The sequence below is a fragment of the Oncorhynchus kisutch genome, linkage group LG24, assembly GCF_002021735.2.
Source record: "Oncorhynchus kisutch isolate 150728-3 linkage group LG24, Okis_V2, whole genome shotgun sequence".
Taxonomy (NCBI): Eukaryota; Metazoa; Chordata; class Actinopteri; order Salmoniformes; family Salmonidae; genus Oncorhynchus; species Oncorhynchus kisutch.
Window position 1 is genome coordinate 25,834,045 of NC_034197.2, and position 287,846 is coordinate 26,121,890.

General features: G+C 44.7%; 1 protein-coding gene across 1 annotated transcript; it reads left to right on the forward strand.

Moving 5' to 3' along the window:
- Positions 1-16,267: 16,267 nt before the first annotated feature.
- Positions 16,268-203,657, forward strand: LOC109869525 (cadherin-4). The gene is made up of 14 exons (XM_031804093.1): positions 16,268-16,489; positions 36,772-36,984; positions 78,875-79,030; positions 99,480-99,624; positions 117,472-117,644; positions 140,889-141,026; positions 147,530-147,715; positions 156,925-157,178; positions 187,177-187,319; positions 193,149-193,385; positions 193,522-193,755; positions 197,833-197,972; positions 199,807-199,971; positions 202,522-203,657. The coding sequence occupies exons 1-14, from the start codon at positions 16,286-16,288 to the stop codon at positions 202,726-202,728; spliced, it is 2,595 nt and encodes an 864-aa protein (XP_031659953.1). The 5' UTR covers positions 16,268-16,285; the 3' UTR covers positions 202,729-203,657.
- Positions 203,658-287,846: the final 84,189 nt, after the last annotated feature.

Genomic DNA, 287,846 nt, shown 5'->3' on the forward strand with positions numbered 1-287,846 from the left:
TCTAATGTTCCTAACCTTAACGCAGAGGTTGTAGAGGGCTTTAACTCCCACATTCTCAAACTCCCCCAGGCTCGGAGTGTTAAAATCGAACAAGTCCTCCAGACCCCCTTGCCAGTCTCCAGTCTCTGCAGTCACCTGCAGTGGTGGAAACATTGGTGGCCCCTCTCCCTTTGGCCGCTCAAACATCCCCCTTACCGGCTCAGACAGTGCCTCCTGGACCTCCTCCAGGAAGCTCTCCAGCAATCTAAGAGACGTTATTCCTGTTTGTTGTGCCAAGACTTCCGGGGTTTTCCACCCCTCCTCTCCCAGCAGTCTCAGGTCACCCAGCCTTTGTAAACCCCCTGCCATCTGTTGCCTCTGCAGGGTGGCTGACTGAACCGATCTCAAAGGGATGGCTGGGTTGTGGAAGATAGGCTCCTCCCACACCCATAGCCCAGGCTCCACATCCCCTTCTCGTATGGGCCTTAGCAGCTGCCAGGCCCTCAGCACTGCAGAGTAAAGATCTGAGAGACCTGCTGTTCTCAGCCTCTCCAGCTTCATGAGGAACAGCTGCCGGTCCAACCCTAATCCGGCAGCTCTCTTCAGCAGCGCACATGCTGACTCCCTCCAGCCAACATCAGCATGGTACAGCAGTCTCTGCACCGTCTTTAGCCTGAAAGCAGCCATCCTGCTCTCCAGTTCCACCAGGCCCTGTCCTCCTTCGTGAACGGTAATGTACAACACTGCTGCCTTCAGCCAGTGATGGCCCGACCAGAAGAAGTCCACCAGCTTGCATTGCAGGACTGCGAGCAGACTGGCGGAGGGGTTAAGGACAGCCAGTTTATGCCACAGGGAAGATGCCACCAGGTTGTTAATTAACAGCACCCTCCCTCTATATGACACTTGGGACAGGAGCCACCTCCACCTGGCCAGTCTTGACACCACTGCCTGTGACAGCCCCTTCCAGTTCTTTCTTACCCACTTCTCCGAGCCCAGGTACACCCCCAACACTTTAAGCCCTTCACAACCCCACTGCAAACCCCCTGGAAGCAGAGGAGGAGCCCTATCTCCCCATGCCCCACATAACAGAGCTTTGCTCTTGCCCCAGTTTACCTAAGCTGATGAAGCTCCCTCATACACCTTCAGACTGGTCTCTAGTGCCTGCATATCCTGATCATCCCTGACTATCACAGAAACATCATATGCATATGCTGACACTGCTATGACTGTCACCACATCCATTGCTGGCCAGCACACACCCTGCAGTCTCCTGCGTAGCAGTCCTAAAAAAGGCTCAATGGCTAGTGTGTATAAATCAAAATCAAATCAAATCAAATGTATTTATATACATCAGCTGATATCTCAAAGTGCTGTACAGAAACCCAGCCTAAAACCCCAAACAGCAAGCAATGCAGGTGTAGAAGCATGGTGGCTAGGAAAAACTCCCTAGAAAGGCCAAAACCTAGGAAGAAACCTAGAGAGGAACCAGGCTATGTGGGGTGGCCAGTCCTCTTCTGGCTGTGCCGGGTGGAGATTATAACAGAACATGGCCAAGATGTTCAAATGTTCATAAATGACCGGCATGGTCCAATAATAATAAGGCAGAACAGTTGAAACTGGAGCAGCAGCACGGCCAGGTGGACTCGGGACAGCAAGGAGTCATCATGTCAGGTAGTCCTGAGGCATGGTCCTAGGGCTCAGGTCCTCCGAGAGAGAGAAAGAAAGAGAGAATTAGAGAGAGCACACTTAAATTCACACAGGACACCGAATAGGACAGGAGAAGTACTCCAGATATAACAAACTGACCCTAGCCACCCGACACATAAACTACTGCAGCATAAATACTGGAGGCTGAGACAGGAGGAGTCAGGAGACACTGTGGCCCCATCCGAGGACACCCCCGGACAGGGCCAAACAGGAAGGATATAACCCCACCCACTTTGCCAAAGCACAGCCCCCACACCACTAGAGGGATATCTTCAACCACCAACTTACCATCCTGAGACAAGGCTGAGTATAGCCCACAAAGATCTCCGCCACGGCACAACCCAAGGGGGGGGGGCGCCAACCCAGACAGGATGATCACATCAGTGACTCAACCCTCTCAGGTGACGCACCCCTCCCAGGGACGGTATGAGAGAGCCCCAGTAAGCCAGTGACTCAGCCACTGTAATAGGGTTAGAGGCAGAGAATCTCAGTGGAAAGAGGGGAACCGGCCAGGCAGAGACAGCAAGGGCGGTTCGTTGCTCCAGAGCCTTTCCGTTCACCTTCCCACTCCTGGGCCAGACTACACTCAATCATATGACCCACTGAAGAGATGAGTCTTCAGTAAAGACTTAAAGGTTGAGACCGAGTTTGCATCTCTGACATGGGTAGGCAGACCGTACCATAAAAATGGAGCTCTATAGGAGAAAGCCCTGCCTCCAGCTGTTTGCTTAGAAATTCTAGGGACAATTAGGAGGCCTGCTTCTTGTACGTGTAGGTATGTACGGCAGGACCAAATAAGAGAGATAGGTAGGAGCAAGCCCATGTAATGCTTTGTAGGTTAGCAGTAAAACCTTGAAATCAGCCCTTGCTTTGACAGGAAGCCAGTGTAGGGAGGCTAGCACTGGAGTAATATGATCACATTTTTTGGTTCTAGTCAGGATTCTAGCAGCCGTATTTAGCACTAACTGAAGTTTATTTAGTGCTTTATCCGGCTAGTCGGAAAGTAGAGCATTGCAGTAGTCTAACCTAGAAGTGACAAAAGCATGGATAAATTTTTCTGCATAATTTTTGGACAGAAAGTTTCTGATTTTTGCAATGTTACGTAGATGGAAAAAGCTGTCCTTGAAATGGTCTTGATATGTTCTTCAAAAGAGAGATCAGGGTCCAGAGTAACGCCCCGAGGTCCTTCACAGTTTTATTTGAGACGACTGTACAACCATTAAGATTAATTGACAGATTCAACAGAGGATCTCTTTGTTTCTTGGGGCCTAGAACAAGCATCTCTGTTTTGTCCGAGTTTAAAAGTAGAAAGTTTGCAGCCATCCACTTCCTTATGTCTGAAACACATGCTTCTAGCGAGGGCAATTTTGGGGCTTCACCATGTTTCATTGAAATGTACAGCTGTGTGTCATCCTAATAGCAGTGAAAGTTAACATTGTGTTTTTCGAATGACATCCCCAAGAGGTAAAATATATAGCGAAAACAATAGTGGTCCTAAAACGGAACCTTGAGGAACACGGTTGATTGTCAGAGGACAAACCATTCACAGAGACAAACTGATATCTTTCCCACAGATAAGATCTAAACCAGGCCAGAACTTGTCCGTGTAGACCAATTTGGGTTTCCAATCTATCCAAAAGAATGTGGTGATCGATGGTATCAAAAGCAGCACTAAGGTCTAGGAGCACGAGGACAGATGCAGAGCCTCGGTCTGATGCCATTAAAAGGTCATTTACCACCTTCACAAGTGCAGTCTCAGTGCTATGATGGGGTCTAAAACCAGACTGAAGCATTTCGTATACATTGTTTATCTACAGGAAGGCAGTGAGTTGCTGCGCAACAGCCTTTTCTACAATTTTTGAGAGGAATGGAAGATTTGATATAGGCCGATATTTTTATTTATTTTCTGGGTCAAGGTTTGGCTTTTTCAAGAGAGGCTTTATTACTGCCACTTTTAGTGAGTTTGGTACACATCCGGTGGATAGAGAGCCATTTATTATGTTCAACATAGGAGGGCCAAGCACAGGAAGCAGCTCTTTCAGTAGTTTAGTTGGAATAGGGTCCAGTATGCAGCTTGAAGGTTATAGAGGCCATTATTATTTTCATCATTGTGTCAAGAGATATAGTACTAAAACACTTGAGCGTCTCTCTTGATCCTAGGTCCTGGCAGAGTTGTGCAGACTCAGGACAACTGAACTTTGAAGGAATACGCAGATTTAAAGAGGAGTCCGTAATTTGCTTTCAAATAATCATGATCTTTTCCTCAATGAACTTCATGAATTTATCACTGCTAAAGTGAAAGCCATCCTCTCTTGGGGAATGCTGCTTTTTAGTTAGCTTTGCGGCAGTATCAAAAAGGAATTTCGGATTGTTCTTATTTTCCTCAATTAAGTTAGAAAAATAGGATGATCTAGCAGCAGTAAGGGCTCTTCGGTACTGCACGGTACTGTCTTTCCAAGCTAGTCGGAAGACTTCCAGTTTGGTGTGGCGCCATTTCCGTTCCAATTTTCTGGAAGCTTGCTTCAGAGCTCGGGTATTTTCTGTGTACCAGGTAGCTAGTTTCTTATGAGAAATGTTTTTAGTTTTTAGGGGTGCAACTGCATCTAGGGTATTGCGCAAGGTTAAATTGAGTTCCTCAGTTAGGTGGTTAACTGATTTTTGTCCTAGGGTGTCCTTGGGTAGACAGAGGGAATCTGGAAGGACATCAAGGAATCTTTGTGTTGTCTGTGAATTTATAGCACGACTTTTGATGTTCCTTTGTTGGGGTCTGAGCAGATTATTTGTTGCAATTGCAAACGTAATAAAATGGTGGTCCTATAGTCCAGGATAATGAGGAAAAACATTAAGATCCACAACATTTATTCCATGGGACAAAACTAGGTCCAGAGTATGACTGTGACAGTGAGTGGGTCCAGAGACATGTTGGACAAAACCCACTGAGTCGATGGTGGCTCCAAAAGCCTTTTGGAGTGGGTCTGTGGACTTTTCCATGTAAATATTAAAGTCACCAAAGATTAGAATATTATCTGCTATGACTACAAGGTCCGATAGGAATTCAGGAAACTCAATGAGGAACGCTGTATATGGCCCAGGAGGCCTGTAAACAGTAGCTATAAAAAGTGATTGAGTAGGATGCATAGATTTCATGACTAGAAGCTCAAAATACAAAAACGTCTTTTTTTTTTGTAAATTGAAATTTGCTATCGTAAATGTTAGCAACACCTCTGCCTTTGCGGGATGCACGGGGGATATGGTCACTAGTGTAGCCAGGAGGTGAGGCCTCATTTAACACAGTAAATTAATCAGGCTTAAGCCATGTTTCAGTCAGGCCAATCACATCAAGATTATGATCAGTGATTAGTTCATTGACTATAATTGCCTTTGAAGTAAGGGATCTAACATTAAGTAGCCCTATTTTGAGATGTGAGGTATCATGATCTCTTTCAATAATGACAGGAATGGAGGAGGTCTTTATCCTAGTGAGATTGCTAAGGCGAACACCACCATGTTTAGTTTTGCCCAACCTAGGTCGAGGCACAGACACGGTCTCAATGGTGATAGCTGAGCTGAATACACTGACTGTGCTAGTGGCAGACTCCACTATGCTGGCAGGCTGGCTAACAGCCTGCTGCCTGGCCTGCACCCTATTTCATTGTGGAGCTAGAGGAGTTAGAGCCCTGTCTATGTTGGTAGATAAGATGAGAGCACCCCTCCAGCTAGGATGGAGTCCGTCACTCCTCAGCAGGTCAGGCTTGGTCCTGTTTGTGGGTGAGTCCCAGAAAGAGGGCCAATTATCTACAAATTATATATTTTGGGAGGGGCAGAAAACAGTTTTCAACCAGCGATTGAGTTGTGAGACTCTGCTGTAGAGCTCATCACTCCTCCTAACTGGGAGGGGGCCAGAGACAATTACTCGATGCCGACACATCTTTCTAGCTGATTTACACGCAGAAGCTATGTTGCGCTTGGTGATCTCTGACTGTTTCATCCTAACATCGTTGGTGCCGACGTGGATAACAATATCTCTATACTCTCTACACTCGCCAGTTTTAGCTTTAGCCAGCACCATCTTCAGATTAGCCTTAATGTCGGTAGCCCTGCCCCCTGGTAAACAGTGTATGATCGCTGGATGATTAGTTTTAAGTCTAATACTGCGGGTAATGGAGTCGCCAATGACTAGAGTTTTCAATTTGGCGTCTCAGATAGAGGGCATCCTTGTCTAATGCCCCGTCTCACCCAGACTGGCCTACTGAGCCCCCCTCCCACCTTGACCATACATGACGCCACAGCATACAACAGCTTCACACAGGTCAAAAACCTTTCCCCAAACCCAAACTCAGACATCACATTAAACAGATACTCATGGACAACATGTCCGTGATTGAGCGTCCCGGTACACAATATGTTTGGTCCTTATGTACTCTCGAGTCAAAATGGGACTTCAGTCTGTTAGAGAGGACCTTGGCAAATATCTTGTAGTCTGTACAGAGTAATGCCACAGGCCTCCAGTTCTTAAGTTCACACAAGTCCCCTTTTTTGGGCAGGAGAGTCAGAGCCGTCCGACGGAAGCTCATCTGCAACTCTCCTACCCCGACACATTCACGCAACACGCAAAAGAAGTCCAATTATTCCCCAGAATGTTTTATAAAACTCCACTGGGAATCCATCGACCCCCGGTGCACGACCGGGGGACATCTGGGTTTCGGCCTCTGCCAGTTCATGGGACAACAGAGGAATGTCCATTTCATCCCTCTGTGCCAGAGAGAGCTTAGGGAGTCCTGTGAACAAGACTTGAGCACACATAGCATCACACACTTCTGCCCTATACAACTCAGTATAAAACTCCACAGTCGCTCCCGCAACTCACCCACCATAGAGGTCACCCGCCCATCCGACAGCCGTAGACAATGCATACCCTTGGCTTCACTGCTCTGTCTTTCCTAACCAAAGAAGAAGGAGCTGGGAGCATCCATCTCATTGAGCATGGAGAACCTAGCTCTTACAAGTGCTCCCTTTGCTTTAACTTGGAAAAAACTGCCCAGGTCCCGACGTAATTCGGCTAAATTAGCCTGGAGGCCTACATTGCCTTGCCCCACCATCTCTACCTCTATCTCACTAATACAACGCTCTAGTTCACCCCAATACTCTCCTAGCCTCTGAGGATGTGAGAGCTGTGTACTGTTGACAGAAAAGCCGAATTTGGACTTTCCCCACATCCCACCATTGACTCAGAGACTCATACTCCTCTCTTCGCTGCCCCCACCTTTCCCAAAAGGTCTGGAAACCTGAGCAAAAAGCCATATCTTGTAAGAGCTTTACATTGAACTTCCAATAAGATGCCTGCCGGGGCCCTGGTGAAATAGACAGCCAAGCCATGGTTATGTGATGATCCGAAAACCCCACCGGGAGAATGGTAGCGCCCAGCAGCCTATTGCTCCGATTCCTAGACATGTAAAACCGATCAAGTCGGTCTGCACTCACCATAGCCCCAAAAAACTTCACCCATGTATACTGTCTTGTGTTTGGATGTTTAGTTCTCCAAACATCCACTAGGTCGAACTGATGAATGATGTCCCTTAACCCTCCCACTGACACTGAATGAGGCTCTTCCCCATTTCTGTCTTTCATAAAGTCCATTGAACAGTTCCATTCCCCTCTGACCACCAGCGTCTCCTCAGGCGCTACCTATGAGAGTTCCTGTCTAAGGCTCCCAAAGAGAACCCCTCCCCGCTCTCGCTGTGTTAGGCACATACACATTTATAAAGACAAAACCCATGTTGTTAATTTCTGCTTTAACAACAAGCAGCCTACCTTTACACACCTCCTTTGAGGAGGTTTTACAGACAGCCCCAGTGCAAAAAGGACTGCCACTCCTGCACTAAAATTTGTCCCATGGCTCAACACACTTGCCCCTTTCCACCAGAGCCCCCAATCGACTTCATTCAACACATCACTATGCGTCTCCTGCAGAAACAACACCTGTAATGTTTTTTGTTTTACATATTCACCCAACACACTCTCTTTCCCGCATTCTGGCACCATTTATATTGAGCGAGTCTACCCGAAGAGTCTCCATAAAAAGTGGGAGAAATGCCTGCAGAGAAAGAGACCAATAGCAAAGCTCAAAAAGCTCCAGTGTCAGAAAGAAAATATACATCTCAACAAGTGTCTGAAGGTAAACCTTTACACCCTGTTGTGACCCACTTCCTCAACCATTTCCTGGGTGAGAGGACACCATGCCCCTCATTTTTCATAGCATGTTGTACTGATCTTACAAACTTTCTAGGATCAGAAGAAAAAGCCTCAAGATTATTATTGTCAATTCTCTCAACGTGTACTTAGACCCCTCTGCTTGACTGGCTGTCAGCTCCAGTCCCATTGAAGAGGAGTCTGAAAACTCCTCATCCGATTCCTCAGACTCACTTTCCTTCTCATCTCTATCTCCCACCCTGACCACCTGCCCTTTCTCTCTGGTCAGGCGATCACCCACAGCAACAGGCAACATTTCCATGGTACCTTTGTCCACAGCCTTTTTCCTTTTCTGCTTGACACCCTCCTCCTCCCCCTAATCTCTTACACTTCCCCACTATACTCTCCTCATCCACTAGAATAACCTGACTAGACCCAGCATCATCTACACCACATTCCCTGGCATGACTAGGCCCATCCTCAGCTAACCCACCATCTCTTGCCTGACTACACCCAGCCTCCGCTTCCCCACCATCCATAGCCTGACTAGACTCAGCCTCAGCTACCCCACCATCTCTAGCCTGACCAGGCCCAGTCTCATCTACACCACCATCTCTAGCCTGACTAGGCCCAGCCTCATCTACACCACCTTCCCTGGCATGACTAGGACCAGCTTCTGCTGTCTGCATCTCCTTACCCCCTGCACTTTGACCTCGATTTCCCCCACTGGCGCTTGTACCCTCACCTTGTCTACAGGCTTTATGTGGGCACGCAAAGCTCTTATGCCCCAAATCCCCACACTCAAAACACATAGACTATCTGTGCTGGCAAACCCTGCATAGATCCCCTCCTCGTGCCTCACTTTATAATGCACATTTAGTTGTTGCTCATTGTTGTTCAGAAACATAAACATCGAAACAACGTGTTTAACGGCATCTGCCTGAAAACCTGCCGTCAGTACACCAAAACCGCTAGCAAACTTACCAAACTGACTCTGCTCTTTCCGGATTTGATCATTCGTAATAAAAAATTTGCAACTACCACTCTTGTCGAAGGGGTAGAGAGAGGTAAAGTTGACACCAACACATCCCTTACAAATATTCCGCTAGCAATTAGCCTACCAACCAAATTAGCCCTTTTCATGAACACAACCACAGCTTTGTTCATTCTAGAAGCAGAATGTATAAATTCAGCTCCTACATGTTCACCGACCGCGAGCAGAACCTCCTCCACCTTAACTCCATTCTCAGGAACACACCTGAACACACACATCTCCTCCGCGCTAGACTGAGAAGACATTGCGCACACCACACCTTCCAAACCCCAGGAAAGTTACTCTGTCCTCTTCCAACCTAACTTTGAAAAAACTGTGGATACCGCTAAAACAAACATTGCATTAACCCTCCACCATATAAAAATTAAATTGAAAGAAAAGACCAAGAAAATAATCAAGAAAGTTAGTTAGGACAGAGCCCTCCACACCACACTCCAAAAAACTCCCAGCATGCACTGCAAGAGAGGGAGAGAGAGAGGGAGGGAGGGAAAGAGAGAGGGAGAGAGAGAGACAGAGTGAGAGGGAGAGGGAGAGAGAGAGAGAGAGAGAGAGAGGTTCCGTCACACATTATTCTGATTTGCCTGCATGTCCACTGAAGCAACCCCCTTAAACCTTTCCCAACCTTCTCCTTTTATTCTCTCCAAAGGAATATTGTTGGAGGAGGAATAAAATAGATTCAACCCTGGGGATGGAACATTTGTAGCGTAGCTGTAGCCATAGCAGTTTATTGCCGTGACTGCTCTGAGTTTCTGCCTTCTGGGTTAGCGGTTTTAGCGATTGAGCGCTAGCTGCTTTGGCACTGTGGGAGTTGGGTCTTTTTTCTCCGATCAATGCAGAGCACCGTCCAGCTTTAGAGGGCTTGTTTATGTGTAGCAGTGAAGTGGACCATTGGGCTTCAGTGCCGCTGTTGTGGGCAGATTTTTATAATCTCTCTCATTCTGCTATCGACCCGACATAACCGTTAAGAAGTGGCACTCTTTGGAGTTTTGTATAAGTGTGTGTTTGTGTATGAGGGAGGGGTGTGTGTGTGGTGAGCTGTGTATCTGAGGGGCTGAGGGGCTGCTGACAAAGAACTGGAGCTGGTAGTGTTCTTTTATTTCTGATTGTTCCAACAATAGGTGCCTCTAGGTACCTCTGGGTATTCCAATTGGATACTTGGCCTATCACTCATGTAGATTGTTTTGGTTGTTGTCGCAGAATCTTTTTGTTTAGCTTTTGTCACCACGGGACAGACAGACAATCTGGCAAACACACGCACAAACACACTCACAGGCGCAGGCACACACACATACTGACAAACTCTATCTCTGTCACACATAGAGATACAACTGAAGAGAGAGAGACAAAGGAACAAATGAGGTTGCCTCAGTTGGGGATGGAGAGAGAGAAAGGCTCCACACAGAGAAAAAAGGAGATATTGGCAGGCAGCAGTGGTGCTTGTTCAGCTGGTTTTGACACAGACAGCAGACAGCTTCTCATACAGCTCTCCTTTGGCCATGTTGTGACTTATGAACATACAGAGATGCACTGTGTAAACCCAATGCAAAAACAACTCTCAAATCTAACAAAGCTCATGACAGAGGTACTACCGAAGTGTGATCAGCCAGTTCAGAGGTGGTCCTCCACATGCCTCTCCAGAATGCAGGAAGGGAGATTGTAGGTAAGAAGGGAAAGAGAGTTTCCTCTTTCCTTTGTTTTTTAGGCATCTGGCATTGGAACACAGGGAATGTATTAGGGTGGATATAAGGGCTGTGAAGGTGAGCTAGTATACCAGGTAAAGGCTATATACACACCTACCTATTAGCACGTCTGAGTTAAGTGCCCATGCAGTCCACCAAAGGGCTGGAATGCCCCCCCTACACTCAAACACACACACACACACACATGCAAGTCTATCAGATTGCTAAGCTCTCCCTCCTTTTCACTGTGGTTCTTCTGTATAAGGCTGCCAACCACAACTGCAATACTACTGCACCACTGGCGCTGTGCCCAGAGAGAGATAGAGAGAAAGGGGGATAGAGAGAGAGGAAGATAGATGGAGAGAGAGAAAAAAAGAGAGAGAAATAGAGAGAGAGAGGGCGAGACCACCTGCTGCTCTTTATATGCACATATTTGACTGTTGCATCGATACATGGGCACTTGTCATTGCAATAAAACATTTCTGAATTTGAATATAACTTCCTCTTTACTAATATAATCGGGCAGCTTTCCAAACGGTATCAGTGTTGTTTGCCAACTGTAGCGTTTGTTTGTCCAAAAACTACTCTCTGCCAGAGTGGAGATGCTGAATAGAAAACAGACAGAGAAGAAAGAGAGAGATCAGAGAGAAGAGAGAGAGATAGGGAGGGTAGAAAGAGAACTGTGAGAAAGGGGAAGAGAGAGGGAGAGGGCAGGTGAATGTGTTGAATGTGTGAAAAATATATATATATATATTTTACATTTTACCCCCTTTTCTCCCCAATTTTGTGGTGTCCAATTGTTAGTAATTACTATCTTCTCTCATCGCTACAACTTCCGTATGGGCTCAGGAGAGACGAAGGTTGAAAGTCATGCGTCCTCCGAAACACAACTCAACCAAGCCGCACTGCTTCTTAACACAGCGCGCATCCAACCCGGAAGCCAGCCGCACCAATGTGTCGGAGGAAACACAGTGCACCTGGCGACCTTGGTTGGCGTGCACTGCACCCGGCCCGCCACATGAGTCGCTGGTGAGACAATGATATCCCTACTGGCCAAGCCCTCCCTAACCCGGACGACGCTAGGCCAATTGTGCGTCGCCCCACGGACTTCCCAGTCGTGGCCGGCTGCAACAGAGCCTGGGCGCGAACCCAGAGTCTCTGGTGGCACAGCTAGCGCTGCGATGCAGTGCCCTACCCGGGAGGCCCCTGATATACTGATTTTTAAGGTGGATAGAGACTCGGGACTCTGTTGTATCACAAAGCACAGGGCTACCGCTGTTTTTTCCTTTCTCTCTTAGTAATTTACAGTACCCTCTTCAGTTCCCCTACACCACAGTCTAGACTGGGGCACCTGTCCTTAGACAACACCTGTTGCCAGGCAAAGACAGAGTCATATTTTGTCTGGGCTCAGTTTCAGAGAGAGGGTTAATGATGTTATAACATATACATCACCACCACTGGGCCCAGAGGAGGGAGAGGTAACAGCATTAGAACTAAAATATAGTTTATATTGTACTGCACATGGAGCCCTGGTTCAGTTGTTGTAGTGGAGGAGGTGGCTGTGGGATGGAAATCTGGTGAGTGAACAGACTGGTGAGTTACATCCTTCAGCCCAAGGTTTCTCTCTCAAGATGCTGTCTAGACACTGTAATCCATGGGAAGGAGGGAGGGAGAGCGAGAGAGAACCGAGAGAGAGAAAACATGGAGGTAGAGAGACAGAGGGAGAGAAAACAGGGAGGTAGAGAGACAGAGCGAGAGAGAACCGAGAGAGAGAAAACAGGGAGGTAGAGAGACAGAGGGAGAGAAAACAGGGAGGTAGAGAGACAGAGCGAGAGAGAACTGAGAGAGAGAAAACAGGGAGGTAGAGAGACAGAGCGAGAGATAACTGAGAGAGAGAAAACAGGGAGGTAGAGAGACAGAGGGAGAGAAAACAGGGAGGTAGAGAGACAGAGCGAGAGAGAACCGAGACAGAGAAAACAGGGAGGTAGAGAGACAGAGGGAGAGAAAACAGGGAGGTAGAGAGACAGAGCGAGAGAGAACCGAGAGAGAGAAAACAGGGAGGTAGAGAGACAGAGGGAGAGAAAACAGGGAGGTAGAGAGACAGAGCGAGAGAGAACTGAGAGAGAGAAAACAGGGAGGTAGAGAGACAGAGCGAGAGATAACTGAGAGAGAGAAAACAGGGAGGTAGAGAGACAGAGGGAGAGAAAACAGGGAGGTAGAGAGACAGAGCGAGAGAGAACCGAGAGAGAGAAAACAGGGAGGTAGAGAGACAGAGGGAGAGAAAACAGGGAGGTAGAGAGACAGAGCGAGAGAGAACTGAGAGAGAGAAAACAGGGAGGTAGAGAGACAGAGCGAGAGATAACTGAGAGAGAGAAAACAGGGAGGTAGAGAGACAGAGGGAGAGAAAACAGGGAGGTAGAGAGACAGAGCGAGAGAGAACCGAGAGAGAGAAAACAGGGAGGTAGAGAGACAGAGGGAGAGAAAACAGGGAGGTAGAGAGACAGAGCGAGAGAGAACTGAGAGAGAGAAAACAGGGAGGTAGAGAGACAGAGCGAGAGATAACTGAGAGAGAGAAAACAGGGAGGTAGAGAGACAGAGGGAGAGAAAACAGGGAGGTAGAGAGACAGAGCGAGAGAGAACCGAGAGAGAGAAAACAGGGAGGTAGAGAGACAGAGGGAGAGAAAACAGGGAGGTAGAGAGACAGAGCGAGAGAGAACTGAGAGAGAGAAAACAGGGAGGTAGAGAGACAGAGCGAGAGATAACTGAGAGAGAGAAAACAGGGAGGTAGAGAGACAGAGGGAGAGAAAACAGGGAGGTAGAGATACAGAGCGAGAGAGAACTGAGAGAGAGAAAACAGGGAGGTAGAGAGACAGAGCGAGAGATAACTGAGAGAGAGAAAACAGGGAGGTAGAGAGACAGAGGGAGAGAAAACAGGGAGGTAGAGAGACAGAGCGAGAGAGAACCGAGAGAGAGAAAACAGGGAGGTAGAGAGACAGAGGGAGAGAAAACAGGGAGGTAGAGAGACAGAGCGAGAGAGAACCGAGAGAGAGAAAACGGAGGTAGAGAGACAGAGGGAGAGAAAACAGGGAGGTAGAGAGACAGAGGGAGAGAAAACAGGGAGGTAGAGAGAACCGAGAGAGAGAAAACAGGGAGGTAGAGAGACAGAGGGAGAGAAAACAGGGAGGTAGAGAGACAGAGTGAGAGAGAACCGAGAGAGAGAAAACAGGGAGGTAGAGAGACAGAGCGAGAGAGAACTGAGAGAGAGAAAACAGGGAGGTAGAGAGACAGAGGGAGAGAAAACAGGGAGGTAGAGAGACAGAGCGAGAGAGAACCGAGAGAGAGAAAACAGGGAGGTAGAGAGACAGAGGGAGAGAAAACAGGGAGGTAGAGAGACAGAGGGAGAGAAAACAGGGAGGTAGAGAGACAGAGCGAGAGAGAACTGAGAGAGAGAAAACAGGGAGGTAGAGAGACAGAGCGAGAGAGAACTGAGAGAGAGAAAACAGGGAGGTAGAGAGACAGAGCGAGAGAGAACTGAGAGAGAGAAAACAGGGAGGTAGAGAGACAGAGCGAGAGAGAACCGAGAAAGAGAAAACAGGGAGGTAGAGAGACAGAGGGAGAGAAAACAGGGAGGTAGAGATACAGAGCGAGAGAGAACTGAGAGAGAGAAACAGGGAGGTAGAGAGACAGAGCGAGAGATAACTGAGAGAGAGAAAACAGGGAGGTAGAGAGACAGAGGGAGAGAAAACAGGGAGGTAGAGAGACAGAGCGAGAGAGAACCGAGAGAGAGACATACTCTGAGTGTACAAAACATTAAGAAAATCTACTCTTTCCATTATAGACTGACCAGATGAATCCAGGTGAAAACTATGATCCCTTATTAATTTCACAATCGACTTCAATCAGTGTAGATGAACGGGAGGAGACAGGTTAAAGAAGGATTTTTCAGCCTTGAGACAATTGAGACATGGATTGTGCATGTGTGCCATTCAGAGGGTGCCTTTGAACAGGGTATGGTAGTTGGTGCCAGGCGCACCGGTTTGTGTCAAGAACTGCAATGATGCTGTTTTTTTAATGCTCAACAGTTTCCTGTGTGTATCAAGAATTGTCCACCACCCAAAGGACATCTAGCCAACTTCACAACTGTGGGAAGCATTGGCGTCAACATGGGCCAGCATCCCTGTGGAATGCTTTAGACACCTTGTAGAGTCCATGCCCCGAAGAATTGAGGCTGCTCTGAGTGCAAAAGAGGAAGGGGGAGGTGGGAGGTGGTACAACTCAATATTAGGAAGATGTTCCTGATGTTTTGTACACTCAGTGTAAGTTGACTGCCCTGGTCCCTGGGCTTGGAGATGGGCGTGGATGTGTTGGTGGTGGGCCGAAGACAGAGAACAACAGTCTGGTTCTTCCAGGGGTCTGTAGCTGGTAGGAAAGTGTTTGGACACAGAATAATGAACCCATAATAGAACCCAGTAAGATAATAACAAATTCATTTGCAAGACAATATGTTGTCTTTATGACGAGGCATTCTTCTTCTTTGATTTGATGTCTACATTGTGTTATGTGGAGTAACTGAATCTCGTCCCCTCCCTCCTCCCCCAATTGTTTAGTTTTTCAGGGAGGTGAAGGATAAGGGCACTTTCTCAATTTCATGCTAATTTTCTGCATATTAGCCTGTGGTTGGAGTCAATAGTGTGTTCAGTCAGCTGTGGAGTCGGGAGGTTCAGACTCATAGTTGGGTTTCGAGTTTCATTCAATTTCTGCTTCTGTCTAATAATCTGTTCCACTGCCTCTTTTTAATGATTGTGTGTAATTAGTGAAACTGGATATAGACACTCTCTCTCTCTCTCTCTCTCTCTCTCTCTCTCTCTCTCTCTCTCTCTCTCTCTCTCTCTCTCTCTCTCTCTATATATATATATATATATATATATATATATATATATATATATATCAGACCGTATACCACGGGAATGACAAAACATGTATTTTTACTGCTCTAATTACATTGGTAACCAGTTTATAATAGCAATAAGGCACCACTGTGTTTGCGCTATATGGCCAATATACCACGGCTAAGGGCTGTATCCAGGTTGGTGTGTTTATTTGTGGCCAAGCGTCCAAGTTCTTACACTGTCCATTAACTTGTCATATTTGTATCAGAGTTTTGTGTTTTGACCAAATACTATGCATTCTAATCTACACTGTAAGTCTGTATGCGCTGTACAGTATATAAGCCTATTCTTCACTCTCCAACAGAGGTTGAGATGTTAACGTGAAGCACAACTCATTTCTACCCTGTTCCTTAAGTAAAGTTGTGACATTATCATTGCTATTTCTCCAAACATAATGTCTGGGTTAAGTCCACAGAAAGACAGGCAGGCAGGGGGGAGAGATGAGGATGTATGGAGGGGAGGGGAGACAACATCAAACAGCTCAGTGCAAAATATCACACTGCTGTATTCATACCTTTTTAGTGAATAAGCATGGTATCCACGGCCATGAATGAATAATCATTCACATATGATAATGCGGACCATGTATTAGTATTATTAAGAATATGTTCCAGTCAAAACGTATCTCTTCCCCCCCTCCCCCCTCTCTGTCTCTCTGTCTCTCTCTCTCTCTCTCTCTCTGTCTCTCTCTCTCTCTCTCTCTCTCTCCAGTGAGTTTTGATGACTGTATGGCGAATGAGGGGGTGGTCTTTCAGAGCAGTGACCCCAGGTTCAGCATTGGCGTTGACGGGTCCATCTACGCCCAGAGAGAGGTGACTAGCCTGACCGCACCGGTCCAGTTCACGGTCACTGCCAGCGGTCCACACGTGTGGGAGACCACAGTCAAACTGGCCCTGATGGGGCAACCCACTCCCTCACCACCAAGCAATCAGGTATGAGAATCACTCTGTTCATAGATGTACAGTGCCAGTCAAAAGTTTGGACACGCCTACTCATTCCAAGGTTTTTCTTTATTACTTCTTCTTTTTACTATTTTCTATATTATACTATATTCAAAACTATGAAATAACACATATGGAATCCTGTAGTAACCAAAAAAGTGTTAATCAAATCCAAATATATTTTTAAGTAGCCACCCTTTGCCTTGATGACAACTTTGCACACTTAGCATTCTCTCAACCAGCATAGTCACCTGGAATGAGGTAGTCACCTTGAAGGCATTTCAATTAACAGGTGTGCCTTGTTAAAGGTTCATTTGTGGAATTGATTTGCTTCTTAATGTGTTTGAGACAATCAGTTATGTTGTGACAAGGTAGGGGAGGTATACAGAACATAGCCCTATTTGGTAAAAGAACAAGTCTATATTATGGCAAAAACAGCTCAAATAAGCAAAGACAAATGACAGTCCATCAAAAACAAGAAAAAAAACATCAAGTGCTATGATGAAACTGGCTCTCATGAGGACCGCCACAGGAAAGGAAGACCCGGAGTTACCTCTGCTGCAGAGGAACAATTACCAGCCTCAAGAGTTACCAGCCTCAGAAATTGCAGCACAAATAAATGCTTCACAGAGTTCAAGTAACAGACACATCTCAACATCAACTGTTCAGAGGAGACTGTGTGAATCAGGCCTTCATGGTCGAATTGCTGCAAAGAAACCACTACTAAGGGACACCAAAAATAAGAAGAGACTTGCTTGGGCCAAGAAACACGAGAAATGGACATTAGACCGGTGGAGTCCAAATTTGCCATTTTTGGTTCCAACCGCCGTGTCTTTGTGAACGGATGATCTCTGCATCTCTGCACAACAATAATTGTGGTTGTAAAAATAGCTAAAATATTTCTGACCACCCCCCGGACACCTATAGCGCAACTACCAGCATTTGGATTGATCATTGTGTTAGGTTTGTTAAAATAGAGCCTGGGGAACACAGACAGGAGATGTGCAATGACTTGTGGGATTTAGTCTCCTCAGGGAAGAATCTGTTGGGTGTCAGGGATGTGTGTTCCTGGGTCAAGGGACATGTGTGATACATTGTTAAGATTGAAATAATGGGTGTTGTGTATAGTGTGTTTTTGTTTGCATTTGTGCCTGTCTGTCCAGTGTGTGAATGTGTTTCCACAGAGGGTTCTACATTGAAGCCAAAAGGGTTTTTACCAAAAACGTTTATCCTATAAGGAGAGCTGAGGAACCCTTTTAGAACCCTTTTGGAACCCTTTTTTAAAAAGAGTGTATACAGTGAATTCATAAAGTATTCAGACCCCTTCCCTCTTTCCACATTTTGTTATGTTACAGCCTTATTCTAAAATTGATTAAATACATGTTTCCTTCATCAATCTAGACACAATACCCCATGATGACAAAGTGAAAATAGATTTTTAGAAAATGTTCAAATGTATATATAAAAAAACAGAAATAGCTTATTTACATACAGTTGAAGTCAGAAGTGTACATTCCCTTTAGGTTGGAGTCATTAAAACTTGTTTTTCAACCACTCCACAAATGTCTCCTTAATAACAAACTATAGTTTTGGCAAGTCAGTTAGGACATCTACTTTGTGCATGACACAAGTAATTTTTCTAATAACTGTATAAAGACAGATTATTTCACTTATAATTCACTGTATCACAATTCCAGTGGTCAGAAGTTTACATACACTAAATTGACTGCTTTTAAACAGCTTGGAAAATTCCAGAACATGATGTCATGGCTTTAGAAGCTTCTGATAAGATAATTGACACCATTTGAGTCAATTGGAGGTGTACCTGTGGATGTATTTCAAGGCCTACCTTCAAACTCAGTGCCTCTTTGCTTGACATTATGGGAAAATCAAAAGAAATCAGCCAAGACCTCAGAATAAAAATCTGGTTAATCCTTGGGAGCAATTTCCAAACGCCTGAAGGTACCACGTTCATCTGTACAAACAATAGCACGCAAGTATAAACACCATGAGATCACGCAGCCGTCATACCGCTCAGGAAGGAGAGGCGTTCTGTCTCTTAGAGATGAACGCACTTTGGTGCGAAAAGTGCAAATCAATCCCAGAACAACAGCAAAGGACCTTGTGAAGATGCTGAAGGAAACAGGTACAAAAGTATCTATATTCACAGTAACACGAGTCCTATATTGACATAATCTGAAAGGCCGCTCAGAAAGGAAGAAGCCACTGCTCCAAAACTGCCATAAAAAATCCAGACTACGGTTTGCAACTGCACATGGGGACAAAGATCGTAATTTTTGGAGAAATGCCCTCTGGTCTGATGAAACAAAAATAGAACTGTTTGGCCATAATGACCATCGTTATGTTTGGAGGAAAAAGGGGGTGGCTTGCAAGCCAAAGAACATCCCAACTGTGAAGCACGGTGGTGGCAGCATCATGTTGTGGGGGTGCTTTGCTGCAGGAGGGACTGGTGCACTTCACAAAATAGATGGCATCATGAGTCAGGAAAATTATGTGGATATATTTAAGCAACATCTCAAGACATCAGTCAGGAAGTTAAAGCTTGGTCGCAAATGGGTCTTCCAAATGGTCAATGACCCCAAGCATATTTCTTGGTTGTGGCGAAATGGCTTAAGGACAATAAAGTCAAGGTCTTTGAGTGGCCATCACAAAGCCCTGACCTCAATCCCATAGAAAATGTGCAGGCAGAACTGAAAAAGCGACCAAAGAGGCCTACAAACCTGAGTCAGTTCCACCAACTCTGTCAGGAGGAACTTATTGTGGGAAGCTTGTGGAAGGTTACCCAAAATGTTTGACCCAAGGTAAAGAATTTAAAGGCAAAGCTACCAAATACTAATTGAGTGTATGTAAAATTCTGACCCACTGGGAATGTGATGAAAGAAATAAAAGCTGAAATAAGTTATTCTCTCTACTATTATTCTGACATTTCAAATTTTTTAAATAAAGTGGTGATCCTAACTGACCTAAGACAGGGAATTTTTACTTGGATTAAATGTCAGGAATTGTGAAAAACTGAGAATGTATTTGGCTATAGTGTATGTAAACTTCCGACTTCACATCATCATCTCAGTGGCCTATAGCAGCAACCAACTAGTATAGGTGTAAAATGTGTAAATGCACCTATAGCGCTCAACATTTATTTTTTACCTTTATTTAACTAGGCAAGTCAGTTAAGAACAAATTCTTATTTTCAATGATGGCCTAGGAACAGTGGGTTAACTGCCTTGTTCAGGGGCAGAACGACAGATTTTTACCTTGTCAGCTCAGGGATTTGATATTTTATCCTTTCGGTTACTCGTCCAACTCTCTAACCAATAGGTTACCTGCCACCCCATTAAGTCCTTACGTTATATTGCTGGAATATTGTTCTGGATTTAAACTGCAACTCCACCACCATATCTATTTCTGTCCCTCCTGAACAAATTATATCCATGTATAGAGATCTCGGCATCCTCAAAAGAAGAGTCCAAGTGAGATTTTGCCAATACATGAATATTGTTTGAATGCACTAGACAGCATATTTTAGGAATTTTGTTCCTTAAACCGAATATATTTAAGGGAGCAATTAACAGACCTTTCTTTGGTAGATTTACAGTATTTATATGTCCAAACATGAATCAGCAGTTGGAATCTGAGAGAGAGAGAGAGAGAGAGAGAGATACTCAGTCAGTGTGTGTGTGTGGGATGGAATTACTTGTGTCTGTCTCTCCTCCTATCTCCATGGGGGGGAGGGTGAACAATCAGTTTTTCATACCTCATATATGCTATGTAACCTTGTTGTCTTGATAGTAAGTTTCTTAAACAAAGGTGCAGATGGAGCCAGGTAATTAGAGGAGGTGGCTAGTCTTGCAAATGTACTTTGAATGATGAATAATTTGTGTAGGTAGGAGGCATATGTACTGTCCCAGACACTATTACAGTAAATGGTATATGGGTAAATTAAGCTATAGTATAGAGTTAGGAAGCAAGCCTGATGAACCAAACCACTAATCTTTCTGATGATACTAATAGATTCCATCACTTTGCTGCAGACAAATTGAATAAATGGAATTGTACAATATTTCTTATTCTTACTAGTGAATACAGTGAAGTTAGATTTTTAACATTTAAAGATTTTTTGTTTATCTGGAACAATTCAGAAAATGTTGCCATGCCTGAGTTGGCTTCATTAATTAGTGAATCAAAATGATTGTGTGATAAAATCAAATTGGTGTCATCAGCAAAGAGAATGTGAAGTAAGGTAGAAGACACAGGAGCAAGGTCATTGATATAGATTAGGAATAACAAAGATCCAATTATCGAACCTTGTGGGATGCCACAAGATATTTTGGCCCTGGTAGATGCACAGCTGTTTGCATAAACAAATATAGCCAATTTTAAGCATAATCCTGAAAACTGTAATAATGCCATTTAGAGTATCATATTTCGTGATCAACCTTGTCAAACGCTTTGGATAAATCTAAAATGATGCCAAGAACATATTCATTGTTGTTCAGGGCTGTAAAGATTTTATCCACAAGTTACAAAAGAGCCCGTTTTTACGAGTAGTTTTTACGAAAACCATATTGTTGCTCATATAGAATACAGTGTTGATTTAAATGTTTCAACATTCTCTTATATATCCATTTTTCTAGGATTTCAGAAAAACATGATAGCACAGATATTGGGCGAAAGTTTGTAAAAGATCTGGGATGCCCAGATTTATAGAAGGGGATAACTTGGACATTTTCAAATCTTTAGGAACAATACCAGTTTGCATTGATTTGGTGAATATGTTTATTAGAGGCTCAGTAATCGAGGAAGACACTGATTTTACCGAAGAAGTACTAATCTCATCATGACGTGCTGCTGATATATTTAAGTTACCATTTACCTTCACCACATCCATTACACCAGGAGTATCAAACTGAAGCAGAGAAGGGAAGGGATTTCCAAGGGAAGGGATCAATCCAAGGGATTTCAATAGTTTTCTCTATTTTCTTTGACAGAGAAGAACCCACATTCACAAAAACTTTATTAAATTCACATGAAATTCCATCAGGATCACTATAGGTCTTATTTCCAACAATGCATTGAGATGGTATAGTTGTAGATTACTTTTTCTTATTCAACATTAATGATTAATGATTTTCCAAGTTAACTTTATATTATTTAAGGATTCTTGGAATTTGTTAGTAAAATATAGTTTTGGGGATATCCTAAGTAGATGAGAAAATGTGTTCTTATACTTTTTGAGAAACGGTTGTAAATGCAAGGTTTCCAGAACCCATTTGCTGCTCTCTTACGTTGGGAAAGCAGTGCTGAAATACAGAATTGAAAGATGTGAGAAAAGTCTGGTAAGCAGACTCCACATCGGCTTGATTATAAATAAATTCCCATGAAATATCATCAATCAACATCTTAAAGCGCTCACGATTACTTTTGTTAAATATTCTACCCTTAATAGTACTAATCAATCCCATCTGTTCCTTTCCAGCTGCCAAAGAGAAGTGGAAAATTGGAAAGTGGTCAGAAATGTCATTATAACATTAGCCATATTATTATATGATCAATAAGGGTGTCAGATGAACAGGTCACTATGTGGTCTTATTGGTGAGGGGATACAGATAGCTGGGGGATAAAGTATTCACAAAGTCACATTTAAATATGTTTATGTTGTAATCACCCAATTTTACCATTATTATTAATCACATTCAAGGTTGATGCAAGGATATCAATGAAACTACAAATGTCAGAATCGGGTGGCCGATAGATGCATGCAATTACCACTTTTTCATCACCAAAATATGAACAGGAGGGAATATCTATGAAAAGAGATGCAACATCAATGTTATCAGATGTGAGTTTGAGGTCCTCTCTTACAAATAATGGAAAATGTTTATGAACAAAAATGGACACTCCTCCCACTCTTGAGGTTCAACAGTGGTGAACATTATTGTAAGGTGACATTTCATAAAGCATGGTTGTCTCTTGAGTCACCCTTGTTTCTAAAAGGGCAACAATGGAAAATCCATGATTGTGAGAAGACAGATAATGAACAAGATGGTCATGATTTTTAGGAAGACTCATCTCTGGTAAATCTCAGGAAATGTAAATCTGGATCAACACAATCATTATATTTATAATTTGTTTCATTAATATCTAATGGGTTGAAGAGCATGTTATCAGGGTCGATATCCTGCCCAACTAAGAGAGATACACAGTCAGAATCATCCAGACAGTGGAACGGAAATATAGAAGTGCATGTCTCACATGTCCAATACAACCACACATTTGTGTTAGTTTTATCAATAGGGGTGCACTTCCTATGGAATGCGCATTGACACAGTCCACATAACACCGCTGAAGACTTCAGAGGGTTATGACATATAGATCAATGTGTGTTTTTGGTCATGAGGTTAGGTGAAACACATGAACAAAGTGTAGTAAATATGTGTGGGTTTGTGTGTGTCAAATCAGTTGATTATAGTGGAATCACTTGCCAAAGGTCTACGGGGAGGGGGGTCAACCAGCTGATCATACCTCAGGTATGTGATGTTGCCTTTTTTTCGTTCTTCAATTAGTCATGGCAGCAGTTCCTTTCTTTTGACTCGTACCTTTTCAGAGAAGTCTTCATTGATGAAGATTTTGATTCCCTTCAGGCACTTGGCTCTCCTGAGAATTTCCCCCTTGTCTTTGAACCTGAGCAGTTTCAGCACTATAGATCTGGGCCATCCAGAGGGGAACAAAGTGCCATTCCTGTGCGCCATCTCCATCTTGATGAGTTTAGGATACAGTTTGAGTTGATCTGCCAGGATTTTCTTGGCATTGACTTCTGTGTCATGCCAAGTTTCAGTCTTTCAGTCCTTAATTCCATTGATTAAATGTTATTGAGCCACAATTGGTTTTCGAAGTGGGCTCCTTTGGAAGAGTGCTTGTCAAGTGTTGTTTGGAGAATTGCGAAATCCTCAGACATGGTTCTTCACCTCCTTCACCTCCGACTGCGTAAATTCCAAACGGTGTTTAAATTACATTACATCCTTAAACAGATCATCAACCCTTTTGTTGGTAGAATTCTTAAAGAGTTGCAGGAAGGACTTAAAGTTATTTTCCTTTAGATCTATTAGATCAGTCCGCTTGTCGTCAATACCTGGAGGTGGTCTTGAGAAGAGCCGACCGGGCTCTCTTCCAGGTTAGACGACAGCGGTGGACAAAAATCTGGGCCGAGGGTATGCCGACCTCTTCCTCTTGCTCCGGGAAGAGCGGGGGCTGATAGCCCAGGGAACACTCAAAAGGTGAGAGAACCTTGGCAGAGCAAGGAAGGGTGTTGCGGGCATATTTGACTCACACAAGTTGCTTGCTCCAGGTGGTGGGGTTGGCAGAGACCAGGCAGTGAAGAGTCGTCTCCAGGTCCTGGTTGGCTCGCTCTGACTGGCCATTGGACTGGGGGTGGAACCCGGAGAACAGGCTGGCCGATAACCCAATGAGTGTGCAGAATGCCATCCAGAACCGGGACAAGACCTGAGGACCCCGGTCAGAGACCATGTCCACTGGGAGTCCATGGATCCGGAAGACCTGTTGCACCATGAGTTGGGCCCTCTCTTTGGCAGAGGGTAGCTTGGGGAGAGGAATGAAGTGGGCGGCTTTGGAAAACCGGTCCACTACTGTCAGGATGGCGGTGTTGCCATCAGACGGTGAAGAACCTTGACAAAGTCCAGGGAGGAACAGGCAGAGGTTGAAGGAGACCAGCCGGAGCTTGCCGGGGAGTCTTGATCTGTGCACAGATCGTGCATGAGGCGACAAGTGCGGAGGCATCAGGAACCATGGTAGGTCACCAAAAGCGTTGACGCAAAAAGGCCAGGGTCCGACGGGCGGCCGAGTGGCAGGCAAGCTTAGAGGAGTGGGCCCACTCCAGAACGAGGAGGAGTGGACAGCATCAGAGACAAACAGACGGTTATTTGGCCTCCCCCCGGGGTTCGGCTGGGAACGCTGGTGAGAAGGATGGTCTCGGGTTCCGGAGGTGTATCCGTGGGGCTATAGCGGCATGAGAATGCATCCAGCTTGACATTCTTGGATCCCGGTCGGTATGAGAGGGAGAAGTTGAACCGGGTGAAAAGCAAGGCCCACCTAGCTTGCCTGAATTTGAGACGCTTGGCGGTGCAGAGATATTCCAGGTTCTTGTGGTCTGTCCACACAATGAACAGATGTTCTGCCCCATCCAGCCAGTGCCTCCACTCCTCCAACGCCATCTTCACTGTGAAAGGCTCACGATTCCCCACATCGCAGTTCCTCTCTGTGGTGTTAGGGTGATGGGAGAAGAAGGCACAGGGATGTAACTTGAGGTCCAGGGCATAATGCTGGGACAGGACAGCCCCCACTCCGGCATCCAAAGCATTGGCCTCCACCATGAACTGGTGGGACGGGTCAGGATGAACCAAGATGGGAGCTGTGGTGAACGGTGTTAGACATCCCGGAACGCCCAGTCTGCAGCTGGGGACCATGTGAACGGATCCATGGGAGAGGTGAGTGCAGACAGGGGAGAAGCCAGTGTGCTGTAACCCAGGATAAAGCGTCAATAGAAGTTAGCGAATCCCAGGAAACGTTGCAGTTGCTCTCTGGACATAGGCTGGGACCAATCCTCCACCACTCTCACCTTACCGGGATCCATCTGTATACTCCCTGCAGCAATGATGTAATCCAGGAAGGAGATGGTGGAGCGATGGAACTTGCACTTCTTTGCTATCACAAAAAGCTGGTGTTGGGGGAGGCAGAAGGACGGATGAACCCTGCCTCTAGGGAGTCCTCAATGTACATCTCCATTATCTTGGTCTCCAGACCCAACAGAGAGTACAGTCGTCCCCGGGGCAGAGTCGTCCCTGGGAGAAGGTCGATCCCGCAGTCATATGGTTGGTGCAACGGAAGCGAAGTGGCCTGGGCCTTACTGAACACCTCCTGAAGGTGTTCAGGAATTCAGGAAATGAGCGTGGCAGAACGGGCTCCAACCCATGATGGCACCAGCAGACCAGTCAATAATGGGATTGTGTCGCTGGAGCCAAGAGAATCCCAATACCACAGGAACTTGAGGATAATTAATTAGCAGAAATAGGATTGTCTCGCTGGGGTTCCCTGACACACGTAGGTTGATGGGGGTGGTGTTGTGTGTGACACGGCCCATATAGCGCCTGTCCAGCGCTCTAACGTCCATTTGGATGCCAAGCTCGGACACCAGGGTAGCGTCTATAAAGCTCTCATCAGCCCCAGAGTCGATGAGTACCCAGAGAATTTTGACTGGTTCCCCCACAGCAAGATGGCATGAAAAGGGGTGTGAGTAAGTGGAGTGGAAATGTTATCCATTTGGCCCATCAGAGTACTCACTCCTACTGGTCAGCCTGGTCTTTTAGTGGACAGGTAGTCCCACAATACAGGACACTCTTCATGTGAAGCCTGTATAGCCGTTCGGCTGGGGACATAGCATAGCTCTGCCTAGTTGCATTGGCTCGGGAAGAGGTGAATTGGCAGACTTCGGAGACTCTCAGGGGAACTTGGTTAGCCTCAGGTTCTCTCAGCAACGGGGCCATCGGGGACTTCCGGGATGTCTCGGAGGCAATGTGGAAGCCTTGGACGGGCGAGAGAAATAGAACCTCCTCTCCTTCCATCCTTTCTGTAGTCGCCCGAATGGTCAAGGCAATGAGCGAGTCGAGATCTGGTAGTTCCCGGGCTGCAAGCTCGTCCTTTACTTCCTCTGATACTCTGTGCAGGAACATGTCGAACATTGCTTCCGGGTTCCAGGCACTCTCAGCTGCCAACGTGGGGAAATCCACTCTCCAGGGCAATGGAGCATCGAAAACTTTCTTCAACTCCGCCACAAACTCCTCCAGATTGAAGCATACGGCCATACTGCCGTAACCCAGGCGAGAGCCCTCCCGGACATCAGCGTGCTGAGGTACGCTATCTTAGAGCGGTCTGAGGGGAAGGAGGAGGGCTGCAGCTTAATGATGAGGGAACACTGAGGGAGAAATCTCCATCGAAGCATTCCGGGGGAGGTAAGCGGGGTTCCCGGGAAATCAGTGTTTCTTGGGAGGCGACGCTGCTAACAGCCGGGTTACTGAGGGCCTGGGACTTTACCGTTGTGGTAGGCTGCTTAACAAACAACCCGCAGAATTGCTCCAGAAATGTGTTAAATTCTCTGTCATGGCATTCGGCCAAGGACTGGACCCCGTCCATGAGGCCACGAAGCAACTCCTCGTGCCTTCCAATGGTGGCTCCTTGGGAGGAGATGGCGTTGTGGAGCTGGTCCGAGTCTGCTTGGTCAGTCATGGCCAGTTCGTACTATCACATTTTAGGGAAGACGCAGATGCAGACAAGGTCAAAGTAACAAAAGTTTATTACTAGAACAGGGGGCAGGTAAAACGATAGGTCAAGGGCAGGCAGAGGTCAGTAATCCAGATCAGAATCCAAAAGGTACAGAACGGAAGACAGTCTCGGGGTCAGAGCAAGCAGAGGTCAATAATCAAGGTACAGAAACGGCAGGCAGGCTCAGGATCAGGGCAGGTAGAATGTTCAAAACTGGGAAAACTAGAAAACAGGAACTAGAAACAGACATGAGCAAGGGGAAAAACACTGGTAGGCTTGACGAACAACACAAACTGGTAACAGACAAACAGAGATCACAGGTATAAGTACACTGGGGATAATGGGGAAGATAGGTGACACCTGGAGGGAGGTGGAGACCAGCACAAAGACAGATGAAACAGATCAGGGTGTGACATACACAGAGACTGTCACACATAGCTAGTCAGCCTTGACTACAGCCATGATACTCAGTTCATCAGGGCTAGGCATGGCCTTTATCTAAACCCTTTAGAGTAGAAGTGAAGGCTATTCTAAGGAGTGGAATGTATTCTTAGGATTAGGAAGGTAGGAAACAGCATATATTAACAGAGTTAGAGTGAATGTGGGTTTTGAGCTCTGGCTATATCATTAGATCCTAGACTTGTCTCTCTCCCTGAACCCCATTGGTTTATCCAGCATCTAATCAGTGCAGTGATTCCCATGTCTCCCTGCCACCTGGTAACACACTACCCACTGGAACAGAGAGGGGTAGAGGCAGCCTGGGCACTCTGAATCACAGGATCATCCAGAATTACCCATGTCCAGAAGAGCCCATGTGTCATTCAGTTCTCTGCCATGACACTGATTCACCAAGAGGACCTCTTACTATGGGCAGCAAAGATGGGGTCACACCATGGCTGCCGTACCTTGACCAGAGTGTGTTGTGTCCAAGGGCGTATGTGTGCGAGTGCTCATGACCCCTGGGAGCTCCACTGAGAATTTAACACCCAAATCCCACTGGATTCACAGACTTTGTCCTACAGTAAGAGGCATAGATAGCCAGTCGAACTAAAGAGCAGGTCTTAGACCCTAACTGTGACCATTACACATTCATACTATTTAACTTAGATACTGAAGAAGGAGAAGAATTCTACTACAGCTGTAGTTTGTATTTTATTTTACCTTTATTTAGCTAGGCAAGTCAGTTAAGAACAAATTCTTATTTTCAATGAAGGTGAGTTACAGTGGGGCAAAAAAAGTATTTAGTCAGCCACCAATTGTGCAAGTTCTCCCACTTAAAAAGATGAGAGAGGCCTGTAATTTTCCTCATAGGTACACTTCAACTATGACAGACAAAATGAGAAAAAAAAATCCAGAAAATCACATTGTAGGATTTTTTATGAATTTATTTGCAAATTATGGTGGAAAATAAGTATTTGGTCAATAACAAAAGTTTAACTCAATACTTTGTAATATACCCTTTGTTGGCAATGACAGAGGTCAAATGTTTTCTGTAAGTCTTCACAAGGTTTTCACACACTGTTGCTGGTATTTTGGCCCATTCCTCCTTGCAGATCTCCTCTAGTGATGTTTTGGGGCTGTTGCTGGGCAACACGGACTTTCAACTTCCTCCAAAGATTATCTATGAGGTTGAGATCTGGAGACAGGCTAGGCCACTCCAGGACCTTGAAATGCTTCTTACGAAGCCACTCCTTCGTTGCCCGGGCGGTGTGTTTGGGATCATTGTCATGCTGAAAGACCAGCCACGTTTCATCTTCAATGCCCTTGCTGATGTAAGGTTTTCACTCAAAATCTCACGATACATGGCCCCAGTCGTTCTGGTCCCTTTGCAGAAAAACAGCCCCAAAGCATGATGTTTCCACCCCCATGCTTCACAGTAGGTATGGTGTTCTTTGGATGCAACTCATCATTCTTTGTCCTCCAAACTTGACGAGTTGAGTTTTTACCAAAAAGTTATATTTTGGTTTCATCTGACCATATGACATTCTCCCAATCTTCTTCTGGATCATCCAAATGCTCTCTAGCAAACTTCAGATGGGCCTGGACATGTACTGGCAGGGGGACACGTCTGGCACTGCAGGATTTGAGTCCCTGGCGGCGTAGTGTGTTACTGATGGTAGGCTTTGTTACTTTGGTCCCAGCTCTCTGCAGGTCATTCACTAGGTCACCCCGTGTGGTTCTGTGATTTTTGCTCACCGTTCTTGTGATCATTTTGACCCCACTGGGTGAGATCTTGCGCGGAGCCCCAGATCGAGGGAGATTATCAGTGGTCTTGTATGTCTTCCATTTCCTAATAATTGCTCCCACAGTTGATTTCTTCAAACCAAGCTGCTTACCTATTGCAGATTCAGTCTTCCCAGCCTAGTGCAGGTCTACAATTTTGTTTCTGGTGTCCTTTGACAGCTCTTTGGTCTTGGCCATAGTGGAGTTTGGAGTGTGACTGTTTGAGGTTGTGGACAGGTGTCTTTTATACTGATAACAAGTTCAAACAGGTGCCATTAATACAGGTAACGAGTGGAGGACAGAGGAGCCTCTTAAAGAAGAAGTTACAGGTCTGTGAGAGCCAGAAATCTTGCTTGTTTGTAGGTGACCAAATACTTATTTTCCACCACACTTTGCAAATAAATTCATAAAAAATCCTACAATGTGATTTTCTGGATTTTTCCCCCTAATTTTGTCTGTCATAGTTGAAGTGTACCTATGATGAAAATTACAGGCCTCTCTCGTCTTTTTAAGTGGGATAACTTGCACAATTGGTGGCTGACTAAATACTTTTTTGCTCCACTGTAACTGCATTGTTCAGGGGCAGAACGACATATTTTTTACCTTGTCAGCTCGGGATTTCGATCTTGCAACCTTTCGGTTACTAGTTCACTAGGCTACCTGCCGCCCCAATGCAAGCTGTTATATAGACAGAGGAGACAACGAGGACACTGAGAACAATGTGATGTTTCATTATAGACATAGCGCTTTGTGGCACTCTGCTTTTGGATTAATAACTTCCAGATGTGTGTGTCACCAGGGGCTGACTCATATCGAATTGTGCTGGCCGGGGCAATGGGAGGCTGGGAGAAGAGGGGAAGGCCGGGATAGGTGCCAGCTGGCTGGGTACTGGTGGTACCGGAGCTGGGGGCCGCTTCCATTTCACACTCACTGACTTCTGTTCACACAGCGGGTGTGTGTGAAAGAATGGATGTTTGTTTCTGTGTGAGTGTCTGATAGAGGGGTAATGTATGATCATGTGTGAATATGTTAAGTGTGTGTGTTTTAGTGTACATTTCTGTTTGTGGGTATAGTGTGTGTGTGTGTGTGTGTGTGTGTGTGTGTGTGTGTGTGTGTGTGTGTGTGTGTGTGTGTGTGTGTGTGTGTGTGTGTGTGTGTGTGTGTGTGTGTGTGTGTGTGTGTGTGTGTGTGTGTGTGTGTGCGCACGTGTATGCGTGTGTGTGTACAGTGCATTCTGAAAGTATTTAGACCCCTTCACTTTTTCCACATTTTGTTATGTTACAGCCTTACTCTAAAATGTATTAAATTCATTTTTCCCCATCAATCTACACATAATGATAAAGCAATAACAATTTTTTGAAATTTTTGCAAATGTATAAAAAAAAACAGAAATATCTTATTTACATATATTTTCAGATCCTTTGCTATGAGACTCGAAATTCAGTTTAGGTGCATCCTGTTTCCAATGATCATCCTTGAGATGTTTCTACAACTTGATTGGAGTCCATCTGTGGTAAATTCAATTGATTGGACATGATGTCTATATAATGTCCCACTGTTGACAGTGCATGTCAGAGCAAAAAGCAAGCTATGAGGTCGAAGAAATTGTCCGTAGAGCTCCGAGACAGGATTGTGTCGTGGAAGGGTACCAAAAAATGTCTGCAGCATTGAAGCATCACATCTGGATGAAACCTGGCACCATCCCTATGGTGAAGCTTGGTGGTGGCAGCATCATTCTGTGGGGATGTTTTTCAGTGGCAGGGACTGGGAGACTCGTCAGGATCGAGGGAAAGATGAACTGAGCAAAGTGCAGAGAGATCCTTGATGAAAACCTGCTCCGGGGCGCTTAGGACCTCAGACTGGGGCCAGACTTGAACCCGATCTCTGGAGAGACCTGAAAATAGCTGTGCAGCGACGCTCCCCATCCAACCTGACCAAGCTTGAGAGGATCTGCAGAGAATAATGGGAGAAACTCCACAAAGACAGGTGTGCCAAGCTTGTAGCATCATACCCAAGAAGACTCAAGGCTGTAATCACTGCCAAATGTGCTTCAACAGAGTACTGAATTAAGGGTCTGAATACTTATGTAAATGCAACATTTCTGTTTTTTATTTGTAATAAATTAGCAAAAAAATGTAAAGACCTATTTTCGCTTTGTCATTATGAGGTATTGTGTGTACTGTAGATTGACGAGGGACATATATTTTTAATCCATTTTAGAATAAGGCTGTAAGGTAACAAAATGTGGAAAAAGGGAAGTTGTCAGAATACTTTTCGAATGCACTGTATGTGTGTATGCATGCAGGTATGTGTGTGTCTGAACTTGTGTTTGCACGTGCATGTGTATGTCTGTGTCTTTGTGTGTCTCTGTGTGTGTTCTGTGCAGTGGTGTGAAGTACTTAAGTAATAATACTTTAAAGTACTACTTAAGTTGTTTTTTTGGGTATCTCTACTAGAGGTCGACCGATTATGATTTTTCAACACCGATACAAATACCGATTATTGGGGGACCAAAAAGGCCGATACCGATTAATCGACCGATTTTTTAACAAAATGTCTTTTTAATAATGACAATTACAACAATACTGAATGAACACTTATTTTTACTTAATATAATTCATAAATAAAATCAATTTAGCCTCATGTAAATAATGAAACATGTTCAATTTTGTTTAAATAATGCAAAAACAAAGTGTTGGAAAAGAAACTAAAAGTGCAATATGTGCTATGTAAGAAAGCTAACGTTTCAGTTCCTTGCTCAGAACATGAGAACATATGAAAGCTGGTGGTTCCTTTTAACATGAGTCTTCAATATTCCCAGGTAAGAAGTTTTAGGTTGTAGTTATTATAGGAATTATAGTACTATTTCCCTCTACACCATTTGTATTTCATTAATCTTTGACTATTGGATATTCTTATAGGCACTTTAGTATTGCCAGTGTAACAGTATAGCTTCCGTCCCTCTCCTCGCTCCTCCCTGGGCTCGAACCAGAAACACAATGACAACAGCCACCATCGAAGCAGCGTTACCCATGCAGAACAAGGGGAACAACTACTAGAAGGCTCAGAGTGAGTGATGTTTGAAATGCTATTAGCACGCGCTAACTAGCTAGCCATTTCTCTTCGGTTACACCAGCCTCATCTCAGGAGTTGATAGGCTTGAAGTCATAAACAGCGCAATGCTTGACGCACAACGAAGAGCTGCAGGCAAAAGGCATGAAAGTGCTGTTTGAATTAATGTTTACGCTCCTGCTTCTGCCTACCACCGCTCAGTCAGATACTTAGATACTTGTATGCTTCTATGCTCAATCAGATTATATGCAACGCAGGACACGCTAGATAATATCATCAACCATGTGTAGTTAACTAGTGATAATGATTGATTGTTTTTTTATAAGATAAGTTTAATGCTAGCTAGCAATTTACCTTGGTTTACTGCATTCGCGCAACAGTCTCCTTGTGGAGTGCAATGAGAGAGAGGCAGGTCGTTATTGTGTGGGACAGGGGCGGTTAACCCACCGTTCCTAGGCCGTCATTGAAAATAAGAATGTGTTCTTAACTGACTTGCTTAATTAAATAAAGATGAAATAAAGGTATTAAAAAACTTTTTTTTTTTTTTACATTGGTGCCCAGAAATACGGATTTCCGATTGTTATGAAAACTTGAAATCGTCCCCAATTAATCGGACATTGACCTCTAATCTGTACTTTACAATGTATATTTTTGACAACTTTTACTTTTACTTCACTACATTCCTATAGAAAATTATGTACTTACATACATTTTCCCTGACACCAAAAACTACTCATTATATTTCAAATGCTTTTAGCAGGACTGGAAAATGGTCAAATTCACACACTTCTCAAAAGAACATCCCTGGTTATCCCTACTGCCTCTGATCTGACAGACTCAGTAAACACAAATGCTTTGTTTGTAAATGATGTCTGAGTGTTGGAGCGTGCCCTTGGCAATCCTTAAAAAAAAGAAAATTGTGCCATCTGGTATTTTTAATATATGGAATGTGAAAATATTATTATTTTACTTTTGATACTCTTAAGTATATTTTAAACCAAATACTTTTAGACTTTTACTGAAGTAGTATTTTACTTTTGATTCATTTTCTGTTAAGGTATCTTTACTTTTACTCAAGTATGACGTTTGGGGTACTTTTTCCAACACTGGTTCTTTATGTGTCTGTGTGTTCTGTATGTGTCTTTTATGTGTCTGTGTGTGTATTCTGTGTGTGTGTGTTCTCTGGATGTCTCTGTGTGTGTTCTGTATGTGTCTCTGTGTGTGTCTGTGTGTGTGTGTGTTCTTTATGTGTCTCTGTGTGTGTTCTGTGTGTGTTCTTTGTGTCTGTGTGTGTTCTTTGTGTCTCTGTCTGTTTTCTGTGTGTTTGTGTTCTGTGGGTGTCTCTGTGTGTGTTCTGTGGGTGTCTCTATGTGTGTTCTTTATGTGTCTGTGTGTGTGTTCTTTATGTGTCTGTGTGTTCTGTGTGTGTCTTTTATGTGTCTCTGTGCATGATCTTTGTGTCTGTGTGTGTGTTCTGTGGGTGTCTGTGTGTGTGTTATGTGTGTGTGTGTGTATTCTTTGTGTCTCTGTGTGTGTTCTGTGTGTGTGTATTCTTTATGTGTCTCTGTGTGTGTCTCTATGTGTCTGCGTGTGTGTTCTGTGTGTGTGTGTGTTCTCTATGAGCCTGTGTGTGTGTCTGTGTGTGTTCTGTGTGTGTTCTTTATGTGCCTGTGTGAGTGTGAGCTAGAGAAGGGAAGAACATGTTGCAAGTCTGACACACCTGTGTGTGTGTGTGTGTGTATATGTGTGTGTCATATATTGATGTGTGCATGTGTGTTGTTTCTGAGTTATTTATCTCTCTCTCACTCTCACCCTCTCACACACACACACACACACACACACACACACACACACACACACACACACACACACACACACACACACACACACACACACACACACTTACTCACCCTGTTAGAATCTGCAGATGAAAGGATTTGGAACATGGACTTATTTAGACAGGGGGGTCACACCTGCTTCTTAATATAACCACCCCCTATTTCAACCTTCCTCTTCCCATCATCCTCTCTCCCTCCCCGATCCAATCCCTAATACCCCCAGAACCTTCCTCCCTCCCCTACCTAGTCCCCCCACCGTGGCAGTCTGAACTGGAGCAGCCTGCCCCTGCAGTCAGGCCCACTAAGCCCTCCTCCCGCTGAAGAAATATAATACATTTGTCCAGAACCAAGTGCACATCTGTCTCCCCTTTCCATCTGATGAATCCAGTTTGGATCCATGTTCATAGCTGGCGAACACACACGTGTTTCACTTGGCACTGGTTGCCGGAGAGAGAGAGAGGTGTCCCCCTGAAAACACACCATATGGATCTTGTTCAGGCAACATGGCACATGATGACATATGATGACACATGTCACATGCGTGTTTGGAAGGGTAGACTGTGCCTGGCACAGGGGAGGAGGAGGGTTGGATTAGAGGACTGGTGATTTCTCGATCGTGAAGCATCCTAGGCAGAGACACAGAGCTTGGGCTGTATGTAGGGCTGCAGCTCCACTAGTGGTAGAGGGATGAAGTACACCAACTATACTCATTCCCATGATGTTGATGTTGGATACAGGAATAATTATTCATGTCAGGCTGAAATCTAAATAGATGAGTCACCAAAGTAAGCATGGAATTTAAGATCAACTCCCACATTCCCATCTCCAAAAAGATTGGACAGTATTTGTAATGTCAAACGTTCTAAACTTGAAATGGCCAAAATATTTTTGAAAGCAATGACAGAGACAAAAAATGTCTCGCCTCTCTCTTTCCATCATGTTAACCACCAATCCTTTCCTTCCCTTCTCCCTCCTGCTCCCCTTCTTCTCACTCCTTTTCACCCCACACCCTCATCCTCCTCCCTCTCGTGTTCCATGACATACCTGATGTTTAAAATGTGGAGCTGGATTGAAGAAACCCCTCTCCTTTCTCCTATTCCCCAAACACACAGCTTATACATGCCAACCCCTCCAACAGACAGGCTTCCTTTAATGCAGCTTGAAAAGCATTTCTCCTGGACCTCCATCTGATGAACTCAGCCTGAAAGCATTGTTTGCACTGGCAGGTACAGCCCACCTTGGGAGGCAACCAGACAGCGGGGCATACATACGGGGGGAGAGAGAAAATAATACGTGTTTTATAGACTGTGGAAAGTTCTACGAGACGGTAATTAGAATAAACAGCTTGTGGTGCTCCAGAGCCCTCAACTCTCAATGTTGTACCCCTGTTCCTGCATACTTCCTGGGTTTCCCCTTGAATTTTAACTACCAGAAGGAATCTGCAAGGCCACACATTAGCAAGAAGTATAAAGAGCGAGGGAGGGAGGTAGTGGGGGGAGACGAGGTAAAATGAAATATCGGAATATGTATTAAAACACAAGGCTCTTTAAAAGTCCAAAGAAATGGTGATTGGACCTGTCTCTCTTATCCGAGGAGCGGAGTTTGTTTTCACATATGTGAGAGTGCACACACATGCAAGCAACGAGTCTCACCCGTTAAGCTGGAAATGTCTATCATTTGCTCCCTGCCCTGGAACAATGAGCAACATGAGAGCAGATGATTTGGTGAGACCTGGGGAGAGTTAAGGCACACCTGGGGTACAGGGCGTTAGCAAGGCATTATCCAAGCCTGCTGGCACACTTAACCTGTCTCACACTCCATCCACGTAGCAGCATAGCACTCCCCAGCTTCTGATGAATAGTTATTATTGAGACAGGCTGTCAGGATCAGCCGACAGGGAGGAGAGGAAAAACAATAAGATGGCAAGAGAGAGATATGAAAAGCCAGTTTGAGAGGGGGAAGAGCTAGAGGGCTGAGCGATTTGGTGAGATGATGATTCTGACTGAACTGTGTATACTTTGTGTTATAACCCAGAGGTTTGTCAGTTTACACTGAAGACAAGAGGTGCATACTGCACGTTTTCTCCATGTTAATAGCAGAGTTACCATATCCTCTGTACTTACAGGATACAGTGTGTTCCTCCTAGCATAGCCTTGTATTATTCATGTGGATTCCGATCCATACAGGACACGACCCTGAGAAGCTACAAGACAGGTTTTCGTCATACAGCAGCCCCCAGATGCACATACATGAATGTTGACGTGACTTATGTCAGCTTGTTACGGGCTTGTCGGATATTTGATTAGATATCGAACCAAGAAATGCGCAAATGTGCGACTTATCTAACTTTATACTTGACCCTGGAAAAATGTGTTTATTAGATGCACCCAGAGTTTTGAATTTATTCAAATGTTGAATAAATTAAATACTGCATTTACGTTGTATTTACTTTGTCATTTTGTATCTCAACAGCTGCTTAAACTCTGCCAATGCAATTCAAACTTTGCTGATACTGAATCTCACTTGATTGCACCCCACCAAACCCCCCTCACTGATTACAATCAAGACATCCTTAACAACAAGACTAATGAGTATATATTTATCACATAAGGGAGTGGAGGTTCTTTGTAGCCATCGTTTTCCTGATGAGAACACTAGCCTGTGGATAGAGAATGACTCAGTGTCCCTGGCCGTGCTGGGGGAATAGGGGTGTAAATCACACAGGCACATTTTATCACATAGCAACCCGCTCAACTGTATCTTTGTCCTTTTTGTCATGTCTTTCAGGTCACAGAGGAAGAGGGAAAAGGAGGGGAGAGGAAGGAGGAAGAGGAGGTCAAAGCACCACCAGAGTTCCAGGCTCCACCCACTGTCATCATGTTTCCCAGGCAACAGGAGATAAGCTCCAAGGGGCTGCGGAGACAGAAGAGGGACTGGGTGATTCCACCAGTCAACGTGCCTGAAAACTCCAGGGGGCCCTTCCCACAAATGCTTGTCAGTGTAAGTAACCTTTCTGATTGGTTAACTCCCAAAGTTAGACAGGAAATACTCAGGACTCTAACCCTTTTTTAAAGCCCTAACAATAAATGGTTCCCTGTATGGCAATTGTTCTTTTAGCTACTGTATAACACCTCATGCACCTCAATACTTTGGATTGCACACTAAAGCCACACCGGTAATTGAAATGACGCTGTTAGTATATCAAGTCCTTGGGTGATCAAAACCATTTAAGAAGCAATGACCGCTGAATGTTTTCATGAGTGATGAAAGTGTATGATAAAAAGCCCTACAGGAGAAATAAAGATAAGTTTATCACAACTGGTTTGTGCCTACTTCCTCTCTGTAACGCTCGTTGTTGGTGGAAGAAGAGGACGACCAATGCGCAGCGTAGTAAGTGTTCATATTCTTTAATGAAACAACTGAACACAAAAAACAACAAATGAACAGTCCTGTATGGTGAAGAAAAACACAGAACAGAAAATAATCACCCACAAAAACAGGTGGGAAAAGGCTACCTAAGTATGATTCTCAATCAGAGACAAGGAACGACACCTGCCTCTGATTGAGAACCATACCAGGCCAAACACAAAACCACACCATAGAAAAAAGAACATAGACTACCCACCCAACTCACGCCCTGACCATATAAAACAAAGACATAACAAAAAGAACTAAGGTCAGAACGTGACAGTACCCCCCTCCTCCCCAAAGGTACGGACTCCGGCCGCAAAACCTGAACCTATAGGGGAGGGTCTGGGTGAGCGTCTGTCCGCGGTGGCGGCTCTGGCGCGGGACGTGGACCCCACTCCACCCTAGTATTTGCCCGCTTCTTTCTCCGCCTCAGTGGCGCCTTTAGAGTGGCGACCCCCGCCGCCGACCTCGGACTGGGGACCTTCAGCGGGCTCTGAATGGACAGGAGATTCCGGCAGCACTAGACAGGCGCGAGACTCCGGCAGTACCGGACAGGCGGGAGACTCCGGCAGCGCCGGAGTGAAGGGTGATTCCGGCAGCGCCGGAGTGAAGGGCGATTCCGGAAGCGCCCGGAGTGAAGAGCGGCTCTGGCAGCTCCTGACTGGCGGGCGGCTCTGGCAGCTCCTGACTGGCGGGCGGCTCTGGTAGCTCCTGACTGGCAGACGGCTCTGGCAGCTCCTGACAGACGGGTGGCTCTGGCAGCTCAGGACAGACGGGCGGCTCTGGCAGCTCAGGACTGGCGGACGGCTCTGGCAGCTCAGGACAGACGGGCTGCTCTGACAGCTCAGGACAGACGGGCGGCTCTGACAGCTCAGAACAGACGGGCGGCTCTGGCAGCTCAGGACAGACGGGCGACTCTGGCAGCTCAGGACAGACGGGAGACTCTGGCAGCTCCGGACAGGAGGGAGCACCTGGAGGAAGGAAACGGAGAGACAGCCTGGTGCGTGGGGCTGCCACTGGAGGCCTGGTGCGTGGAGGAGGCACCTGATAGACCGGACCATGGAGGCGCACTGGAGGTCTCGAGCACCGAGCCTGCACAACCCTACCTGGCTGGATACTCCCCGTCGCCAGGCCAGTGCGACTAGGTGGAACAGACCGCACTGGGCTGTGCTGGCGAACCGGGGACACCGTGCGTAGGGCTGCTGCCATGTACCCCGGCCCAAGGAGACGCACTGGAGACCAGATGCGCTGAGCCGGCTTCATGGCACCTGGCTTGATGCCCACTCTAGCCCGGGCCGATACGAGGCGCTGCGATGTAACGCACCGGGGACACCGTGCGCCTCATGGCGTAACACGGTGCCTGGCCAGTCCACCTCTCTCCACGGTAAGCATGGGGAGTTGGCTCAGGTCTTCTACCTGACTTAGCCACACTCCCCATGTGCCCCCTTCCCAAGACATTTTTGGGGCTGCCTCTCGTCCCAGCCGCGCTGCCGTACTGCCTCCTCATACCACCGCCGCTCAGCTTTCGCTGCCTCCAGCTCTGCCTTGTGGCGGCGATATTCCCCAGCCTGTGCCCAGGGTCCTTCTCCGTCCCGAATCTCCTCCCATGTCCATGAGTCCCGAGATTTCTGCTGTTGCCCGATACCACGCTGCTTGGTCCTTTTTTGGTGGATGATTCTGTAACGCTTGTCGTGGGTGGATGAAGAGGACGACCAATGCGCAGCGTGGTAAGTGTTCATATTCTTTAATGAAACAACTGAACACTGGGGGAAAAAAAAAAAGACAAACGAACAGTCCTGTACGGTGAAGAAAAACACAGAACAGAGAATAATCACCCACAAAACACAGGTGGGAAAAGGCTACCTAAGTATGATTCTCAATCAGAGACAACGAACGACACCTCCCTCTGATTGAGAACCATACCAGGCCAAACACAAAACCACACCATAGAAAAAAGAACATATATTACCCACCCAACTCACGCCCTGACCATGCTAAAACAAAGACATAACAAAAAGAACGTGACACTCTCTTTCCTCATGACTGACTGTCAGGCTTGGAAGGTGATTATGCTGTGTATCTTTGATATGATTACAACTGAAAATGTGTTTCGGTATTCTAACTATTGATTGGGCTAAGAGCTTTTCCCCTTGGTCCGAGAGCTCTGTCGCCAGACACACCAAGACGCTCTCTATCTCTCTAAGCCTACACACAGTCTTTATTTTGTCTGCTGGGCTTTCACTGGGAAAGACAAGTATATTGCCCCCTTTATTCAAACAATTCAGGAATTCAGTTTTCACTTTCATAATTGAATAAGAATTGTGCCGCCATGTTGTAGACCATGTCATTATGTTGAACAAGCTGTCCTCGATAGGATTGAGTAATGATGCATAATTATATCAATGACAGAACTCAGGCCATCATTGTAGATGGGGTCAAATCTGAGTTCCTTGAGTTAAATAAAGAGGTGCCCCAAGGTTTGATACTCGGCTCACTACTGTTTACAATCTATATAAATAACATTGGTAATGCTGTATAAAAAAATAATAATAATACATTTGTATGCAGATGATACAGTGTTGTTTTCCATTGCTCCATCTGTTGGCCAAGCCTTTTCACATTTGAAGTCTGATTTTCAAGCACTGCAGACGTCAATATTGGATCTAAAGTTAGTTGTAAATGCAAACAAAACTAAATGCATGCTTTGTTCTAGGTCAGGTCCCATAACCCAGATTGAAATATATTTGTAATGACTGGTGTGAACGGTATAAAAATTAAGCAAGTTCTTTCCTACACATATCTTGGTATCTGGCTTGATGACAGACTGCCATTTAAAAAACATGTCATTAATCTGGTGAAGAATTTGAAGTTCAAGGTTGGTTTCTTTTACAGAAACAAATGCATGTCTGGCTTTTTTTAATAGGAAGGAAATTGTCCAGGCCACTTTTATGTCTATTTTAGATTATGGGGATATGACCTATATGCATGCAGCAGCATCTACACTTCAACCACTAGATGCTGTTTTCCATTGTGCCCTTAGGTTTATTACTGGTGATGGTTATAGAACTCACCATTGTGTTTTGTATCAAAAAGTGGGTTGGGCCTCTTTGTATGTAAGGAGAGGGCAACATTTTCTTGTGTTTATCTACAAAACACTTCCAAATGACCAAACCCGGTCTCCGGTTTGGATAACACTGGAGGTCACTTCAGTCTCCACAGAGTTGGGCAAAGATGCTTTTAGTCTTTTTGCACCCTTTATGTGGAACAACTCACAGAGCCTACTGAAATGAGATGTTCTGGTCCCCCTTGGTCAGTTCAGAGTCATGATCGAGACCTCTATTTTCATAAAGGTGTCTTTATGTTTTTCGTAATATGTTTTGTCATTTTTGTATATTGTATGTGTTTGATGTATTTATGCAGGGCTCATCTGTAAAAGAGATCCTAGTCTCAGTATGACATCCCTGTCAAAATAAAGGTAAAATAAAACATTTATAAAATAGTAATAATTGCACTGCCCCTTTTACAATGTAATTTGCCACAGAAGTGTAAGTCAAAACCTTGGTCTGGATCCTGGTATAAAGGAAAGTCTTGAGTGACATTAAGTAAGACAACGTCCCTACAGTGTATCTTCAGCTAACCAAACCAGGGCAAGAGTTCATCCCTCAAGGTGTAACATAGGGCCATGGTTTTGGTGCATTTACAAACCACAGATATATAGCATGTTGTTTTTAACTGGGAAGATATGATACGCTTGTTCAGATAGAAACCACCCCCGCAATTATGTGTTCTCATGGTCTAAACCATGCACATATCTTTCATTCGTCTGTGTCCTGTGGACTGGCGATAAATATGCTCCGATCCACAAGTCTGCTGCCTGCACTATGCTTGATCATTATTCAACGGAGCTCCGCTCATTTAGTATTCAAGATACGGCAGCAGGGAATAACACAAGTGACTACCATCGCAACAAATTACATTTCAGCAAAACTGCTAGTTTTCAAAAGTATGGAAAATAAACAGAAACACAGAGGGGGTTGGGGGTTGAGATTGTAAAAGCTGCACGGAAAAGAAAAGAACATGATTAAATAAATGCTTGTGTAAATGCGTTGTTGTGCCGAGCACTGCATAGTGCAGAGTCTTTCAAATTCAGAGGTTCGGAAGGTGAAAAACCTATGGATCCCAGGCCTATAATGTGTGCCATAGTTAATCAAAAAACATCCCGCCCAATGAACGAAACCCTACTGGTTTTTTTTATCCCTTTCTCTCTCTCTCTCTCTCTCTCTCTCTCTCTCTCTCTCTCTCTCTCTCTCTCTCTCTCTCTCTTGCTCTCTCTCTCTCTCTCTCTCTCTCTCTCTCTCTCTCTCTCTCTCTCTCTCTCTCTCTCTTCATCTGAAATATCTAGCCATCAGCTTTTCTCACTGTTTACAGAACCCTCACATCTGTTGTTTGGATTTAAATTGTGCAGAAGAAGCATTTTTTCTTTTCTTTTTCTTCTTTTTCATATTTTTCCAACCTGTTTTCATCCCCTCCCAAGGGAAGGCCTGCGGAGCCACAAGAAGGAATCCACACAAAAAGACAAGTCTGGGAATGAAAGTTCTCTCCCTTTGTTAGAGAGCAGAATGGAGGATGGGAGGAGTATATACAGATCTGGCGTGTGTCCTGTCTCTCCCTGGCAGGGTCTGTCCTCGTCATTGCCCCGAGCCCCCACTGCAACGAGACAGCTCTCCTGGGTCGAGGGGTCAGTAAAAACCAGAGAGCTGAGGAGGGAAGGATGAGAGGAGAGGGGGAGGAATGGAGGAGAGGCATTCAAAGGAGTGTTTGGAAACATTAGCGTGCAGCCAACACAATCCTCTGCCTGTGCTGTAAATAGGCCCTGTAGGAGTTGGTGGAGGGCTGAGAGTACACAGTTAGGAGCAGAAGAGAAGTGATGCGTGCTGAGGCCTCCACCGGATTCCTATAGGCTCCTGTCTCTCTCTTTAATAATGACTGGAGGGAAGTCGGGGCCATCCTGAGACTTAGCTTCACGTACCGAGGAGAGATTTTAACAAGGCGCCAGATAGCTTTTTGTGAGGTTTGGATGTCGCTATCCTTGTTTTTGCTTTGTGTGTTTGTGCTTTTGTTTTGAGGCAATTGGCTGGTCAACATGTGAGGCAGATCATGTTTAACAGTTCCCATTGGTAGACAATCTAGTAGTGTGCATTTCAATGTTCACACTTTTAATTGACGCTATTGAGATCAGTGAAAATTTAGAGTACATTGCTAGCTGGATAAAATACTGTATAAGTCAAGGCATATGTTTCTTTTTAATTGCTTTAGAGAAGTCTTACTACTTCAAAACTTAACCATATCATAAAAAGCATTGTATGAGTCCCGTTGCTGTAGATGATGCCTGTATGTCAGCACGGTCAGTGTGTGTGCGTATCTGTTTTAGAATATGGCACAGAAGAGTGAGAGAGAGAGAGAGGAACACAGGGAGGAGAGACAGAAGAACGGAGAAGAGCAATAATATAGGAGACAGACAGATGGACAGAGACATAGCTTTCAGATGTATGTGGAGAGAAGAATGTTTCTGTGACACCATTTTGCAGAGCTCTGCCATTTGTGGGTCTCTGAAACCTATACCTTTCTCTCTTCCTTCTCCCTCTCACCCTCTCACTCCCTCTCTGTCTACCTCCCTACCTCACCATTACTCAGTGCTCTGTGTGGCGTGGCTGTGAGGCTGACAGTATGATGCCTACCTTGTCTAATGGTCTGTGAAGCCAATCCAATCCTTAATGGCCTGTTCTGTCATCCGCCGCCCAACTGAATGACATCCCAGAGACGCTCTGGTCCCACCCTCACTCTCCCCTTCTCTCCCCTGCCTGGCAGAGGGGCCGTCAGCGGGACAGACAGGGTGACAGCAGCCCTCACTTCCCCTGCGCCTCTCCGCCAGACCAGGCTCTGTCACTTTGATCAGGCCACCGCTGCAAGGGACAGGTTTGGTAACAAGGCTGCGGCCACTACCCAGGAGTCTTCCCCAGGCCCCTGTCAGTGGGGTTGTGACTGGGGGAAGTGTTGATTAGATGAGTGAGGTGCTTGTTGACACACCGAACAGTGCCCAGTCTTGTTGTACTGCATGACCAGGGAAGTGTAAGCGAACTCGGAGAGACTGCTATTGGCCCAGTGCAGAGAGTACTGCTACTGTATCCAGGTCCTTAGCCTCTACCTAGCATGTGTTTATCAAGGCTTATTGCCATCAGTCCTACTGTACTGTACAAAGCCCTACAGCCTTTAGTGTGTCTGTATCATCACATATAGCCTTGAACACTTCAGTGCTCAAATATCTGGGCCTGTAGGCTGTAGTCTCTAGTTCGACTGTACGAAGAACCTTAGCCTTTATATTGACTGGCTACCGGGCCCTCATGCCAGCAGCTTTGTTTGAGGCTGTATTCAAAGTTCCCACTGAAGTATCATTCCAGCACTACTCCTCTCTAGAGCAGATGGAGCTGAACGCACAACTTTAACAAGCTGCAAGAAGAAAGACCAACAAAGAGACATGCATGGCAATGATAACATGAGAGCCTTTCTTGAAGAAGAAGAAAAAAGCAAGAAAGTGAATCAGGGGGGGGGGGGGGGGGGGGGGGGGGGGCAGAAAAGAAGTAATTCCTCACAATGTACTGGTGTCCTTTGTCGTTTTCCTTCTACTCCAGCCAAACAGCCATCAATAGCATATATTGATTTTGCAACTCTCCATTGATCTCCTGCGGCAGAGAGGCATCGATATCTCCTGCTCGGGTAAATAAGGACTCAACCTGGCCCCCCCAATCACAATCAAACAGCATCAGCAAAAAGCAAATGACACCTGTGATGAAAGAATACGCTTAACCAGAGGACAAATGTATAATACTGTATGTACCAACAGCCAATTTGTTTCGTATCTCACAGCGGAAGCTGTGTGGTTTGGGGCATGAAGAAAGCATGTTTACTGTCTATATGGGTAAGATAATGATGGGAATGGGATACCTGGAAGGGGCTTCCTCAGTGCTGCTTGTTAACCTTTTCCTGCAGTGGGTTAAATCAGTGTCACACAGAAGGTTTTAAACAAATCTACTTTGAAACAAAAATATACACCTCACACACATAGTTATGGTTAAAAAAAGATTAAATGTATTCGATATTACACTTTAAATACATCACAGAAGACTGAAATATAACAAAACCATTTAACATAGAAACACCAGATTTTTGGCTCTTGTTTTTAAATAATGTTTATTAACTATGACGTGAAAATTATTCATAATATTCCACCCATGAGACACTAGGCCATTTGACTGCAGGAAAGGGCTATGGAGGATTACAGGTTTTTTCAATTGCTAACATGCATTGGTCAAAACTGAAGTCACATTGGCAAAACTCTTCACACAGTCAGTGAAACGGAAGTGTATACAGACCAAACTTTGAATCATTTTTCATTGCTTTCACACAAAATGCTTTCAATGACCACATTCTCCGAAATCCCTGAACTCTTTTCTCATTCATACTCCACCACCTACAAAACTATATATTTGCAGCACATGTTTTCAAATGCTAACACAGTTTCCAAAACTGAATGATGGAAAATGTTTTGCATTTCTGCAGTAACCAGATTGAAACATATAGAAAATCTCAGCAGAAAATGTAATTATTCCAAACACAGTTGATTGCAATTTCAGCTGAAAGCTTACCCAAGTGTCCTGTTTTTAGTCTCGTTACCAAACAGACAAAAGAGGACGGCTTCTGAATTATTTAGTTTGGAAACATGGATCAAGGAAAACAGGTTGGTGGGGAAAGAAGAATGGCAGGGAGAGGGAGATTGGGTGGAGATAAAAGGAAAGGAAGACCAAGAGCGGTGATCTCTGATGAGATAAGGGCCACAATTATTGACCATGTTGTAAACGATGGTCTCTCTTTGAGAGAGGCCGGTTTAGGTGTGCAACCAAATCTGCAGCGTCTGACTCTCCGTATCACCAGCTCGCCTAGAATAGCAGCGACTACGGAATTTGCTCCCTGACTCATCTAGTGCTACTCATTGGACCCTATGATCACTCGAATACACATGCCTCTCCCTAATGTCAATATGCCTTGTCTATTGCTGTTTTGGTTAGTGATTGTCTTATTTCACTGTAGAGCCCGTAGTCCACCCACCACACATGCGGTGACCTCACCTGGCATAACTGGTGCCTCGAGAGACAAAACCTCTCTCATCGTCACTCGATGCCTACATTTACTTGACTGTACTCACATCCTACCATACCCTTGTCTGTATGTTATGCCTTGAATCTATTCTTCTCCGCCCAGAAATCTGCTCCTTTTACTCTCTGTTCCGAACGCGCTAGACAACCAGTTATTTTAGCCTTTAGCCGTACCCTTATCCTACTCCTCCTCTGTTCTTCTTGTGATGTAGAGGTTAACCCAGGCCCTGCAGCCTGCAGCACCACAACAATTCCCCAGGCGCTCTCATTTGTTGACTTCTGTAACCTGAAAAGCCTTGGTTTCATGCATGTTAACATTAGAAGCCTCCACCCTAAGTTTGTTTTATTCGCTGCTTTAGCACACTCCGCCAACCCTGATGTCCTAGCCGTGTCTGAATCATGGCTTAGGAAGGCCACCAAAAATCCTGAAATTTCCATCCCTAACTACAACATCTTCTGACAAGATAGAACTTTCGACAAGATAGCCTGCAGAGTTCTGTTATACTATCAAGGTCTGTACCCAAACAATTCGAGCTTCTACTTTTAGAAATCCATCTTTCCAGAAACAAGTCATTCACCGTTGCCACTTGTTACATTCCCCCTTCAACCCCCAGCTGTGCCCTGGACACCATATGGGAATTGATTGCCCCCCATCAATCTTCAGAGTTCGTGCTGTTAGGTAGCATAAACTGGGATATTCATAACACCCAGGCCATCCTACAATCTAAGCTAGATGCCCTCAATCTCACACAAATTATTAAGGAACCTACCAGGTACAACCCTAAATCCATAACCATGGGTACCCTCTTAGATATCATCCTGACCAACTTGCCCTCTAAATACACCTCTGCTGTCTTCAACCAGGATCTCAGCAATCACTGCCTCATTGCCTTCGTGCGTGATGGGTCCGCAGTCAAACGACCAACCCTCATCACTGTCAACCGCTCCCTAAAACACTTCAGTGAGCAGGCCTTTCTAATAGACCTGGCCCGGGTATCCTGGAAGGATATTGACCTCATCCCGTCAGTAGAGGATGCCTGGTTGCTCTTTAAGTGCTTTCCTTGCCTTCTTAAATAACCATTCCCCATTCAAAAAATGTAGTACTAAGAACAGATATTGTCCTTGGTTCACCCCAGACTTGACTGCACTTGACCAGCACAAAAACATCCTGTGGCATCCACGAAAACATCCACGAAAAGCTAGCTAAGGCTAGCTTTTTCAAACAGAAATTTGCATCCTGTAGCACTAATTCCAAAAAGTTTTGGGACACTGCAAAGTCCATGGAGAATAAGAACATCTCCTCCCAGCTGTCTGCTGCACTGAGGCTAGGAAACACTGCCACCACCGATAAAATCTACGATAATCGTTATTTTCAATAAGCATTTTTCTACGGCTGACCATGTTTTCCAACTGGCTACCCCTACCCTGGCCAAAAGCTGACCACCCCCTGCAGCAACTTGGCCAAGCCCCCCCACACACACTTCTCCTTCACCCAAATCCAAACAGCTGATGTTCTGAAAGAGCTGCAAAATCTGGATCCCTACAAATCTGCCGGGCTAGACAATCTGGACCCTCACTTTCTAAAATTATCTGCCGAAATTATTGCGACCCCTACCACTAGCCTGTTCAACCTCTCTTTTGTATCGTCTGAGATCCTCAAAGATTGGAAATCAGTGACAGCTGCCACTGTCACTCTAGACCCAACCCACGTGTTGTGAATCCAGCCAACATGTCAGATTTTAAAAAGGCTTTTCGGCGAAAGCAAACAATGCTATAATCTGAGGATAGCACCATAGTAAACAAAAATGAGAAAACATATTTCAACCCTGCAGGAGCGACACAAAACGCAGAAATAAAAATATAAATCATGCCTTACCTTTGATGAGCTTCTTCTGTTGGCACTCCAATATGTCCCATAAACATCACAAATTATCCTTTTGATTGATTAATTCCGTCCATCTATATCCAAAATGTCCATTTATTTGGTGCGTTTGAACCAGAAAAACACTGGTTCTACCTTGCGCAACGTCACTACAAAATATCTCAAAAGTTACCTTTAAACTTTGCCAAAACATTTCAAACTACTTTTGTAATACAACTTTAGGTATTTTTTAAAGTAAATAATCAATTAAATTTTAGACGGGATGATCTGTGGACAATACCGGAAGACAACAAACTGACGCTAGCTTTCTGGTCATGCGCCTCTATCAAACAGTACACATGAAGCTACCCTCGTTCAGATGGCCGTACTTCTTCATTACACAAAGGAATAACCTCAACCAATTTCTAAAGACGGGTGACATCCAGTGGAAGCGGTTGGAACTGCAATCAAGTCCCTTAGAAATCTGGATTCCCAATTAAACCCATTGAAAAGAGAGTGACCTAAAAAAAATAATCTGAATGGTTTGTCCTCGGGGTTTCGCCTGCTACATAAGTTCTGTTATACTCACAGACATGATTCAAACCGTTTTGGAAAATACTATGCATATCTTATCTTCTGGGGATGAGTAGCAGGCAGTTGAGTTTGGGCATGCTTTTCATCCAAAATTCCAAATGCTGCCCCCTATCCTAGAGAAGTTAATTAACCTCCAAACGAGCTTCAATACCATACAATACTTCTTCCGTGGCCTCCAACTGCTTTTAAATGCTAGTAAAACGAAATGCATGCTCTTCAACCAATTGTTGCCCGCACCCGCCCACTCGACTAGCATCACTCCTCTGGACGGTTCTGACTTAGAATATGTGGACAACTACAAATACCTAGGTGTCTGGTTAGACTGTAAACTCTCCTTCCAGACTCACATTAAGCATCTCCAATGCAAAATTAAATCTAGAATCGGCTTCCTATTTCGCACTAAACCTTCTTCACTCATGCAGTTTTGCAAGAGATGTGTGACGTTTTGCATGTTGTGTGTGTGGTTTTTTTGTGTGTGGAGTCTAGAGAAAAGGAGCCATAGTTTCAGAAATCATGTGTAAGCAATTGTCAAAAACTATAATAACCAAACAGGGTACATACACAGCTATCCATAATGTAAAGTACTGTAAAACTGTGGATTTACTGTATTTTAGAGAGCAAAGGAGATGGAAGCCAGGCAAACTGCACATACATTCATCTTTGTGGATGAAGCTGGACTCAACCTGGCAAAAAAGCACTGCAGGGGAAGAAATGTGATTGAGAGCAACCGTGGATGTCCCAGGGCAGAGAGGAGCTAACATCACAATGTGTGCAGAACTGTCCAATGATGGTTTGCTGTTACACAAACCACTCATTGGCCCCTACAATACAGAGAGGCTCATTTATTTTCTGGATGAGCTGCATAATCGACTTGTGCCAGCGGAGGAGAGAGGGGCAAGAAAATCCCTACCGTCGTTGTTGTGTGGGATAATGTGGCATTCCACCACTTTGCTGCACTACCGTCGTTGTTGTGTGGGATAATGTGGCATTCCACCACTCTGCTGCACTACCATCGTTGTTGTGTGGGATAATGTGGCATTCCACCACTCTGCTGCACTACCGTCGTTGTTGTGTGGGATAATGTGGCATTCCACCACTCTGCTGCACTACCGTCGTTGTTGTGTGGGATAATGTGGCATTCCACCACTTTGCTGCAAATCCCAGGATGTCAGTACTATTCCTGCCTCCATACTCCCCCTTCCTAAACCCCATAGAGGAGTTTTTCTCTGCGTGGAGGTGGAAGGTTTATGACCATCATCCACATGACCAGATGTCCTTACTGGATGCAATGAATGCAGGGTTGGATTAGACATTCCAGAAGATACTTTCCAAGATGCATCGCCAGAGACGACATGATGTGATGTTGATGAGAACTTGTGGTTAAATGCAGGAGAGAGGGAGAACTAGAACCCCCACAGTACTGCACAGTATGAGTTATTATACTACACATGTTGTTGATGGTTTTTTTGTAATTATTATTGCAGCCCTGGAATTTCACGATTTTTTTTGTTTCAACTTTGAATTTTTCACAAGTAAATTACTATATGCAAAGATATAGAAATAATAAAGCCTATTAAAGCAAATTGCTGCATTTCTGATTAATTCTTGTTACATACGTATACTTTAGTACAGTCAATAAAGTGAAAGGTGTTATTCTTATTCTATAATGAAATACTGATTTATGTGAAAAATCATTCAAAAATCGAAGAGAATTGTTCATCATTTATGTAATTCTCCCTGTTGTTAGTGGGGTTTTTTGGTTAGTGTGTTATGAGTGACTATGTATGCTTACTGAGTGAGAATTGTTGCCAGTGTTATGGTCGAACAAGCTTATTTTGAGACATGTATGAAGTGTTTTGGTGGTTTGAGTGAGTTTTGGAGGTGAGATTAACTGTTTGGCCAAAATGCAGGTTGGTAATGCAGACTGTGTGAAGAGTTTTGAAATTTGGCTTCAGTATTGACCTATACTTGTTAGCAATTGAAAAAAAAACTGTAATTGAACTGCTGTGAAAATAAACAGTTTGCTTCCATGTAAGCGCTTTAACTATGGCGAAAATGTACTTGATACTCCATATATGAATACACAGCGTTTGTAGTGAATTTCCGTGGAACCCCAGAGCCAGAGTGGTTCAAAGAGTGTTCCCCCTTTCTCTCTCTTTTTCAGATCTCTCTCACTAATTCTTGCATGTATTCTCTCTACTCCTCTTTTTCTTTCCTTCTTTCTCCATTCCACCTATCTTCTTATCTCCTCTATCCATAGATAGTATTCTTCTTTCTTTTCCTTTCTCAATCATCTCACTCTTTATTTTTTCTCTCTCCTCTCCTTCCACTCTGAGTGAGAGCTAATAGCTCAGTGATTTTTAAGAATCAGTCTGGTTATATGAGCAGACAGACAATTATCTAAGGTGGGAGATGAGCCCTGAAATTGTACCTCTGAATAATGCTGCAATTTTAGCCGAAGCTCCACCACTCTGTCAGAATGCCGCCTGCTCTTCTTTGGGATGTTATCTTTGGTTTGGAGAATTTAAGGAATTGTTTTTGGGGTTGAGTAGTTTTATCTGAAGATAAAAGTCAGTAGGCATGATCTTGACTGATGTGCAACAGAGAAAGGGTTTTGTTGTCTACAGTTAGGCTGAACAACTGCCCTGGTACAAGTGGATAATTTTCAAAGGCCCTTATTGATTTGGAAGAAGGGGAACATTTTGTCTCAAACATTTATTTGCCCCCTGGTGTGATTTTATTGACTGTTAATTCATGCCTTACAGAGTCAGACCTACCGACCGGTTGTTGTTCATGGTGGAAGTTGAAAAATGATGAAAATCAAATTGTTTCTTGTCATTGTCCTCTTGGGTTTCTTTGTGCAATTGCCCCCACTTATAGTTAAGATGAGTCATTCTGGTAAAGTATTCTGCATGTGTGTGTGTATAAGTGTGTGTGTGTGTGTCTGTGTGTGCGCGTATATGCATCTGTGCATCTCTGTGCTTACAAGACCTGCCAGAGCACCTGTGCTCTAGTTTCTCCTTCTCTCAGGAGCTCATTTAGTACAGCATTTTCAGAACCCAATGAGAGAAACCCCCCTGAGATGTCTGCTTTCTTTTCAGCATACATTTACCTGTGATTAATGACTACAGCACTCCACTGATATACGCAGCAACAACCAAAACAGCAAGCATAAGAGAAAAAGAGCCAAAAGAAGGGGTGAATATAGAATGACAAAAAACACCAAAGAGGATTGTGATGTATTGGAGGCGATGGGCGTGTTTGTGTGTGTGTGCCTGCATGTGTGTGTGCCTGCATGTGTGTGTGTCTCCCTGCGCTTGTGCGTGTGTGTTTGTGTGGGTGGGGGGGTGGCACCAGCAGGATTAAATGATAGGCTAGGTCTGTGTTTGGGTCTGACAGACTTCCCAGAGCCCTAGCAGCCATGGCCTCTTCCCCCAGCTCTAATTCTGGCTGATGTCTTCTCTGGCCATGCCAACACTGCACCGCTCCAATCTACCACTTGCAGGAGGGGAGAAACACAGGGTTGAGAGTATTTAAAAATCGCAGGCCCATTCATATTCCCAAGTCACCAGGAGACCGCAGTGTTCCCCATATGGAATGCTTTCTGAATGTGAAATTGCACAGAACACATTTTCTGGGCAAAATAAGTCCAGGCTATGAAAATGGAGAACAGTGACTGGATTAACACACGTGGTGATACATGTACAGTACTGTAGTACATTTACAGAGGAGTTGTGTTTTGTATTTTACCATTTTTTCCCTCCCTCTCTCTCTATCTCTTTTGCTCTCTGTGTGTAGAGGAATGTAGACTCCTATTGTGTTCCTTACAGCCACAAAGCCCCTGTCTGTGTGTGAGAAGAGACGCACACACGCATCTATGCACACACATACAGAGACACAGCAGTGGAGGCTCCCCAGAGGTGGAAGGGGAGGACCAGCCACCTCAATGAATTTCCTGAAATTAAAAATAGTGAAACATTTAAAAAGTTATCCTTTTCAGATAAAACTAGACTAAATATATTCAGGTCACCAAATAATTGATTAAAACAAACCTTTTGCAATGAAGGTTTACAGTAGCCTCAACAGCACTATGTAAGGTAGCACCATGGTGTAGCTGGAGGACAGCTAGATCCGTCCTCTTCTGGGTACATCGACTTCAAGACTTCAATCTTCTGGGGCTGCAGGTAGCCTAGTGGTTAGAGCGTTGGGCCAGTAACTGAAAGGTTGCTAGATTGAATCCCCAAGCTGGCAAGGTAAAAATATGTTGTTCTGCCCCTGAACAAGGCAGTTAACCCACTGTTCACAGGCCATCATTGTAAATAAGAGTTTGTTCTTAACTGACTTGCCTAGTTAAATAACTAAAATCTGTGCAAAACCTAGGAGGCTCATTGTTCTCACCCGCTTCCATAGACATATACAGTAATTATGTCAACTTCCGGAGAACGTCCTCCAACATATCAGAGCTCTTGCAGCATTAACTGACATATTGTCCACCCAATCAAAGGATCAGATAATTAATCTAGTACTGAGAGCATAAGCTACAGCTAGCTAGCACTGCAGTGCATAGAATGTGGTGAGTAGTTGACTCACATAGAGAAAGACAATAGTTCACCAGTTTTGAACAAATTCATTTCTTCAAAAATTAAGGACAAGCAAGAGAAAGAAAGAGAGAGAGATTTTGTCATTTGTTTTCACTTTCAGTTACTTAGCTAGCAAATGCAGCTAGCTAGTTTAGCCTAGTAAACACCTGGCTCAAACAGCTAGCTGGCTATGACACTGAAACTCTTCCAAGTCAAGGTAAGCTTTTGGTTTAAAAAATGTATTGCCACTGGGGCCTGACAGTGTAAATGCTAAACAGCTTACTGACACTGTACTGCATGATTGTAGTGGGTTTACTAACGGATTAGTTCTATTAGCTGTGTTGACTTACTTTAGCTAATATAGTGATATGGTTTGGCTTGGATTTGATTTTGGTGCCTGGCCACATACAGCTGATGTATTGTGCATTGACGTCCACAAGCAAAGGGAAAAGGTGAGCGGAGGAGAGCACATAGGTGCATGAAGGAATACAACATGGCTGCTATCACAGTGTTTACATGTGATCCGGAGTGTATTTATTCTGCCGATTCTGTTGAAAAACATTTCTGAAACAGACACCTACTTTGTATGAATGAGCCATCATTCATAGGCTAGGTTGTAGCAACCTCATGATGGGTATAGGGAAAATTCGAGCATCATGTAAACCTATGGATGTTACATTGAACTGGGTGAATGGAATATGAATGACAGTCATCCAATATGCTGTCATCCAATATGCTGTAATAGAAATAAGGCCATGCTCGTGAAAAAAAGAATAGTCTTCCCCCATCTTAAACGGCATCACACACACACACACACACACACATACACACACACACACACACACACACACACACACACACACACACACACACACACACACACACACACACACACACACACACACACACAGCCAACCAGGAAGTGGCAGAGTCCATCATGTCAGAGGGATCAGGAAAGAGAAGAAACAGCCTCTTAAAAGATAGGGGTAACGAGTAAGGAAAAGGAGGAGAGGAGACCTCTGTCTTTAAATCTCTCCTCTGTTGGAGCAGGGGACAATAGCAATGTCAGCGTTTCATTCACTCACACATTCACACATTCCCTTTGTTTGATTTAATCTCCCCTAAAGAATTCACATTGAATGTTTTCCTTCCAAACCCCATTTGTGTTTCTCTTCCAACTTTTCCAGTCTGCGACGCAGTAAATCACCTCACTAAATACACAATCTACTATTTATTTTTTGTTTCAACATGGCAGTTGAAAAATGTGCCTTTTCAGCGATCCTCTGTGCTCTAAATGTTAAGCGATAACTTGCAAGGGGCTGACGAGAGGAGCTCTGGCAGACGTCTCTAGGATATCAGGGGTGCTGGTACTCACACAGACTGAATATACATACTGTGAATAATGTAGAATAGCCCTCACAATCCCTATAATCATAATGTGGTTGGAGGAGCTCATCTTTAAATTCTTAGAGGTGGCCATTTTCCATTTCCCGACTGACCCGGTCCAGTGTATGTGAGTTATGATTACATTAGAAGAAAAAGAATGGGAGAAAGATAGAGAGAAAGTGAAAGTGCTTTACATTGTGAGCTAGGCTAATGGAGTCAGCGGAATAGAGGTTGCTGTGTCCTCTGCCGTTAGCTTTGACAGATCAGATCATATCGTTGGTGTAACTCGCAGGGAAATGTGGCCATTATCTTGATGGTGTGACTGGATGGTCGGGGCAACAAAACTGTAGATCACCTTTACTCCACACACAGAAACGCATGCAAGGCTCTCCCTCGCCCTCCTTTTGGCAAATCTAACCATAACACAGTGCTTACAAGCAAAAACTCAAAACAGGAAGTTCTATTGACATGCTCAGATGAAGTGGATGCTATGCTACAGGACTGCTTCATTAGGACAGACTGGAATATGTTCTGGGATTCATTCGATAACATTGAGGAGTTTACCATATCAATCACTGACTTCATTAATAAATGTATCGACGACGTTGTCCCCACAGTGACCATACATACAGTCGGAAGTTTACATATACCTTAGCCAAATACATTTAAACTCAGTTTATCACAATTAATGACATTTAATCCAAGTAAAAATTCCATTCCCTGTCTTAGGTCAGTTAGGATCACCACATTATTTAAAAAATGTGAAATGAATAACAGTAGAGATAATTATTTATTTCAGCTTTTATTTCTTTCATCACATTCCCAGTGGGTCAGAAGTTTACATACAACCAATTAGTATTAGGTAGCATTGCCTTTAACTTGTTTAACTTGGGTCAAACATTTCGGGTAGCCTTCCACAAGCTTCCCACAATAAGTTGGGTGAATGTTGGCCCAATCCTCCTGACAGAGCTGGTGTAACTGAGTCACGTTTGTAGGCCTCCTTGCTCACACACGCTTTTTCTGTTCTGCCCACACATTTTCTATAGGTTTGAGGTCGGGGCATTGTGATGGCCACTCCAATACCTTGACTTTGTTGTCCTTAAGCCATTTTGCCACAACTTTGGAAGTATGTTTGGGGTCATTGTCCATTTGGAAGACCCATTTGTGTCCAAGCTTTAATTTCCTGACTGATGTCTTGAGATGTTGCTTCAATATATCCACATCATTTTCCTTCTCATGATGCCATCTATTTTGTGAAGTGCACCAGTCCCTCCTGCAGCAAAGCACTCCACAACATGATGCTGCCACCTCCATGCTTCACTGTTGGGATGATGTTCTTCAGCTTGCAAGCCCCCTCCCATTTTTCTCCAAACATAACAATGGTCATTATGGCCAAACAGTTATATTTTTGTTTCATTAGACCAGAGGACATTTCTCCAAAAAGTACAATCTTTGTCCCCATGTGCAGTTGCAAATCATAGTCTGTCTTCTTTATGGCAGTTTTGGGGCAGTGGCTTCTTCCTTGTACCCATTTCCTCCAGCATCTTCACAAGGTCCTGGGTTCTGGGATTGATATGCACTTTTTGCACCAAAGCACGTTCATCTCTAAGAGACAGAATGCGTCTCCTTCTTGAGCGGTATGACGGATGAGTGGTCCCATGGTGTTTAAACTTGCGTACTATTGTGAACGTGATTCCTTCAGGCATTTGGAATTTGCTCCCAAGGATGAACCAGACTTGTGGAGGTCTACAATTTTTTTCTGATGTCTTGGCTGATTTCTTTTGATTTTCACATGATGTCAAGCAAAGAGGCACTGAGTTTGAAGGTAGGCCTTGAAATTCATCCACAGGTACACCTCCAATTTACTCAAATTATGTCAATTAGCCTAACAGAAGTTTCTAAAGCCATGACATCAATTTTTTGAATTGTACAATTTACAAGTAAAGGCACAGTCAACTTAGTGTATGTTAACTTCGGACCCACTGGAATTGTGATACAGTGAATTATAAGTGAAATAATCTGTCTGTAAACAATTGTTGGAAAAATGACTTGTGTCATGCACAAAGTAGATGTCCAAACCGACTACCCAAAACTATAGTTTGTTAACAAGAACTTTGTGGAGTGGTTGGAAAAAGGCAGAACACTAATCCGGACGCTTATAAGAAATCCCACCACAACCTCCAGTGAGCCATCAAACAGGCAAAGTGTCAATTTAGGACTTAGATCAAATCCTACCACGCCGGCTCTAATACTCATCGGATGTGGCACGGCTTGCAAACTATCATGGATTACAAAGGGAAACCAGGCCCCGAGCTGCACAGTGACGTAAGCCTGCCAGATTAGCTAAATGCCTTCTATGCTCGCTTCGAGGCAAGCAACGCTGAACCATGCATGAGAGAACCTGCAGTTCCGGAGGACTCTGTGATCTCACTCACCGTAGCTGATGCGGATAGGACCTTTAAAGAGGTTAACATTCTCACAAGGCCGTAGGGCCATCGGATTACCAGGAGACGTACTCATAGCATGCACTGACCAAGCTTGTACCTATCCACATCGATGGGGCTGAAGTGGAGAGGGTCGAGAGCTTCAAGTTCCTCGTCGTCCACATCACTAAGGAATTATCATAGTCCACACACAACACTGTTGTGAAGAAGGGACAACAATGGTTCTTCCCTCTTAGGAGGCTGAAAAAGTCCTCAAAAAGTCATACAGCTGTACCATTGAGAGCATCTTGACGGGCTGCATCACCGCTTGGTATGGCAACTACTTGGCATCGACCGCAAGGCACTACCGAGGGTAGTGCGTACGGTCCAGCACATCACTGGGCCACTATCCCTGCCATCCAGGACCTCTGTACAAGGCGGTGTTAGAGGAAGGCCCTAAAATCTTTCAAAGACTCCAGCCACCAAGTCTGGATCCAACAAGATCATGATCAGCTTTTAACCCCAAGCCATGAGACGACTAAATAGTTAACCAAATAGCTTGCCTGAATTGACCCTTTTGGCACTAACTCTTTTGACTCATCCCATACTGTATGCTGCTGCTGCTACTGTTTATAATCTATCCTGTTGCCTAGTCACTTTATCCCCACCTATATGTACCTATCTGCCTCAATTACCTCATACCCCTGCACATCGACTTGGTAATGCTACCCCTAGTATAGAGCAAAGTTATCGTTACTCATTGTGTATTTATTCCTTGTGTTATTATTTGTTCTATATTGTTTTCTCTGCATTGTTGGGAAGGGCCCGTAAGTCAAAATATCCCTGTTAGTCTACACCTGTTGTTTACGAAGCATGTGACAAATAAAATGTGATCTGATTTGGTACTTAAAAGGAGGTTAGAGTGTGTGAAGGAGGTGGGGGCCTCATGTGAGGAGGAGAGAGAGGGAGGTAAATAATGAAAAGAAGAGGATGTAGAAGAAGATTAAGAAAATATAGAAGAAGTTGATTTGACTAGCGTGATACATTGAGCACTTTAGTCTGAATATCCCCTCCCAGCCTCCCTCCACCTCACTCCACCTCCCCACCTCCCTCCCAGCCTCCTTCCACCTCCCTCCACCTCCCTCCCAGCCTCCCTCCACCTTCCTCACCTTCTTCCCAGCCTCCCTCCACCTCCCTCACCTCCTGTAACCAGCTCTCTGTGAAAATAAATGACTTAGAAAGTGAATTTCTCTAATGAAATTAAATTAGGCAGATTAATGTAATTACTTTTATCGGCCCCAGGAAGTGGAATCCCCAGGAAGTGGAATCTCCCACAATCCCGCATTTAGACAGGAAAACTATTACTACATTTATATATTTGTCAACAAACATCCAGTTGGCATTTTTCTGGCGTGTTCGTCGATGCAAGACTCTAATTTTAAGTAAACAGCAGGTGTAGACTAACAGTGAAATGCTTACTTTATGGGCCCTTCCCCAAAAATGCAGAGGGACAGAAAATAGAGAAATAATAGAATAGATAATAACACGTAATAATAAATACAGAATGAGTTATTTTTACTTGGCTATATACACGGGGTACCAGTACCAAGTCGATGTGCAGAGGTACAAGGTCATTGAGGTAGATACTGTATGTACAGTACATATAACGAACAATTTATCAGTCTTATGGCTTGGAGGTAGAAGCTGTTCAGGGTCCTGTTAGTTCCAGACTTGGTGCATCGGTACTGCTTGCTGTGCGGTAGCAGAGAGAACAGGTGGGTGGCTGGAGTTTATGACCGTTTTTATGGCCTTCCTCTGACACCGCCTGGTATAGAGGTCCTGGATGGCAGGGAGCTCAGCCCCAGTGATGTACTGGGCTATACGCACTACCCTCTGTAGCACCTTGTGGTCGGATGCCAAGCAGTTGCCATACCAATCGGTGATGCAGCCAGTCAAGATGCTCTCCATAGTGCAGCTGTAGAACTTTTTGAGGATCTGAGGGTCCATGCCTAATCTTTTCAGCCTCCTGAGTGGGAAGAGGCATTGTCGTGCCCTCTTCAGGACTGTGTTAGTGTGTTTGGACCATGTTAGATCCTTAGTGATGTGGACACAGAGGAACTTGAATCTCTTGACCCACTCCACTACTGCCCCGTCGATGTGAATGGGGGTGTGCTCGGCCCTCCGTTTCCTGTAGTCCACAATCAGCTCCTTTGTCCTGCTTTTGAAGAAGAGGTTGTTGTCCTGGCACCACACTGCCAGGTCTCTGACCTCTTTCCTATAGGCTGTCTCATCGTCGTCAGTGATCAGGCCTACCACCGTTGCGTCGTCAGCTAAATTAAAGATGGTGTTGGAGTAGTGTGTAGCCACGCAGTCATGGGTGAACGGGAGTACAGGAGCGGACTAAGCAATCACCCCTGAGGGGCTCTGTGTTGAGGGCCAGCATGGTTGATGTGTTGTTGCCTACCCTCACCACCTGGGGGCGACCCGTCAGGAAGTCCAGGTGCAGAGGGCGGTGTTCAGTCTTAGGGTCCTTAGCTTAGTCATGAGCTTTTTGGCACTCTTGTCAAGGTGGAGAGGGCAGTGTAGATTCCAATAGAGATTGTATCATTTGTGGATCTGGGGCAATATGCAAATTGGAGTGGGTCCAGGGTGTCTGGGATGATGGTGTGATGTGAGCCATGACCAGCCTTTCAAAGCACTTCATGGCTGACTGATTACCTGTGTTCATTACACTTCCTGTCACAACTTCCAGACTTGTCTCTGTTCTGCTGAGGTTTGTTAGTACTTTGTTGGTACTTTGTTGGTACTTGCCAACTCTGGACCTTCTTTGATGAAAATAACATGATCATTAGAAAGCAAATTACGGACTCCTCTTTGTATATGCATATTTCTCCAAAGCTCAGTTGTTCTGATTCTGCACAACACTGCCAGGACCTAGGATCAATGGAGACACTCAAGTTTTTTTATCCTATATCTCTTGACACATTCATGAAAATAGTCATGGCCTCTAAACCTTCAAGCTGCATACTGGACCCTATTCCAACTAAACTACTGAAAGAGCTGCTTCCTGTGCTTGGCCCTCCTATGTTGAACATAATGAACGGCTCCCTATCAAACTCACTAAAAGTGTCAGTAATGAAGCCTCTCTTGAAAATGCCGAAACTTAACCAAGAAAATGCACAAAAATGTCGGCCTATATCGAATCTCCCATTCCTCTCAAAACTTTTTGAAAAGGCTGTTGTGCAGCAACTCGCTGCCTACCTGAAGACAAACAATGTATATGAAATGCTTCAGTCTGGTTTTAGACCCCATCATAGCACTGAGATTGCACTCATGAAGGTGGTAAATTACCTTTTAATGACATCAGACCAAGATTCTGCATTTGTCCTCGTGCTCCTAGACCTTAGTGCTGCTTTTGACACCATCGATCACCACATTATTTTGGAGAGATTGGAAACCCAAATTGGTTTACATTGGTTTAGATCTTATATGTCGGAAATATATCAGTTTGTCTCTGTGGATGGTTTGTCCTCTGACAAATCTATTGTAAATTTCGATGTTCCTCATTCCTCAAGGTTCCGTTTTAGGACCACTATTGTTTTCACTATATATTTTACCTCTTGGTGATGTCATTCGGAAACATAATGTTAACTTTCACTGCTATGCGGACGATACACAGCTGTACATTTCGATGAAACATGGTGAAGCCCCAAAATGGCCCTCCTTTCTCTCAAATGTTTTACTTTTAAACTCAGACAAAACAGAGATGTTAGTTCTTGGTCCCAAAAAACAAAGAGATCTTTTGTTGAATCTGACAATGAATCTTGATGGTTGTACAGTTTTACAATATTTCAAGGCCAGCTTTTTCCATCTTCGTAACATAGCAAAATTCTGAAACATTTTGTCCAAAAATGAAAAAAAAAGTTAAGCTATGCTTTTGTCACTTCTAGATTAGACTACTGAAGTGCTATACTTACCGGCTACCTAGATAAACCACTAAATAAACTTCAGTTAGTGCTAAACATGGCTAGCCTCTCTACACTGTCTTCCTGTTAAGGATAGGGCTGATTTCAAGGTTTTACTGCTTACCTACAAAGCAGTACATGGGTTTTCTCCTACCTATCTCTCCAATTAAGTCCTGCCGTACATACCTACACATATGCTACGGTCAAAAGATGCAGGACTCCTTATTGTCCCTAGAATGTCTAAGCAAACAGCTGGACGCAGGGCTTTCTCCAATAGAGATACATTTTTATGGAATGGTCTGCCTATCCATGTGAGAGACGCTGACTCTGTCTCTACTTTTAAGTCTTTTTTGAAGACTCGTCTCTTCAGTAGGTCCTATGACTGAGTGTAGTCTGGCCCAGGGGTGCAAAGGTGAACGGAAAGGCACTGGAGCGACGAACCGCCCTTGCTGTCTCTGCCTGGCCGGTTCCCCTCTCTCCACTGGGATTCTCTGCCTCTGACCCTATTACTTGAGTGGATTGAGTCACTAACGTGATCTTCCTGTCTGGGTTGGCGCCCCCTCGAGTTCGTGGGGGATATCTCCGTGGGCTATACACAGCCTTGTCTCAGGGTAGTAAGTTGGTGGTTTACGGATATCCCTCTAGTGGTGTGGGGGCTGTGCTTTGGCAAAGTGGGTGGGGTTATATCCTGCCCAGTTGGCCCTGTCCAGTCGTCGGATGGGGCCACAGTGTCCGACTTCCTAGGTTCCTGCCTTTCTAGGGAGTTTTTCCTAGCCACCGTGCTTCTACATCTACATTGCTTGCTGTTTGGGGTTTTAGGCTGGTTTCTGTGGAAGCACTTTGTAACATCGGCTGATGTAAAAAGGGCTTTATAAATACGTTTGATCGATTGATGGCTACAGATATGAGTGCTACGGAGCGATAGTGATTTAGACAGGTTATCTTTGCACTCTTGGGCACAGGGACTATGGTGGTCTTCTTGAAAGATGTAGGTATTACAGACTGGGTCAAGGAGAGGTTGAAAATGTCTGTCAAGACACTTACCAGGCGATCAGCGAATGCTTTGAGTACGCGTCCTGGTAATCTGTCAGGCCCAATGGCCTTGTGAATGTTAACCTGTTTAAAGGTCTTACATCGGCTACAGAGAGCGTGATCACACAGTCGACTGGAACAGCTGGTGATCTTATGCAGAAATAAATAAGCAACATGTAAAGTGGTGGTCCAATGTTTAATGAGCTGAAATAAAAGATCCCAGAAATATTTCATACTGTATGTACAAAAAGCTTATTTCTGTTTGAATGCACAGATACACCGTGACGAGATCCTGAGGCCCATTGTCGTGCCATTCATCCATCACAATCACCTCATAATTCAGCATGATAATGCACGGCCCCATGTCGCAAGGATCTGTACACAATTCCTGGAAGCTGAAAATATCCCAGTTCTTCCATGGCCCGCATGGATCGACGTGTACGACAGCGTGTTCCAGTTCCCGCCCATACCCTGTACCTTCGCATAGCCATTGAAGAGGAGTGGGAAAACATTCCATTAGCCACAATCAACAGTCTGATTAACTTTATGTGAAGGCAATGTGTCGCGCTGCATGAGGCAAATGGAGGTCACACCAGATACTGACTGGTTTTCTGATCCACACCCCTACCTTTTTTTTAAAGGTAATGTATCTGTGACCAATAGATGTATATCTGTATTCCCAGTTATGTGAAATCCATAGATTAGGGCCTAATTAATTTATTTCAATTGACTGATTTCCTTATATGAACTGTAACTCAGTAAAATCTTAGTCATTGTTCTATGTTGCGTTTATATTTTTGAGAACTCAGAAGTGCTCACATTAAACACGCTCAGCAGACAATATTTTTCTCTGTTTACATAAGAATATAGAACATAACATCATATTCCTGCCAGTTCCATAGAACGTGTCCTTCTCCCTGTCAAAAGATGTGTCTGGCCGTGAACCAAGCCTATGCACACAACCATCCCCAGAGCTGTGATTTCACTGGCCTCCCACGATCAGGCTGAATCACACTAGCTATACCCAAAGTCTGGGGAACGCTAAATTAAACAGTAAATCATCTCCCCAAAAGGCCCAAGAGTTATGTGTGGGTCAAGGGCAGCAGGCCTGGTGCTTTAATAGGGAATGAGAGGGACTTTATGTGAGAGATAAATAACAACTTCAAAACGGCCTCAGTCTGGACCCCTACACTCTAGACAGGGAGACCCTGTGGTGGAGCAGTGAAACACAGAGGGTGGTGAGATACAGTAGAGAGATGAGTTACAATACACTCTGGAATCGAAAAAGAATGAGAGAGATGTGAATGACAGAGAATTAAGACACATAGGACTCACTAGAATGAAGAAGAAATGTCCCTGTGTTTGTTTGTTGTGAGGCATTAAGTTGCATGTTATTCATTTGAATGCCTTGTGGCATGTGGCCATCTTAGATAGATTGATAGATAGGCCCTAGATACGCAGATAAAGTCAATGAATATTTGTTTTTCATCTAGTATTCCTTTCCTTCCCAGTAATGCTGCCATGTCTCCCAGAGGCAGGAGCTCAACAGAAGAAAATCAGATTCAACAAAAAAAAATGGCATTTAGTGGAGAATGGAAGAAAATAGTAATTGCTATGAAAAAAGTCCTTGGGCATGAAGTCGAATTGAATTGGAGTGCTTTGGGATCCAAGTCATGTGATGTAAAATTCTAATCTCACTTAAATGTGCTCTTATTTTTCCATTTTCTTTCTTTCCCCGAGGTAAAATATGAAGCAAATCAAAATCAAGGCCTGTACCAGAAAAATCTGATCCTATTTAGTTTGTCATTTAGAATGAAAGCCCTCAGTCAGAACCTGTTCATGTAAATATAATGGATACTGTCATGGGGGTGATTGTTTTCTGTTATTCCCGCTGGTAATATCCCCACCACACGCATGCAGGCATGCACACACACACATACGGACGCACACGCACACATTTTCACTACAGCAGTTAGCAGCTTAGCCCTCCACTGTGTGCACACAAATGGGAATCAGTTTATGAGTTTTTCATTCTAGTTTACAAATGAAGAATCAGTGTATCTTTGCGTGTGCGTATGTTCTGTATGTGTGTGTGTGTGTGCCTGTGTGGGGTCAAGCACTACGGCTCCATGAACACTTCATAGCATCTTGAGACCAAACTGCTCTTCAGATTAACAGTTTAAGAGCAGTTACAAACAGCAGTTTTTTAACACCCAAGTCCCTTACCTTAGTTGTTTCCTCATTGCCTCTGATTTATAGAAGCAGCCTTACAGATCTCCACAGATGTTATTGGCCGTGTTTTAATTTTGTTTTCAATCAAGAAAAGAACATTTCCTCGAACATCCTATAAAGGGTTTTAATATCCCACATTGTTCATAAACTCCAACCTAATAGAGAGAGAGAGAGAGAGAGAGAGAGAGAGAGAGAGAGAGAGAGAGAGAGAGAGAGAGAGAGAGAGAGAGAGAGAGAAGCTTGAAAGTGCTTTCCACCGCTCTTGGTATTACAATACCAGCATCCCCAGAGGACATCCCTGATATATGGTTCAAATGGGGTCATACAGTACAGTACAGGTTAGAGCCTGCTGGTTTTGATCCATAAGCAGTTGTGAATGAATTGCTGTTAGGTGCCGGTCAAGCTGGCTGGGTTCTGGTTTGATCATTACATTTCAGCTGATTTTCCCACTGGTTTAATAAAACACCATAGGGGTGTTTGATTAAATTACACACATACAGCAGCAAAGCCACATTGGCACGGACAATGTTTCTGTGGTGTTCTCTGGTCCACTTCAATCAGAAAGACTAGTATCAGGATATAACAGTCTAATATCCTCATACCTACACTCATCATCGTACTAGTCCAGTGCACACACACACCTCTCTCCCCCTCAATCTCCAGTGTGGTTTATTTGTCAAAATGACAGCTGGACTCCCAGGCTGAGATAGAGTTGGCCAAACAGACTCCCTCCCTGGGTTAGTCTGAGCCAGAACATCCTGAGAAACACAGACAGACTGGCTGAGGTGCACACAACACCACAGTGAGATCCAGCCTCTCTCCAGCTTGTTTGTGCTTGGCATGGACAGGCCTTGGCAAGGAGAGGTCAATTTTGTCAGACATCCAGTCTAACATTAAACATGAATGCACACACTCCTCTCGTCTTTTTCCTTTCCTCCCTCTGTCCGACCATCCCTCCGGCCCCAGCCCCTCAGCCGGGTAGTCCTCAGACATCTGTTTACCAGGTGAGATTCCCAAGATGCTTCTTTCTTTGGGCTGGAAGAGAGCCGCATGCTGTCCTTACAGTCAGCTGTGTGTGTGAGGGGGGCACAGAGGAAGAGCAGAGGCTGAATTTAAAGGAAGGGATGAAAGATTTTCACATTTTGAACGTTGAGTTGATATAATTGGGTTAGAGAATGACAGGATGTGTTTGTGTGTGAGATAATCTAAGGATACACAAATATCATTATGTATAGCCATGACCACATAATAGGTTGCAGGATGTGGCTCCATCTCCAGGTTATCTACAAGCACCAATCAAGGCACAGTATTCATGTGGCCATCCAGTTAGGGCTCATACCCCACTGCAGGATTCGGCTGATGCAGTGTATTCACCCCTCCCCCTACCCTCCCTTTTCCCCTCTCACTCGATCTTTCCCTATTTTCTCTCTAGTCTGCATTTCTCGTCCTCACTGCGGCCTGATGTACTCTGAATATGAGTGAAGGAAAGAAGAGAGGGAACAGATGGAGAAGGAGGGGAAAAGGAGGGTGGAGGAAGGGGTGGGTGTACATTTTGAGGAAAGTGCAGTAGCAACCCCCTCTATCTCTCTGCCCTTAAAGTCTCCCACATTCTTTAGTCTAATTATCCAGATTGAGTTTCTTGTGATGAGGGGGATGAAGGGGAGAATGGGGAGGCCCTTCATATTGTCCTTGTGAAAAGCCTCTGGGAGCAGCTAAGGAAGTCATTCTTTCATCCATCGCTCTCTGAGTTCATGATTCAATCAATTCTAGAATAATGAACGAGAGAGTAAGATGGCGCCGACAGACATGGTAGCTCTGCTTCTAGCTACTAAGCAACTTTGCAGTATTATTATTATTTGTAATTTGTGTTATTACATAGAGCAGGAAATAACTTTCGGATATCAGAGCGGTGGTAACTCATCAGCATTCCGACCAGAAATATGACTTTCCCGAATTAGATCCTATGTTCGTACCCCCCTTTAGGCAATTTAACTTATCCCAGAGTCTGACTCAGGAGGCGTGCACACCATCCACAGCTTCCGAGTATATTTATTGTCCAGTCCCTGGACAATAAATTAGACAAGTTCAGGGTGAGGATCTCCTTCCAGAGAGACGTCATTGACTGTAACATACTCTGTTTCACGGAATCATGGCTCTCTCCGGATATACTCTCCCCGTCCATACAGCCAGCTGGGTTCTCAGTACATTGCGCAGACAGGAATAAAGAAATCTCTGGTATGAAGAAAGGCAGAGGTGTATGTTTTATGATTACTTACTCATGGTGTGATTGCGATAACGTACAGGAACTCAAGTCCTTTTGTTCACCTAACCTAGAATACCTCACAATCAAATGCAAACCGTATTACCTCCCAAGAGAATTCTCTTCGGTTCTAGTCACAGCTGTATATATTCCCCCTCAAGCCAATACGACAATGGCCCTCAAGGAACTATATTGGACATTGTGCAAACTGAAAACCACATTTTTATTTTAGCTGGGGACTTCAACAAAGCAAATTTGAGGAAAACACGACCAAAGTTCTAGCAACATACTGTCTGCAGTACTCGAGCTTCAAAAACTCTAGACCATTGTTAAGTTCCCTTCCCGGATTGCTACAAGGCCCTCCCCTGCCCTTCCTTCTGCAAATCAGATCACTACTCCATTCTGCTCTTCCGATCCTATAGGCAGAAACTCAAACAAGAAGTACTTGTGCTAAGGTCTATTCGAAGATGGTTTGACCAATTGGAATCCATGCTTTAAGATTGTTTTGATCACGTGGACTGTGATATTTTCCGGGTTGCCTCTGAGAATAACATTGACAAAAACACTGACACGCTAACTGAGTTCATCAGGAAGTGTATAGGGGATGTTGGTCCCACTGTGACTATTAAAACCTACCCAAACTAAAAACAATAGATAGATAGCAGCATTTATGCAAAACTGAATGAATGCATTTAACCACGGCAAGGTGACTGGGAATACGGTTGAATACAAACAGTGCAGTTATGCACTCCATAAGGCAATCAAACAGGCAAAACGTCAGTACAGAGACAAAGTGGAGTCGCAATTCAACGGCTTATACACGAGACATATGTGGCAGGGACTCCAGACGGATTACAAAGGGAAAACTAGCTATGCCGAGGACACCGACGTCTTGCTCCCGGACAAGCTAAACACCTTCTTTGCCCACTTTGAGGATAACAAAGTGCCACCAACACTGTCCACCCAAAAGGACAGTGGGCTCTCAATCTAAAAATTCAAAAAAATAAAAATAAAAACGGAAAAGTTGTGCGTGCATATGCATTCACCCCTTTGCTATGCTGCCCCTAAATAGGATCTGGTGCAACCAATTACCTTCAGAAGTCACATAATTAGTTAAATAAAGTCCACCTGTGTGCAATCTAAGTGGCACATGATCTGTCACATGATCTCAGTATATATACACCTTTTCTGAAAGGCCCCTGAATCTGTAACACCACTAAGCAAGCTGGCACCATGAAGACCAAGGAGCTCTCCAAAGAGGTCAGGGACAAAGTTGTGGAGAAGTACAGATCAGAGTTGGGTTATAAAATATATCCAAGACTTTGAATATCATATGGAGACCATTAAATCCATTAATAAAAAATGCAATGAATATGGCACCACAACAAACCTGCCAAGAGAGTGCTGCCCACCAAAACTCACAGACCAGGCAAGGAGGGCATTAAATAGAGAGGCAACAAAGAGACCAAAGATATCCCTGAAGGAGCTGCAAAGCTCCACAGCGGGTGATTGGAGTATCCGTCCATAGGACCACTTTAAGCCATACACTCCACAGAGCTGGGCTTTGCGGAAGCCAGGAAAAAGCCATTGCTTAAAGAAAAAGGCATTTGGGAGACTCCCCAAACATTTGGAAGAAGGTACTCTGGTCTGATGAGACTAAAATTGAGCTTTTCGGCCATCAAGGAAAATGCTGTCAGGCTCAAACCCAACACCTCTCATCACCCCGAGAACACAGTGAAGCATGGTGGTGGCAGCATCATGCTGTGTGGATGTTTTTCATCGGCAGGGACTGGTAAAATTCTTGAGGGAAACCTGTTTCAGTCTTTCAGAGATTTGAGACTGGGACGGAGGTTCAACTTCCAGCAGGACAATGACCCTAAGCATACTGCTAAATCAACACTTGAGTGGTTTAAAGGGACACATTTAAATGTCTTGGAATGGCCCAGACCTCAACCCAAAAGCCCAGACCTCAATCCAATCTATGGTATGACTTAAAGATTGCTGTACACTAGAGGAACCCATCCAACTTGAATGAGCTGGAGCAGTTTTGCTTTGAAGAATGGGCAAAAATCCCAGTGGCTAGATGTGCCAAGCTTATAGAGACATAACCCAGGAGACTTGCAGCTATAATTGCAGCTAGTATTGACTTTGAGGCGGTGAATGCTGTTGCTGCTGCTATGCTGCTGTTCCAGTTTCAACTGACCTGAGCCCTAGGACCATGCCCCAGGACTACCTGACATGATGACTCCTTGCTGTCCCCAGTCCACCTTTCCATGCTGCTGCTCCAGTTTCAACTTCCACCTGACTGTGCTGCTGCTCCAGTTTCAACTGTTCTGCCTTATTATTATTCGACCATGCTGGTCATTTATGAACATTTGAACATCTTGGCCATGTTCTGTTATAATCTCCACCCGGCACAGCCAGAAGAGGACTGGCCACCCCACATAGCCTGGTTCCTCTCTAGGTTTCTTCCTAGGTATTGGCCTTTCTAGGGAGTTTTTCCTAGCCACCGTGCTTCTACACCTGCATTGCTTGCTGTTTGGGGTTTTAGGCTGGGTTTCTGTACAGCACTTTGAGATATCAGCTGATGTACGAAGGGCTATATAAATAAATTTGATTTGATTTGATTTGATTTGAATAGTTTTGCACTCTCAAGTTTTCTGTTTTTTGTCTTATTTCTTGTTTGTTTCACAAGAAAAATATTTTGCATCTTCAAAGTGGTAGGCATGTGGTGTAAATCAAATGATACAACCCCCCCCAAAAAAATTTTATTTTAATTCCAGGTTGTAAGGCAACAAAATAGGAAAAATGCCAAGGGGAATGAATACTTTCACAAGCCACTGTAGATGTCCACCTTTGTTCCTGCACCCAAGAAAGCAAATGTAACTGAACTAAATGACTAAAGCCCCATAGCACTCACTACTGTCATCATGAAGTGCTTTGAGAGGATAATTAAGTTATCATATCACCTCTACCTTAACTGACACCCAAGAACCACTTAATTTTGCATACCACCCCAATAGATCCACAGACGATGCAATTGCCATCGCAATTCACACTGCCCTATCCCATCTGGACAAGAGGAATACCTATGTAAGAAGGCTGTTCATTGACTACAGCTCAACCTTCAACAGCATAGTACCCTGCAAGCTCATAATTAAGCTTGGGGCCCTGGGTATAAACCTCGCCCTATGCAACTGGGTCCTGGACTTCCTGAAGCTCCTCCCCCAGGAGGTTAAGGTAGGGAACAACAGCTCCACTACGCTGAACATCCACACAGGGGCCCCACAAGGGTGCGTGCTCAGCCCCGTCCTGTACTCCATGTTCACCCATGACTGCGTGGCCACGCACGCCTCCAACTCAATCATCAAGTTTGCAGAAAACACAACATTAGTAGGTCTGATTACCAACAGTGATGAGACAGCCTACAGGGAGGAGGTGAGGGCCCTGTCGGAGTATTGCCCAGAGTGGTCCTCAGGAGGTTGAAGAAATTGGGCTTGTCCCCTAAGACCCTCACAAACTTTTACAGATGCACCATTGAGAGCATCCTGTCGGTCTGTATCACCGCCTGGTACGGCAACTGCTCCGCCCTCAACCACAGGGCTGCCCAACGCATCACCGGGGGCACACTGCCTGCCCTCCAGAACACCTACAGCACCCGATGTCACAGGAAGGACAAAAATATTGTCAAGGACTTCAACCACCTGAGCCATGACCTGTTCACCCAGCTATCATCCAGAAGGCGAGGTCAGTCCAGCTGCATCAATGCTGGGAGCGAGGGACTGAAAAACAGCTTCTATCTCAAGGCCATCTGACTGTTAAGTAGCCATCAATAGCCGGCCCAGTACAGTGCCCTGAAGTTAATCACTGTCGCTAGCTGGCTACCACCCGGTTACTCAACCCTGCACCTTAGAGCCTAAGGTATGACATGGAATAACTGGTAACTTTAATAATGGAACACTGGTCACTTTAATAATGTTTACATACTGTATTCTAGTCAATGTCACTCTGACATTGCTCATCCTAATATTAATATATTTCTTAATTCCATTCTTTTACTTTTAGATTTGTGTGTATTGTCGTGAATTGTTAGATACTACTGCACTTTTGGAGCTAGGAACACAAGCTTTTTGCTACACCCACAATAACATCTGCTAAACATGTATATGCGACCAAGAAATTTGATTTGATTTGATTTGAGAGAAAGAGGGAAAGAGAAAGAAAGATAGAGACATGGTAGACCCAGCACCTGACCCCTAGCAAACTAAATTTAGGGAGCGTATTCGCAGCCTCTCTTTCTCCTCTGCCATAATGGCTGCATTCTCTCCATTCTTCTGTCCTGAGCAGAGGAGAGAGAGCGGGGAAGTTAGACTATTGTTACCTCCAGGGAGAATGGGCTCCTAATTTACCATAAGCCTCTACTATTGAGGACCAGACTCCTTTCACCACGGTGTCCTGCTAATGCAATAATTGGAAAGTCATTCACTGCTTAACTTCCATTTATTCATGTTCTTTTCACTAATAGAGAGAAGGGCATTTTATTGCCCTCGCCCTCCTCACCCAGAGCCTGCACACAGTCCATATATTAGTCTATATCACGTATGCACACACTCTCGCAAACATGTACGCACGCGCACACAAACACACCTCTGGACAAGGTCCCTGGGAGGGAGAATCGCCCCTCTCATCCACCGGACAGGTTCACACCTCGGAGGAGATAGGAATGTCAAGTATTTTGCGAAGGTGTGTGTGAAGCGTTAGAGTGTTATTGGAGTGTGTACTGGACCACTCAGGGGAGAGGTAAAACCTACCTGTCAGGTGTGTCTAGAGCAAGTGAGAGGAGGGAGAGCAATTTATGACACAGACTCACACTGACACACACTTGCGCACTGACACACATTTACACACAAACACACACACACACACACACACACACAATTGCACATAGAAATGGCTGTAGGGCATTGTTTTGCCTTTTGTTTGTTTTGAAGGTGATGTGTGTGTGTGCATTTGCAAATCCTGGCTTCTCCTGATTTTTTAACAGATACAATACACATCAAAGGACTATAAAATGACTCCATAAAACTATACTTAGCAAAAATATACATGAAACATGCAAACATTTCAACGATTTTACTGAGTTACAGTTCATATAAGGAAATCAGTTAAATGAAATAAATTCATTAGGCCCTAATCTATTGATTTCACATGACTGGGCAGGGGCACAGCCATGGGTGGGCCTGAGAGGGCATAGGCCCACCCACTTGGGAGCCAGGCCCACCCACTGGAGAGCTCTGCCTAGTGGAACGGCATTTCCACTCTCTCACCTCTCTGGTTGCATCTCTTTCCCCACAGTTTGTTTGTGACCTGGTGGATAATACCTGTATCTCCGCCTGCCTGTTGGGCTTTACTCCCTTGTTTCTGCTGCTTTGTAGAGATAAAAGTACATATCTAGCGGTTTATTGCACTGTTTTTTCATGTTTGGAATGGATGTGTCCCTTTTTTCTGTCTTTAGCACAGCTTCGGGTAGATATCTCCCTGGCTTTGAGGATGTTTGGTTGTGCGTGTGCGTGTGTTTACATACGTGTGTGTGTGTGTGTGTGTGTGTGTGAATGTGCATCCGTGCAAGTTTGCTCGAGTGAGTGAGTGTGTTCGTGCTTACATGTGTATGTATGTTTTTATGTATGTACGGTATATCTCTATATGTGCGTGTGTACTTGTATGTGTGCGTTTCAGAAGGGCTGCAGAGTCTGATCCTGATTCTCAGTGAGTGAATGTCAGTCCCTGAAACACCAGGCAGACCACAGTCTCTAATTGGCACAGTTATGACAGGCTAGCAAGTGAGTTTGTGTGCATTGGCACTGATCTTAAACTGTGCCTCCAAGACTTTCTGAAGGCTGTTGTACCAAAGCAACTGCATCTCCTCTTCTTCTATCCAAAATACTTTCTTTCCCCTTGTTGTTTGGAGAAAAAATTCACAAACTATGTACATAAAGTGCTGAGAAAGAGAGGTAAAGAGAAAAAAGTATTTTCATAATAGCGACACTTTTTAGCACTGTCTTTAGGATAACCCAAAAATATTTTGCAATAATATTTTCTTTTCATGTTAATTGTCCTAACATAAATGTAGGAAATGTGTTTTCTGAAGAACAAAAAGAAGTCGTTATGGATGATATACAAAGCTGAAAATCCACTCTTTTGTTCCATGGATGGCTTATTTTGGTTGTGAGATGATTATTGTGTTTTTATTCATGCGTTTGTCTGTGTGAGTGTGCGAATGAGTGCGTGTGTTCATGCTTACATGTATTTATCCACATTTCTTCCAAACCTCAACTCAAACAATAACAATTTGGAACCACTCCCTATTACCAAATACAGACAATATGGGAAAAAGTCCAGAAAGCCTTTCCGTGAGAAGACATCTGTACTGGATCAAATGCACCAGTCATATTATCAGATGGTTGTAGCATTGGAAAAAATAATGTTAAAACTATGTTTTATTGTCACATATACCAAATAGGTGCAGTGAAATGTGTTGTTTCAAAATAGAGTCTAGAGCTTCTATTTGTCCTGTTTCACACATGTACAAGTGTGTGGTGTGAAATGGAAATGTATTTTTTGCATATCTCACGCAGACACCCTCAGAGAGTGGGGTCACGGCCAGGGATCAGCCATTATTGACGGCGACCCTGAAGCAATGAGGGTTAAGTGCCTTGCTCAAGGGCACATCGACAGATTTTTCAACTTGTCGGCTCGGTTATTTGAAGCAGCGGCCTTTTGATTCCTGGCCCCACGCACTAACCACTAGGCTACCTGTGTCCTACCTACACCCTACTGTGCGTTTAGTGAGTAAGGACCCTGAGATTTGGTGAATCAGGTTTGATAGATCTTGTCTAATGGGAGGAGGTTTAGCTGGGGTCATGACCCCAAGTGCCAGTATGAAAACCAGTGGTTCCGACAACAGCATATACGTATGTGCCCGTGTGTGTGCATCTGCTTGAGCGAGCACATGTATATATACCTATGACAGTACATATACATTTGTCTTTGTACATACCTCTGTTTGTTTGCGTCTCTCTCTCCTTCTCCCACAATCTGTACTGTGTGGGCTGAGCTAAGCTAAGTAGGGCTCTACTGGGAACAAACACAGAGAGCTACAATATTGTGCTGAGAAAGAGACATCCAGTGTTCCGTGAGTTTTCCCTTTAAACAACAGCTCTAAACCCTGCAGGAGCTGGCTAGACAGTGCTAAACCCTGCATGAGCTAGCTGGACAGCGCTAAACCCTGCAGGAGCTAGGAAGACAGGGCTAAACCCTGTAGGAGCTAGCTGGATAGCGCTAAACCCTGCAGGAGCTAGCTAGACAGCGCTAAATCCTGCAGGAGCTAGCTGGACAAGGCTAAACCCTGCAGGAGCTAGCTAGACAGCGCTAAACCCGACAGGAGCTAGCTAGTCAGTGCTAAACTCTGCAGGAGCTAGCTGGACATTGCTAAACCCTGCAGGAGCTAGATAGATAGCGCTAAACCTTGCAGGATCTAGATGGACAGCACTAAACTCTGCAGGAGCTAGCTAGTCAGAGCTAAACCCTGCATGAGCTAGCTGGTCAGTGCTAAACCCTGCAGGTGATAGCTAGACAGGGCTAAACCCTGCAGGAGTTAGCTGGACAGCGCTAAGCCCTGCAGGAGCTAGCTAGACAGCGCTAAACCCTGCAGGAGCTAGCTGGACAAGGCTAAACCCTGCAGGAGATAGCTAGACAGCGCTAAACCCGACAAGAGCTAGCTAGACAGTGCTAAACCCTGCAGGAGCTAGCTGGACAGCGCTAAACCCTGCAGGAGCTAGCTATAAAGCGCTAAACCCTGCAGGAGCTAGCTGGACAGCGCTAAACCCTGCAGGAGCTAACTGGACAGTGCTAAACCCTGCAGGAGCTAGCTGGACAGCGCTAAACCCTGCAGGAGCTAACTGGACGGCGCTAAACCCTGCAGGAGCTAACTAGACAGCACTAAACCCTGCAGGAGCTTGAAAGACAGCACTAAACCCTGCAGGAGCTAGCTAGACAGTGCTAACCCCTGCAGGAGCTAGCTGGACAGCACTTAACCCTGCAGGAGCTAGCTAGACAGCGCTAAACCCTGCAGGAGCTAGGTAGATAGCGCTAAACCTTGCAGGATCTAGCTGGACACATAAACATGACTGGACACGTAAACATGACTACATGTAAACATGACTATAATACTTACACTCTTGTATACTATTACTTAGCATTAGTAGAACAACGCTGTGCAAATAATCTAGAAACTTTGTGGAAATATGGTGGAAATGTTGTAGAGAGATATTTAGGAGCTGATTTCCATCTTCCTCACTGCACCCCGGGGGCAGCAATACATAGAGCATCACTCCTCTATCATATTCCTCCTCTCTTTTATTCCCCTCCTCCTCTCCTTTCCTCTCCCTGGTTTTCCCCGGAGAGCCAGTGGCACGATAATTTGTCAATTGATTCAGTTTTGCCAGGCAAAAGGGGGAGCTTAGCTCACTGATAAGATATCCTTAAGTTGCCAGTAATGAGGTTTGCTTTGATCTGTCGACAAATAGGTCATTTAACCAGTGTCTGCTCTCTGACGAGAGACATTCCACTGTCTCACGTGTTCTCGCACACACACATACATACACACACATGCATGCACACACACACAACCCTTTGTCTATAAGAAGGGGAGAGAGAATAAGACAGTGAAAGAGAGAGAGAGAACAACTGTTCACATTTATTAGCGCCCTTCAAAATGTACCCCTTTATCATTCATTACCCAGCAGAGGGCTGTGACTGTGTACACACATTTCACACACCCACAGTGACACAGGCATACACATAAACACACACCTATACACACACAGACACACACAAACAAACATTGGAATCAAATGACTAGGATTTTTTGGGCAGTGTCCCTTATTGTTACATTGATGTTGTGTGAACATGGTGGGATGGAAAGACTGGGGAGACAAGCATGCGGCTGATTCTCCCCCAAGCAGGAGGAATTGAAAGCTGGTGGGAAATCAGGGGGCGGGAAGAACTGGGAATAAATTAAGAAGTGCTATGACTTCCTAACTGGGAAGGATTTATGCGCCGCTGCCAAGTCCAACAGATTGAAGTCATTTCATTTTTCATGCATGGTTTCTGTCCCCATAGTAACTCCCTGAAACAGAGAGAAAGAGAGAGTGAGACCGAGAAGGAGAGGGGGAGGTAGTTTGGCAGTGGAGTGTGTAATCGCTCCATGTGCCTTGTAGGACTGGAAGCAACGTAAGAAGTCGGTGTGGTTTCGATCCTCAAGCCCCGACTTGATGCCTCAAATAAATGAGCAGAGAATAGTAGGATGGGGAGAGTTCAACCCAGCTGCTTGTTACACTTATCTCTCTCTCTCTCCTCTGTTTGCTGTTGTTGTTGTTTTGAGGATGGTACATCTTTGAAGTACTAGTAGCCAATGCTTAAAAACAACTTGTTAATTATCTTAGCTGTCAGCTTTCAAGTACTTCACTGCTCCTAACGTAAGGCCTTGCAGACACACACACACACACACACACCAGCAGCTCTTCCAAACTGCGTTAGTACTCTGTCCTCTGATCCTCTGACAGCTCCTCTGATCTTTCAGAAGGAGAACATGTGTGACTCACTTTTCACATTTTATCTTTAGTAATTTTACATTCTCTCCATCTCATCTCTCCCATTCCCTGTGTGTGTGTGTGTGTGTGCGTGCGTGCATGCATGCGTGTGCATGTGTGTGTATGTGGGTGTATGTGGGTGTGTGTGTCTGTGTCTGTGTCTGTGTGTGTCTGTGTGTGTGTGCGTGTGTGTGTGTGTGTTAGCTATCCCTACTGCTGGCTGCAGGCCATAAAGCTGTGGATGGTGTGGCTGGAGATTATATGGTGATTAAATGTACCACGCTTTAGCTGACTCATTTGATTTATTCCCTCACAATGGAAGAATCAGGGAAATTAGCTATCTCAGTGTGTGTGTGTGTGTGTGTGTGTGTGTGTGTGTGTGTGTGTGTGTGTGTGTGTGTGTGTGTGTGTGTGTGTGTGTGTGTGTGTGTGTGTGTGTGTGTGTGTGTGTGTGTGTTTGGCATATGAAAAGACTGGCGTGATGTGGGAAATGGTATTATTACAGCGTATTGACAGTGGAGAGTGCAAGGAGAAGAGGATGAGGACGATGATGGCAGGTTGTTATAGTGGTGTTAGGAGTAGTCTGGATGACACCTGTCTGATATAATATGTCCTAGTCCTTCCCTGGTCCTTGTTAGTCTCAGGCCATTCTCTCCCTGGTGTGTCAAAAGGACTGCCAAATTGGTACCATGAGTGCTGAAAGATGGAGACAACTTTGGGGGGACTCTTTCTCTTTAGGAGCACTCATGGCTTTCTCCTGGAAAAATCACTGATTGGAGACGAGGTGGTGGATAGGAGAACTGTGTGTGCGCGCGCGTGTGTGTGTTTGTGTGTTATTGAGGCATGCTGAAATAGCAGCACTAGCACCCTTTCCTCTAATGGAAGGAGGTTGGAGGGCTGACTAGGACCTTATTTGGGAGCTAAAGGAAAGACCCCTACAAATGAAGCCCAATTGCTCTGCACTTCAGCCCAAATCACACTCTGTGCAGTGTACTTAATGTACTTAATAGCTCTTCTGCTCTTGAAAGCTGTGAATATGTGTTTGTGTGCATGTGTGTTTGTACAGTCGTGTGTAATACATCTCCAGCTGTTCTCTCCTTAGGTTAATCTTTGTTTTTCTCTGAAACGGTTTATTATTCATTTGTTTGCTGTCACTTTCCTAGTTATGGTGTTTACAAGATCACATTTAAATGTTCTTATTTGTCTTTTTTTGCTCATGTTGTGACAGTGTTCTAAGCACAGTCCCTGTAAGAGCTGTTTACATCTCCAATTGTCAACCAGAAGAAAAATTATCTTTGCCAAATGCATGTTGATTAATTTTTCCATCCCTTGAAAGAAAGAGAAATAGTGAATTTCCTGTTTGAAATACTTGAAATACCATACTATAGAATGGTTGTGCACCATTCTATAGCACTAATAAAATCTACTGCTATAGCTGTGACTGCCGAGCTATGATGGATGTGTGTGTGTGTGTGTGTGTGTGTGTGTGTGTGTGTGTGTGTGTGTGTGTGTGTGTGTGTGTGTGTGTGTGTGTGTGTGTGTGTGTGTGTGTGTGTGTGTGTGTGTGTGTGTGTGTGTGTGTGTGTGCGCACGTATATGTCCATTTATGATGAATATATAATATGTGATGATTGTCCCCTGGCTCTGGCCCACAGTATCATTGGTCTCCCAGCTTCTATATGATGATCTAGTCCTGGAATAAACACCTTACCGATCATACCAATGGATGAAGTGGCATGGAGGAGATTATGCAGTGTTTTCCATTAGCGCCGGTCATCGGTTACAGACTCATTTTCAGCCTGATACTTTTTCCACTTCATATTAACTAGGCTATTTTATTTTTGATGTATTTTTATTCGGTAGTCCGTCGAGCCCTGTCCTGCTAGAAGGAACGATATGCATCTTTTAGCAATCTATTGATAGAATTTGCGCCTGTCAGTCACAAAGCGAGCGATGATAGGGAAAGGAAGTGAACAGAATGCATCAGTGATTCATATTTTCTGCAACATTCTGAAGAGGCAATGAGAAAGTCCCTGTCTGTTTGTGTGTGCTGCACTTTGTGTAGCCGTTAGTGATGATGCTAATAAAAACAGTCTTCTGGTAGATGGAAAGGCTTTCCCAAAAACCGTCTCAAGTAAATGTTAACTACAAAGTAGCCTATGCTGACCTGGCAGAATGATATCATGATTGTTTTCATCAATCCAGTGGGTATTTGTTTTGCAAACTCTACCGTCACACGTGAGCTACAAAAACATTGCTAAACAACAGCTTCTTGCTAAGTGCATGCTTGAATTAAAGGGTAACTTCAACCAAAAATCTACATTTCTCAGATTTTTCCCAGTCCTCAGAAGTGGTCTCCTGATGTCGTTTAAGCATTGTTGTGGACTTCAAACATCCAATTGTGTTTTTCTAGAGCAAAAACCAGATTTTTTTTGGAAAAACTGACACCGTGAAAAATAAAATAGAGAAAATGGAATTTGTGTTTGTGTGTGTGTGTGTGTGGGGGGGGGGGGGGGGGGATCAGACAAATCATAAAACAGATTTCATAGAGCCCTACCTAATGATAATTCTTTATTAATCTAGGCTATGTAAAATCTGAAAGATATAATACTTAAGATATAACCTTTTATTTATTTTTGAAGATGATGTTGGCTACTTACTTCATTATTCTGTTTGAATAAATACATGATTTGAAGAACAAACATCATTGTGGTTAATTCATATCTTTGTAAATTGTAAATAGGACTTTAATCTGAAAAGAGACAGGTTAAATTTTTTAAAAGTTTCATGTTCTCTTAATTACAAAATAGTACTGAACATATAGGCCTAGACCTAAACGATATCCAAAACAACAAACAATACACTGAATTCATACATTTTCAGTCATTTAAATTGAAAAGTCATGTCTTTCTAAACAATGCCACAACACATATTCCAATCTGGGAGGTAAATTCGATAAAGTATTCAATAATGTTGCTGTGTATTTTGGGTTGGAATAAAGGCATTAGAATGTACCAGAGGCCACCAAAATAGGGCACCTTCGGCAAAACATTTTGTCCTGGGGTTTCTGGCTGGCTACTATTGTGGAAAACGCTGGATTATGTGTGTACCATCAATGTGTGATATTATTGTTGTATGCATCATCAGCATCTACCACTAGGGAACAAACAGATCTGTCCAATCTCCCATATTACTCAATGATTGAATGTGTTATGAAAGATGAAATCCATTTCAGAAACAGTAGTAAACCACAGAGTAAAAACGGACATTCTGTGTCTTGTTGCAGATCCGTTCGGACCAGGACCGGAACATCTCCATCCGATACAGCATCACAGGGGTGGGAGCGGACCAGCCACCCAATGAGGTGTTCAGTATCGACCCTGTCGCCGGCAAGATGTTCGTCACCAAGCCGCTGGACAGAGAGAGGAGATCATCTTACCACGTGAGTAACACACACACACACAGAACTACACATGCACAGCTCTGTAATGAGTTGGTGACAGGCTGGCCGTTTGTCCAGGTGGACTATTGATTGAGAGAGTGAAGGGTGAGGAGTGGTGGCTACAGCCACATGACATTTAACAAGTACAAACGCTCATACAGACCATGAAAATGACTCAACCACTGTGGATCACACACACACACGCACGCACGCGTGCCGCACGCACACACACACACACACATACACAGTGCAGTATTACCAGAGTAGTGTCCACCTCAGGTGCTGTAAAGTTAATAATATGCTTAGCAGACTTAATTTTCCCATGCAACCTACACACACATCTTCAGTATGTGGCCCATGTGGGATTTTGCCCATAAGCTCCGTGCTAACACCAACTAATTATTATCATTAATATACCACTTTGATGTAGCTACTGTAGGAATTATGCTTGTTGCTTTCTCTCCACAATTGCATCTCTCGCATTCTCTCTCTCCCTGCTCCTCACATCTCTCCCTCTGTTTGACATGTCTTTGTTTATTTGTTGAACTCAGAGGCCCAGCTTTCCATTGAGAGGCTGAGCTGGGCAGATGTATGCCCAGGAGGATGCAGGATCGATGGTGATTTGTTAAGAAAGGCCCAGGCTTGGTGACGTGTTCTTGGATTAAAGCCCAGGCTGGATGTGTCTCTGTCAAATTTTGGTAAAGAACCAAATGTAGCCACACAGTCATAACTTCTGACTCAGAAGCTATATAAGCTGTACTCTATGTAAAGAAGACTAAAATAACTGAAGCTATGAAACTACCATCCTGCTTTTTTTATTGAAGAAAAAATATTTGTGGTAAAAGTTATCTTTCATTTATCTTACAACTTTAATATCCTTGAAGGGGGAGAATACTTCCTCAAAGCGACATTGTTGTCAGCTTTGTCATCCGACATCAGGGTTGGGTGGGTCACTTCCTAAATGTAATCCATTACAGTTACTAGGTACCTGTCCAAAATTGTAATCAGTAATGTAACTTTTGGATTACACAAACTCAGTAATGTAATCTGATTACATTCCGTTACTTTTAGATTACTTTCCCCTACGGAGGCACCAGAAGAAGACAACCGACGTCTATTGCAGGATAAATCCATGTTAAAGTTTACATAGCTGGCCATATATGGATGTTCAATTTTACTTTATTGGTAATGTAGGCTTCTTCTAACCCATCGCTTTCTACTACATATAATAATATGATTAAATTATATAATAACATTAAAAACCAAAGAATTCCAGTCATTCCAAAACATGTTATACCCCTTGATCTTCAAGAATAGGACTTGGAAATATTGAAGTATAGATTAGCCAAATTGTTTTACCTGAGCATGACCCCAAAACGAAGGACTTATTAGCCAGCCCTACTCTGTTGTTCATGATTTTGTTGTCATGGAGGACTGAGTGGGCTCATTGATTTGAGTTGAAAAAGAAACACTGAGCTCATGGAATGGCATGCTTTGAGCACTACTGAAAAGGGCTATTTACATTTGAAAAATGAATGGCATTTACTGCATTTGCTATAGGCCTATTGTTTACCTTTTTGTTGGTGACACAATGATATCTTGATAATATGCAGCTGTTTAAATTGCAATTCCACAGATGAAACAATGACAAAATGGTTGCCCTGCTTCTGTTTTGGAAAAAGCATACCATCCATGATATAAAAAGTATTGTTTTAACCATGTTATGAGGCTATTTAGTGTTTGTTTATATTTACAATGTTTACAAACATATGAATGAAACAAGATTATATTTTATATATACAGTGGGGCAAAAAGGTATTTCGTCAGCCACCAATTGTGCAAGTTCTCCCACTTAAAAAGATGAGAGAGGCCTGTAATTTTCATCATAGGTACACTTCAACTAAGACAGACAAAATGAGAAAAAAATCCAGAAAATCACATTGTAGGATTTTTAATGAATTTATTTGCAAATTATGGTGGCAAATAAGTATTTGGTCAATAACAAAAGTTTATCTCAATACTTTGTTATATACCCTTTGTTAGCAATGACAGAGGTCAAATGTTTTCTGTATGTCTTCACATGGTTTTCACACACTGTTACTGGTATTTTGGCCCATTCCTCCATGCAGATATCCTCTAGAGCAGTGACGTTTTGGGGCTGTTGCTGGGCAACACGGACTTTCAACTCCCTCCAAAGATGTTCTATGGGGTTGAGATCTGGAGACTGGCTAGGCCACTCCAGGACCTTGAAATGCTTCTTACGAAGCCACTCCTTCGTTGCCCGGGCGGTGGGTTTGGGATCATTGTCATGCTGAAAGACCCAGCCACGTTTCATCTTCAATGCCCTTGCTGATGGAAGGAGGTTTTCACTCAAACTCTCACGATACATGGCCCCATTCGTTCTTTCCTTTACACGGATCAGTCGTCCTGGTCCCTTTAGCAGAAAAACAGCCCCAAAGCATGATGTTTCCACCCCCATGCTTCACAGTAGGTATGGTGTTCTTTGGATGCAACTCAGCATTCTTTGTCCTCCAAACACGACGAGTTTAGTTTTTACCACAAAGTTATATTTTGGTTTCATCTGACCACATGACATTCTCCCAATCTTCTTCTGGATCATCCAAATGCTCTCTAGCAAACTTCAGACAGGCCTGGACATGTACTGGCTTAAGCAGGGGGACACGTCTGGCACTGCAGGATTTGAGTCCCTGGCGGCGTAGTGTGTTACTGATGGTAGGCTTTGTTACTTTGGTCCCAGCTCTCTGCAGGTCATTCACTAGGTCCCCTGCTTACCTATTGCAGATTCAGTCTTCCCAGCCTGGTGCAGGTCTACAATTTTGTTTCTGGTGTCCTTTGACAGCTCTTTGGTCTTGATTTTCTTGATTGTACCTATGATGAAAATTACAGGCCTCTCTCATATTTTTAAGTGGGAGCACTTGCACAATTGGTGGCTGACTAAATACTTTTTTGCCCCACTGTACATGTACACTACCATTCAAAAGTTTGGGGTCACTTAGAAATGTCCTTGTTTTCCATGAAAACATACTACATGAAATTAGTTGGAAAATGAATAGAAAATATAGTCAAGACATTGACAAGGTTATAAATAATGATTTTACCACCACCAAAGCACCCCCAGACCATCACATTGCCTCCACCATGCTTGACATATGACGTCAAGCACGCCTCCAGCATCTTTTCATTTTTTTCTGTGTCTCACAAATGTTCTTCTTTGTGATCCAAACACCTCAAACTTAGATTCGTCTGTCCATAACACTTTTTTCCAATATTATATCCAGTATTTGTGTTCTTTTGCCCATCTTAATCTTCTTTTTTAATTTGCCAGTCTGAGATTTGGCTTTTTCTTTGCGACTCTGAATAGAAGGCCAGCATCCCGGAGTTGCGTCTTCACTGTTGACGTTGAGATTGGTGTTTTGCGGGTACTATTTAATGAAGCTGCCAATTGAAGACTTGTGAGACGTCTGTTTCTCAAACTAGACACTCTAATGTACTGTCATGACCCTGCCCTCTTTGGGTACAGCAAGCCCCATTCCCCATCCCCCTCTATCTGTCTCCTACACCCAGGTTGCTGTGGTCAGAGAGAGGTGGTAAATTCCTGGAGGAGATTATCTCCTCATGGCCACAGTATAGAGAGAGAGAGTAGAGTGTTCATGTAATCTTTTATATTAATTACTAGTCTGCAGCTAGGAATTCGGTTTCATTGAACGTGAAGACCGACAACCGCCAAAACATCTATTCTATAACGACATGAATTTACTTTTAATTTACTTGAAGGGGTGTCGTGACGTGACTATCATTAATGAGATTACATGCTATTTATTGAATAATTAACTATGTTTAATTGTAACAATTAACTCATTAGTAACCTGGGGTAACACTGGCCACCCCTCAACCAGGTTCCTCTCTAGGTTTCTCCCAAGGTTCCTGCCTTTAGGGAGTTTTTCCTAGCCACTGTGCTTCTACATTTGCATTGCTTGCTGTTTTTTTTTTTTGGGCTGGGTTTCTGTATAGCACTTTGTGACATTGGCTGATGTAAAAAGGGCTTTACAAATACATTTGATAGATTGATTGAAAAGTTTGTTTAATGAGTTACCATTTCCCGAATTAACTCAAGAATATACCAGAATCTCGATATCATAGTAATCAATAATTTCCTCATATCAGTCTCATTCTGAACATCACATAATCCTTTACATATGCACAAACCCGGGTTTCACTAATCATTCCGTACCACACAAATTGAGTTTATTATTTATTTACTAACAAGCTAAATGATAACATAAGATACACATACACACAGTATAGGTTATTGATTGGAACTTAATACAATGACAACAGGTCCCTAGCGGACCAACACAATATGACATGTGTTCCATAAGATGGAGATTTAAAGAAAGAGAGAGAGCAAGAGAGAAAAGCAACACTTGGATACATTTGTAAACTATGCTTAGTTTAGCCCTATTACCTAGCCCCGAACTGCCACTCTTATGGGTAAGAAGTGTAATGCATGTATTTACATGTTGAAGGTCTCTGTTGGGTGTCTCTGATGGATATCTCCATTGGATATCATCGGATGGCCTGGTCTTTTCCTCCTCAGGTGTAAAACTCTGAATGTCCACAAGATGTCACAATGTCCTTTCTCTTAGTTGTCTGTTTCCTTGCACTCGTTCTGTAATAGTGGACTTCTCAGGATGGCTAATCATCCGTGTAGATGACCCCAGCGTGGGAACAAGAGCAGTGTAGACAAACAATGACTTGAAGAGAATAACAGAGTGGTCTTGCTTGAATTCGCCTTCTTAGATATAGTATTTAGGACAGCTACTCAACCATAGCATTGATTGCTAAGAGGCTCCTTTGTCTTCTTCAACCTTGTGCTGCGTTTCGGGGTCGTGACTAATCGTAGACCTAGTCTAGTATGTTAATTCTTAACTCACATGCTTTATAACCTCGGGTCAAAAGGGGGCGTTTCCGTCTTCATGACACACTCTCTGTGTTCCCTGGGGCGTAACTAGTTACGAGGCAAGGTATAGAAAATATCCAAATTAAAGACGATAATACTGTGTTTTTGTGATGATAAGACTGGGATTTTAGTTGTCTAAATGAGATCATAATAGATTTTATGAAATGTATTATGATCTCGTTTAGACAACTAAAATCACAGTTTTATCATCACAAAAACACAGTATTATATTGTTTAATTTGCATATTTTCTATACTACGTAAAGTATGTAAACATCATATACACATTATGAAAACTCTTCAAGTTACAATGTTTTCATTAAAATGTCCTCATTTAACCTTTAATAACATCATTATTCCCACCCATTCTGATTATGAAATATATTGTCCCCAAGTCCATTTATTTGATGTTTTAGTTTTGGTCTGTAAACTCTTCACAAGGCACAAAGACATTCCAGACACCCAAACTAGGTGCCATAAAACTCTCACCTTCAACCCTCTCCCCCTCTGTGGGAGAGAAATATCTCTGTAGAGCTCATCCACTGTAACCTGATCCTCAAAGGCCAGTCATGACAGGAGCAATTTGTCGTTGCTACATCCATTTTTGGATTTACAGTTGATGTCGGAAGTTTACATACACCTTAGCCAAATACATTTAAACTCAGTTTTTCACAATTCCTGACATTTAATCCAAGTAACAATTCCCTGTTTTAGGTCAATTAGGAACACCACTTTATTTAAAGAATGTGAAATGTCAGAATAATAGTAGAAAGAATGATTATTTCAGCTTTTATTTCTTTCATCACATTCCCATTGGGTCAGAAGTTTACATACACTCAATTAGTATTTGGTAGCATTGCCTTTAAATTGATTAACTTGGGTCAAACGTTTCGGGTAGCCTTCCACAAGCTTCCTATAATATATATTTATTTCATTTCATTTGCGATTTTCATGAATAGGAAAATTTGCGTTATGGTAATGAGCTTGAGGCTATGATTACGCTCCCGGATACGGGATTGCTAGTCGCAAGAAGTTAACTAACTAAACAATCACAGAAGTGCACACACAAACAAACAAAGTAAATATGGTTACAAGAAATTATAGGGGAATGTGCCCTAGTGGGCTAAACCCGGCATGGCGGCTTGTTAGACAAAAGGGGAGTGGGAGTCAGCTGAGAAGTCACTACAGAGTTAATAATTATAACAATTGAAATGCTAATCCTTTGCACATGAACGCTCACTCATTCGGGAACAATTGCAATCAAAATATATATTTACGCTCAGTGTGTCGTCGGGATCTCTGTTGAAAAGTTTGTTTCTGTTGGAAAGTGTCCGTTCTCTCTCTCTCTCTCTCTCTCTATGTCGTGGTTAGAATGGATAGTTCAGAGTGACATTCATTCATGTCGTTATAGAATAGATGTGTTGGCGGTTGTCGGTCTTCACGTTCAATGAAACCGAATTCCTAGCTGCAGACTAGTAATTAATATAAAAGATTTGTTCTTGTTCTGTCGGCATCGATAGTCTAAGAGTTTAACCACGTGGGATGGTTAAAAGATTCAGCAGTCTGGTCTCAAAACTTGGCCCTCTCGTTATCGAGGTAAGCTGGTCTGCAACCTTTGTCCTCTCGTAATTGAGAGCAACATGGTCTGTTGAGAAATTCTCAAAGTGGGGTTTTTATTCGTGAGAGCAAAAAAAGCTTTCTCATGACGCCAGATCCTAACTATGCTCATGGGCGGTCCTCTGATTTAGTTATACTCAAAAGGGAATTGGAGTTTCCTTCATTAAACAGTCCAAAATCACATTACACAATTTTACAAACAGTATCCTCCTCACTCATTCATCTTGTACAACAATTAGATGTCATCTCATATCTGAGGCTATTATATAAACAGTGTTATGGTAATGTGGCCGTATTGTCTTCCATGAGTTTCACAAAATTGTACCAAAAGGACCAGTTCGTAGCTGGATTCTTCACCTATCTTTTATACCTTCTCCAGAACATAAATGTTGTTCGGACCTCAAGTTCTGTGAGGTGGAAGAAATTCCTTTCTTTTCTATGAAAACTCTACTCTCACTCTCTATACTGTGTCCATTAGGCCTATGGATTATTATTTTTTATCAGAATGAATTAGTTTGAGCAATAAAAGACCCAATTTCATTCCATTGGCTTGGATCTGCACTATCCAGCTGTTGCAAGAGCGATTTTTTCACTGGCTGTCCACTGGTTTCAAAAACAATGATTGATAGGCAGCTTACACATCTTGAATTGAACCATTATTGGGTTCAAATTTGTTAACAGCCATCCACAACAACCACAATCCATAAGGAGCAAATTGATAAATGAGAGAGCAGCAGTGTGATTCACATGAATGCGCTATGTAGATATCAATAATAAGTGATATCCGTATCGCCGTAGACTACACCACTACTGTCATCCTTACCTCCAAGTGTTTTTTCAAATGGGGTATTTTTGGATGCCGACAGCAGTCGCACCACTGGAAGACATAGCTTAGACTGTAGCCTACAAAAGCCTATTCTTGCTCTTTTCCCGTGATCCATCAAACACATTGGTGTATCATCATAGTGTCTTTGACTTGTGGTCAGACTCACTCAGATGGAACAAATTTAAACTTGCGCCTTTTTTCAATGCTGATTTGAATGTCATTAAGAAAACAGAGAATTGTCAAGATTTTCTTTCGCAAACATCCTTTCTGAATTTTAAAGTAATCCTTGAAGTAATCATCTAGTTTTTCAAAAGTATCTGTAATCTGATTACATTATTTTAGCTGGTAATGTGACGGATTACAGTTGACAGTTTTTTATAATCCCTTACATGTAAAAGATTACATGTAATCCATTATCCCAATCCTGTCCGACATTGGGTATTAAGGTGTATGGTAACACTTAATTTTAAGGGGTTCTTATACAGGTTAATTACACTAACATGTATTGTAGTTAATTGTAATAACTCATAGTTACACTGTAATAACAACATGTAACTAGTGGTAACTGCAGTCTGTAATTACAGAGGTGTAACGAGAAATGCTCATTACCATGCTTGTTACAAATTTAGTTTCTTCTTAGCTGCATCTGATTCAGTAATAGCTGTCACGAGGTTGTAATGTCTTGTGGACAGATGTGCTGCGTGTCCAGGATTACAAAGGTTGGCGGCTCAATTGGCTTTAATTACCTACCCGTGAAAGCGCTTTCTTCAAAAACTCCACTCATTGTTGTTGCTAGCACTTGCCCCAAAAAAGTTTACCATATGGGTTAACTTGGTTGAGTTTACAATAACAGATCAGATATAGGTCAACCTCACTGACTGGGATCTACCATATGGGTGTCATCCCAAAAATGTATAATTAATGTGTATGTTACCCATTATGACAACCTGAACCTCCTTGCCCACCAAGTGAGAGGAAAACCCATAGGTACACCACAGAGTACATGTAATATCTGCATAAGTACAATGTAATTACTAGGTGCTACACAGAATGTAGGTAGTCAAAATGAGGTGTAACTTGAAGGGTACTTACTTGTAATTAATGTGTACTTATATAGTAGTTATCCATCCTGACCTTCTTTTAAAGCTTCCAGAAGCACCATCCAAGTGAGAAAATAAACACACTAGAACATCACAGAGTACATGTAATATCTGCACAAGTACGTTACAAGGTGTTACAAGGTGTTACACAGTTAAATGGATAAAAGGATGCAGCTGACCTCAATTACAAATCTTATAGCAAAGGTCTAAATACTTATGGAAATAAGGTATTTAAAAAATATATATATATAAAATATATATATATATATATAATATATATTTGCCAACATTTCTACAAACTTGTTTTCACTCTGTCATTACAGGCTATTGTGTGTAGATTGATAAATAAAATGTGGGAAAAGGGTCTGAATACTTTCTGAATGCACTGTATAACTAGCTAGCCCTAGTTAGTTGTTGTGTTATCCAGCTATCAACAATAATGCTTGTGTTGACACAAGTAGCTAGCTAGCTAGTTAACTTTAACATGCTAGGTGTCTCACGTAATACCCTTAGGGTACAGATACCCTGAGAACAAGGTTCAGGGAAGATATGACCATTGAGCACAGCTAACGTTAGCTAGTGAGTAGCACCATAGCATATTTGCCAGCTTTAGGTAGCTAGTTAGATACTCAAGGTTAGAAAACTAGCTAGCTAGAGTACTAACTTATCCCAAAAAACTCAACAGATTGCATGGAAAATCTATTCTGTAGATGGTAACTAGATAGTTAGACTTGCTTTCTATGAGAATGACAGCTCTATAACATACATTTTTACGGTAACTGCTCGGCCTCCGAACGCAAGGCTCTACAGAGGGTAGTGCTCGTAAGGAAGCATTTCCCCTTGTATTTGGCGCATGTCAAATCATATCAAATCAAATGTATTTATATAGCCCTTCGTACATCAGCTGATATCTCAAAGTGCTGTACAGAAACCCAGCCTAAAACCCCAAACAGCAAGCAATGCAGGTGTAGAAGCATGTGACTAATACAATTTGATTTGATTTGATTTGACATTTCTATGTGAATTTGGTAGGGTCACCCAAAAAGTTACAGTACATATTGCAGCTTTAATAGGCTTAGAATTTGGCTAGCACAAACTATCTCACAATTTGAACTATAGCTGTTTATGTGTAAAAAATGTAATTGTTAAAGTAATAGACCCATTGTCAAATGCACAGTTAAATTATGAATCTTTGCCATTGGGCCTGTCATCATACTCCATATCTTTATTGCAGAGTTGTGTCAATGAGGTGGTCGTTTTTAATTGGCTCACACTTATCACGAGGCTTGTGCAGGCTGAAATATGGTGCGTTGGGATGCTATTGGAAACTTTAACATTTGTAACAAGCATGGTAACAAGCATTCGTTGTTACACCCCTGTAATTACAGACTGTAAATACCACCAGTTACATGTTGTTATTAAAGTGTAACTATTATTACAGTTAATTACAATACTTGTTACAGTGTAATTACACTGTTACTATGTGTGTTTCTGATTTCATAACATGGATTTAACAACGACACTAGAAAAGTTGGGAGGCCAGATCTTCCGTAACTCCAAAACAAGCATGCTTCAAATCAAATCAGGACATCCAGTCAGTGCATCCAAGAGAAAAATACTTTAGAAAAGGGTTCAGGGTTCTTGTGTCCTTTAAAGGCCCTAGGCAGTTAACAATGTGATTTACATGTGTTTTATATATATTTCCGCACTATGAGGATGAAATAATACTTTAAAATTGTAAAAGGATGATAATGCCCTTTTAGTGTAAGAACTGAAAAACTGCCTGATATTTCATGCTGTTTAGGTGGGATGGAGTTTTGGCCTTCCATGGTGACATCACTATGAGGCAAATTAGTTAGTAGACCAATAAGACAGAGTTCCAAATAGGGATGGGTACCGAAACCCGGTATTAAACGGGCTCCGGGGCTAAATTATGAAAGACCGTAGTATCGATATGCTCTGACGTTATCGGTTCTGCTTTCGGTACTGGAGAAATTAAGAAAATTAATGTCCTATTTATTATTGCTACATAAATGTTATCTTGCACATTTTATCATGGCCCTTTCTGGGTATAGATCATGGCATCCCTCTCTCTCTCTCTCTCTCTCTCTCTCTCTCTCTCTCTCTCTCTCTCTCTCTCTCTCTCTCTCTCCTCCTCCTCCTCCTCCTCCTCCTACACCCAGGTTCTCTTATCTGAGGTCGTAAATGCCTGGAGGAGACTCTCTCCTCCTGGCCATGCAGTATATATATAGAGAGAGAGTTTCACAGTAGAACAAAGGAACTCCTTCTACGTCACAGAACTTGAGAACTGAACAATATCCATGTTTTGGAGAATGTGTAAATGGTCGGTGGGGAAGCCAGCTACGACCCGGTCTGTTTTGTTTCATGTTTGTGACCTCATGAAAGACAATACAGTCACAATACCATAACTCTGTTTACATAGGTGCTTCCTTTATGAGGTTTGCGTCTAGATATTGTATAAAAATGAATTAGTAAAGAGGAAACTATTTGTGAAATGACGTAACAGCAACTCGCCCAAACCTACCCCACTTCTCCTTCACCCAAATCCAGATAGCTGATGTTCTGAAAGAGCTGCAAAATCTGGAACCCTACAAATCAGCCGGGCTAGACAATCTGGACCTTCTCTTTCTAAAATTATCTGCCGAAATGTTGTCTTTCCCGCCCTTCTCAGTCCACACCCACTTCCCTTTGTCCACCAAGCCGTCATATCGGCTTAGCCCACTAGGGAACCCCCCCTATCCTTTTCTTGTAACCATATCCACTGTTTGTTTGTTTATGCATTTCTGTGATTATTTAGTTAGTTAGTAAATAAATAATTAAGATAATTGGTGTATGGATGATTCATAGTAAAGGCTGGGTTCGTGCAGATAACCAACAATTTATGACGTTTGGAATGAGACTAACATGAGGTGAAGAATAATTCATTAATTAGAAGACTTAATTGATCGGATATTAAAATATCTGAAGAGTTATATTCGGAAAATTATAACTTTGTAATCTGATGATTTTCCTTGGTGCCCCGATTTCCTAGTTAATTACATTTACATGATTAGTTTAATCACGTAATAATAATTACAGAGAATTGATTTGATAAAATAACAGTCTTCACTTTAATGATACCAAAGTCACGACAGTTGCAATAAGATGAAGACATTCGTCTATGAGGCATTTTCAATATTCCCAATCCAGAAGAGATCTCTCTCGCGTGGAGCCTGTCTCTCACACACTACAGCACACACACACACACCAGAAAGACCCTGCTCTTAATTCGTGACGATGGCGGGGGGAGCTAAACGTTCAAAAGTGTGGTTCCACTTCACCAGAGTCGATGCTGACAATGCTCGTTGCCACATGTGCAACAAGACTTGTGCTTGTAATGGTGGAATCAAGAGCAGTCGGTCCAAACATCTATCGAAATTGCATCATGTACAGGCAGAGAAATGTAGAGTTTTTAACTGCCTAGCTCATAGTTCATCTCTCATTATCCGATCTATGTTAGGTATGTATGCTAGCAACCTAGAGACCACACATGGTGTTAGCTAAATGATGCGAACATGCGTTCATGATCAAAGTAACCATTAGCCAGCTGATTGTTTAGCTGTGGGTGTGTTCATAAATTCAATCACCCATTTAAAGATTTTGCAACTTTTTTGTTAAAGTTGCAGCTACAATGAACCAACCCACTCCTCTCCCTAATACCGCTGGTCCAAGCCAAAGATAAGCCAAAAGCCCCTTCACTCTGGCAGCTAGTGGGAGGATGACTGAGGAGAGTGTTAATGAGTTCATAGTGAAAGGCCTACACTCCTTTGCAACAGTGGAGTCCAAGGGTTTTAGGTAACAGTCTGTCAGTATCAAATCAACGTTTATTTGTCATGTGCGCCGAATTCAAAAGGTGTAGTAGACCTTACAGTGAAATGCTTACTTACAGGCTCTAACCAACAGTGCAATTTTTAAGTTTAAAAAAAGATATTTGGTGAACAATAGATAAGTAAAGAAATAAAAAACAACAGTAAAAAAAACTGTGAAAAATAACAGTAGCGAGGCTATAACAGTATAAAGGCTATATACAGGCACTGGTTAGTCGGGCTGATTGAGGTAGTATGTACATGTAGGTATGGTTAAAGTGACTATGCATATATGATAAACAGAGAGTAGCAGCAGCGTAAAAGAGCGGTTTGGAGGGGCACACAATGCAAATAGTCCGGGCAGCCATTTGATTACCTGTTCAGGAGTCTTATGGCTTGGGGGTACAAACTGTTGATAAGCCTTTTGGTCCTAGACTTGGCACTCTGGTACCGCTTGCCATGCGGTAGTAGAGAGAACAGTCTATGACTGGGGTGGCTGGGCTCTTTGACAATTTTTAGGGCCTTCCTCTGACCTCGCCTGGTATAGAGGTCCTGGATGGCAGGCAGGTTAGTTCATACTGGGCTACCCTCTGTAGTGCCTTGCAGTCGGAGGCCGAGCAGTTTCCGTACCAGGCAGTGATGCAACCAGTCAGGATGCTCTCGATGTTGCAGCTGTAGAACCTTTTGAGGATCTGAGGACCCATGACAAATCTTTTCAGTCTCTTGTGGGGGAATAGGCTTTGTCGTGCCCTCTTCACGACTGTCTTGGTGTGTTTGGACCATTCTAGTTTGTTGGTGATGTGGACACCAAGGAACTTGAAGCTCTCAACCTGCTCCACAACAGCCCCGTTGATGAAAATGGGGGCATGCTCAGTCCTCCTTTTCCTGTAGTCCACAATCATCTCCTTAGTCTTGGTTACGTTGAGGGACAGGTTGTTATTCTGGCACCACCCGGCCAGGTCTTTGACCTACTCTCTATTGGCTCTCTCGTTCATTGTCGGTGATCAGTCCTACCAGTATATATTGAGTTTAGTTTAGGATTTTAGGATATAGTAGTATAAAAGGGTTGTCTGTTAGTCCCATCACTCCATAATAAAAAACATAACAACACAATAATTCAATAATGATAATTCAACACAGGAAAACAATCTTTGTTTTACTGTAGGGAGATGAGCAAGGCACTCATTGTGATCAGTGAGCTGAAGGACGTGCCAAAGTTGGCCATCATCATCAGGCGAGTGGACCAGCCTCTGTCAGGACCATTATTTCACTGTTACAGTGCAATACACAAGCCAGGGCAGTGTAAAACAGAATGTCCTCCACACCAGGGCAGTGTACAAATCGCAAACTGGCGAAGTAGTGGTAGAGGAGATCTCAGACATTCTGGAAGAGTTTGAGTTAGAGCCGAGCAAGATTTTAGCTGTGACTGTTGATAATGCTGGAAATATGGATGTTGCCATCAAGAGTCTACACATCCTAAAAATACAGTGCCTTGCGAAAGTATTCGGCCCCCTTGAACTTTGCGACCTTTTGCCACATTTCAGGCTTCAAACATGAAGATATAAAACTGTATTTTTTTGTGAAGAATCAACAACAAGTGGGACACAATCTTGAAGTGGAACGACATTTATGGGATATTTCAAACTTTTTTAACAAATCAAAAACTGAAAAATTGGGCGTGCAAAATTATTCAGCCCCCTTAAGTTAATACTTTGTAGCGCCACCTTTTGCTGCGATTAAAGCAGTAAGTCGCTTGGGGTATGTCTCTATCAGTTTTGCACATCGAGAGACTGACATTTTTTCCCATTCCTCCTTGCAAAACAGTTCGAGCTCAGTGAGGTTGGATGGAGAGCATTTGTGAACAGCAGTTTTCAGTTCTTTCCACAGATTCTCGATTGGATTCAGGTCTGGACTTTGACTTGGCCATTCTAACACCTGGATATGTTTATTTTTGAACCATTCCATTGTAGATTTTGCTTTATGTTTTGGATGATTGTCTTGTTGGAAGACAAATCTCCGTCCCAGTCTCAGGTCTTTTGCAGACTCCATCAGGTTTTCTTCCAGAATGGTCCTGTATTTGGCTCCATCCATCTTCCCATCAATTTTAACCATCTTCCCTGTCCCTGCTGAAGAAAAGCAGGCCCAAACCATGATGCTGCCACCACCATGTCTGACAGTGGGGATGGTGTGGTCAGGGTGATGAGCTGTGTTGCTTTTACGCCAAACATAACGTTTTGCATTGTTGCCAAAAAGTTCAATTTTGGTTTCATCTGACCAGAGCACCTTCTTCCACATGTTTGGTGTGTCTCCCAGGTGGCTTGTGGCAAACTTTAAACGACACTTTTTATGGATATCTTTAAGAAATGTCTTTCTACTTGCCACTCTTCCATAAAGGCCAGATTTGTGCAATATACGACTGATTGTTGTCCTATGGACAGAGTCTCCCACCTCAGCTGTAGATCTCTGCAGTTCATCCAGAGTGATCATGGGCCTCTTGGCTGCATCTCTGATCAGTCTTCTCCTTGTATGAGCTGAAAGTTTAGAGGGACGGCCAGGTCTTGGTAGATTTGCAGTGGTCTGATACTCCTTCCATTTCAATATTATCGCTTGCACAGTGCTCCTTGGGATGTTTAAAGCTTGGGAAATCTTTTTGTATCCAAATCCGGCTTTAAACTTCTTCACAACAGTATCTCGGACCTGCCTGGTGTGTTCCTTGTTCTTCATGATGCTCTCTGCGCTTTTAACGGACCTCTGAGACTATCACAGTGCAGGTGCATTTATACGGAGACTTGATTACACACAGGTGGATTGTATTTATCATCATTAGTCATTTAGGTCAACATTGGATCATTCAGAGATCCTCACTGAACTTCTGGAGAGAGTTTGCTGCACTGAAAGTAAAGGGGCTGAATAATTTTGCACGCCCAATTTTTCAGTTTTTGATATGTTAAAAAAGTTTGAAATATCCAATAAATGTCGTTCCACTTCATGATTGTGTCCCACTTGTTGTTGATTCTTCACAAAAAAATACAGTTTTATATCTTTATGTTTGAAGCCTGAAATGTGGCAAAAGGTCGCAAAGTTCAAGGGGGCCGAATACTTTCGCAAGGCACTGTAGGATGCTTTGCGTATTCATTGAATCTGGCAGCGCAGAAAATCTACAAAATTACTTCCGTTGATAAATGGGCAGCCCGAATCAGAGCTGGTCGTGTGGTTCAAGAGATCCTCCATGTCCAAAACAGGAAAACCAGAAGCTCCTTGGTAAGAATACAGTTTAATCTATTAAAGTATTATTTAGAAATTCCCACATTTAACAATTTCATTAAATGTTCAAGTGTGCGGTAATTAAATGTATGTTGTTTTTTGTTGTTGGTTCGGGCCTTCTGCAACACTCACTCATTCATCTGTCTAATGATAGAGAGATTCATGGAGCGGTATCCAGTGATCCAAGCAGCAGCCTTGGACCCAAGACTGCGAAAAGCAATGACCGAGGACTACCTGGACCATCTGAAGGACGAGGACTTCCATAAGGCTGAGGAGTTTGTCCAGTTCATGAGAATCCTCTATACATCCATACTGTGTGTGTCATGTGAAAAGAATGCCACCTGTGGACAGATCTTGCCCATCCTCCAAAAACTGGAAGAGCACTTCACTGTGAAGCATGAAGATAGAACATTTGTGGCAACCATCAAAGAAAAGGTGTGGGGGAACCTCTCCAAGCGCTATCAGGATGAGGACATTCAAGCCTTCCTGCATGAGGCCACAGCAATGGACCCCAGATTTAAAGGGAGGCCGGTGAGTGACGCTGCCTGGAACAGGCTGAGGAAGGCAACTGTTGAGGCCAATGTGACAGGAGCAACACCAGGGCTGTCAGAGGAGCCGGAGCAGACAGACACAGAGCACCAGCAACAGGAGGAGTCTGAGAGAGAAGGAGAGGAAATGGAGGAGACAGTCCCTCCATTGAACAAAACAGGGAGTGCCTTGGAGGAGCTGTTCTCAGAGGACGACAGGGAGTTGAGGTTGACGATCCAACACGACACCTTGTCCCTCACCCTCAGCGAGCGTGTTCACCTAGAGGTTGAGCTCTACAAAGGCCTGCCTCCCATCCCCATGGCTGAAGATCCTGTGATGTGGTGGTGGGAGAAGAGAGCTACTCTGCCCCTCCTCACAACAAGCTACCTTTGTGCTCAAGCCTCCTCCACCCCGAGTCAGAGGGTATTTTTGACTGCAGGGAACACAATAAGCCAGGAGAGGTCCCGACTTCTGCCAGAGAAGGCAAATATGTTGATCTTTCTCCAGAAGAACTGCTGAGAACAGTTAGTCCTTTTACAGCCTACCTGCATGCCCCACCCATGTTGTTCTATACCACTGTCTTTTCATTTACAGCCTACCTGCAGGCCCCACCCATGTTGCTCTCTACCACTGTCTTTTCATTTACAGCCTACCTGCAGGCCCCACCCATGTTGCTCTATACCACTGTCTTTTCATTTACAGCCTACCTGCAGGCCCCACCCATGTTGTTCTATACCACTGTCTTTTCATTTACAGCCTACCTGCAGGCCCCACCCGTGTTGTTCTATACCACTGTCTTTTCTTTTACAGCCTACCTGCAGGCCCCACCCATGTTGCTCTCTACCACTGTCTTTTATTTTACAGCCTACCTGCAGGCCCCACCCATGTTGCTCTATACCACTGTCTTTTCTTTTACAGCCTACCTGCAGGCCCCACCCATGTTGCTCTCTACCACTGTCTTTTATTTTACAGCCTACCTGCAGGCCCCACCCATGTTGCTCTATACCACTGTCTTTTCTTTTACAGCCTACCTGCAGGCCCCACCCATGTTGCTCTCTACCACTGTCTTTTATTTTACAGCCTACCTGCAGGCCCCACCCATGTTGCTCTATACCACTGTCTTTTATTTTACAGCCTACCTGCAGGCCCCACCCGTGTTGTTCTATACCACTGTCTTTTCTTTTACAGCCTACCTGCAGGCCCCACCCATGTTGCTCTCTACCACTGTCTTTTATTTTACAGCCTACCTGCAGGCCCCACCCATGTTGCTCTCTACCACTGTCTTTTATTTTACAGCCTACCTGCAGGCCCCACCCATGTTGCTCTATACCACTGTCTTTTCTTTTACAGCCTACCTGCAGGACCCACCCATGTTGCTCTCTACCACTGTCTTTTATTTTACAGCCTACCTGCAGGCCCCACCCATGTTGCTCTATACCACTGTCTTTTCTTTTACAGCCTACCTGCAGGACCCACCCATGTTGCTCTCTACCACTGTCTTTTCTTTTGCAGCCAAATATTGTTTATTTAATTTGTTTTAGGTTTCCATCATCACAACATTAGAGTGTATAATAGTGATTTGTTCAAAACATTACTGTTTCTTTTGCTGTAAATAATTGTTTATTTTATTTTATTTATTTTACATTTAAAAAAATAAAGCAATGTTAATTATGTTCTTAATTCGTTTTTTTTTCTCATAAAAAAACGATAAGAATACCGTTAAAGTACCGGATCGATAAGCAGTATTGGTAAGAGTAGTAATACTGTTCAAATCTTAATGATACCCATCCCTAGTTCTAAACCTATCCGCCAATAACAGCATATTTTCAGTTTTCCATTCCCAGACAGTAAAATTCTTGATTAAGAAATTGCCTTTGAAGCTATTTTGGTTTCTTTTTGACCATTTTAGTTGAAAACTATCACAGTAAGTTACTTAACTGTTACCCAGAAGTTATTTGATATTGAGATAAAAAAGGTCTGCAGTGGACACGGCTTGAAATCTCTGACTAGCGGTGTTATTGAATGAGGGTGTCGGCGCCGCGTAGCGCAGCGCTAGGAGAGAGATAACGCTTTGTGGGCTCCCAGACTGCGGTTTAGCAGCGAGGGATGGCAGTGTGCGGATATTGGGTGCAGGGCCAGATCAGACAATGCAGAGGAAAAAGAAAAGTCAAATTAACCTTTGGGAGACCCGGTGATGCAATTTTTGTGAGGTGCAGAGAGGAGAGGTGAGGGAAATGTAGAGAGATTGGAGAGGATGTTCACCTGCCTTAGAGAAAGGAAGTGGATGGTGCGTCCTCCTGATTCTTTTTCCTGTCACAAGGTCACAACCCTCCTAGCAACCCTCCTAAGAAGGTTTTTAATAGATAGTTGTCATGGCGATACCCCGGCTGACACCCTCTCACTGTCTGATCAAAAGCACATAATAGAGAGGTTCTGCTGCTACAGATTGTAACCATACATTCCTCCCCTTCTCTCTTCTCCTCTCTTCACTTTTCTTTCCCTCCTCTTGTTTTTAACTTCTTCCCTTGCCTCCACTCCTCCATTTATCCCTTTCCCTCCTCTCTTCCTTTCTCCTCTCCTCACCTGTTCTCTCTTTTGATGCTTATACCCTGAAAAATCAGATAGGTTGGTGGAAGGTCTGACTACATCCACTCATGTGTCCTGTTGATAGTCATCTCAGACATTCTAACAGGCGACATATTTGCCTGTTGCAGTGGAATGTTGATGCCATCCTGATTCCTAGTGGTCCATCTCACACGCCGAATTGTTCCTAAACCTAAGTCTACAGGGACAAAGTTGAATAAATCTTTGTCGATGATATAAAGCATGCTAGTAAGGTCAAATAGTGAAATATAACACCTTGATTTTAAAGAGAGATCAGTGTGACTCTCTCCCTGGGTGCAGTAGAAACAGAGCACAGATGTTTATTGAATCTTAACATATCCTCTACGGCTAACCAAGGTATATTACCAGCATTTGTCTCCTGCAGTGTTCTTTATCAAAACATTTTTCTTTCAGATTTCTGGGGAGGGAAAGGATATCTAGACAGGCTTTCCTGTCTGTATAGATTTTGATATTAATTATATGCCCAAACTATGTGTGAAATCTTACCGCTGCTGTTGCTCTAGGATAGGATACTGTCGAGCAGCCGTTCACATTGACTCACTGTGTTTGTGATGTGGGCTATAAGATTAAGAGATTTTGGGATTCCCTTTCAAATAAACCAACCACAGAATGTTGGACTGAGATCCAAGAAGACTAGGAGAAGAAGTAAACAAAATAATAGATAATATTTTGAAGGGAAGCCAGCTCTTTAAAATGAGGGAATTTTGTTGTTTGTTACTTTCAAGAAACTAGTCCTGAGAATTAGGTGTTGGAGATGCTGGGACAATTTTGTAGTGTGCGTTTTAACACCAATAAACCCATATTTTTCTGAAAATGTAGCTAGCTAGACTCCCTTACCCGTATACATGGATGAAATCTTCTATCTCTCTGTCACGGATGCCATGGTTACACTTAGTTTGAAGATGTCGTCCAGACAGGTGTTTTACAGATTTCTGTGTTCTCTTTTCGAGTCCCTCCACATTTGCAATCAAATGCCGGAATTTTCCCCACCTTAGGTATCACACTCTGCTTCCTCCAGAAAGTGGAGAGCCTTCACTTCTTTGTGATATCTTTCAAACAAGCCACTTCAGAAAGGATCACCTACACATACTAAGCAGCTCACGTTATAGACAGAAGCGTGCTACATGGCAGACCAATCCAAACTATTATATCAGCCAATCATGGCTAGCAGGAAGGTTCCTCACTTTTTCTGTGGCTAAACCAACTGGGCTCGTAATTTAACAATTTCATTGGCATTTACAGATGGCAGACAAGTTTGTTTTTAAGGCAAATTAAAGTTCACATGTTCCAGAAGGCATTTCTGCCCAATAAACGCATTTTGATAAACATTTAAAAAATGACATTCAAGTGCTGCTCCTGTGAAGTAGTGACGCACGATATACGCCTAGTTTCCTGAAACGACTCACATATATTATTGGTGCTTGGTACCCATTCGGCTGTGCAGTTATGAAATGCAACGTTGTTTATTTCTCTCTGGTCCTGTTGTTTTTCCTCAAATATGCCCTAATGCAGTGCTTAGCATTGGTTACCACACTGCATATCAACCATATCATGTTACTGATGTTGAGTTTGTTAATGGCAGCATAATTCACCCTCTATCTTTATCTCTCTCTCTCTCTCTCTCACTCTCTCACCCTCTCCAGCTTCGTGCCCATGCAGTGAACATGAATGGTGAGCGAGTGGAGAGCCCCATAGACCTGTACATCTATGTCATAGACATGAACGACAACCGGCCTGAGTTCAAGAACCAGGTCTACAATGGCTCTGTCGACGAGGGCTCCAAGCCAGGTAAACACAGGGATGGATGGAACATTGTCTCTTTCTCACTGACATGGACAGAAGAATGTTCCTACATAAATCACACTGTAGAGAATAGTGAGTTTTACAGCAGTCTTTGCACACTACTTAGCTGTTCTGCGTGAGAAAAATGGAGCCCGTAGAGAATAGAGGTTGACCGATTAATCGGAATGGCCGATTAATTAGGGACGATTTCAAGTTCTCATAACAATTGGAAATCGGTATTTTTGGACACCAATTTGGCTGCTTTAAAAAACAATGTTTATTTCATCTTTATTTAACTAGGCAAGTCAGTTAAGAACACATTCATATTTTCAATGACGGCCTAGGAAAGGTGGGGTAACTGCCTTGTTCAGGGGCAGAACGACACATTTTTACTGGGGATTCAATCTCTGGGATTCAATCTTGCAACCTTACAGTTAACTAGTCCAACGCTCTAACCACCTGCCTCACGAGGAGCCTGCCTGCTACACAAATGCAGTAAGCCAAGGTAAGTTGCTAGCTAGCATTAACCTCTCTAGGGTATGTGGGACGCTAGCATCCCACCTGGCCAACATCCAGTGAGATTGCAGAGCGCCAAATTCAAATACAGAAATACTCATTATAAGAATTCAGAAAAGATACAACTATTTTACATAGGTTTAAAGATTAACTTCTTGTGAATCCAACCACGGTGTCAGATTTTTAAAATGCTTTACTGCGAAAGCATACATTACAATTATTTGAGAACATAGCCCAGCAGACAAGTCATTACAAACAGTAACCGGCCAAGTATAAGAGTCACACAAGTCAGAAATATAGATACAATTAATCACTTACCTTTGATGATCTTCATATGGTTGCACTCAAAAGACATTCATTTATTCAATAAATGTTCCTTGTGTTCGATGAAGTCTCTCTTTATATCCGAAAACTAGTGGAAGGCATAGGAACTGCAATTTCAGTCCTAATTCAATGGATACTGTAATGGCATTGAATAGAAAACTACAACAACATCAAAAAATCCTACTTCCTGAATGGATTATTCTCTGGTTTTCGTCTTCCAAATCAGTTCTGTTATACTCACAGACATTATTTTAACAGGTGTGGAAACTTTAGAGTGTTTTCTATCCAAATCTACTAATTATATGCATATCCTACAACCTAAAACTTATTACCTGGGAATATTGAAGACTCATATTAAAAAGAACCACCAGCTTTCATATGTTCTCATGTTCTGAGCAAGGAACTTAAACGTTAGCTTTCTTACATGGCACATATTGCACTTTAAATTTCCTCTCCAACACGTGGTTTTGCATTATTTAAATCAAATTGAACATGTTTCATTATTTATTTGAGGCTAAATTGATTTTATTGATGTATTATATTAAGTTCAAATTATCATTATTACAAATAAATAAATAAATAAAAATCGGCCGATTAATCAGTATCGGCTTTTCTTGGTCCTCCAATAATCGATATCGGAAAAATCATACTCGGTCGACCTCTAGTAGAGAATACCATTTGGAGCATTTGTGTTTTTTTTTATAGATTGATTCAGTTTCACATTCCACTTGATTTAGCCCAGAGGCATTTGCTCAGATGGAGAGCTTCAGTCCTGCAGTGTGCTCATTTAGCTAGCTCTACTGTTGGCTGCATGGCCATAAAGCTGTGGATGGTGTGGCTGGAGATGATACGGCGATTAAATTTACCACGCTTTAGCTGCAGCTCCACTGACTCATTTGATTTATTCCCTCACAGTGGAGAGAAAGGCTGATGAGCCAGGTCATATTGCACTAGAGGTGATCTGAAATCTGAAGAGGTGTCCAGGTGCTACGTGCACTTTCATTTTCTCACTAACTCTCTCTTTCGTTTTCCTTTTTCAACCTGAAGCGATTTTAATACAAACTCCGCCACCCCAACACAGACACACACGCACAAGCACACACACACACACGCACACATCACCAATCCTTGGCAGTAGCATGCGTGACATTCAGCCGAACAATAATCATAAAAAAATAGTTTTGGTATTCAGAGCTCCAGTGGATTCAATGGGAAGCCAATTACAGAGTTGAATTAGTTTTCAAATTAAAGACTCATTTAGGCCCCTAATCCTGTCAGGCACAGAGTAGACGCCCGTACAAAGGGTCCACATTAAGCCCCCTAAGAACACCCCGTAATGAAATTACCCAGGCAATGGGTGACACAGTGTGATTCTCCAGAGATAGAGAGAGAAGAGATAGAGGGAGAGAGAGAGAGATGGGTGAAAGATTGATAGTCTCCCTAGTTGGAACCAAATGCAAAGCCGCTCTCTGTCTGTCCTTTATCCCTCACTCTGTTCCTCTGCTCTTTCTTCCTTCCCTTTCTCTCTGAGTCCTTTGGAATCCAATTTCTCTCTTCTTGGCCCCATTGACGAATGTTCCTTTGAAATGTAATGGAGTTTGAAATGGTGGCTCGGCTGGAATTATCTCTGGACGGAGCTTGTCACTGGGATGATATCACTATTTCTGATAATAACAATTGGATGGAAATTACTGGTGGAGAGGAGAGCAGGCAGATGGAGAGAGAGAGGGAAAGAGACAGCTGGAGAGAGAGAGGGGGGGGATGGAGAAATTAGAAAGGCGCAGATACTGGGACAGAGAGAGAGAGAGGAGTATAAACAGAGACAGAGAGAGAGAGAGGAGTATAAACAGAGACAGAGAGAGAGAGGAGTATAAACAGGGACAGAGAGAGAGTGGAGTATAAACAGGGACAGAGAGAGAGTGGAGTATAAACAGGGACAGAGAGAGAGTGAGGAGTATAAACAGGGACAGAGAGAGAGAGAGGAGTATAAACAGGGATAGAGAGAGAGAGAGAGAGAGAGAGAGGGGGGTATAAACAGGGACAGAGAGAGAGAGAGGGGCATAAACAGGGACAGAGAGAGAGAGGAGTATAAACAGGGACAGAGAGAGAGGGGTATAAACAGGGACAGAGAGAGAGAGAGAGAGGAGTATAAACAGGGACAGAGAGGGAGAGAGAGGAGTATAAACAGGGACAGAGAGAGAGAGAGAGAGGAGTATAAACAGGGACAGAGAGAGAGAGGGGTATAAACAGGGACAGAGAGAGAGAGGGGTATAAACAGGGACAGAGAGAGAGAGAGGAGTATAAACAGGGACAGAGAGAGAGAGAGAGAGAGAGAGAGAGAGAGAGGAGTATAAACAGGGACAGAGAGGGAGAGAGAGGAGTATAAACAGGGACAGAGAGAGAGAGAGGAGTATAAACAGGGACAGAGAGGGAGAGAGAGGAGTATAAACAGGGACAGAGAGAGAGAGAGGAGTATAAACAGGGACAGAGAGAGAGAGGAGTATAAACAGGGACAGAGAGGGAGAGAGAGGAGTATAAACAGGGACAGAGAGAGAGAGAGTGTAAACAGGGACAGAGTGAGAGAGATGAGTATAAACAGGGACAGAGAGAGAAGGGAGTATAAACATGGACAGAGAGAGAGAGAGAGAGGAGTATAAACAGGGACAGAGAGAGAAGGGAGTATAAACAGGGACAGAGAGAGAGGAGTATAAACAGGGACAGAGAGAGAGAGAGGAGTATAAACAGGGACAGAGAGAGAGAGTAGTATAAACAGGGACAGAGGGAGAGAGAGGAGCATAAACAGGGACAGAGAGAGAGGAGTATAAACAGGGACAGAGAGAGAGAGAGGAGTATAAACAGGGACAGAGAGAGAGAGGAGTGTAAACAGGGACAGAGAGAGAGAGGAGTGTAAACAGGGACAGAGAGAGAGAGGAGTGTAAACAGGGATAGAGAGAGAGAGGAGTATAAACAGGGACAGAGAGAGAGAGAGGAGTATAAACAGGGACAGAGAGAGAGAGAGAGGAGTATAAACAGGGACATAGAGAGAGAGGAGTATAAACAGGGACAGAGAGAGAGAGAGGGGTGTAAACAGGGACAGAGAGAGAGAGAGAGGAGTATAAACAGGTACAGAGAGAGAAGGGAGTATAAACAGGGACAGAGAGAGAGAGAGGAGTATAAACAGGGACAGAGAGAGAAGGGAGTATAAACAGGGACAGAGAGAGAGAGAGGAGTATAAACAGGGACAGAGAGAGAGAGAGGAGTATAAACAGGGACAGAGAGAGAGAGGAGTATAACAGGGACAGAGAGAGAGAGGAGTGTAAACAGGGACAGAGAGAGAGAGGAGTGTAAACAGGGACAGAGAGAGAGAGAGGAGTATAAACAGGGACAGAGAGAGAGAGAGGAGTATAAACAGGGACAGAGAGAGAGAGGAGTATAAACAGGTACAGAGAGAGAGAGAGGAGTGTAAACAGGGACAGAGAGAGAGAGAGGAGTATAAACAGGGACAGAGAGAGAGAGAGGAGTATAAACAGGGACAGAGAGAGAGAGGAGTATAAACAGGTACAGAGAGAGAAGGGAGTATAAACAGGGACAGAGAGAGAGAGAGAGGAGTATAAACAGGGACAGAGAGAGAGAGGGGAGTATAAACAGGGACAGAGAGAGAGAGAGAGAGGAGTATAAACAGGGACAGAGAGAGAAGGGAGTATAAACAGGGACAGAGAGAGAGAGAGAGGAGTATAAACAGGGACAGAGAGAGAGAGAGGAGTATAAACAGGGACAGAGAGAGAGAGAGGAGTATAAACAGGGACAGAGAGAGAGAGAGGAGTATAACAGGGACAGAGAGAGAGAGGAGTATAAACAGGGACAGAGAGAGAGAGGAGTGTAACAGGGACAGAGAGAGAGAGAGGAGTATAAACAGGGACAGAGAGAGAGAGAGGAGTATAAACAGGGACAGAGAGAGAGAGGAGTATAAACAGGTACAGAGAGAGAGAGAGGAGTGTAAACAGGGACAGAGAGAGAGAGAGGAGTATAAACAGGGACAGAGAGAGAGAGAGGAGTATGAACAGGGACAGAGAGAGAAGGGAGTATAAACAGGGACAGAGAGAGAGAGAGAGGAGTATAAACAGGGACAGAGAGAGAGGGGAGTATAAACAGGGACAGAGAGAGAGAGAGGATTGTAAACAGGGACAGAGAGAGAGAGGAGTGTAAACAGGGACAGAGAGAGAGAGAGGAGTATAAACAGGGACAGAGAGAGAGAGAGGAGTATAAACAGGGACAGAGAGAGAGAGGAGTATAAACAGGTACAGAGAGAGAGAGAGGAGTGTAAACAGGGACAGAGAGAGAGAGAGAGGAGTATAAACAGGGACAGAGAGAGAGAGAGGAGTATGAACAGGGACAGAGAGAGAAGGGAGTATAAACAGGGACAGAGAGAGAGAGAGGAGTATAAACAGGGACAGAGAGAGAGAGGGGAGTATAAACAGGGACAGAGAGAGGAGTATAAACAGGGACAGAGAGAGAGAGAGGAGTATAAACAGGGGACAGAGAGAGAGAGAGGAGTGTAAACAGGGACAGAGAGAGAGAGAGGAGTATAAACAGGGACAGAGAGAGAAGGGAGTATAAACAGGGACAGAGAGAGAGAGAGAGAGGAGTATAAACAGGGACAGAGAGAGAGAGAGGAGTATAAACAGGGACAGAGAGAGAGAGAGGAGTATAAACAGGGACAGAGAGAGAGAGAGGAGTATAAACAGGGACAGAGAGAGAGAGAGGAGTATAAACAGGGACAGAGAGAGAGAGGAGTTTAAACAGGGACAGAGAGAGAGAGGAGTATAAACAGGTACAGAGAGAGAGAGAGAGGAGTGTAAACAGGGACAGAGAGAGAGAGAGGACTATAAACAGGGACAGAGAGAGAGAGGAGTATAAACAGGGGACAGAGAGAGAGAGAGGAGTATAAACAGGGACAGAGAGAGAGGAGTATAAACAGGTACAGAGAGAGAGAGAGGAGTGTAAACAAGGACAGAGAGAGAGAGAGGAGTATAAACAGGGACACAGAGAGAGAGAGAGGAGTATAAACAGGGACAGAGAGAGAGAGAGGAGTATAAACAGGGACAGAGAGAGAGAGAGGAGTATAAACAGGGACAGAGAGAGAGAGGAGTACAAACAGGGACAGAGAGAGAGAGGAGTGTAACAGGGACAGAGAGAGAGAGGAGTGTAAACAGGGACAGAGAGAGAGAGAGGAGTATAAACAGGGACACAGAGAGAGAGAGAGGAGTATAAACAGGGACAGAGAAAGAGAGGAGTATAAACAGGTACAGAGAGAGAGAAAGGAGTGTAAACAGGGACAGAGAGAGAGAGAGGAGTATAAACAGGGACAGAGAGAGAGAGGAGTATAAACAGGGACAGAGAGAGAAGGGAGTATAAACAGGGACAGAGAGAGAGAGAGAGGAGTATAAACAGGGACAGAGAGAGAGAGAGGAGTATAAACAGGGACAGAGAGAGAGAGAGGAGTATAAACAGGGACAGAGAGAGAGAGAGGAGTATAAACAGGGGACAGAGAGAGGGAGGAGTATAAACAGGGACAGAGAGAGAGAGGAGTGTAAACAGGGACAGAGAGAGAGAGGAGTGTAAACAGGGACAGAGAGAGAGAGATGAGTATAAACAGGGACAGAGAGAGAGAGAGGAGTATAAACAGGGACAGAGAGAGAGAGGAGTATAAACAGGTACAGAGGAGAGAGAGGAGTGTAAACAGGGACAGAGAGAGAGAGAGGAGTATAAACAGGGACATAGAGAGAGAGGAGTATAAACAGGGACAGAGAGAGAGAGAGGAGTATAAACAGGGACAGAGAGAGAGGAGTATAAACAGGTACAGAGAGAGAGAGAGGAGTGTAAACAAGGACAGAGAGAGAGAGAGAGAGAGGAGTATAAACAGGGACAGAGAGAGAGAGAGAGGAGTATAAACAGGGGACAGAGAGAGAGAGGAGTGTAAACAGGGACAGAGAGAGAGAGAGGAGTATAAACAGGGACATAGAGAGAGAGAGGAGTATAAACAGGGACAGAGAGAGAGAGAGGAGTATAAACAGGGAGAGAGAGAGAAGGGAGTATAAACACGGACAGAGAGAGAGAAGAGAGGAGTATAAACAGGGACAGAGAGAGAGAGGAGTATAAACAGGGACAGAGAGAGAGAGAGGAATGTAACAGGGACAGAGGGAGAGAGAGGAGTATAAACAGGGACATAGAGAGAGAGGAGTATAAACAGGGACAGAGAGAGAGAGAGGAGTATAAACAGGGACAAGAGAGAGAGAGAGGAGTAAACAGGGACAGAGAGAGAGAGGAGTATAAACAGGTACAGAGAGAGAGAGAGGAGTGTAACAGGGACGAGAGAGAGAGAGGAGTATAAACAGGGACAGAGGAGAGAGAGGAGTATGAACAGGGGACAGAGAGAGAAGGGAGTAAACAGGGACAGAGAGAGAGAGAGAGGAGTATACANGGACATAGAGAGAGAGGGGAGTATAAACAGGGACAGAGAGAGAGAGAGAGTTATAAACAGGGACAGAGAGAGAGAGAGAGTAAGAAACAGGGACAGAGAGAGAGAGGATTGTAAAAAAGGACAGAGAGAGAGAGAGGAGTATAAACAGGGACATAGAGAGAGAGGAGTATAAACAGGGCACAAGAGAGAGAGAGGAGTATAAACAGGAGGAGAGGAGAGAGAAGAGTATAAACACGGACAGAGAGAGCGAGAGAGAGAGGAGTCTAAACAGGGACAGAGAGAAGAGGAGGAGTATAAACAGGGACAGAGAGAGAGGGAGTATAAAACAGGGCACAGAGAGAGAGAGGAGTATAAACAGGGACAAAGAGAGAGAGAGGAGTATAAACAGGACAGAGAGAGAGAGAGGAGTATAAACAGGACAGAGAGAGAGAGAGGAGCATAACAGGGACAGAGAGAGAGGAGTATAAACAGGGACAGAGAGAGAGAGGAGTGTAAACAGGGACAGAGAGAGAGAGAGGAGTATAAACAGGGGACAGAGAGAGAGAGATCATTGTAAACAGGGACAGAGAGAGAGAGGAGTATAACAGGGACAGTGAGAGAGAGAGGGAGTATAAACAGGGACACAGAGAGAGAGGGGAGTATAAAAGGGACAGAGAGAGAGAGAGGAGTATAAACAGGGGACAGAGAGAGAGAGGAGATAAAACAGGTACAGAGAGAGAGAGAGGAAGTGTAACAGGGACAGAGAGAGAGAGAGGAGTATAACAGGGACAGAGAGAGAGAGAGGAGTATAAACGGGACAGAGAGAGAGGAGTATAACAAGGGACAGAGAGAGAGAGGAGTATAAACAGGGACAGAGAGAGAGAGAGGAGTGTAAACAAGGCACAGAGAGAGAGGAGTATAAACAGGGACAGAGAGAGAAGAGGAGTATAAACAGGGACAGAGAGAGAGAGAGGAGTATAAACAGGGACAGAGAGGAGAGAGAGGATAAACAGGGACAGAGAGAGAGAGGAGTATAAACAGGGACAGAGAGAGAGAGGAGTGTAAACAGGGACAGAGAGAGAGAGGAGTGTAAACAGGGACAGAGAGAGAGAGAGGAGTAAAACAGGGACAAAGAGAGAGAGAGAGAGGAGTATAAACAGGGACAGAGAAAGAGAGGAGTATAAACAGGTACAGAGAGAGAGAGAAAGGAGTGTAAACAGGGACAGAGTGAGAGAGAGGAGTATAAACAGGGACAGAGAGAGAGAGAGGAGTATAAAACAGGGACAGAGAGAGAAGGGAGTATAAACAGGGACAGAGAGAGAGAGAGAGAGGAGTAAACAGGGAGAGAGAGAGAGAGAGGAGTATAAACAGGGACAGAGAGAGAGAGAGGAGTATAAAACAGGGACAGAGAGAGAGAGAGGAGTATAAACAGGGACAGAGAGAGAGAGAGGAGTATAAACAGGGACGAGAGAGAGAGGAGTGTAACAGGGACAGAGAGAGAGAGGAGTGTAAACAGGGACAGAGAGAGAGAGATGAGTATAAACAGGGACAGAGAGAGAGAGAGGAGTATAAACAGGGACAGAGAGAGAGAGGAGTATAAACAGGGGACAGAGAGAGAGAGGAGTGTAAACAGGGACAGAGAGAGAGAGAGGAGTATAAACAGGGACATAGAGAGAGAGAGTATAAACAGGGACAGAGAGAGAGAGGAGTATAAACAGGGAGAGAGAGAGAAGGGAGTATAAACACGGACAAGAGAGAGCGAGAGAGAGAGGAGTATAAACAGGGACAGAGAGAGATAGAGGAGTATAAACCAGGGACAGAGAGAGAAGGGAGTTAAACAGTGTAAAGCAGGGACAGAGAAGAGAGAGGAGTTAATAACAGGATACAAAGAGAAGAGAGGAGTAAACAGGGACAGGAGAGAGAGGAGTATAAACAGGGACAGAGAGAGAGAGAGGACATCAAAACAGGGAAGAGAGAGAGGGAGTATAACAGGGACAGAGAGAGAGAGGAGTGTTGTAAACAGGGACAGAGAGAGAGAGAGGAGTATAAACAGGGACAGAGAGAGAGAGATCAGTGTAAACAGGGACAGAGAGAGAGAGGGAGTAAAAAAAGTATAAACAGGGACAGTGAGAGAGAGGGGAGTATAACAGGACACAGAGAGAGAGAGGAGTATAAACAGGGACAGAGAGAGAGAGGAGTATAAACAGGGGACAGAGAGAGAGAGGAGTATAAACAGGTACAGAGAGAGAGAGAGGAGTGTAAACAGGGACAGAGAGAGAGAGAGAGGAGTATAAACAGGGACAGAGAGAGAGATAGGAGTATAAACAGGGACAGAGAGAGAGAGGAGTATAAACAGGGACAGAGAGAGAGAGAGAGGAGTATAACAGGGACAGAGAGAGAGAGAGGAGTATAAACAGGGACAGAGAGAGAGAGGAGTATAAACAGTACAGAGAGAGAGAAAGTAGGTAAACAGGGACAGAGAGAGAGAGAGGAGTATAAACAGGAGAGAGAGAGAAGGGAGTATAAACACGGACAGAGAGAGAGAGAGAGGAGTATAAACAGGGACAGAGAGAGAGAGGAGTATAAACAGGGGACAGAGAGAGAGAGAGGAATGTAAACAGGGACAGAGGGAGAGAGAGGAGTATAAACAGGGACATAGAGAGAGAGGAGTATAAAACAGGGACAGAGAGAGAGAGAGGAGTATAAACAGGGACAGAGAGAGAGAGGGAGTATAAACAGGGACAGAGAGAGAGAGGAGTATAAACAGGTACAGAGAGAGAGAGAGGAGTGTAAACAGGGACAGAGAGAGAGAGAGGAGTATAAACAGGGACAGAGAGAGAGAGAGGAGTATGACAGGGACAGAGAGAGAGGGAGTATAAACAGGGACAGAGAGAGAGAGAGAGAGTATAAACAGGGACATAGAGAGAGAGGGGAGTATAAACAGGGACAGAGAGGAGAGAGAGGAGTATAAACAGGGACAGAGAGAGAGAGAGGAGTATAAACAGGGGACAGAGAGAGAGAGGAGTGTAAACAGGGACAGAGAGAGAGAGAGGAGTATAAACAGGGACATAGAGAGAGAGAGGAGTATAAACAGGGACAGAGAGAGAGAGAGGAGTATAAACAGGGAGAGAGAGAGAAGGGAGTATAAACACGGACAGAGAGAGCGAGGAGAGAGAGGAGTATAAACAGGGACAGAGAGAGAGAGAGGAGTATAAACAGGGACAGAGAGAGAAGGGAGTAGTAAACAGGGACAGAGAGAGAGAGGAGTATAAACAGGGACAAAGAGAGAGAGAGGAGTATAAACAGGGACAGAGAGAGAGAGGAGTATAAACAGGGACAGAGAGAGAGAGAGGAGCATAAACAGGGACAGAGAGAGAGGAGTATAAAACAGGGACAGAGAGAGAGAGGAGTGTAAACAGGGACAGAGAGAGAGAGAGGAGTATAAACAGGGACAGAGAGAGAGAGATCAGTGTAAACAGGGACAGAGAGAGAGAGGAGTAATAAAACAGGGACAGTGAGAGAGAGGGGAAGTATAAACAGGGACACAGAGAGAGAGAGGAGTATAAACAGGGACAGAGAGAGAGAGGAGTATAAAACAGGGGACAGAGAGAGAGAGGAGTATAAACAGGTACAGAGAAGAGAGAGGAGTATGTAAACAGGGACAGAGAGAGAGAGAGGAGTATAAACAGGGACAGAGAGAGAGAGAGGAGTATAAACAGGGACAGAGGAAGAGAGGAGTATAAAACAGGGACAGAGAGAGAGAGAGAGAGTATAAACAGGGACAGAGAGGAGAGAGAGGAGTATAAACAGGGACAGAGAGGAGGACGAGAGAGTATAAACAGGTACAGAGAGAGAGAAAGGAGGTAAACAGGGACAGAGAGAGAGAGAGGAGTATAAACAGGGACAGAGAGAGAGAGAGGAGTATACAGGATACGAGAGAGAGGAGAGGAGTGTAAACAAGGACAGAGAGGAGAGAGGAGGGTATAAACAGGGACAGAGAGAGAGAGAGGAGGTATAAACAGGGACAGAGAGAGAGAGAGGAGTATAAACAGGGACAGAGAGAGAGAGAGGAGTATAAACAGGGACAGAGAGAGAGAGGAGTATAAACAGGGACAGAGAGAGAGAGGAGTGTAAACAGGGACAGAGAGAGAGAGGAGTGTAAACAGGGACAGAGAGAGAGAGAGGAGTATAAACAGGGACAGAGAGAGAGAGAGGGGAGTATAAACAGGGACAGAGAAAGAGAGGAGTATAAACAGGTACAGAGAGAGAGAAAGGAGTGTAAACAGGGACAGAGTGAGAGAGAGGAGTATAAACAGGGACAGAGAGAGAGAGGAGTATAAACAGGGACAGAGAGAGAAGGGAGTATAAACAGGGACAGAGAGAGAGAGAGAGAGAGTATAAACAGGGACAGAGAGAGAGAGAGGAGTATAAACAGGGACAGAGAGAGAGAGAGTATATAAACAGGGACAGAGAGAGAGAGAGGAGTATAAACAGGGACAGAGAGAGAGGAGGAGTAACAGGGACAGAGAGAGAGAGGAGTGTAAACAGGGACAGAGAGAGAGAGGAGTGTAAACAGGGACAGAGAGAGAGAGATGAGTATAAACAGGGACAGAGAGAGAGAGAGAGGAGTATAAACAGGACGAGAGAGAGAGGAGTATAAACAGGGGACAGAGAGAGAGAGGAGTGTAAACAGGGACAGAGGAGAGAGAGGAGTATAAACAGGGACATAGAGAGAGAGGAGTATAAACAGGGACAGAGAGAGAGAGAGGAGTATAAACAGGGAGAGAGAGAGAAGGGAGTATAAAACACGGACAGAGAGAGCGAGAGAGAGAGGAGTATAAACAGGGACAGAGAGAGATAGAGGAGTATAAACAGGGACAGAGAGAGAAGGGAGTATAAACAGGGACAGAGAGAGAGAGGAGTATAAACAGGACAAAGAGAGAGAGAGGAGTATAAACAGGGACAGAGAGAGGAGTATAAACAGGGACAGAGAGAGAGAGAGGAGCATAAACAGGGACAGAGAGAGAGCAGTATAAACAGGGACAGAGAGAGAGAGGAGTGTAAAACAGGGACAGAGAGAGAGAGAGGAGTATAAACAGGGACAGAGAGAGGAGAGATCAGTGTAAACAGGGACAGAGAGAGAGAGGAGTATATAAACAGGGACAGTGAGCGAGAGGGGAGTATAAACAGGGACACAGAGAGAGAGAGGAGTATAACAGGGACAGAGAGAGAGAGAGGAGTGTAAACAGGGACAGAGAGAGAGAGGAGTATAAACAGGGACAGAGAGAGAGAGGAGTATAACAGGTACAGAGAGAGAGAGAGGAGTGTAAACAGGGACAGAGAGAGAGAGAGGAGTATAAACAGGGACAGAGAGAGAGAGAGGAGTATAAACAGGGACAGAGAGAGAGAGTATAAACAGGGACAGAGAGAGAGAGAGGAGTATAAACAGGGACAGAGAGAGAGAGAGGAGTATAACAGGGACAGAGAGAGAGAGGAGTATAAACAGGTACAGAGAGAGAGAAAGGAGTGTAAACAGGGACAGAGAGAGAGAGAGGAGTATAAACAGGGACAGAGAGAGAGAGAGGAGTATAAACAGGTACAGAGAGAGAGAGAGGAGTGTAAACAAGGACAGAGAGAGAGAGAGGAGTATAAACAGGGACAGAGAGAGAGAGAGGAGTATAAACAGGGACAGAGAGAGAGAGAGGAGTATAAACAGGGACAGAGAGAGAGAGAGGAGTATAAACAGGGACAGAGAGAGAGAGGAGTATAAACAGGGACAGAGAGAGAGAGGAGTGTAAACAGGGACAGAGAGAGAGAGGAGTGTAAACAGGGACAGAGAGAGAGAGAGGAGTATAAACAGGGACAGAGAGAGAGAGAGGGGAGTATAAACAGGGACAGAGAAAGAGAGGAGTATAAACAGGTACAGAGAGAGAGAAAGGAGTGTAAACAGGGACAGAGTGAGAGAGAGGAGTATAAACAGGGACAGAGAGAGAGAGAGGAGTATAAACAGGGACAGAGAGAGAAGGGAGTATAAACAGGGACAGAGAGAGAGAGAGAGGAGTATAAACAGGGACAGAGAGAGAGAGAGGAGTATAAACAGGGACAGAGAGAGAGAGAGGAGTATAAACAGGGACAGAGAGAGAGAGAGGAGTATAAACAGGGACAGAGAGAGAGAGGAGTATAAACAGGGACAGAGAGAGAGAGGAGTGTAAACAGGGACAGAGAGAGAGAGGAGTGTAAACAGGGACAGAGAGAGAGAGATGAGTATAAACAGGGACAGAGAGAGAGAGAGAGGAGTATAAACAGGGACAGAGAGAGAGAGGAGTATAAACAGGGACAGAGAGAGAGAGGAGTGTAAACAGGGACAGAGAGAGAGAGAGGAGTATAAACAGGGACATAGAGAGAGAGGAGTATAAACAGGGACAGAGAGAGAGAGAGGAGTATAAACAGGGAGAGAGAGAGAAGGGAGTATAAACACGGACAGAGAGAGCGAGAGAGAGAGGAGTATAAACAGGGACAGAGAGAGATAGAGGAGTATAACAGGGACAGAGAGAGAAGGGAGTATAAACAGGGACAGAGAGAGAGAGGAGTATAAACAGGGACAAAGAGAGAGAGAGGAGTATAAACAGGGACAGAGAGAGAGGAGTATAAACAGGGACAGAGAGAGAGAGAGGAGCATAACAGGGACAGAGAGAGAGGAGTATAAACAGGACAGAGAGAGAGAGGAGTGTAAACAGGGACAGAGAGAGAGAGAGGAGTATAAACAGGGACAGAGAGAGAGAGATCAGTGTAAACAGGGACAGAGAGAGAGAGGAGTATAAACAGGGACAGTGAGCGAGAGGGGAGTATAAACAGGGACACAGAGAGAGAGAGGAGTATAAACAGGGACAGAGAGAGAGAGAGGAGTGTAAACAGGGACAGAGAGAGAGAGAGAGGAGTATAAACAGGGACAGAGAGAGAGAGAGGAGTATAAACAGGGACAGGAGAGAGAGAGGAGTATAAACAGGGACAGAGAGAGAGAGAGGAGTATAAACAGGGACAGAGAGAGAGAGAGGAGTATAAACAGGGACAGAGAGAGAGAGGAGTATAAACAGGTACAGAGAGAGAGAAAGGAGTGTAAACAGGGACAGAGAGAGAGAGAGGAGTATAAACAGGGACAGAGAGAGAGAGAGGAGTATAAACAGGGACAGAGAGAGAAGGGAGTATAAACAGGGACAGAGAGAGAGAGAGAGGAGTATAAACAGGGACAGAGAGAGAGAGAGGAGTATAAACAGGGACAGAGAGAGAGAGAGGAGTATAAACAGGGACAGAGAGAGAGAGGAGTATAAACAGGGACAGAGAGAGAGAGGAGTGTAAACAGGGACAGAGAGAGAGAGGAGTGTAAACAGGGACAGAGAGAGACAGAGGAGTATAAACAGGGACAGAGAGAGAGAGAGGAGTATAAACAGGGACAGAGAGAGAGAGGAGTATAAACAGGTACAGAGAGAGAGAGGAGTGTAAACAGGGACAGAGAGAGAGAGAGGAGTATAAACAGGGACAGAGAGAGAGAGAGGAGTATGAACAGGGACAGAGAGAGAAGGGAGTATAAACAGGGACAGAGAGAGAGAGAGAGGAGTATAAACAGGGACAGAGAGAGAGAGGGGAGTATAAACAGGGACAGAGAGAGAGAGAGAGGAGTATAAACAGGGACAGAGAGAGAGAGAGGAGTATAAACAGGGGACAGAGAGAGAGAGAGGAGTGTAAACAGGGACAGAGAGAGAGAGAGGAGTATAAACAGGGACATAGAGAGAGAGGAGTATAAACAGGGACAGAGAGAGAGAGAGGAGTATAAACAGGTACAGAGAGAGAGAGAGGAGTGTAAACAAGGACAGAGAGAGAGAGAGGAGTATAAACAGGGACAGAGAGAGAGAGAGGAGTATAAACAGGGACAGAGAGAGAGAGAGGAGTATAAACAGGGACAGAGAGAGAGAGAGGAGTATAAACAGGGACAGAGAGAGAGAGGAGTATAAACAGGGACAGAGAGAGAGAGGAGTGTAAAACAGGGACAGAGAGAGAGAGGAGTGTAAACAGGGACAGAGAGAGAGAGAGGAGTATAAACAGGGACAGAGAGAGAGAGAGAGGAGTATAAACAGGGACAGAGAAAGAGAGGAGTATAAACAGGTACAGAGAGAGAGAAAGGAGTGTAAACAGGGACAGAGTGAGAGAGAGGAGTATAAACAGGGACAGAGAGAGAGAGAGGAGTATAAACAGGGACAGAGAGAGAAGGGAGTATAAACAGGGACAGAGAGAGAGAGAGAGGAGTATAAACAGGGACAGAGAGAGAGAGAGAGGAGTATAAACAGGGACAGAGAGAGAGAGAGGAGTATAAACAGGGACAGAGAGAGAGAGAGGAGTATAAACAGGGACAGAGAGAGAGAGGAGTATAAACAGGGACAGAGAGAGAGAGGAGTGTAAACAGGGACAGAGAGAGAGAGGAGTGTAAACAGGGACAGAGAGAGAGAGATGAGTATAAACAGGGACAGAGAGAGAAGGGAGTATAAACAGGGACAGAGAGAGAGAGAGAGGAGTATAAACAGGGACAGAGAGAGAGAGGGGAGTATAACACAGGGACAGAGAGAGAGAGAGGAGTATAAACAGGGACAGAGAGAGAGAGGAGTATAAACAGGGGACAGAGAGAGAGAGAGGAATGTAAACAGGGACAGAGGGAGAGAGAGGAGTATAAACAGGGACAGAGAGAGAGAGGAGTATAAACAGGGGACAGAGAGAGAGAGAGGAATGTAAACAGGGACAGAGGGAGAGAGAGGAGTATAAACAGGGACATAGAGAGAGAGGAGTATAAACAGGGACAGAGAGAGAGAGAGGAGTATAAACAGGGACAGAGAGAGAGAGAGAGGAGTATAAACAGGGACAGAGAGAGAGAGGAGTATAAACAGGTACAGATAGAGAGAGAGAGGAGTGTAAACAGGGACAGAGAGAGAGAGAGGAGTATAAACAGGGACAGAGAGAGAGAGAGGAGTATGAACAGGGACAGAGAGAGAAGGGAGTATAAACAGGGACAGAGAGAGAGAGAGAGGAGTATAAACAGGGACAGAGAGAGAGAGGGGAGTATAAACAGGGACAGAGAGAGAGAGAGAGGAGTATAAACAGGGACAGAGAGAGAGAGGAGTATATACATGGGACAGAGAGAGAGAGAGGAGTGTAAACAGGGACAGAGAGAGAGAGAGGAGTATAAACAGGGACATAGAGAGAGAGGAGTATAAACAGGGACAGAGAGAGAGAGAGGAGTATAAACAGGGAGAGAGAGAGAAGGGAGTATAAACACGGACAGAGAGAGCGAGAGAGAGAGGAGTATAAACAGGGACAGAGAGAGAGAGAGGAGTATAAACAGGGACAGAGAGAGAAGGGAGTATAAACAGGGACAGAGAGAGAGAGGAGTATAAACAGGGACAAAGAGAGAGAGAGGAGTATAAACAGGGACAGAGAGAGAGAGGAGTATAAACAGGGACAGAGAGAGAGAGAGGAGCATAAACAGGGACAGAGAGAGAGGAGTATAAACAGGGACAGAGAGAGAGAGGAGTGTAAACAGGGACAGAGAGAGAGAGAGGAGTATAAACAGGGACAGAGAGAGAGAGATCAGTGTAAACAGGGACAGAGAGAGAGAGGAGTGTAAACAGGGACAGAGAGAGAAGGGAGTATAAACAGGGACAGAGAGAGAGAGAGATCAGTGTAAACAGGGACAGAGAGAGAGGAGTATAAACAGGGACAGACAGAGAGAGAGGAGTGTAAACAGAACAGAGAGAGAAGGGAGTATAAACAGGGACAGAGAGAGAGGGGAGTATAAACAGGGACAGAGAGAGAGAGGAGTATAAACAGGGACAGAGAGAGAGGAGTGTAAACAGGGACAGAGAGAGAGAGAGAGAGGAGTGTAAACAGGGACAGAGAGAGAGAGGAGTATAAACAGGGACATAGAGAGAGAGGAGTGTAAACAGGGACAGAAAGAGAGAGAGGAGTATAAACAGGGACATAGAGAGAGAGAGAGGAGTGTAAACAGGGACAGAAAGAGAGAGAGGTGTGTAAACAGGGACAGAGAGATAAAGCGAGAGAGTGAGAGTGAGAGATGCACAGTGTGTGCATGAATGTACAGTACCAGTCAAACGTTTGGACACACCTACTCATTCCAGGGTTTTTCTTTATTTTGACTATTATTTACACTGTAGAATAACAGTGAAGACATCCGAACTATGAATGAACACATATGGAATCATTTAGTAACCCACATTTTTTTAAACAATTTATATTTGAGATTCTTCAGAGTAGCCACCCTTTGCCTTGATGACAGCTTTGCACACTGTTGGCATTCCCTCAACCAGCTTCACCTGGAATGCTTTTCCAACATTCTTGAAGGAGTTCCCACATATGCTGAGCACTTGTTGGCTGCTTTTCCTTCACTCTGCGGTTTAAAAATTTGTAGGAGGGTCCAAACTTTTGACTGGTACTTTGTGCTTGTGTACCTGTATATATGCCTCATCTGACTGTTGCCTCCTCTTCCTCAGGTACGTTTGTGATGCATCTGGCAGCCTTCGATCATGATGACAACACCACGGCCAATGGGATGGTGCGCTACCGGATCCTTTCCCAGACGCCACACAGCCCCATCCCCAACATGTTCACCATCAACAGCGAGACCGGAGACATTGTCACCGTGGCAGCAGGCCTTGACCGCGAGGTTAGTAACCCTGGTAAAGCTGGTGGGATGTGTTCTCAGAGCCCAGAGATTTTGCTGTTAAGGTCAGAAGAACTCCTGGCCCTCCGGATAATGTAATGTGATTGTCAAGATTGTCAAGGTTCATTTCACATAGTGTGTGTTGTGTTGTGGTAGCACCAGTGCTGGAACTGCCTCTGGGAACAACCTGGTCTCAGAGCATTTCGTATTATTTTGTATGTAAATCCAAGACACTCGATTTAGTATGAAACAGTACATACAGTTGAAGTCGGAAGATTACATACACTTAAGTTGTAGTCATTAAAACTAGGTTTTCAACCACTCCACAAATTTCTTGTTAACAAACTATAGTTTTGGCGAGTCGTTTAGGACATCTACTTTGTGCATGACACAAGTAATTTTTCCATTAATTGTTTACAGACAGATTATTTCACTTGTAATTCACTGTATCACAATTCCCCAGTGGGTCAGACGTTTACATACACTAAGAACAACCACTCCACAAATTTCTTGTTAACAAACTATAGTTTTGGCGAGTCGTTTAGGACATCTACTTTGTGCATGACACAAGTAATTTTTCCATTAATTGTTTACAGACAGATTATTTCACTTGTAATTCACTGTATCACAATTCCCCAGTGGGTCAGACGTTTACATACACTAAGAACAACCTGGTCTCAGAGCATTTCGTATTATTTTGTATGTAAATCCAAGACACTCGATTTAGTATGAAACAGTACATACAGTTGAAGTCGGAAGATTACATACACTTAAGTTGTAGTCATTAAAACTAGTTTTTCAACCACTCCACAAATTTCTTGTTAACAAACTATAGTTTTGGCGAGTCGTTTAGGACATCTACTTTGTGCATGACACAAGTAATTTTTCCATTAATTGTTTACAGACAGATTATTTCACTTGTAATTCACTGTATCACAATTCCCCAGTGGGTCAGACATTTACATACACTAAGTTGACTGTGCCTTTAAACAGTTTGGAAAATTCCAGAAAATGATGGCTTTAGATGCTTCTAATAGGCTAATTGACATCATTTGAGTCAATTGGAGGTGTACCTGTGGATGTATTTCAAGGCCTATCTTCAAACTCACTGCCTCTTTGCTTGACATCATGGGAAAATCAAAAGAAATCAGCCAAGACCTCAGAAAAAAAATTGTAGACCTCCACAAGTCTGGTTCTTCCTTGGGAGCTATTTCCAAATGCCTGAAGGTACCACGTTCATCTGCACAAACAATAATACGCAAGTATTAACACCATGGGACCACTCAGCCCACAGTAAAACAAGTCCTATATCGACATAACCTGAAAGGCCGCTCAGCAAGGAAGAAGCCACTGCTCCAAAACCGCCATAAAAAGCCAGACTACAGTTTGCAACTGCACATGGGGACGAAGATCGTACTTTTTAGAGAAATGTCAAACAAAAATATAACTGTTTGGCCATAATGACCATCATTATGTGTTTGGAGAAAAGGGGGACGCTTGCAAGCCGAAGAACACCATCCCAAATGTGAAGCACGGTGGTGGCAGCATCATGTTGTGGGGCTTCTTTGCTGCAGGAGGGACTGGTGCACTTCACAAAATAAATGCATTCATGAGGAAGAAAAATTATGTGGATATATTGAAGCAACATCTCAAGAAATCAGTCAGGAAGTTAAAGCTTGGTCGCAAATGGGTCTTCCAAATGCACAATGACCCCAAGCATACTTCCAAAGTTGTGGCAAAATGGCCTCAGGACAACAAAGTCAAGGTATTGGAGTGGCCATCACAAAGCCCTGACCTCAATCATCTAGAAAATGTGTGGGCAGAACTGAAAAAGCGTGTGCGAGCAAGGAGGCCTACAAACCTGACTCAGTTACACCAGCTCTGTCAGGAGGAATAGGCCTAAATTCACCCAACTTATTGTGGGAAGCTTGTGGAAGGCTACCCTAAATGTTTGACCCAAGTTAAACAATTTAAAGGCAATTCTACCAAATACTGATTGATTGTATGTAAACTTCTGACCCACTGGGAATGTGATGAAAGAATTAAAAGCTGAAATAAATAATTCTCTCTACTATTATTCTGACATTTCACATTCTTAAAATAAAGTGGTGATCCTAACTGACCTAAGACAGGGAATTGTTACTCGGATTAAATGTCAGGAGTTGTGAAAAACAGAGTTTAAATGTATTTGGCTAAGGTGTATGGAAACTTCCCACTTCAACTGTACATTCATTTTGAGTTGCATCCCCTTTGGCCCTCAAAACAGCCGCAATTGATTGGGGGCACAGACTAGAAGGTTTCAAAAGCGTTCCACAGGGATGCTAGCCCATGTTGACTCCAATGCTTCCCACAGTTGTGTCAAGTTGGCTGGATGCCCTTTGGATGGTGGTCCATTCTTGATACACACAGGAAATTGTTGAGTGTGAAAAACCCAGCATCATTGCATTTCTTGACACACTCAAACCAGTGTGCCTGGCACTTTCTACCATACCCCATTCAAAGGCACTGAAATATTTTGTCTTGCCCATTGATCCTATGAATGGCACACATACACAATCCATGTCTCAATTGTTTCAAGGCTTTAACATCTCTTCATCTACACTGATTGAAGTGGATTTAAAGGTTGACATCAATAAGGCATCATAGCTTTCACATGGATTCTCCTGGTCAGTCTATGTCAGTGTATATTTGCATTTTATTTTTCAACTCACGTAAGTTAGTCTTTGAGTCTTCAACTGTGTGTGGCTGTAGGTTGTCTGTCATGGGTGTCTGTCACCCCACGTCACGCTCTGCCCAGCATTTTCCAAGCCGTCCCCCTGAGGTCACCTTGTTTATGGAGCTGTCACATTATGACAACATCCTAACATCTTTGTTTACGTGACACGGATGTGCTTGTGACAACACCGTCGACGCATCACCCCAGCCACCTGTCACTGCTGACAGCCCTATTAACAACACCGTCAACGCATCACCCCAGCAACCTGTTACTGCTGACAGCCCTATTAACAACACCGTCAACGCATCACCCCAGCAACCTGTCACTGCTGACAGCCCTATTAACAACACCATCAACGCATCACCCCAGCCACCTGTCACTGCTGACAGCCCTATTAACAACACCGTAAAGGGAATCTCTCTGCTGCATCACCCCAGCCACCTGTCACTGCTGACAGCCCTATTAACAACACCATCAACGCATCACCCCAGCCACCTGTCACTGCTGACAGCCCTATTAACAACACCGTAAAGGGAATCTCTCTGCTGCATCACCCCAGCAACCTGTCACTGCTGACAGCCCTATTAACAACACCGTCAATGCCGTAAAGGGAATCTCTCTGCTGCATCACCCCAGCCACCTGTCACTGCTGACAGCCCTATTAACAACACCGTCAACGCATCACCCCAGCCACCTGTCACTGCTGACAGCCCTATTAACAACACCGTCAATGCCGTAAAGGGAATCTCTCTGCTGCATCACCCCAGCCACCTGTCACTGCTGACAGCCCTATTAACAACACCGTAAAGGGAATCTCTCTGCTGCATCACCCCAGCCACCTGTCACTGCTGACAGCCCTATTAACAACACCATCAACGCATCACCCCAGCCACCTGTCACTGCTGACAGCCCTATTAACAACACCGTAAAGGGAATCTCTCTGCTGCATCACCCCAGCCACCTGTCACTGCTGACAGCCCTATTAACAACACCGTAAAGGGAATCTATCTGCTGCATCACCCCAGCCACCTGTCACTGCTGACAGCCCTATTAACAACACGTCAATGGAGCCTTCAGGTGTGTGTTTTAATGTCACATGCACAAGTACAGTCAAATGCCTTTCTTGCAAACTCAAAATCCAACAATGAATGAACAGTGTAATACTGGAAAAAACACACGAGAAATAAGAAGATATATGAAGAACACAATAAGTAAGTAAGCATACTATATACATGGTCAGTTCCAATACCATATCTACAATGTGCAGGAATACTGGAGTGATGGAGGTAGATATGTATAGGGGTAAGGTGACTAGGCATCAGGATATAAGATAAACAGAGTAGCAGCAGCCTGGATGTAAATTTGGTGTGCTTGTGTGTAGAGTCAGTATTAATGTATGTGCATATTATGTGTGAGTGAGCAGATGATGGAGAGTGCAAAAATAAAATAAAGGGTCAATAAAGATACAAGGTTAAATCAGAGAGTCTGTGTATTTATTTTGTTAGCTATTTATCAGTCTTATTGCTTGTGGATAGAAGCTGTTCAAGAGCCTGTTGGTGCCAGACTTGATGCACCGGTACCGCTTGCCGTGCTGAAGCAGAGAGAATAGTCTATGGTTTGGGTGCCTGGAATCTTTAACGAGTTTCCAGGCCTTAGTTCCACACTGCCTGATACAGATGGCATGGAGCTCTGCCCCAGTGATGTACTGGGCTCTCCGCATCACCCTCTGTAGCACCATGTGATCGAGGGCGGTGCTATTGCCATACCTGGCAGCAATGCAACCAGTCAAGATGCTCTCAACGGTACAGCTGTAGAATTTGCTTTGTATTTGAGGGCCCATGACAAAAAAATCTACCTCGTAAGGGGAAATAGGCGCTGTTATGGCTTCTTCGCGACTGTGTGTGTGTGTTTGGACCGTTTTAAGTCTTTCGTGATTTGGACGCCGAGGAACTTGACGCTCTCGACCTGCTCCACTGCAACCGCATCAATGTGGATGGGGGCGTGCTCACCCCCCCCCCCCCCTCGTTTCCTGTAAGGGGTACAATGGTGTTGAACTATGAGCTGTAGTCATTGAACTAAATTCTCACGTAAGTATTACTCTTATCTAGGTGGGTGAGGGCAGTGTGGAGAACAATTGATATTGTGTCATTGCATCAAACACAAACAATTGAGAATGTTTCTGTTTGTTAATGTGTGTGTGCAAGGTTGGGTAGGTTACCTTCTAAATGTAATCCGTTATAGTTACTAGTTACCTGTCTAAAATTGTAATCAGTCTCGTAACTTTTGGATTACCCAAACTCAGTAAATTAATCTGATTACTTTCCTCTTAAGAAGAAGAAGACAAAATGAATAATACCAATTGAACAATATCTATTGCAGGACACACTTTATAGTTATAGTTTTACATAGCTGGCCATAAACGGACTTTGCATTTTACTCTATGGGTTGGTTATGTAGGCTTATTCTAACCCATTGCTTTCTACTACACAATAATAAAATAGGCTACTGTATATATTGACATTAAAATCCAAAGTCTGTCAGATTTCTAGTCATTGCAATTGATTGCATACCTTTTGATCTTCAAGAATATGACTTGGAAATATACAGTGCCTTCGGAAAGTATGACTTTTCCCACATTTTGTTATGTTACAGCCTATTCTAAAATTGATTTTTTTTAAAAAAGGTTTTCCTCATCGATCTACCCACAATACCCCATAATAACAAAATAAAAACTGTCTTTTTATTTTATTTAGCAAATGTATAAAATAAAAAATTGAAATATCATGTCATGACGGTGGCCCTTTTTGGGTATAGCTAGTGGCTTCTCTCTCTCTCTCTCTCTCTCTTAAACCCAGGTTCAGGTTCTGTTATCTCAGGTCGGAAATTCCTGGAGGAGACTCTCTCCCCCTGGCCATGCAGACAGAGACGCATAGAGAGAACAAAGGATTTCACATGGTGAACTCCTAAATCCCTAAAATGAGGATTTGATACAAAATGTCCACTTGTGAGAAGGTGGGAATGGTCCGTGGACACTTAAGGGAAGGGTATGACGAGTGTGTTTCATTTGGTGACCTCAGAGAGGACAGGAAACACACATGACTATATCTCTGAATATGTACATTTCTCAATGATGGGGTTTGCATCTAATTCTTGTATAAAATGAATGTGTAAAGATGAAACTATTTGTGAAATGATATAATATGATGTTAAACCTTTAATGTGAAAGAATTGTATTCCCTTTAAAGTTTAACTAAGTCATTGGCCCCGTCCCCGTGAGCACAGACATGATCTGGTGTGGAACAGCCCTTTTCTACTGTACAAATAAAAAAAAGTCCTGAGGAAATCCTATTCAGACCACGCGTACCTCGATGGACACCGAGGGGGCACAGGTTGAGTTCAGACCACAAAAACCTCAGTATAAGGTCAAGTTGTAATGGTTGTTTAATTCCTAACCATACCACGTGGAGCATTGGCTACATGGCGGGAAATGGTTCAACTCTATCGATCCTGACAGAATAAACTCTATCGATCCTGACTCTCTCGATCGACTATCGATCCCCACAGAATAAGAGCAAATCTTAGATACTAATTACTAGTCTGCAGCAAGAAATGATGTCAACCTGGGATGCGAAGACCGACAGCCGCCGAAACATCTATTCTATAAGAACATTTCTGAAAGGTACTCTGAAGTATTCATTCTAACCACAAAAGACTGAACTTTCCAACAGAAGGAGGATTCCAACAGAGATCACGATGACACACTGGGCGTAAATATATATTGATTGCAATTATTCCCGAATTAGTGAGCGTTCATGTGCTAATCAACTGTGTAGTGACTCTTTTTGTCTTTCCCGACCTTCTCAGTCCACACCCACTTCCCTTTGTCCACCAAGCCGTCATATCGGCTTAGCCCACTAGGGAACCTCCCCTATCATTTCCTTGTAACCATATCTACTGTTTGTTTGTCTATGCATTTCTGTGATTATTTATTTAGTTAGTAAATAAATTATTAAGACAGTTGATGTATGGATGATTCATAGTAAAGGCTGGGTTTGTGCAGACAACCAACAGTTTACAATGTTTGGAATGAGACTAACGTGAGATAAAGAATAATTCATTAATTTGAAGACTAATTGATCAGATATTAAAATATCTGAAGAGTTATATTAGGAAAATTATAACTTTGTAATCTGAAGAATTTCCTTGGTGCCCCGACTTCCTAGTTAATTACATTTACATGATTAGTTTAATCACGTAATAATAATTACAGAGAATTGATTTGATAAAATAACAGACTTCATTTTAATTATACAAAGACACGACAATAACTTTTACATAACTACTCAAACCCTTTACTCAGTACTTTGTTGGAGCATCTTCGTCAGCGATTACAGCACGAGTCTTCTTGGGTATGACGCTGCAAGCTTGGGAAAACCGTTTGGGAAAACCATTCTTCTCTGCAGATCCTCTCAAGCTATTTTAAGATCTCTCTAGAGATGTTTGATCGGGTTCAAGTCCGGGCTCTGGCTTCTGTCTGGCCACTCTACCATAAAAGCCTGATTGCTGCAGAGATGGTTGTCCTTCTGGAAGGTTCCCCCATCACCACAGAGAAACTCTGGAGCTCTGTCAGAGTGACCATCGGGTTCTTTGTCACCTCCCTGATTGCTCAGTTTGGCCAGGCAGCCAGCTCTAGGAAGAGTCTTGGTGGTTCCAAACTTCTTCCATTTAAGTTGGATGGAGGCCACTGTGGACCTTCAATGCTGCAGAAATGTTTTGGTACCCTTCCCCAGATCTGTGCCTCAAAACAATCCTATCTTGGATTTCTACGGACAATTCCTTCGACCTCATGGCTTGGTTTTTGCTCTAACATGCACTGTCAACTGTGGGGCCTTATATAGACAGGTGTGTGCCATTCCAAATCATGTCCAATGAATTAAATTTTCCCACAGGGGGGAGAGTGGTCTCCCGGGTGGTGCAGTAGCTAAGGGCGCTGTATTGCGCCAGCAGAGACTCTGGGTTCACACCCAAGCTCTGTCGTAACTGGCCGCGACCGGGTGGTCCGTGGGGCGATGCACAATTGGCCTAGCGGTAAGGGAGGGTTTGGCCGGTAGGGAAATCCTTGTCTCATCGCGCACCAGCGACTCCTGTGGCGGGCCAGGCTCAGTGCGCGCTAACCAAGGTTGCCAGGTGCACAGTGTTTCCTCCGACACATTGGTGCGGCTGGCTTCCGGGTTGGATGGCACTGTGTTAAGAAGCAGTGCGGCTTGGTTGGGTTGTGTATCGGAGGACGCATGACTTTCAACCTTCGTCTCTCCCAAGCCCGTACGGGAGTTGTAACGATGAGACAAGATTGTAGCTACTAAAACAATTGGATACCACTGCAGATTAGCCAAATAGTTTCACTTGAGCATAACCCCAAAATGAAGGATTTATTAGCCTACTCTGTTGTTTATTGTGTTGTTGTCATGGAGGTCATTGCCTCAAGTTGAAAAATAAATGCTTTGAGCGCTATCGAAAAGTGCTATTTGCATGGGAAAAATGTGTGCTATAGGCCTATTGTTTTCATTTTTTGTTGGTGAAATTTAGATCATTTGCAGCTGTCTATGTAAAGTGTGTAAGTTGGGAGTATATCTACGTAGTCCTATATGGAGAGAAAAAAAATTATCAGCACAAATTAAATTCATATTCTACCTAAATTAAACTTGTTTTTGACTGTATGGAACACAATACCACGGAGGAGTTTAGAAGGGAGCACCTGTACAGCTATTGCAAGAGAGCATTTTTCACTGTCTGTGCACTGGTCGCAAAAACAATGATTTATAGGCATCTTCAACTTTTTAAATTCAACCGTTATTGGGTTAAAATATACATATACATTTGTGAACAGCCATCCACAACAACCACAATCTGTGAGGCTCAAATTGCTAAATGAGAGAGCAGCAGTGTGATTCACATCAATGCGCAATGTAGGCATCAATAATAAATGACATCCGTATCACCTGTAGGCTACACAACTGCTGTCGTCCTTACCTCCAAGCCTTTATTCAAGTTGGATAATCTTTGGATGCCAACAGCAGTCGCGACATTGGAAGACATAGCTTGGACTTTAGCCTATAAAAGCCTATTCCTGCTTTAGAAAATACTATATAATACACTGCAGTTGAGGAACAATGAGAAAGTAAATCTGCTTTAAAACTTGATAAACTTGTAAGCCCGTGAATGTTTTGGTACACCTACTGGAGAGCTCTTCTTTGTCTACACCTATTCAGCATAATTCACACCCATCTCTTTAAGGATTTGCTTGTGAGGCCATGTGCTAAACAGAGTAAGGTAGTGTAATAAACAACCAAAGATTTCAAGACTAAAAGTGGTGAAAGTATTCATAAAAAGTAGTAGGATACAGAAGGTGTAAACGGCAGAGTGAAATGGTTACTTACATAGAGGAGTCTTTTGTTTTGGAGCTAGCTAGCTAGCTGAAGAATGAACCAAAATCCCAAACCATACTACCATGCACTATGCATGAATCTGCAGGTAGCTAAAGCTAACCAACTAATTTCAATGTTAGCTAGCTAGCTAGCTAATAATAGGCTATAACTAGCAATGCAAATGGCTTTGTGAGATACAAATAATATTACTACACAGATCATACACATAAAATTAGCTAGCAAGCCAGCCAGCTAACGTTAGCTAGCTAGCTAACAGTATGCTTTAACTTCTTGGTGACAGGGGGCATTATTTTCACGTCCAGATGAAATGCATGCCCAAATTCAACTGCCTGCTACTCATCCCCAGAAGATAAGATATGTATATTATTAGTAGATTTGGATAGAAAATCCTCGGACGTTTCTAAAACTGTTTGAATCATGTCAGTCTGTATAACAGAACCTATTTATCAGGCGAAACCCCCAGGGACAAACCATTCCGATTTTTTTGAGGTCACTCTCTTTTCAATGGGTTTCATTGGGACTCCAAATTTCTAAGGGACCTTCTTGCAGTTCCTACCGCTTCCACTGGATGTCAACAGTAGTTAGAAATTGTGTAATGAAGAAGTAGCGCTGTTCAGAACAAGGGTCACTTCAAGTGTACTGTTAGCTAGAGGCACGTGACCAGAAAGCTAGCTACAGTTTGTTTTCCTCCTGTATAGAACACAGATCATCCCGTCTTCAATGTTATCGATTATTTACGTTACAAACACCTAAAGTTGTATTACAAAAGTAGTTTGAAAGGTTTTGGCAAAGTTTACAGGTAACTTTTGAGATATTTTGTAGTGACGTTGCGCAAGTTAGAACCGGTGTTTTTCTGGATCAAACGCGCCAAATAAATTGAGATTTTGGATATATATATTGACGGAATTAATCGAACAAAAGGACCACTTGTGATGTTTATGGGACATATTGGAGTGCCAACAGAAGAAGCTCCTCAAAGGTAAGGCATGAATTATATTTTTATTTCTGCATTTTGTGTCGCGCCTGCAGGGTTGAAATATGCTTTTCTCTCTTTGTTTACGGAGGTGCTATCCTCAGATAATAGCATCGTTTGCTTTCGCCGAAAAGCCTTTTTTGATTTTTGTAGCTTTAATTTGGTATCTTACATGTGTGATTTCATGAAAGTTAGATTTTTATAGTAATTTTTTTGAATTTGGCGCTCTGCATTTTCAGTGGCTTTTGGCCAGGTGGGACGCGTCCCACATATCCCAGAGAGGTTAACTTGCAATGAAAGCGACTTTCTGACAAAAGTCTCTCCTCAAGAGAGACTTGCATAAAGCGGGGCTTCTCTAAGAAGCCAGATGTCTAAGTGTGCCCCCTCTCACCCCTCTTTCATCTATCGCTTTCTCCCCTGACTCCTCTCTCCTACAACACACATGCCTTTCAACACTTTCCCTTCTTCCTCAATCTTTATACTGCCCTTCTTATCCTTAGCTCTCACTTTCCTTCTTGATTGTTTTTACCTGTAGTCTTCTCAGATACAGGCCTCTGGGTCTTTTCTCTTTCCCTTTGTTTCCTCCTGGTCTATGAAGTGTAGAGTCAGTGACAGCAGCTCTGTAGAGTTAGTACATTACAGTAACAGTGCAGTGTAGTGTGTAATGGTGAAGTGGTTTAGAGTTTCCGAGGTGCTCTACATAATTATTGACTTTATTGAATTATTCTTCTGTATTCTCTTTTCTGTATTCTCTTTTCAACTCCCTCCACATTTACAATCATTCTCTGCTTCCACCGGGAATTCCACTGATTTCAAAGCCCGGTAAAATTATTCAGTGACAACAACACTGTTGATCGCTGTTTCTTCCCCATCACTGTCATCAGGTTCAATGAAAATGTTTTTACCTAAATCAGGGATTTCCTCGTCTATTAATTTTCAGAGAGAGTCAGCATGTTACGATCGTCCTCCAGAAACAAGTCCATCACAACTTTTCCCCACTGACCTTTGTCGATAGCACCTGTTTAAATTCAGGGCAGCAATGTTGAGTGTAGTAGCAACAGTTTTGCAGTTCTTAATGATATCTTTCAAAAAAGCTGTGGTAGCAAGGATTATCTACACATATTGAGCAGCTCATGTTATAGACAGAAGCAAGCTACATGGTAGACCAATCAAACTTGTCATTGTCGTTATGAAAAAGTATAAACACAAAATGACAGGCTGCATGACATCAACAGCCTGGGGGACCAAAATAGCATAACTGGTTAACACCAATATACCCATATTTTTCTGAAAATGTAGCTAGCTAGACTCCCTTACCCGTATACATGGATAAACGCTTCTCCCTCTCTGTCACGGATGCCTTAGTTTGAAGATGTAATCCAGACAAGTGTTTCATACAGCAGCCTTCTGTGTTCTCTTTTATACTACTTCCACATTTGTAATCGAACACCTGAATTTTCTCCTTCTATCATACTCTGCATCCACCGGGCATTCCACTGATTTCATACAAGTTTGCTATTAAGGCACATGAAAGTTTACATGTTCCCGAAGGCATATCTGCCCCCAGAAAATGTTTACGTTCAAATGTCTCTCCTGTGAATTAGTGACTTGCGACAGACGCCTAGCTTCCTGGAACAGGTCACAATTATACCCGGCTCAGGTCTCCAGCTATGTATTTGGTTTGCTAACTTGCTAGCTAAGTTGAGGCGTCAGGGTAGCCTAGTGGTTAGAGCGTTGGACTAGTAACCAGAAGGTTGCAAGTTCAAATCCCCGAGCTGACAACGTACAGATTTGTACGTTGTCAGCTCGGGGATTTGAACTTGCAACTTGCACTGTTGTTCCCTGAACAGGCAGTTAACACACTGTTCTTAGGCCGTCATTGAAAATAAGAATTTGTTCTTAACTGACTTGCCTAGTTAAATAGTGACTAGATGTCAAGATAAAGGTTACAGCAGAGACATTCAGAGCAGAGACCCTCCTTCATCAAGATCCCTGTTGACTAAATGGTTTTGTTTGAAAAATAATAATAGCTAATAATACCATATACCCCGGTATGGTACAGAAATTGTGTCACGGTATGACAATCTGGATACCGCCCAACCCTAGTGTATGTGTGGGAGAGAGAGACAAACATACACAAATATACAAACACACACCGTGAAGTATAGAGAGAAGGAAGAGAATGGTCGGTCACAGAAAACACTGAAGGAGGAAGAAAAGATGATGAGAGACATTGAAAAAGAAAATAAAGTAATGGAGGAATGAGAGATAATATAGTGATACAGAGAGGCAGACACACAATATAACAATATGGCAGACACACAAGGGAGGGAGGGATAGAAAATAAGAGGTAAATTGATGGAGACAGAGGAAAACATCTTAGCTGAACCGCTGCTTGCTGTTCCAGCTTTGTCTTATCGGGAGACTGCTTATCTAACCTGACTCATTCCCAATGTTGGGTTAGAGCTAACACACACACACACACACACACACACACACACACACACACACACACACACACACACACATACACACTCTGTAAATAAGATCACACTGAAATACACAACATTCTCTCTTTTTTTTGCACAAACACAAACACACAATATCTCTGTTGAAGCACACAAATGTATGTACGCCAGAAAGTTTCCTCCATCACTCCCATAGAGAACAGATAAAAAAGCCCTTACCCTTGCAGAAATCTGAGTGCATAAAACATAAACATAAATACTTAACAGACCAGGAGGGAGAGAGAGAGAGAAAGTGGTACTGCCGTTGCTGTTACTAGCCCAGTTTTCAGAGTTAGGCTAGAGTCCCATAAGGTCTCTCTGTCTGCCTCTCCTCAAGAGAGACTTGCATAAAGCGGGGCTTCTCTAAGAAGCCAGATGTCTAAGTGTGCCCCCTCTCACCCCTCTTTCATCTATCGCTTTCTCCCCTGACTCCTCTCTCCTACAACACACATGCCTTTCAACACTTTCCCTTCTTCCTCAATCTTTATACTGCTCTTCTTATCCTTAGCTCTCACTTTCCTTCTTGATTGTTTTTACCTGTAGTCTTCTCAGATACAGGCCTCTGGGTCTTTTCTCTTTCCCTTTGTTTCCTCCTGGTCTATGAAGTGTAGAGTCAGTGACAGCAGCTCTGTAGAGTTAGTACATTACAGTAACAGTGCAGTGTAGTGTGTAATGGGGAAGTGGTTTAGAGTTTCCGAGGTGCTCTACATAATTATTGACTTGTCTAAGTAGTGGGCCTGGTGTAAACACTGTAGATCACCAATGATGGGGCTGGCAGGCTAGGTAGTGCTCCTAGACAACATGTTAAGAAAATAAAGAGAAAGCATGTGTATTTATGTGGGAGGGTGTGTGTGTGTGCATGTGTTTGTGCACGCTTGTGTGTCCATGTGGCTGAGCATTTGTGTGTGCATGTGTGGATGTCACTGTGTGTGTGTCAGTGCATGTGAATGTGTGTGTGGTTATGGGGGGTTGAGAGGCAACTGCTGAGCTGAGCTGTCTAATCCTCCTGATTTGGAGTCACAGTCTAATTGGGATATTTACTCTGTAATTAGCAGTGGAGGGAGACACTGGGAGTGTAATTGGGAATTCCAGGGAAGAGACATATTATCCTGACAGCTCCCAGGTCCTGTCCCCCCTGTCTGCCTGTCGGCCTGTCTGTCTGTCTGTCTGTCTGTCTGTCTGTCTGCCTGCCTGCTGTCTGTAGCCCATTAACAGCAGTCTGGTACAGGTGGAAGATAGGGAGGGACACACACATACACACAAACACTTTTCACAAAAACACATGTACATACCATTATAATCAAAAATCTTTGAATATTTCAGCGTTCTAAGGGTTGGTTGCAGCACCATGGACAGCTCAGCAGAGTGGCACAGCTGTTTTGGTTTCCCTTGGACCTATACAAACTACATGACCAAAAGTATGCAGACAACTGCACGCAAAACATCTCATTCCAAAATGATGGGCACTAATATGGAGATGGTCCCGTCTTTGTTGCTATAACAGCCTACACTCTTCTGGGAAGGCTTTCCACTGGAAGTTGGAACATTGCTGCGGGGACTCTTTTCAGTGATTAGGCCTGGATCGCAGTTGGCATTCCAATTCATCCCAAATGTGTTTGATGGGGTTGAGGTCAGAGCTCTGTGCAGGCCAGTCAAGTTCTTCCACACCGAACTTGACAAACCATTTCTGTATGGACCTTTCTTTGTGCAGAGGGACACTGTCATGCTGAAACGGAAAAGGGCCTTCCCCAAACTGTTTCTACAAAGTTGGAAGCACAGAATTGTCTAGAATGTCATTGTATGCTGTAGCGTTAAGATTTCCCTTCACTGGAACTAAGTGAAACCATGAAAACAGCCCCAGATCATTATTCCTCCTCCACCATGTCTAATCACTCTGACATCAATGCAAATGTAATTGAAAAGGAGTGCCCATTAGCTCATGGTGTACAAGATTTCTATAGGTTATGCAATTGCTTGAGAAAACAGAGTTTTGATGGCCTCTATTAAAAAGAGGAGAATCCCATAGGCTGGGCCTGCTATATTTATTTATAAACTTTTCTAATATTAAGCACATTGCTTTGCTTTACAACAGGAGTATAGCCTACTTGGCTGTCATGAAAATGAACCATGGGAAAAGCGTACTCTATTTGATATTTAAGTGCATAGTCCTCCATTCGCTATTTAAGTGCATAGATTACATGTATTTTTTTCTCCGTGCCCCTGTTCCGAGACAGGTGTATGATATTGGTCCATTTGAAGTCAAAACTAATATTATTTTGTATATGTAAAGAAACATTAAATTAAGAATGGTCTGATGGGGCCTCCCGAGTGGTGCAGCAGTCTAAGGCACTGCATCTCAGTGTTGCGGCATCACTACAGCCTGGGGTTCGATCCCAATCTGTGTCACAACCGGCCGGGAGCGGGAGTCCCATAGGGCAGTGCACAATTGGCCCAGTGTCGTCCAGGCTAGGTTGTGTGTACTCCCTGTTCACTCATGACTGCGTGTCCATGCACGCCTCCAACTCAATCATCCATCTTCCTTTGAAAACGTTTGAAGAAAATATTCTTTCTATTTTATTAAGCTTTTTGTGTTGTGTTCTTCATTATATCAAATAATTAAAAAGATTGCCACAGAATTCTAAGCAAATCTTGTCTGCTAAATTAACTAGTGTAGCCATATCTGGGCCTAACATAAGGACAACTCAGAGTATGCTGTTCTGTCCGTCCGAAATAGACTACATTTTCTTCATATCATATTTCTTTAGACCTGTCTAAATATATAATGGATTTATTGTGATGGTGTAGGCTATATTACATGGATTTATTAGACTTTTTTAAAATGTAGATGTTCCAAAGGTCTGCATCAGTGGCTTGTAGGCTATGTGTGGAAGCCAGGAGATGCTAAACGTGTTTATGCTAATTAACGGTCAATTACCGTGAGACCGGCAGTAATTTGCTTGACAATTACCAGCTGACGAAATGTCGTGATCGGCACAGCCCTACACACAGCTCTAAGAATGTAGTTATTTCTGACATTGTTACCCCATTACATACAGTCGGGAGGAACTATTGGATATAAGAGCAACGTCAACTTACCAAAATTACAACCAGTAATACGACTTTCCTGAAGCGGATCCTCTGTTTGGCCCACCACCCAGGACAATGGATCGGATCCCAGCCAGCGACCCAAAACAATGGCTCCGTAGAAGGGGCAGACGGAGCGGTCTTCTGGTCAGGCTTCGTAGACGGGCACATTGCTCACCGCTCCCGAGCATACTACTCTCCAATGTCCAGTCTCTTGACAACAAGGTAGACCATATCCAAGCAAGGGTAGCATTCCAGAGAGACTGTAACGTTCTTTGTTTCACGGAAACATGGTTCCCTCGAGACACGCTATCTGAGTCGGTACAGCCACCTGGTTTCTTCACGCATCGTGCCGACAGAAACAAGCATCTCTCTGGTAAGAAGAAGGGCGGGGGTGTATGCCTTATGATTAATGAGACGTGGTGTGATCATAACAACATACAGGAACTCAAGTCCTTTTGTTCACCTGACTTAGAATTCCTCACAATCAATTATCTACCAAGAGAATTATCTTCAATCATAATCACAGTCGTGTATATTCCCCCCCAAGCAGACACATCGACGGCCCTGAAAGAACTTCATTGGACTCTATGTAAACTGGAAACCACATATCCTGAGGCTGCATTTATTGTATCTGAAAACAAGGCTCCCCAAATTCTATCAGCATATTGATTATGCTACCAGGGCTGCCAAAACCCTAGACCACTGTTATTCTAACTTCTGCAACGCATATAAGGCCCTCCCCCACCCTCCCTTCGGAAAAGCTGACCACGACTCCATTTTGTTGCTCCCAGCCTATAGACAAAAACTAAAACTGGAAGCACCCGAGCGCTCAGGTCTGTTCAACGCTGGTCCGACCAATAGGATTCCACACTTCAAGATTGCTTCGATCACGTGGACTGGGATATGTTCCTTATTGCAGTGAACAACAACATTGACGAATACCCTGGTTCGGTGTGCGAGTTTATTAACAAGTGCATTGGTGATGTTGTACCCACAGCGTCTATAAAAAACATTCCCCAACCAGAACCCGTGGATTGATGGCAGCATTCGTGCAAAACTGAAAGCGCGAACCACTGCTTTTAATCAGGGCAAGGTGACCGGAAACATGACCGAATACAAACAGTGTAGCTATTCCCTCCGCAAGGCAATCAAACAAGCTAAGCGTCAGTACAGAGACAAAGTGGAGTCACAATTCAACGGCTCAGACATGAGAGGTATGTGGCAGGGTCTACAGTCAATCACGGACTACAAAAGAAAAACCAGACAGACTAAACAACTTTTTTGCTCGCTTTGAGGAGAATACAGTGCCACTGACACGGCCCGCTACCAAAACCTGCGGGCTCTCCTTCACTGCAGCCAATGTGAGTAAAATATTTAATCGTGTTAACCCTCGCAAGGCTGCAGACCAGCTGAATGGTGTGTTTACAGACATATTCAATCAATCCTTATCCCAGTCTGTTGTCCCCACATGCTTCAAGAGGGCCACCACTGTTCTTGTTCCCAAGAAAGCTAAGGTAACTGAGCTAAATGACTATCGCTCTCTAGCACTCACTTCCATGATCATGAAGTGCTTTGAGAGACTAGTCAAGGACCATATCACCTCCACCCTACCTGACACCCTAGACCCACTCCAATTTGCTTACCGCCCCAATAGGTCCACAGACGACGCAATTGACGTCACACTGCACACTGCCCTAACCCATCTGGACAAGAGGAATACCTAGGTGAGAATGCTGTTCATCGACTACAGCTCAGCATTTAACACCATAGTACCATCCAAAAAGCTCGAGACCCTGGGTCTCGACCCCGCCCTGTGCAACTGGGTCCTGGACTTCCTGACGGGCTGCCCCCAGGTGGTGAGGGTAGGTAACAACATCTCCACTCCGCTGATCCTCAACACTGGGTTCCCACAAGGGTGCATTCTCAGCCCTCCCCTGTACTACCTGTTCACCCACGACTGTGTGGCCATGCACGCCTCCAACTCAATCATCAAGTTTGCAGGCGACACTACAGTGGTAGGCTTGATTACCAACAACGACGAGACGGCCTACAGGGAGGAGGTGAGGGCCCTCGGAGTGTGGTGTCAGGAAAATAACCTCACACTCAATGTCAACAAAACAAAGGAGATGATCGTGGACTTCAGGAAACAGCAGAGGGAGCAGTCCCCTATCTACATTGACGGGACAGTAGTGGAGAGGGTGGAGAGGGTGGAGAGTTTTAAGTTCCTCGGCGTACCCATCACGGACAAACTCAAATGGTCCACCCACACAGACAGCGTGGTGAGGAAGGCGCAGGAGCGCCTCTTCAACCTCAGGAGGCAGATGCACAATCGAAAGCATCCTGTCGGGCTGTATCACCGCCTGGTACGGCAGCTGCTCCGCCCATAACCGGAAGGCTTTCCAGAGGGTTGTGAGGTCTGCACAACGCATCACCGGGTGCAAACTACCTGCCCTCCAGGACACCTACACCACCCGATGTCACAGGAAGGCCACAAGATCATCAAGGACAACAACGACCCGAGCCACTGCCTGTTCACCCCGCTATCATCCAGAAGGCGATGTCAGTACAGGTACATCAAAGCTGGGACTGAGAGACTGAAAACAGCTTCTATCTCAAGGCCATCAGACTGTTAAACAGCCATCACTAACATTGAGTGGCTGCTGCCAACATACTGCCAACATACTGACTCTTGATGTAAAGTATCACTAGCCACTTTAAAACAATTCCACTTCATATAATGTTTTCATACCCTTTCATACCCATACCCATACTCATCTCATATGTATATACTGTACTCTATACCATCTACTGCATCTTGCCAATGCCATTCTGCCATCACTCATTTATATATTGTTATGTACATATTCGTATTCACTCCTTTACACTTGTGTGTATAAGGCAGTTGTTGTGAAATTGTTAGGTTATATTACTTGTTAGATATTACTGCATGGTCGGAACTAGAAGCACAAGCATTTTGCTACACTTGCATTAACATCTGCTAACCATGTGTATGTGACAAATGAATTTGATTTGATTTGAAGAACAATTTCACCACAGTGTTCCTTTTCAAAGTGCCTGGGCTCCCATTAGGTGAGCGACTTCCGGCGCCGACAGAGATGGCCGCCTCGCTTCGCGTTCCTAGGAAACTATGCAGTTTTTTGTTTTTTTACGTGTTATTTCTTACATTAGTACCCCAGGTCATCTTAGGTTTCATTACATACAGTCGAGAAGAACTACTGAATATAAGATCAGCGTCAACTCACCATCAGTACGACCAAGAATATGTTTTTCGCGACGCGGATCCTGTGTTCTGCCTTACAAATAGGACAACGGAGTGGATTCCATGCAGCGACCCAAAAAAACGACTCCGAAAAAGAGGGAAACGAGGCGGTCTTCTGGTCAGACTCCGGAGACGGGCACACCGTGCACCACTCCCTAGCATTCTTCTTGCCAATGTCCAGTCTCTTGACAACAAGGTTGATGAAATCCGAGCAAGGGTAGCATTCCAGAGGGACATCAGAGACTGCAACGTTCTTTGCTTCACGGAAACATGGCTCACTGGAGAGACGCTATCCGAGGCGGTGCAGCCAACGGGTTTCTCCACGCATCGCGCCGACAGAAACAAACATCTTTCTGGTAAGAAGAGGGGCGGGGGTGTATGCCTTATGGCTAACGTGACATGGTGTGATGAAAGAAACATACAGGAACTCAAATCCTTCTGTTCACATGATTTAGAATTCCTCACAATCAAATGTAGACCGCATTATCTACCAAGAGAATTCTCTTCGATTATAATCACAGCCGTATATATCCCCCCCCCCCCAAGCAGACACATCGATGGCTCTGAACAAACTTTATTTAACTCTCTGCAAACTGGAAACGATTTATCCGGAGGCTGCATTCATTGTAGCTGGGGATTTTAACAAGGCTAATCTGAAAACAAGACTCCCTAAATTTCATCAGCATATCGATTGCGCAACCAGAGGTGGAAAGACCTTGGATCATTGTTACTCTAACTTCCGCGACGCATATAAGGCCCTGCCCCGCCCCCCTTTCGGAAAAGCTGACCACGACTCCATTTTGTTGATCCCTGCCTACAGACAGAAACTAAAACAAGAGGCTCCCACGCTGAGGTCTGTCCAACGCTGGTCCGACCAAGCTGACTCCACACTCCAAGACTGCTTCCATCACGTGGACTGGGACATGTTTCGTATTGCGTCAGATAACAATATTGACGAATACGCTGATTCGGTGTGCGAGTTCATTAGAACGTGCGTTGAAGATGTCGTTCCCATAGCAACGATTAAAACATTCCCTAACCAGAAACCGTGGATTGATGGCAGCATTCGTGTGGAACTGAAAGCGCGAACCACTGCTTTTAATCAGGGCAAGGTGTCTGGTAACATGACCGAATACAAACAGTGCAGCTATTCCCTCCGCAAGGCTATCAAACAAGCTAAGCGTCAGTACAGAGACAAAGTAGAATCTCAATTCAACGGCTCAGACACAAGAGGCATGTGGCAGGGTCTACAGTCAATCACAGACTACAGGAAGAAATCCAGCCCAGTCACGGACCAGGATTTCTTGCTCCCAGGCAGACTAAATAACTTTTTTGCCCGCTTTGAGGACAATACAGTGCCACTGACACGGCCTGCAACGAAAACATGCGGTCTCTCCTTCACTGCAGCCGAGGTGAGTAAAACATTTAAACGTGTTAACCCTCGCAAGGCTGCAGGCCCAGACGGCATCCCCAGCCGCGCCCTCAGAGCATGCGCAGACCAGCTGGCTGGTGTGTTTACGGACATATTCAATCAATCCCTATACCAGTCTGCTGTTCCCACATGCTTCAAGAGGGCCACCATTGTTCCTGTTCCCAAGAAAGCTAAGGTAACTGAGCTAAACGACTACCGCCCCGTAGCACTCACATCCGTCATCATGAAGTGCTTTGAGAGACTAGTCAAGGACCATATCTCCTCCACCCTACCTGACACCCTAGACCCACTCCAATTTGCTTACCGCCCAAATAGGTCCACAGACGATGCAATCTCAACCACACTGCACACTGCCCTAACCCATCTGGACAAGAGGAATACCTATGTGAGAATGCTGTTCATCGACTACAGCTCGGCATCCAACACCATAGTACCCTCCAAGCTCGTCATCAAGCTCGAGACCCTGGGTCTCGACTCCGCCCTGTGCAACTGGGTACTGGACTTCCTCACGGGCCGCCCCCAGGTGGTGAGGGTAGGCAACAACATCTCCTCCCCGCTGATCCTCAACACTGGGGCCCCACAAGGGTGCGTTCTGAGCCCTCTCCTGTACTCCCTGTTCACCCACGACTGCGTGGCCACGCACGCCTCCAACTCAATCATCAAGTTTGCGGACGACACAACAGTGGTAGGCTTGATTACCAACAACGACGAGACGGCCTACAGGGAGGAGGTGAGGGCCCTCGGAGTGTGGTGTCTGGAAAATAACCTCACACTCAATGTCAACAAAACTAAGGGGATGATTGTGGACTTCAGGAAACAGCAGAGGGAACACCCCCCTATCCACATCGATGGAACAGTAGTGGAGAGGGTAGCAAGTTTAAAGTTCCTCGGCATACACATCACAGACAAACTGAATTGGTCCACTCACACAGACAGCATCGTGAAGAAGGCGCAGCAGCGCCTCTTCAACCTCAGGAGGCTGAAGAAATTCGGCTTGTCACCAAAAGCACTCACAACCTTCTACAGATGCACAATCGAGAGCATCCTGTCGGGCTGTATCACCGCCTGGTACGGCAACTGCTCCGCCCTCAACCGTAAGGCTCTCCAGAGGGTAGTGAGGTCTGCACAACGCATCACCGGGGGCAAACTACCTGCCCTCCAGGACACCTACACCACCCGATGTTACAGGAAGGCCATAAAGATCATCAAGGACATCAACCACCCGAGCCACTGCCTGTTCACCCCGCTATCATCCAGAAGGCGAGGTCAGTACAGGTGCATCAAAGCTGGGACCGAGAGACTGAAAAACAGCTTCTATCTCAAGGCCATCAGACTGTTAAACAGCCACCACTAACATTGAGTGGCTGCTGCCAACACACTGACAATGACACTGACTCAACTCCAGCCACTTTAATAATGGGAATTGATAGGAAATGATGTAAATATATCACTAGCCACTTTAAACAATGCTACCTTATATAATGTTACTTACCCTACATTATTCATCTCATATGCATACGTATATACTGTACTCTATATCATCGACTGCATCCTTATGTAATACATGTATCACTAGCCACTTTAACTATGCCACTTTGTTTACATACTCATCTCATATGTATATACTGTACTGGATATCATCTACTGTATCTTGCCTATGCTGCTCTGTACCATCACTCATTCATATATCCTTATGTACATATTCTTTATCCCCTTACACTGTGTATAAGACAGTAGTTTTGGAATTGTTAGTTAGATTACTTGTTGGTTATTACTGCATTGTCGGAACTAGAAGCACAAGCATTTCGCTACACTCGCATTAACATCTGCTAACCATGTGTATGTGACAAATACAATTTGATTTGATTTGATTTGATGGGGCCCGGGGTAGGGGCTAAGGTACAGGTGTAAGGTGTAGAGTAGGAAGAACAGGGGAGGGGACAGCCAGGGAGGGGATAAACGAGTCCCTTTGCTTCTAATTACATCAGACAGACAGATAGACCAGCCCACACTGGCAAAGCTGATACCAGGCTCAAGGTTTGTTGCTGAGGAGAGAACCATGGGTGTAGAGGCAACCTAACATGTGTGAGAGAGAGACAAAATGTCTGGTCTGTAAAATGGATTATTGTTTCTGCACAACCTAAAGAAAATGATACATTGACCTCCTTGTACTCATTATGCAGTTGTGTGTACATTGAGTACACAAAACATTAGGAACAACTTCCTAATATTGAGTTACACCATCCCCTATTGCCCTCAGAACCGCCTCAATTGGTCAGGACATGGACTACAAGGTGTCCAGCGTTCCACAGGGATGCTTGCCCATGTTGACTCCAATGCTTCCTTCCCACAGTTGCGTCAAGTTAGCTGGATTTCCTTTGGGTGGTGGACCATTCTTGATACACACAGGAAATCCAGCAGCGTTGCAGTTCTTGTCACACTCAAACTGGTTTGCCTGTCACCTACTACCATACCCCATTCAAAGGCACTTACATCTTTTGTCTTGCTCATTCACCCTGTGAATGGCACTCGTACACAATTAATGTGTCAATTGTCTCAAGGCTTAAAATTCATTATTAAACCTGTCTCCTCAACTTCCTCTACACTGATTGAAGAGGATTTAACAAGTGACATCAATAAGGGATCATAGATTTCACCTGGATTCACCTGGTCAGTCTCTGTCATGGAAAGAACAGGTATTCCTAATGTTTTGTACACTGTGTATTTGACCATTGAGTGCTTTGTTTGATCACTGGTTGCTCTGCTTAACTGTTTATATTCTTCTCTCTGTGTGTTTGTCTTGTAGAAAGTGTCCCAGTACAGCATCATCGTCCAGGCCACGGACATGGAGGGCAACCTAAACTTTGGCCTGTCCAACACGGCCACCGCCATCATCTCTGTCACAGATATCAATGACAACCCCCCCGAGCTCACCTCCAGAACTGTGAGTGGAGGGAGGAGAGAGGGGAGGGGAACATGGAGGGGGAGGGGGAAGATGGGGAAGGTATGGGAGATGGAGGAGTGGAAGTCAGTGGGAAGGATAGAAGATGAGAGGGAGAGGGGAAGGGGTGAAACACAGCCCTTGCATCATCTCAGAGAAAGCACACACACCTGACCTGAGTGAAATAAATGTCCAATCTTCAGCTTTCATCACCCAGAAAACAATAGCAAGTAGACCTACTTATGATAATAGTGGTGATAATGGTTATGAGGATGATCCTTAACGTATATAAAAGAAAAGGTCATTCCTGGAGGCACAGGACCAAATCAAAGTAAAGAATGAAGTGTGTGATCAAACGGCATGGAGACATTGCTGCCAACGTATCCATACATCTTCTGCTTACCCGGGGAATGTTGATTGTTATAGTTCCCCCAGCAGTGATGAGTACCTCCTAACCAAGCCTGGTCTCAAAAAGTGCATGCACATGCACACACCAAAGAGACAGACAGACACACACACAGTTGTACCCTGTAGGCACTGTGCTGTCAGACATAGTAAATGTGTGGAGGGTGAGTGGAGGGATGCAGGGATAGGGGAGGTGGGCGGGGTGAGGAGGGGTGGGGTGGAGGTGGCAGGTGGGGGGGGGGGGCAGGGAGTAGAAGCGGTATTCCTGATAGTTGGGAACTAAGAAAACTCAGGATGGCTGGAATGGGTAGGATGGCTAAAAGAGTAAGGGAGGGTTAGCTGAAACAGTAAGTAAGGGGATTCTTTGGCACTAATTTCTACAGCGAGGTGCTTGACACAATGGTGTATAGTGAGCAATGATTCTGTGTTACTTTGTTGGAGCGTGTGAGGGTGTGTATAGCAGAGGAGGTATACTTCAGACCTTTTAAGTTATTTATGTGTAAGCAATTAAGAAGATAACTCATCTTATGGTTGTAAGCAAAGATATGTCAGGACATGAGCTGAATTGGAATCTGGGTCCTGGGTATGTGTGACAGGTACTACACAGTGCAGGTGACATGTGGTAATAGTTTATATGAGTTAACTTATATGCCTTATGTGGCAAACATAATGAAATGTCTCTCTCACACCCCATCAGCTAGAGAAGGTGAGGTGAGAAAGAGAGAAAGAGAGAGAGAGAAGCTTTAGCGTTGATCTGAGATTGTTGTAAAATTTGGGGACAGGCCCTTGAGTTTGTGTAGTCGTGTGTGTGTGCGTGCGTGCGTGCATGTGTGTGTGTGTGTGTGTGTGTGTGTGTGTGTGTGTGTGTGTGTCTCATTAACCCCGTGTCAGTCATTAAGGCGTGCTGGGCTCTCCAGTGGCCCAGGGGGTGATCTGAGCTGATTAATTCAGCTGTTTATCAGCACTCCAGTGCAACAGGAAACAGCTTATTCAGGTAGAGAGCTTTCACGGTACAATCATTAGGAGAGCACTGAGAGGTGAGGAAGAAGGGGAGGAACGAAGGACATTTAGCAAGAGAGAGGGAGATGGGGAGAGAGCAGGGAAGACAGGGATATAAGAAAGGTAAGAGACAGAAGTGAGAGGAAAGAAAGGGACATCAGAAAGATGACCTAACAGTTTAGATTATGATGCTTCACACATACAGTGTCTTCAGAAAGTACTGTATTCTCACCCCTGGACTTTTTCCACATTTTGTTGTGTTACAAAGTGAGATTCAAATGGATTTAATTCAAACATTTTGTCAACGATCTACACAAACTTCACTGTATTGTTAAAGTGGAAACAATTTGAACAATTGTAAAACATTTATAAAAATGTTACACAAAAATATCAATACATGTAAGAATCACCTTTGGCAGCTATTACAACTGTAAGTCTTTCTGGGTCTCTAAGAGCTTTGCACACATGGATTTTACAATATTTGCATCTTATTATTTTTGTACTTCTTCAAGCTCTGTCAAGTTGGTTGTTGATCATTACCAGACAGTTATTTTCAAGTCTTCCTGTAGATTTTCAAGCCGATTGAAGTCAAAACTCTAACTAGGCTACTCAGGAACATTCAATGTCGTCTTGGTCAGCAACTCCAGTGCACTGATGATTTTTGGCCTGTTGTTTTAGGTTATTGTCCTTCTGAAAGGTGAATTTGTCTCTCAGTGTCTGGTGGAAAGCAGACTGAACCAGTTTTTCCCCTAGGATTTTGCCTGTGCTCAGCTCTAGTCTTTATATCATCCCTAGTCCTTGCCAATGACAAGCATTCCCATAACATAATGAAGCTACCACCATGCTTTAAAATATGAAGAGTGGTACTCAGTGATGTGTTGTGTTTGCCTCAAACATAACACTTTGTATTCAGGACATAAAGTACATTTCTTTGCCACGTTTTTTGCAGTTTTACTTTAGTGCCTTATTGCAAACAGGATGCATATTTGTATTCTGTACAGGCATCCTTATTTTTACCCTGTCAATTAGGTTAGTATTGTGGAGTAATAACTACAGTACATTGTTGTTCCATCCTAAGTTTTTTCCTGTCACAGCCATTAAACTCTGTAACTGTTTTCAAGTCACAATTGGCTTCAAGGTGAAGTTAGCGACTGAGTTAGGAAGGATGCCTGTATCTTTGTAGTGACTGGGTGTATTGATACAGCATCCAAAATGACATTAATAACTTCACCATGCTCAAAGGGATATTCAATGTCTTCCTTTGTTATTTATACCCATCTGGCGGTGGGTTAAAGGAGAAGTGAGTGAAGAGAGTGTGGTAGGTAAGAAGCGACTAAGGAGGTACAGTATTAGATATGATGTACTATTCTAGCTATAACATGTCCATTCGGAGAACATACACACACAGTCAGGCCCATTATAAATCAGACTCTTCTTTACTGCATTAGGATTCTACAGTTGTGGCAGTGTAATGATGATAGTAGTTTGTAACGGATGGAGTCTCATCCACTGTATTTGTGTGGGTTAAAGTGCATTTCAATCACCCAGCACAGATGGGGGTAGCTAAATAAATGTTCTGGCTGATATTGATGATGATTGGCCCTGTTATTTTGCAAAGTAAAGGTCTTGGAGCCACGATGAGCAGAGCACTTTTTACAAGCTCCCTCTATAAATCATTCAGTTTACCAGTAGGCTACATAAAATCAATTTTGTCGACAACGCATGCCATTATGCAAATATTTAGGGTTTGCAGTAAATCTATCAAAGCGTCCCAGAAATAGAACGTTTGGGGAATTTCTCTTTAATGTTTGAGATTAATATTTCATCAGGCCTATCAGAGGCTGGCCTATTTTTCAAGGTGGGCAGACAGGCAGTGGGTGGGGTTTGTGTGTGTTTCAAAGTGGAAGTGTTTGTCTGTTTGTGTGATTATCTGTAATAGAGTATTGCTGTGTTCGAATACTTATACTATCCGCACTGATCATACTATTTGTGACGTAAATTGAGTATGTAGTATGTTAATTGGTCATAGTATGGATATAGTTAGTATGCCAAAAGTTTCCGGATGTCAAACTACATTCTCCCAAAATACGAAGTATACAAGCAATGGACACTATTTAAGTGCTTTAAGGGCCCATAATGCAATTCTTCAGAAAATGGGAGTGACTTCACAACGCTTTCAGATTTGAAGAAAATTGTGAAAAATATGCTGCCAAGTCCAATGAGAGCAGATACAAATTCATTGCTTTAACTAATTATGACAAATGTTAAGAAAATGTTGAGCAATGTAATAAAGTAATGACTTTTCAAATAAGTTACATTATACGTTATGTTGGCTGACAATTTGTTAGCTACGCTGTCCTTACCAAACACATAGCATATCATTACAGCAGTATGTACCGGTATGTTAGCTAGCTACATAACATTAGTTGGCTACTAATACATCGAACTTGCCAGTATATTAACTATATGCTATCTAACTAACTACCCAGAGTGTATTGACTTGATTATTCACGTCATTCTTAGCATAGCTAAGTGAGATGGTCATTGTGCATTCTCAATGGACATTGTTAATGAAGTCATAAGATGTCTAGCTTGTAATTTGTTACGCTAACAAGCTAGCCAGAAGTTACATAGCAACAGCATCAACTTCCAGGAGACAGGGGTAGCGCTAGTTCCATCAACTGAATGGATACCGTTCGTTTACAGTATACTAAAATGAACTTATATTATGTAGTATATACTCATTAATAAGTATGTGGTATACAGTACGTTAGTATGGGTATTCGAACACAGCTTATGTGTGTCTGTATTGTTTGTGTGCGTGCATGCATGTGTGTGTACCCCCATGCTCAGTAGTAAGGAATAACCCCAGCCAGTAGGAACACCAGCTTTGCCTGCTTCTTGTTCTCCTGCCTCATCCTTACATAACCTGGGCCCCATGATGAAGCTCCCTGTCACCCCCCTCTCTCCCTCTGCCTCTCCCCGCCTCCCCCTACACCTCCCCCTACTTCTCCCTACACCTCCCCCTACTCCTCCCCCAGCCTTCCCCTACACCTCCCCCTGCCTCTCATACACATCCCCCTTTCTCCCTTACACCCCCTGCCTCCCTTACACCTCCCCCTGCCTCCCTTAACCTCCACCTACACCTCCCCCTGCCTCCCCTACACCTCCCCTCGCCTCCATACACCTCCATCTGCCTCCCTTAACCTCCACCTACACCTGCCCCTGCCTCCCCTACACCCCCTGCCTCCATACACCTCCCCCTGCCTCCCTTAACCTCCACCTACACCTCCCCCTGCCTCCATACACCTCCCCTGCCTCCCTTAACCTCCACCTACACCCCCCCCGCCTCCCCTACACCTCCCCCTGCCTCCACCACACCTCCCCCTGCCTCCCTTACACCTCCCACTGCCTCCACTACTCCTCCTCCAGCCTTCCCCTACACCTCCCCCTGCCTCTCATACACATCCCCCTTTCTCCCTTATACCTCCCCCTGTCTCCCTTACACCTCCCCCTGCCTCCCTTAACCTCCACCTACACCTCCCCCTGCCTCCCCTACACCTCCCCCTGCCTCCATACACCTCCATCTGCCTCCCTTAACTTCCACCTACACCTCCCCCTGCCTCCCCTACACCCCCCCTGCCTCCATACACCTCCCCCTGCCTCCCTTAACCTCCACCTACACCTCCCCCTGCCTCCATACACCTCCCCCTGCCTCCCTTATCCTCCACCTACACCTCCCCCTGCCTCCCCTACACCTCCCCCTGCCTCCACTACACCTCCCCCTGCCTCCCTTACACCTCCCTCTGCCTCCACTACACCTTCATATGCCTCCACTACACCTCCCCCTGCCTCCCTATACCTCCCCCTGCCTCCCCTACACCTCCCCCTGCCTCCACTGCACCTCTCCCTGCCTCCCCTACACCTCCCCCTGCCTCCACTACACCTCCCCCTGCCTCCCCTACACCTCCCCTTGCCTCCCTACACCTCCCCTTGCCTCCACTACACCTCCCCCTGCCTCCCCTACACCTCCCCCTGCCTCCACTACACCTCCCCCTGCCTCCTCAAATTAGTATGAAGTATACCCTGGCCTAGCCGATAGCAGCGGCAAAGCAGACTTAGTTAAGAGTGTGCACACACACGCTGCCTCTTTATCCAATCCTAGCAGACCAACAGGACCACTCCTCTGTTTCCTTAAGAATGTCATTGGTTCTCTATAGACAACCCTCTTGCCACAGCTCCCTAATCTGCCTGTGTCTGTGTGCTGGGTCTCTGTGTCTCTTTGTGTCTCTGTGAGGGCATGGCAGGGTATTATGGTCTGTTGGGAGTGTTTAGGCCGGGGCTTTACTCTTTGATATCCCACACTCACCAACGGCTCCTCCATGCCTGTTACCCATGACGACACGGTGACTCTGTGTGGCGGCGCTATAGCTGTACTACACGCCTGTTGCTATGACGAGATGAAGAAAGATGTGGAAACCACTGCTAATGCTGGTGATGGGGTGGATAGGGGCGGAGGTAAGGTTGGTAGGGGGTATTTGGGGGATCAGGGGTAGGTAAGGGGGCTAATGTTGTTATTGTGTATGGTCCAGGCATACAGAGAGAGTCCCCTGACCTTGTAACGGCTGTAGAGCTGTGATCAGTTCCCAACCATTACAGACAGACGCATGACAGGCAGCAGCTCACTCTTCTGCTGTGTGGTCTTATCAGGACAGAGCACGTTTCTGCTGTGAGAGAACCTCTAAAACCCACTCAGAAAGAGGCACAAACACATGCACACTGCTGCTTAAGCCTTCCCAAAATCAGGCATTTTCTCTCCCTCCATCCCTTGCTCTCTCTCTCTCGCTCCCACAGTCTCTCAGAAGAACAGAAAGGAAGAATACTATGTTCTCACCAAAGATGGGAGTAGGAGGGCGCAACAAGAAAATTATTCAGAACAAGACAGAACGTGGAGGCAGAGGACAGTAGGGTGTTTAGTTAGTTTAATGCTCTGGAGTAGTTTGTGGAGTGACATGATAACTAAGCCATTTGACTGCCTACAAAGGAGAAGATTTCCTCTAACTTCCTCTAATCTCTCTCTCCCTTTTTCTTTCCCCTCCCAGTTTTCGGGGGAGGTTCCAGAGAACCGGATCAATGTTGCGGTTGCCAACCTGACCGTGATTGACCGCGACCAGCCACGCTCGCCCAACTGGAACGCTGTATACAGGATCATCAGCGGTGACCCCATAGGTCACTTCACCATCATCACCGACCCGCACACCAATGACGGCATGGTTACTGTGGTGAAGGTAAGCCCCTGCGACCAACCAAGACGTATCTAATTAAAGTTTATTTGTCGCATCCACAGATTAGCAGATGTTAATGCAGGTACAGTGAAATGCTTATGTTTCTAGTTCCAGCAGTGCAGTAAGTGTCTCACAGTACAATAATAAATTAACTAAACTGTAAAAGAAGAAACAAGAAGAGCTTGAGCCCTCAAAAGTGACCACACCTCAGCAATTTACACATGTTTTACCAGAATGGTGAAATTTGACACTTTCTTGGTGTATGCAACACTGATATTCTCCAGTTCTCACCTAGAACTTATCATATCTATTTTAAAAACATATGTCTTCACCAAGGTTGAGGTTGATGTAGAACAGACAGTGTTGTTATCCCATTCATCAATTATGTGTTGCATGTCAGATCTACACTGAGTGTATAAAACATTAAGGACACCTTTCTAATATTGAGTTGCACATCCCCGTGCTTTTTGCCCTCAGAACAGCCTCAAATTGCTGGGGCATGGACCTTGCAAGGTGTTGAAAGCGTTCCACAGGGATGCTGGCACATGTTGACTCCAATGCTTCCCACAGTTGTGTTATGTTGGCTGGATGTCCTTTGGGTGGTGAACCATTCTTAATGCACATGGGAGACTGTTGAGCGAGAACAATCCAGCAGCGTTGCGGTTCTTGACACAAACTTGTGCGCCTGGTGTAACCAACTGTATATAGCCACCCACACTTCAGATTGACTTGGTTTTTATCTGCAGCAAAATATATCAAACAGTGATGACAGGCATTGACAGGATGGTCACAGACACACATTGACTGGTTAGGTAAGACACAATATAGATTTTAGATAGGAGCAACAGTAATGCCCTCAATGTGATTTAATTTGTATTTATTTATTTATTTCACCTTTTATTTTTGCAGGTAGGCCGGTTGAGAACAAGTTCTCATTTACAACTGCGACATGGCCAAGATAAAGCAAAGCAGTGCGACACAAACAACAACACAGAGTTATACATGGAATAAACAAACATACAGTCAATAACATAATAGAAAAAGTCTATATACAGTGTGTGCAAATGGCGTAAGGAGGTAAGGCAATAAATAGGCCATAGTATCAAAGTAATTACAATTTAGCAAATTAACACTGGAGTGATAGATGTGCAGATGATGATGATGTGCAAGTAGAAATACTGGTATGCAAAAGAGCAAAAAAAGTCAATAAAAACAATATGGGGATGAGGTAGGTAGTTGGATGGGCTATTTACAGATGGGATGTGTACAGCTGCAGGGATCGGTAAGCTGCTCAGATAGCTGATGCTAAAAGTTAGTGAGGGAGATATAAGTCTCCAACTTCAGCGATTTTTGCAATTCGTTCCAGTTATTGGCACTGACATCAATCCATCAATACAGTGCACAAGTACAACCCTTTTTATATAATCATTTTAAATGTAGTATGAAAAAACATTCACTTCATATTTCAATAAATCACCTGCTAGCAATAGAGTGTGACATTACAGTGCACTGACTTACATGCTGACCACACCGCTCACAGAGCGTGCACACAAAAAATGTACCCATACATGTTATTCAATCATTGCAACCACACTGCTCGCAAGCATCTGCGTGGCCAGGTGCTAAAATATAAATAGGTTCTATTTGTGACGCTCAACGCGATGCAAGTTTGGCCTATCCCATCTCATTGGTGTTTAGGAGCATATAACCACGTGGGTGATTGAAAGATGAACTGACGTCCACACTCCAGTTGGTTGTAGTAATGCACGGTGAAGTTGGTTTCCAACCGCCATATAAAGTTCAAAGAAGTAAAAAAAAAACTAAGGAAGCCTGAGGAAGGAGGAGAGAGGATGAGAAAGGAATTTGTTTTACCTGTGGATTAATTCTAAAGGACCTTGTGCATTTCACGTAAAATAACAACGCAATGTTTATATCCCAGGACAAATTAGCTAGCAACAGCAAGCTAGCTAGCTAAATTGCCATAAATGTTTAATGCTTTTCAACCTGTCCTCAAATTAATATAATTGGTTCAGAGTTTGTCTTGATATGTTAACCGGCGTGTCCTGATCGTGTCTGGTGTGGGGGTACAAAATCAACATGCGCATACAGGTGCATGTCCGGCTTGGTCAGCATGTTATAGTGCAAGTTAGCGCTTTGTTAACATGGCTAGCCAAGCCAGCAAATACTTGGATAACTTGCCGGAATAGGCTTTAAATACATTAATGGTGACATACAGTGCCTTGCGAAAGTATTCGGCCCCCTTGAACTTTGCGACCTTTTGCCACATTTCAGGCTTCAAACATAAAGATATAAAACTGTATTTTTTTGTGAAGAATCAACAACAAGTGGGACACAATCATGAAGTGGAACGACATTTATTGGATATTTCAAACTTTTTTAACAAATCAAAAACTGAAAAATTGGGCGTGCAAAATTATTCAGCCCCTTTACTTTCAGTGCAGCAAACTCTCTCCAGAAGTTCCGTGAGGATCTCTGAATGATCCAATGTTGACCTAAATTACTAATGATGATAAATACAATCCACCTGTGTGTAATCAAGTCTCCGTATAAATGCACCTGCACTGTGATAGTCTCAGAGGTCCGTTAAAATCATGAAGAACAAGGAACACACCAGGCAGGTCCGAGATACTGTTGTGAAGCCGGATTTGGATACAAAAAGATTCCCCAAGCTTTAAACATCCCAAGGAGCACTGTGCAAGCGATAATATTGAAATGGAAGGAGTATCAGACCACTGCAAATCTACCAAGACCTGGCCGTCCCTCTAAACGTTCAGCTCATACAAGGAGAAGACTGATCAGAGATGCAGCCAAGAGGCCCATGATCACTCTGGATGAACTGCAGAGATCTACAGCTCTGTCCATAGGACAACAATCAGTCGTATATTGCACAAATCTGGCCTTTATGGAAGAGTGGCAAGAAGAACGCCATTTCTTAAAGATATCCATAAAAAGTGTCGTTTAAAGTTTGCCACAAGCCACCTGGGAGACACACCAAACATGTGGAAGAAGGTGCTCTGGTCAGATGAAACCAAAATTGAACTTTTTGGCAACAATGCAAAACGTTATGTTTGGCGTAAAAGCAACACAGCTCATCAACCTGAACACACCATCCCCACTGTCAAACATGTTGGTGGCAGGATCATGGTTTGGGCCTGCTTTTCTTCAGCAGGGACAGGGAAGATGGTTAAAATTGATGGGAAGATGGATGGAGCCAAATACAGGACCATTCTGGAAGAAAACCTGATGGAGTCTGCAAAAGACCTGAGACTGGGACGGAGATTTGTCTTCCAACAAGACAATGATCCAAAACATAAAGCAAAATCTACAATGGAATGGTTCAAAAATAAACATATCCAGGTGTTAGAATGGCCAAGTCAAAGTCCAGACCTGAATCCAATCGAGAATCTGTGGAAAGAACTGAAAACTGCTGTTCACAAATGCTCTCCATCCAACCTCACTGAGCTCGAGCTGTTATTCAAGGAGGAATGGGAAAAAATGTCAGTCTCTCGATGTGCAAAACTGTAAGAAACATACCCCAAGTGACTTACAGCTGTAATCGCAGCAAAAGGTGGCGCTACAAAGTATTAACTTAAGGGGGCTGAATAATTTTGCACGCCCAATTTTTCAGTTTTTGATTTGTTAAAAAGGTTTGAAATATCCAATAAATGTCGTTCCACTTCATGATTGTGTCCCACTTGTTGTTGATTCTTCACAAAAAAAATACAGTTTTATATCTTTATGTTTGAAGCCTGAAATGTGGCAAAAGGTCGCAAAGTTCAAGGGGGCCGAATACTTTCGCAAGGCACTGTAAATATATACATAGTCACATTTGCTATTGACTTTGGGATATATGAAACAGTTTTCCACTATTGTGTTATACAGTTTTTATCAGTTTTTTTTATGTACAGAGGAAAGAGACACAAACCTTCTCTCAGAATATCTCTCTCAAACTAAAGAACAGTCAGACCAACTTTCCAAATAGGAGAGAAGAACTCAAAATTCCACTAGTTCTTTCAAGGAAAATAATACAAAAATCTGTCTGAAGACCTCTCATATTGCCAACCTTACTAGTATGGCCTCAAATATTTGGATGAATTTGACAACACATAATGAAAGGAAACTGTATTTATATCACACCTTTTTCTGAAGTGAATGGTTTCACCCACTACTCTGCCCGCGAACTGCGGTGTTCTTTGATATCTGCATTGCGCGGAATGCGAGCAAGGTTGATGGAAACTACATTTTGACTTTGTCACACTGGCACCTACTACCATACCCTGTTCAAAGGCACTTAAATCTTTTGTCTTACCCATTCACCCTCTGAATGGCACACATACACAATCCATGTCTCAATTGTCTCAAGGCTTAAAAATCCTTCTTTAACCTGTCTCCTCCCCTTCATCTACACTGATTGAAGAGGTTTTAACAATTGACATCTATAAGGGATCATAGCTTTCACCTGGATTCACCTGGTCAGTCTATGTCTGTCAGGTGTCCTTAGTGTTTTGTACACTCAATGTATAAGCCACTGAGTGTAAGCTCCAGCTATAGGGGGTTACCTGCCCACCAGCCTATCATAGCCTACATAAGGGATAGGATAGCAGGACATCAGGTCTTTCACAGGCACATGGCCATGCACACACACACACACAAAATGGCTACTGAGACCATTGCAGAAAATTTTATATTGATTTGTCAATTACAATTGAAGTGGGTTTTATGCACCTGTGATAAATGGGTGCATCAGCAACGCAGTTGTGTCTTGTAAGGGCCTCTAAGGGGCTCTAGTTTTAGCCATAGGTGTTTGTGTGTGCGCAGGTATAGTGTGTATATGGTGTGTATATTTGACTAGTGTTATGAGCTTTTCCTATTCTGTCTGTGGAATAGGCTTTGAGTCTCTCTGGGCACCAAAGCCGGAATGGCTACCAACTCTAATCGGTTTCACATCAGAAAAACTGTAACGCGTAGGTAGCAGGGAAACATCTGAATTGATGTAGTATGTATTTACCGAGGGGGCCTCTCTGGCTGCTAGTGGAGGCACATCAGCAGAACACACTGACATCTCTCACAAGTTTACTGAGACGGCCCACCTGGGACCATGGCTGCTCTATAAACATGGACTGAGGTCTTAACCTGCACAATTAGAGAACTGTCTAGGGAACCAATACGCATACATTTTAAATCCTGGATTAAAACAGAGGCATCACACAAACACATACAGACAAACATGCACACACATACACATTGACTTACCCACACAAACATCCACACACACATTCGTCTTTAAGTCATTAGGATATGTAAATTGAAGTGTGTGATGAGCATAGGAAATGACAGGGGTGACTACATGCCAGAGAGAGGAAAGGAAATGAGAAGGGGAGGATAAGGTGATAGGAGGAGGATGGAGAAGGAAGGAAGGGGAAGGGAGGAGTAGAGGGAGCTTGGGAAGGGAAGCGGTTTGATAGAGAGAGGAAGAGCAGTCAGAGAGGACAAAAAGAAAAGAGGGGAGGTGGAGAGGGAGCACTGCACCACTGGCTATGGATCAAAGAGCTCCAAGCACGTTCAGCCTTCTGATAGGGCCCCAGTACATCACTGGTTCACTCCACACACACACACACACACACACACACACACACACACACACACACACACACACACACACACACACACACACACACACAGACACAGACACAGACACAGACACAGACAGACAGACAGGGCACATCAACACCAGCCTCCTCTTCTCATTATCAGTACACGCAGGCACGCACGCACACACCACGATAGCATCTGTCAGATCCAATCCCCTCATCACTCTGGCTGCTTTATTATGAATGCTTTTATATCGTTGCCTACCGCGTCCGTTAACATGAACACTAAGGCGAAGCAACACACAGATGTGCTCCAAATCATTACTGTCACCAGCAGACACCGGCCTCCGGGTGCTAATCATCAACTGGATCGCTAACTGTACTCAAGCCAGCCAGCAGCATGCAATACCTAACATATCTGTTGTGTGTGTTTCTGGAGGTTACCTGAATCTAATTGTGTTGTTGTCATTAAGCCAGCCCAGAGCTGTCACTTCGTTTTAGGCTCACACGGCAGACCGCCTTGTAGGTGGCTGGAGCTAGCCAACACACACATGAGCACGTACGCACACACACACACACATACCCACTCACGCACACATACACACACGGTGAGGGGAGGGGAGTTTACCCAGTGTGAATTTAACAGGGAGCGCCAGCCCCAACGGCAGCCGGTCCATGAATTGTTTAAGACCTGCCTAACTCACTCAGTGTTAGCAGGGTAATTACAGGTAGGGGTGCAGAGGTCCCTCTAAGTTTAGCGATAACGCTGTTCCAATTCATCCTAGCTAGCGCAGAGCTAGCGCTGCTCACCACCAGGGCTGTTCATTACTTCCTTTATCGTCAATAGGGCTCAGCTCTGCTCTCGCTCTCTCTCTCAAGAGCTGCAGGTGGAGGATAGAGGGACAGAGGAACTGGAGGAGAAAGTGTTCTGGGAATGGGGGGGTTAGATATCACTGTGAGTTTGATCTCTCTCTTGTTATTTCTCTCCCATCTATTTCTTCTAACCATAGTGTAGGGCAGGCATGGGCAATTCTTTTCCATGGTGGGCCACATTATAATATATTTTTGCCATCACGGGCCAGAATCATATTGCAGGATTTTTCATCATGTGTATGACTGTGTTGACAGATATATCTACTGTAAATCACATCCAGAAATGCTACCTATTTTACTTTTTTAACATGCACAGAAATGAACAAGATCCATGTTCTATTATTTTCCTTATGAAATGAAAACAATGGTATGGTATTTTCATTATTAAACAATGCAATGAACTACACAGAGGGAAAAGTACACTGTGCATTCAGCACCATGGAGAGAACTCTTGTTAACGGGTATGCACAAAAACACAAAGAGAGAGAGCTCAACATTACATTTAAACTACTCAATCAGTGTGAGGAGTGAAGTCTCTGATGGGCATTGACTAGAGCAGTGAAGTCAGGTATGGTTTCTGACGTCGCTATGAGCAGGATTGCTGAGAGGTGAGAGTCAGTAAGAGATGATCTGTGCCTTGACTTGGTATATTTCATCACTGAAAATGTCTGTTCACATACATAGGTTGACCCAAACAGTACAAACATCTTCTGAGCATGACTCCTAATCTTTGGGAAGTTTTGTTCATCGAGAGATGCATAGAACCGCGTCAGTGACATTGTTTTAAATAGTTCTCCAATCACTGCATCAGACTAAAGTTGCTCTAGTTGCAGGTCAGTGGGAGCGTTATCCACATTGAAGGTGAAAGGAGAGGAAACCCAACCGCATGTCATTTTCCAACACTTTGAAATCCTCAAAACGACGAGAAAACTCACTGTTCAAAGCACACAGCAGCGATGTATACTTCTCCCGCTGGTCATCTGATAGGGAAAAGACTAGTAGTGTCGGAAGGTGGGTGAGGTTGTTGACTTCTACTTGTTGGGTCAGGAGGAGTAATTTTCCCTTGAAGGCTTTGAAAGGCTGCAAAAAGGCCCTTCCCTTGTAGTTTGGAATGCAGTTCATTCATGAGGGCCAAGATGTCCATGGTGAAGGCAAACATCTGCCAACCATTCTTTATCTTGCCGTTGAGGGAAATCCACATTTTCCTTTCATTTGCAAAACCTCATTAATCTCTGACTTCAGGTCCCACACCCTTGTAAGCACCTTCCCCAAACTCAGCCATCTCACGTTTGTGTGGTAGGTGTGATCTGCAGGACCCAACTGTCTCTTCCGACAGTGAGACAAACTGCCTGTGGTTTAAATATTTTTCTCTTATGAAGTTTACCACTTTAGTGACTGTATCCACACCATGGCTCATTTTCAGAACACACTTACAGAGCACCTCCTGATGAATAATGCAATGTAGGAAAATAATTTTCTGATCTGGGTTCAGCTCAGCTACTTGATATTGTATCCTTTCAAAAGGCCACATTTTTTTCCTGTCAAGTTTGGGCACCCATCAGTGGTCACACTGGAAAACTTTTCAAAACTCAGTCCCAGCTTTGCCACACACTTATTAACCTCCTCCAATACATATTTATCTGTGGTTGTGCTCTTCATTGACTGCACTGAAGCAAGCTCCTCTGTCATTTCAAAATCTGTGGTTATTCCTTGTAAGAATATCAACAACCGTGTCACGTGCATCACTGCTGGAAACATTTTCGAACAGCTCTTTGTTGTCAGGGCAAAGTATTGCTGCAGAGTCAATGAAACATTCTTTAATGAATTCGCCCTCAGCGAATGGCTTGCTATGTTTAGCACTTTTGTGGGACAATACAGAGCTAGCTCTCACAATTCCGTCATTTGCTGAATGCAGTTTTGTGAAAAGTCCTTGCTGCTTTTGCAACTGAGAAAGCAACTCTTTCGATGCACTTGCCCTCTGCTCAGAAGACATATTCCTATATTTCTCTGACTGCTTCGTCTGGAAGTGTCAGGACGAGTTGTAGTCTTTCAAGACAACGATGCTCTCTTTGCTCACTAAGCATTTCCTGATACTTCAATAAAAATTATTTTGATTACCACTCTTGCTGGAACACCCTACATGCACTGTCTACTTTCCTTTTCTTTGAAAAACACATTTTTGCGCAATTTCCAGCTAGCTACTATTTGTAAGTGTGACTTGTTTGTCAGCCTGTCAGTCACTGTCTGTCCTCGTGCAGTTGTTATTTATACGGGCCTTCAAAATAAATGTCCCACAAGCGGTGGGAGTTCAATCATTACACAGAGGAAAGTATTCATTGGGCTTTTAATTTGAATAACAAATACGTGTTTCAAAACTTTACTATTGCAAATTCTTTACATGATCTGAACATGATTCCACAGGCTGTATTGAATCAAGTCGCGGGCCGCATATGGCCCACAGGCCGGCCTTTTCCCAGGCCTGGTGTAGGCTTTGTTTCTTTTTCTCATTTTATTTGACTACACCCTTTATTAGTGTTCTCTTATTATCTCTCTCTCATCTTCTTTTTGTATGATGCCTATTTTTATCTTTTTATCTAGACTTCTTCTGTCAGTCATATGTGATTGCTCTTATCATGCCATTTGATGGAGTATGAGATTACTAATCCTAACCTAATTATCTGCCTCCTCCTCTCACCCCTCCTCTCTCTCCCCCAACTCCGTCTCCAGCCGGTGGACTTTGAGCAGAACAGGGCCTTCATGCTGACGGTGGTGGTCAATAACCAGGCTCCGCTGGCCAGTGGGATCCAGTCGTCCCTCCAGTCCACATCCGGGGTCACCATCTCTGTGGTAGACATCAACGAACCACCCTTCTTCCCCACCAACCCCAAATCCATCCGCTTTGAGGAGGGTGTTCCTGCTGGCACCTCTCTCACCACCTTCTCAGCCAGCGACCCTGACCGCTTCATGCAGCAGAGCATCAGGTGCTGGACAGACACACACACATTTACACACACACACACATTTACACACACACACACACACATTCACTCACCACCTTCTCAGCCAGCGACCCTGACCGCTTCATGCAGCAGAGCATCAGGTGCTGGACACACACACACATTTACACACACACACACATTCACTCACCACCTTCTCAGCCTGCAACCCTGACCACTTCTTGTAACAGATCATTAGGTACAGTGGGGAACTATACAAACTGTCCCTCTCTCTTAAGAATTCTGTGTATACGCAGTCAGTTAAGAGCTGCCCTTCCACCTGCATGAGAGAGAGAGAAAGAGAGCGAGAGAGAGAGACTCCTGGGTAATCAGAGCCATGTGTATTCTAAAGGTATAGATAGGGGACACACACATACATTCAAACACACACAGCACCTGGCCCCATTCCAAAGGCCTGACACAGCACTGTATACCTGCAGTGTTTCCAGGGTTCTCACATTATTGGCTGTGACTCTAAACCAACCTTTAAATTACCACCTGGCTTTTTAAAGGCTGCCTGTGGAGCACTGCAGTGTCTTAACTTCCTCAATGTCAGCTGATCTATGACATTATTATGTTGATTACCCACACATACTGAATACCTCCTCTCAGAGACTGTGTCCAGTGTGTATGGATGGCTGGTTCACTTTCTCCAGCGCCAAGCCCAGAATCATCCTTGTGTTCCGTTTTCCTCGCTCTCTCTCTCTTTCGCTCTCTCTCTTGTGAAAAGATCGAAACAAGTTTGCTAGTTAATTTCACAGCAAATGAGAGTAAATTGGTTGTACCAGCTGGGCTCTGTATCTTGCTGCAGCACTCCCTCTCTCTCCTTCTCTCTCCCCATCTTCCTTTTCCCTCTCTCTCCTTCTCTCTCGCTTTGCTTTCTCTCTCCCCATCTTCCTTTTCCCTCTCTCTCGATCTCCCCTTCCTTTTCCGTACACCAGTTTCAGCTTGCAGTACATCTTGGAGATAAGTTTGGCTAGCAGAGGCACACCATGTTCTGTCATGGTCTGCTACACACATTCATACACACACACACTCTCTCTCTCGTTCCCTCTTGCTCTCCAAACCCCTCTCTCTTTCTTTCTCTCTCACACACAGACATACACAGACACATACATGCACACTGATACCCAATCAATTCTGCTGCCCATCCAGCATGATTTGCCATTTACCCACACTGGAGCCTTAACAAACTAGTGGGACAGTTTGTCCACCTCAGCCTCCAATGTGATTTCATCTGTACTGAAGTCCCCCATATATATATTTTTTAAATTCACTGTAGTGTTTTTAAACATTACTGTTGTATATACTGTATTATTTACAGTTAACTATATTATAAATAATCTAGTAAAATAAAACTGTAGTATATACTTTAGTAATTAATGTAGTGTTTTTGCAGACTAGTATATTGTAGTATTTACTGTAGTTTTTCATTAACAGTTTCTTTTTTTAAATCAGAAACTCACTTCTTTAGCCAATGTGCAGATTTTGTCAAAGATCCGTGATATCTCTATGTGACTGAGGGAGATGGCTGAAAAGGACGAGGTGAGTGTAGGAAAGCGGAAGGGAGCTGATAAGTAAGGGAAAGGTAACGAACAAGATAGAATGGAAGAAGTGTGAGAACAGGTCAAGGAAAAGCAAGTGCACGGGAGGTTTGGAGAGTTGAGAAAGGGGAGGTCAGGGCTGGAAATTGACGGTAGAGATCTTCATGGGTCCAAAAAGTTGGACCTATTCCAAAATAATCCTTGGGCTTTCCCACCTAGACCCGATATGCATAATGTTTTATAAATTGAGAGACCCGTTCCGAACAGACCAAAGGACAACTAGACCCGTTCTGTATAGACCTGGTTGAATCCAGACTCGGACCGATCTGAGGGAAGCAGCAGAAAAGTCATTATTTAAGCTACTTTATTATCTGGAAGGGATCAAGTGCGAGAGGAGGGAGAAAGAGGTGCAGCTCTAGCAGGCGGGGGAGGGGCTGTACTGTGAGTGAGTGACACAGGGAGCAGGAAGGAGGGAGGGAGAGACGACTCAAACTATAGTAGACTAATAGCTGCCATAGCTAGGTTATTTATCATAAAATATGATTACATAGTACCTGTCTTGACTGCATCAAACTGGGAGAAGCTAGTTAAGCTAACGTTAGCTAGCTAGGCTAATTGAGGCTGCAGTGCATTCGCTTTTTCATCCTACAGTTACAAATACAACTCCATTTAGAATATTAATTAGCAACCTACCTGTTGGCTCGTGGTCGTTGTAGCCTATCATTCTCCTTTAAATTCCGTCATTTTAATTCCATCTTCCATTGATTAAATATCTCCTAACTTTTGCCACACACGGAGGCTCTACTTGACAGTTTTTCTTCAGACCAGTGGCAGGCAGTGAGTTCTAGGGGGGGGTCAGGGACCGGGGGATCGGGGGATGGAGAGGGGGTAGAGGGGCAGCCTGGGAGAGAGGAATCAGGCATCACCTGTCGGGTCCAAACTAGTGTGGCGAGGTGTGGGATTGAGAAACATGCATAAATAATTACCCAAACTACCTTGCATGGGCTGGAGGAAGGCTAGGAGGACATACATTTTTGATGTTTCCACTAGCATCACTAAGCCCACCAGACTTCATACTAGATCTTATTCACTCCTCACACTCACTTTCCAGTACCACCAACCTGGATATACATAGAGAGACTGATCAAGGTATTGTATGAAGACATTGGAATTGTATTATTAAAATTTGCGGATTTTATATACGTTTTACTTCTTTGTGTCCTTCAAAGCACCAGAGCAAACACAGACTTAAAGTTCCAGACAGTAGTGAAGCAATAAGAACCCAATAAATTAAATCATAAAACTGACTCCAACTAATCAAACTGAAGCTCCAACAGGTATATTTCACTGGTCTTCCCCAAAGCCAACACTTCCTTTGGCCACCATTCCTGCCAATGACTGGAACGAATTGCAAAAATATCGGGAAGCGGGAGTCTTATATCTCCCTCTCTAACTTTAAGCATCAGCTGTCAGAAAAGCTTACCGATCATTGTACCTGTACACAGCCAATCTGTAAATAGCAATTATTTATTGTAATTAATAATTATTTAGCCTCTATGGCCTATTTATTGCCTTACCTATTGTGTTATTGACCGTACATTTGTTTATGTGTAACTCTGTGGTGTTTTTTTTGTCGTACTGCTTCGCTTTATCTTGGCCAGGTCGCAGTTGTAAATGAGAACTTGCTCTCAACTGGCCTACCTGGTTAAATAAAGGTGAAATAAAACAATAAAATAGGTTTTAGGTTTTAATATCAGCAAATAAATCAAAGAATTGACTCTGGCAAACCAAACCAGATCGTTGTTACTTGAAAAGCACATTCCCTCCAGTCGTGTCAGTTGGAGAAGGCAGTAGGAGAAGGCAGTAGTCTGTGTTGTCCTGATGAGGGTTCTTTCCCATCAGTCCTCATACAGAGAGTGTCAGATGTTGCACACTGACACACTCATCAGCTGGTATGTGTGTGTGTGTGTGTGTGTGTGTGTGTGTGTGTGTGTGTGTGTGTGTGTGTGTGTGTGTGTGTGTGTGTGTGTGTGTGTGTGTGTGTGTGTGTGTGTGTGTGTGTGTGTGTGTGTGTGTGTGTGTGTGTGTGTGTGTGTGTGTGTGTGTTAGAGGTCGACCAATTAATCGGAATGGCCGATTTAATTAGGGCCGATTTCAAGTTTTCACAACAATCGGAAATCTGTATTTTTGGTCGCCGATTTGCCGATAAAAAAAAAAAAACTTTATTTAACCAGGCAAGTCAGTTAAGAACACATTCTTATTTTCAATGACGGCCTAGGAACGGTGGGTTAACTGCCTTGTTCATTGGCAGAACAACAGATTTTCACCTTGTCAGCTCGGGGGAGCCAATCTTGCAACCAACACAGTTAACTATTCCAACGCAATAACGATATGCCTCTCTGTCGTTGTACTCCACAAGGAGACTGCCTGTTACGCGAATGCAATAAGCCAAGGTAAGTTGCTAGCTAGCATTAAACGTATCTTATAAAACACTATCAATCATAATCACTAGTTAACTACACATGGTTGATGATATTACTAAATATTATCTAGCGTGTCCTGCGTTGCATAAAATCTGACTGAGCATACAAGCATACAAGTATCTGACTGAGCGGTGGTAGGCAGAAGCAGGCGCGTAAACATTCATTCAAACAGCACTTTCGTGCGTTTTGCCAGCAGCTCTTCGTTGTGCGTCAAGCATTGCGCTGTTTATGACTTCAATCCTATCAACTCCCGATTATTTCACTTATAATTCACTGTATCACAATTCCAGTGGATCAGAAGTTTGCATACACTAAGTTGACTGTGCCTTTAAACAACTTGTAATTTAAAAAAAAAAATGATGTCATGGCTTTATATGTTTCTGATAGGCTAATGATATCATTTGAGTCAATTGGAGGTGTAGCTGTGGATATATTTCAAGGCCTATCTTCAAACTCGGTGCCTCTTTGCTTGACATCAAGGGAAAATCAAAAGAAATCAGCCAAGACCTCTGAAAAAAAATTGGAGACCTCCACAAGTCTGGTTCAGCTTTGGGAGCAATTTCCAAATGCCTGAAGGTACCACGTTCACAATAGTATGCAAGTATAAACACCATGGGGCCACGCATCCGTCATACCGCTCAGGAAGGAGATACGTTCTGTCCCCTAGAGATTAACGTACTTTGGTGCGAAAAGTGCAAATCAATCTCAGAACAACAGCAAAGGACCTTGTGAAGATGCTGGAGGAAACAGGAACAGAAATATCAATATCCATAGTAAAACGAGTCCTATATCGACATAACCTGGAAGGCCGCTCAGCAAGGAGGAAGCCATTGCTCCAAAACCGCCATAAAAAGCCAGACTACGATTTTCAACTGTACTTTGGGGACAAAGATCGTACTTTTTGGAGAAATGTCCTCTGGTCTGATGAAACAAATATAGAACTGTTTGGCCATAATGACCATCGTTATGTTTGGAGGAAAAAGGGGGAGGCTTGCAAGCCAAAGAACAACATCCCAACCGTGAAGCATGGAGGTGGCAGCATCATGTTGTGATGGTGCTTTGCTGCGTGAGCGACTGGTGCACTTCACAAAATAGATGGCATCATGAGAAGGAAAATGATGTGGGTATATTGAAGCAACATCTCAAGACATCAGTCAGGAAGTTAAAGCTTGTTCGCAAATGGGTCTTAAGGACAACAAAGTCAAGGTATTGGAGTGGCCATCACAGCCATCACAAAGCCCTGACCTCAATCCTTTAGAAGATTTGTGGGCTTCTGAAAAAGCATGTGCGAGCAAGGAGGCCGACAAACCTGACTCATTTACACCAGCTCTGTCAGGAGGAACGGGCCAAAATTCACCCAACTTATTGTGGGAAGCTTGTGGAAGGCTACCCTAAATGTTTGACCCAAATTAAACAATTTAAAGGCAATGCTACCAAATACTAATTGAGTGTATGTAAACATCTGACCTACTGGGAATGTGATGAAAGAAATAAAAGATGTAATAAATAATTATCTCTACTATTATTATGACATTTCACATTCTTAAAATAAAGTGGTGATCCTAACTGGCCTAAGACAGGGAATGTTTAAGAGGATTAAATGTCAGGAATTGTGAAAAACTGAGTTTAAATGTATTTGGCTAACTGTATCATGTTTGAAGTGATTTAGAGGAAGACTACATTTGAGAAAAACAAGTGAGTGAAAGAAAGGAGAAGGACTAAGAATATAACATCAGAAGTAGAGAATCCATCAGGAGTCAACTTTCATCCTGATATCTCAACTGGATAGCTAACAAGCTAACAGTTATTTACACGTTGCTAAGGAGTTGCTAAGAGTTTCTAGCTACTGGCTACCTGCTGTTAGCTAAAACACCTAGCTAACAAAAAAACAAAAAGGACAATCAGAAAGGGCAGGACAATGAACAGGAAAACTAGTACCTAATTTACACAACCAAAATAAAACAATTCAGACAAAAATCATGGTAGGCTCTGTTTACATAAAAAAAATCCTAGCTACAACTAGCTAAGTGCAAACCAGCTGTAACATACATTATACAATGGGTGGGTCTAATGATGATCGGTTAAAAGTGAAAAAGTGTCGATTTCATAAGTTACCGCCAGCTAAATCTATGATTTTAAAAATACAATTTACTCTGGTCAATCTGACTGCGCAATCCACTGTCGGATCAGCCCAGCAAGGCCAATTCTAAACTTGATCTCCACTATAAAAAGCATCTAGATGTCATCTAAAATTTCTTTGAGACTAACATTTCGTTTTCAACAGCAGAGATTTGTATAAACCTTGCTGTCTGTCTCTCTGACATTTGCAACATTGTTTCAATATTCAAATTAGATCTCCAGCTGTCCCATAGTAATGAACGTGTAAGTGTCGGGAGTCAGGACTCAGCCAGTCGAAATCATGAATCAGCTTTCATCATTTTTATGGATATATACAAAGAAATGTCAGTTGAAAACAGGTAACACAAAGTGTAGTGCAGCTAGTTTGCAGACTTTACTGCTTCAGTGTTTGAAGTGATTGTGTTAACTGTGTTGTTGGCTAACTCCTTTGAACAACAGTGTCCTGACAAGAGAGCACATTTTCTATGCCAGGTGAAATCGCGCCTCATTAGCTCATTAGCTTAAACAAATGTAAATGCAGCTACTGCGTTTGGCGTAACTATAATTTAGCCACAGTTGGCTAGATAGAAAGCAAGGAATAAGAACGTTTGCAGCCAGTATGGCAATAGAACATTTAGAACGAACGACGGGGTTGCATCCATAGATACAGAAGAAAAAGACTGAACGACTGCGTCTCTGGCAACCGAACCAGTAGAACGAACGACCAGCCGTCTTGGGTAGCAACCCTAGATTTGTGTCGGGACTATATCTTGTTGAAGGAGGAAATAGTATGAATAAATTAATTAAAATAAGATTTTATAAGAAAATATGTCAATCATTATTTAAATATGTTGGTAACCTTTTGTATAAAAGTGATAATACCCTCGAAGCCGTTTTTTGGAGGATATATTGGCACGGTTTGCCGGCCTGAGATGAAGTTGAGGGCCTAACAACACCCATGCCAATATATCCTCCAAAGACTGGCTTATTGGGCATTATCACTTAAACTTACATCCATGTATCCAGCTGTAATCAACTAAGATGAATACATTTACAAACCCAAACTCATCAACCTTGCATTCCAATATGCAGAAACTATTGCCAGTGAAGCAAGGAGGAAACAATATAAAGCAAAGGTTTTAAAAGAGCACCCAGTGACCCTAAAAGCAGACTTTATCCAACAAAAATACAAATAAATCTGTTTTTCACTGAATGTTCAAATGCTTGGCATGCAGCCCCTGCGCAAGTCAAACAAACATCTTAAAATGTCTGGAAACAAGACCATGAGACAATTGTATGTGGACACAACCCCAATATATATATATATATAAAAAACTGTTAACGTAATTTAATTATTTCCAATATGTTTTCATTAATTGAATTCACTTAGTCTATTTTATGAGAATTTGTAAGATTCTTATTTGCATAAAATAGACGGAGACCAGTCTTATCAAAATGGATAATAGTATTTATCCTCAGAGCGCGCTGCCATGTAACCACGAACAACAGTTTATGCACTCACTGCCTTATCTAAAACACCCCAGAGCTAAGTTTCGTCGGTTCAACCATAGGTTAACAACCCTATCTGCTTACTTAACCTACAACCCATTCCTCCCCAGGCTAGTTGGAATGGTGTTCATTATGTTTAATTACTCCTTGTCCATGCCACATAATCCCTTCTTATGAACTCATATTGTTAATCAGATATAACAAAACAGAGTATAAATGTACTTAGTTACAGTTCTATTTAAAATGAGGATTTTGTTTCGTCATTTATTCATAATATTCCTAAGAATAACTGAACAGTAATGATCCAAGGCTCTGAGGCCAGTCTAGAGCTGTTTGAAGAAGAGTTGAACATGATAAAACCTCTAGTGGATGATGAAGTAAAAACTGACACGTCTCCACTAACAATGGCTGCAACTCCCAAAACATGGCCTTCAAAACAGGAGGCCCACAGTACATCACTCCCTCCCTCCCTCACCTGTAGCAGCTGTGTGCACAACAGAAACATTATCTGGGAAACAAATCCAGAACTGCCTCTCCCTATTACAATGGAGATTAGGGAATTGTTTTATTTTTTAAATTAGGATTCCCATTAGCCGATGCCAATGGTGACAGCTAGTCTTACTGTGGTCCGACACATAACGAAAAGACATTAAAGACAAAAGACAATTAACATACATTAACATGTAGTGTGTGTGTGCATCTATCGGTTACTCATACAGAGAGAACAAACAACAAGGGTGTGACACTGTCCAGACACTGATGGAAGAGTTGAGGCATTTCAATCAGCTTCAGTAGAACAGTTAAGGCAGAACACTAAACAAATGACGCAGTCCATTGTCACCCTCCAAGAGGAGCTGATTGTGGTAAAGGTGGAGCTGCAGCAAAAAGAGGGTGACCAATGGCATCTGTCAGCAGATTCTGACCATGCCACCAACAGAGCAGCTGCATCAGCCTGGTGGAAGCCCAGATACTCCTGAGCCCAGTACAGCCTTCAACCCATTTGCCTCACTAGCCCCTCAGCCTCTTAGGGTCCACCTTGACCTGCCAACCTCCCAGTCTGCCACAGCTTACCTTGACCTGCCAACCACCCAGCCTGCCACAGCCTATCCTGCCTTGCCTACCTCCCAGCAGTCTGACCATGTTCAGCCGATCACACCTCCAGAGAACAAGGGACAGGATCCAGTTCAACCCAGGATACCTTACAAAACTGCAGTTATGAAAGAAGTATCTAAAATAATCTATTTCCCAGACACCAAACAGATAAATGCTGGTGTCCCACTACTGACAGTGCACAACAACTGCTCTATCAAGTCAATCTGGAAAATCCTGAGAACCTTGTCATACGTACTGAGACAAATGACCTGCGCACAAAAGGAGAAAGAGTGGCTGAGGAAGTGAGAAAGGTGGCAGAGAAATCACACACCCTGTTCCTAAGGACACACATTATTATATTCACCCTTCTACCAAGGAAAGATCTCCCCTGGAAAAGTATTAAAAATGTCAACCAAAAATTCACCATGGACTGCTCCACACTACTAAATGTCAGCATCTCTCACCACCACACCCTGACATGTGAGAACTTGTATGACCATGTACACCTGGACCATGAGGGAGTCAGAATCTTTGCCAAGAACCTGAAAGATGCCAAGTTAGACAGAGATCCACAATCATCCCAGGCCAGCAACAGAGCCCCACCAGTTCCCTATCAAGGGAGACAGAGGAGGCCAATCTCATCTCAGCTGAGCCCGACATAGAGAACTCCAGCCCCTACCAACATGTCCAAGCCCAGCTGCGATAGACCGTGACCAGATCAGCAGTGCCAGAACCAACCTAGCTCAGCCAAGCAGTGCCAGGACCAACCCAGCTCAGCACAGCGATTCCAGAACCAGCCCAGCTCAACCCAGCAGCGCCAGACACAGCTCATCTCAGCCCAAAACAACCCTTCACAGCACTGGACTGTGCTCTAGGGGTAGGACAAATAGTGGCCAACACGAGGGTACCCCAGACCATACCTCAACCTCACTGCCAGACCACATATGCAGAGGCAGCCTCTGGTAAGAGACAAATAGACCCTTCAGCCATCGGAGAGACAACCAGACCTGGCCTGCCTAAACACAGCTCAATCAGACCCGTTGCATCACAGCACAGCTCTACCAGACCTGGTCCGCCTCAGCACAGCTCTACCAGACCTGGCCAGCCTCAGCACAGCTCTACCAGACCTGGCCAGCCTCAGCACAGCTCAACCAGGCCCAACCCATCACAGCACAGCACAACCAGACCCGGCCCACCTCAGCACAGTTCTACCTGACCCTGCCCATCGCATCACAGCTGTACCAGACTAGGCCCATCACAGCACAACCAGACCTGGTCCATCACAGCACAGCTCTACCAGACCCGGCACACCTCAGCTCTGCCAGACCTGGCCCATCACAGCACAGCTCCAATCAGCTCAGTTCTACACAGCACCGACCACTACCCTAGTCTGGAAAAACTCTGTTGAGGGTAGTGCATCACATGATATAGTCCACACCATGTATCATTCATGCCAGCAGCCCTCATATGCTAAGATTTTGGAGCTTCGCCAGTCACACTGCCCTTCACACCACTCTCCACAATTCCCCCCACAACCTCCCTCCCAAGCTAGTTTTGGTTACCCTCCCTACTTACATCCCCAGGACAGGCATGGGACACTCCTTCCCCCAACGGCAGCCTCAACCCAGCAACAGGAGCCACACCAAGGCCTCCTCTCCACACCCAGTCCACCCGGATGAAGCTCCGGCCAATGGAGTGGAGCTGCTGCAGGGGACAGGAGTGGCTGCCAATGCTCCACTCTGGTCCCCTGCAGCTGCTCCAATCCTTTGGTGGGAGCTTCATCCGGGGTGGACTGAGCTCTGCCCACACTGCTCTCCCAGTTCCCGCCTGGTCTGGAAAAAATGTTTTACACAATTTACATTTGGGTACAGGACTAATGTCCTGACATTCTGGTTCTCTCAGAAACATGGTTAAATGGTTCTGTCTCTGAGAAATACATTGAAGTAAAGGATTACAAGGTATTTAGATGTGACAGAAAGGGGGAGGAGTGGCCATATACAGTTGAAGTCAGAAGTTTACATACACTTAGGTTGGAGTCATTAGAACTCATTTTTCAACCACTCCACAAATGTCTTGTTAACAAACTATAGTTTTGGCAAGTCGGTTAGGACATCTTCTTTGAGCATGACAAAAGTAATTTTTCCAACAATTGTTTACAGACAGATTTTTTCACTTATAATTCACTGTATCACAATTCCAGTGGGTCAGAAGTTTACATACAATAAGTTGACTGTGCCTTTAAACAGCTTGTAAAATTCCCAGAAATGATGTGATGGCTTTAGAAGCTTCGGATAGGCTAATTGACAAAATTTGAGTCAATTGGAGGTGTACCTGTGGATGTATTTCAATGCCTACCTTCAAAATCAGTGCCTCTTTGCTTGACATCATGGGAAAATCAAAAGAAATCAGCCAAGAACTCTGAAAAAAATGTAGACCTCCACAAGTCTGGTTCATCTTTGGGAGCAATTCCCAAATGCCTGAAGGTACCACGTCCACAATAGTACGCAAGTATAAACACCATGGGACCACGCAGCCGCCATACCGCTCAGGAAGGGGATGCGTTCTGTCTCCTAGAAATTAACATACTTTGGTGCGGAAAGTGCAAATCAATCCCAGAACAACAGCAAAGGACCTTGTGAAGATGCTGGAGGAAACGGGTACAAAAATATCTATATCCATAGTAAAACGAGTCCTATATCGACATAACCTGAAAGCCCGCTCAGCAAGGAAGAAGCCACTGCTCCAAAACCGCCATAAAAAAGCCAGACTACGATTTGCAGTTGCACATAGGGACAAAGATCATACTTTTTGGAGAAATGTCCTCTGGTCTGATGAAACAAATATAGAACAGTTTGGCCATAATGACCATCGTTATGTTTGGAGGAAAAAGGGGAGGCTTGCAAGCCGAAGAACACCATCCCAACCGTGAAGCATGGAGGTGGCAGCATCATGTTGTGGTGGTGCTTTGCTGTGGGAGGGACTGGTGCACTTCACAAAATAGATAGCTATATGAGAAGGAAAATTGTGTTGATATATTGAAGCAACATCTCCAGACATCAGTCAGGAAGTTAAAGCTTGGTCGCAAATGGGTCTTCCAAATGGACAATGACCTCAAACCTACTTCTAAAGTTGTGGCAAAATGGCTTAAGGACAACAAAGTCAAGGTATTGCAGTGGCCATCACAAAGCCCTGACCTAAATCCCATAGCAAATTTGTGGGCAGAACTGAAAAAGCGTGTGCGAGCAAGGAGGCTTACAAACCTGACTCAGTTACACCAGCTCTGTCAGGAGGAATGGGACAACATTCACCCAACTTATTGTGGGAAGCGTATGGAAGGCTAAACAAAGGCAATGCTACCAAATACTAATTGAGTATATGTAAACTTCTGACCCACTGGGAATGTGATGAAATAAATAAAAGCTTAAATAAATCATTATCTCTACTATTATCCTGACATTTCACATTCTTAAAATAAAGTGGTGGTTCCAACTGACCTAAAACAGGGAATTTTTATTTTGATTAAATGTCAGGAATTGTGAAAAACTGAGTTTGAATGTATTTGGCTAATATGTATGTAAACTTCCGACTTCAGCTGTATGTCAACTTTAATTTCATGGTATCTCAATATATTTCTGTTTGCAATAAATTTGAGCTTCTGGTTGTCGATGTGTCCGAAAACCAGAATACACATTTAATAACACCTTATTTATTAACACCTTTTTTAATGGGATAATTTTCATCAACAACCGCTGAATTGCATAGCGCCACATTCAATGAATATTACTAAAAATATTTATATTCATGAAATCACAAGTGCAATATAGGAAAACACACCTTAGCCTTTTGTTAATCCACCTGTAGTGGCAGATTTTGAAAATATGCTTTACAGCGAAAGCAATCCAAGCGTTTGTGTAAGTTTATTGATCTACAAAACATTATGTACACTTAGCATCATGTAGCTTGGTCACGAAAATCAGAAAAGCAATCAAATTAATTGTTTACCTTTGATGATCTTCAGATGTTTTCACTCACGAGACTCCCAAATACACAAATAATGTTCCTTTTGTTCCATAAAGATTATTTTTATATCCAAAATACCTCCGTTTGTTTGGCGCGTTATGTTCAGAAATCCACAGGAAAGAGCGGTCACGACAACGCAGACAAATTCCAAATAGTTTCCGTAATGTCCACAGAAATATGTCAAACATTTTTTATAGTCAACCCTCAGGTTGTTTTTAAAATATATAATCGATAATATATCAACCGCAAATGTCTTTATCAGTAGGAGAGGGAAAGGCAATGGCAGCCCAAACTCACGAGCAAAACTCAAGCGACCACCTGACCTGTGATGTTATCTTTCTTGCTCATTTTTCAAAATAAAAGCCTGAAACGATGTCTGAAAACTGTTGACACCTTGAGGAAGCGATAGGAAAAGGAATCTGGTTGATATTCCTTTCAATGGAGCAAAGGGAGGCTATGGAACATGGAGTTTTCAAAATAGAAGCCACTTCCTGGTTTGATTTTCCTCGGGTTTCGCCTGCAATATCAGTTCTGTTATACTCACAGACAATATTTTGACAGTTTTGGAAACTTTAGAGTGTTTTCTATCCAATACTACTAATACTATGCATATATTAGCAACTGAGACTGAGGAGCTGGATGTTTACAATGGGCACCTTTTCATCCGAGCTATTCAATACTGCCCCTGCAGCCATAAGAAGTTAATCATGAAACAAATGTATTATCCAGAGACTGAAGGAAAAAAGGAAACCGCACACTGCTCTTGATAGTATCACTGATATTTAATAAGCTTACGTATCGGCCTTCATCATCTGATTGTTCAGATGTGCAAGTGCCTTTTGAATTTTGTATTATCCAGAGACAGAACATTAGTGAGTAATATACTTGGAAGCGGTGGGTGGTGTGTGCGCCTCCTAAGTCAGACTAGAAGACCACTCCGAGTACCTTTCCTTCACCGGCGTTGTTTTGGTTCGGCCTCCAGAATCAGTTAAAGTGCCCTGAGGGGTATGAACAAAGGATCCTATTCTGGAAAGTCGTATTCCTGTTCGTAATGCTGATAGTGCTGGTGAGTTGCCGCCACTCTGATATCCAATCGTTCTTCCCGGGAAAATCTGGGCTAATAATGTAAGAAATAACACATAAAATACAAAATAGGGCAAAGTTTCTTAAGAGTTAGAAGCACTGCAGCTCTCTGTCGGCCGCCATTTTTAATTTCGTTATGGTTAGTAGGTCGGTTCAGCAATTTACTATCTGTGACGTGCTAGATGCCTTGCTTAAGATTGATGCAAAAAGAATCCATTGGGGCTGATATACTTGATCTATTTTTGCTGCACCTCTCTGCCCCTCTGATTACTTTATCATTATCCGAATATTTTTTACCTGACGATTATATCTTGTACTATCCCCAAGGTTTGGAAGGCGGCCCATGTACTCCCCCTTCACAAAAGTGGTGACCCTTGTGACCAAAATAATGATCAACCTATTTCTAAACTTTTTTGCCTAGATAAAATATTAGAATCCTTGATTCATTCTTAGCTAATGTAATGACCCTAGGTGTTGCTGGTGTAGAGAATCAGGCGCAGGGCAGCAGATATGAGTAATCAAACATACTTTACTCAAAAGGTAAAATACACAAAGTAACAACTCCACGTACACCATTACAGACCGAAAATACAAAATAAACAATCACTCACAAAAACTATGAGGGGAACAGAGGGTTAAATAATGAACAGGTGATTGTGGGATTGAAAACAGGTGTGTGAAACAAAGACAAAACAAATGGAAAATGAAAAGTGGATCGGCGGTAGCTAGAAAGCCAGTGATGTCGACCGTCGAACGCCGCCCGAACAAGGAGAGGGACCGGCTTTGGCGGAAGTCATGACAGCTAAGATCTTTCATATTTTAAATGTACATCAGTTGGGATTTAGACCAGGTCAGTGACAGTAGCCCCCCCCCCCCCCCCTTGACACCCTCGCGCCGACACCGACCTCGGGGACGACCCGGAGGACGAGGTGCAGAGCGATCCGGATGGAAATGGTGGAAATCCCGCAACAACGAAGGGTCTAGGAAGTCCTCCACCGGCACCCAGCATCTCTCCTCCGGACCGTACCCCTCCCACTCCACGAGGTACTGAAGGCACCTCGCCCAACGCCTCGAATCCAGGATAGCTCGAATAGCATACGCCGGGGCCCCTTGATGTCCAGAGGGGGCGGAGGAAGCTCCTGCGCCTCAGCTTCCTGGAGTGGACCAGCCATCACCGGCCTGAGTTAAGTCACATGGAACAAGGGATTAATACGATAATCTGGGGGAAGCTGTAACCTGTAACATAGCTCGTACAGTCTCCTCAGGACTTTAAAAGGCCACACAAACCGCAATCCCAGCTTCCGGCAGGGCAGGCGGAGGGGCAGGTTTCCGGTCAAGAGAGAATCAGAGTCATCTCGCTGCGGTTGCGGTCAGTGCCCTCTTTTTGCCGCCTCACGGCCCGTTGTAGGTGCGCATGGGCAGCGTCACAGGTCTCCTCCGAGCGCTTGAACCATTCCTCCACCGCAGGAGCTTCGATCTGGCTCTGATGCCACGGTGCCAGAACCGGCTGATAACCCAGTACGCACTGGAAAGGAGAGTGGTTAGTGGAGGAGTGGCGGAGTGAGTTTTGGGCCATCTCTGCCCAGGGGATGAACGATGCCACCTCCCCCGGCCAGTCGCTGCAATATGACCGCAGAAACTTACCCACATCCTGGTTGACTCTTTCTCCCTGCCCGTTACTCTCGAGGTGAAGCTGACCCAGACCCACAGACATTCCATGAACACTCCAGACCCTGGACGTGAACTGGGGACCTCGATCAGAGACACCCCGTAGTGCCGGAAGACATGAGTTAACAGGGCCTCTGCAGTCTGTAGGGAGACCGGGAGACCGGGCAAAGGGAGGAGACAGCAGGACTTAGAAAACTGATCCACAACAACCAGGATCGTGGTGTTGCCCTGTGAGGGAGGAAGATCTATCAGGAAGTCCAAAGACAGGTGCGACCACAGCCGTTGTGAAACAGGTAGGGGTTGTAATTTCCCTGTGGGCAGGTACCTGGGAGCCTTGCACTGGGTGCACACCGAGCAGGAGGCAACATAAACCCTCACGTCCTTGGCCAAGGTGGGCCACCAGTACTTCCCACTAAGGCAACACACCGTCCGCCTCATGCCAGGATGACCAGAGGAGGGTGACGTATGAGCCCAATAGATCAAACGGTCGCGGAAAGTAGATGGAACGTACAGGCGCCCAGCTGGACACTGGGGGGAGTGGGCTCTATGCGTAATGATGTCCGCGTCCAGCTCCCACACCACCGGTGCTACCAGGCAAGAGGCCGGAAGTATGGGAGTATGATCCATGGATCGCTCCTCTGTGTCATACAGCCGGGATAGTGCGTCTGCCTTAGCATTCTGGGAACCTGGTCTGTAGGAGAGGGTGAAAACAAAATGGGTAAAGAACATAGCCCACCTTGCTTGGTGAGGGTTCAGTCTCCTTGCCGCCCGGATGTACTCCAGATTGCAGTGGTCAGTCCAGATAAGAAAAGGGTGTTTAGCCCCCTCAAGCCAATGTCTCCACGCCTTCAGAGCCTTGACAACAGCCAACAGCTTCCGGTCTCCCACATCATAGTTTCGCTGAGCTTCTTCGAAAAGAAGGCACAGGGGCGAAGCTTTGGTGGCGTGCCTGAGTGCTGAGAGAGCACGGCTCCTATCCCAGCCTCGGACGCATCCACCTCAACTATGAACGCCAAAGAGGGATCCGGATGAGTCAGCCAGAGTCCTGGTCTGGACTCTCCACTGTAGTCGCACTGATGGAAACCCCACACACCTCCCGGAGCACTCTCGTACCCACCCTTTTAGAGCCCTCTGTTGCCACGAAATAGTGGGGTCATGACAGGCCAACCAGGGTAAGCCCAGCACCACGCGAAACGCTGGAAAATCAATAAGGAAGAGACTGACCCTCCTGCGTAACCATGTCAAGTGGAGCGGTGGCCTCCCTAATCAGCCCTGACCCTAATGGTTGACAATCTAGGGTGTGCACAGGGAAAGACATATACACAGGAACAAGGGGAATCCCTAACCTACGAGTAATGAACGATCAATAAAATTCCCAGCTGCGCCTGAATCTACTAGTGCCTTATGCTGGGAATGCAGGGAAAACTCAGGCTCTGCGTGAGCCTGGTGCCGACTCTCCTGGGGTGACACAACTCCCTGAGGGATCCCTCCAGCACCGACCAGCAGTGTGCCCTCTGCGGCCACAGTTGGTGCAGGGAATGGCCCCTCCTCCGGTCGCCCTAAATGCAGAACCTCCCAGCTCCATGGGCGTCGGAGCGGATGTGCTGGGGGATGGAACTGAGAGGTCCCGACGGACGTCCTCGCACAGCCTGCACCTGTAGTGATCGATCAGGGCCCTGTCGTTCCATCCCGCGCTGGCGGCCAGGGTCCAGAATTCCAAGGCGAAATCCTGCGAGCTCCTCGTCCCCTGCCTCGTCCCCTGTGGAACAGACATTCACCCGTCGCCCGACCCTCAGGTGAGTGGTCGATCACTGCCCGAAAACGGCGGGTGAACTCTGCGCAATGATCCGCCACATCTCCCTCACACCATACGGCGTTGGCCCATTCCAGGCTTTGCCTGAGAGGCAGGAAACGAGGGCGGATACACGCTCACGCCCCAAAGGAGCCGGGTGGACGGTCGCCAGGTAGAGCTCCAACTGTAGTAGAAAACCCTGTCATCCGGCAGCCGTCTCATCATACTCCCTCGGGAGCGCGAGTCGAATCTCGCTGGGACTAGGGGAAGGAGGGGTGGACAGTGGGATCTGTTGTATTGGAGCTGGCGGAGGCGCTGAAAAACCCCCTCCTCTCTGCAAATGATCCATAGTCTGCAGCACGCGATCCATGGCAGTGACCAGACGTTGCAACATGGTCGGGTGCTGCTGAACACGCTCCTCCACTGGAACAGGGAGTAGAGAGTCACTCGCAGGACAGCAGATATGAGTAATCAAACGTACTTTACTCAAAAGGTAAAATATACAAAGTAACAAATCCACGTACACCATTACAGACCGAAAATACAAAATAAACAACCACTCACAAAAACCATGGGGGGAACAGAGGGTTAAATAATAAACAGGTGATTGTGGGATTGAAAGCAGGTGTGTGAAACAAAGACAAATCTAATGGAAAATGAAAAGTGGATTGGCGGTAGCTAGAAAGCTGGTGATGTCGACCGCCGAACGCCGGCCAAATAAGGAGAGGGACCGGCTTCGGCGGAAGTCGTGACAGCTAAGATCTTTCATATTCTAAATGTACATCAGTTGGGATTTAGACCAGGTCATAGCACTATCTTTGTTGCATCCCTAGTTATAAATGATGTGGGTAATTGTATTTTCTCAATTGGCCTGCATGTAACTGGTTTGAAAATGACTTAACAAATGGTGTTAAATTAGGTTTCCTTGATATGATGAATGGTGTCCCGCAGGGGTTGATTATGGGTCCTGTAATTGTATCTTTTACATGAACTATATCAGCTTGTCTGTAAAACATTGTAACCTGCACTTGTATGCCGACGATACTGTTGGGTATGCTATTACACCCATCGTTGACCAGGCTCTATCTGAACTACAGTCTGCCTTCATTGTATTACAGAACAAACTTTATTGACCTGAATTTAGTATTGAATGTTCTCCAGAGTGCATAAAAATAACTCCGATTTAAGCATAATATGTACTTTGTCCATATTGATCATGTCCCTGCTTACAAGTATCTGGGCATCTGGATAGATGAAAAGCTTTTAAAAACCATATTGACAAGTTAGTTAAGAAGCTGAGAATAAAAATGGTCTTCTTTTATAGAAATACTGTAGGTCCTGCCTCTCGGAAAATAGTAGAAAGCAGATTATTCAGTCGATGTTCCTATTGGTCCTAGACTAAGGTGACATCATCTATATGAACACAGCTGCTACCTCATTGAAGTTGTTAGATGTAGTTTATCATAGCACATTGCACTTTATTATGGGTGACAGTTTTAGCACTCATCACATTATTTGTATTTTTGGATTTATTAAGGGTCCAAGGCAGCAGCTACTCTTCCTGGGGTCCAGCAACATTAAGGCAGTTATATACAATTTAAAATATTACATTTCATAACACTTTTCACAACACATTTGGTGTGTGCCCTCAGGCCACTACTCTACTATTCATGTATCGACAATACAAAATCCATGTGTATAGTGCATTCAGAAAGTATTCAGACCCTTTGACTTTTTCCAAATTTTGTTACATTACAGCCTTATTCTAAAATGTATTAAACTTTTTTTTTCCTCATTAAACTACACACAATATCCCAAAATGAGAACGCAAAAACATTTAAATAAATTCTTTGCAAATTTATAATTTTTACATAAATATTCAGACCCTTTGTTTTGAGACTCGAAATTGAGCTCAGCTGCATCCTGTTTCCATTGATCATCCTTGTGTTTCTACAACTTGATTGGAGTCCACCTGTGGTAAAATGAATTGATTGGACATGAAAAGGCACACCTGTCTATATAAGGTCCCACAGTTGACAGTGCATGTCACTGCAAAAACCAAGCCATGAGGTCGAAGGAATTGTCCGTAGACAGGATTGTGTCTAGGCACATATTTATACCTTTGCTTATTTGATCTGGTCATTAACATAGCATCCAGATTAGTCACCAGAAAGCACTTGTTTAGTTAATTTTCTCTGGTTTTGTCTGGCAAAAACAGAGTAGCCTACCTTATAAAGTACCCTATAAAGTACATATAAAGTAGGCATATGTATAAAGTAAATATAAAGTACTGTTTAGAAATCTGCTAATGACGATTATTTTCCACAACAATAGTGTCAAGTTCTGACCTTAGTTCTTTTATTATGTCTGTGTTTTAGTATGGTCAGGGCGTGAGTTGGGTGGGTTGTGTTTGGCCTGGTATGATTCTCAATCAGAGGCAGCTGTTTATCATTGTCCCTGATTGAGAACCATATTTAGGTAGCCTGGTTTCACTTTTGAGTTGTGGGTGATTATTTTCTGTTTAGTGTGTGTTGCACCTGACGGAGCTGTTTCGTTCTCTTTTGTTACTTTGTATTTTTTTGTATAAGTTTGTTTTCAGTCTTTTAAACTAAGCATATATAGCCTTGTTGTCTTTGTGCTGACTTCCGGTAACTCCATGGTTCTAAATCAATCGTTTTTTTATTCAACTGTCCAAAACATTAACTTGCTTGATCATGCTGCAGCTCATACATGGACTTCACCAGACAGATGTTGCTCTCCGGTTTTGTGATGAAACAAAGTATGTGTAGTTGAATTTATTCTTTCACTGTGTGAATGTTTTCTTTTTGTTCTCATGGCCTCATTGAATATCATGGTGGCATATGAACAAATGGATTACACAGCAAATAATGCAATTATCACAACAGGTTGTAATATGACTTTTTTTACGGGTTTGGCTTGGCTTCTTCAGTGATTTTACCCACACACCGCTACTCTCTCCTTTCTCTATCTCTTTATTTCTCTATCTCCTGCTTTGCCTCCCCAGTCTCTCCTTCTCAGGCGTGACTGCCCTCCACTGGAGAACCAGAGTACAACCTGCACCTTCCTCCACACACACACGGATGGATATTCTCTCTATCTCTGAGTCCATGAGCTTCTACCGGTCAGAGCATGCTAACCTCACCTAAGCCTCAGCAACTTCCTAATAAAGTTAGCTACTGTCTTTCCCCCCTCCCTCCCTCCCTCCCTCCCCTCATATCCCCTTGCCCCCCTCTGTGCCGGCCACGCTCTCTCCCCTGTGGTGATTTCACAGGCTGACGGTTCCAGTCTGCAGGTAGCTGCCAGCCCAGCTGACCAGGGCGGGCAGCCCTCTCTCATCCCGTTCCCATGGCCGTGTAGAGCCTGGGGTACAGCCCACTAGCCTGCTGGGAAAACCCCCCTCCTTCTCTGAAGGGGAGAGGAGATTACTCCCTCCCTCCCTACAGCTAGGCCTGCTCTCTAGCCCACTTTACTGTAGTGCAGGGCAAGCCTACAGGAACACAGTATACATGATGGGAGAGCCTGAGTGGGAGGGTATTAGGCACTGAAGCCTGTTTGCAGTTGTGAATGTGTTCTCTACATCAGTGCATATACACCGATGAAGAGAACAAGGACATTCCATACATAATATTTACTATGGACACAGATACAGTGGATGAAATATGGTGGAGTGGAAGGTGGTGGACACTGAGAGCAGATGAGAAAAGGATGTATGAGATGAATACAGAGATACAGGGGGATGTCAGGATGAAGGAATTTGTGAATATGAAGACATGGTGAGATGAGGTGAGATTGAAGGGGTTGAGTGGAGAGCGGGGGGGACCCAGACAGGGATTGTGGGTAAATCCTTGAGATCATATCTGTTTTCTTCTCCCTCCTATCTTGGAATAGAATAATGTCTTCAGCTTCTCCCCTATCCACACACACACATACAGGGACATGTGGAATTGTCTGCAGGCTGTGGACAAGATGTCCATGAAGGATTAAACTGTGTGTGTGTGTAACTAGCATACAATTGAACATCACATTTGAAAATTATGTCCATTCCATTGATTTATTCTATATCTGTGGTAGTCCTTTACACTCGTACTCGTATACGGGTTGAAAATGGCAGATTTGGGCACTGATAAATGTCTAAATTGGAACGTTGTGGCTGTATAGTAACATGCTATACAGTGCATTCGGAAAGTATTCAGAACCCTTGACTTTTTCCACAATTTGTTACGTTACAGCCTTATTGGTTTAAATTGGTTTGTTTTTTTAGGTAATGAGGGTACGGAGCGTTCTGGAGCAGGTTTTCATCGAGGATCTCTATGTACTTTGCGCCGTTCATCTTTCCCTAGATTCTGACTAGTCTCCCAGTCCCTGCCGCTGAAAAACATCCCCACAGCATGATGCTGCCACCACCATGCTTCACCATAGGGATGGTACCAGATTTCCTCCAGATGTAGCTTGGCATTCAGGCCAAAGAGTTCAATCTTGGTTTCATCAGACCAGAGAATCTTGTTTCTCATGGTCTTAGAGTCCTTTAGGTGCCTTTTGGCATACTCCAAGTGGGCTATCATGTGCCTTTTACTGAGGAGTGGCTTCTGTCTGGCCACTCTACGATAAAGGCCTGATTGGTGGAGTGCTGCAGAGATGGTTGTCCTTCTGGAAGGTTCTCCAATCTCCACAGAGGAACTTTGCTCTGTCAGAATGACCATCTGGTTCTTGGTCACCTCCCTGACCAAGGCCGTTCTCCCCTGTTTGCTCAGTTTGCCCGGGCGGCCAGCTCTAGGAGGAGTCTTGGTAGTTCCAAACTTCTTTAATTTAGGAATGATGGAGGCCACTGTGTTCTTGGGGGCCTTCAATGCTGCAGACATTTTTTGTTACCCTTCCCCAGATCTGTGCCTCAAAACGGACAATTCCAATTCCTTCGACCCAATTCCTTCGACCTCATGGCTTGGTTTTTGCTCTGACATGCACTGTAAACTGTTTGGACCTTATATAGATAGGGGTGTGCCTTTCTAAATCATGTCCAATCAATTGAATTAACCACAGGTGGACTCTAATCATGTTGTAGAAACATCTCAAAGATGATCAATTGAAACAGGATGCACCTGAGCTCAATTTCGAGTCTTTTCGCATTGTCATTATGGTGTATTGTGTGTAGATTGAGGATTTTTTTTATTTAATCCATTTTCAAATGTGAAAAAAAATTAAAGGGGTCTGAATACTTTCCGAATGCACTGTACATGATATCAGAGCTCTGGCTCTGTCCTTTACAGCGCTGTATGGATTTGACTGACAGCCGTTCTGAACTTGAACACCTCACGCAACAATAAGTTGTCCCCATCCCTCCAGCTAATTGGGCATTTTTTGCAAATGTTTTGTTATCTGAGTGAGGGAAATGCTGTAAATGAAGACGACTCTATGTATTTTGAAAGATGAGACGTTTAGGATAATATTAAATACTGCTTTGATGTTATACAAGCAAGACAAACACCCGTAAGTCCAAATGTGCACTTCACATTTCCATATCATAAAACTCATGTCATATACAGTGTCAACGCTTCTGATCACTATGTTTGATGAACAGTTACAAGATGACTTGGCGTCATACCATGGGTTGTGCTGGACAGAATGAGCCTGTTTTTCTATTGTGATTTTTTTTTGCCCCAGCATACGCACCTGACTGCACTCAGTCATCACTCCTTTTTATGCGCACCAAAATTACTATCTATTTCCCTGAATTGCATTGTCAAAGCCTTACTGTGTAATATCAAATCAAATCAAATGTATTTATATAGCCCTTCGTATATCAGCTGACATCTCAAAGTGCTGTACAGAAACCCGGCCTAAAACCCCAAACAGCAAGCAATGCAGGTGTTGAAGCACGTTGGCTAGGAAAAACTTCCTAGAAAGGCCAAAACCTAGGAAGAAACCTAGAGAGGAACCAGGCTATGAGGGGTGGCCAGTCCTCTTCTGGCTGTGCCGGGTGGATAACAGAACATGGCCAAGATGTTCAAATGTTCGCAAATGACCAGCATGGTCAAATAATAGGTCTAGGACAGGTAGCACGTCCGGTGAACAGGTCAGGATTCCATAGCCGCAGGCAGAACGGTTGAAACTGGAGCAGCAGCACGGCCAGGTGGACTGGGGACAGCAAGGAGTCATCATGCCAGGTAGTCCTGAGGCATGGTCCTAGGGCTCAGGTCCTCCGAGAGAGAGAAAGACAGAGAGAAAGAGAGAATTAGAAAGAGCATACTTAAATTCACACAGGACACCGGATAAGACAGGAGAAGTACTCCAGATATAACAAACTGACCCTAGCCCCCCGACACATAAACTACTGCAGCATAAATACTGGAGGCTGAGACAGGAGGGTTCAGGAGACACTGTGGCCCCATCCGATGATACCCCCGGACAGGGCCAAACAGGAAGGATATAACCCCACCCACTTTGCCAAAGCACAGCCTCCACACCACTAGAAGGATATCTTCAACCACCAACTTACCATCCTGAGACAAGGCCAAGTATAGCCCACAAAGATCTCCGCCACGGCACAACCCAAGGGGGGGGTGCCAACCCAGACAGGAAGATCACATCAGTGACTCAACCCACGCAAGCGACGCACCCCTCCTAGGGACGGCATAAAAGAGCAGCAGTAAGCCAGTGACTCAGCCCCTGTAATAGGGTTAGAGGCAGAGAATCCCAGTGGAAAGAGGGGAACCAGCCAGCCAGTTCACCTTCACACTCCTGGGCCAGACTACACTCAATCATATGACCCACTGAAAAGATGAGTCTTCAGTAAAGACTTAAAGGTTGAGACCGAGTTTGCGTCTCTCACATGGGTAGGCAGACCATTCCATACAAATGGAGCTATATAGGAGAAAGCCCTGCCTCCAGCTGTTTGCTTTGAAATTCTAGGGACAATTAGGAGGCCTGCGTCTTGTGACCGTAGCATACGTGTAGGTATGTACGGCAGAACCAAATCAGAGAGATAGGTAGGAGCAAGCCCATGTAATGCTTTGTAGGTTAGCAGTAAAACCTTGAAATCAGCCCTTGCTTTGACAGGAAGCCAGTGTAGGGAGGCTAGCACTGGAGTAATATGATCACATTTTTTGGTTCTAGTCAGGATTCTAGCAGCCGTATTTAGCACTAACTGAAGTTTATTTAGAAAGGCTTTATTACTGCCACTTTTAGTGAGTTTGGTACACATCCGGTGGATAGAGAGCCGTTTATTATGTTCAACATAGGAGGGCCAAGCACAGGAAGCAGCTCTTTCAGTAGTTAGTTGGAATAGGGTCCCGTATGCAGCTTGAAGGTTTAGAGGCCATGATTATTTTCATCATTGTGTCAAGAGATATAGAACTAAAACACTTGAGTGTCTCCTCGATCTTCGGTCCTGGCAGAGTTGTGCAGGCTCAGGACAACTGAAGGAATACCTAGATTTAAAGAGGAGTCCGTAATTTGCTTTCTAATAATCATGATCTTTTCCTCAAAGAAGTTAATTAATGTATTACTGCTGAAGTGAAAGCCATCCACACTTGGGGAATGTTGCTTTTTTGTTAGCTTTGCGACAGTATCAAAAAGTAATTTCGGATTGTTCTTATTTTCCTCAATTAAGTTGGAAAAATAGGACGATCGAGCAGCAGTAAGGGTTCTTCAATACTGCACGGTACTGTCTTTCCAAGCTAGTCGGAAGACTTCCAGTTTGGTGTTGCGTCATTTCCGTTCCAATTTTCTGGAAGCTTGCTTCAGAGCTCGGGTATTTTCTGTATACCAGGGAGCTAGTTTCTTATGAGAAATGTTTTTAGTTTTTAGGGGTGCAACTGCATCTAGGGTATTGTGCAAGGTTACATTGAGTTCCTCAGTTAGGTGGTTAACTGATTTTTGTCCTCTGACGTCCTTGGGTAGGTAGAGGGAGTCTGGAAGGACATCAATGAATCTGTGAATTTATAAGCACGACTTCTGATGCTCCTTGGTTGGGGTCTGAGCAGATTATTTGTTGCAATTGCAAACGTAATAAAATGGTGTTCCGATAGTCCAGGATTATGAGGAAAAACATTAAGATCCACAACATTTATTCCATGGGACAGAACTAGGTCCAGAGTATGACTGTGACAGTGAGTAGGTCCAGTGACATGTTGTACAAAACCCACTGAGTCGATGATGGCTCCGAAAGCCTTTTGGAGTGGGTCTGTGGACTTTTCCATGTGAATATTAAAGTCACCAAAAATCAGAATATTATCTGCTATGACTACAAGGTCCAATAGGAATTCAGGGAACTCAGTGAGGAACGCTGTATATGGCCCAGGAGGCCTGTAAACAGTAGCTATAAAAAGTTATTGAGTGGGCTGCATAGATTTCATGACTAGAAGCTCAAAAGATGAAAACGTAATTCTTTTTTTTGTAAATTGAAATTTGCTATCGTAAATGTTAGCAACACCTCCGCCTTTGCGGGATGCACGGGTGATATGGTCACTAGTGTAGCCAGGAGGTGAGGCCTCATATAATACAGTAAATTTATCAGGCTTAAGCCATGTTTCAGTCAGGCCAATCACATCAAGATTATGATCAGTGATTAGTTCATTGACTATAATTACAGTGAAATGCTTACTTACAGGCCCCAACCAACAGTGCAATTTTTACGTAAAAAAATAGGTATTAGGTGAACAATAGATAAGTAAAGAAATGTAAAAAACAACAGTGAAAAATAACAGTAGCAAGGCTATAACAGTAGCGAGGCTATATACAGGCACCGGTTAGTTGAGCTAATTGAGGTAGTATGTACTTGAATGTATAGTTAAAGTAACTATACATATATGATAAACAGAGAGTAGCAGCAGCGTAAAAGAGGGGTTGGTTGGGGGGGACACACACAATGCAAATAGTCCGGGAAGCCATTTGATTACCTGTTCAGGAGTCTTATGGCTTGAAGGTAAAAGCTGTTGAGAAGCCTTTTGGTCCTAGACTTGGCGCTCCAGTACCGCTCGCCATGCGATAGTAGAGAGAACAGTCAATGATTGGGGTGGCTGGGGTCTTTGACAATTTTTAGGGCCTTCCTCTGACACCGCCTGGTGTAGAGGTCCTGGATGGCAGGCAGCTTAGCCCCAGTGATGTACTGGGCCGTACACACTACCCTCTGTAGTGCCTTGCAGTCGGATGCCGAGCAGTGGTTCAATATTCCCAGTTAAGAAGTTTTAGGTTGTAGTTATTATAGGAATTATTGACCATTTCTCTCTATACCATTTGTATTTCATATACCTTTGATAATTGGATGTTCTAATAGCCTAATCTCAGGAGTTGATAGGCTTGAAGTCATAAACTGCGCTGTGTTTCAAGCATTGCTAAGAGCTGCTGGCAAACGCAGTAAAGTTTGAATGAATGCTTACGAGCCTGATGCTGCTTACCACTGCTCAGTCAGTCTGCTCTATCAAATAGCAAATCAAAGACTTCATTATAATATAAAAAACACAGAAATATGAGCCTTTGGTCATTAATATGGTCAAATCCAGAAACTATCATTTTGAAAACAAAACGTTTATTCCTTCAGTGAAATACGGAACCATTCCGTATTTTATCGAACGGGTGGGAACACTAGGTCTAAATATTGCTGTTACATTGCACAACCTTCAATGTTATGTCATAATTATGTCAAATTCTGGCAAATTAGTTTGGCAACGAGCCAGGTGGCCCAAAATGCTGCATATGCCCTGACTCTGCGTGCAATGAACGCAAGAGAAGTGACACACTTTCCCTAATTAATATTGCCTGCTAACATGCATTTCTTTTTACTAAATATGCAGTTTTAAAACAAATGTTTATGGTTAGGTACAATTGCGCAACGATTGAGCTTTTTCCGCAAATGTGCTTTTGTTAAATGATCCCCCGTTTGGCGAAGTAGGCTGTGATTCGATGATAAATTAACAGGTACCGCATTGATTCTATGCAACGCAGGACCTGCTAGTTAACCTAGTAATATCATCAACCATGTGTAGTTAACTAGTGATTATGTGAAGATGGATTGTTTTTTATAAGATAAGTTTAATGCTAGCTAGCATCTTAACTTGGCTCCTTGCTGCACTCGCGTAACAGGGAGTCAGCCTGCCATGCAGTTTCCTTGTGAAATACAATGTAATCAGACATAATCGGTGTCCAAAAATGCCGAATACCGATTGTTATAAAAACTTGAAATCGGCCTTAATTAATCGGCCACTTCGGTCGACCTCTACTCTGTATCAAAAGGTTGCTGTTCAACCCCAGTTGTAGCCCATTAGCCCTTACCTTAACCACTTGGAATGAGTGCCTAAACTTAACCATTAACTTTGAAATTTGAAATTTGGAGAAATGGAACGATACAGAGCAGCAGTGGCACAAAACACGATGAAATACGACATTTGGAGCAACATTGAAATTTGACGTTTGGAGCAACATTTAAATTTGATGTTTGGAGAACGTAGGTAAATGTCTAATTCTGCAGTGAGACTGTGAACGTTTTTAATTGAAGACTTAATTGAAGACTTATAAAGCATCGTATAATTATACTCTTCTTTGAGTCATAAAAGTGCATTGAAATTACTTAGGAACTATGCACACTTTGGAGAGGTGTGTGGCCACTTGGAGACACCAGTTAGTCTCACTCAAACTCTTGTCATTTTTTGTCTTATGTTGTACCTACTCCACATTTTCCAAGAATATTCTTATCATGTTACTGAATGTATCCAGAGTATTTTCAGATTTCATTTTAAACAAATGTGGCGAAAAGTACAGTAAATGCTAAATTAAGGCCAGGCACCACAGACAAAAATTGTTATTTTGCTTCCATCTGTCAATTTTCAGATTTTGGGATATTTTACAACTATAACTTCCATACTTTCATAAAATGTACAAATAAATCGGCAATAATGTATATAAATACTTTATTTGTATCATTTTATCCCAAATCAAATACACCTACCATAAATGTCGTTCTTGATAGTATGTTTCACGTAGAACTTCCACCGCTATTTTTAAAACTATCCATGTTGAATCATGTATCATTCAAAAGCTTGTTTTCCGGAGCATATCGTTAGCTAGTCCATACATGGCTCTATCCATTACAGACATAGCGCTTCGTTCTGAAAGATTAGTAATTTCCTCACATCTGATTGGTTACTGGAATTTAAAGGCCCTTTCCGGCAACCTGATTGGTTAAAATGCCGCAAAGCACTTGCTTGTTTGAAAATATCTCCCGCGAAGAATCAACTTAAAGAAAGACAAAATGAGAAAATCTCGAAGACTATACCTACAGCATGTGAATAAAAACAGGCGATCTCAGTTAATCAATGCGAGAAAAGCAGGGAATGAAAGAAACAATTTGCCTGATCCGCCGATCGAGGCAGTACAGATAGAGAGGGAAATGAAGTAGCCTGCAGCAGCGCTTTGAGACGCAAATTAGTTGAGATGAATATGACCACTTGCAGCGATCAACCAGACAGCAGCCAGCCAATAAGTGGCTTTTATTCCACATGTCTCAAACACACTTTTACATGATTTGATTTGCCCAAATTGTCTAAACACTGGACTGAAAATCACCGTAGACTTCACCAACCAGTGATTCTGCAATTCTGTCATGATAGAATGTGCCGACTGTGAAGGTGATGCATTTAGGAGGAGTGTTTACACTTCCTCTAGGCTGCAGGAGTGCTCCAGGGGAGATGTGGCATTTGATATAAATGTGAGGATGGTTCCTCTAGCCCTCGAACTTGGACTTGGTTATGCAGCTCTAAAGAAAATAAGCAAAGTCCTAGGGATTCCTTCCTTGCGACTCAGCTCATATCAGAGACATGAGAGGAGAATGACAGGTAAAGAAGAAGGGAGAGTGGCCCATTATTGACGGGTGACTTGCTGTGTTTAAATATGATTTATTTCCTTGTTCCAGCAAATGTATTCAAAGTTAATAAAACAGAGTGATAGGAAAACATAACTATACAATGAGCCTGTCGCATAGGCCTACAGTGTCATAGGGCTGTAGCCTAATGTGATTAGTGAGAAATTAGCTTTACGTAAAGTAAATACATGCTGATATGCTCATTTTTAGTCCTGGAGTTATGTCTGTAATGTCGACAGACATAATAAGTACTTTTTAAACAACAACAAAAACATTCTGCCTTGAAGCAATCTGTTGAAAAACAGATTCTCATAATATGCAAATTAGCGCACATTTAAAGCATGATTTACCTAATTTGCGTATTTAAATTTGCGTATTTATTGTATTACAATTTGTAATACAATAATATCTTATTTATGTATACTTTCAACGGATAAAGTTTCAGTCTGATTAGAGTAAAGGGGGGAAAAATCCCTATTAGCCTGTGTTGGCTGGCCATAACATAAAATCAACAGTGTAATGATTGGATTCAGTCTTGTCAGGTGAACTGTTGTGTCCTCACCTTTTAGTCTAATAATCTTCCCATAATCTCCAAACTGTTTCCTTTCAATTGCTACAATTGTTATGCATTTTCATATTTCTTCTGTAAGAAACATTTCAATTTAGCCCAATCCATATAAGCCAAATTTCACAAAGTGTAAAGGGTTAACATGCTACCCTCCTCCTCCTCCTCCTTGCAGATGAAGAGTGAGTACAGTATGTGTACTTTCTTTCAACTTGTTTCCTCCCTCTGTCTTTCCAGGTATTCTAAGCTGGCCGACCCGGCTGAGTGGCTGTCCATCAACACCACCAACGGTCAGATCGTCACCACGGCAACCCTGGACAGAGAGTCCATCTATGTCAAAAACAACATCTACGAAGCCACCTTCCTCGCAGTCGATAACGGTGAGACTGTGTCCACTGTGTGTGTGTGTGTGTCAGAAAGAGATGACAGAGAGAAAGAAGAGATGATATGCTGAAGAAAAACGTGGTCCCACGGGGTTGAGCAGAGGCATGACTACAGCTGAGTTAGAGCGGAAACTCTTGGTTACCGAGAGCTAGTCATGCTGTATCGATCCGTTGTCCTTTCTTCTCTCGCTCTATCTCTCCTCTCTTTTCCTCCTTTCTTCCTTTCTCCTCTGCCCATGGCATTGAGTGTGGGACATCCAGTTTGTTCTGCCACCCAGTCAAAGCTCAAGCTTAACCGAGCACAAACTCAATCACAGCAAACAAAAACACTTTTTTTTCACATGCGGAAGCAAACCGAGTGCTTTCCCCCTCCCAAAGTGCCTTATCAGTGACATGCAGTGCATTGGTGTGTTTACCTAAAGTTGGGACCGCTTTGAAGCATGATTGACATTGCTTGTGCGTGCGTGCGTGTTAACAGTGATTGACAACTTCAGAGACCATGACGTGTACTTCCTGTGTTGTTTCCTGCAGCACAGGGGGGGATTAGACAGCAAACCCATTAGGGCTGACACGCTCCCTTAATTTCCATGCCTCCGCTCGCACTTTCTCTTTTTCTCTCCTTTCCTTTCCCTTCTCTTTTTCAATTTCTTCTTCTCGGTCCCTGTCTTTCTCCTTGCACACTTTTTCAAAGCCCTCTGACCCTATGAAAGTTCCTTGTGACGTGTTGTCTCTGCACTCCGCTTCTGTATTCACCTCTGTCTCTTCCTTCTCATTATTTAGATCACAGTTTTAGGTGCGCCACCGGTGGTATTATTGGGAAATTGTGGCTGTGTGTGTGTGCGTGTGTGTGTGTGTGTGTGTGTGTGTGTGTGTGTGTGTGTGTGCGTGTGTGTGTGTGTGTTGCAGACTGTGTGGGTGTAGGGGGAATGTCTGCAGTGATAAAGTGAGAGGGATTATGGAAGCGCTGGGGGTGGAGGGAAGAAGGGAGGATGAGAGGAGGCAGAAAGATAAAGCGGGGGAGGGGGGGTACAGAATTTAGGAGAGAAACACAGTCAGAGAGAGCTAACATATTATCATGGCTGTCACCTACACAAACATCTGTTTTAACCCGCCTATGGATTTGTTTATTTCTTCTTTAAAAAACATAAGGGAGGCTTGCTAGAAGTCCTTTCTTCACACCTGAAATCTTTTAGCCGACATGAAGAAAAAAACATTATTACAAATCCTTTTGAGGAATTTACACAAACATAATTATTTATTTAGCTGGTTAAACCCCCCATAATTCTCCTATCAGCCTCAGCAAGCTGCTTCCACATGTCCCCCATACATGACTGGGATTAACGAACTAAATCGCCAGACAGGAGAACTAAACCACCAGACAGGAGAACTAAACCACCAGACAGGGGAACTAAACCACCAGACTGGAGAACTAAACCACCAGACAGGAGAACTAAACCACCAGACAGGGGAACTAAACCACCCGACAGGGGAACTAAACCACCAGACAGGAGAACTAAACCACCAGACAGGAGAACTAAACCACCAGACAGGGGAACTAAACCGCCAGACTGGAGAACTAAACCGCCAGACTGGAGAACTAAACCGCCAGACAGGGGAACTAAACCACCAGACAGGGGAACTAAACCGCCGGACAGGGGAACTAAACCGCCGGACAGGAGAACTAAACCGCCGGACAGGAGAACTAAACCGCCGGACAGGAGAACTAAACCGCCGGACAGGAGAACTAAACCGCCAGACAGGAGAACTAAACCGCCGGACAGGGGAACTAAACGGCCGGACAGGGGAACTAAACCACCAGACAGGAGAACTAAACTGCCAGACAGGAGAACTAAACCGCCGGACAGGGGAACTAAACGGCCGGACAGGGGAACTAAACCACCAGACAGGAGAACTAAACTGCCAGACAGGGGAACTAAACCACCAGACAGGGGAACTAAACCACCAGACAGGGGAACTAAACCACCAGACAGGGGAACTAAACCACCAGACAGGGGACAGTAAACCGCCAGACAGGGGACAGTAAACCGCCAGACAGGGGACAGTAAACCGCCAGACAGGGGACAGTAAACCGCCAGACAGGGGATACTAAACCACCAGACAGGGGAACCCTTCTGGGCTTTGTGTGTGTGTGTGTGTGTGTGTGTGTGTGTGTGTGTGTGTGTGTGTGTGTGTGTGTGTGTGTGTGTGTGTGTGTGTGTGTGTGTGTGTGTGTGTGTGCTAGCCTTTGCACACAAAAGCAATGTGATGTGTGTCTTACCACTCTCCCCTCACTGCTTTGTACGAATAGAGAACATACAGACTCCGGAGTAGAGATGGATACAGTATGCAGTGAAGTGGAATTGGGGACATAGTATCCACAAACTTGATGAAAGGAGAACATACAGTATGGTCCTTTTGTCACCATGCAGACTACAGAGAACGTACTGTATGGTAGCTACCCGGTTTACACACCTCTGCTGGTGGTGAATATGGTCATCATAGTATTGGAGACTAGTACTGAACAAGAGGCAACATTGAGATGATAATCCCCACATGTTAAATGTCATGCCTCCTGTTTGACTTCTTCACCTGTCAGTTAGCCAGCCTCCTGCTGTTGCTGATAAGGTCAAGGGTTATGAACTGGTAACTGATGTAAATGATCATAACTGCAGGATATCCTTAATATTCCATTTTATAACCCACATTTTTACTTTTATTCTCCGCTTCAGGGGTTTCCGTGGCCTACTCCCAGTTAGCCTTAACAGAAGAGTAATAAGTTTATCTTCCTCTGGTACCCCTCTCTCTTTCTCTCTCCCGCTCCTCTGTAGTACTCTTTATCTCACTCCCCCCCTCATTCTCCATCTTTGTCAAATGTCTTGCACCGTTGCCAAGTTTAATTGCCAGATCTGTGAGCTTTACATAAATCTTTGGTAAATGACAGAGCTCTTATCTCCGTCCCGGGCTTGGTTCTGGGACACTTCCCCACTAACCATTGGCTGAGCCAGCGGGGCGTAGCAGGGAAATTACTCCTAATTGGAGGCAGCAAGGGTCACCGCCCCCCTGACAAAAACTCTCAATAAACAGCATTGAGCTGATAGTACTGCTGCACACAGTCTCTCTCTCTCATTTAGTCTGAGACAGACAGTCTCTAACTTTCTTTATTTTTGCCAGTATACTCTAGTATACTCTATCTCTTCCTCTGTATTACACATTTTGACTTGTTCTCTTTCCTCTTGCTGTACTTTGTCGTTCTGTCTTTCTTGTCCTGTCTCTCTGATTGCTGAAGGCCTTTTCTCTCTTCCTTCTTTCCCTGAATTCTAAATGTATTGTGGCCATGTTCCATCTGTCCACTCAATCAATAAAAATGGCCTTCATATTGTGTATGTATACATTTACACACACACACACACACACACACACACACACACACACACACACACACACACACACACACACACACACACACACACACACACACACACACCTCAGAGAAAATATCCACGGACTGTTTTATTGTGTTATATTAATTGTTATTGTCTCTGGTGAGTGTGTGAGCTGTGTATGTAGGGAGATGGGTTGTGATGAGAGGGATTTGGCTGTATGAAATGAGGGGAGGTTGAACAGCCAAATGTCACAGCCAAATGTCAGCAGCTCTCTCTCTCTCTCTCTCTCTCTCTCTCGCTCGCTCTTTCAATTCAAAGGGCTTTATTGGCATGGGAAACATATGTTTATATTTCCAAAGCAAGTGAAATAGATAAAATAGTTGTGCAAATAGTACAAAAGGGAAAATAATTCAACATAAATGTGGGTTGTGTATATGGGTTGTATTTACAATGGTGTTTGTTCTTCACTGGTTGCCCTTTTCGTGTCGCAACAGGTCCCAAATATTGCTGCTGTGATGGCACACTGTGGCATTTCACCCAGTAGATATGGGAGTTGTTTTAAAATTCTTTGTTGGTCTGTGTAATCTGAGGGAAATATGTGTCTCTAATATGGTCATACATTTGGCAGGAGGTTAGGAAGTGGTGGTTAGGAAGTGGCAGTGTGCCTGTCTTCTTTTGAAAGCCATGTCTGCCTACGGCAGCGCCTCTCAATAGCAAGGCTATGCTCACTGATTCTGTATATAGTCAAAGCTTTCCTTCATTTTGGGTCAGTCACAGTGGTCAGGTATTTTGCCACTGTGTACTCTCTGTTTAGGGACATAGCATTCTAGTTTGCTCTGTTTCTTGTTAACTCTTTCCAATGTGTCAAGTAATGATCTTTTTGTTTTCTCACGATTTGGTTGGGTCTAATTGTGTTGCTGTCCTGGGGCTCTGTTTGTGTACAGAGCCCAGGACCAGCTTGCTTAGGGGACTCTTCTCCAGGTTCATCTCTCTGTAGGTGATGGCTTTGTTATGGAAGGTTTGGGAATGGCTTCATTTTGGGTAGTTGTAGAATTTAACAGCTCTTTTCTGGATTTTGTTTATTAGTGGGTATCGGCCTAATTCTGCTCTGCATGCATTATTTAGTGTTTTACCTTGTAAACAGAGTCTCAATTTGGTGTTTGTCCCATTTTGTGAATTATTGGTTGGTGAGCAGACCCCAGACCTCACAACCATAAAGGGCAATGTGTTCTATAACTGATTCAAGTATTTTTGCCAGATCCTGATTGGTATGTAAAATTCTATGTTCCTTTTGATGGCATAGATGGCCCTTCTTGCCTTGTCTCTCAGCTCTTTCACATCTTTGTGGAAGTTACCTGTGGCTATGATGTTTAGGCCAAGGTACATATAGTTTCTAGGACAATGGTGTCTAGATGGAATTTGTATTTGTGGTCCTGGCAACTGGACCTTTTTTGGAACACCATTATTTTTGTCTTACTGAGATTTACTGTCAGCGCCCAGGTGTGACAGAATCTGTGCAGAAGATCTAGGTGTTGCTGTAGGACCTTTAATAGTTGATTCTAAGATTTGTATTTGATCATGTATATGTTTTTGCTGTTTTGTTCTTTATTATGGAGCCAAAACGATTGGAGAAGTGGTTTATCTATACATTTCTGTTTTGGATAGATACTGTAACTCTTCATGTTGTTTGTTTGGTGTGTTCAAATTTTCCCAGAAGTGGTTAGATTTGATGGATTCTTCAATTAAATTGAGCTGATTTCTGACGTGCTGTTCCTTCTATTTCCATTGTGCATTTCTGTATTGTTTTAGTGATTCAGCATAGTGAAGGCTTCGGCTCAGGTTTTCTGTTTTTGTTTGGATAGGCTTCTCAATCTCTTTCTTAGGTTTTTGCATTCTTCAAGTAATTATCTTTTGTTGTTCATTTTCTTAGCTTGTCTGCTTAGATTTGATAGGGAAGCTGAGAGGTGAAATATACTGCCAAGTTTACACCTTCACTATTACAGTGAAACATTTTGTCCAGGAAGCTCTCTCTCTCTCTCTCTCTCTCTCATTACAGGAGATACACTCTTATCTCTCTGTATATATACATCTCTCTCTTTCTGGCTTTCTTTCCCTCTCATCCATGACGTCTTCTTCATCTCCACTTCCACTCTCCTTTTCTCTAGTTCTGTCTATCTTCCTACACTGTCTCTCTGAACTCTCACTGGAAAGGGCAGTGAGAGTTCTGATCAGTGTGCGGCTGTGTGGCCATGTGTGTGTGTGTATGTGTGTGAGACATGCATGGCCGTAAATGTTTGCTTAACAATAACAACAACAGTAACAATAGCCTCTTCCCTTACCTCATCTCCCCCTCTCCTCTTCCCCTCTCCTGCCTCTTCTTCCACTCTCTCTCTTCCCTCCTCTTCTTCTCCTCCACTCTCCCCCTCTCCTGTCCTCCTCCCAGGCTCTCCCATGGCCAGCGGTACAGGAACCCTCCAGATCTATCTGATAGATGTGAATGACAACGCTCCATCTCTGCTGCCCCGCGAGTCTCAGATCTGTGAGCGCATCAACCGCAATGCCGGCATCAACATCACGGCTGCAGACTCAGACACGGACCCCAACGTAGGACCCTTTGTATTCGAGCTGCCCACCTTCCCCGCCAGCATACGACGCAACTGGACTGTGTCACGTCTCAACGGTGAGGGGACCACCAGATGTAGATTGGGGGGTAGAAGAGGCAGTGCCTAAGAAGGGTTAGAGGCAGTGCCTAAAAAAAGTGTTTGAGTGTTCTGATATTGGGTATTAACAGTATGTCTCTCCCCTCCCCTTCCCAGGTGACTATGCCCGGTTGAGTTTGCGGATCCAGTATCTGAAGCCTGGGGTGTATGAGGTGCCTGTGATTGTGAGCGACTCGGGGAACCCTCCTCTCTCCAACAGGTCCATTATAAAGGTCAAGGTGTGTCCGTGTGATGAGAACGGAGACTGCACCCTGGTCGGAGCTGTGGCTGCTGCTGGACTGGGGACTGGAGCCATCATAGCCATACTCATCTGTATCATCATACTGCTCAGTGAGTATACTGACTGGACATCGTCTGTCAGAGTTAATTAGTTTACTCAAGTTCAGTTTTAATTTGAGTGTAGACATTTTTTTAAATTGTAATTGATCGCATTGACTGAAAGTGTTGAAAATACGCTGAAAACATCCCAAATACATAATCTATACAGCTAAAAACAACAATGCAATATAAAACAAGTTGACATTCAGGTTAAAGAAAGTGTGCTTTCTCAAAGTACAGTTGAAGTTGGAAGTTTACATACACCTTAGCCAAATACATTTAAACTCAGTTTTTCACAATTCCTGACATTTAATCCTAGTGAAAATTCCCTGTCTTAGGTCAGTTAGGATCACCACTTTATTTTAAGAATGTGAAATGTTAGAATAATAGTAGAGAGAATTATTTATTTCAGCTTTTATTTATTTCATCACATTCCGAGTGGGTTAGAAGAATACACTCAATTAATATTTGGTACCATTTCCTTTAAATGGTTTAACTTGGGTCAAATGTTTCGGGTAGCCTACCACAAGCTTCCCATATAAGTTGGGTGAAATTTGGCCCATTCCTCCTGACAGAGCTGATGTAACTGAGTCAGGTTTGTAGGCCTCCTTGCTCGCACACACTTTTTCAGTTCTGCCCACAAATGTTCTATGGGATTGAGGTCAGGGCTTTGTGATGGCCACTCCAATACCTTGACTTTGTTGTCCTTAAGCCATTTTGCCACAACTTTGGAAGTATGCTTGGGGTCATTGTCCATTTGGAAGACCCATTTGTGACCAAGCTTTAACTTCCTGACTGATCTCTTGAGATGTTGCTTCAATAAATCCACAATTCTCCTCCTTATGATGCCATCTATTTGCACCAGTCCCTCCTGCAGCAAAGCACCCCGACAACATGATGCTGCTGTAACCGGTGCTATACTGCACCGCTGTAACTCTGCGTTGTGTGTGGTTGATTGAGACTATAGACGTGGACTTTGGAGATCAGGTAGTTTTAATAAAGCAGAACTCACTCTCTGCATCCTGCATCTGCATCCAAAAGGAAATAAAACATTTGTAGAGCACATATGTCCCTCCACAATAGGAGGGACTGGGATCATTCCAGGAGCTAGCCATCGTTCACACAAACAATAGCCTGCTAATACCTTAGCTAGCTATTAACCACATGTTGAATTCAGAATGTTGATATCATCCTAAAAAGTACAATTACAAGTGCATCTTAACAATACCATCCACTTATGAGTAACCTCTAAATATACATCATTATTCATGAACAAAACACTGTGTGTATGACTTTGTACTTAAAAGAATCAAACTTTTCTGAAGACCGAAAAAGCGTGCCTACCTCTCTCAGTGCATCAAAATGGTTTGAGCACGAGCACCAAACGTAAGTACACACTCCCCTTCTCCCAGGATGCAGGCATGCATAACAAATCAACACAACATATTAATATATGAACCTGGTGAAATTCCCATAGTACTTTAACAACTGTTACACTGCCACCCCCTGTGCTTCACAGTTGGGATGGTGTTCTTCAGCTTGCAAGCATCCCCCTTTTTCCTCCAAACATAACAATGGTCATTATGGCCAAGCAGTTCTATTTTTGGACATTTCTCCAAAAAGTACAATCTTTATCCACATGTGCAGTTGCAAACCGTAGTCTGGCTTTTTTATGGCGGTTTTAGAGCAGTGGCTTCTTCCTTGCTGAGCAGCCTTTCAGGTTATGTCGGTATAGGACTCGTTTTACTGTGGATATAGATACTTTTGTACCGGTTTCTCCAGCATCTTCACAAGGTATTTTGCTGTTGTTCTGGGATTGATTTGCAATTTTCGCACCAACGTACAGTACATTCATCTCTAGGAGACAGAACGCATCCCCTTCCTGAGCGTTATGACGGCTGCATGGTCCCATGGTGTTTATACTTGCGTACTATTGTTTGTACAGATGAACGTGGTACCTTCAGGCATTTGGAAATTGCTCCCAAGGATGAACCAGACTTGTGGAGGTCTACAATTTATTTTCTGAGGTCTTGGCTGATTCTTTTTAATTTTCCCATGATGTCAAGCAAAGAGGCACTGAGTTTGAAGGTAGGCCTTGAAATACATCCATAGGTACACCTCCAATTGACTCAAATGATGTCAATTTGCCTTTCAGAAGCTTCTAAAGCCATGACATAATTTTCTGGAATTTTCCAAGCTGTTTAAAGGCACAGTCAACTTAGTGTATGTAAACTTCTGACCCACTGGAATTGTGATATAGTGAATTATAAGTGAAATTATCTGTCTGTAAACAATTGTTGGAAAAATTACTTGGTGGTTGAAAAACGAGTTTAATGATTCCAACCTAAGTGTATGTAAACCTCCGACTTCAACTGTACCTAATTTTGTTACTTTAGACAAAATCAAGACGTCAATATTCCTGTAATGTTTTTTGTATGAAAAATCTTAAATTTCATCTTAAATCACAGCAAATCTGAGGATTTTAACTTTTTAGATGTGTGTGTATTGTTGTGAATTGTTAGATATTACTGTACAGTTGGAGCTAGGAACACAAACATTTCGCTACACCTAAATAGTGTATGCGAGCAATAACATTTTATTTGATTAACTTTCTAAAAAAATATGTTTAATTTCACAGCCCTAAAACAGACATATCTTCCTTCCTCTCACTTCCTCTCCCCTTCCCCCTGTAGCTAGAGGTCTTCACATATCCACCTGTACCCGAATAGCCGTGACTGACCCGAGTGGGTCCGGATCCAGAAATGTAAAGAATGTCACGGGTCTAACGTTAGCTAGCTTAAATAGCATCTCCCGGTTTGATGCAGTCAAGACAGGTACTATGTAATCATATTTTATGATAAATAACCTAGCTATGGCAGCTATTAGTCTACTATAGTTTGAGTCGTCTCTCCCTCCCTCCTTCCTGCTCCCTGTGTCACTCACTCACAGTACAGCCCCTCCCCCGCCTGCTAGAGCTGCACCTCTTTCTCCCTCCTCTCGCACTTGATCCCTTCCAGATAATAAAGTAGCTTAAATAATGACTTTTCTGCTGCTTCCCTCAGATCAGACCAGGTTTATACGGAACGGGTCTAGTTGTCCTCCAGTCAGTTCGGGAACAGGTCTCCCTAGTGGCACAGCGGTCTAAGGCACTATATCTCAGTGCAAGTCTCTGATTTGGATCCAGGCTGCATCACATCCGGCTGTGATTGGGAGTCCCATAGGGCGGCACACAATTGGCCCAGTGTCATCCGGGTTTGGCCGGGGTAGGCCCTCATTGTAAATAAGAATGTGTTCTTAACTGACTTGCCTAGTTGAATAAATTTAGATTCAACTAGGCTTTTTTCAACAACTTTTGTTGTGTTTTTTTAGATTTTGCATATTGGTCCGGTTGGGAAAGCCCCAGGTTCATTTCAGAATGGGTCCAACTTTTTGGACCTATGACGATCTCTACCTGTAGCTACCACTACCTCTTCCCTACACACAATACATCAGATCCCTCCTTATGATCACATGGTATATTGAACCACCTTTCTTACCAGATGCTGAAGAGGGTAATGATTTGCTGTTCTCTCGTTTGGGCCTTGAAATCAAACATTTACCATGCAGTAAACACAATAGCATACAGGTTGTATTTTAGATGAATGCCTAGCTGGCCACCAGAATGTGTTTTCTCTGAGTGTGTGACCCCATGGGTTTTATTATTGGGTTCTGTCAGACAGTGGTTTTAATGTGGAGTTGTCTTGCTAAGGTGCTGCTGGTGGTTTGTTTTGTGGTGTGTGCTCATGGATCACACTTACATCGTGGGTTTCGCTCTTGTGTATAGTGGTACAGTCCTATGCTCTACAAATGTGTAGAGATTTTTGTGTGGTTGAGTGTTTTGCAGTCAGCCTATAAGTGTGTTGTTAAAGATGTGTTGGCTGTGTATTTTGCCGTAGGCCAATCATGTGGTTTAAGTGTTTTGTAGTAGAAGTGTGTTAATAAGGGTTTATTGGCTGAGTGTTTTGCAGTTGCAGGGTATTCTTTAATGTGTGTTCATTGTGTGTTTTGCAGTATTATTGTGTTGTTAGAGTTGTCGTGTGTGTGTTCCAGGTATGGTGCTAGTGTTTGTGGTGTGGATGAAGCGTAGAGAGAAGGAGAGGCAGACCAAACAGCTGCTGATCGACCCAGAGGACGATGTCAGAGATAACATTCTGAAATACGACGAGGAAGGAGGGGGAGAGGAGGACCAGGTACACATGCACACACACACACACTCAGAGACACACACACACACTGACAGACGAACACATACAGAGAGACACACACTGAGAGACACACAGATACAGACTTGTAAACATATACGTGTATATTTACAGTATACAGTGCGTTCTGAAAGTATTCAGACCAATTCACCTTTTCCACATTTTATTAGGTTACAGCCTTATTCTAAAATTGCTTAAATTGTTTGTTTTTTGTCATCAATATACACACAAAACCTCATAATGACAAAGCAAATCAGGTTTTTATTAATTTTAGCAAATGAAATGTATGAAAAAAATTAAATGAACGTTTACGTACTGTAAGTATTCAGACCCTTTACTCAGTACTTTGTTGAAGCACCTTTGGCAGCAATTATAGCCTCAAGTCTTCTTGGGTATGATGCTACAAGCTTGGCACACCTTTATTTGGGGAGTTTCTCCCATTTCTTCTCTGCAGATCCTCTTAAGCTCTGTCAGGTTGGATGGGGAGTGATGCAGCACAGCTATTTTCAGGTCTCTCCCGAGATGTTAGATCGGGTTCAAGTCCAGGCTCTGGCTGGGCCACTCAAGGACATCCAGAGACTTGTCCCGAAGCCAGTCCAGCAGTGTCTTGGCTGTGTGCTTAGGGTCGTTGTACTGTTGGAAGGTGAACATTCTCCCCAGTCTGAGATCCTGGGCACTCTGGAGCAGGTTTTCATCAAGTATCTCTCTGTACTCTCTGATCTCTCTCATCTTTACCTCGATCCTGACTGGTCTCCCAGTCGCTGCCGTTGAAAAACACCCCCACAGTATAATGCTGCCACCACCATGCTTCACGTTAGCGGTGGTGCCAGGTTTCCTCCAGAAATGACGCTAGGCATTCAGGCCAACGTGTTGAACCTTGGTTTCATCAGACCAGAGAATCTTGTTTCTCATGGTCTGAGTCCTTTAGGTTCCTTTTGGCAAACTCCAAGCAGGCTGTCATGTGCCTTTTACCAAGTAGTGGCTTCTGTCTGGCCACTCTACCATAAAGGCCTGATTGGTGGAGTGCTGCAGAGATGGTTGTCCTTCTGGGGAGTTTCTTGATGAATCTTCACAGAGAAACTCTAGAGCTCTGTCAGTGACCATCGGGTTTTTGGTCACTTCCCTGACCAAGGCCCTTCTCCCCCAATTGCTCAGTTTGGCCGGGCGGCCAGCTCTAGGAAGAGTCTTGGTGGTTCCAAACTTCTTCCATTTAGGAATGATGGAGGCACTGTGTTCTTGGGGACCTTCAATGCTTCAGAAATGTCTTGGTACCCTTCCCCCAGATCTGAGCCTCGGCACAATCCTGTTTCGGAGCTCTATGGACAATTTCTTTGACCTCATGGCTTGGTTTTTGCTCTAACATGCACTGTAAACTGTGTGACCTTTATATAGACAGGTGTGTGCCTTTCCAAATCATGTTCAATCAATTGAATTTACCACAGGTGGACTCTAATCAAGTTGTAGAAACATCTCAAGTATGATCAATGATAACAGGATGCACCTGAGCTCAATTTCGAGTCCCACAGCAAAGGGTCTGAATACTTATGTAAATAAGTTGTATTTTATTTTGTATTTTTATACATGTGAAAACATTTCTCAAATCTTGTTTTTGCTTTGTCATTATGGGGTTTTGTGTGTAGATTACTGAGGATTTTGTTTAATTTAATACATTTTAGAATAAGGCTGTAACGTAGCAAAATGTGTAAAAAGTTGAGTGATCTGAATACGCATATATGTTGCACATACACCCACAAGCACAGAGTGCAAGTTAGTTATGTCTTGAGGTTGACTGTATCATCTGTCTGTGTGTGTCTCTGTGCAGGACTATGACCTAAGCCAGCTGCAGCAGCCTGACTCTCTGGAGCACATCATCAGTAAGCCCCTGGGGGTACGGAGGGTGGACGAGCGCCCCATCATCCCTGAGTCCCAGTATCCCATCCGACCTGCCGTCCCCCACCCTGGGGATATTGGGGACTTCATCAACGAGGTGAGGGGGGCAACCAGGGGTCATAGTATTGTTTTGTTTATTTCTTTATCAAGATACAGTTTAGTCCGTCAGCACTTTTTTACTTGGGATCTTTATTTTATTTATTTATTTTACCTTTATTTAACCAGGTAGGCAAGTTGAGAACAAGTTCTCATTTACAATTGCGACCTGGCCAAGATAAAGCAAAGCAGTTCGACAGATAAAACGACACAGAGTTACACATGGAGTAAAAACAAACATACAGTCAATAATGCAGTATAAACAAGTCTATATACAATGTGAGCAAATGAGGTGAGAAGGGAGGTAAAGGCAAAAAAGGCCATGATGGCAAAGTAAATACAATATAGCAAGTAAAACACTGGAATGGTAGTTTTGCAATGGAAGAATGTGCAAAGTAGAAATAAAAATAATGGGGTGCAAAGGAGCAAAATAAATAAATAAATAAAAATTAAATACAGTTGGGAAAGAGGTAGTTGTTTGGGCTAAATTATAGGTGGGCTATGTACAGGTGCAGTAATCTGTGAGCTGCTCTGACAGTTGGTGCTTAAAGCTAGTGAGGGAGATAAGTGTTTCCAGTTTCAGAGATTTTTGTAGTTCGTTCCAGTCATTGGCAGCAGAGAACTGGAAGGAGAGGCGGTTTTGGGGGTGACTAGAGAGATATACCTGCTGGAGCGTGTGCTACAGGTGGGAGATGCTATGGTGACCAGCGAGCTGAGATAAGGGGGGACTTTACCTAGCAGGGTCTTGTAGATGACATGGAGCCAGTGGGTTTGGCGACGAGTATGAAGCGAGGGCCAGCCAACGAGAGCGTACAGGTCGCAATGGTGGGTAGTATATCTGACACAAACACAGACACAATTCCACATACAAGGCACAATGACTAACCTACAATACACAACTACAAAAGACATTGAAATAAAAAATGAAGACATCTGTAAAGATGTGGAGGTGCATTTACTGTGTACCTCCTTATTTGTAAGAAACATTTGATGCACCTTTTGTTTCAGGTAAAGGTGTGAGATCTGAGGATGATATTGCATAAATGTAGGCATTTTCTGTGTGCTGTTTGTTTACAGGCTTCAATCCTTTGAGCTCTGGCAACAGTGGAGATGGAGATTACCTGACAGCTGTTATCACACACTCAAACACACACACACATACATGTACGCACACATGCGTGTGTACATAACCCCAATTTAAACACACTCCTGCAAGAAGGCTTTGACTGACAGGCGCCGTGACAACATGTTCACACTTGAGAAGTATTGGCAGCTGTTCAGCTTTGATCCATTCTGCCTACACACACATATATACACAAACACACACACACACTCACACACACACACTAATCTCGCTCCAGCAGTCTGGCAAAACACAAACACATGGTGGCTCGGCTGCCCACTGTATCCTCCTCCTTGGGGATTCTACATCCCTGCCAATGACATCACTCTGTCACTCCCAATATATTGCCTGTATGCCAACATTTCCCATCTCCTCTATGGTGTTTCCTTAGCCTGTGTATGTTATCTTACTGAAAGCCTTACCCTCCTCTGTCTCTCTGTAGTACTATACACTAACCTTGCTAATCCTGTTGGCCTTTGCTGTGATGCTTCCTCAGCCTGTGCTCTATTAACATGTAAACAGCCTAACCAGCTCTGCTACGGCGAGTAAAATGGTCAGAGTGAGGTGTTCTCTCATTTGTGCCTGGAAGTAGCTAGCTAGCAAGCTAGCTTGGGTGCTTGGTTGGGACAAGCATTGACAGGCAGGCTGCAGAAGGACGAGTAGGCTACAATTCCCCATCGTTTATGTGCAATTTTGATGGCCAACTAGCTGTAAAAGTTTGAGAGGGTTTATCTAATGTTCCTTGGTTATATTTGAGCTCATCTTGCTCTGGCTAGCATTAGTTGTTGACCTTGTTGTTGTGCATAACTGAGGGAGAGAAAGCCTACCCTTTCATGGTAGTTTGATCAACAGCACTGTAAAGTTCCCAAATGTAAGAGGACTCCGTGGGATTTACATATTTGCAGAAATCCATTCAGGTGTATTTTTGTAGCTTTTGGCAAATGCGTTCTAACGATTTAAAGTCGCACTGTTGCAACTGTCTGTAAACACACAGTCCTGTTCAAAGTGAATGATGGCAGGCCCATGTGGCAAATGACTTGTTTACATAAAGGCCTACTGTAGCTCTGATTGGCTATAGCGCACTGGTAGACTCCTGTGTTGGACGAGACAGGTTTTTTCTGTTTTATATACTGCAGTGTCTATTAATTGTCCATACGCACGGCCGCTCTCCCACTCTATATTGCTATAGAATTTTCACAAATGTCTTAGTATATGTACTTCCCAAACATTCCAATAATTTATGAAAATGTGAAAATGACCATACCTAAGTGCTCGCTTGCCAGAAAATGTTTTTTTAAAAGTGTCATATTCTTCCTAGGGGTGTATATGAACAGATTTTTGTCAGTGCTGTCAGTTCCATAACCCCCCTCGCTCCCTAAAGGTCAGCCTGTTTACTATTAACTCTCTCCTCTCTCTATCTCCCTCCAGGGCTTGCGGGCGGCAGACAACGACCCCACGGCCCCTCCATATGACTCCCTCCTGGTGTTTGACTACGAGGGCAGTGGCTCCACGGCCGGATCCGTCAGCTCCCTCAACTCCTCCAGCACAGGAGACCAAGACTACGACTACCTCAACGACTGGGGCCCCCGCTTTAAGAAGCTGGCCGATATGTACGGGGGAGGGGAAGATGACTAGGGCCACAGGGGGCCCGGTCAAAGATCAACTTCCCCTATCCACCCTACTCAGCTGGTCTGCCATGCTCTCTATGTCTCTACAACCTTGGGGGGGGTCCTCAAATCTCCAACTTTAATACACACCCCACACACACACCAACCAACTGAACTGACCTAGCAACTGACCAATCAATTAAGCAACCGCCATAGTGGACTGTGCAGCAAGGCAGCTTTGGGTCCTACTGTACTGTACTATACTGAGCCCTCTCCTGCTCCAAGGCTGTCTAAGACTGAAATTTATGCTCTCCAGGTTTTTTGGTAGATTATGGGGTTGGTTACTTTTGTTGTGTTTTTTATTTTTTTATTATTTTTTATTATCTCTTGCTGTCTTTACTGTCCTTAAAAGCAAGCTATTTTCTGGTGTTGGGAGGCCATTGGCTCCCCATTTCCGCATCAGCCCCCAGCCGTCCCTTTGCAGATAGTCCAAGCTGCATATTGTGTGACGGGGAAGAAAAGAAAGAGAAACACAGAATGTCAATTCTTTCTTCTGCGTGGAAGGCCCTGGTTTAATCTCTCTGAACTTTGAATTCCATAGAACAGAAGCACTGTTGTTTAAGAAGTGCCTTCAGTGGTGCGTATTTTGTCTGACTCTCGCTAACTCAGGATTGGTTCCCATTTTCTGGGCTAACGTGGGGCACCGCCCCCTTATAACCCCTCAAATCTGACCTTCATGTCCGACTTCCTGTGTGTCATGTTCATCACCCTGTCATGCAACATGGACAGACATAGGAGAAGTTGCAGAGGGGATTTGCCTTTGGGGGTGAGGGGGTATCAGGAGAGGGAGTGCTCTATACAAAGACATACATTACCAGTCAAAAGTTTGGACCCACCTACTCATTCAAGGGTTTTCTTTTGCTATTTTCTACATTGTAGAATAATAGTGAAGACATAAAAAATATGAGAACACATATGGAATCATGTAGTGACCAAAAAAGTGCTAAACAAATCAAATATATTTTATACTTGAAATTCTTCAAAGTAGCCACCCTTTGCCTTGATGACAGGTTTTGAGCGCCAGAGAGGGGAAGAGGGAGCGCCAGAGAGGAGAAGAGCGAGCGCCAGAGAGGAGAAGCGGGAGCGCCAGAGAGGGGAAGAGGGAGCGCCAGAGAGGAGAAGAGGGAGCGCCAGAGAGGAGAAGCGGGAGCGCCAGAGAGGGGAAGAGGGAGCGCCAGAGAGGAGAAGAGGGAGCGCCAGAGAGGGGAAGCGGGAGCGCCAGAGAGGGGAAGCGGGAGTGCCAGAGAGGGGAAGAGGGAGTGCCAGAGAGGGGAAGCGGGAGCGCCAGAGAGGGGAAGAGGGGGCGCCAGAGAGGGGAAGAGGGGGCGCCAGAGAGGGGAAGAGGGAGTGCCAGAGAGGGGAAGAGGGAGCGCCAGAGAGGGGAAGAGGGGGCGCCAGAGAGGGGGGGAAGAGGGAGCGCCAGAGAGGGGAAGAGGAGGCGCCAGAGAGGGGGGGAAGAGGGAGCGCAAGAGAGGGGAAGCGGGAGCGCCAGAGAGGAGAAGCGGGAGCGCCAGAGAGGGGAAGAGGGAGCGCCAGAGAGGAGAAGCGGGAGCGCCAGAGAGGGGGGGAAGAGGGAGGGCCAGAGAGGAGAAGCGGGAGCACCAGAGAGGGGAAGAGGGAGCGCCAGAGAGGAGAAGCGGGGAGCGCCAGAGAGGGGAAGCGGGAGTGCCAGAGAGGGGAAGAGGGAGTGCCAGAGAGGGGAAGAGGGAGCGCCAGAGAGGGGAAGAGGGAGTGCCAGAGAGGAGAAGCGGGAACGCCAGAGAGCAGAAGCGGGCGCGCCAGAGTGGGGAAGAGGGAGCAGGCGTGACAGATGGAGTGCTGCATCAGATGACTTGGCCTCCACAATCACCCACCTCCACAATCAACCAACTCAACCCAATTGAGATGGCTTGGGATGAGTTGGACTGCAGACTGAAGGAAAAGCAGCTAATAAGTGATCAGCATATGTGGGAACTCCTTCAAGACTGTTGGAAAAGCATTCCAGGTGAAGCTGGTTGAGAGAATGCCAAGTGTGTGCAAAGCTGTCATCAAGGCAAAGGGTGGCTACTTTGAAGAATCTCAAATGTAAAATATTCCCTACTGTTCAATGGTTTGGGGTCCTTGTATTTTATAATAACATCAAATTGATCAGAAATACAGTGTAGACATTGTTAATGTTGTGAATGACTATTGTAGTTGGAAACAGCAGATTCTTTATGGAATATCTACATAGGCGTACAGAGGCCCATTATCAGCTACCATCACCGCTGTGTTCCAATGGCACGTTGTGTTAGCTAATCCAAGTTTATCATTTTAAAAGGATAATTGATCATTAGAAAACACTTTTGCAATTATGTTAGCACAGCTGAAAACTGTTGTTCTGATTAGACTAGTTGAGCATCAGCATTTGTGGTTTCGATTACAGACTCAAAATGGCCAGAAACAAAGAACTTTCTTCTGAAACTTGTCAGTCTATTCTTGTTCTGAGAAATGAAGGCTATTTCATCTGAGAAATTGCCAAGAAACTGAAGATCTTGTACAACGCTGTGTACTACTCCCTTCACAGAACAGCGCAAACGGGCTCTAACCAGAATAGAAAGAGGAGCGGGAGGCCCCGGTGCACAACTGAGCAAGAGGACAAGTACATTAGTGTCTAGTTTGAGAAAAAGATGCCTCACAAGTCCCTAATTGCAGCTTCATTAAATAGTACCTGCAAAACACCAGTCTCAATGTCGACAGTGATGCTGCTGATGCTCCAGATACTCAACTAGTCTAAAGAAGGCCAGTTTTATTGCTTCTTTAATCAGAACAACAGTTTTCAGCTGTGCTAACATACTTGCAAAAGGGTTTTCTAATGATAAATTCGCTTTTTAAAATGATAAACTTGGATTAGCTAACACAACATGCCATTGGAACACAGGAGTGGTGGTTGCTGATAATGGGCCTCTGTACACCTATGTAGATATTCCATAAAAAATCAGCCGTTTCCAGCTACAATAGCCATTTACATTAACAATGTAAAAAAAAAAAATCTGCTTTTCTTTAAAAAACAAGGACATTTCTAAGTGATCCCAGACTTTGAACGGAAGTGTATTTTGATTTGTTTCACACTTTTTTTGGTTACTGCATGATTCAATATGTGTTATTTCATAGTTGACAAATCAATGTAGAAAATAGTACAAATAAATAAAACCCTTGAACGAGCACGCGTGTCCAGACTTTTGACTGGTACTGTATGTCTCCTTAGTCGAAGGACAATTCTTTTATTTCCTTCAAGTCTGACGTCCTGATAAAAAGCCATCGTCAGTGTCACAATAGGAATCTTCACACAGATACAGGATTGTCTTTAGACAACATGTATTTACTGTATTCAAACCATTAGTCATTGCGGCTTTAAAAGTAGTTGAGTTTGGATGGCTTTGTGACTTTGCTTTTTTGAGTTCACATTACTTTGCACTTTTAACTTAATGAGGCTGGGTAGCTCGGAACAGAGGGATGAAGTGTGAAATGTGAAAGGAAGTAATCCATAGTAGGATGAAGGTGTGTTGTATGGTTCTGTCCACTGTTTCCAAATGTTATTAACATAGACCAACCAGACCACAAGATCACTATGTGTTGAGATAAACTATAGAAATTGTAAAAAGAAAAAGGTGTGAAACTAAATATTTTTGAAGTATTAGTAAACGTCAAACCGTTTGTGCTCCATGTCCTCTTGCACTGCTGGCAGAGAAGACAAAGTGTGAGACACAAAGTTTCAAGCGTCGGCTTTTGTGCTGATTCACTGTTTTGTCCTGACACACTTTTAATATACAATCTCTGATGCTGGTCCCTGTCGCAGCAACAACAACAGAGAGAGAGAGAGAGAGAGAACTGAGATTCTGTCAGGGACTTAGCAAGCACCACCGTCTGTCTCCCCTCAGACATTTTCATTCATATGACATTTTGGTGCAAGAGGTTTCGAAAAACAAGTTGGGGAAAATCTCTCGTATAAACTTTTTGGAAAGAGAGAAAGAAAATAACTGCACCTTTCCAAAGCAGTGTTTAGTAGTGCTAAATCTGTCATAAGATGTTGGTATTGAGGAACGGCCATTTTATTGTATTTTATGAAAACACCACTACCCATGCATCATCCTATGATACAGTACATTTGCCCCAATGTCATTCAATGTCATTCCAGTTGAGATTTACACTTGAGAGGAATGTGCTTTCTACATACGTGCATTCTCTCTTTTTCTCTCCCTCCTCTCTATCTCTCTCTCTAATAGTAGATTTCATAGGGATTGGGCGAGGTTATGTATTTAATCCATCCTCCAGTTCTCCTCATAATTAAGAGGATGCTGGATTCCTCCAGGTAATCTCCTTGATGAAGAGAGAGAGCTCTAAACTCCTAGATAAGATGTGAGGAGAGGATGACTCAGCCTCCCATGCTCTTCCTCCCAGCTCCCCCTTCACTATCAGGTTTTGTCCCTTTACACTGCACCCAGTATCTCTCCCTCACGTCTCCCTTTGGAGAAAAAAGATATGTACAGTATGCCTTACACAGAGAGGGGAGGAAGGGCACTGGAAGAAAATAGAAGTCTCTGAAAGGGGACAAGGTCATATAGGTTATTGGGGGATGTTATTATAACTGAATAACAGTGAGCCCTCAGAGTGTAGGTAGACCCTAAACCACCTGTGGGGGCTACAGGGTATCAGTGAGAATGACCTTTGACCACCCTCTGATCCTACTGTGTGCCCACAATGCCTCTGGGTGACAGAAGCAGAAACAGGAAGCAGTGTTTAGGCTTTCCACCTCACCTCTCGCCATCACAAAGTAGGATTAGTGCTTCTTTCTCCACTAGAACGTCGCTCAGCTCAATGCACACACATGCTCACTTACGTGCACGCACACATAAGCACATACACACATTACACAGCTGTTGCTGTTCGTGATTTATGATTATCTCTTTTTACATAGAAATGTTGTACATATACTTTTTTTATACATTTAGTTGTTTTTCACTTTCGCTCTCTTTATATTCTTCACCCTGTATTTTGTTGTCTTTGTTGTTCGACGAGTAGCCTACCGAGCCTGCTCGCAAGCTTCAAATTACCATAAAAGCCATTTGCGTTCACTGAAGATTCTAAGAGACTTGTACGGTCACAGCCATACTTGTTTATGTGTCGCTGTTCAAGATTGACTTCATTATTACATTACAAGACATCCTGCAGTACATATTTACACTCACCTTCTCTGGGCATCATCCTACATGTCATCCATATAGATGAGGCCTACTTGCTTTGCTCTAGCCCCATCAGAGACAGTAGAGACTGTATTCAGATATACACCTACCATGGGGGCAGCAAACCAAGAGGAGATGCACTTCATGGTCCCACCTTGCATAATGCTGCTGTCATAAGCACTACATAGCATCATCAAGGGAATGGCCTAATGCCTGTCATAGTGTCTCATTACCACGGCTAGGAGTTATTTGGGGGACAAAGGAAGCCGTGCCATTCCAACACTATGAGAGGGAAGCCAGGGATGGGTTAAATTAAGGTTTTGGAGAAATTAAGGGTTGAATTGGAGGATTAAAAGTTGGACATGAAAATATGCAAAGGTGGTTAGGTTAAATGGATGCGATTGATGTGACAATGACACACAGGGGAACTGGGATCAGGATGTATGGATTTGCGCATCCACGCTTCAGTTTGACATATTGAAGATAGAGTACGCGGGAGGCTTAAGGTGTGCAAATAAATTCCTTGTGTCAAAGCTTGGGGTGAATGATATAGTGGGAGGAATGCAGTATGTTTAGCTAGTGCAGATGTATTTCAGACCTGCTATGTAGTATCTGTATGTACTAGTTACCCCCTTTACCATGAGCCCTGCACACAAACAGTCACTCTGTCTGTCCCTGTCTGTCTGCCTGTCCCTAGAGGGAAGTGGTCATCTTCTTTCAGAGTGGTGTTAGCCTTTGAACCCTCACTGAAGACCACTGATCCTGACAGCGCTCACCAACCCATGGAGTGTACTGCACACTATTCAACTGCAGGAGACTCCAACGGGAGTGAGGTTACAGTGTTAGACATAGCCTTTGCTATCACCAGGCCTGCATCGAAACATGACAGTATTTGAGTCTCTCAAATGGCACCCTATTCCCCATGTAGTGCACTACTGTGGTTGAAGGTAGTGCACTATATGGGGAATAGGGTGTGATTTGAGATACAGCCAGTGTCGTATTGGAGTGGTCTTGATGTTGCTCACGTCTGAGTGTACATAATGTAGTAATTGCTTAAAGCTAAACGAATCAAGTTAGGCAAAATATAACTGTACAATTGGAGCTTTTTTGCATGTGTCTTTTTATAATGGGACTGAAGAAGAATTCTATGACGGTTATCATAAAGCTCATTTAAAACATGTAGCAGCCCGCATGACCGAGGTTGCTGTCCAGAAGGACTTCTGGTGTGTAACATACTCACATACACTTAAGTAAATCAAATACAAAAAATACTCAAAAAAACACAAAATGCTTTAAAAAAAATTGCACAGTTATCAAGTTAAAATACTTTTTTTTGTAAACTGTCAACAGCACAAGTATTTTGTAATGTTGTTTGTACCATTTTGTATGAAAAAAAGGGAAAGAGTCCGTCGTTTTAAGCGTGTGTTTCTAGTGCCACTGCAATCTTGGTTTCCAAATACAGTAACTGTACATATACAGCCTCGCAGATAAACCTTGTAATATAGGAATTGAGCTGGCAACTCCATGTCAGAGCCCCTGTGTTATAAATAAAGTTTCCCCTCCTTATACAAACACTGCTTCCTGTCTCCACACTCTCTTCCTGTTTTGCATGTAAAGTTGTTGATGATGATGATGATTATGAACAAAGACACAGATTATGTTACTATTTTCAAATACTTTCAATGTGTTTGATCCCAGTTTAGTTCTGTTTCAAATGAACTCCAGCAATGGTTTCTTTTTCGAGACACAAATGATCATCTAAAAGCGAACACAAACCAAGCGATAACGAACAGCAAACACTAGCCTATAAGCATAACGTGTGCTCAAGCTTTTCTCCTCCATATTGGTAAAACGTATTCTCATTTGTTATGACCATTTCTGCTGTTTACTATTCCAGTTAACTCACCTATGTTTGAGCCAGTTCATCAACTCACTGAGATGTGTCTCCGTCTCCCAGCCTTTAGCATCAGGGGAGCACAGATTGAACCTGAGGGTAGTTATGTGATTTGGTAACTGCATTTGATTATGGCCCCGGAAAGGCAGAATGCAATTTGATGGGAGGCCCCTAGCCTCGTATAGAGTAACACTCACCTTGATAGAGTGAGCGTGCAAACTGCATGATAACTGGATTACAAGAACCCATCAGCCAAGACCCAGACTAGGGGGCGTCTTGTGTGTGTGTGTGTGTGTGTTGGGTGGGTGGCCTGGATTTCCAACGACCTTGATCAAAATGCTATCAATCCTCATGTTTTCAGGCAGAGGACTGATTCCGAGGCTCACTGGGGGAAAAAACATTCACTCAAACACATGCGCACACACACAAGCATGCACATACACACCCAGGGTACAGCAGGGAATTTCTACTGGGGAATTACTCCGCTTTCACTTCTATGGTACAATACAACTTTATTGGTGATCCACTGAAGACAGTCTGACTTCAAAGTTAAACTTAATGTTAAACGTTATGATTTATTTCACTAATACAACAATGAACAATGAACAAATCAATTAACAAACAACTGCGAACAATGAACAAATCAATTAACTGCATTTGTCTTCTCTCTCCCTGAGCTTTTACAAGGTGTGGGAATGGAGTCTGTACCAACTGCAGCTGATGCTATGAAAATAGGAATAAAGCCAATATGCTAATACATGGCAAGATGGGTGCAGATTGTATTTTCCTAGGGGTCTATTCGTATTGCGAAAGTTCAGAGTTACAGCGTGATTGACATTTAAAGGCAATGTTCCCGCAATCTGTAATGCTTCAGCGATACAGACTGAATAGAGCCCCCTAATGTGCTGCTCAACGCTTGATTTATACGCTGCCGCTTAAGGTTGTGTTACCATAATAACCTCCTCGACACTCAATTGCAATCATTGATATATAGTTACTGCTGTCCAGATAACACAATAGTAAATTGAAGACTGGCAAAAGTATGGACAAACAAACAGCTTTGAGAGAAAACAGAAGATCAGTTTGAGAGAACAGACTCCCCACCCAGATGAGGAGAGGAGTCAGATAGCGGGCGCTGAGATGGACCTCCAGCAGTACTGTTACCAGGGCAGGTCGATGAAACAGCAGCTCCTCCACATCGGTTGGCCTGTCACTGGACATCAATGCACAAGCAGACAGAATATCCCCCACCGGAGCCAGTCCAAGTTCCAGACACACACACACACACACACACACACACACACACACACACACACACACACACACACACACACACACACACACACACACACACACACACACACACACACACACACACAAACACACACACACACAAACACACACACACACACACACACACACACACACACACACACACACACACACACATACACACACACACACACACACACACACACACACACACACACACACACACACCCCTTCACAATGCCCTCCATCAATACCGCACCCACGGTGAGAATCTGCAGGAGGCCTGATCTATTTGAATCAATCACCTGCTCTCTGACACACAGACATGCTCATCTGGAATAAGGACACGGTGAGGCAGGGAGACCGAGGGCGGAGGACGATTGTTAAAGAGAGAGAAAACAGAGGGGTGCAGTTAAAAGGAGTTGTGCTCAGCAGTTAAATGTCAAGGTTGACAGGATGAGGCAGTATAGATTAACCCAGCCAGGTAGCCTATGGTTATCTGGAACAAACCATGCTGCTACATTTTGACCCATTATGGATTCATAGAGGTAGGTTGTCTAGGATCATATTGATCAAATGAAGCAGAGTTTTTCTTGTCATATTGCAACCTATGTATTGTGATATTTGCATTGTTTGCTCTATAACCTTCGTTTAACATGCCTTGCCACTGTGATATGTTGGCCTAAGGCCGAGGCAATAAGAAGCCACAGTGGCAGAATAAATTCAACCAGACCTTTGTTTCATCACAAAACCGGAGAGCAACCTCTGTCTGGTGAAGTCCACAAAGCATATTGCATGTGATAAACAGTTCCATAACCTACAGCACCGTCAAGCAAGTAAATGTTCCGGATATTTTTGGACTACTAAACAACTATTGATTTAGAACAACCGCAAGTCACAAAGAAAACAGGAGCTGCCTCCACAATTCCAGCACCATTTCAACTTCAACATTTCAACATCATCAACTAAAATATGCCAAAAACTATTTTGTCCAATCAATGTAAGCTGAATATGATGTGGCTGTCCATGGTTCTGATTTCTGTGTGTGTGTTTGAACGTATGTGTCCCCCCTATCTATATGTGCAAGTAGAAATTACATGTTGACTCACCCTACTTGTAGAGAAACGCCAATGCCATCCTCCTCTCTTTCCTTTTGACGAAACGGTCTATGACTGTCATATAGTACACGGTTTTCGTTTTTGTTATTTGTCCTAGGCTACCTGGCTAAAATGCTTGCTTTCTAGCTGAACTTCCTTTCATGGGCAACGATGAGAAAGCTAGTTACCATTAGCCTACTACATGATACATCTAGCTACATATTGAACTTCCATCCTCTCAGGCCAGGGCTACAATGTATGGTTGGGTCCGAATCAGAGAATTAAAACCAAGTCCAAATCCCTATCTCCATCTATGGCTAATTTAAGAAAGGGCCAATTTTAGCTAGGCTAGCTATACACAGGAGGACAATGACACAATGAGATGCAACAATTCAAGTTTTTCTGGCAATGATGTTTTGCTTTGATCTGATGTGATTGGTGTTAAGCCAAATCCAAACTGGCTTCCCTTGACACTGTTTTTTGGTGCACCAGGACCATTCACAGTTGAGCTCACTCAGTTTACCTCAATGCTGATTGGCTATTATTTATTTTTTGAATCATCAAGGGTTAAATGCTCGCTGGCTTCCCTTACATTCAATGCTATGGGTTTCATGACTTGGGATGAGACCCAGATGCAGACACTTGAGGTAAATGGTTCAAGTCTCAGAGATTTATTGAATATACACTGGCAGGCCAAAGGCAGGTCGAGGACAGGCAGGGGTTCATAATCCTGGTAATAGTTGGCAGACGTAGACGGCAGGCAGGCTCAGGGTAAGGACAGGAAAAACAGGTTGTAACCAGGGGGACTAGAACAGAAGCCAGAAAGAGGAAAATACCACGGAGAAAGATGCTGGCACGACTTGACAGGACAAGACAAGTTGGCAACAGACAAACTGAAAACGCAGGTATAAATTCACAGGCGATAATGGCAAAAAACGGGAGACAAGCATGGGGGACAAGCACAAAACAGGTGAAACAGATCAGGGTGTGACAATGGGTGGCAACAATGTCATACTTATTTTGACCAGACAGCATCAGATAGATGGGCAACACATACAGAGACAGAAGGGCTCTGTTTCGCTCGCTCGGATGCTTTCTCTGGTGAGATACATTCAGCCTCTTGCGAATTTAAAAATTATGAAACACAGATTGAAGAAAGATATATGTATATATTTTTTTTTATTGGTCAATATTTGGTGGAAGAGTGGCTTCCCTTGGCATTTGTGAATACAGGCCACTGATTCCATGTAATACTTGTATGAGATAAATATAAACAATATTTCACAATCGAATGCTACAATTGGAGAACATTTCATTAGCTTGGCTCTACATCCAAGTCATGCTGTGTTCGAAAATATACTCATGAAAGAAATACTTAATCATGAAGACAGTCCAAAGAAAAAAACTCATTATACTCCACGAACATCTTAGTTGTTAATGTACTTTCCGGAGAGGGTCATATTGACCTATGGAGCCCGACTGTTCATGTTCTTACCAGAGAGGGTCATATTGACCTATGGAGCCCGACTGTTCATGTTCTTACCAGAAAGGGTCATATTGACCTATGGAGCCCGACTGTTCATGTTCTTACCAGAAAGGGTCATATTGACCTATGGAGCCCGACTGTTCATGTTCTTACCAGAAAGGGTCATATTGACCTATGGAGCCCGACCATGTTCTTACCAGAGAGGGTCATATTGACCTATGGAGCCCGACTGTTCATGTTCTTACCAGAGAGGGTCATATTGACCTATGGAGCCCGACTGTTCATGTTCTTACCAGAAAGGGTCATATTGACCTATGGAGCCCGACTGTTCATGTTCTTACCAGAGAGGGTCATATTGACCTATGGAGTCCGACCATGTTCTTACCAGAGAGGGTCATATTGACCTATGGAGCCCGATCATGTTCTTACCAGAGAGGGTCATATTGACCTATGGAGCCCGACTGTTCATGTTCTTACCAGAGAGGGTCCTATTGACCTATGGAGCCCGACTGTTAATGTTCTTACGAGAGAGGGTCATCTTGACCTATGGAGCCCGACCATGTTCTTATCAGAGAGGGTCATATTGACCTATGGAGCCCGATCATGTTCTTACCAGAGAGGGTCATATTGACCTAAAGAGCCCGACCATGTTCTTACCAGAGAGGGTCATATTGACCTATGGAGCCCGACTGTTCATGTTCTTACCAGAGAGGGTCATATTGACCTATGGAGCCCGACCATGTTCTTACCAGAGAGAGTCATATTGACCTATGGAGCCCGATCATGTTCCTACCAGGGAGGGTCATATTGACCTATAGACCCCGACTGTTCATGTCCTTACCAGAGAGGGTCATATTGACCTATGGAGCCCGACCATGTTCTTACCAGAGAGGGTCATATTGACCTATGGAGCCCGACCATGTTCTTACCAGAGAGGGTCATATTGACCTATGGAGCCCGACCATGTTCTTACCAGAGAGGGTCATATTGACCTATGGAGCCCGACCATATTCTTACCAGAGAGGGTCATATTGACCTATGGAGCCCGACCATGTTCTTACCAGAGAGGGTCATATTGACCTATGGAGCCCGACCATGTTCTTACCAGAGAGGGTCATATTGACCTATGGAGCCCGATCATGTTCTTACCAGAGAGGGTCATATTGACCTATGGAGCCCGACCATGTTCTTACCAGAGAGGGTCATATTGACCTATGGAGCCCGACTGTTCATCTTCTTACCAGAGAGGGTCATATTGACCTATGGAGCCCGACTGTTCATGTTCTTACCAGAGGGTCATATTGACCTATGGATTCCGATCATGTTCTTACCAGAGAGGGTCATATTGACCTATAGAGCCCAACTGTTCATGTTCTTACCAGAGAGGGTCATATTGACCTATGGAGCCCGACCATGTTCTTACCAGAGAGGGTCATATTGACCTATGGAGCCCGATCATGTTCTTACCAGAGAGGGTCATATTGACCTATGGAGCCCGACCATTTTCTTACCAGAGAGGGTCATATTGACCTATGTAGCCCGACCATGTTCTTACCAGAGAGGGTCATATTGACCTATGGAGCTCGACCATGTTCTTACCAGAGAGGGTCATATTGACCTATGGAGCCGACCATGTACTTACCAGAGAGGGTCATATTGACCTATGGAGCCTGACCATGTTCTTACCAGAGAGGGTCATATTGACCTATAGACCCCGACTGTTCATGTTCTTACCAGAGAGGGTCATATTGACCTATGGAGCCGACCATGTTCTTACCAGAGAGGGTCATATTGACCTATGGAGCCCAACTGTTCATCTTCTTACCAGAGAGGGTTATATTAACCTATGGAGCCCGACCATGTTCTTACCAGAGAGGGTCATATTGACCTATGGAGCACGACCATGTTCTTACCAGAGAGGGTCATATTGACCTATGGAGCACGACCATGTTCTTACCAGAGAGGGTCATATTGACCTATGGAGCCCGATCATGTTCTTACCAGAGAGGGTCATATTGACCTATGGAGCCCGATCATGTTCTTTGCAGAGAGGGTCATATTGACCTATAGAGCCCAACTGTTCATGTTCTTACCAGAGAGGGTCATATTGACCTATAGACCCCGACTGTTCATGTTCTTACCAGAGAGGGTCATATTGACCTATAGACCCCGACTGTTCATGTTCTTACCAGAGAGGGTCATATTGACCTATGGAGCCCGACTGTTCATGTTCTTACCAGAGGGTCATTTTGACCTATGGATTCCGATCATGTTCTTACCAGAGAGGGTCATATTGACCTATGGAGCCCGACCATTTTCTTACCAGAGAGGGTCATATTGACCTATGGATCCCGATCATGTTCTTACCAGAGAGGGTCATATTGACCTATAGAGCCCAACTGTTCATGTTCTTACCAGAGAGGGTCATATTGACCTATGGAGCCCGACCATGTTCTTACCAGAGAGGGTCATATTGACCTATGGAGCCCGATCATGTTCTTTCCAGAGAGGGTCATATTGACCTATGGAGCCCGATCATGTTCTTAGCAGAGAGGGTCCTATAGACCTATGGAGCCCGACTGTTCATGTTCTTACCAGAGAGGGTCATATTGACCTATGGAGCCCGACCATGTTCTTACCAGAGAGGGTCATATTGACCTATGGAGCCCGATCATGTTCTTACCAGAGAGGGTCATATTGACCTATGGAGCCCGACCATGTTCTTACCAGAGAGGGTCATATTGACCTATGGAGCCCGACTGTTCATCTTCTTACCAGAGAGGGTCATATTGACCTATGGAGCCCGACTGTTCATGTTCTTACCAGAGGGTCATATTGACCTATGGATTCCGATCATGTTCTTACCAGAGAGGGTCATATTGACCTATAGAGCCCAACTGTTCATGTTCTTACCAGAGAGGGTCATATTGACCTATGGAGCCCGACTGTTCATGTTCTTACCAGAGGGTCATATTGACCTATGGAGCTTGATCATGTTCTTACCAGAGAGGGTCATATTGACCTATGGAGCCCGACCATGTTCTTACATGAGAGGGTCAAATTGACCTATGGAGCCCGACCATGTTCTTACCAGAGAGGGTCATATTGACCTATAGACCCCGACTGTTCATGTTCTTACCAGAGAGGGTCATATTGACCTATGGAGCCCGATCATGTTCTTACCAGAGAGGATCATGTTGACCTAAAGAGCCCGACCATGTTCTTACCAGAGAGGGTCATATTGACCTATGGAGCCCGACTGTTCAGCTTCTTACCAGAGAGGGTCATATTGACCTATGGAGCCCGACTGTTCATGTTCTTACCAGAGAGGGTCATATTGACCTATGGAGCCCGACCATGTTCTTACCAGAGAGGTTCATATTGACCTATGGAGCCCGACTGTTCATGTTCTTACCAGAGAGGGTCATATTGACCTATGGAGCCCGACCATGTACTTTTCAGAGAGGGTCATATTGACCTATGCAGCCCGATCATGTTCTTACCAGAGAGTGTCATATTGACCTATGGAGCCCGACTGTTCATGTTCTTACCAGAGAGGGTCATATTGACCTATGCAGCCCGACTGTTCATGTTCTTACCAGAGAGGGTCATATTGACCTATGGAGACCGACTGTTCATGTTCTTACCAGAGAGGCTCATATTGACCTATTGAGCCCGACTGTTCATGTTCTTACCAGAGAGGGTCATCTTGACCTATGGAGCCCGACCATGTTCTTACCAGAGAGGGTCATATTGACCTATGGAGCCCGATCATGTTCTTACCAGAGAGGGTCATATTGACCTATGGAGCCCGACCATGTTCTTACCAGAGAGGGTCATATTGACCTATGGAGCCCGATCATGTTCTTACCAGAGAGGGTCATATTGACCTATAGAGCCCGACTGTTCATGTTCTTACCAGAGAGGGTTATATTGACCTATGGAGCCCGACCATGTTCTTACCAGAGAGGGTCATATTGACCTATGGAGCCCGACCATGTTCTTACCAGAGAGGGTCATATTGACCTATGGAGCCCAACTGTTCATGTTCTTACCAGAGAGGGTCATATTGACCTATGGAGACCGACTGTTCATGTTCTTACCAGAGAGGCTCATATTGACCTATTGAGCCCGACTGTTCATGTTCTTACCAGAGAGGGTCATATTGACCTATGGAGCCCGACCATGTTCTTACCAGAAAGGGTCATATTGACCTATGGAGCCCGACCATGTTCTTACCAGAGAGGGTCATATTGACCTATGGAGCCCGACCATGTTCTTACCTATCTCCTCATCCACTTGAGCTTTAATGACATACTGGGTTGTGAGAAGTGTAGACGTGCTGAATGCACCGAGGTGTCTGTTTAAACTACTAGCACACACCGATCATGTTCTTACCAGAGAGGGTCATATTGACCTATGGAGCCCGACCATGTTCTTACATGAGAGGGTCAAATTGACCTATGGAGCCCGACCATGTTCTTACCAGAGAGGGTCATATTGACCTATAGACCCCGACTGTTCATGTTCTTACCAGAGAGGGTCATATTGACCTATGGAGCCCGACCATGTTCTTACCAGAGAGGGTCATATTGACCTATGGAGCCCGACCATGTTCTTACCAGAGAGGGTCATATGGACCTATGGAGCCCGATCATGTTCTTACCAGAGAGGATCATGTTGACCTAAAGAGCCCGACCATGTTCTTACCAGAGAGGGTCATATTGACCTATAGAGCCCAACTGTTCATGTTCTTACCAGAGAGGGTCATATTGACCTATGGAGCCCGACCATGTTCTTACCAGAGAGGGTCCTATTGACCTATGGAGCCCGACCATGGTCTTACCAGAGAGGGGCATATTGATTTACGGAGCCCGACCATATTCTTACCAGAGAGGTTCATATTGACCTATGGAGCACGACTGTTCATGTTCTTACCAGAGAGGGTCATATTGACCTATAGACCCCGACTGTTCATGTTCTTACCAGAGAGGGTCATATTGACCTATAGACCCCGACTGTTCATGTTCTTACCAGAGAGGGTCATATTGACCTATGGAGCCCGACTGTTCATGTTCTTACCAGAGGGTCATTTTGACCTATGGATTCCGATCATGTTCTTACCAGAGAGGGTCATATTGACCTATGGAGCCCGACCATTTTCTTACCAGAGAGGGTCATATTGACCTATGGATCCCGATCATGTTCTTACCAGAGAGGGTCATATTGACCTATAGAGCCCAACTGTTCATGTTCTTACCAGAGAGGGTCATATTGACCTATGGAGCCCGACCATGTTCTTACCAGAGAGGGTCATATTGACCTATGGAGCCCGATCATGTTCTTTCCAGAGAGGGTCATATTGACCTATGGAGCCCGATCATGTTCTTAGCAGAGAGGGTCCTATAGACCTATGGAGCCCGACTGTTCATGTTCTTACCAGAGAGGGTCATATTGACCTATGGAGCCCGACCATGTTCTTACCAGAGAGGGTCATATTGACCTATGGAGCCCGATCATGTTCTTACCAGAGAGGGTCATATTGACCTATGGAGCCCGACCATGTTCTTACCAGAGAGGGTCATATTGACCTATGGAGCCCGACTGTTCATCTTCTTACCAGAGAGGGTCATATTGACCTATGGTGCCCGACTGTTCATGTTCTTACCAGAGGGTCATATTGACCTATGGATTCCGATCATGTTCTTACCAGAGAGGGTCATATTGACCTATAGAGCCCAACTGTTCATGTTCTTACCAGAGAGGGTCATATTGACCTATGGAGCCCGACTGTTCATGTTCTTACCAGAGGGTCATATTGACCTATGGAGCCTGATCATGTTCTTACCAGAGAGGGTCATATTGACCTATGGAGCCCGACCATGTTCTTACATGAGAGGGTCAAATTGACCTATGGAGCCCGACCATGTTCTTACCAGAGAGGGTCATATTGACCTATAGACCCCGACTGTTCATGTTCTTACCAGAGAGGGTCATATTGACCTATGGAGCCCGACCATGTTCTTACCAGAGAGGGTCATATTGACCTATGGAGCCCGACCATGTTCTTACCAGAGAGGGTCATATTGACCTATGGAGCCCGATCATGTTCTTACCAGAGAGGATCATGTTGACCTAAAGAGCCCGACCATGTTCTTACCAGAGAGGGTCATATTGACCTATGGAGCCCGACTGTTCAGCTTCTTACCAGAGAGGGTCATATTGACCTATGGAGCCCGACTGTTCATGTTCTTACCAGAGAGGGTCATATTGACCTATGGAGCCCGACCATGTTCTTACCAGAGAGGTTCATATTGACCTATGGAGCCCGACTGTTCATGTTCTTACCAGAGAGGGTCATATTGACCTATGGAGCCCGACCATGTACTTTTCAGAGAGGGTCATATTGACTTATGCAGCCCGATCATGTAATTACCAGAGAGTGTCATATTGACCTATGGAGCCCGACTGTTCATGTTCTTACCAGAGAGGGTCATATTGACCTATGCAGCCCGACTGTTCATGTTCTTACCAGAGAGGGTCATATTGACCTATGGAGCCCGACTGTTAATGTTCTTGCCAGAGAGGGTCATCTTGACCTATGGAGCCCGACCATGTTCTTACCAGAGAGGGTCATATTGACCTATGGAGCCCGATCATGTTCTTACCAGAGAGGGTCATATTGACCTATGGAGCCCGACCATGTTCTTACCAGAGAGGGTCATATTGACCTATGGAGCCCGATCATGTTCTTACCAGAGAGGGTCGTATTGACCTATAGAGCCCGACTGTTCATGTTCTTACCAGAGAGGGTTATATTGACCTATGGAGCCCGACCATGTTCTTACCAGAGAGGGTCATATTGACCTATGGAGCCCGACCATGTTCTTACCAGAGAGGGTCATATTGACCTATGGAGCCCAACTGTTCATGTTCTTACCAGAGAGGGTCATATTGACCTATGGAGACCGACTGTTCATGTTCTTACCAGAGAGGCTCATATTGACCTATTGAGCCCGACTGTTCATGTTCTTACCAGAGAGGGTCATATTGACCTATGGAGCCCGACCATGTTCTTACCAGAAAGGGTCATATTGACCTATGGAGCCCGACCATGTTCTTACCAGAGAGGGTCATATTGACCTATGGAGCCCGACCATGTTCTTACCTATCTCCTCATCCACTTGAGCTTTAATGACATACTGGGTTGTGAGAAGTGTAGACGTGCTGAATGCACCGAGGTGTCTGTTTAAACTACTAGCACACACCGATCATGTTCTTACCAGAGAGGGTCATATTGACCTATGGAGCCCGACCATGTTCTTACATGAGAGGGTCAAATTGACCTATGGAGCCCGACCATGTTCTTACCAGAGAGGGTCATATTGACCTATAGACCCCGACTGTTCATGTTCTTACCAGAGAGGGTCATATTGACCTATGGAGCCCGACCATGTTCTTACCAGAGAGGGTCATATTGACCTATGGAGCCCGACCATGTTCTTACCAGAGAGGGTCATATGGACCTATGGAGCCCGATCATGTTCTTACCAGAGAGGATCATGTTGACCTAAAGAGCCCGACCATGTTCTTACCAGAGAGGGTCATATTGACCTATGGAGCCCGAGTGTTCAGCTTCTTACCAGAGAGGGTCATATTGACCTATGGAGCCCGACTGTTCATGTTCTTACCAGAGAGGGTCATATTGACCTATGGAGCCCGACCATGTTCTTACCAGAGAGGTTCATATTGACCTATGGAGCCCGACTGTTCATGTTCTTACCAGAGAGGGTCATATTGACCTATGGAGCCCGACCATGTTCTTTTCAGAGAGGGTCATATTGACCTATGCAGCCCGATCATGTTCTTACCAGAGAGTGTCATATTGACCTATGGAGCCCGACTGTTCATGTTCTTACCAGAGAGGGTCATATTGACCTATGCAGCCCGACTGTTCATGTTCTTACCAGAGAGGGTCATATTGACCTATGGAGTCCGACTGTTAATGTTCTTGCCAGAGAGGGTCATCTTGACCTATGGAGCCCGACCATGTTCTTACCAGAGAGGGTCATATTGACCTATGGAGCCCGATCATGTTCTTACCAGAGAGGGTCATATTGACCTATGGAGCCCGACTGTTCAGCTTCTTACCAGAGAGGGTCATATTGACCTATGGAGCCCGACTGTTGATGTTCTTACCAGAGAGGGTCATATTGACCTATGGAGCCCGACCATGTTCTTACCAGAGAGGTTCATATTGACCTATGGAGCCCGACTGTTCATGTTCTTACCAGAGAGGGTCATATTGACCTATGGAGCCCGACCATGTTCTTACCAGAGAGAGTCATATTGACCTATGGAGCCCGATCATGTTCTTACCAGAGAGGGTCATATTGACCTATAGACCCCGACTGTTCATGTTCTTACCAGAGAGGGTCATATTGACCTATGGAGCCCGACCATGTTCTTACCAGAGAGGGTCATATTGACCTATGGAGCACGACCATGTTCTTACCAGAGAGGGTCATATTGACCTATGGAGCCCGACCATGTTCTTACCAGAGAGGGTCATATTGACCTATGGAGCCCGACCATATTCTTACCAGAGAGGGTCATATTGACATATGGAGCCCGACCATGTTCTTTCCAGAGAGGGTCATATTGACCTATGGAGCCCGACTGTTCATCTTCTTACCAGAGAGGGTCATATCGACCTATGGAGCACGACCATGTTCTTACCAGAGAGGGTCATATTGACCTATGGAGCCCGACCATGTTCTTACCAGAGAGGGTCATATTGACCTATGGAGCCCGACCATGTTCTTACCAGAGAGGGTCATATCGACCTATGGAGCCCGATCATGTTCTTACCAGAGAGGGTCATATTGACCTATGGAGCCCGATCATGTTCTTACCAGAGAGGGTCATATTGACCTTTGGAGCCCGACCATGGTCTTACCAGAGAGGGTCATATTGACCTATGGAGCCCGACTGTTCATCTTCTTACCAGAGAGGGTTATATTAACCTATGGAGCCCGACCATGTTCTTACCAGAGACGGTCATATTGACCTATGGAGCCCGACCATGTTCTTACCAGAGACGGTCATATTGACCTATGGAGCCCGACTGTTCATGTTCTTACCAGAGAGGGTCATATTGACCTATATAGCCCGACTGTTCATGTTCTTACCAGAGGGCCATATTGACCTATGGATTCCGATCATGTTCTTACCAGAGAGGGTCATATTGACCTATGGAGCCCGATCATGTTCTTACCAGAGAGGGTCATATTGACCTATGGAGCCCGATCATGTTCTTACCAGAGAGGGTCATATTGACCTATGGAGCCCGACCATTTTCTTACCAGAGAGGGTCATATTGACCTATGCAGCCCAACTGTTCATGTTCTTACCAGAGAGGGTCATATTGACCTATGGAGCCCGACTGTTAATGTTCTTGCCAGAGAGGGTCATCTTGACCTATGGAGCCCGACCATGTTCTTACCAGAGAGGGTCATATTGACCTATAGAGCCCGACCATGTTCTTACCAGAGAGGGTCATATGGACCAATGGAGCCCGATCATGTTCTTACCAGAGAGGATCATGTTGACCTAAAGAGCCCGACCATGTTCTTACCAGAGAGGGTCATATTGACCTATGGAGCCCGAGTGTTCAGCTTCTTACCAGAGAGGGTCATATTGACCTATGGAGCCCGACTGTTCATGTTCTTACCAGAGAGGGTCATATTGACCTATGGAGCCCGACCATGTTCTTACCAGAGAGGTTCATATTGACCTATGGAGCCCGACTGTTCATGTTCTTACCAGAGAGGGTCATATTGACCTATGGAGCCCGACCATGTTCTTTTCAGAGAGGGTCATATTGACCTATGCAGCCCGATCATGTTCTTACCAGAGAGTGTCATATTGACCTATGGAGCCCGACTGTTCATGTTCTTACCAGAGAGGGTCATATTGACCTATGCAGCCCGACTGTTCATGTTCTTACCAGAGAGGGTCATATTGACCTATGGAGTCCGACTGTTAATGTTCTTGCCAGAGAGGGTCATCTTGACCTATGGAGCCCGACCATGTTCTTACCAGAGAGGGTCATATTGACCTATGGAGCCCGATCATGTTCTTACCAGAGAGGGTCATATTGACCTATGGAGCCCGACTGTTCAGCTTCTTACCAGAGAGGGTCATATTGACCTATGGAGCCCGACTGTTGATGTTCTTACCAGAGAGGGTCATATTGACCTATGGAGCCCGACCATGTTCTTACCAGAGAGGTTCATATTGACCTATGGAGCCCGACTGTTCATGTTCTTACCAGAGAGGGTCATATTGACCTATGGAGCCCGACCATGTTCTTACCAGAGAGAGTCATATTGACCTATGGAGCCCGATCATGTTCTTACCAGAGAGGGTCATATTGACCTATAGACCCCGACTGTTCATGTTCTTACCAGAGAGGGTCATATTGACCTATGGAGCCCGACCATGTTCTTACCAGAGAGGGTCATATTGACCTATGGAGCACGACCATGTTCTTACCAGAGAGGGTCATATTGACCTATGGAGCCCGACCATGTTCTTACCAGAGAGGGTCATATTGACCTATGGAGCCCGACCATATTCTTACCAGAGAGGGTCATATTGACATATGGAGCCCGACCATGTTCTTTCCAGAGAGGGTCATATTGACCTATGGAGCCCGACTGTTCATCTTCTTACCAGAGAGGGTCATATCGACCTATGGAGCACGACCATGTTCTTACCAGAGAGGGTCATATTGACCTATGGAGCCCGACCATGTTCTTACCAGAGAGGGTCATATTGACCTATGGAGCCCGACCATGTTCTTACCAGAGAGGGTCATATTGACCTATGGAGCCCGACCATGTTCTTACCAGAGAGGGTCATATTGACCTATGGAGCCCGATCATGTTCTTACCAGAGAGGGTCATATTGACCTTTGGAGCCCGACCATGGTCTTACCAGAGAGGGTCATATTGACCTATGGAGCCCGACTGTTCATCTTCTTACCAGAGAGGGTTATATTAACCTATGGAGCCCGACCATGTTCTTACCAGAGACGGTCATATTGACCTATGGAGCCCGACCATGTTCTTACCAGAGACGGTCATATTGACCTATGGAGCCCGACTGTTCATGTTCTTACCAGAGAGGGTCATATTGACCTATATAGCCCGACTGTTCATGTTCTTACCAGAGGGCCATATTGACCTATGGATTCCGATCATGTTCTTACCAGAGAGGGTCATATTGACCTATGGAGCCCGATCATGTTCTTACCAGAGAGGGTCATATTGACCTATGGAGCCCGATCATGTTCTTACCAGAGAGGGTCATATTGACCTATGGAGCCCGACCATTTTCTTACCAGAGAGGGTCATATTGACCTATGCAGCCCAACTGTTCATGTTCTTACCAGAGAGGGTCATATTGACCTATGGAGCCCGACTGTTAATGTTCTTGCCAGAGAGGGTCATCTTGACCTATGGAGCCCGACCATGTTCTTACCAGAGAGGGTCATATTGACCTATAGAGCCCAACTGTTCATGTTCTTACCAGAGAAGGTCCTATTGACCTATGGAGCCCGACCATGTTCTTACGAGAGAGGGGCATATTGATTTACGGAGCCCGACCATATTCTTACCAGAGAGGTTCATATTGACCTATGGAGCCCGACTGTTCATGTTCTTACCAGAGAGGGTCATATTGACCTATAGACCCCGACTGTTCATGTTCTTACTGGGTGGCAGTGTAGCCTAGTGGTTAGAGCATTGGACTGGTAACCGAAAGGTTGCAAGTTCAAATCCCCGAGCTGACAAGGTACAAAATCTGTCGTTCTGCCCTTGAACAGGCAGTTAACCCACTGTTCCTAGGCCGTCATTGAAAATAAGAATTTGTTCTTAACTGACTTGCCTAGTAAAATAAAGGTAAAAAAAAAAAAAAAGAGAGGGTCATATTGACCTATAGACCCCGACTGTTCATGTTCTTACCAGAGAGGGTCATATTGACCTATGGAGCCGACCATGTTCTTACCAGAGAGGGTCATATTGACCTATAGACCACGACTGTTCATGTTCTTACCAGAGAGGGTCATATTGACCTATGGAGCCGACCATGTTCTTACCAGAGAGGGTCATATTGACCTATGGAGCCCGATCAAGTTCTTAGCAGAGAGGGTCCTATAGACCTATGGAGCCCGACTGTTCATGTTCTTACCAGAGAGGGTCATATTGACCTATGGAGCCCGATCATGTTCTTACCAGAGAGGGTCATATTGACCTATGGAGCCCGACCATGTTCTTACCAGAGAGGGTCATATTGACCTATGGAGCCCGACTGTTCATCTTCTTACCAGAGAGGGTCATATTGACCTATGGAGCCCGACTGTTCATGTTCTTACCAGAGGGTCATATTGACCTATGGATTCCGATCATGTTCTTACCAGAGAGGGTCATATTGACCTATAGAGCCCAACTGTTCATGTTCTTACCAGAGAGGGTCATGTTGACCTATGGAGCCCGACCATGTTCTTACCAGAGAGGGTCATATTGACCTATGGAGCCCGATCATGTTCTTACCAGAGAGGGTCATATTGACCTATGGAGCCCGACCATTTTCTTACCAGAGAGGGTCATATTGACCTATGTAGCCCGACCATGTTCTTACCAGAGAGGGTCATATTGACCTATGGAGCTCGACCATGTTCTTACCAGAGAGGGTCATATTGACCTATGGAGCAGACCATGTACTTACCAGAGAGGGTCATATTGACCTATGGAGCCTGACCATGTTCTTACCAGAGAGGGTCATATTGACCTATAGACCCCGACTGTTCATGTTCTTACCAGAGAGGGTCATATTGACCTATGGAGCCGACCATGTTCTTACCAGAGAGGGTCATATTGACCTATGGAGCCCAACTGTTCATCTTCTTACCAGAGAGGGTTATATTAACCTATGGAGCCCGACCATGTTCTTACCAGAGAGGGTCATATTGACCTATGGAGCACGACCATGTTCTTACCAGAGAGGGTCATATTGACCTATGGAGCCCGATCATGTTCTTACCAGAGAGGGTCATATTGACCTATGGAGCCCGATCATGTTCTTTGCAGAGAGGGTCATATTGACCTATAGAGCCCAACTGTTCATGTTCTTACCAGAGAGGGTCATATTGACCTATGGAGCCCGACCATGTTCTTACCAGAGAGGGTCCTATTGACCTATGGAGCCCGACCATGGTCTTACCAGAGAGGGGCATATTGATTTACGGAGCCCGACCATATTCTTACCAGAGAGGTTCATATTGACCTATGGAGCCCGACTGTTCATGTTCTTACCAGAGAGGGTCATATTGACCTATAGACCCCGACTGTTCATGTTCTTACCAGAGAGGGTCATATTGACCTATAGACCCCGACTGTTCATGTTCTTACCAGAGAGGGTCATATTGACCTATGGAGCCGACCATGTTCTTACCAGAGAGGGTCATATTGACCTATAGACCCCGACTGTTCATGTTCTTACCAGAGAGGGTCATATTGACCTATGGAGCCGACCATGTTCTTACCAGAGAGGGTCATATTGACCTATGGAGCCCAACTGTTCATCTTCTTACCAGAGAGGGTTATATTAACCTATGGAGCCCGACCATGTTCTTACCAGAGAGGGTCATATTGACCTATGGAGCCCGACCATGTTCTTACCAGAGAGGGTCATATTGACCTATGGAGCCCGACTGTTCATCTTCTTACCAGAGGGTCATTTTGACCTATGGATTCCGATCATGTTCTTACCAGAGAGGGTCATATTGACCTATGGAGCCCGACCATTTTCTTACCAGAGAGGGTCATATTGACCTATGGAGCCCGATCATGTTCTTACCAGAGAGGGTCATATTGACCTATAGAGCCCAACTGTTCATGTTCTTACCAGAGAGGGTCATATTGACCTATGGAGCCCGACCATGTTCTTACCAGAGAGGGTCATATTGACCTATGGAGCCCGATCATGTTCTTACCAGAGAGGGTCATATTGACCTATGGAGCCCGATCATGTTCTTAGCAGAGAGGGCTCCAGGTCATCTACAAGTCTATGCTCCAGGTCATCTACAAGTCTATGGCTCCAGGTCATCTACAAGTCTATGCTAGGTAAAGCTCCGCCTTATCTCAGCTCACTGGTCACGATGGCAACACCCATCCGTAGCACGCGCTCCAGCAGGTGTATCTCACTGATCATCCCTAAAGCCAACACCTCATTTGGCCGCCTTTCGTTCCAGTACTCTGCTGCCTGTGACTGGAACGAATTGCAAAAATCGCTGAAGTTGGAGACTTTCATCTCCCTCACCAACTTCAAACATCAGCTATCTGAGCAGCTAACCGATCGCTGCAGCTGTACATAGTCTATTGGTAAATAGCCCACCCTTTTCACCTACCTCATCCCCATACTGTTTTTATTTATTTACTTTTCTGCTCTTCTGCACACCAATATCTCTACCTGTACATGACCATCTGATCTTTTATCACTCCAGTGTTAATCTGCAAAATTGTAATTATTTGCCTACCTCCTCATGCCTTTTGCACACATTGTATATAGACCCCCCCTTTGTTTTCTACTGTGTTATTGACTTGTTAATTGTTTACTCCATGTGTAACTCTTTGTTGTATGCTCACACTGCTACGCTTTATCTTGGCCAGGTCGCAGTTGCAAATGAGAACTTGTGCTCAACTAGCCTACCTGGTTAAATAAAGGTGAAATAAATCAAATTAAAAGGGTCCTATAGACCTATGGAGCCCGACTGTTCATGTTCTTACCAGAGAGGGTCATATTGACCTATGGAGCCCGACCATGTTCTTACCAGAGAGGGTCATATTGACCTATGGAGCCCGATCATGTTCTTACCAGAGAGGGTCATATTGACCTATGGAGCCCGACCATTTTCTTACCAGAGAGGGTCATATTGACCTATGTAGCCCGACCATGTTCTTACCAGAGAGGGTCATATTGACCTATGGAGCTCGACCATGTTCTTACCAGAGAGGGTCATATTGACCTATGGAGCCCGACTGTTCATCTTCTTAACAGAGAGGGTTATATTGACCTATGGAGCCTGATCATGTTCTTACCAGAGAGGGTCATATTGACCTATGGAGCCCGACCATGTTCTTACATGAGAGGGTCAAATTGACCTATGGAGCCCGACCATGTTCTTACCAGAGAGGGTCATATTGACCTATAGACCCCGACTGTTCATGTTCTTACCAGAGAGAGTCATATTGACCTATGGAGCCCGACCATGTTCTTACCAGAGAGGGTCATATTGACCTATGGAGCCCGACCATGTTCTTACCAGAGAGGGTCATATTGACCTATGGAGCCCGATCATGTTCTTACCAGAGAGGATCATGTTGACCTAAAGAGCCCGACCATGTTCTTACCAGAGAGGGTCATATTGACCTATGGAGCCCGACTGTTCAGCTTCTTACCAGAGAGGGTCATATTGACCTATGGAGCCCGACTGTTCATGTTCTTACCAGAGAGGGTCATATTGACCTATGGAGCCCGACCATGTTCTTTTCAGAGAGGGTCATATTGACCTATGCAGCCCGATCATGTTCTTACCAGAGAGTGTCATATTGACCTATGGAGCCCGACTGTTCATGTTCTTACCAGAGAGGGTCATATTGACCTATGCAGCCCGACTGTTCATGTTCTTACCAGAGAGGGTCATATTGACCTATGGAGCCCGACTGTTAATGTTCTTGCCAGAGAGGGTCATCTTGACCTATGGAGCCCGACCATGTTCTTACCAGAGAGGGTCATATTGACCTATGGAGCCCGATCATGTTCTTACCAGAGAGGGTCATATTGACCTAAAGAGCCCGATCATGTTCTTACCAGAGAGGGTCATATTGACCTAAAGAGCCCGACCATGTTCTTACCAGAGAGGGTCATATTGACCTATGGAGCCCGACTGTTCAGCTTCTTACCAGAGAGGGTCATATTGACCTATGGAGCCCGATCATGTTCTTACCAGAGAGGGTCATATTGACCTATGGAGCCCGATCATGTTCTTACCAGAGAGGGTCATATTGACCTATGGAGCCCGACCATGTTCTTACCAGAGAGGGTCATATTGACCTATGGAGCCCGATCATGTTCTTACCAGAGAGGGTCATATTGACCTATAGAGCCCGACTGTTCATGTTCTTACCAGAGAGGGTTATATTGACCTATGGAGCCCGACCATGTTCTTACCAGAGAGGGTCATATTGACCTATGGAGCCCGACCATGTTCTTACCAGAGAGGGTCATATTGACCTATGGAGCCCAACTGTTCATGTTCTTACCAGAGAGGGTCATATTGACCTATGGAGACCGACTGTTCATGTTCTTACCAGAGAGGCTCATATTGACCTATTGAGCCCGACTGTTCATGTTCTTACCAGAGAGGGTCATATTGACCTATGGAGCCCGACCATGTTCTTACCAGAAAGGGTCATATTGACCTATGGAGCCCGACCATGTTCTTACCTATCTCCTCATCCACTTGAGCTTTAATGACATACTGGGTTGTGAGAAGTGTAGACGTGCTGAATGCACCGAGGTGTCTGTTTAAACTACTAGCACACACCGATCATGTTCTTACCAGAGAGGGTCATATTGACCTATGGAGCCCGACCATGTTCTTACATGAGAGGGTCAAATTGACCTACGGAGCCCGACCATGTTCTTACCAGAGAGGGTCATATTGACCTATAGACCCCGACTGTTCATGTTCTTACCAGAAAGGGTCATATTGACCTATGGAGCCCGACCATGTTCTTACCAGAGAGGGTCATATTGACCTATGGAGCCTGACCATGTTCTTACCAGAGAGGGTCATATGGACCTATGGAGCCCGATCGTGTTCTTACCAGAGAGGATCATGTTGACCTAAAGAGCCCGACCATGTTCTTACCAGAGAGGGTCATATTGACCTATGGAGCCCGACTGTTCATGTTCTTACCAGAGAGGGTCATATTGACCTATGGAGCCCGACCATGTTCTTACCAGAGAGGTTCATATTGACCTATGGAGCCCGACTGTTCATGTTCTTACCAGAGAGGGTCATATTGACCTATGCAGTCCGACTGTTCATGTTCTTACCAGAGAGGGTCATATTGACCTATGGAGTCCGACTGTTAATGTTCTTGCCAGAGAGGGTCATCTTGACCTAAATTAGCCCGACCATGTTCTTACCAGAGAGGGTCATATTGACCTATGGAGCCCGATCATGTTCTTACCAGAGAGGGTCATATTGACCTATGGAGCCCGACTGTTCAGCTTCTTACCAGAGAGGGTCATATTGACCTATGGAGCCCGACCATGTTCTTACCAGAGAGAGTCATATTGACCTATGGAGCCCGATCATGTTCTTACCAGAGAGGGTCATATTGACCTATAGACCCCGACTGTTCATGTTCTTACCAGAGAGGGTCATATTGACCTATGGAGCCCGACCATGTTCTTACCAGAGAGGGTCATATTGACCTATGGAGCCCGACCATGTTCTTACCAGAGAGGGTCATATTGACCTATGGAGCCCGACCATGTTCTTACCAGAGAGGGTCATATTGACCTATGGAGCCCGACCATATTCTTACCAGAGAGGGTCATATTGACATATGGAGCCCGACCATGTTCTTTCCAGAGAGGGTCATATTGACCTATTGAGCCCGACTGTTCATGTTCTTACCAGAGAGGGTCATATTGACCTATGGAGCCCGACCATGTTCTTACCAGAAAGGGTCATATTGACCTATGGAGCCCGACCATGTTCTTACCTATCTCCTCATCCACTTGAGCTTTAATGACATACTGGGTTGTGAGAAGTGTAGACGTGCTGAATGCACCGAGGTGTCTGTTTAAACTACTAGCACACACCGATCATGTTCTTACCAGAGAGGGTCATATTGACCTATGGAGCCCGACCATGTTCTTACATGAGAGGGTCAAATTGACCTATGGAGCCCGACCATGTTCTTACCAGAGAGGGTCATATTGACCTATAGACCCCGACTGTTCATGTTCTTACCAGAAAGGGTCATATTGACCTATGGAGCCCGACCATGTTCTTACCAGAGAGGGTCATATTGACCTATGGAGCCCGACCATGTTCTTACCAGAGAGGGTCATATGGACCTATGGAGCCCGATCGTGTTCTTACCAGAGAGGATCATGTTGACCTAAAGAGCCCGACCATGTTCTTACCAGAGAGGGTCATATTGACCTATGGAGCCCGACTGTTCATGTTCTTACCAGAGAGGGTCATATTGACCTATGGAGCCCGACCATGTTCTTACCAGAGAGGTTCATATTGACCTATGGAGCCCGACTGTTCATGTTCTTACCAGAGAGGGTCATATTGACCTATGGAGCCCGATCATGTTCTTACCAGAGAGTGTCATATTGACCTATGGAGCCCGACTGTTCATGTTCTTACCAGAGAGGGTCATATTGACCTATGCAGTCCGACTGTTCATGTTCTTACCAGAGAGGGTCATATTGACCTATGGAGTCCGACTGTTAATGTTCTTGCCAGAGAGGGTCATCTTGACCTAAATTAGCCCGACCATGTTCTTACCAGAGAGGGTCATATTGACCTATGGAGCCCGATCATGTTCTTACCAGAGAGGGTCATATTGACCTATGGAGCCCGACTGTTCAGCTTCTTACCAGAGAGGGTCATATTGACCTATGGAGCCCGACCATGTTCTTACCAGAGAGAGTCATATTGACCTATGGAGCCCGATCATGTTCTTACCAGAGAGGGTCATATTGACCTATAGACCCCGACTGTTCATGTTCTTACCAGAGAGGGTCATATTGACCTATGGAGCCCGACCATGTTCTTACCAGAGAGGGTCATATTGACCTATGGAGCCCGACCATGTTCTTACCAGAGAGGGTCATATGGACCTATGGAGCCCGATCGTGTTCTTACCAGAGAGGATCATGTTGACCTAAAGAGCCCGACCATGTTCTTACCAGAGAGGGTCATATTGACCTATGGAGCCCGACTGTTCATGTTCTTACCAGAGAGGGTCATATTGACCTATGGAGCCCGACCATGTTCTTACCAGAGAGGTTCATATTGACCTATGGAGCCCGACTGTTCATGTTCTTACCAGAGAGGGTCATATTGACCTATGCAGTCCGACTGTTCATGTTCTTACCAGAGAGGGTCATATTGACCTATGGAGTCCGACTGTTAATGTTCTTGCCAGAGAGGGTCATCTTGACCTAAATTAGCCCGACCATGTTCTTACCAGAGAGGGTCATATTGACCTATGGAGCCCGATCATGTTCTTACCAGAGAGGGTCATATTGACCTATGGAGCCCGACTGTTCAGCTTCTTACCAGAGAGGGTCATATTGACCTATGGAGCCCGACCATGTTCTTACCAGAGAGAGTCATATTGACCTATGGAGCCCGATCATGTTCTTACCAGAGAGGGTCATATTGACCTATAGACCCCGACTGTTCATGTTCTTACCAGAGAGGGTCATATTGACCTATGGAGCCCGACCATGTTCTTACCAGAGAGGGTCATATTGACCTATGGAGCCCGACCATGTTCTTACCAGAGAGGGTCATATTGACCTATGGAGCCCGACCATGTTCTTACCAGAGAGGGTCATATTGACCTATGGAGCCCGACCATATTCTTACCAGAGAGGGTCATATTGACATATGGAGCCCGACCATGTTCTTTCCAGAGAGGGTCATATTGACCTATGGAGCCCGACTGTTCATCTTCTTACCAGAGAGGGTCATATCGACCTATGGAGCACGACCATGTTCTTACCAGAGAGGGTCATATTGACCTATGGAGCCCGACCATGTTCTTACCAGAGAGGTTCATATTGACCTTATGGAGCCCGACCATGTTCTTACCAGAGAGGGTCATATCGACCTATGGAGCCCGACCATGTTCTTACCAGAGAGGGTCATATTGACCTATGGAGCCCGACCATGTTCTTACCAGAGAGAGTCATATTGACCTATGGAGCCCGACCATGTTCTTACCTATCTCCTCATCCACTTGAGCTTTAATGACATACTGGGTTGTGAGAAGTGTAGACGTGCTGAATGCACCGAGGTGTCTGTTTAAACTACTAGCACACACCGATCATGTTCTTACCAGAGAGGGTCATATTGACCTATGGAGCCCGACCATGTTCTTACATGAGAGGGTCAAATTGACCTATGGAGCCCGACCATGTTCTTACCAGAGAGGGTCATATTGACCTATAGACCCCGACTGTTCATGTTCTTACCAGAAAGGGTCATATTGACCTATGGAGCCCGACCATGTTCTTACCAGAGAGGGTCATATTGACCTATGGAGCCCGACCATGTTCTTACCAGAGAGGGTCATATGGACCTATGGAGCCCGATCGTGTTCTTACCAGAGAGGATCATGTTGACCTAAAGAGCCCGACCATGTTCTTACCAGAGAGGGTCATATTGACCTATGGAGCCCGACTGTTCATGTTCTTACCAGAGAGGGTCATATTGACCTATGGAGCCCGACCATGTTCTTACCAGAGAGGTTCATATTGACCTATGGAGCCCGACTGTTCATGTTCTTACCAGAGAGGGTCATATTGACCTATGGAGCCCGATCATGTTCTTACCAGAGAGTGTCATATTGACCTATGGAGCCCGACTGTTCATGTTCTTACCAGAGAGGGTCATATTGACCTATGCAGTCCGACTGTTCATGTTCTTACCAGAGAGGGTCATATTGACCTATGGAGTCCGACTGTTAATGTTCTTGCCAGAGAGGGTCATCTTGACCTAAATTAGCCCGACCATGTTCTTACCAGAGAGGGTCATATTGACCTATGGAGCCCGATCATGTTCTTACCAGAGAGGGTCATATTGACCTATGGAGTCCGACTGTTCAGCTTCTTACCAGAGAGGGTCATATTGACCTATGGAGCCCGACCATGTTCTTACCAGAGAGAGTCATATTGACCTATGGAGCCCGATCATGTTCTTACCAGAGAGGGTCATATTGACCTATAGACCCCGACTGTTCATGTTCTTACCAGAGAGGGTCATATTGACCTATGGAGCCCGACCATGTTCTTACCAGAGAGGGTCATATTGACCTATGGAGCCCGACCATGTTCTTACCAGAGAGGGTCATATTGACCTATGGAGCCCGACCATGTTCTTACCAGAGAGGGTAATATTGACCTATGGAGCCCGACCATATTCTTACCAGAGAGGGTCATATTGACATATGGAGCCCGACCATGTTCTTTCCAGAGAGGGTCATATTGACCTATGGAGCCCGACTGTTCATCTTCTTACCAGAGAGGGTCATATCGACCTATGGAGCACGACCATGTTCTTACCAGAGAGGGTCATATTGACCTATGGAGCCCGACCATGTTCTTACCAGAGAGGTTCATATTGACCTTATGGAGCCCGACCATGTTCTTACCAGATAGGGTCATATCGACCTATGGAGCCCGACCATGTTCTTACCAGAGAGGGTCATATTGACCTATGGAGCCCGACCATGTTCTTACCAGAGAGAGTCATATTGACCTATGGAGCCCGATCATGTTCTTACCAGAGAGGGTCATATTGACCTATAGACCCCGACTGTTCATGTTCTTACCAGAGAGAGTCATATTGACCTATGGAGCCCGATCATGTTCTTACCAGAGAGAGTCATATTGACCTATGGAGCCCGATCATGTTCTTACCAGAGAGGGTCATATTGACCTATAGACCCCGACTGTTCATGTTCTTACCAGAGAGGGTCATATTGACCTATGGAGCCCGATCATGTTCTTACCAGAGAGGGTCATATTGACCTATAGACCCCGACTGTTCATGTTCTTACCAGAGAGGGTCATATTGACCTATGGAGCCCGACCATGTTCTTACCAGAGAGGGTCATATTGACCTATGGAGCCCGACCATGTTCTTACCAGAGAGGGTCATATTGACTTATGGAGCCCGACCATGTTCTTACCAGAGAGAGTCATATTGACCTATGGAGCCCGACCATATTCTTACCAGAGAGGGTCATATTGACATATGGAGCCCGACCATGTTCTTTCCAGAGAGGGTCATATTGACCTATGGAGCCCGACTGTTCATCTTCTTACCAGAGAGGGTCATATCGACCTATGGAGCACGACCATGTTCTTACCAGAGAGGGTCATATTGACCTATGGAGCCCGACTGTTCAGCTTCTTACCAGAGAGGGTCATATTGACCTATGGAGCCCGACTGTTCATGTTCTTACCAGAGAGGGTCATATTGACCTATGGAGCCCGACCATGTTCTTACATGAGAGGGTCAAATTGACCTATGGAGCCCGACCATGTTCTTACCAGAGAGGGTCATATTGACCTATAGACCCCGACTGTTCATGTTCTTACCAGAAAGGGTCATATTGACCTATGGAGCCCGACCATGTTCTTACCAGAGAGGGTCATATTGACCTATGGAGCCCGACCATGTTCTTACCAGAGAGGGTCATATGGACCTATGGAGCCCGATCGTGTTCTTACCAGAGAGGATCATGTTGACCTAAAGAGCCCGACCATGTTCTTACCAGAGAGGGTCATATTGACCTATGGAGCCCGACTGTTCATGTTCTTACCAGAGAGGGTCATATTGACCTATGGAGCCCGACCATGTTCTTACCAGAGAGGTTCATATTGACCTATGGAGCCCGACTGTTCATGTTCTTACCAGAGAGGGTCATATTGACCTATGGAGCCCGATCATGTTCTTACCAGAGAGTGTCATATTGACCTATGGAGCCCGACTGTTCATGTTCTTACCAGAGAGGGTCATATTGACCTATGCAGCCCGACTGTTCATGTTCTTACCAGAGAGGGTCATATTGACCTATGGAGTCCGACTGTTAATGTTCTTGCCAGAGAGGGTCATCTTGACCTAATTTAGCCCGACCATGTTCTTACCAGAGAGGGTCATATTGACCTATGGAGCCCGATCATGTTCTTACCAGAGAGGGTCATATTGACCTATGGAGCCCGACTGTTCAGCTTCTTACCAGAGAGGGTCATATTGACCTATGGAGCCCGACTGTTCATGTTCTTACCAGAGAGGGTCATATTGACCTATGGAGCCCGACCATGTTCTTACCAGAGAGGTTCATATTGACCTATGGAGCCCGACTGTTCATGTTCTTACCAGAGAGGGTCATATTGACCTATGGAGCCCGACCATGTTCTTACCAGAGAGAGTCATATTGACCTATGGAGCCCGATCATGTTCTTACCAGAGAGGGTCATATTGACCTATAAACCCCGACTGTTCATGTTCTTACCAGAGAGGGTCATATTGACCTATGGAGCCCGACCATGTTCTTACCAGAGAGGGTCATATTGACCTATGGAGCCCGACCATGTTCTTACCAGAGAGGGTCATATTGACCTATGGAGCCCGACCATGTTCTTACCAGAGAGGGTCATATTGACCTATGGAGCCCGACCATATTCTTACCAGAGAGGGTCATATTGACATATGGAGCCCGACCATGTTCTTTCCAGAGAGGGTCATATTGACCTATGGAGCCCGACTGTTCATCTTCTTACCAGAGAGGGTCATATCGACCTATGGAGCACGACCATGTTCTTACCAGAGAGGGTCATATTGACCTATGGAGCCCGACCATGTTCTTACCAGAGAGGTTCATATTGACCTTATGGAGCCCGACCATGTTCTTACCAGAGAGGGTCATATCGACCTATGGAGCCCGATCATGTTCTTACCAGAGAGGGTCATATTGACCTATGGAGCCCGACCATGTTCTTACCTAAGAGGGTCATATTGACCTATGGAGCCCGATCATGTTCTTACCAGAGAGGGTCATATTGACCTTTGGAGCCCGACCATGGTCTTACCAGAGAGGGTCATATTGACCTATGGAGCCCGACCATGTTCTTACCAGAAAGGGTCATATTGACCTATGGAGCCCGACCATGTTCTTACCAGAGAGGGTCATATTGACCTATGGAGCCCGACCATGTTCTTACCTATCTCCTCATCCACTTGAGCTTTAATGACATACTGGGTTGTGAGAAGTGTAGACGTGCTGAATGCACCGAGGTGTCTGTTTAAACTACTAGCACACACCGATCATGTTCTTACCAGAGAGGGTCATATTGACCTATGGAGCCCGACCATGTTCTTACATGAGAGGGTCAAATTGACCTATGGAGCCCGACCATGTTCTTACCAGAGAGGGTCATATTGACCTATAGACCCCGACTGTTCATGTTCTTACCAGAGAGGGTCATATTGACCTATGGAGCCCGACCATGTTCTTACCAGAGAGGGTCATATTGACCTATGGAGCCCGACCATGTTCTTACCAGAGAGGGTCATATGGACCTATGGAGCCCGATCGTGTTCTTACCAGAGAGGATCATGTTGACCTAAAGAGCCCGACCATGTTCTTACCAGAGAGGGTCATATTGACCTATGGAGCCCGACCATATTCTTACCAGAGAGGGTCATATTGACATATGGAGCCCGACCATGTTCTTTCCAGAGAGGGTCATATTGACCTATGGAGCCCGACTGTTCATCTTCTTACCAGAGAGGGTCATATCGACCTATGGAGCACGACCATGTTCTTACCAGAGAGGGTCATATTGACCTATGGAGCCCGACCATGTTCTTACCAGAGAGGTTCATATTGACCTTATGGAGCCCGACCATGTTCTTACCAGAGAGGGTCATATCGACCTATGGAGCCCGATCATGTTCTTACCAGAGAGGGTCATATTGACCTATGGAGCCCGACCATGTTCTTACCAGAGAGGGTCATATTGACCTATGGAGCCCGATCATGTTCTTACCAGAGAGAGTCATATTGACCTTTGGAGCCCGACCATGGTCTTACCAGAGAGGGTCATATTGACCTATGGAGCCCGACCATGTTCTTACCAGAAAGGGTCATATTGACCTATGGAGCCCGACCATGTTCTTACCAGAGAGGGTCTATTGACCTATGGAGCCCGACCATGTTCTTACCTATCTCCTCATCCACTTGAGCTTTAATGACATACTGGGTTGTGAGAAGTGTAGACGTGCTGAATGCACCGAGGTGTCTGTTTAAACTACTAGCACACACCGATCATGTTCTTACCAGAGAGGGTCATATTGACCTATGGAGCCCGACCATGTTCTTACATGAGAGGGTCAAATTGACCTATGGAGCCCGACCATGTTCTTACCAGAGAGGGTCATATTGACCTATGGAGCCCGACCATGTTCTTACCAGAGAGGGTCATATTGACCTATGGAGCCCGACCATGTTCTTACCAGAGAGGGTCATATGGACCTATGGAGCCCGATCGTGTTCTTACCAGAGAGGATCATGTTGACCTAAAGAGCCCGACCATGTTCTTACCAGAGAGGGTCATATTGACCTATGGAGCCCGAGTGTTCAGCTTCTTACCAGAGAGGGTCATATTGACCTATGGAGCCCGACTGTTCATGTTCTTACCAGAGAGGGTCATATTGACCTATGGAGCCCGACCATGTTCTTACCAGAGAGGTTCATATTGACCTATGGAGCCCGACTGTTCATGTTCTTACCAGAGAGGGTCATATTGACCTATGGAGCCCGATCATGTTCTTACCAGAGAGTGTCATATTGACCTATGGAGCCCGACTGTTCATGTTCTTACCAGAGAGGGTCATATTGACCTATGCAGCCCGACTGTTCATGTTCTTACCAGAGAGGGTCATATTGACCTATGGAGTCCGACTGTTAATGTTCTTGCCAGAGAGGGTCATCTTGACCTATGGAGCCCGACCATGTTCTTACCAGAGAGGGTCATATTGACCTATGGAGCCCGATCATGTTCTTACCAGAGAGGGTCATATTGACCTATGGAGCCCGACTGTTCAGCTTCTTACCAGAGAGGGTCATATTGACCTATGGAGCCCGACTGTTCATGTTCTTACCAGAGAGGGTCATATTGACCTATGGAGCCCGACCATGTTCTTACCAGAGAGGTTCATATTGACCTATGGAGCCCGACTGTTCATGTTCTTACCAGAGAGGGTCATATTGACCTATGGAGCCCGACCATGTTCTTACCAGAGAGAGTCATATTGACCTATGGAGCCCGATCATGTTCTTACCAGAGAGGGTCATATTGACCTATAGACCCCGACTGTTCATGTTCTTACCAGAGAGGGTCATATTGACCTATGGAGCCCGACCATGTTCTTACCAGAGAGGGTCATATTGACCTATGGAGCCCGACCATGTCCTTACCAGAGAGGGTCATATTGACCTATGGAGCCCGACCATGTTCTTACCAGAGAGGGTCATATTGACCTATGGAGCCCGACCATATTCTTACCAGAGAGGGTCATATTGACATATGGAGCCCGACCATGTTCTTTCCAGAGAGGGTCATATTGACCTATGGAGCCCGACTGTTCATCTTCTTACCAGAGAGGGTCATATCGACCTATGGAGCATGACCATGTTCTTACCAGAGAGGGTCATATTGACCTATGGAGCCCGACCATGTTCTTACCAGAGAGGTTCATATTGACCTTATGGAGCCCGACCATGTTCTTACCAGAGAGGGTCATATCGACCTATGGAGCCCGATCATGTTCTTACCAGAGAGGGTCATATTGACCTATGGAGCCCGACCATGTTCTTACCAGAGAGGGTCATATTGACCTATGGAGCCCGATCATGTTCTTACCAGAGAGGGTCATATTGACCTTTGGAGCCCGACCATGGTCTTACCAGAGAGGGTCATATTGACCTATGGAGCCCGACCATGTTCTTACCAGAAAGGGTCATATTGACCTATGGAGCCCGACCATGTTCTTACCAGAGAGGGTCATATTGACCTATGGAGCCCGACCATGTTCTTACCTATCTCCTCATCCACTTGAGCTTTAATGACATACTGGGTTGTGAGAAGTGTAGACGTGCTGAATGCACCGAGGTGTCTGTTTAAACTACTAGCACACACCGATCATGTTCTTACCAGAGAGGGTCATATTGACCTATGGAGCCCGACCATGTTCTTACATGAGAGGGTCATATTGACCTATGGAGCCCGACCATGTTCTTACCAGAGAGGGTCATATTGACCTATGGAGCCCGACCATGTTCTTACCTATCTCCTCATCCACTTGAGCTTTAATGACATACTGGGTTGTGAGAAGTGTAGACGTGCTGAATGCACCGAGGTGTCTGTTTAAACTACTAGCACACACCGATCATGTTCTTACCAGAGAGGGTCATATTGACCTATGGAGCCCGACCATGTTCTTACATGAGAGGGTCAAATTGACCTATGGAGCCCGACCATGTTCTTACCAGAGAGGGTCATATTGACCTATAGACCCCGACTGTTCATGTTCTTACCAGAGAGGGTCATATTGACCTATGGAGCCCGACCATGTTCTTACCAGAGAGGGTCATATTGACCTATGGAGCCCGACCATGTTCTTACCAGAGAGGGTCATATGGACCTATGGAGCCCGATCGTGTTCTTACCAGAGAGGATCATGTTGACCTAAAGAGCCCGACCATGTTCTTACCAGAGAGGGTCATATTGACCTATGGAGCCCGAGTGTTCAGCTTCTTACCAGAGAGGGTCATATTGACCTATGGAGCCCGACTGTTCATGTTCTTACCAGAGAGGGTCATATTGACCTATGGAGCCCGACCATGTTCTTACCAGAGAGGTTCATATTGACCTATGGAGCCCGACTGTTAATGTTCTTACCAGAGAGGGTCATATTGACCTATGGAGCCCGATCATGTTCTTACCAGAGAGTGTCATATTGACCTATGGAGCCCGACTGTTCATGTTCTTACCAGAGAGGGTCATATTGACCTATGCAGCCCGACTGTTCATGTTCTTACCAGAGAGGGTCATATTGACCTATGGAGTCCGACTGTTAATGTTCTTGCCAGAGAGGGTCATCTTGACCTATGGAGCCCGACCATGTTCTTACCAGAGAGGGTCATATTGACCTATGGAGCCCGATCATGTTCTTACCAGAGAGGGTCATATTGACCTATGGAGCCCGACTGTTCAGCTTCTTACCAGAGAGGGTCATATTGACCTATGGAGCCCGACTGTTCATGTTCTTACCAGAGAGGGTCATATTGACCTATGGAGCCCGACCATGTTCTTACCAGAGAGGTTCATATTGACCTATGGAGCCCGACTGTTCATGTTCTTACCAGAGAGGGTCATATTGACCTATGGAGCCCAACCATGTTCTTACCAGAGAGAGTCATATTGACCTATGGAGCCCGATCATGTTCTTACCAGAGAGGGTCATATTGACCTATAGACCCCGACTGTTCATGTTCTTACCAGAGAGGGTCATATTGACCTATGGAGCCCGACCATGTTCTTACCAGAGAGGGTCATATTGACCTATGGAGCCCGACCATGTTCTTACCAGAGAGGGTCATATTGACCTATGGAGCCCGACCATATTCTTACCAGAGAGGGTCATATTGACATATGGAGCCCGACCATGTTCTTTCCAGAGAGGGTCATATTGACCTATGGAGCCCGACTGTTCATCTTCTTACCAGAGAGGGTCATATCGACCTATGGAGCACGACCATGTTCTTACCAGAGAGGGTCATATTGACCTATGGAGCCCGACCATGTTCTTACCAGAGAGGTTCATATTGACCTTATGGAGCCCGACCATGTTCTTACCAGAGAGGGTCATATCGACCTATGGAGCCCGATCATGTTCTTACCAGAGAGGGTCATATTGACCTATGGAGCCCGACCATGTTCTTACCAGAGAGGGTCATATTGACCTATGGAGCCCGATCATGTTCTTACCAGAGAGGGTCATATTGACCTTTGGAGCCCGACCATGGTCTTACCAGAGAGGGTCATATTGACCTATGGAGCCCGACCATGTTCTTACCAGAAAGGGTCATATTGACCTATGGAGCCCGACCATGTTCTTACCAGAGAGGGTCATATTGACCTATGGAGCCTGACCATGTTCTTACCTATCTCCTCATCCACTTGAGCTTTAATGACATACTGGGTTGTGAGAAGTGTAGACGTGCTGAATGCACCGAGGTGTCTGTTTAAACTACTAGCACACACCGATCATGTTCTTACCAGAGAGGGTCATATTGACCTATGGAGCCCGACCATGTTCTTACATGAGAGGGTCAAATTGACCTATGGAGCCCGACCATGTTCTTACCAGAGAGGGTCATATTGACCTATAGACCCCGACTGTTCATGTTCTTACCAGAGAGGGTCATATTGACCTATGGAGCCCGACCATGTTCTTACCAGAGAGGGTCATATTGACCTATGGAGCCCGACCATGTTCTTACCAGAGAGGGTCATATGGACCTATGGAGCCCGATCGTGTTCTTACCAGAGAGGATCATGTTGACCTAAAGAGCCCGACCATGTTCTTACCAGAGAGGGTCATATTGACCTATGGAGCCCGAGTGTTCAGCTTCTTACCAGAGAGGGTCATATTGACCTATGGAGCCCGACTGTTCATGTTCTTACCAGAGCGGGTCATATTGACCTATGGAGCCCGACCATGTTCTTACCAGAGAGGTTCATATTGACCTATGGAGCCCGACTGTTCATGTTCTTACCAGAGAGGGTCATATTGACCTATGGAGCCCAACCATGTTCTTACCAGAGAGAGTCATATTGACCTATGGAGCCCGATCATGTTCTTACCAGAGAGGGTCATATTGACCTATAGACCCCGACTGTTCATGTTCTTACCAGAGAGGGTCATATTGACCTATGGAGCCTGACCATGTTCTTACCAGAGAGGGTCATATTGACCTATGGAGCCCGACCATGTTCTTACCAGAGAGGGTCATATTGACCTATGGAGCCCGACCATGTTCTTACCAGAGAGGGTCATATTGACCTATGGAGCCCGACCATATTCTTACCAGAGAGGGTCATATTGACATATGGAGCCCGACCATGTTCTTTCCAGAGAGGGTCATATTGACCTATGGAGCCCGACTGTTCATCTTCTTACCAGAGAGGGTCATATCGACCTATGGAGCACGACCATGTTCTTACCAGAGAGGGTCATATTGACCTATGGAGCCCGACCATGTTCTTACCAGAGAGGTTCATATTGACCTTATGGAGCCCGACCATGTTCTTACCAGAGAGGGTCATATCGACCTATGGAGCCCGATCATGTTCTTACCAGAGAGGGTCATATTGACCTATGGAGCCCGACCATGTTCTTACCAGAGAGGGTCATATTGACCTATGGAGCCCGATCATGTTCTTACCAGAGAGGGTCATATTGACCTTTGGAGCCCGACCATGGTCTTACCAGAGAGGGTCATATTGACCTATGGAGCCCGACCATGTTCTTACCAGAAAGGGTCATATTGACCTATGGAGCCCGACCATGTTCTTACCAGAGAGGGTCATATTGACCTATGGAGCCCGACCATGTTCTTACCTATCTCCTCATCCACTTGAGCTTTAATGACATACTGGGTTGTGAGAAGTGTAGACGTGCTGAATGCACCGAGGTGTCTGTTTAAACTACTAGCACACACCGATCATGTTCTTACCAGAGAGGGTCATATTGACCTATGGAGCCCGACCATGTTCTTACATGAGAGGGTCAAATTGACCTATGGAGCCCGACCATGTTCTTACCAGAGAGGGTCATATTGACCTATAGACCCCGACTGTTCATGTTCTTACCAGAGAGGGTCATATTGACCTATGGAGCCCGACCATGTTCTTACCAGAGAGGGTCATATTGACCTATGGAGCCCGACCATGTTCTTACCAGAGAGGGTCATATGGACCTATGGAGCCCGATCGTGTTCTTACCAGAGAGGATCATGTTGACCTAAAGAGCCCGACCATGTTCTTACCAGAGAGGGTCATATTGACCTATGGAGCCCGAGTGTTCAGCTTCTTACCAGAGAGGGTCATATTGACCTATGGAGCCCGACTGTTCATGTTCTTACCAGAGCGGGTCATATTGACCTATGGAGCCCGACCATGTTCTTACCAGAGAGGTTCATATTGACCTATGGAGCCCGACTGTTCATGTTCTTACCAGAGAGTGTCATATTGACCTATGGAGCCCGACTGTTCATGTTCTTACCAGAGAGGGTCATATTGACCTATGCAGCCCGACTGTTCATGTTCTTACCAGAGAGGGTCATATTGACCTATGGAGTCCGACTGTTAATGTTCTTGCCAGAGAGGGTCATCTTGACCTATGGAGCCCGACCATGTTCTTACCAGAGAGGGTCATTTTGACCTATGGAGCCCGATCATGTTCTTACCAGAGAGGGTCATATTGACCTATGGAGCCCGACTGTTCAGCTTCTTACCAGAGAGGGTCATATTGACCTATGGAGCCCGACTGTTCATGTTCTTACCAGAGAGGGTCATATTGACCTATGGAGCCCGACCATGTTCTTACCAGAGAGAGTCATATTGACCTATGGAGCCCGATCATGTTCTTACCAGAGAGGGTCATATTGACCTATAGACCCCGACTGTTCATGTTCTTACCAGAGAGGGTCATATTGACCTATGGAGCCCGACCATGTTCTTACCAGAGAGGGTCATATTGACCTATGGAGCCCGACCATGTTCTTACCAGAGAGGGTCATATTGACCTATGGAGCCCGACCATCTTCTTACCAGAGAGGGTCATATCGACCTATGGAGCCCGATCATGTTCTTACCAGAGAGGGTCATATTGACCTATGGAGCCCGACCATGTTCTTACCAGAGAGGGTCATATTGACCTATGGAGCCCGATCATGTTCTTACCAGAGAGGGTCATATTGACCTTTGGAGCCCGACCATGGTCTTACCAGAGAGGGTCATATTGACCTATGGAGCCCGACCATGTTCTTACCAGAGACGGTCATATTGACCTATGGAGCCCGACCATGTTCTTACCAGAGACGGTCATATTGACCTATGGAGCCCGACTGTTCGTGTTCTTACCAGAGAGGGTCATATTGACCTATATAGCCCGACTGTTCATGTTCTTACCAGAGGGCCATATTGACCTATGGATTCCGATCATGTTCTTACCAGAGAGGGTCATATTGACCTATGGAGCCCGATCATGTTCTTACCAGAGAGGGTCATATTGACCTATGGAGCCCGATCATGTTCTTACCAGAGAGGGTCATATTGACCTATGGAGCCCGACCATTTTCTTACCAGAGAGGGTCATATTGACCTATGCAGCCCAACTGTTCATGTTCTTACCAGAGAGGGTCATATTGACCTATGGAGCCCGACTGTTAATGTTCTTGCCAGAGAGGGTCATCTTGACCTATGGAGCCCGACCATGTTCTTACCAGAGAGGGTCCTATTGACCTATGGAGCCCGACCATGTTCTTACGAGAGAGGGGCATATTGATTTACGGAGCCCGACCATATTCTTACCAGAGAGGTTCATATTGACCTATGGAGCCCGACTGTTCATGTTCTTACCAGAGAGGGTCATATTGACCTATAGACCCCGACTGTTCATCTTCTTACTGGGCGGCAGTGTAGCCTAGTGGTTAGAGCATTGGACTGGTATCCGAAAGGTTGCAAGTTCAAATCCCCGAGCTGACAAGGTACAAAATCTGTCGTTCTGCCCTTGAACAGGCAGTTAACCCACTGTTCCTAGGCCGTCATTGAAAATAAGAATTTGTTCTTAACTGACTTGCCTAGTAAAATAAAGGTATAAAAGAAAAGAGAGGGTCATATTGACCTATAGACCCCGACTGTTCATGTTCTTACCAGAGAGGGTCATATTGACCTATGGAGCCCGACCATGTTCTTACCAGAGAGGGTCATATTGACCTATAGACCACGACTGTTCATGTTCTTACCAGAGAGGGTCATATTGACCTATGGAGCCGACCATGTTCTTACCAGAGAGGGTCATATTGACCTATGGAGCCCAACTGTTCATCTTCTTACCAGAGAGGGTTATATTAACCTATGGAGCCCGACCATGTTCTTACCAGAGAGGGTCATATTGACCTATGGAACCCGACCATGTTCTTACCAGAGAGGGTCATATTGACCTATGGAGCCCGACTGTTCATGTTCTTACCAGAGGGTCATTTTGACCTATGGATTCCGATCATGTTCTTACCAGAGAGGGTCATATTGACCTATGGAGCCCGACCATTTTCTTACCAGAGAGGGTCATATTGACCTATGGAGCCCGATCATGTTCTTACCAAAGAGGGTCATATTGACCTATAGAGCCCAACTGTTCATGTTCTTACCAGAGAGGGTCATATTGACCTATGGAGCCCGACCATGTTCTTACCAGAGAGGGTCATATTGACCTATGGAGCCCGATCATGTTCTTACCAGAGAGGGTCATATTGACCTATGGAGCCCGATCATGTTCTTAGCAGAGAGGGTCCTATAGACCTATGGAGCCCGACTGTTCATGTTCTTACCAGAGAGGGTCATATTGACCTATGGAGCCCGACCATGTTCTTACCAGAGAGTGTCATATTGACCTATGGAGCCCGATCATGTTCTTACCAGAGAGGGTCATATTGACCTATGGAGCCCGACCATTTTCTTACCAGAGAGGGTCATATTGACCTATGTAGCCCGACCATGTTCTTACCAGAGAGGGTCATATTGACCTATGGAGCTCGACCATGTTCTTACCAGAGAGGGTCATATTGACCTATGGAGCCCGACTGTTCATCTTCTTAACAGAGAGGGTTATATTGACCTATGGAGCCTGATCATGTTCTTACCAGAGATGGTCATATTGACCTATGGAGCCCGACCATGTTCTTACATGAGAGGGTCAAATTGACCTATGGAGCCCGACCATGTTCTTACCAGAGAGGGTCATATTGACCTATGGAGCCCGACCATGTTCTTACCAGAGAGGGTCATATTGACCTATGGAGCCCGATCATGTTCTTACCAGAGAGGATCATGTTGACCTAAAGAGCCCGACCATGTTCTTACCAGAGAGGGTCATATTGACCTATGGAGCCCGACTGTTCAGCTTCTTACCAGAGAGGGTCATATTGACCTATGGAGCCCGACTTTTCATGTTCTTACCAGAGAGGGTCATATTGACCTATGGAGCCCGACCATGTTCTTACCAGAGAGGTTCATATTGACCTATGGAGCCCGACTGTTCATGTTCTTACCAGAGAGGGTCATATTGACCTATGGAGCCCGACCATGTTCTTTTCAGAGAGGGTCATATTGACCTATGCAGCCCGATCATGTTCTTACCAGAGAGTGTCATATTGACCTATGGAGCCCGACTGTTCATGTTCTTACCAGAGAGGGTCATATTGACCTATGCAGCCCGACTGTTCATGTTCTTACCAGAGAGGGTCATATTGACCTATGGAGCCCGACTGTTAATGTTCTTGCCAGAGAGGGTCATCTTGACCTATGGAGCCCGACCATGTTCTTACCAGAGAGGGTCATATTGACCTATGGAGCCCGATCATGTTCTTACCAGAGAGGGTCATATTGACCTAAAGAGCCCGATCATGTTCTTACCAGAGAGGGTCATATTGACCTATGGAGCCCGACCATTTTCTTACCAGAGAGGGTCATATTGACCTATGGAGCCCGATCATGTTCTTACCAAAGAGGGTCATATTGACCTATAGAGCCCAACTGTTCATGTTCTTACCAGAGAGGGTCATATTGACCTATGGAGCCCGACCATGTTCTTACCAGAGAGGGTCATATTGACCTATGGAGCCCGATCATGTTCTTACCAGAGAGGGTCATATTGACCTATGGAGCCCGATCATGTTCTTAGCAGAGAGGGTCCTATAGACCTATGGAGCCCGACTGTTCATGTTCTTACCAGAGAGGGTCATATTGACCTATGGAGCCCGACCATGTTCTTACCAGAGAGTGTCATATTGACCTATGGAGCCCGATCATGTTCTTACCAGAGAGGGTCATATTGACCTATGGAGCCCGACCATTTTCTTACCAGAGAGGGTCATATTGACCTATGTAGCCCGACCATGTTCTTACCAGAGAGGGTCATATTGACCTATGGAGCTCGACCATGTTCTTACCAGAGAGGGTCATATTGACCTATGGAGCCCGACTGTTCATCTTCTTAACAGAGAGGGTTATATTGACCTATGGAGCCTGATCATGTTCTTACCAGAGATGGTCATATTGACCTATGGAGCCCGACCATGTTCTTACATGAGAGGGTCAAATTGACCTATGGAGCCCGACCATGTTCTTACCAGAGAGGGTCATATTGACCTATAGACCCCGACTGTTCATGTTCTTACCAGAGAGGGTCATATTGACCTATGGAGCCCGACCATGTTCTTACCAGAGAGGGTCATATTGACCTATGGAGCCCGACCATGTTCTTACCAGAGAGGGTCATATTGACCTATGGAGCCCGATCATGTTCTTACCAGAGAGGATCATGTTGACCTAAAGAGCCCGACCATGTTCTTACCAGAGAGGGTCATATTGACCTATGGAGCCCGACTGTTCAGCTTCTTACCAGAGAGGGTCATATTGACCTATGGAGCCCGACTTTCATGTTCTTACCAGAGAGGGTCATATTGACCTATGGAGCCCGACCATGTTCTTACCAGAGAGGTTCATATTGACCTATGGAGCCCGACTGTTCATGTTCTTACCAGAGAGGGTCATATTGACCTATGGAGCCCGACCATGTTCTTTTCAGAGAGGGTCATATTGACCTATGCAGCCCGATCATGTTCTTACCAGAGAGTGTCATATTGACCTATGGAGCCCGACTGTTCATGTTCTTACCAGAGAGGGTCATATTGACCTATGCAGCCCGACTGTTCATGTTCTTACCAGAGAGGGTCATATTGACCTATGGAGCCCGACTGTTAATGTTCTTGCCAGAGAGGGTCATCTTGACCTATGGAGCCCGACCATGTTCTTACCAGAGAGGGTCATATTGACCTATGGAGCCCGATCATGTTCTTACCAGAGAGGGTCATATTGACCTAAAGAGCCCGATCATGTTCTTACCAGAGAGGGTCATATTGACCTAAAGAGCCCGACCATGTTCTTACCAGAGAGGGTCATATTGACCTATGGAGCCCGACCATGTTCTTACCTGAGAGGGTCATATTGACCTATGGAGCCCGACTGTTCATGTTCTTACCAGAGGGTCATATTGACCTATGGAGCCCGACCATGTTCTTACCTGAGAGGGTCATATTAACCTATGGAGCCCGACTGTTCATCTTCTTACCAGAGAGGGTTATATTAACCTATGGAGCCCGACCATGTTCTTACCAGAGAGGGTCATATTGACCTATGGAGCCCGACCATGTTCTTACCTGAGAGGGTCATATTAACCTATGGAGCCCGACTGTTCATGTTCTTACCAGAGAGGGTCATTTTGACCTATGGAGCCCGACCATGTTCTTACCAGAGAGGGTCATATCGACCTATGGAGCCCGATCATGTTCTTACCAGAGAGGGTCATATTGACCTATGGAGCCCGACCATGTTCTTACCTGAGAGGGTCATATTAACCTATGGAGCCCGACTGTTCATGTTCTTACCAGAGAGGGTCATATTGACCTATGGAGCCCGACTGTTCATGTTCTTACCAGAGGGTCATATTGACCTATGGAGCCCGACCATGTTCTTACCTGAGAGGGTCATATTAACCTATGGAGCCCGACTGTTCATCTTCTTACCAGAGAGGGTTATATTAACCTATGGAGCCCGACCATGTTCTTACCAGAGAGGGTCATATTGACCTATGGAGCCCGACCATGTTCTTACCTGAGAGGGTCATATTAACCTATGGAGCCCGACTGTTCATGTTCTTACCAGAGAGGGTCATTTTGACCTATGTAGCCCGACTGTTCATGTTCTTACCAGAGGGTCATATTGACCTATGGATTCCGATCATGTTCTTACCAGAGAGGGTCATATTGACCTATGGAGCCCGACCATGTTCATACCAGAGAGGGTCATATTGACCTATGGAGCCCGATCATGTTCTTACCAGAGAGGGTCATATTGACCTATGGAGCCCGACCATTTTCTTACCAGAGAGGGTCATATTGACCTATGTAGCCCGACCATGTTCTTACCAGAGATGGTAATATTGACCTTTGGAGCTCGACCATGTTCTTACCAGAGAGGGTCATATTGACCTATGGAGCCGACCATGTACTTACCAGAGAGGGTCATATTGACCTATGGAGCCCGACTGTTCATCTTCTTAACAGAGAGGGTTATATTGACCTATGGAGCCCGATCATGTTCTTACCAGAGAGGGTCATATTGACCTATGGAGCCTGACCATGTTCTTACCAGAGAGGGTCATATTGACCTATAGACCCCGACTGTTCATGTTCTTACCAGAGAGGGTCATATTGACCTATGGAGCCCGACCATGTTCTTACCAGAGAGGGTCATATTGACCTATGGAGCCCGACTGTTCATGTTCTTACCAGAGAGGGTCATATTGACCTATGGAGCCCGACCATTTTCTTACCAGAGAGGGTCATATTGACCTATGGAGCCCGATGATGTTCTTACCAGAGAGGGTCATATTGACCTATAGAGCCCAACTGTTCATGTTCTTACCAGAGAGGGTCATATTGACCTATGGAGCCCGACCATGTTCTTACCAGAGAGGGTCATATTGATCTATGGAGCCCGATCATGTTCTTACCAGAGAGGGTCATATTGACCTATGGAGCCCGACTGTTCATGTTCTTACCAGAGAGGGTCATATTGACCTATGGAGCCCGACCATGTTCTTTTCAGAGAGGGTCATATTGACCTATGCAGCCCGATCATGTTCTTACCAGAGAGTGTCATATTGACCTATGGAGCCCGACTGTTCATGTTCTTACCAGAGAGGGTCATATTGACCTATGCAGCCCGACTGTTCATGTTCTTACCAGAGAGGGTCATATTGACCTATGGAGCCCGACTGTTAATGTTCTTGCCAGAGAGGGTCATCTTGACCTATGGAGCCCGACCATGTTCTTACCAGAGAGGGTCATATTGACCTATGGAGCCCGATCATGTTCTTACCAGAGAGGGTCATATTGACCTAAAGAGCCCGATCATGTTCTTACCAGAGAGGGTCATATTGACCTAAAGAGCCCGACCATGTTCTTACCAGAGAGGGTCATATTGTCCTATGGAGCCCGACTGTTCAGCTTCTTACCAGAGAGGGTCATATTGACCTATGGAGCCCGATCATGTTCTTACCAGAGAGGGTCATATTGACCTATGGAGCCCGACCATGTTCTTACCAGAGAGGGTCATATTGACCTATGGAGCCCGACCATGTTCTTACCAGAGAGGGTCATATTGACCTATGGAGCCCGACCATGTTCTTACCAGAGAGGGTCATATCGACCTATGGAGCCCGATCATGTTCTTACCAGAGAGGGTCATATTGACCTATGGAGCCCGACCATGTTCTTACCTGAGAGGGTCATATTAACCTATGGAGCCCGACTGTTCATGTTCTTACCAGAGAGGGTCATATTGACCTATGGAGCCTGACCATGTTCTTACCAGAGAGGGTCATATTGACCTATAGACCCCGACTGTTCATGTTCTTACCAGAGAGGGTCATATTGACCTATGGAGCCCGACCATGTTCTTACCAGAGAGGGTCATATTGACCTATGGAGCCCGACTGTTCATGTTCTTACCAGAGAGGGTCATATTGACCTATGGAGCCCGACCATTTTCTTACCAGAGAGGGTCATATTGACCTATGGAGCCCGATGATGTTCTTACCAGAGAGGGTCATATTGACCTATAGAGCCCAACTGTTCATGTTCTTACCAGAGAGGGTCATATTGACCTATGGAGCCCGACCATGTTCTTACCAGAGAGGGTCATATTGATCTATGGAGCCCGATCATGTTCTTACCAGAGAGGGTCATATTGACCTATGGAGCCCGACTGTTCATGTTCTTACCAGAGAGGGTCATATTGACCTATGGAGCCCGACCATGTTCTTTTCAGAGAGGGTCATATTGACCTATGCAGCCCGATCATGTTCTTACCAGAGAGTGTCATATTGACCTATGGAGCCCGACTGTTCATGTTCTTACCAGAGAGGGTCATATTGACCTATGCAGCCCGACTGTTCATGTTCTTACCAGAGAGGGTCATATTGACCTATGGAGCCCGACTGTTAATGTTCTTGCCAGAGAGGGTCATCTTGACCTATGGAGCCCGACCATGTTCTTACCAGAGAGGGTCATATTGACCTATGGAGCCCGATCATGTTCTTACCAGAGAGGGTCATATTGACCTAAAGAGCCCGATCATGTTCTTACCAGAGAGGGTCATATTGACCTAAAGAGCCCGACCATGTTCTTACCAGAGAGGGTCATATTGTCCTATGGAGCCCGACTGTTCAGCTTCTTACCAGAGAGGGTCATATTGACCTATGGAGCCCGATCATGTTCTTACCAGAGAGGGTCATATTGACCTATGGAGCCCGACCATGTTCTTACCAGAGAGGGTCATATTGACCTATGGAGCCCGACCATGTTCTTACCAGAGAGGGTCATATTGACCTATGGAGCCCGACCATGTTCTTACCAGAGAGGGTCATATCGACCTATGGAGCCCGATCATGTTCTTACCAGAGAGGGTCATATTGACCTATGGAGCCCGACCATGTTCTTACCTGAGAGGGTCATATTAACCTATGGAGCCCGACTGTTCATGTTCTTACCAGAGAGGGTCATATTGACCTATGGAGCCCGACTGTTCATGTTCTTACCAGAGGGTCATATTGACCTATGGAGCCCGACCATGTTCTTACCTGAGAGGGTCATATTAACCTATGGAGCCCGACTGTTCATGTTCTTACCAGAGAGGGTCATATTGACCTATGGAGCCCGACCATGTTCTTACCTGAGAGGGTCATATTAACCTATGGAGCCCGACTGTTCATGTTCTTACCAGAGAGGGTCATTTTGACCTATGTAGCCCGACTGTTCATGTTCTTACCAGAGGGTCATATTGACCTATGGATTCCGATCATGTTCTTACCAGAGAGGGTCATATTGACCTATGGAGCCCGACCATGTTCATACCAGAGAGGGTCATATTGACCTATGGAGCCCGATCATGTTCTTACCAGAGAGGGTCATATTGACCTATGGAGCCCGATCATGTTCTTACCAGAGAGGGTCATATTGACCTATGGAGACCGACCATTTTCTTACCAGAGAGGGTCATATTGACCTATGTAGCCCGACCATGTTCTTACCAGAGATGGTAATATTGACCTTTGGAGCTCGACCATGTTCTTACCAGAGAGGGTCATATTGACCTATGGAGCCGACCATGTACTTACCAGAGAGGGTCATATTGACCTATGGAGCCCGACTGTTCATCTTCTTAACAGAGAGGGTTATATTGACCTATGGAGCCCGATCATGTTCTTACCAGAGAGGGTCATATTGACCTATGGAGCCTGACCATGTTCTTACCAGAGAGGGTCATATTGACCTATAGACCCCGACTGTTCATGTTCTTACCAGAGAGGGTCATATTGACCTATGGAGCCCGACCATGTTCTTACCAGAGAGGGTCATATTGACCTATGGAGCCCGACTGTTCATGTTCTTACCAGAGAGGGTCATATTGACCTATGGAGCCCGACCATTTTCTTACCAGAGAGGGTCATATTGACCTATGGAGCCCGATGATGTTCTTACCAGAGAGGGTCATATTGACCTATAGAGCCCAACTGTTCATGTTCTTACCAGAGAGGGTCATATTGACCTATGGAGCCCGACCATGTTCTTACCAGAGAGGGTCATATTGATCTATGGAGCCCGATCATGTTCTTACCAGAGAGGGTCATATTGACCTATGGAGCCCGACTGTTCATGTTCTTACCAGAGAGGGTCATATTGACCTATGGAGCCCGACCATGTTCTTTTCAGAGAGGGTCATATTGACCTATGCAGCCCGATCATGTTCTTACCAGAGAGTGTCATATTGACCTATGGAGCCCGACTGTTCATGTTCTTACCAGAGAGGGTCATATTGACCTATGCAGCCCGACTGTTCATGTTCTTACCAGAGAGGGTCATATTGACCTATGGAGCCCGACTGTTAATGTTCTTGCCAGAGAGGGTCATCTTGACCTATGGAGCCCGACCATGTTCTTACCAGAGAGGGTCATATTGACCTATGGAGCCCGATCATGTTCTTACCAGAGAGGGTCATATTGACCTAAAGAGCCCGATCATGTTCTTACCAGAGAGGGTCATATTGACCTAAAGAGCCCGACCATGTTCTTACCAGAGAGGGTCATATTGACCTATGGAGCCCGACTGTTCAGCTTCTTACCAGAGAGGGTCATATTGACCTATGGAGCCCGATCATGTTCTTACCAGAGAGGGTCATATTGACCTATGGAGCCCGACCATGTTCTTACCAGAGAGGGTCATATTGACCTATGGAGCCCGACCATGTTCTTACCAGAGAGGGTCATATTGACCTATGGAGCCCGACCATGTTCTTACCAGAGAGGGTCATATCGACCTATGGAGCCCGATCATGTTCTTACCAGAGAGGGTCATATTGACCTATGGAGCCCGACCATGTTCTTACCTGAGAGGGTCATATTAACCTATGGAGCCCGACTGTTCATGTTCTTACCAGAGAGGGTCATATTGACCTATGGAGCCCGACTGTTCATGTTCTTACCAGAGGGTCATATTGACCTATGGAGCCCGACCATGTTCTTACCTGAGAGGGTCATATTAACCTATGGAGCCCGACTGTTCATGTTCTTACCAGAGAGGGTCATATTGACCTATGGAGCCCGATCATGTTCTAACCAGAGAGGGTCATATTGACCTATGGAGCCCGATCATGTTCTTACCAGAGAGGGTCATATTGACCTATGGAGCCCGACTGTTCATGTTCTTACCAGAGAGGGTCATATTGACCTATGGAGCCCGACCATGTTCTTACCAGAGAGGGTCATATTGACCTATGGAGCCGACCATGTTCTTACCAGAGAGGGTCATATTGACCTATGGAGCCCGACTGTTCATCTTCTTACCAGAGAGGGTTATATTGACCTATGGAGCCCGATCATGTTCTTACCAGAGAGGGTCCTATTGACCTATGGAGCCCGACCATGTTCTTACCAGAGAGGGGCATATTGACTTACGGAGCCTGACCATATTCTTACCAGAGAGGTTCATATTGACCTATGGAGCCCGACTGTTCATGTTCTTACCAGAGAGGGTCATATTGACCTATGGAGCCCGACTGTTCATGTTCTTACCAGAGAGGGTCATATTGACCTATGGAGCCCGATCATGTTCTTACCAGAGAGGGTCATATTGACCTATGGAGCCCGACTGTTCATGTTCTTACCAGAGAGGGTCATATTGACCTATGGAGCCTGACCATGTTCTTACCAGAGAGGGTCATATTGACCTATGGAGCCCGATCATGTTCTTACCAGAGAGGGTCATATTGACCTATGGAGCCTGACCATGTTCTTACCAGAGAGGGTCATATTGACCTATGGACCCCGACCATGTTCTTACCTATCTCCTCATCCACTTGAGCTTTAATGACATACTGGGTTGTGAGAAGTATAGACGTGCTGAATGCACCGAGGTTTCTGTTTAAACTACTAGCACACACCGATCATGTTCTTACCAGAGAGGGTCATATTGACCTATGGAGCCCGACCATGTTCTTACATGAGAGGGTCAAATTGACCTATGGAGCCCGACCATGTTCTTACCAGAGAGGGTCATATTGACCTATAGACACCGACTGTTCATGTTCTTACCAGAGAGGGTCATATTGACCTATGGAGCCCGATCATGTTCTTACCAGAGAGGGTCATATTAACCTATGGAGCCCGACCATGTTCTTACCAGAGAGGGTCATATTGACCTATGGAGCCCGATCATGTTCTTACCAGAGAGGGTCATATTGACCTAAAGAGCCCGACCATGTTCTTACCAGAGAGGGTCATATTGACCTATGGAGCCCGACTGTTCAGCTTCTTACCAGAGAGGGTCATATTGACCTATGGAGCCCGACTGTTCATGTTCTTACCAGAGAGGGTCATATTGACCTATGGAGCCCGACCATGTTCTTACCAGAGAGGTTCATATTGACCTATGGAGCCCGACTGTTCATGTTCTTACCAGAGAGGGTCATATTGACCTATGGAGCCCGACCATGTTCTTACCAGAGAGAGTCATATTGACCTATGGAGCCCGATCATGATCTTACCAGAGAGGGTTATATTGACCTATAGACCCCGACTGTTCATGTTCTTACCAGAGAGGGTCATATTGACCTATGGAGCCCGACCATATTCTTACCAGAGAGGGTCATATTGACCTATGGAGCCCGACTGTTCATGTTCTTACCAGAGAGGGTCATATTGACCTATGGAGCCCGACTGTTCATCTTCTTACCAGAGAGGGTCATATCGACCTATGGAGCCCGACCATGTTCTTACCAGAGAGGGTCATATTGACCTATGGAGCCCGACTGTTCATCTTCTTACCAGAGAGGGTTATATTAACCTATGGAGCCCAACTGTTCATGTTCTTACCAGAGGGTCATATTGACCTATGGATTCCGATCATGTTCTTACCCGAGAGGATCAAATTGACCTATGGAGCCCGACCATGTTCTTACCAGAGAGGGTCATATTGACCTATGGAGCCCGATCATGTTCTTTCCAGAGAGGGTCATATTGACCTATAGAGCCCAACTGTTCATGTTCTTACCAGAGAGGGTCATATTGACCTATGGAGCCCGACCATGTTCTTACCAGAGAGGGTCCTATTGACCTATGGAGCCCGACCATGTTCTTACCAGAGAGGGGCATATTGACTTACGGAGCCCGACCATATTCTTACCAGAGAGGTTCATATTGACCTATGGAGCCGACTGTTCATGTTCCTACCAGAGAGGGTCATATTGACCTATGGAGCCCGACCATTTTCTTACCAGAGAGGGTCATATTGACCTATGGAGCCCGATGATGTTCTTACCAGAGAGGGTCATATTGACCTATAGAGCCCAACTGTTCATGTTCTTACCAGAGAGGGTCATATTGACCTATGGAGCCCGACCATGTTCTTACCAGAGAGGGTCATATTGATCTATGGAGCCCGATCATGTTCTTACCAGAGAGGGTCATATTGACCTATGGAGCCCGACTGTTCATGTTCTTACCAGAGAGGGTCATATTGACCTATGGAGCCCGACCATGTTCTTTTCAGAGAGGGTCATATTGACCTATGCAGCCCGATCATGTTCTTACCAGAGAGTGTCATATTGACCTATGGAGCCCGACTGTTCATGTTCTTACCAGAGAGGGTCATATTGACCTATGCAGCCCGACTGTTCATGTTCTTACCAGAGAGGGTCATATTGACCTATGGAGCCCGACTGTTAATGTTCTTGCCAGAGAGGGTCATCTTGACCTATGGAGCCCAACCATGTTCTTACCAGAGAGGGTCATATTGACCTATGGAGCCCGATCATGTTCTTACCAGAGAGGGTCATATTGACCTAAAGAGCCCGATCATGTTCTTACCAGAGAGGGTCATATTGACCTAAAGAGCCCGACCATGTTCTTACCAGAGAGGGTCATATTGACCTATGGAGCCCGACTGTTCAGCTTCTTACCAGAGAGGGTCATATTGACCTATGGAGCCCGATCATGTTCTTACCAGAGAGGGTCATATTGACCTATGGAGCCCGACCATGTTCTTACCAGAGAGGGTCATATTGACCTATGGAGCCCGACCATGTTCTTACCAGAGAGGGTCATATTGACCTATGGAGCCCGACCATGTTCTTACCAGAGAGGGTCATATCGACCTATGGAGCCCGATCATGTTCTTACCAGAGAGGGTCATATTGACCTATGGAGCCCGACCATGTTCTTACCTGAGAGGGTCATATTAACCTATGGAGCCCGACTGTTCATGTTCTTACCAGAGAGGGTCATATTGACCTATGGAGCCCGACTGTTCATGTTCTTACCAGAGGGTCATATTGACCTATGGAGCCCGACCATGTTCTTACCTGAGAGGGTCATATTAACCTATGGAGCCCGACTGTTCATGTTCTTACCAGAGAGGGTCATATTGACCTATGGAGCCCGATCATGTTCTAACCAGAGAGGGTCATATTGACCTATGGAGCCCGATCATGTTCTTACCAGAGAGGGTCATATTGACCTATGGAGCCCGACTGTTCATGTTCTTACCAGAGAGGGTCATATTGACCTATGGAGCCCGACCATGTTCTTACCAGAGAGGGTCATATTGACCTATGGAGCCGACCATGTTCTTACCAGAGAGGGTCATATTGACCTATGGAGCCCGACTGTTCATCTTCTTACCAGAGAGGGTTATATTGACCTATGGAGCCCGATCATGTTCTTACCAGAGAGGGTCCTATTGACCTATGGAGCCCGACCATGTTCTTACCAGAGAGGGGCATATTGACTTACGGAGCCTGACCATATTCTTACCAGAGAGGTTCATATTGACCTATGGAGCCCGACTGTTCATGTTCTTACCAGAGAGGGTCATATTGACCTATGGAGCCCGACTGTTCATGTTCTTACCAGAGAGGGTCATATTGACCTATGGAGCCCGATCATGTTCTTACCAGAGAGGGTCATATTGACCTATGGAGCCCGACTGTTCATGTTCTTACCAGAGAGGGTCATATTGACCTATGGAGCCCGACCATGTTCTTACCAGAGAGGGTCATATTGACCTATGGAGCCCGATCATGTTCTTACCAGAGAGGGTCATATTGACCTATGGAGCCTGACCATGTTCTTACCAGAGAGGGTCATATTGACCTATGGACCCCGACCATGTTCTTACCTATCTCCTCATCCACTTGAGCTTTAATGACATACTGGGTTGTGAGAAGTATAGACGTGCTGAATGCACCGAGGTTTCTGTTTAAACTACTAGCACACACCGATCATGTTCTTACCAGAGAGGGTCATATTGACCTATGGAGCCCGACTGTTCATGTTCTTACCAGAGAGGGTCATATTGACCTATGGAGCCCGACTGTTCATCTTCTTACCAGAGAGGGTCATATCGACCTATGGAGCCCGACCATGTTCTTACCAGAGAGGGTCATATTGACCTATGGAGCCCGACTGTTCATCTTCTTACCAGAGAGGGTTATATTAACCTATGGAGCCCAACTGTTCATGTTCTTACCAGAGAGGGTCATATTGACCTATGGAGCCCGACTGTTCATCTTCTTACCAGAGAGGGTCATATCGACCTATGGAGCCCGACCATGTTCTTACCAGAGAGGGTCATATTGACCTATGGAGCCCGACTGTTCATCTTCTTACCAGAGAGGGTTATATTAACCTATGGAGCCCAACTGTTCATGTTCTTACCAGAGGGTCATATTGACCTATGGAGCCCGACCATATTCTTACCAGAGAGGGTCATATTGACCTATGGAGCCCGACTGTTCATGTTCTTACCAGAGAGGGTCATATTGACCTATGGAGCCCGACTGTTCATCTTCTTACCAGAGAGGGTCATATCGACCTATGGAGCCCGACCATGTTCTTACCAGAGAGGGTCATATTGACCTATGGAGCCCGACTGTTCATCTTCTTACCAGAGAGGGTTATATTAACCTATGGAGCCCAACTGTTCATGTTCTTACCAGAGGGTCATATTGACCTATGGATTCCGATCATGTTCTTACCCGAGAGGATCAAATTGACCTATGGAGCCCGACCATGTTCTTACCAGAGAGGGTCATATTGACCTATGGAGCCCGATCATGTTCTTTCCAGAGAGGGTCATATTGACCTATAGAGCCCAACTGTTCATGTTCTTACCAGAGAGGGTCATATTGACCTATGGAGCCCGACCATGTTCTTACCAGAGAGGGTCCTATTGACCTATGGAGCCCGACCATGTTCTTACCAGAGAGGGGCATATTGACTTACGGAGCCCGACCATATTCTTACCAGAGAGGTTCATATTGACCTATGGAGCCGACTGTTCATGTTCCTACCAGAGAGGGTCATATTGACCTATGGAGCCCGACCATTTTCTTACCAGAGAGGGTCATATTGACCTATGGAGCCCGATGATGTTCTTACCAGAGAGGGTCATATTGACCTATAGAGCCCAACTGTTCATGTTCTTACCAGAGAGGGTCATATTGACCTATGGAGCCCGACCATGTTCTTACCAGAGAGGGTCATATTGATCTATGGAGCCCGATCATGTTCTTACCAGAGAGGGTCATATTGACCTATGGAGCCCGACTGTTCATGTTCTTACCAGAGAGGGTCATATTGACCTATGGAGCCCGACCATGTTCTTTTCAGAGAGGGTCATATTGACCTATGCAGCCCGATCATGTTCTTACCAGAGAGTGTCATATTGACCTATGGAGCCCGACTGTTCATGTTCTTACCAGAGAGGGTCATATTGACCTATGCAGCCCGACTGTTCATGTTCTTACCAGAGAGGGTCATATTGACCTATGGAGCCCGACTGTTAATGTTCTTGCCAGAGAGGGTCATCTTGACCTATGGAGCCCGACCATGTTCTTACCAGAGAGGGTCATATTGACCTATGGAGCCCGATCATGTTCTTACCAGAGAGGGTCATATTGACCTAAAGAGCCCGATCATGTTCTTACCAGAGAGGGTCATATTGACCTAAAGAGCCCGACCATGTTCTTACCAGAGAGGGTCATATTGACCTATGGAGCCCGACTGTTCAGCTTCTTACCAGAGAGGGTCATATTGACCTATGGAGCCCGATCATGTTCTTACCAGAGAGGGTCATATTGACCTATGGAGCCCGACCATGTTCTTACCAGAGAGGGTCATATTGACCTATGGAGCCCGACCATGTTCTTACCAGAGAGGGTCATATTGACCTATGGAGCCCGACCATGTTCTTACCAGAGAGGGTCATATCGACCTATGGAGCCCGATCATGTTCTTACCAGAGAGGGTCATATTGACCTATGGAGCCCGACCATGTTCTTACCTGAGAGGGTCATATTAACCTATGGAGCCCGACTGTTCATGTTCTTACCAGAGAGGGTCATATTGACCTATGGAGCCCGACTGTTCATGTTCTTACCAGAGGGTCATATTGACCTATGGAGCCCGACCATGTTCTTACCTGAGAGGGTCATATTAACCTATGGAGCCCGACTGTTCATGTTCTTACCAGAGAGGGTCATATTGACCTATGGAGCCCGATCATGTTCTAACCAGAGAGGGTCATATTGACCTATGGAGCCCGATCATGTTCTTACCAGAGAGGGTCATATTGACCTATGGAGCCCGACTGTTCATGTTCTTACCAGAGAGGGTCATATTGACCTATGGAGCCCGACCATGTTCTTACCAGAGAGGGTCATATTGACCTATGGAGCCGACCATGTTCTTACCAGAGAGGGTCATATTGACCTATGGAGCCCGACTGTTCATCTTCTTACCAGAGAGGGTTATATTGACCTATGGAGCCCGATCATGTTCTTACCAGAGAGGGTCCTATTGACCTATGGAGCCCGACCATGTTCTTACCAGAGAGGGGCATATTGACTTACGGAGCCTGACCATATTCTTACCAGAGAGGTTCATATTGACCTATGGAGCCCGACTGTTCATGTTCTTACCAGAGAGGGTCATATTGACCTATGGAGCCCGACTGTTCATGTTCTTACCAGAGAGGGTCATATTGACCTATGGAGCCCGATCATGTTCTTACCAGAGAGGGTCATATTGACCTATGGAGCCCGACTGTTCATGTTCTTACCAGAGAGGGTCATATTGACCTATGGAGCCCGACCATGTTCTTACCAGAGAGGGTCATATTGACCTATGGAGCCCGATCATGTTCTTACCAGAGAGGGTCATATTGACCTATGGAGCCTGACCATGTTCTTACCAGAGAGGGTCATATTGACCTATGGACCCCGACCATGTTCTTACCTATCTCCTCATCCACTTGAGCTTTAATGACATACTGGGTTGTGAGAAGTATAGACGTGCTGAATGCACCGAGGTTTCTGTTTAAACTACTAGCACACACCGATCATGTTCTTACCAGAGAGGGTCATATTGACCTATGGAGCCCGACCATGTTCTTACATGAGAGGGTCAAATTGACCTATGGAGCCCGACCATGTTCTTACCAGAGAGGGTCATATTGACCTATAGACACCGACTGTTCATGTTCTTACCAGAGAGGGTCATATTGACCTATGGAGCCCGATCATGTTCTTACCAGAGAGGGTCATATTAACCTATGGAGCCCGACCATGTTCTTACCAGAGAGGGTCATATTGACCTATGGAGCCCGATCATGTTCTTACCAGAGAGGGTCATATTGACCTAAAGAGCCCGACCATGTTCTTACCAGAGAGGGTCATATTGACCTATGGAGCCCGACTGTTCAGCTTCTTACCAGAGAGGGTCATATTGACCTATGGAGCCCGACTGTTCATGTTCTTACCAGAGAGGGTCATATTGACCTATGGAGCCCGACTGTTCATGTTCTTACCAGAGAGGGTCATATTGACCTATGGAGCCCGATCATGTTCTTACCAGAGAGGGTCATATTGACCTATGGAGCCCGACTGTTCATGTTCTTACCAGAGAGGGTCATATTGACCTATGGAGCCCGACCATGTTCTTACCAGAGAGGGTCATATTGACCTATGGAGCCCGATCATGTTCTTACCAGAGAGGGTCATATTGACCTATGGAGCCTGACCATGTTCTTACCAGAGAGGGTCATATTGACCTATGGACCCCGACCATGTTCTTACCTATCTCCTCATCCACTTGAGCTTTAATGACATACTGGGTTGTGAGAAGTATAGACGTGCTGAATGCACCGAGGTTTCTGTTTAAACTACTAGCACACACCGATCATGTTCTTACCAGAGAGGGTCATATTGACCTATGGAGCCCGACCATGTTCTTACATGAGAGGGTCAAATTGACCTATGGAGCCCGACCATGTTCTTACCAGAGAGGGTCATATTGACCTATAGACACCGACTGTTCATGTTCTTACCAGAGAGGGTCATATTGACCTATGGAGCCCGATCATGTTCTTACCAGAGAGGGTCATATTAACCTATGGAGCCCGACCATGTTCTTACCAGAGAGGGTCATATTGACCTATGGAGCCCGATCATGTTCTTACCAGAGAGGGTCATATTGACCTAAAGAGCCCGACCATGTTCTTACCAGAGAGGGTCATATTGACCTATGGAGCCCGACTGTTCAGCTTCTTACCAGAGAGGGTCATATTGACCTATGGAGCCCGACTGTTCATGTTCTTACCAGAGAGGGTCATATTGACCTATGGAGCCCGACCATGTTCTTACCAGAGAGGTTCATATTGACCTATGGAGCCCGACTGTTCATGTTCTTACCAGAGAGGGTCATATTGACCTATGGAGCCCGACCATGTTCTTACCAGAGAGAGTCATATTGACCTATGGAGCCCGATCATGATCTTACCAGAGAGGGTTATATTGACCTATAGACCCCGACTGTTCATGTTCTTACCAGAGAGGGTCATATTGACCTATGGAGCCCGACCATATTCTTACCAGAGAGGGTCATATTGACCTATGGAGCCCGACTGTTCATGTTCTTACCAGAGAGGGTCATATTGACCTATGGAGCCCGACTGTTCATCTTCTTACCAGAGAGGGTCATATCGACCTATGGAGCCCGACCATGTTCTTACCAGAGAGGGTCATATTGACCTATGGAGCCCGACTGTTCATCTTCTTACCAGAGAGGGTTATATTAACCTATGGAGCCCAACTGTTCATGTTCTTACCAGAGGGTCATATTGACCTATGGATTCCGATCATGTTCTTACCCGAGAGGATCAAATTGACCTATGGAGCCCGACCATGTTCTTACCAGAGAGGGTCATATTGACCTATGGAGCCCGATCATGTTCTTTCCAGAGAGGGTCATATTGACCTATGGAGCCCGACCATGTTCTTACCAGAGAGGGGCATATTGACTTACGGAGCCCGACCATATTCTTACCAGAGAGGTTCATATTGACCTATGGAGCCGACTGTTCATGTTCCTACCAGAGAGGGTCATATTGACCTATGGAGCCCGACCATTTTCTTACCAGAGAGGGTCATATTGACCTATGGAGCCCGATGATGTTCTTACCAGAGAGGGTCATATTGACCTATAGAGCCCAACTGTTCATGTTCTTACCAGAGAGGGTCATATTGACCTATGGAGCCCGACCATGTTCTTACCAGAGAGGGTCATATTGATCTATGGAGCCCGATCATGTTCTTACCAGAGAGGGTCATATTGACCTATGGAGCCCGACTGTTCATGTTCTTACCAGAGAGGGTCATATTGACCTATGGAGCCCGACCATGTTCTTTTCAGAGAGGGTCATATTGACCTATGCAGCCCGATCATGTTCTTACCAGAGAGTGTCATATTGACCTATGGAGCCCGACTGTTCATGTTCTTACCAGAGAGGGTCATATTGACCTATGCAGCCCGACTGTTCATGTTCTTACCAGAGAGGGTCATATTGACCTATGGAGCCCGACTGTTAATGTTCTTGCCAGAGAGGGTCATCTTGACCTATGGAGCCCGACCATGTTCTTACCAGAGAGGGTCATATTGACCTATGGAGCCCGATCATGTTCTTACCAGAGAGGGTCATATTGACCTAAAGAGCCCGATCATGTTCTTACCAGAGAGGGTCATATTGACCTAAAGAGCCCGACCATGTTCTTACCTATCTCCTCATCCACTTGAGCTTTAATGACATACTGGGTTGTGAGAAGTATAGACGTGCTGAATGCACCGAGGTTTCTGTTTAAACTACTAGCACACACCGATCATGTTCTTACCAGAGAGGGTCATATTGACCTATGGAGCCCGACCATGTTCTTACATGAGAGGGTCAAATTGACCTATGGAGCCCGACCATGTTCTTACCAGAGAGGGTCATATTGACCTATAGACACCGACTGTTCATGTTCTTACCAGAGAGGGTCATATTGACCTATGGAGCCCGATCATGTTCTTACCAGAGAGGGTCATATTAACCTATGGAGCCCGACCATGTTCTTACCAGAGAGGGTCATATTGACCTATGGAGCCCGATCATGTTCTTACCAGAGAGGGTCATATTGACCTAAAGAGCCCGACCATGTTCTTACCAGAGAGGGTCATATTGACCTATGGAGCCCGACTGTTCAGCTTCTTACCAGAGAGGGTCATATTGACCTATGGAGCCCGACTGTTCATGTTCTTACCAGAGAGGGTCATATTGACCTATGGAGCCCGACCATGTTCTTACCAGAGAGGTTCATATTGACCTATGGAGCCCGACTGTTCATGTTCTTACCAGAGAGGGTCATATTGACCTATGGAGCCCGACCATGTTCTTACCAGAGAGAGTCATATTGACCTATGGAGCCCGATCATGATCTTACCAGAGAGGGTTATATTGACCTATAGACCCCGACTGTTCATGTTCTTACCAGAGAGGGTCATATTGACCTATGGAGCCCGACCATATTCTTACCAGAGAGGGTCATATTGACCTATGGAGCCCGACTGTTCATGTTCTTACCAGAGAGGGTCATATTGACCTATGGAGCCCGACTGTTCATCTTCTTACCAGAGAGGGTCATATCGACCTATGGAGCCCGACCATGTTCTTACCAGAGAGGGTCATATTGACCTATGGAGCCCGACTGTTCATCTTCTTACCAGAGAGGGTTATATTAACCTATGGAGCCCAACTGTTCATGTTCTTACCAGAGGGTCATATTGACCTATGGATTCCGATCATGTTCTTACCCGAGAGGATCAAATTGACCTATGGAGCCCGACCATGTTCTTACCAGAGAGGGTCATATTGACCTATGGAGCCCGATCATGTTCTTTCCAGAGAGGGTCATATTGACCTATGGAGCCCGACCATGTTCTTACCAGAGAGGGGCATATTGACTTACGGAGCCCGACCATATTCTTACCAGAGAGGTTCATATTGACCTATGGAGCCGACTGTTCATGTTCCTACCAGAGAGGGTCATATTGACCTATGGAGCCCGACCATTTTCTTACCAGAGAGGGTCATATTGACCTATGGAGCCCGATGATGTTCTTACCAGAGAGGGTCATATTGACCTATAGAGCCCAACTGTTCATGTTCTTACCAGAGAGGGTCATATTGACCTATGGAGCCCGACCATGTTCTTACCAGAGAGGGTCATATTGATCTATGGAGCCCGATCATGTTCTTACCAGAGAGGGTCATATTGACCTATGGAGCCCGACTGTTCATGTTCTTACCAGAGAGGGTCATATTGACCTATGGAGCCCGACCATGTTCTTTTCAGAGAGGGTCATATTGACCTATGCAGCCCGATCATGTTCTTACCAGAGAGTGTCATATTGACCTATGGAGCCCGACTGTTCATGTTCTTACCAGAGAGGGTCATATTGACCTATGCAGCCCGACTGTTCATGTTCTTACCAGAGAGGGTCATATTGACCTATGGAGCCCGACTGTTAATGTTCTTGCCAGAGAGGGTCATCTTGACCTATGGAGCCCGACCATGTTCTTACCAGAGAGGGTCATATTGACCTATGGAGCCCGATCATGTTCTTACCAGAGAGGGTCATATTGACCTAAAGAGCCCGATCATGTTCTTACCAGAGAGGGTCATATTGACCTAAAGAGCCCGACCATGTTCTTACCAGAGAGGGTCATATTGACCTATGGAGCCCGACTGTTCAGCTTCTTACCAGAGAGGGTCATATTGACCTATGGAGCCCGATCATGTTCTTACCAGAGAGGGTCATATTGACCTATGGAGCCCGACCATGTTCTTACCAGAGAGGGTCATATTGACCTATGGAGCCCGACCATGTTCTTACCAGAGAGGGTCATATTGACCTATGGAGCCCGACCATGTTCTTACCAGAGAGGGTCATATCGACCTATGGAGCCCGATCATGTTCTTACCAGAGAGGGTCATATTGACCTATGGAGCCCGACCATGTTCTTACCTGAGAGGGTCATATTAACCTATGGAGCCCGACTGTTCATGTTCTTACCAGAGAGGGTCATATTGACCTATGGAGCCCGACTGTTCATGTTCTTACCAGAGGGTCATATTGACCTATGGAGCCCGACCATGTTCTTACCTGAGAGGGTCATATTAACCTATGGAGCCCGACTGTTCATGTTCTTACCAGAGAGGGTCATATTGACCTATGGAGCCCGATCATGTTCTAACCAGAGAGGGTCATATTGACCTATGGAGCCCGATCATGTTCTTACCAGAGAGGGTCATATTGACCTATGGAGCCCGACTGTTCATGTTCTTACCAGAGAGGGTCATATTGACCTATGGAGCCCGACCATGTTCTTACCAGAGAGGGTCATATTGACCTATGGAGCCGACCATGTTCTTACCAGAGAGGGTCATATTGACCTATGGAGCCCGACTGTTCATCTTCTTACCAGAGAGGGTTATATTGACCTATGGAGCCCGATCATGTTCTTACCAGAGAGGGTCCTATTGACCTATGGAGCCCGACCATGTTCTTACCAGAGAGGGGCATATTGACTTACGGAGCCTGACCATATTCTTACCAGAGAGGTTCATATTGACCTATGGAGCCCGACTGTTCATGTTCTTACCAGAGAGGGTCATATTGACCTATGGAGCCCGACTGTTCATGTTCTTACCAGAGAGGGTCATATTGACCTATGGAGCCCGATCATGTTCTTACCAGAGAGGGTCATATTGACCTATGGAGCCCGACTGTTCATGTTCTTACCAGAGAGGGTCATATTGACCTATGGAGCCCGACCATGTTCTTACCAGAGAGGGTCATATTGACCTATGGAGCCCGATCATGTTCTTACCAGAGAGGGTCATATTGACCTATGGAGCCTGACCATGTTCTTACCAGAGAGGGTCATATTGACCTATGGACCCCGACCATGTTCTTACCTATCTCCTCATCCACTTGAGCTTTAATGACATACTGGGTTGTGAGAAGTATAGACGTGCTGAATGCACCGAGGTTTCTGTTTAAACTACTAGCACACACCGATCATGTTCTTACCAGAGAGGGTCATATTGACCTATGGAGCCCGACCATGTTCTTACATGAGAGGGTCAAATTGACCTATGGAGCCCGACCATGTTCTTACCAGAGAGGGTCATATTGACCTATAGACACCGACTGTTCATGTTCTTACCAGAGAGGGTCATATTGACCTATGGAGCCCGACCATGTTCTTACCAGAGAGGGTCATATTAACCTATGGAGCCCGACCATGTTCTTACCAGAGAGGGTCATATTGACCTATGGAGCCCGATCATGTTCTTACCAGAGAGGGTCATATTGACCTAAAGAGCCCGACCATGTTCTTACCAGAGAGGGTCATATTGACCTATGGAGCCCGACTGTTCAGCTTCTTACCAGAGAGGGTCATATTGACCTATGGAGCCCGACTGTTCATGTTCTTACCAGAGAGGGTCATATTGACCTATGGAGCCCGACCATGTTCTTACCAGAGAGGTTCATATTGACCTATGGAGCCCGACTGTTCATGTTCTTACCAGAGAGGGTCATATTGACCTATGGAGCCCGACCATGTTCTTACCAGAGAGAGTCATATTGACCTATGGAGCCCGATCATGATCTTACCAGAGAGGGTTATATTGACCTATAGACCCCGACTGTTCATGTTCTTACCAGAGAGGGTCATATTGACCTATGGAGCCCGACCATATTCTTACCAGAGAGGGTCATATTGACCTATGGAGCCCGACTGTTCATGTTCTTACCAGAGAGGGTCATATTGACCTATGGAGCCCGACTGTTCATCTTCTTACCAGAGAGGGTCATATCGACCTATGGAGCCCGACCATGTTCTTACCAGAGAGGGTCATATTGACCTATGGAGCCCGACTGTTCATCTTCTTACCAGAGAGGGTTATATTAACCTATGGAGCCCAACTGTTCATGTTCTTACCAGAGGGTCATATTGACCTATGGATTCCGATCATGTTCTTACCCGAGAGGATCAAATTGACCTATGGAGCCCGACCATGTTCTTACCAGAGAGGGTCATATTGACCTATGGAGCCCGATCATGTTCTTTCCAGAGAGGGTCATATTGACCTATAGAGCCCAACTGTTCATGTTCTTACCAGAGAGGGTCATATTGACCTATGGAGCCCGACCATGTTCTTACCAGAGAGGGTCCTATTGACCTATGGAGCCCGACCATGTTCTTACCAGAGAGGGGCATATTGACTTACGGAGCCCGACCATATTCTTACCAGAGAGGTTCATATTGACCTATGGAGCCGACTGTTCATGTTCCTACCAGAGAGGGTCATATTGACCTATGGAGCCCGACTGTTCATGTTCTTACCAGAGAGGGTCATTTTGACCTATGGAGCCCGATCATGTTCTTACCAGAGAGGGTCATATTGACCTATGGAGCCCGATCATGTTCTTACCAGAGAGGGTCATATTGACCTAAAGAGCCCGACCATGTTCTTACCAGAGAGGGTCATATTGACCTATGGAGCCCGACTGTTCAGCTTCTTACCAGAGAGGGTCATATTGACCTATGGAGCCCGACTGTTCATGTTCTTACCAGAGAGGGTCATATTGACCTATGGAGCCCGACCATGTTCTTACCAGAGAGGTTCATATTGACCTATGGAGCCCGACTGTTCATGTTCTTACCAGAGAGGGTCATATTGACCTATGGAGCCCGACCATGTTCTTACCAGAGAGAGTCATATTGACCTATGGAGCCCGATCATGATCTTACCAGAGAGGGTTATATTGACCTATAGACCCCGACTGTTCATGTTCTTACCAGAGAGGGTCATATTGACCTATGGAGCCCGACCATGTTCTTACCAGAAAGGGTCATATTGACCTATGGAGCCCGACCATGTTCTTACCTATCTCCTCATCCACTTGAGCTTTAATGACATACTGGGTTGTGAGAAGTGTAGACGTTCTGAATGCACCGAGGTGTCTGTTTAAACTACTAGCACACAGCTCAGACACACATGCATATGCCACAAGACATGTCACAAGAGGTCTCATCACAATCTCCAAGTCAAGAACAGACTATGGGAGGTGCACAGTACTTCATAGAGCCATGCCTACATGTAACTCTGTTCCACATCAGGTAACTGATGCAAGCACTAGAATCAGATTTAAAAACAGATAAAAAACACTTTATGGAACAGCGGGGATTGTGAAGAGATACACACACACACACACACACACACAGGCACAGGCACAGACACAGATGCACATGATACGACACACACTCTACACACACACACACACAGGCACAGGCACAGACACAGACACAGATGCACATGATACGACACACACTCTACACACACATACACATAGATGTTGTATTGTAGATATGTGATAGTAGAGTAGTGGCCTGAGGGAACACAATGTGTTGTGAAAAGTGTTATGAAATGTAAGGTCATGTAATATTTAAAATGGTATTTAACTGCCTTAATGTTGCTGGACCCCAGAAAGAGTAGCTGCTGCCTTGGCAATGGGGATCCCTAATAATTACAAAAATACTAATACACTACTGTTTAGTGAAATAAGACCATACCACAACACTTCAGAGGGAATATAGACGATGCTGCTAAATATATCACACAAGAAGAGATGTAGTTGTCAAGAAAGGGCAGCAGGAAACCCCATGCCTCTATCAGATTATTTTGAAATCACCTTCTCACATATTGCCTCCGTTATAAATGTTTTTGACTGAACCAAAGTCATTGTCACAGCTCAGAATTAGTCTATTCACACGGTTTACATGAATAAGACGTTAGCCGTTAAAGGACACAACAAACAAACATGTTTTTTTCTTCAGAGAAGCTGAAGTCTTACATTTAGACTCTTGCTCCTGAAAACAAGGAATGAAAGACAGTGTTAGAACCCAGGATGTAAAAAATACACCAACCCAACTGTGCACACAAATCACTGTGAAGAGCATGCTGAGTGATCAGCAGCAAGAAAACACTGTTTGCCACAACATCTATCACTTGTAATCAGAGGTGTTTGTTTTGACATGTAAATCAGAACACATCATGATGATGCAAATTACTGTAATTATCTATCGCTCACCCACCACCTCAATACAATGTTAACTTTGCAAAGACTTCGTACACAAACTCTCTGCACATATACTGTAGTGACAGAGAGTGGCGAAGAATGTGAGGGAGGGAGAGAGCGAGAGAGAGGGAGAACGAGCGAGAGAGAGCGGGAGAGAGAGGGAGAGCGAGAGAGAGAGGGAGAGAGAGTGAGAGAGAGAATTGGCTCTGAAGCATATGGTCATATATGAGTTTGCCTTCAAGGGGGCTCTGTCTTAACACGTCCACTCCATCCATCCATTCATCTATCCACATCTGTCCATATTCTCCCTCTGTGATTCTCATTTCAAGCCTGATAGCCTTAGAACTATATGAAGAGAGGAGAGTACAGGAGAGGGACGAATCTGATAACTAGATAACTGTTATGCATCTGATGGGTGTGTTAGTGGTGTTCCTGTGGCCTCTGTGGAGACTGGGGAAATAAAGCCAGTGGGGATCTGTGCTCTGTGGTCTCACAGTAATGTGTTTGCTCAGAGGTAGACATGTCACTCTGGGTAATAGGTACAAAACAAACGCTGTGATCACATTGGCTTTACTGTCTTACATACGCGTTAATTTACTCGTAACCGTGGTGGTGGGCTATATGCAAATTACCTGTTGGCCGCATCATGAACTCCGCATTTCCTCCTGGGAGTGATGCACTCTGGGTAAAAACTTCTGCTCTCAAGGCAGAGAGAGGAGAGGGTTCAAACAGTCAAACACCTCAAATGGTGCAGAGAAAAACAATCACACAACTTCAGATCGCTCTCTTATCACATAACAAGATATTTTCAATCTATTTGCACCTCCCCAAAATGACAGTTGGCTGGACAATTTGATGATCAATGACATTTGGGTAATGTATATGATGCAGGGCATTTTGAGAAGTACCTAGAGCTGTGGACCTCTGGCTGTGGGATGATAGGATAGATAGGATAATGTGTCCTCTCCCTGATCATCAGGACAATGCCCTAGGGTAGATAGCCTCCCGGCTGGGAGATGACCACATTAAGGAGGCTGAGGGATGGAGATGGAGGAGGGTGGGGTGCTGGGTCCATTCTACTGTCCAAAATTTGATTTACATTCCACTCCCAGCAGCATCCAAATCACATTAGTCTCCACAGCTATTCACAGAAGTTTTATTTATCACTCAGCCAGTCACACAACGTCAAAACACTAGCTGCTGCAGCCAGCAGCCTATCCTAACCAGCACACTCATTACCTACTGTACACTAGAGTGCTTTATGATTCTCACTGAGACCTTTCATTATTTCTCTTCATCAGTCTCACCACTGAAGGGCAATTTTCCTAATAGAACAACCACGCTAGATTCCACTGGACTTGTCATTTGTTCTGCCTATTTTAATGTACAGTATGAGAAGGAATGGAACAAAGATCAGTTAAATGAGTCTTGAAAATATTCTGAAACGTTATTGTCGCTTCCGCCGAAGTTGGTGCCTCTCCTTGCTCGGGCGGCGTTCGGCGGTCGTCGTCACCGGCTTTCTAGCTGCCACCGATCTACGTTTCTTTTTCCATTTGTTTTGTCTTGATTGTACATGAGTACCTCGTCATGCCGTACGGGTTTATGAATGCTCCATCAGTCTTCCAATCCTTTGTAGATGAGATTTTCAGGGACCTGCACGGGCAGGGTGTAGTGGTGTATATAGATGACATTCTAATATACTCCGCTACACGCGCCGAGCATGTGTCCCTGGTGCACAGGGTGCTTGGTCGATTGTTGGAGCATGACCTGTACGTCAAGGCTGAGAAATGTCTGTTCTTCCAACAGTCCTTCTCCTTCGTAGGGTATCGCCTGTCCGCGTCAGGGGTGGAGATGGAGAATGACCCCATTTCAGCCGTGTGTAATTGGTTGACTCCAACCACGGTAAAGGAGGTGCAGCGGTTCTTAGAGTTTGCCAACTACTACCGGAGGTTATTCCGGGGCTTTGGTCAGTTAGCAGCTCCCATTACCTCCTTGCTGAATGGGGGACCGGTGTGACTGCAGTGGTCAGCTGGGGCGGACAGGGCTTTTGGTCATCTGAAGGCTCTGTTTGCCTCGGCTCCAGTGCTGGCCCATCCTGATCCCTCTTTGGCATTTATAGTAGAGGTGGACGCGTCCGAGGCTGGGATAGGAGCTGTGCTGTCTCAGTGCTCTGGTACGCCACCAAAGCTCCGCCCCTGTGCTTTCTTTACGAAGAAGCTCAGTCCGGCGGTGCGAAATTATGATGTGGGGGACCGGGAGCTGTTGGCTGTTGTCAGGGCTCTGAAGGCGTGGAGGCATTGGCTTGAGGGGGCGAAACACACTTTTCTCATTTGGACTGACCACCGCAATCTGGAGTACATCCGGGAGGCGAGGTGAATGAACCCTCACCAGGCAAGGTGGGCCCATGTTTTTGACCCATTTGTTTTCACCCTGTCCTATAGACCAGGCAGACGCACTGTCCCGGATGTATGACACAGAGGAGCGCTCCACCAATCCCACTCCCATACTTCTAGCTTCTTGCCTGGTGTTGTGGGAGGTTGAAGCGGACATTGAGCGGGCGTTACGTGCGGAGCCCACTCCCACCCAGTGTCCAGTTGAGCGTCTGTACGTTCTGTCTGATGTCCGTGATCGATTGACCTGTTGGGCTCACACGTCACCCTCCTCTGGTCATCCTGGCATTGGTCGGACAGTGCCCGGTCTTAGTGGGAATTACTGGTGGCCCACTTTAGCTAAGGACGTGAGGGTTTATGTTTCCTCCTGCTCAGTGTGCGCCCAGTGCAAGGCACCTAGACACCTGCCCAGAGGGAAATTACAACCCCTACCCATTCCACAACGGCCGTGGTCACACCTATCGGTGGATTTCGTGGCGGATCTTCCTCCATCACAAGGAAACACCACGATTCTGGTCGTTGTGGATCGGTTTTCTAAGTCCTGCCGTCTCCTTCCTTTCCCCGATCTCCCTACGGCCCTACAGACTGTGGAGGCCCTCTTTACACATGTCTTCCGGCACTATGTGGTGTCTGTGGAAATAGTGTCTGATCGGGGTTCACATGTTCACATCAAGGGTCTGGAGGGCGTTCATGGAACGTTTCACCCCGAGAGTAATGGGCAGGTGGAGAGAGTTTACCATGATGTGGGTAGGTTTCTGCGGTCCTATTGCCAGGACCGGCCGGGGGAGTGGGCGGCTTTCATCCCCTGGGCAGAGATAGCCCAAAACTCCCTCCGCCACTCCTCCACTATCCCGTCTCCATTTCAGTGTGTACTAGGATATCAGCCGGTCCTGGGCACCGTGGCATCAGAGCCAGATCGAGGCTCCTGCGGTGGATGAATGGTTTCGGCGCTCGGATGAGACATGGGATGCTGCCCATGTGCGCCTGTAACGGGCCATCAGGCGACAGAAGGCGAGCGCCGACTGCCACCATAGTGAGGCCCCGGTGTATGCACCGGGGACCGGGTCTGGCTCTCGACCCTTCACCTGCCCCTTCACCTGCCCTGCTGGAAGCTGGGTCTGCAGTTTGTGGGGCCATTTAAAGTCCTGAGGAGACTGAACAAGGTATGCTATAGGTTACAGCTTCCCCCTGATTACTGTATTAACCCCTCGTTCCATGTGTCTCTCCTCAGGCCGGTGGTGGCTGGTCCGCTCCAGCAGTCTGAGGTGTGGGAGGTTCCTCCGCCCCCTCTGGACATCGATGGGGACCCGGCGTATACTGAGCGAGCCATCATGAACTCAAGGCATCGGGCGAGGGGCCTTCAGTACCTCGTGGAGTGGGAGGGGTACGGTCCGGAGGAGAGATGTTGGTGGAGGACATCCTGGACATTTCCTTACTGTCCACCCGGATCGCCCTGCGCCTCGTCCTCCGGGTTGTCCCCGAGGCCGGTGTCGGCGCGCGGCTGTATGCGCGCGTCAAGGGGGGGTGCTGTCACGACTTCCGCTAAAGTTGCTGCCTCTCCTTGTTCGGGCGGTGTACGGTGGTTGTCGTCACCGGCTTTCTAGCTGCTACCGATCTACGTTTCTTTTTCCATTTGTTTTGTCTTGATTGTACACACCTGGTTCCCATTACGTTATAATTTATTCCCTATTTAACCCACTAGTTCCCACATGGTTTTGTGCGTGTTTGTTCTTTGTTTAGTGTTCAAGACTTCTGTGAGCTGGTGTGATTTCCTTGCGTGGAAATATTTAGTTGTTTCTTTTCGAGTAAAGTACGTATTTTACTCAGTTCTGTGTCCTGTGCCTGACCCTGTCCTAACCGCTGCACATTGACACATGGCAGCTTGTTGCATGCATGGCCAACTGTAGTGTGATCCATTTGACAATGTGTGTGTCTGTACAGTTTGTGTGTGTGTGTGTGTGTGTGTGTGTGTGTGTGTGTGTGTGTGTGTGTGTGTGTGTGTGTGTGTGTGTGTGTGTGTGTGTGTGTGTGCACTGATCGATAAATTACATTAGTTTCATCCTTGTCTTTCTCATATTTAGTAGATACACATTTATCACAAAAAGCTAATATTGACATAAATCATCCACATGGTGTTATTATACAAACAAAGGAATTAATATTTTACATTTAGATTTGCGCAACCATTTCAGTTTTTTTGACCAACAAACTTCACGGGAAAATAAACTGTATTTTCCTTCTGTTAAACAGACTTCAAATAAATGCCAAAAACCAACCTAGAATTGAGTGATGTACACATGTACTGACATGCTTGATTGATGAGATATTGGTGAAACACAAGTATTGCCTTTGTGTATTATGACTCAAGGTTGAAATACTGCTACAAAAATATTCCGATTTTGGGTTTGTTTAAATCAACAACAAATGAGAGAAACTAATAAGCGAGCAGGTTGACAGAAAGGTCAGAGGTGGGAAGTTTTCTTATTGTTTTATTGTGTTGGAAATCTAATTGTGTCTCTTTATCCTTTCTCTGTTTCTCATGCTCTTTCATCTTTTTGGTTGTAAGAGAGGTGATGAGATTAGGTTGGACCCAGTCAGGTTTACAGTCTCTCTACAAGGCATCTCTAAAGGATCTGGGATTTTCTCTGTCTTACTATTGTTCTGAATAATTGCCAAACAGTTAGAAATATTGCTAGTCTGTGGCAGGTTTATACTGTATAAATGCATCTAGAATCTCCCTTAAGTGTTCAACTGGGTCGAGATTTAGTGACTGACACACACACACGCACATGCACACACACACACCCTTTAAACCCCCTATGCTCCTTTGAGAACCTTTTTTCAAAGTCACTGAGATCTCTTCATCTAGCTATGGTAGTCAAAATCATGGGCAACTGGGCATTTTTACACACAACCTTAAGCATGATGGGATGGAAATTGCTTAATTAACTCAGGAACCATAGCTGTGTGGAAGCACCTGCTTTCAATATACTTTACATCCCTCATTTACTCAAGTGTTTCCTTTGTTTTGGCAGTTACTTGTATGTGTCCATGTTGAAAATAGTATAGGCTAGTCTTTTGTGGATAAATATCTGGCTGAAGAAACACATTGTCAAAAACAAATATTTCAGATTCCGTTTACAGAGATTACTTGAAGCCCAAAATCAGTGGATGGAATAACAACCATGAGGATAGAATGGCAATCTGAAGTCTAAGCCTTTTACTACAGACAGTAAAAAAAAACATTTGGACACACCTACTCATTCCAGAGTTCTTCTTTATTTTTACTGTTTTCTACATTGTAGAATAATAGTGAAGACATTACAATTATGAAATAACACATATGGAGTCATGTAGTAACCAAAAAATTGATAAACAAATCTAAATATATTTCAGATTCTTCAAAGTAGCCACCCTTTGCCTTGATAACAGCTTTGCACACTCTTGGCATTCTCTCAACCAGCTTCACCTGGAATACTTTCCCATACAGTCTTGAAGGAGTTCCCGCATATGCTGAGCACTTTTTCCCTGCTTTTCCTTCGTTCTGCGGTCCAACTCATCCCAAACCATCTCAATTGGGTTGAGGTCAGGTGATTGTGGAGGCCAGGTCATCTGATGCAGCACTCCATCACTTTCCTTTTTGATCAAATAGCCCTTACCCAGCCTGGATGTGTGTTGGGCCATTGTCCTGTTGAAAAACAAATGATAGTCCCTGTTAGTGAGCATTTCTCCTTTGCCAAGATAATCCATCCACCTGACAGGTGTGGCATATCAAGAAGCTGATTGAATAGCATGATCATTACACAGGTGCACTTTGTGCTGGGGGCAATAAAAGGCCACTCTAAAATGTGCAGTTTTGTCACACAACACAGTGCCACAGAGTTCTCAATTTTGAGGGAGCATGCAACTGGCATGCTGACTGCAAGAATGTCCACTAGAGTAGTTGCCAGAGAATTGTTTGTTCATTTCTCGACCATAAGCTGCCTCCAACATTATTTTAGAGAATTTGGCTATACGTCCAACCGGCCTCACAACCGCAGATCACGTGTAAGCACGCCAGTCCAGGACCTCAAAATCTGGCTTCTTCACCTGCTGGATCATTTGAGGTCAGCCACCCTGACAGCTGATGCAACTGAGGAGTATTTCTGTCTGTAATAAAGTCCTTTTGTAGGGAAAAACTCATTCTGATTGACTGGGCCTGGCTCCCAAGTGGGTGGGCCTGGTTCCCAAGTGGGTGGGCCTTCCTGCCCAGTCATGTGAAATCAATAGATTAGGGCCTAATGAATGTATTTCAATTGACTGATTTCCTTATATGAACTGTAACGCAGTAAAATCGTGGAAATTGTTGCATGTTGCGTTTATTTTTGTTCATTATAGTTTGTGGGCCAAATATTTCAGATGTTTTCTTTAGAAGCCCGATTTTCGGGATGTCTCGTGGTTTGACAAACACAGCAGATGTGGAAGGGCAATATTGGCGGATGCGGTAGATTGAGATGCAGCCCTGCATAACAAAAAACACATATCTCTAGCTTAAACTGTAACAAGTATTACGATGGGTATTTCTTTCTAATGTAATTCGATTACCACAGGGTTGCAGAAATTGTGGGTTAGGTTTTTTTCCAGCTCATAACCATGTGTGTGAGGTGTATACTTTTGTTTCAAAGTAGATTGTTTAAGACTATCAAGAAACACTCTGCATGACCCTGATTTATCCCACTGCAGTAAAAGGTGAATGTATATATATATATGTATATGTATATTTTCTAAACCTTCAAGACAACAATTTGAGGGCAATCAAAAAGAACGTTTCCAATCTCCAGCAAAAGTAACTAAATCTCTATGAGTAAGGGAACTGACGGTGGTCTGTGTACTGACCAATCAAACGGCATTGCAGTGATTTTGCACACATACCCTCATTGAACAAAATCACTTCAGTCTCAAATAAACCAGTCCTTGGTAGGCCTACCTGTGGGTTTACCCATAATGAAAGGCCTAGAGAATGGCATAAGTTATCACAGGTCTATGTCCATTACAAGGTTTTGTACCCGTCAGAAATGTGAGTGATTGCTGTTGCTGTTAAAAATCTCAACATAATCAAGAAGAAAACAGCTGCAATGACCATGTTGGAAACCATGTGTAGGCCATGGTCTAGCATCATGCCTATTCACAGTTAAAATGCTGGACTATTCTCCTCTCTCTGTGTCCTCTCAGACAAGCATCATACGAATGAACATGAGGTCCTAATAACAAGCTTTACATTGCAGGTGATTTTTTTCCCGGAATACTGCGGCTGTAATTAATGGACACTTGGCATGCTTGGTGTGCCTGGCGATTTGTCGAATCCATAAAAAGAGATGTCGAGGTAATTATGTTTGGCATGATATATTGAAAGAAGGAATGGGCGAGCTAGTCAGAATGCCTGACAGCTGTGGTGTGCAGATGCTATCAGACCTCTTGTCCACGGCGATAAAATGAAAGCGGGTCATTTTAACAGCTAACAGCTGTTCATGGCTAATTTGTTCAATTATGTGTGGAGGAGGCACGAAGAGGTTGTTTCTGGGCCCTAAGGGACTTCCACTCCTCCTAGATATTCTCTCTTTCTCTCTCTCTTGTTTTCTGAGAATGAACATACCTGCAAGCAGAGTGACTTTGCATTCTTAGCATTCAGCAGCAGGGGAAGGCTCCGATGATGACACGTTGATGTTGTTATTTCTCTAATGGCAGCTCATGTTGAGCAATTCATTATCAAGACATATGTATTTATTGCAGTGCAACTGTCTTAATAAAAGGACACCAAGAATAAAAATCCCTTGATGACTTATTGCCAGAACAGTTTTTTTCCCCCTGAGTGAGATGTAAAACTGTGTAAAGTTGCAGGAGTTGTCTGACTGATTTCAAAACCATATAACGTTTATTTTAAATATTTAAAGTGTGTTTATTGGTCTGTGTGGCACGGCAGGATGTGTGTGTGTGAGGGTGGGGGGGTGGTCCACATGTGTTTGTGCATGTGTGCTTGTGTGTGCAGAGCCGTAGCCAGGGTTCATTCACCTCAGTCTATCTACAAACACATAGCCTATTAGCTATATAATTAGCCGCTGCACATTAACTGAGCACAGGGAAAACTACAATTTACACTGAACAAAAATAAAAATGCAACAATTTCAATGATTGTACTGAGTTATAGTTCATATGAGGGAATCAGTCAATTTAAATAAATAAATTAAGCCCTAATCTATGGATTTCACATGACTGGGAATACAGATATGTATCTGTTGGTCACAGATAGCTTTAAAAAACGTAGGGGCGTGGATCAGAAAAACAGTCTGTATCTGGTGTGACCACTATTTTCCTCATGCAGCATGACACATCTCCTTTGCATAGAGTTGATCAGGCTGTTGCTTGTGGCTGTGCAACATTGCTGGATATTGGTGGGAACTGGAACACACTGTCAATACTGAGCATCCCAAACATGCTCAATTGGTGACATGTAGCAGTGAATTGGTTTAGGTCTTATATGACCAACAGAACACAAGTATGTAATGTTGATGATGTTTTGTCAGAGGCCAAATAAATATCCTGTGGAGTACCGCAGGGCCTCACTTATTTTATATATGATACAGATACAATACAGTTCAAACTCCTGCTTTATGCTGATGATTCAGCCATACTGGTATCAGGGAAGGATACAGTTTACATAGAGGAGACCCTTAGTAAGTTTTGCATTTTGTAGAGATTGGTTGACTGACAACAAATTGTCGATACATTTAGGAAAAACTGAATCAATTTTGTCTGGAACAAAACGTAGATTGCTTAGAGTTGACAAGACAAAGGTAAACTGTGCAGGTAAGGATATTGAATCTAAAACATGTGTAACTTATCTTGGTGTGTCCATAGATTAATCCCTTTCTGGAGACCTGATTTCTGCAAAAATGATTTCAAAAATGGCGACCAAATTGACATTTTTATATTGTAACACTAGATATTTTTAAGCATGAGCTGGCGCACACCCAGAAAAATAGTTTGTGTGGAGGTGCTGACTAACAACAAATAAACTATAAACTATCAAAATAAAGAAAGTCACACACTCCATGTATAAACTCCCAGCAATTGAATGGGTATTTACCAACATTTGGCATCACTGTGCCTTCCTCAGGGTAATGTCATGAATACTTGAACCAGGTTATGTAGGCAAACAGTGCAATTAGTGCAACCAATGACAATAGTGAAGGGTGGATCATAATGATTAAGTTAATTACAATTCATTTGTGAAACTGATAAAAAATAGTATATGGCATATTAAATATATTTTTCATATTTCGTTTCATATTTACATGTAATCTTTTGGTTCAACCTTAATGTATAATTAATGTATAATGAGCATCATCAAACAGGGGGAACATATTAGGTGTATGCTACTGAGCTGTAGAAAGAATATATACATTTATTAGACTTGTTCATAAAGGAAAAATTTGTTCATAAGGGCCTGAGGTCAAAGTCAATATTCAGACCACTAGGGGTCAATGTGTTTAGAAAGGATATCCAGTAAGTCTCCCTTTGTATTAGTAGGATCTCCATGTTACCTCCTCTCCTTGGTAGAGCAACATGCTCATTGCCTGTGTATTTGAGGGAGGAGATGGGATGGTTAGCTTCAACAAAGTGAGCTGCTACTGGATAGTCAATGTTCTTACACCTGATTGAGCTGCGGTGTTCAGCTATGCATTGTTTTAATTGTCTTTTCGTTTGTCCTACATGGGCTTTTCCACATGAACAGGTGATGAGATAGATTACTTGGTCTTGCATGAGATGATACTCCTAACAGGGATCTTTCGACCTGTATGTGGGTGTCTGAAGAAAGACGTTTTTATAGTGCTATTGCACTGTGCGCATGAGCCACATTTGTAGTTCCCATTTGGGATAGGTGTCTAGAGTGTCTGAGTGGGCTCAGGGGGCATGTCAGATCTCACCAAGCTATTTCCAAGATTGCGAACACGCTTATAGACCACCAGGGGGTTCCTTGAAGAGGTGTGCGATTTTTTTCTGATTGCAGAATATGCCCGTGCTTTTTCAGGATTGCTTTCATTTTGGGTGGTATCCAAGCCAGCAGCATACCACCCTGCATACCACTGCTGGCTTGCTTCTGAAGCTAAGCAGGGTTGGTCTTGGTCAGTCCCTGGATGGGAGACCAGATGCTGCTGGAAGTGGTGTTGGAGGGCCAGTAGGAGGCACTCTTTGGTCTAAAACTATTCCAATGCCCAGGGTGACAGCTTTCTGATGGGATGTTAAATGGGTGTCCTGACTCTCTGTGGTCATTAAAGATCCCATGGCACTTATTGTAAGAGTAGGGGTGTTAACCCAAGTGTCCTGGCTAAATTCCTAATCTTGCCCTCATACTGTCACCTAATAATCCCCAGTTTTACAATTAGCTCATTCATCCCCCTCCTCTCCCCTGTAACTATTCCCCAGGTTGTTGCTGCAAATGAGAACGTGTTCTCAGTCAACTTACCTGGTAAAATAACAGATAAATACAATTTTAAATAATTATCCAAACCCTTGGTGTGCTTAGTTCAAAAGATGGTTGTGTTGTTTTTCTTCTTTGGTTGTGTTTTTAGTAATTCCTCTCTTGGTTTTTGAGATATTTTCATCATTGCAGCATCAAGAGTTTTGTCCTTGTAGCATCTCATTTTAAATGTATCTGTCATTTTTTTAGCATTGATGTCAAAATGGTGGCCACAGATTCGTTTAACCCTGCATAACTGGCTATATGGTAGACCGTTCTTGAGGGAAAGGGGATTGATAGTTTACATGAGATATTTGAACATAAAAGTTAAGAAACAGCTTGTCCCAACTTTGATTGTGTTATTTTGACTGCCTGCTCTGCTTGATATAGTGGGCTATCAAAAAAGCAACAACAAAAACGAGAATGCAGGTCATGCAAAATAATGTTATCAGTACAGTGCCTTGGGAAAGTATTCAGGCCCCTTGACTTTTTCCACATTTTGTTACGTTACAGCCTTATTCAAAAATTTATTCATTCATTCTTCCCTCATCAATCTACACACAATATCCTATAATGACAAAGCAAAAACAGGTTTTTAGAAATGTTTGCTAATTTATAAAAAATAAACAGAAATGTCACATTTACATAAGTATTCAGACCCTTTACTCAGTACTTTGTTGATACACCTGTGGCAATGATTACAATATCGAGTCTCCTTGGGTATGACACTACAAGCTTGGCACACCTTTATTTGAGGAGTTTCTCCCATTCTTCTCTGCGGATCCTCTCAAGCTCTGTCAGGTTGGACGGGGAGCATTGCTGCACAGCTATTTTCAGGTCTCCCAGAGATGTTCGATCAGGTTCAGGTCCGGGCTCTGGTTGGGCCACTCAAGGACATTCAGAGACTTGTCCCGGAGCCACTCCTGCATTGTCTTGGCTGTGTGCTTGTAGTCGTTGTCCTGTTGGAAGGTGATGCCGGCAGATGAATGGCACGACAGTGGACCTCAGGATCTCATCACGATATCTTTGTGGATTCAAATTGCCATCGATAAAATGCAATTGTTTTCGTTGTCAGTAGCTTATAATTGCCCATGCCATAACCCACTGCCACCATTGGGCACTCTGTTTAAAACATTGATATCAGCAAACTGCTCACCCACACAACGCCATCTGCCAGGTACAGTTGAAAACAGGATTCATCCATGAAGAGCACATTTCTCCAGCGTGCCAGTGGCCATTGAAGGTGAGCATTTGTCCATTGAAGTCGGTTACGACGCCAAACTGCAGTCAGGTCAAGACCCTGGTGAGGACAATGAGCATACAGAAGCGATTTTCTGAAACGGTTTCTGGAGAACTTTTTTAGTTGTGCAAACCCACAATTTCATCAGCTGTCCAGGTGGCTGGACTCAGACAATCCTACAGGTGAAGAAGCCAGATGTGAAGTTCCTGGGCTGGCGTGGTTACACGTGGTCTGCAGTTATGAGGCCGGTTGGACGTACTGCCAAATTCTATAAACATTGGAGGTGGCTTATGGTAGAGAAATTAACATGTAATTCTCTGGCAACAACTCTGGACATTCCTGCATTCAGCATACCAATTGCATGCTCCCCCAAAACTTCAGACATTTGTGGCATTCTGTTGTGTGACAAAACTGAACATTTTAGAGTGGCCTTTTGTTGTCTCCAGCACAAGACACACCTGCGTAATGATCATGCTGTTTAAGCATGCAAGCTTCAGGTGAATGGATTATCTTGGCAAAGTAGAAATGCTCACTAACAAATTTGCACACACATTTGTGCACAAAATTGGAGATAAGTTTTTGTGCATATGGAACATTTCTGGGGTCTTTTATTTCAGTTCATTAAACATGGAACCAACCCTTTACATGTTGCGTTTATATTTTTGTTCAATATAATACATGCTGAGGGATCTGTTTGCAGAAAAAGTATTATGTAAACAAATGAATTTGATAGCAAATTTCCAGCAATTCCACACATTTTGCCAAGACTTATGGTAGGTTATTAATATTATATCCGAGTGAGATTGACTAACAAAATCATTGGGGCCCCCTGGAGGTCAGGGCCCCTGGGCACTTGCCCTGCATGCCCGGTCGGTAATTCTGGCATGATTACTACAAGTCTAAAAATCTGTCTAGACTAACTAATTTCCCAATCAAAAATATTATAACGGTCATGAGCTAATTGAGTGACTGTCAGTGAGTGATATAACACGAGCAAAACGGCTGTAACCAAGTTTCGACATTGCACCTTGTGTATTCTAACTCTCAACAGTAAATTGAGACTCCGACTGAGATCCAAAAAATACTCTGTTTTCTAAAGAGTATCGCTGTCTAATCCTCTCCCACTGATAAAAAAAAACACTCAGTGGATGAAAGTCATCAGTAGGGATCTATCCAAACAAACTACCGTCTCTCTCTCTCAGCCCCACTGCTCAGAGGGATTTGGCTCCTTGGTGATTCAACCTGCTAACATATTTCTGCCAATTAAATTAGATATGTGCAAGGCAATATGTAAGATTACTCAGAAATGATGAACATATACAGTTGAAGTCGGAAGTTTACATACACCTAGGTTGGAGTCATTAAAACAAGTTTTTCAACCAATCCACAAATGTCTTTGTTAACAAACTATAGTTTTGGCAAGTCGGTTAGAACATCTACTTTGTGCATGACACAAGTCATTTTTCCAACAATTGTTTACAGATCATTTCATTTATAATTCACTGTATCACAATTCCAGTGGGTCAGAAGTTTACATACACTAAGTTGACTGCGTCTTTAAACAGCTTGGAAAATCCCAGAAAATGATGTCATAGCTTTAGAAGCTTCTGATAGGCTAATTGACATCATTTGAGTCAATTGGAGGTGTACCTGTGGATGTAGTTCAAGGACTACCTTCAAACTCAGTGCATCTTTACTTGACATCATGGGAAAAATCAAAAGAAATCAGCCAAGACCCCAGAAAAAAATTGTAGACCTCCACAAGTCTGGTTCTTCCTTGGGAGCAATTTCCAAATTCCTGAAGGTACCACGTTCATCTGTACAAACAATAGTACGCAAGTGTAAACACCATGGGACCACACAGCCGTCATACCGCTCAGGAAGGAGACGTGTTCTGTCTCCTAGAGATGAACGTCCTTTGGTGCAAAAAGTGCAAATCAATCCCAGAACAACAGCAAAGGACCTTGTGAAGATGCTGGAGGAAACAGGTAAAAAAGTATCTATTTCCACAGTAAAACGAGTCCTACATCGACATAACCTGAAAGGCCGCTCAGCAAGGAAGAAGCCACTGCTCCAAAACCACCATAAAAAAGCCAGACTACGGTTTGCAACTGCACATGGGGACAAAGATCATACTTTTTGGAGAAATGTTCTCTGGTCTGATGAAACAAAAATAGAACTGTTTGGCCATAATGACCATCGTTATGTTTGGAGGAAAAAGGGGGATGCTTGCAAGCCGAAGAAAACCATCCCAACTGTGAAGCACGGGTGTGGCAGCATCATGTTGTGGGGGTACTTTGCTGCAGGAGGGACTGGTGCACTTCACAAAATAGATGGCATCATGAGGATGGAAAATTGTGGATATATTGAAGCAACATCTCAAGACATCAGTCAGGAAGTCAAAGCTTGGTCGCAAATGGGTCTTCCAAGAGAACAATGACCCCAAGCATACTTCCAAAGTTGATGCAAAATGGCTTAAGGACAACAAAGTCAAAGTATTGGAGTGGCCATCACAAAGCCTTGACCTCAATCCCATAGAAAATGTGTGGGCAGAACTGAAAAAGCGTGTACGATCAAGGAGGTCTGCAAACCTGACTCAGTTACACCAGCTCTGTCAAGAGGAATGGGACAAAATTCACCCAACTTATTGTGGGAAGCTTGTGGAAGGCTACCCCGAAACATTTGACCCAAGTTAAACAATTTAAAGGCAATGCTACTAAATACTAATCAAGTGTATGTAAACTTCTGACCCACTGGGAATGAGATGAAAGAAATAAAAGCTGAAATAAATCATTCTCTAATATTATTCTGACATTTCACATTCTTAAAATAAAGTGGTGATCCTAACTGACCTAAAACAGGGATTTCTGTACTCTGATTAAATGTCAGGAATTGTTTAAAACTGAGTTGAAATGTATTTGGCTAAGGTGTATGTAAACTTCCAACTTCAACTAAGTATTTGGGTAGACTTGCGATGCTGCCCAAGTATGGGATATAGACTGGGTGAAGACACAGGGATCCACAGGAATCTACTGTGTCTGCAGAGTGAACAGAAACAAACTCCATAAGCCTAATATCCACACTATCTGAAACAGGGACATGACTCTGTGCGCTTTACTGTGAGCCCTCAATGAGCTGCCCAACTGTGTGTTTCTGAGTGTCTGTAGTAACCCAGTGGTGTGTACGTAAAGATCAACAGCCTGCATTCTCAAAGTCACTGGAACCAGAGCACAGCCAGAGACATGACTCCTGGTGCTGTTTGGCTAGCTAGTGTTGCTCATAAAATCTCTTATCAGTCTGGCATTCTCAACTCATGTCTGTTGCTGAGCTAAGGGGAGGGTTGGGAAACTGACGGTATGCACCAAAGGCTGCTGTACTGATAGAGCCATATGCAGGGGTGGAATTGGGAGAAATCACCCCAGGAACTTACCACTGTCATATCCCCGGGCATTCAGCTTTGAAACATTGTAGCATCTTAAAATACTCCCCCCTGAGATTTTCACTTTGTGAACTCCATTCACACGTGTGTGACTTTGACTTGGATCACGTCCACATAGATACAGGTGAGATCGGTCTCACTCCCAAAGACACAAAGCTAATTCATTTGGTTTTCTGCAAGATG

Coding starts and splice junctions, on each gene's coding strand:
- LOC109869525 (XM_031804093.1), top strand. CDS start 16,286: ATGGCGAATGAGGGGGTGGTCTTTCAGAGCAGTGACCCCAGGTTCAGC. Junction 141,027..147,529: donor CCGAGCTCACCTCCAGAACT/GTGAGTGGAGGG, acceptor TTCCCCTCCCAG/TTTTCGGGGGAGGTTCCAGA. Junction 157,179..187,176: donor TTCATGCAGCAGAGCATCAG/GTGCTGGACAGA, acceptor CTGTCTTTCCAG/GTATTCTAAGCTGGCCGACC.